Source organism: Aptenodytes patagonicus, chromosome 6, assembly GCF_965638725.1.
Source record: "Aptenodytes patagonicus chromosome 6, bAptPat1.pri.cur, whole genome shotgun sequence".
Taxonomy (NCBI): Eukaryota; Metazoa; Chordata; class Aves; order Sphenisciformes; family Spheniscidae; genus Aptenodytes; species Aptenodytes patagonicus.
The window spans coordinates 52,389,509-52,627,054 of NC_134954.1; the positions used below are offsets into that span (position 1 = coordinate 52,389,509).

A 237,546-nucleotide genomic window follows, 5' to 3' on the forward strand; every position below is an offset into this window, starting at 1 on the left:
CACGCAGAGGAAACGGGCAGCAGGTGGGCGCGGGTGGGCGCGGGCCCCTGCGGGCAGCCGCGGGCCCCTGCGGGCCGGCCGGCCTGCCCGCACGCCCGCGCCGGCGCCGCGGGGAGGCCGGGAGCGGCCCCGGCTGTTGTGCCTTTGCTTGGGTTTGATACTTACCTGTTCGGGAGGGGTTAAAACCAACATGATTTTTAAAAGGAAGGGGGGGAAGGAATGTTTGGCATTGCTGTTACTTCCGGCTGTCAGAGCCTCGGTCGTGGCAGCTGCCGCGACTTGCCCTCCACCCGGGAACTACCCTGCACTGCGGTGAAGCCGGGGCTGCCGCTACCCCCGCCGCCGGGGCCGCCCGGCCTCAGAAAATAGCGTGCATCTCCCTCAACGCCGGCAGCTCGGCGCTCACGTTTCTTCAGGGACCTCAGCGCCCACCGCCGTCCCTCGCTCCGGCGTCCCCAGTCGCAGCCGCGGCGGCTCCCCCGGCGGCGCGGCCGGTGAGCGAGCCGCACCCACGGGCGCTGCGCCGCGCCGCCCCGCGCTCACGGCCGCCAGGGGGGACCGGGCAGCGGCGGGCCGCCCCGTGCCTGCTCGCCTCCCCGACATGGTATCACCCGAAACCCGTATCCCGCTATGGCGTGGTATATCCCGGCGCGGGAGGCGCTTCCCTCAGGCCGGGCGCGCCCGCCGCCCCCCGGCCCCTCTCTTCCCTCACGCTGAGAGGAACAAGGGCGCGCCCGCCGCTCCCTCTCTTTGTGTGCGAGCGAGGGAGCGCGTGCGGGCGGGCCCGAGACACAGCGCGGAGGACGGCGCCGCGCAGCGTGAGAGGCAGCGAGCGGGGCGGGCGGCGGTTTGGAGCGCCGCCGCGGGGGCGGGAGGAAGGTGGAGTGAGGAGCTCGGGGCGGCGGCGGAGGCAGCGGCGGGTCGGGGGGCGGTGGGAGTGGAAGAAGGGCGGCTGGCGGCGGAGGACGGTAACGATGGCGTGGTGTGCGCGGCCGCTGGGCGGCCGAGAGCGCTGAGGGGAAGGAGCCGGCGGGACCCCCGCCCCCAGGTAGGCTGGCTCGGAAAGTTTGGGACGAGGTGGCGAGGCGGCTCCGCTGCGCGCCTCGCAGGCCCCGCGGCGCACAGGCGCCGCCACGGGGAGAGCCCCAAGTTGGGGCTGAAACTTGCGGCTTCCCCCCCTTCCGGGCAGCGCAGGGGCGCCTGGGCCCCTCCGCCGCGCCGAGCCGCGGTGCGTGCGGCGGTGTCCGGCCCGGGCCCAGCCTCCCCCGGGCGGCAGGAAGGGCCGGGCGCTGCCTTCTCTCGCGCCGCCCGGCCCGGGACGGCCGTTGGCGGGAGGGGCGGGCGCGCGGGCAGCCCGGAGCGGCGGGGGGGCCGCCCGCCGCCGCATCCCCCGCCGGCACCGCCAGGTCGGTGCCCGGGCGGGCGGCTGGGAGCAGCTGGGTCCGCGCGTCCCGGCGGACACAATGGGCTTTATCCCGCGGGGAGGTCTCGGGCGGCGATTCCCACCCCGAGTTTCGGATTCGTGCCGCACGCCGGCAAGGCCCCGAGTTAATGAAAACTCTCTGTCTCTCTGCAGATGGCTCTCCGGATACCGCCATCCGCACTGGGGATAACACCCGATGTGGCCGTTTGCGCGCTGTGATTTCTTTCTCTCCACGTATACTCCCCTGCGCTCCATTTCAGTGCGAGTGGGGAGGCTGGCCAGGTGAAAGGCTGCTGTTCAGATCTTCTGTGGGATCTGCTCTGCCTGGTGTTGGAGGGTGGAAGCTTTGTGCCTGGGAGTTGTCCTTTCCACTCTTCTTCAGGAGTCAAGGGAGCTTTCTCTCTGACAATGATGAAAACCGAAGGCAAAGGGGAAAGGACTTTAAGAAGTGCTTCTCCACACCGGAATACCTATAAATCCGATTTCCATGCTATCAAATGCTCTTTTGATGGTATAAACAATCCTGAAAACGCTTCCAACAAAACAGGCTTGCATCAGAAGCTGAGCACCTCTTCCAATGGAGGGGGAAATGACCCACACAGTCGAGGTAGAGCTGCCACTTACGGCAATAGAGTACACAAGATCAAAAATATGTTTCTGCAAATGGGAGGCTCTTCTTCCACACCCTCTTGTGAAAGCAGTCCACCTGCTGAGACCAAATTAACCAGCCGGGCCACGGCAGTAGAGTACGGACCTTCTCCAGGTAGCCCATCTTTCCTCATTGTCCAAAAAAATAATCTTCTTAACACAAGTACCAGCCCCTGCGGCAGTCCTGTGGATTCGTTGTCTGTGCCTTCTGCCGACAAGGTCATCCGTAGCAATGATGAGGCAGACTTGGACAAAGTTGCCCTGGCAGAAAAATTTTCAGAGACCAGGAAGCTGTTTGAGAGAAATATAAAACAACGGAGCTCAGTGGACAGATATTCCCCCAGCAAATGTGAAAGAAGTGAGGATAAGAGGAGACACGGTTCAGCTTCTGATTGCAGCAATGTGGCGGACCACTTCAGTTTTAATACAGAAGCGAGTCTTCCAGTTGCGCTGGAGAAAGTTGAAAATCAAGGTAATGAGGAGTTGAAGCAGCAACATTCCAACAGTGGTTCTAAATCCTCCTTCCTGAATGCAGGGCCCATTTCTAGGAGGCTGGAAAGCTTTCTGGGTGACAGCGACACTGAAGAATCCAAAGAAATTTCCAAAAATTATAGTCCCCCAAATCAGGACCCTTTTAGAGGCCACCACAGTTTGGATTCATCTGCTGTTGCTGAAGGATGTCCAGAGAAAGCTGTGTCCACTGAAGTGCCTGTGATCCTCGGAGATGGGCTGAGCGAGGCACTTGGAAAAGACAAAAGAGAGCAACTGGTACTTGAGAGAAGCCTGTGGGATGTGGGCAGTACGCCTGGTCAGGATGCTCAGCGGAGATCAGATAGTGTTCTCTCCCAGGTTTCCCCTATGGAGGGGACTTGTGCAGGGCTGGTTGCACAAAATGAAACCTCAGGGCATGAAAAAGAAGGTTTAGAGAAAGATCACGTTGTTCAAGAGGATCAGATGCTCCGACGTCAAGTACAGGAAGGGAAGAGGAGCGACTACTCCTTGGAGGTGGCAGAAGAGTTTACAGAAGGCAGCAAGACCAGTCGGGAAGAAGAAAGAGATGGGATGTCTGTGAAAGATGGTCCAGTTACACGAGTTCAGGATGTTCTAGAGCAGGAAGGGGATGCTGAAGAAGAGGAGCAAGCAGTGGAAAAGCAGAGCGAGAACTTCAGTGCTTTTGGAATAGAGAATGCAGCTTTTGATGACAGGGATACAGAGCCAGAAAACCAAGGGCCTGAAGGCAAAGAAATTTTGGAGGGAGAGGAGGAGGAATATATGTATGACAGTGAATATGAGGAGTTTCCTGGACTTTCTGAAGAGGAAGATCCTGAGCCAGACCGAAAAGTCAAGTTCTCAACAGCTCCTATCAAGGTAAGTACATTTGAATTTTCTTTATTTTTTTATTGTTTTGCAGTCAAAAATACCCAGGAAATAAATTTTTGTGGTGTTTTTTTCGAAGCTCTAAAAACCCTTAAAAAAGTGTAAGCTTATGGCTTTTATTCAAAACTGAATAAGAGAGAAGTTATAAATTTTCTGAACAAGAGAGAAGCTATAAATTAGTCACAAGTGATTTCTGAATCACAGCAGCTTCATAAGATAGTCAGCATAGTGAAACACATGAGATTTTACTTACTGGACATTTTCAGAAGCACTAAACTTTTAGGAATAGATGCAAACACGTGACCTCTAATACTTGCCTTCAGTTGTTTAAAATTGAGGCATTGCATTAGGAAAGATTTTTTCAGTTTTACTTTTTGTACAAAAGTTTTTAAAAAAAAAAAACCACAACCCATAGCAAACCTTCAGATTCAACTTAAGACTTGTTTTCAGAATTAACTGTGAGAAAATATCAAATGACTGGTTCCTGTTTAAGATTTTAGAATTCTCTCTAATAATAAACCTTTTTTTAAATTTTTTTAATTTTTTTTTTTAATACTGGCTTGGTGAACATGCTGTAGGAGTGTTAACATGAGCATTTTGGAGTTAGGTAGTTGTGGAAGTAGAAGTTACAGGGCAGACTGGATGATGAGGAGTAGTGTAGGTTACAACACTAACAAATTAAAAAGATTTAGCTGTCTGATCTTCCCTCACCAAAAATACCCACAAAATAAGTCGCTCCACAGCTCAAACTGTGTTTACCTATAGTCTCATTGCAGACTTCAGTTATTGTAGTCCCTCTTAAAGTTTGGGAGGAGAATTGGGAGGTGCGGACCAGGATGGAATGCAAAACTGTCCACGCTTTCTCAAGCATATTTTTCTTCTACTATTACACGTATGAAAAATATCATCTTTAATAAATGATTCTTACACTTTATTCGTACGGAGTCAGGACTCACTTTTACTGATCAGAGGGATGCAAAAATTCTGTTGACTCCTGTACTACCTGCAGTGGAGAGCTGTAACTTCCCAGTTTGTTAAACACGCCAGTGCTGTACCCCAGAAAATGTTTTGGGTGTGGCAAAATAAGAGTTTTGTTGCATGGGGTTTTTTTATAGTCCCTCCATAGACAGGCTGACTTTATACGGCTTTCTTGTAGTTGATGCTGCTTTAGTGGTGACCTGGAGCACTAAAGGGGAGAGTGCAGCTGTTGGAAACTGCATAATGAGTCTGGTGAGGGCTGTGAGAGAGCTGGAGGGGCATCAGTCCATTTCCTCTCGCATTTGTGCACTGAGTATCTGAGGAAAGTGCTGTGTAGAGTCTACTGTAAATGTGTGTGCATTGAGTGACTGCTGGTTTCCTGCTGTAGGCAGGGTTTTACTGATCGTTGCTGAAATCCTACTGAAGCCGTGGCTGTAACAGACTTTTCTTGCCTTTTCTGTTATGTCTATGCCAGACTTAGGTCAAAGAAATCTCTGTGCCAACTGTGATGGAAGCTCTCGTGTAGACAAAACTCAGTTTTTGGTAACTAGCACTGCTCAGTTACGGCTGCGCCTCTGAAAGTCACAGGAACCAACCTGTACCAGATTATTGTGTTGGGTTTGCGTGGCAAGGTTTTGGTAGCGGGGGGCTACAAAGGTGGCTTCTGTGAGAAGCTGCTCGAAGCTTCCCCTATGTCTGATAGAGCCAATGCCAGCTGGCTCCAAGACAGACCCGCCGCTGGCCAAGGCCGAGCCCATCAGCGACAGTGGTAGCGCCTCTGGGATAACATATTTAAGAATGGGGGGGGGGGGAAACCTCTGCAACAGCAATTGCAGCCAGAAAGGGCAGTGAGCATATGTGAGAGAAACAAGTCTGCAAACACCAAGGTCAGTGAAGAAAGAGGGGGAAGGAGATGCTCCAGGCACCGGAGCAGAGATTCCCCTGCAGCCTGTGGTGAAGACCATGGTGAGGCAGGCTGTCCCCCTGCAGCCCATGGAGGTTAATGGTGGAGCAGATGTCCACCTGCAGCCTGTGGAGGACCCCATGCCGGAGCAGGTGGATGCCCAAAGGAGTTTGTGACCCTGTGGGAAGCCTGCGCTGGAGCAGGCTCCTGGCAGGACCTGTGGACCCGTGGAGAGAGAGAGGAGCCCACGCTGGAGCAGGTTTGCTGGCAGGACTTGTGACCCTGCGGGGGACCCACGTTGGAGCAGTCTGTTCCTGAAGGACTGCAAACCATGGAAAGGACTCATGCTGGAGCAGTTTATGAAGAACTGTAGCCCGTGGGAAGGACTCACGTTAGAGAAGTTCATGGAAGACTGTCTCCCGTGGGAGGGACCCCACGCTGGAGCAGGGGAAGAGTGTGAGGAGTCCTCCCCCTGAGGAGGAAGGAGCGGCAGAGAAAATGTGTGATGAACTGACCGCAACCCCCATTCCCCGTCCCCCTGTGCTGCTCAGGGAGGGGAGGAGGTAGAGAATTCAGGAGTAGAGTTGAGCCCAGGAAGAAGGGAGGGATGGGGGAAGGTGTTTTTAAGATTTGGTTTTATTTCTCATTATCCTACTCTGATTTGATTGGTAATAAATTAAATTAATTTTTCCCCAAGTTGAGTCTGTTTTGCCCATGACAGTAATCACTAAGTGATCTCCCTGTCCTCGTGTTGACCCACGAGCCTTTCATTATATCTTCTCTCCCCTGTCCAGCTGAGGAGGGCAGTGATAGAGCGGCTTTGGTGGGCACCTGGCATCCAGCCAGGGTCAGCCCACCACACAGATTATCGATTACACAACTGAGAGATGAACAGTTAGTAGCAACTGTTAGCAGTTTTCCATTAAAAATAATATAGTTCTTGCCATAATGCCCCACTTGGATTGGCAGAATAAACTGTACTTACTAGCAATATGGTCAAGTGAACTTTCTTTTTAAGGCCCTAAAATTGAAGCTTGTGATACTTGCCTTTATCCCTTTTCAGTGTAACTTGACTATATCTTTCCTATAATGGGTATAGGGATCTCTTTCTGTATGTCATTTTCAATAGCTCTTTTCCCTTGGTTCCTCATGCCTAAGCAATGATTTCTTTCCCCTTGTCTGCCTTTTTGTTTCATATTTTCTATGATACTTAGTGGGAATGAGTCCTGGTATATGGTTTTCAGCTTTTGTGCTCTGTAAAATAAAGAATTCCAACTTTTTTTTGCACTTCCCCAAAATCTTTTTTAGTAATGTACCTTTAATACCTCATTAACTTTTTAGAAAATCCCACTTTTGCCTCATAGAAGGAAATCTGTCTTGTTTGGCTTTATGCATAGATTTTAGTGCATCTTAAATTGGAAGAGGAAAAAAAAATCCTGAGTGGTAGCAAAAGATTATTCCTGGTCCCCACCACAGCTTAAAGCAGTGCTATAGTGACAAATGTATCCTAGTAGCTTCTTTTTTCAACTTTATTTAGATTAATAAGTTTGACTGAAATGTGAGTGCCATTCCACACATCCATAGCCACTAGAGGAGAAGGTCTGTGTTTCTCGTTAGATGCTCCTGCGAGAGGCCAGGCTGGCCTTGGTGTTCTTTCTGGTTTCCTTCTGCACCTCTCTAGTGATTATGAAGAAACCATCTCTGTCTTTTGCAGTTGCTGTTTAGCAGGTGTCTGATAGAGTTGGAGAATTCAAAACATTCAGAAGGTGTTTGGGCAAGAAAAAGCACCTTCTCAGATCATCAAGGTTCTGCAGTGATGGAGCTCTGACCATTGTACTTGATATACCCAAAAGGGAAGTTGGATATGTGTGTAGGTAGTGGATGTAACTTACACACAGGCACCCTAAAAACAGTATTCATGCTGCAGCAGCAGAGAACTTGATTAATGTCTCTGTTTCAAAGTTTGTAGTTGGTTGTAAAATTGGCAAGGCTTTTGAGTAAAAGGAGGAGATTGTGGAGCTCCCAGGGGATGTATAAAGCAGCTAACACTGTTAGCACTGCATCTGACCCATGCTAGAGATCCATAATTGTTGACATCTGTAGCAGGGCTTAAGAACATAATTTGATCTGATAATTTCAGGAAGGATGGAACACAATTATGCAAATACTCCATTATTTTGAGTTGCCCCGTGCCTGTGAAAATAAGTGTAGGTGGGACTTTTTAAAATAAATGTTTCAATGCTGTAGAAGCTAGTGATAAATGACATCTGGGAAGATTTCTTACTTGCCGTGGGTGACCTGACTCTTTAAGTCCTGCTGCTGTTTGATCTCTGCAGACCTTAAGGAACTTTATGTCTCGGTTGCTTGTTTTTCCTACAGTAGTGAAGAGAGTGATACTGTACAGTTATTAGGAGAACTTCACAGACTGAGTTTGTATTATGGTACATGAGCTATTTTTAGTCTCTTGTTGCCACATATGAAGCCAGTAAGGAATGTAAAGCACACTCAGCTGTCCAAGGTATTTGCAAGGGAACTGAATTTGTCTTTGTCTTGAAGTTTTCTGAATAAACTGTGTAAACAATCAGCATTACAGACAGTGCAAATAACATCAGGTAACTGTGCTGTCATCCCTTTATATTTCACTTTGCTTTTGTAATGTAGCGATTAAACTCGCTTTCAATTATGTGATTACCTTGAAAGGCTTTAATTAACATAAATGTAATGACTGAGCGCTGTTTGACGTTTGTAATTTTGAAACTTTCCATTGGGAAAACAAATGCCTGTTTCCAAATTGACTTCTTGAGATGTTTTTACTTCTGACTGTGTCAACTTTGTCCTCGAAACCTTTAATAGCATTGTGACTAACTTCTGCAATTATTTATGATCCTTAGAAATTCTGTAGCTCAGGTAAACTGAAAAGATAGCACAGCTGCTATTTGCTTTCGTAAGTCTGTTTAATTAGCAGTGATACGCAGTTTAAGTTGCATGGGAGTGTCTGTTCCCAGCTTTTTGTGAATAATACTTTCTTTTAAGATTGTTAAGTCAAGAACACAGTTTAAAAGAAAACCAACAAAACCCAAACCTTCATAAAGGCTTTACTTTTATATTTGTCGCAGTTGAGTGGAAGTTTAAACTTATTTCTTAAGTAAGGAAACTGAAAGCAGTTTCATAGCTTGTGTGTTGTCCTAACCATCCAAGTATCAGCTGCTTCTGAGAGAATATGGAAATCCTTCATAATACTGCCATTTGTCTTGCATATCGGAATAGAGCTGTTTTATGTATAGCTGGCACACAAACGGTAATCTTGTTCAGGCTGGCATACTTTTCAATCTTTTCAGTACAGAACTGCTTACTGTGGAAGTTAATGAAGCAGTAAATGAAGATACATTTTAATTAGATTTCCTGTATAACAGCATATCTGTAAATGCTTACCACTTTTAGGAGATGCACAATTTTTCTAGGTCAATGTGCAGTCTCCTGAACACTGTTTTAACAAAATGTTGCAGAGCAGTCCTTCAGCTTCATACATCCTCCGATTTTTGAACTATAACTTCTATACTTGTGACATCATACACAGAAGGGGATACAAGATACACTAACTGGTGGAAGATACCCAAACCCCGGAGTTTCTTCAGTAATTAGAGAATTGATTACTGCATAAAAGGTCAATTGTTTGTCAGCTATCGGTCAAGCACTTCAGTAAAATACTTCTGTGTTATTAAGAAAAAAGTATTGTGACATGGATGTAAGTTGATCTAGGAAAAGAGAGATTTGATTTGAGAGTAGATTTAAACAGAATTGACTTGTATGTGGGAAGTAATCTGCTTGCTTTTGTTGACACAAGCAATGTAGGTGTATTTCCATCATGCTTTGTTTGGGATCTTTTGCAATGACAATTTGTTTGTTGTAACTCATAGATTTTAATTGTTTTGAAGCCCTGTTTATCACTTGCATCAACATTTCAATGTTTGTAACTTAACATCGTAACAACTTTTCGTATTTTTATCTCAAACTCTCCACAGTACTTTTCAGTGACTTTTCACAAAAAGTAACCCTGTTGTATTCTGCCTGCATCTGGGAGTATGACATTTCCTGCTGGCTAACTTAACAGTATGAGATGTTAAAAACACAGATATTAACTGGAGGAAGAAGGTACATATTTTCACACATATGTGTGAACGTTTTGTTATTTTGGCTTTTTTTTTTTTTTGAGGAAAGGTAATCTTTAAATGCTTATTGAAATTTCAACTTTCATAAAAGTTAAATGTTTGTTAAGCCTAAATGTATTTAGGCTTCTGTGTATAGATTTACCCGGTTTTAGAAAGTTCTGTATGCAGTATTTCTGATGCCTTTCTGGTCCTTGTTATGTTTTGATTCCATGACTTTCGTTCAGCTCTCTAGAAAGAAGCATTTTCAACTCTAGCTTTCTTTGGCATTTCTTTTTTATCATACATCTTCTGTTTTGATTTTTAGGAAATACTTGATATGTAAGTTTTACAATGGTAGATTGATTTGGCATTTCAAGAGTTTTTGGATGAGAGTCCAGTGCCAGGGTATGGGGCTGTAGAGCAGAAATCTAAACCAGAACAGAAAAAGTAAAGAATTTCTTTTTATACCCTGGCTCACTGCTGGAGCAGCTTGACTCTTTACATTAATCTCAGTGTATTTCTAACTGAATTATTCCCTGAATGCAGTTACATGACATACCCGCTGTCCTCTTTAATGTACTTGATGATGCTCTAAAACTACAGACCAATAAAAGAACGATGAGGTTATGGATGTCAGGTGAGGTAACAGTGAGGAGGACCTGTCTGTCCTCACTCCTTTTTCAGTCCCTCCAACTTCTAACTTCCTAGCAGTTTCACCTGGATTTGACAGGGAAGAGAGAGATACTTTAAAAGGTATTTTTAAAATACTGCTTGGTTTGGGGAAAATTAGCAGTTATCTCAGAGCTGCAGATTCGTGCCCTCACCGATGGCAGGGCTGCAGCTTTAGTTTAAGTTACTTGTCCTTTTTGACTTAATGTTATCTGATCACTATGCATGTCCAGCCTGTGCTGTGTTTTGCTCCGAGAATAGCTGTGGGGAACAGGAGGGAGGAAAGGGAGTGAATAGGAGGCACTTGAGGGTTTCATGGGAGATGTAGTCAGAAGAAACACTGAGGAGGTGGCGAAGGTCAGCAAAGATAAGCAAATTTATAGGAGACATGTTCATTACCTCAGCAGTTAAGCTGCTAAAAGATTCAGCATCTTTTTGATGATGATTGCTGTTATTAGCACCTGAGAATAACCTAGACTGATAAAGAATGAACAGGCAGTAGCTGAAACTTGTTTGTAGTTTACCTTTTGAGAGATGGAAAAAATAAATTATCCCTTTTCATATCATTCTAACATAAAAGAGAAGGTGAACACTCAGAAGGACATCAGTGAAAAGAAGTGCGCCTCTATGATCTGAGTACATATTTTGTAATCTTGAAATCATGAAGGCGCAGTGTAGCAGCGTTTTTTACAGGGTTCTTATGTTTTTATTGAGTAGTAAAGTATTATTCCAAAAGGCAACATGCAAATTCTTTAGATTTATTTCTCAATCATTTTCCTCCATCACCCTCTCATGTGTCTTGGTACAGTGAGATGATCCTCCTTTTCAGACCTGGGGTATTGATCATTGCTAGTGACAGTATTACTGCAGATTAGTTAATTGAGTTGATCTGGTATGGCAGGGTTATTTTGTTGTTTCTTCTTACGGCCTTTAGAAAACAGCCAGGTGGACTATTTGTGTTGATTGTTATTCTTTTGAAGTTCCTCTTACCAATTTGCTTCTATTTAGATTTGGTCAGGTCAAGATTTTTGTTTTGGTGAATACTAAATAAATGCACATATCTCATTCTTCTGGATTGCCAGGCTTAAATTGGTGGTACCAAGACACCTGTGAGGCTTACAGATGTTCATAATTGAATTACTTTCTTTAGATACAAAGTCTTTCAGGAGTCAAGATTTTTGGGGGGAATCCCCCCTTTATGTGGTATTGTGAGTAGTGTTTGCCTCTTCTGGTCAGTCATATCCTATTTATTTGGAGTCTTTCAGTCTCCTTGTCAGTCAGAGAGCAATGCCACCTCAACTGAGATGGTGGTGGAGTACAACCACGTCACAGCAGAGCTCCACTTCCACGGAGAGAGAACGTGAATCATCTCTCAACTTCTGCTCTGAATGTTTGAAATGAAATAACATCAGTGCACCGAATCTGAATGGATGCTTTTCTCTGTCTTCAGTATTTCTTTCATTGGGATTTAAAAATGAAATACCTGAAAGTGAAAGTGTGTTTCTCCTTCTGGAGTAGGTAGCATAACCTGACTGAAACAGATACCATGTCGTCTTTCTTGCTCTCTAGCTAGCTCCAGTGCCTTTGCTACTGCAGTGAAATACAGAACTAGAGAATAAATTTTACTGGTTTTATTGAGAATTAAGTAGACAATAGTGAGACTGGTAAAAAACTGGTTTATTTATGATGAAATTATCTATATGAAATTGTCTGTACTGTAGACCTGAAGCAAGGTTGCACTTACACCTTTATGTAAACTGACCTGGTTGATGTTTTTGATTAAGTCATACAGAGCTACAGGATCAAGTGCATAAGTGTGTCCAGCCTGTCTGTCCACCTGTTAGCTAACAGAAAATGCTACATTGAATGTAATGGCTTATAATATTAACCTGTTTAACAGTTACCAACCATTCTGAATACTTTTTGAAGTATTTTTTACTTACACAGTAAAAGTATAAGTGTTAAAAAAAAAAAAAAGTAAGCAAGGTATTTCTGTTTGCTGATTAAAGGACTTGACAGCATGAGTTGACTTAAATCAGGTATAGTCATTTTTCACTTAAAATATAACAGTGGTAATGAAATACTAACCGTGTAGCTTTTGGAAACGGAGGGAAGAGTGGGTAGCAGTAATAAGATGTCTACTTTAACTGAAGAGGGAGATTGTAAAACTGTAAAGTGTACATTATACTTCAGTCCTACTTCAGTGCTACTGTTTCAAATGATTGTTCATGTTTGCTTGAGCACTTCACATTTTGCCAGGCATCACAAAGGCAATCAATTTGAAAAGCTGAAACTGTTCACTGTTAGATAAGTTTCCCTGAGCCGTGACTTGTGTTTTGAATGTATGGCTTTATTGAGTGTCAGTGAAGTCAAATGTTCAAAGTAAGAAATGTGTTTCAGAAGAAACACAAACCAAAAGGTGTAGTCATTGCTGGGCGAGGTGCACAGGCAGGGGCGTCAGTAACACTTCAGTGCCTCTCTCAGCTGTTAAGTGTTACTTTAACTGCCTATGCAGGTGTTGTGAGGCTTTCCAGCAAATATTGTGGTATTGTATGAGAATTTTAAAGTGATGTTGATATTGCTTCCATTCCAATTAGTTGGGAGCCCTTCTGGGCAGTTATTGATTTCTTAATCTTACTGTTTAATTACTTTTGTAATGTTCTGCTTTTGATCAGGCACAAACAAATTATCTACTAGAAATTAATATGGGAGCAGAGGTCTTTGGGCTGTGTTTTATGACTCCATCGCAGTTTCGTGCAAACATGTGGTAAATTAGTGTCTCTCTTCTGAAGAGTTTACCCTCTAACAAAATTAACATTCTGCTAAAACTATCATAGTTCTTAAGTAGAGCTTTTTATGTGCTGCTAAGAGTTTGAATTAAGAGAGGTCATTGTTGGTTTTTTGTGATAATGCTGTTTTCTGTGATAGCACTAAGATGATACAATGGAGATTTTTAGTTCTGTATGGTAACAGGAACTGAACGGTGGGATCCTTTAGACAGTAGGCTGCGTTGGTTTTTTTGGAGTGCTGATCTTGATGTTGATATTAGCATCTTCATACAAGGAGGCGAACTGAGGTTTGCATTCAAAAAGTGATTCATTTTCCTGGTGTGGAGAATGCAGTTTGTTCTGTCTCCAGATAAATATATTTGCTCTCCAAGGACTAAGTATATTTGAAAATTTCTGGTTATGTATCTTAACAATTTAATTAAAATAATCCTTAAGAATTCAGCCCTCTGTCAGAACTTTTTTGGATTCAAATTATTGTTATTCATTCTGAAGAAAAGAGGTCTTGAGTGTAAAAAGAAATTCCTTTTTCAGATAGCAGGGTTTTTCATCATTCATTAGCTTGAGTAGATCCAGAAGTTACTAATGTTAGGTTAACCTTCTGGATATATAACAAGCTATGGTAAAAGGCTTGTAAAATTCACGTGGTTTCCACAGTAAAATTCATCTAGTTTCTACTATGTTGAGACAATAACTTGTTTTTGCTAAAGCATATCTTCTAAAAATATCACTTGCACGCTAATAATTTTACGATCTCTGGCTAGCAGTGGCTTTTAGATAGTAAGATTAGAATTTCTTTTGTCCCTAATGCGTTTGATTCAGTGACTAAACCCCGCCAGACACAGCGCAGGGATGAACTGTGTTTAGCTTTCTCATCAGTCTTCTAAACTACGTAACTTGTAACTTATATTATTTATTATCCACATTTTAACTGTGTTTAATATTACTTTTGCTACTTGGCAAGAAAAACTTGCTGAGCAGTTCTGTGTTTCCTATATTAGTATCAACAATTTTATTATTTCTGTCTCGTAAAAGATGAATACCATGTTATGATTCCACGTGTACACAATAAAAATTTCTGCCTTTTGCACTTGACTCTTTGGGCTGTAGGTTTCTTAGTGTGCTCTTGCTTTTCTCTTTGTTATTGCAGTGTTTGGCTTCTGGTTATATATCAGTTTTGCTTTTCCTCTATTCTTTGTATGTTCATGTTTTACCTCAAAATTATTTTCCTGAAGTCAGTGGTTTTTTTCTTACTATTTTGAAACAGATTTTTCTTGTCCTAATTGTGGCATTATGGTTTTTAGAATATTACCTTAATGTTCTCACACACTTCCCATCTGTAACTTTAAGAGGAAAAGTATGAATTCTTTCTCCTAGTGGATTAGTCAGAATTTATTTCAGATAGTTTTTTCTCAAAGAGCTAGTGCGCTTAAATATTAGTAGTCTTCATTTGCATATGTATGATTTTGCAATTATTATTTTATGTATAGCAATTATAAACATCACTGGAATCTAACCCACCATTAATTTCTAATTCTATGATCCATTCCTGGCAGATGATCAATCCCTATGATCAATTTTGTGTCAAAATGGGCAAATTCTATGAGACTCCCAAGTACAATGCTGTTAGTTTTGAGTTGGAAAAACATTTAATAATTTTTAGAAATTCCAGACAGATTTTAGTGCTGGCAGCCTAAGATTTGCAGTATATGTAATGCGGCGTGTTAAGATGGTGCGACTTTGCTTCCCCCAAATTTCCAGCACTTTTTGAATGGTTGTGTAAGGAACTGGTCATCCCTTTGCTAATGTGATTCTTCAGCAGATAGTGACTACTTGCATCATTTTCTGCTTTGTGAGTTAGACCACTGAGTTACAAAGAATCAAGAAAATACAGTTGTCAGTGTCTCCAAAATGGACTACTACCATTCCCCACATTTTGCTCATTCAGCCATTTGATGGTTAGTGATCTTTAACGTTTCAGTCGTATTATTAATACTAGATCATACCTACACTTATAAATAAGCAAACTTGATTTTCTTCATGCTCCAGTATTTGATTCGTTCTCAAGAACTCAAATATTCTCATTAAAAAGTTATCACTTGTCCACTCATGAACTTTTTTTATTATTAGTTTAAAATTCATCTTATTATTATAACTTGACTATCTTTTTTGAGAGATTGATTTTTCTATTGGAATGCAAAGGAACCAAACCAGATGGGTTTTGTTCCAAAGGGAGAATAGTGCTTCATGAAACCCTAAAGCTTCTACTTCATATCCTATTTACTGATTTGGGGGGGCGGGGAGGGGGACTAGTTTAAGAACTTGGCCGCCTTTTTCTCATAGAGATAGAGTAAGAATACTTGAGACCATTTGGATGGTTTTCTTTGTCTATTTTGCAGATTTTTCTGTAAAGTTTATGGAAGACAGATACCGTAAGTGCAACCCTTGTCGTCTTTCTGTGTCCAGTTGTTGCCCACTGGTGTCTGTACAATAGTCCAAAGGAGTTTATTAGTTTATTTACCTTTATGCAAGACTTAAGAAGAACAACTTTTCAGGAAGGTTCTTTTACTGGGGGAAACATAAGCCTTCCGAGAGTGGGTTTCTTCCTTCCCTTTCAGCCAAGTGGATCTAATCTTGCTTACTTACTGGACTGCTCTATGGCCATTCCGTGTTTCTGGAGTAGCTGTTTTGCAGGATTTGGCGAAGAGTTTGTGAAACTGTCCTCTAGCTGTAGTCTGGAGGTGAAGTAGTAAGGTCCCTGTGGGAAATACTGAGTTACATTAGTTGCCTTTTTGTAATCTGTTTCAATAACCATTTTCCTGTGTCTGAGGCTACTGCCATGCAGAGCTAACTCCATATACTAGCGGATCTAAATTCACTGGGAAAATGTTAATTACAGCTAAATACAGTTAATTCTGTCTTATTTACATGATTACAGCTACCTGTCTAGGTAGTCTTAGTGGGAAAATGCAAAAGTTGCAAAAAGTTAGTAGGTCAGTGTAAATTAACTTTGTGTCAGCACTGCACATTCTTGATTAGGGAGATGGCTGCTGCAGCTGCAATCCATAACTGTTTTTTGTCTTACAGTGATGTTGAGTAAAACACTCAGTGCCTGTAAAAACTTAAGCAGATAAACCTTGTTTTTCAGATAAAAGGGGGTTGGTGTATTTTTTTGTCCCAACTTATGAATTTAAATACAATTAATGAACATGCTGATAAGTAAAATTAACCCTGTTACATGTAGCTCATTCTTGCTTTCTAGATTTCTGTCTTAATTTGTGTTGTTTGTTTATCTTTTATTTTTAACAATTCAGAAATTCAGCTGGAGTGATTACTAAAAATAGTAGTGTATGTAATAAGGCATTTCCTTTTCCTGAGAAACTGTGTCATTCCCTTGCAAAATCAGAAAACTACATCTGTTTGAAGCACTGCAATTGGCAGATGGTGCCGGGGGGGGGGAGAAGAGAGGAAGAAGGATTTGGGGGAATGTAGTCCTAAAAAAAAAAAAAAAAAGTAACACTGTATCAAAGAGGAGATGACTGATTTCCTTGACTGATTTCTTTTAACTATTTGGTGCATTTACAACACAAAAAGTGTTTAAGGAATTGTTTTGAAACTTCTAAAATGTTACTTCTGTGCAAGTTGGAAACTGTTGTACAGCAGCAGTATTTATTAAATTGATGGTTGTTTAGAAAATGGGATCTTTGAAAATACTACTTTAATTTCCTTACTGATTTTCTTCCAATTATATCATGTTTGGAAGGGGGTGGGAAAGCACTAAAAAAGTTTTCTGTTACCTTTCTTAGGTTTTCAGTACTTACTCAAATGAAGACTACGATAGACGTAATGAAGAAGTTGACCCTGTGGCAGCCTCAGCTGAGTATGAACTTGAGAAAAGGGTGGAAAAAATGGAAGTGTTTCCTGTGGAAATTGAAAAAGGTGCAAATCAAACCTTGAACATTTGCAAGAGATACTATGTGCACAAAAGATAAAACAATTTTAAACTGTATTTTCCCTTAATTTAGGTCTCAAATTTTTGAATGTGTGTTCAGGCTTTCATTTGTGGCTAGTTCTGTTGAATTTAGTGAACTTTAACTGGATGGGCCTCTACTGAGTTCAAATTGTCATACTTAATTGAAGTTAGGAAGGCTACATTGCTGAGTGACAGATCTGCATCAAAATATATACAATTCATAACTCTTGCTATCTCCTCCAGATACCATGAAGCTTTGAATCTAACAGGCAGTCATAACTACAGAACAAAAAGGCTTTAAGTAGTATCTAGATAGAAAATATGTTGTCGTCTTTTTTTTTTTTTTTTAAGTGAATTTTCATCTCCTTTGTGTGGAAGGACTTGGGAAGCTTTGAAACAGCTCACTACTGCTAAGTGTTACATCTTGCGCTATGCGGCTATGCGGCTAATGTTAGATTTTTGAATCCTTTAGGTGACAGTGGTCTGGGCATCAGTATTATTGGAATGGGAGTTGGTGCTGATCAGGGACTTGAAAAACTAGGTATTTTTGTAAAAACAATAACAGATGGTGGAGCTGCACAGAGAGATGGACGGTGAGTTTTTCATTGAATTGATTATGCTTTTTACAAATTTCTAACAGAGCCCAATTGTTTTCATTGGATATGCTAAATACTGTGAATAGAAGTACAAAAGCTGAATGCAGCTGAATAAAAATTACATTCCTGCTTTATGTTAATTTTTTTAAAAAACAGGTTTTTTTTTAATATAGTACAATTTGGCAAAATAAGCATAGGTCTGCTTACAGCATATATGAGAAAAGCTTAGAATGTGCCCATGTGTAACAATGCCACAAAATCATGTTGACACCCAAGGACACCAATCAGTGTGTAAATAGTATAAAAATATCAAGGCAAATACCATGTAAATTTTAGTTGGTGATCTGCATAGTAACTGAGGATCAGGAGATTGTTTTAAGCAATTAATTTCTCTCAGAATTTCTCATTATAAATATTAGTGAGTTTTAAGTGATACTTGTCATGTCAAAAATCTGTCAAGCCAAAATCATTGAACTAATAGCTAAGCATTTATTTATTTTGCAGAATTCAAGTAAATGATCAGATTGTTGAGGTTGATGGCATAAGTCTAGTCGGAGTTACCCAGTTCTTTGCAGCCACTGTATTAAAAAACACCAAAGGCACAGTGAGGTATGTATGTCTTCCTTGAAATAATGCTTTCTTTTTGTCATTTTTCATTAATGGAGAATACAAAACCATAATCTGAAAGTTTTACAAAGATGTTGTTGAAGGCAACAGTATGGCAAACTAATTTCTTAAGCATATCTTAAGCTTTTTGCTGCAAGGTAATTTGTTTTTCTTCTGTAGATTTCTGATTGGGAGGGAGAAGCCGGGGACTCAGAGTGAAGTAGCCCGCCTCATTAGTGAGACCTTAGAGCAAGAGAGATGTCTGTATGAGCAGCACTATGTTCATGATGATACAGAGCAGGTAAAACATCATACATACTTACATATTTTTAAAAGTACATGATTACGGCTACAGGCAATAACTTCTGCAAATGGAACAAATGTTTTCTGAATCAAATTAAAGCAAAAAAAAAAAAAGAAAGGATAAAACAGGCAACTTTCTAAAAACAGAAAATACAAACTTCATACATTACTATTATCAAGGCACATGATTATCACTACTTGCTATACTTCCAATTTATCAATAATCCGAAAGATATTTTTAAGTATCAGCTGTGGCTTGTTTTGTGCATGGCTTACTTAGCTCTCTTTTGTGGAACTTTGATGAAGGTGTTCGCAAGTCATCTTTAAAACTTATTGTAGGTATAAGAAACTAAAAAGGAATAGTAACTAGTTGAGAAAAGTTTTGCAACTGTTTGGATTCCTTGATTGTGTGCTTTTGTTATTGCTGCCACCATAATACAAAGTGTGTGTGTTACAGAATGTCATGATTTTCCCATTTTGTCAGGATGATGACTATGATGATGATGACGATACGTATGAGTCACATTTACATGGAAAATCTGTAGAAGTTTTTGATCTTCCTGAAAATGAAGATATTGGTTTACCACTGGATATGGATTCAGCGCAGTCTCTTCTTAAATTTAAAGAGGTGTGGTAGCAGTTTCTTAAATATTCTTTGTGATTCACTGGGGAGCATCTGAACCTTGTAAGATTTGGATATAATCTCCTTCATGTCCCCCTTATTGTGGTTTTGGGTTTGTTTTCCCAACATTGCCAATAAAACTCTCTGGTAAATGTTTCTTGAAATGTAGGTCTTCTGTAATTTTCTGATCCCAGCTTCCTTATGCATATTTATATTAAATGGTCCTTTGATTTAAATTAAATAAAAAAAAGCCCTTGGAAACAGGCATTAGAACCCAACACCACTTCCCTCCTTGTTGTGGTGTCTGAGCATAGCATTAAATAGATATGATGCTTCTCTTAGTTCTTCTTTGGCCCATTGGACTTTGCATTTATTTGCTGCATAGCAGAATGGCTTTAGCTGCGGGGTGGAGCATGGGGGGACAAGTATGCCCATTCTGAATGGTCTCGAGTGTTGTGGTAGATGTTCTTCAGGAAGACAAGAAATGCATATCTAATCTCTTGCTCTAGTCCCTAAGGTCTTCTGGGAAACCTCTGTGTACATAAAAGCACTTGATTCTATAGATAAGCATGTTTTTGGCTTGGAGGGTTTTTTCAGGTGATCCCTTCTGGGTTTAACCCCAGCTGGCAACTAAGCACCACACAGCCGCTCGCTCACTCCCCCCCTGGTGGGATGGGGGAGAGAATCAGAACAGTAGAAGTGAGAAAACTCACGGGTTGAGATAAAGACAGTTTAACAGGTAAAGCAAAAGCTGCGCACGCAAGCAAAGCAAAACAAGGAATTAATTCACTCCTTCCCATCAGCAGGCAGGTGTTCAGCCATCTCCAGGAAAGCAGGGCTCCATCACGTGTAACGGTGACTTGGGAAGACAAATGCCATCACTCCGACTATGCCCCCCTTCCTCCTTCTTCCCCCGGCTTTATATGCTGAGCATGACGTCATCTGGTGTGGAATATCCCTTGGGTCAGTTGGGGTCAGCTGTCCCAGCTGTGTCCCCTCCCAACTTCTTGTGCACCCCCAGCCTGCTCGGTGGTGGGGTGGGGTGAGAGGCAGAAAAGGCCTTGACTCTGTGTCAGCACTGCTCAGCAGTAACTAAAACATCCCTGTGTTATCAACACTGTTTTCAGCACCAATCCGAAACATAGCCCCGTACTAGCTACTGTGAAGAAAATTATCCCAGCCAAAACCAGCACAGGTGTATTTTTTGGAAGTAATGAGTTTGTAAACCCAATAGGGCATTCCAGACTGTGAATCCCAATTTAACATAATTGGAAAAACGGGTTCCCATTTCCCAAGGTTTTTATAAAGGAGCATATTTGCTTTATTCAGGTCTGTGGAATTTAGTCAGGGATTTAAGTGGTGCAGTCTTTGGCATTTAGGAGTCTGGGCTTCTTTGGTAGATTTAACTGTCATTTTAAGTGTCATTTTCACTCTGAAGGAGAAAAATGTACTGCAAAGAAACTGTTTTGTCAGATGCCATTTGTGCATACATCAGCTTATTTTTATAAAGGATCAGTATTTTGCAGACCTCCTTAAATTTGCTCTCTTGATAACATTGATGATGTCATTAAGGAAGTTGAAATTTCAGGCGATTGATCACTAGAGAACATTTACAGTTTTTCTAGGTTAGGAAGCATAGCAGCAGGCTACAGCATCTTTTCATAAGCACTATATTTACTTGGGATACAATTAAATTCTCAGCTAGAATCGTGACTGTGCTGTTATTAACATAATCTACGTAAAGGATAGTCATGGATTCATTTGTTTTAATGTGTGTTTGGTGCACTATGCCTTGCCAAAAAAAAAAATCCCCCCAGGGTTATAGATGGAAAGTGAGATACAAGAAATAACTAATAGTTGTCAAAAAAATGTGCTTTTGCACTCATATGTGTGCTGTTTTCTTAAGACATGTTAACAATAACCTTTACATTTGGCTTAGGTGTAGCCTTTATCCATTTCTAATAATCCTATGAAGATTTGTGGTGTAGAGTACAAGCCTTAATTACAAAAAAAGCCGGAAAGTTTATTTGTAAGTGCTGATAAGTAAAAATATTTAGTACTGTTAAATTTTTACTTGATTCTGTGTACCAGCTGTCATCATAAGTGCATTGCTGCCTTTTCATTCTACTGGCACACTGAAACGTTATTTTAACCTTTTCGCTTTTAGTAATGTATAGACAACAATGTGGGATTTTTAACTATGGGTGGTCAAGTATTGATTTTTGTAGCAAATAGAGTACCGTGGAACTTTCTGGGGTTTAATTTGAGTTTATTTTTTTAATAAAAGCTTCTGTAACTGACAAATAATTAAGTTGACTTTATGCTGCTATAAAAATGGTTTGAGGAGGAAGGGAATCATGGACAAATACTTAAAACTAGCATTTCAAGTGCCATTTTGTGTGTGCTCATACAATTTTTTGTTTGTTTGTTTCAGCTACAATTAAAACATGCAGTAACAACAGCTGAAGTGAATCAACTGAAGGAGAAAGTAAGTTTTCAAAGAATCTTATTATTTGGTGGTGGGGTTTTTTAATTTTACTTCTACCTACGAATTTTACCAAGAAAAGGCTGAATGCAGAAGGCAGCGATCTGTTTTAGGCCTCAGGCTCTATGTACTCTGTGTTGTGCTAGACAGGCATTTCTAAGCTGAAGAGCTGTGCTCAAATGAAAAAAAATAAACAAAAAACAAAACACCAACACAAAACAAACAAAAAACCCTAACCCCAAAATCCTCCCTTTGCCATTATAAAATGAATGCTTCAGTATTACTGCTTAGAGTAGAACTGAATAGAGTGGAGTACTGTATGAAACAAGCTCCCAAACAAATATGAGAACATTTTCAGTGAATAGAACTTGTCTTATTTGAGTATAGGTTTGGCATTTACAGACAATGGTTTGTGGCTGACCTTCTGTTACCAGAAAGTTATTTCTGTTACTTTGTTTCCCCTCTTTCCCTCCTCAAATTTCTGACCTGCTCTGGGGAGAGAATTTTTTCCAGCTTGTTTTTTTGGTGGGGATTGGTTCAACACTTCTGTGTTCTCTGAGAAGGGGTTTCTTGGTCTTTTTGCTGCTTTTTCCACTGATGGAGATCTGTGCATGGCCTTTTTCTGGAAATATTTGTTGTAGGTGAGCAGCTTCTTTTATTCCATTGCCCTTCTGTGTTGCCTTGCCGAGAAATGTGTACTCTAGGACAAGTTGCAGCACATTGCTGGGGGCGGGTAGCGAGTGGGAAGGGGGTAGTGCTTCAGATTGCTATAATTTTGAATAACAGTATCTATTGGGATTTTTCTTGCACTCTGCAAATGTTCAGAGCTCCAAGTGTAGAGGCAAGGCAGCCAAAACTTCTTTGTGTTCTTATGACAGTTCTGATTTTGATTTCTGATGGTGCTCCTCCTCCTTGCAGTATTCTTGAAATTTGGCCCAACTGGATTGCTAAAAAGCTGTTTAAAACATTGGTGTTAGTACAACTTACTGCCCCATTTTTAATTCAAGAAATTCTTGGTCCTTTCAACGTCTCTGCTCTATCAGCAGGTGATCTTAACTGGCTTCAAAAGCAATGATTTCCTCAGTGTAAATGGTGTCCCCAAGGAAGAAGGCATGGACAAACTAAGCTGTATCCTGCCTGCTCACTCCTCCAAGGCCTGGAGAACTTCACATGTTAACATTCCCTTTTATAACATGGCTGCTGTCAAGCTGAAGGGGCCCCATCCCTTTCCTTTGTTGAGGGAATGTTTGGTGTTTTTATACATGAGCCCTAGGAAAGCAAACCATGGATGTATCACAATTTGTTAGGAAGACCAATGTCTTATAAAGTATCAGGGACGATCAACTGGTCTCATTAGCTTTATTCAACAAGCTGTTGGTAACAAATTAGTAGGACAGGGAGCTTATCTTATACAGGTTAAGATTCTGTATCTCAAGTTGCCTTTGAAGGTAATCAAAATAGGCCTCTCCAGAGGTATTAAGAGATGGTGAGATCTTGATCAAGTCAACAGAAGCTAACAATAAAGGTCTTATTCATTTTATCTCTTTAAAAAGAAGCAATACTAATGAGGAAGTAGTTAAAGACTCTTGGGTTTGAGCTCTAAACTTACTTGGATTAGCAAGGGTTGGAAGAGTTGATACGATTTCTTTAGAAGTTCAGTGTCTTGTTTTAATATTACTGATACGTATTTAATTGTTATTAGCTATTCTCTACTTAAACATGTGTAAACAACTGTTTTTCATTTCATCTTATAGTTTAGATTAATTCCTTAAGTATTAATCTTTTCAGTTAAAAATTGTTGAAGCAGAAAAAAATGAATGGAAACTAAGTCGAGCCGAACTTCAGCAAAACTTAGATGAAAGCAAAGAGAAAATTAAAAAGTTAGAGACCTACTGGTTAGAGGCACAGAGTTTATGCAAAACAGTAAATGAGCATCTTAAAGAAACTCAAGAACAATGTGATGCCCTTGAAAAGAAATACAACAAGGCCAAGAAATTGCTTAAAGATTACCAACAAAAGTAAGTACCCCAAAATACCAGGTCTCTATTTCTTGCTTGTATGTTTCGTGCATTATGGGGAAAACTGACAACAATACCTAGGGTTAGGATTTGCTTAACACGCTTTCATTTGTCAGAGTTTAGGGAAGCAGTGGGCTATACATGCTGAATTCTTCCATACCTTAAGTCACCAGCTTCTGGAAAGGTTCTCCAAAAATTTTGCTGCTGCCTTTGATTCTAAGCTTAGGAAAAAAGATTTAATATTTTAATAACAAATTTTTAAAACAACTTAGTTGAGAAACTGTAATGCATCTATACTTTTGGAAGGACTACTTGAAATTTGGCATGAGGTATTTGGCAATACCTTTTGCTGTTTGTGAAAAACCCTCTAGCTTTGACCAACTTAAATGTTCCAGATAGGGTAGGTATCAAAGAACATATAGTAAGAGCCAGATACGTGTGATTCAGTCTGAGTTAGGAGTTATATCTTGTAGGGGGAGTAAAAGGAATTCTGAGGAAAATTAAGAGTTTGGGATATGTATCTAGCCCATCAAAATGGCAGCATGAAAACAGTATCTTCAATCTGTTAACAGGTTTGGGGTTTTTTTTAGTAGAGGTAATACTGCTTATTAGATACACCTGTGTAAGATGAACACTGTTGTCATGCAGTTGTGTCTATTTGCTCTACCTTCTTTCCGCTTAGCTAAGTAAGAGCTAATTGCAAAATACTTCTAGAAGTGTCTTGCTAATACAGAACACAACTATTGCTTTTGGTAGTTACTGTAAGCATATAATTCTTTTGTCCCCAATTTCTCCATTTGCTACTTATTTTTAAAGGCAGTTTGCGTGATCTTTTGCTCTGTAGTCCACATCCAGAAATGTTACTTTTCACAGTGCATTTTTGTGCTGTTTGGTGAGTTTTTTAGAGGTCTCCTTTCCCCTCTCCTCCCAAGTTTATTTGCATGGAAGTTCGAACGATGAATGCTCGTTTCCATTTCCTCACTATTGACTGTCCCTGAAGCTTTTGCATTTTGTGTAGATGTTCTACACTTATTTTCTGGTTTTGTATGTTATTCCATCTGACTTGCAGGAAAAAGCAGCTTTTATTTTTGTTTCCTTCTTGTAATCGTTGTTTCTTTTTGTAAAACCCAGCCCTTGCAACTTCTGTAGGATGAACCAAGTAGAAACTTGACGTGCAATTTAGTTTCCTACAAAGAATTCTACCATAGCTTTTGGAAGGAAAATACTGTGTGTGCATGTATCTTTGTGGAAGAGAGTAAGATGTAACAATTGGAATCCTGCACATATTTCACACTTTAAATGTATATGCAACTTGCTTGCCACTTTTAAAGGTAGAGATATGGTTGTAACTTTGTAGAAGAAGTGTTGCAACACATCCTTTTTCAGCCCAGAGTAAATTAGTGTCATATGTATTTTCTTTTGAAGACAGTAGAAGCATACAAATACATAGGTCATTTTGTGATGTTACAATATTAATGAATCAGTTATACTTTACAGACTGATTTTTTCCAACGTTTAAACAGAATGCTTTTTTGTAAATGCAACTGTGCATATTTCTATTTTATGTGTTTTTCTACATTTCTATATATTACTCTTCCATATATATGTATATATTTCTTTCACCAGAGAAATAGAATTTATGAAAAAAGAAGAGGAACATTCAAGGCTACTTGAAGAGAGAGACCAGAAATATGCAGAACAGCTGAAAATATATCAGGAAAAAGTAAAGCAGTATTATATTTTGAAATAAACTTCTGCATTCTTGAAGAGTTGTATCTCACTTCTGAATTTTAATTCTTGCAGATTTCAGAGCTTGAAAGTAAATTAAAAGTATATGAGAGAATGCCATATATGTTTGGATGTGGCAATTTATTGGAAGATGGCTGTCAAAGTCCAGGCCAACATAATGAACAGTCAAAGATAAGAGAAGAAAAAGAAAAAGAAACAGAAACAATAGAAGAAAGACTGAATTCTTCAGATATGTTAATTTCTGGTAAGTAGGTTGTAGGATCTTTGATTTGCATCTAACAAAAATTAGGAGGAGTTATATGTGTAGCGGTTTTTTTGTTGTTAAAAGAAATTAAGTGTTTTCTGTTTCCTGCTGACTGGGTAAATGTTTGAGCCAGTGTGGATATGTTTGTTTAGGTCCCCCAACATTTTCAGTATTGTAGTAATGTATTTCTTAAATGCTGTGGGAAAGAGGAGATGGATGGAGAGAGATCCATCTTCACTGTTCCTCAGCTTCTCTGTCAGTGAAACTGATAATGTTGATGGGACTAAAACACTGAGAGACGTCAGCTAAAATGCCATTGATTTTAGGCTATGATTTACACCAAAACTTGCTATGATTTTTTCATTTGTCTTGTAATTTTATGCCCAGAATGTTATAAAATGTCAGGTAGTGGTTCAAATGAGAAGCATGTTTTAAAAAGATTTGCTAGATGCTTATGTACTTTATAAAGAGTTTCTACCTTAAAGAACAAGGATAGAAAAGTACATTTTGGGCACAAATTCTCATCTATTTGAGAATACAATTCAGTTTTCAAGCCATAATACAATTATATCCTGATGGATTTTTTTTTTTTAATTGAAGAAATTGGGTAGAAATATATTTCAGATTAATTAGGAATTACTATCACAATGTTTTAAAATATTGTAGTAATATATAAAACAGTATTTTCACATAGTAATGATTAACAGGTAGAATAATTCTGATTTAACTTCTGAATGTTTTTGTGGAGAGTGGATTGGAGAACTTGCCTACCAGTTGTTGTTTGTTTGTTTTTAAGTAGTACATATTTGTTGCAGATTTTGATGCTTTTGTTGGGGATACTCCAAGATTAGACACCAGTGCCCACAAAGCAAAAGCTCAGCTTGCTTTGAAAGTAAAACGCCAGCCACCTTCTCGATCAAAGCTGAAAGAATCTCTTGGGGCTGGACAACAGACTGCAAATCTACAGGTACTGATATTGGTAGATAATTATGTATTCATGAGCCTGAATGTATGTTCAGTTTTATCTGTATTTGCAATATTAAGCGTTGTCCATGCTTCATTCAGACTGTGCCAAAGCATCGCATTTTTATGTCGTATCAAGTAAAAACCCCTGTTTGGGTTCATACCACATATGTGATCTCTGACATGTTCTTTGTGGCACAGTTAATTTGAAATTAGCAAAGAAGTATGCAAGCTTGTTGTATTCCACTTCTACTTACTGAAAGATTTTGATACAACAGTAGTATGTTCTGAAATACGCTTATCTATCTTTTAATTCCTTCATCTGAAACAAGTTAGTTACCAAATTTCTACAAAAACTAAGCACTTCTGAAATGCTTCATTATTCCATAATTAATCATTTAAGTCCACAAGAAGTATACCAGTAAAATGTTCTAGCACGTTTCTGGAAAACAGTTGAAGAATTGAGGTGTATATAGTTGTGTATAGAGAGAGCCTGTCATAGAGGGAGAAGATTGAACTACTTCAGTAGTTGATAGAATCATAGAATCATTGAGGTTGGAAAAGACCTCTAAGATCATCGAGTCCAACCGTCAACCCAACACCACCATGTCCACTAAACCATGTCCCTAAGTGCCTCATCTACTCGTCTTTTAAATACCTCCAGGGATGGGGACTCCACAACTTCCCTGGGCAGCCTGTTCCAATGTTTCACCACTCTTTCAGTAAAGAAATTTTTCCTTACATCCAATCTAAACTTCCCCTGCCGCAACTTGAGGCCATTTCCTCTCGTCCTATTGCTTGTTACTTGGGAGAAGAGACCGACACCCACCTCGCTACAACCTCCTGTCAGGTAGTTGTAGAGAGCGATGAGGTCTCCCCTCAGCCTCCTTTTCTCCAGGCTAAACAACCCCAGTTCCCTCAGCCGCTCCTCATAAGACTTGTTCTCCAGACCCCTCACCAGCCTCGTTGCCCTTCTCTGGACACGCTCCAGCACCTCAATGTCTGTCTTGTAGTGAGGGGCCCAAAACTGAACACAGTATTCAAGGTGCGGCCTCACCAGGGCCGAGTACAGGGGCACGATCACTTCCCTACTCCTGCTGGCCACACTATTTCTGATACAGGCCAGGATGCCATTGGCCTTCTTGGCCGCCTGGGCACACTGCCGGCTCATGTTCAGCCGGCTGTCAACCAGCACCCCCAGGTCCTTCTCTGCTGGGCAGCTTTCCAGCCACTCTTCCCCAAGCCTGTAGCGCTGCATGGGGTTGTTGAGGCCGAAGTGCAGGACCCGGCACTTGGCCTTGTTGAACCTCATACAGTTGGCCTCGGCCCATCGATCCAGCCTGTCCAGGTCCCTCTGCAGAGCCTTCCTACCCTCGAGCAGATCAACACTCCCGCCCAACTTGGTGTCATCTGCAAACTTACTGAGTGAGCACTCGATCCCCTCATCCAGATCATTGATAAAGATATTGAACAAGACCGGCCCCAAAACTGAGCCCTGGGGAACACCGCTCGTGACCGGCCGCCAACTGGATGTAACTCCATTCACCACAACTCTCTGGGCCCGGCCGTCCAGCCAGTTTTTGACCCAGCGCAGAGTACACGTGTCTAAGCCGTGAGCCGCCAGCTTCTCGAGGAGAATGCTGTGGGAGACGGTGTCAAAGGCCTTACGGAAGTCCAGGTAGACCACATCCACAGCCTTTCCCTCATCCACTAGGCGGGTCACCTGGTCATAGAAGGAGATCAGGTTGGTCAAGCAGGACCTGCCTTTCATGAACCCGTGCTGGCTGGGCCTGATGCCCTGGTTGTCCCACACATGCCTTGTGAGCGCCCTCAAGATGAACCGCTCCATAATCTTCCCCGGCATCGAGGTCAGGCTGACAGGCCTGTAGTTCCCCGGATCCTCCTTCCGGCCCTTCTTGTAGATGGGCGTCACATTGGCAAGCTTTCAGTCGTCCGGGACCTCCCCCGTTAACCAGGACCGCTAATAAATGATGGAAAGCGGCTTGGCGAGCACCTCCGCCAGCTCCCTCAGCACTCTCGGGTGGATCCCATCCGGCCCCATAGACTTGTGAGCGTCCAGGTGGCGTAGCAGGTCATTGACTGCTTCCTCTTGGATTATGGGGGGTTCATCCTGCTCGCTGTCCCTGTCTTCCAGCTTGGGGGGCCGAGTACCCTGAGGATAACTGGTCTGCCTGTTAAAGACTGAGGCAAAGAAGGCATTGAGTACCTCAGCCTTTTCCTCATCCTCGGTGACAATGTTCCCCCCTGCATCCAATAAAGGATGGAGATTCTCCTTGGCTCTCTTCTTGTCATTAATATATTTGTAAAAACTTTTTTTGTTGTCTTTAATGACAGCGGCCAGATTGCGTTCTAGCCGGGCTTTTGCCTTTCTCATTTCTTCTCTGCATGACCTAACGAGATCCCTGTACTCTTCTTGAGTTGCCTGCCCCTTCTTCCACAAGCGGTAAACTCTCCTTTTTTTTCCTGAGTCCCAGCAAGAGCTCCCCGTTCAGCCAGGCCGGTCGTCTTTCCCGCCCATTCTTCTTACGGCGTACAGGGACAGCCTGCTCCTGCGCCTTTAAGACTTCCTTCTTGAAGATCGTCCAGCCTTCCTGGACCCCTTTGCCCTTCAGGACCGTCTCCCAAGGGACTCTCTCAACCAGCGTCCTGAACAGGCCAAAGTCTGCCCTCTGGAAGTCCATGGTTGCGGTTTTGCTGCCCCCCCTCCTTACTTCACCAAGAAGCGAGAATTCTACCATTTCATGGTCGCTAAGCCCAAGACGGCCTCCGACCACCACATCTCCCACCAGTCCTTCTCTGTTAGTAAACAGCAGGTTGAGCGAGGCACCTCCCCTGGTAGGCTCACTTACCAGCTGTGTCAGGAAGTTGTCTTCCACACACTCCAGGAACCTCCTAGACTGCTTCCTCTCTGCCGTGTTGTATTTCCAGCAGACGTCTGGGAAGTTGAAGTCCCCCACGAGAACAAGGGCTAGCGATTGTGAGACTTCTGCCAGCCGCTTATAGAACGCTTCATCCGCCCCTTCATCCTGGTTGGGTGGTCTATAACAGACTCCCAGCAGGATATCTGCCTCGTTGGCCTTCCCCCTCATCCTTACCCATAGACACTCAACCGTACCATCATCACAATCGTTGAGCTCTATACAATCGAAAGACTCCCTAACATACAGGGCCACCCCACCGCCTCTCCTTCCTCGCCTGTCCCTTCTGAAGAGTCTATAGCCATCCATTGCAGCACTCCAGTCATGAGAGTCACCCCACCATGTTTCTGTGATGGCGACTAAGTCATATCTCTCCCGCTGCACAATGGCTTCCAGCTCCTCCTGCTTGCTGCCCATGCTGCGTGCATTGGTGTATATGCACTTGAGCTGGGCTATCGATTTCGCCCCTGGCATCGGCACGCCACCCCTAGGCTCATCTCTAGTGAGCCTGGTTTTATCCCCTTCCCCCTTCGAACCTAGTTTAAAGCCCTCTTGATGAGCCCCACCAATTCATGAGCCATGATCCTTTTTCCCCTGTGAGACAGCTGAACTCCGTCTGTCACCAGCAGGCCCGGTGCCGTGTAAACCTCCCCATGATCAAAAAAACCAAAATTCTTCCGATGGCACCAGCCCCTGAGCCACATGTTGATCAGGTGTGTTTTCCTGCTCCTTTCAGTATCCTTCCCTGCCACTGTAGGGATAGAGGAAAACACTACCTGTGCTCCCGATCCTTCAACCAGTCACCCCAGTGCCCTGAAGTCCCTTTTGATCACTGCAGGACTTCTCTCCGCAACCTCATCACTGCCAGCCTGTATAACCAGCAGCGGGTAGTAATCAGAAGGCCGTACCAAACCAGGGAGCTTCCTAGTGATGTCTCTGACCCGGGCCCCAGGGAGGCAGCAGACTTCCCTGTGGGACGGGTCCGGTCGGCATATAGGGCCCTCTGTTCCCCTCAGAAGGGAATCGCCTACGACAATTACCCTCCTTTTTTTTCTTAGCAGCGGCAGTCATAATGCGTGGGGCTGACTGCCTCACCCTGGGCGACCCCCTGGATGGACCTTCATCTACAGCCTCATTTGCCTCGCCCTCAAGTTCGAGGGCCCCATATCTGTTATGTAAAGGCAACCGGGAAGGTGAGGGAGGCCGGGCAGGGGTTCGCCTGGCACGCCGAGCAGGGACCCGTTTCCATTCCCCCCCGTCGCTTAGGTCCCCTCTTTCTACCTGGTGGCAAGAAGGCAGGGGATCCTCTGCTTCTCGTGGAGCCTCCTTCTGCTGCCTCTGCCTCAGGGATGGTAGGGTGCGGCTCCACCAATCTATCTCCCTCTATCTCCTAGATTGAACTACTAGTTCAGTAGACTGAAAAGTGGTTGCTTTGAATTGAAATGGCCAGGATGCACCTGAATGTTTCTGACTTGACTAGAGAAAGATGGTTTGGGATGTACAGAGTGATTTGTATGGGGTGGATAAAGGAAAAATATATAAAATCAGCTTCATGTGATTTAGATGGTATCTACAAGTGATTAAGTTAAAATTTTCTGAACTGAGGAAGTTTGTGTGTAGCATAGCATATCCTTACATCCTCGTAAAAGATCAGATAGTAAATGATTATATGTCATGCTTATCATAACTTTTGAATTTGTTGAAGGATGAGGATTCAGAAGACACTGTTCTCAACAGAGAACTTTCCACTGCATACTTAACCAAGACCTTAGAAACAAGTGAAAAATTAACTCTCCCGCGCCTGGATGACATAGATCGAAAGAGTGAAAAGCCTGAACAAACAGAAAGCACAGAAAGTCCTCTAGAGTCAAGTCCTTCTGCTTCCACGCACTCTTCTCCAGTACACAAACCAAACAAAGAAAATAGCACAACCACCACTCGTTCACCTCCTCCCGAAGAGATGGCTCCAAATTCTCCTCAAGGGTATCCCAAGAATGTCAAGCCAAGAGAAGCAAAAGGGAAAGGGAAAGAGGCCAAGGGTAAGACTTAAGGGTTTATTATTATTTTAATCCTTCAGGGTTAAAGTATCACAGATTTTAGATAGAAATGAATATTGAACAATAAACTACTTTAAGGGAAAATGAATTGATTACAAAACTAATTACCCGTTCTAAAACCACTTGTTAACTCTTCAGGAAAGTTTGAAGTTAGCAAAAAAGTGTGCAAGTTCATTGTATTCTATTTTTACTTACTGAAAGATTTTCATACAACAGTAGTATATTCTGAAATACACTTATCTACCTTTTAATTCCTTCATCTGAAACAAGTTAGTTACCAAATTTCTACAAAAACTCAACATTTCTAAAATAATTTATAGCGCCAAGAATATAAAAGGTGCCTGCAGAATAAATGTTGTTTCAATTAAACAGTTACAGAAAGGAATAGGTCTAAGTCAGTTTGGTAAAAGCTCAAACCTATAAATCTAGAGTCTAAATGGTTGCCTTGACATAAGCTAGAGGGGAGCTAAGTCATTGACTGTGGATAATCAGTAAAGGTCCTAGCACGTTTCTGCAAAACACTAGCCTCATAAGTAGCAATGTATCAGAGAGTAAGTTTGACTGATTTCCCAATTCCCAGAAAAAATCAGTGTTGGCTTTGTGCTTCCAGACATTATCCAGGTGTTTAAACAAGATACGGATTCTGAGTGTTATAGGAATTACTGCATTATTCATCTTGTCCTCTTAGGATATTTCTCACTAGGAAAAGGTTAAAAGTATTATGATCAGCCTAGTCGCTACTAATCATTATTTGACAGAAATATTTGGCTTTTTTCTTATGAATAATTGAAAAAGGGATTAGATAAAATATTTTAAATGTTTGATAATTCCTTTAGTCAGCTAGCACAATATCTAAAGGCAGATTATACTTGCTGTCTTTTCTATACAGCTCGGACAAAAGCTTTCTTTTAATGCCCTGAAAACAGGATTTGTTTTATACTCTCCTCATTCTGTGTGTTTCTATAAAGTCTTAAACAAAAATAGTTTCTACCTCAACTTCTGTTTGTTTTGTTTGTTGTTTTTTTTTTTTTTTAAACCTTATCAAAACAAGTACCTAATATATAAGTGATTTTGCTTTCTTTTCTACAATTTTTTTGTGATGCCTGAAGCATTGCAAACATTTTCTGAAAACTGGCAGAGTCACTGGAAGAGCTAATGCAGTACGTCAAAGATGAGGACTAGTATTGAAAGCTCACTCTTTGTAGGCAAAATGACACTAAATGCTACTTACTGCTAGATTGTTGCTTTCTAACCATATTTAAATGTCTACCTATTATTTCATTGAAATAATCCTTTCTATTTCCTTCCCATCCATTCATGTATCAGTCTGTATTTTAACCTATTGTACTGCCTTTTAGAAATTACCTCTTTTCTTAAAATATTACCTCTGGAGAGAGAGGTGGAAACAAATGTCAATATTAAAATTAATTCTTCTGGTTTTGTATTTAAGTTGACAGGAAAAATAACGAGTTTAGCTGGTAGTTATAACTTATTGGATGTTACATGTTTAGGAAGAGCGGTTAACTAATTATATAAAGTTCTGATGTTGATCAGAAACTACTGATCAGATATGCCAAAAAAAAAGAGGAAAAACCCCTGACTATCCTGACTATTCAGCATGTAAACTTTGAGATAACCATTATATGTTTCAGGAAGGATTATTAGCTGATGGGGTGGTGCGGAGTTGTCCTCAGTTTTGTGTAGTAAACATGATTTTTTTTTTTTTTTTTTTAATGATCCTTGAAGGCATCTGTGTACATTACTTCATGTCAGGAGTTGCCTTAAAGGCAGAGCTTAAAACCTACTTTGTCTCACAAAAAGCATGCTGCATCTCTTTCATGGGCAGCTTAGTTATGAAACACCTGATTTGCAATGCAAAACATATTTCAATTATTAAAAAAAAAAACCACTTTAGTAGCCTGAGAATTTAAAAGAAAGTACGTTCAGGACTTGCAGTAATCTGTTCCAATCTGTGGGAAGAGGTAGTGTGATGCTTAAGTTTGTCGCTTAATTTCACTTAATAATTGAGAAGTTGGAATTGGACATGCTCCCTCTGGTGAAAAATTGGATCCTAGCAGGTTGTATTCCAGTTTTGAAAATACCACAGTCTCGGAGAAGCTTCGAAGTCCCAATTATTTCTTTAGAATAGTCATAGTTTGTATACTGTGTGTTTCCAAGAAACTCAGCTTGTTAGGATCTGTCTGCTCTCCAGGTACTCGCTATCAGGTTGGTTAGGCACGCCTTCTGGAGCTAGCAGCTTGCATGTGTAGCCCGTGTTCCAAGTAGCTAGCCTGGACTAGCTACTGAACCAGAAAAAATGCAAAAGGAACATCTTACTTCAAGTAATAAAGGACAATTAAATGCTGTACTTGCTCAACTGTTGCTTTAAAACTGAGTTTCTTTCATGCATCTTATACTGGTTATCTCAGTGTATTTTGAAGTTGACATTATGCAAAAGAAAGGGGTACTTTTTTCTAAACCTATATTAAACTATCTTCTGTTTGTAATTCACTGAAGCAAAATACTGTGGTAAGTTTTATCTTTCTGTAGACAATATAGAATTACTGTTTATCAAAAGCAATATTTTTGATCTGTCATAAGCAACTGTTGTGTTGCCATTTTTCAATGGTACAGCACAGCCAGAATGATGGGAAGATGCCATAGAGAATAACTTATGTTGATATGGCTGTGGTATTTTCAGCTAGTATCTGCATGTGTTAATGTGAATTTTAACACTGTTACTCAGGTTTTAGTAATCTTATTTACTTCGAAGCATCATCGTAAGTACTTGAAACTTGCAAGTATTTTTAGAATTACATTTTTATTTTTCACCCCTCTATGAAAAGCAGAAGAAAAGAAAAATGAAGACAAGACAGTAGAAACAAATGAAGGAACATCATCAGGGAAGTCCAAAAGGAGATTTCCAGATTTTGGGTAAGATTTTACTTGTGTTCGTTTGGAAATAAATTATTTTCAGTGTTACTTTTGGAGAATATAATGTCCTCTAAACAAAAAAAATGTTGAGGAAATCCAGTAATGCTACTTCATAGCAACACCACTGGACAGAGTCTTCTTCATCTTGAATTTGTAATGTTGCATTCATGTTTCTACCACATTTTGATTTTATTTATCTGTATTTTTTTCTCTCAAAGAATTTCTTGGGGTTCTTCAGTTCTCATCTAAATACACAATTTCTCTATGAATTAAATTGAAAATCCATGCATAGTTTTATGCCAAAATATTGTTGGAGCCTAGACTCTAATGTTACATCCTGCTGACATTACAGTCTAAAATAGATACCTGTCTTGCCTTAATTCCTTCTACAGTAGAGGTGTCGCTACATAGGGTTTGTTTATAGTAGCTGCTTACTGAACTGTTCCTTGGAGGCGGGCAGCAGTGATGAGTGGATTTCTGAATTTCATTTAGAAGATGAGATTGCCAAGAGGTGTAAAACAAAAGTGCAAGCTGCATATTATCTGGAAATGCAGTGTGGTAACTGAACTCTGGGGCTTGAGAGAAGAGTTGCTAAATTTTGCAATAAGCCTTGCTCCTTTGGAGCCAGGTATAAAGCTAGTTGAAGCCAACTAACATCGAAGACTCGGACTGGTACTGTAACAAATAAATCATAATATATAACATAAAAATGATAACTTATTTCACACACAGAATGTAGTTAGTGACTTAGTTCAAGTCACTCTGCATTGCATATGAACTTTTATATAGCAATAAAACTGCGTTCTTCCTCTTGGTTGTATCCACTATATGCTAATTTCTTTGGGCATTTTCTGTGTTTATTTTGATTGTATGTGGTCTTTGAAAGGTACTTTCATAATTCTGTCATGGTTCTTAAATAAAATATGAATTGCAGTACTTTTCTAATTGCATGCATAATCTGCAAAATCATGCTCTGTGTAACAACATAAATGTGACTTTTTGTAACTGTTTAAATCAATGTAAAAACTAGCTTGCTGATTACAAAAAAATGTTGCACTGTGTAAATGTAAACACTATGAAAATTGTGATTTTTTTCACTTCAGTGGATTACGGAAATCTGGGGGCAAGGGCAAGAAACAAGAAAAAGAAAATCTAAGAGGTTCTCTGGATAGCAGGTAGTCGTTTTGTTTGTTTAATACATACATGCTGCATTCCTAAAGTTTTTAACCTAAGAATTTCTTTAAAACTGTCATTACTGTTTGACCTTAAAGTACATTTGAGTATAACAGTGGCAAAATTCTATGAGGATTAATATAATGATGTGGAGATGAGCTTCTAATCTCATGAAATAAGAAAAATACATAGAATAGTATAGAGGAAACAGTAAAGCAGGGTTACATTTTAAAGTGGCTTGTAAGATTAACACATTGTACCTTATCTTAAATATAAAAACTGTATTTTGCTTAGGAAGATGAATGTTGAGTAAATTAAATTAGCAAATTATTTGAAATTGTTAAGTTGTGTAAAATACTGCAAAAGCTCTTCAATTTGCGTTGTTCAATAACTCAAATTATTTTGCATGGATATTTAAAGGCAAGTTTCGGTTTTCATTTTAGATATCAATTGTGGTGTGAAACGGGTAAAAATGAGTGGTGTGTTTTGAGTTTGTTGTTGTTGGGGAGGGGGGAGTGTCTGGGAGGTGGGGTGGTGTGTTTTGCTGCTGCTGTTTAAACACAATTTAATCTACTTATTTCAGAGGTTCTCGAGAACTGTTGGACGACTCTGGCAACAATCTATCTGCATCAGATTCAGATTCCCCAGTTCCTACTTGCATGCCTTTCTCTTGGTTTGGAGACAGCCACAAAGAGCCTCAGATTTCTAGTAGCAGCCTGCATGTTACTCAGTGCGGGCAGGACAGTTGTGAACACGGTCAAGAGAAGAACAGGAGCAAGGTAAAGATGACTAATTTGTGCGTTGAACATTTAAGCGTTGCATCTTGATAAAGCAAAAACATCAGTGCTTAGTATGTGGAAGCTTGATGACTTAGTCCTTGATCACATCACCTCTTACAAACGTTGCTGCAGAAGTTTGAGACTTTACAGCCTTCACAAGTAGAGACTGTGTGTGTGCTCCCATTCCCTCCCTTCCCTCAGTTGAAGCATTAGTGGAGACTATTCAGGCTGAAGCAGCATGAAGGAACAATCATAGGATATGTTTTTTCACTGGTTTATAATGCTGAAAGCAATGCTAGCATTAGGACTGTATAGTTTTAAAAGCCAAATCTGTTTCCCTGTCTAATACTTGGAGGAAGCGTACATAAAGAGAGGTCAGCTTTCCAGGCAGTTGGCCAACCAGTTCTTACCATACCAGTATGTAGGGGTGGAGTACCAGACAGGTGGATGAAGATAGCATCCTGTTTTTCATTAACGAATTTAGTACTGAAAGCCAAGAGGTGCATCTGTGGAACACTCACTCTTCTAGGAAACTGCTTCAGAGTAACTGATAATGTTCTAATAATTTAAAGCCTTTTAACCAGACCTTAAGAGTGAGGCTACACAATTCAGTCTATAACCATAAAGTTACTATCTTCACAGTTTAAACTATTTGAAAGAAATGGCTGTAAAAAGTAAGAAGTTTAATATGTGCAATGTTTAAATATTTTGTTAAAACCTATTTCAATGTGAGACTTACTAACAGTCTTATTAACTTACCTTCATTCTTGTTTCCTTTGGAATTTTGTCAGATTCAAAATTGTAGCTATTTGAGTAACCTCATAAGCTAGGTTTATTCTTGAGTTTCACACTTTGGTTGTCTAAAATACCCTTTCACTTTTTCCTTTTCCTCTGTGTTATTAGACAGAAATGAGTTACAAATCTGGAAAAGAAACTTGCTGGGTTGTAGTCCATGAAGTCACTGATGCTTTGCATAGATGGCAGATAAAAACAAGTTGGCTTTCCATGTTTCCAGATGCTGATTGCACTAAAATGCTATTATAATACATTTTTTAAAATTACCTTCTGTTTTCTTAGTGTGAATTTACAGTTCTGGTGACAGGATTAAGCTGTCTGCATACATAGTTTGTAAAAAATGCAGAAAGTGGTTTTAGAACCATACAATACCTTACTATAACACAGGAACTTAAGAAGAGTAGGAAATTTTTAATCTCTGAAGTAGAACGACACTTTACAGAATACTGTCCAGTGTGTGTCAGTCTTGTGTATTTACAGCTCCTGCATTGTTTGCTTCTGTCGAAGCATGTAGTGGCCAAAAGATGTTTCTGTAAATAACCCGATGATATTGGGACTGCAAGATCCATGTTGAAGGGGATGATATGCATATACTTTGGTACAATTTTTTTGTTAAATAGGAATGCACGGTTGATCTCTTAATAGGCTGTAGCAAAGCTATCAAGAGATGTTTTCTGTATAGATAAATATTCAGTGGTTTAGCTTTCAAAGTCATTGGTTCAGAAGAATCCATTCATCCCCTCTTCATTCCTCCTTTCTGTCTGATTCAAATAATTTTTCTGAGTGTAGTAAAAGTCCCACTGCTGCATTTCTACTATAAGCACCCATAATGTGCTTAAGCACCCCTTAATGTGTTTATATAGACACTTTTTTGGCAATCAAAAAAGTTTAGATCTTGCCAGATTGGGTGCTCTTCCGTTCCACGTTGCCCTGAAATAATAGCCATTTCTTCTCATCATTGTATACTTTATCCAAGTTGATTATCGCTTTAACCTTCCAGCTGGTTTCTTGCCTACGGTTTTATTTTTCATTTCCTTCTCATGCTCCAGTATGTAATTGCTGCTTGCTGCTCTTTTCTTTTCCTTAGTGCCAGTTGCAAACCAGCAGCTGGAAGAATATACAAGTCTTCAGCTATATTCCTGCTTTGTAAAATGGTAGAAAGCTGACCCTGTTAAAGAACAGATTCTCATACATTAATTGATCTTAAAATCATACTCGGCCTCTCCGAAGTCAGGCTGTTTTTACTTTGCAACATTTGGGGTCTTTTATAAAGATGGTAATGTGACAGCAGCTACTGCCTGGAATGACTAATCTTTGTAGATCTTAACCTGCAGCTGATCATTAAGTTTGCACTACAATAACAAGGCTTTGGCTGGTAAACCTCGCTATGAAAAGACATTAAAACTGAGAAAGAAATGTGCTTGACCACTCAGCAGTGAGTCTTGTTACTAAAACAACATAACAGCAGGGACAAAATCATCTTCCCAGAATTTAAGGAAAGAATACTCCTTTCTGTTGATGTTAACTCCATAATATTTATTGTTTTTATGTCTGTAGTATCCCATATGATCAGGTGAAAGCGTTTCTTGAAGAGCAGGTAAAAGTCGAAACCCTAAAATAAGAACTTTGTCATGTAAAAATCTCTAACTGTTGTACTGAGTCTTTCTCATTGTGTCTAATTTCTGTAGTTGTATTTTAATATTGATGGTATAAGGAATGTAATTATATTTTAACTTTTCTGTTTCTGCAAAATTTGCCTCTTAAAATTACTGCACCTAGAAGGATTTTGTTTTCTTAAAATGATACCAAAGTTAGTCTTAAACTTAGAATTTGGCAAAGTAATGAATCAACTTCTTGTTGCTTGTGAAAACTAGAAACACAAGAACTAAAATCCTGTGATCTGAGTGTTTGCAGACTGTTTAGCCTTATGAGATTTCTGAATTACACAGTTCTAAAATTAGTCCCTTTACATAATCTGCCCCTTGATTTAGTCCCATTCTCTGATACAATACAAACACATGCATACTGTTCCTATTCATTATTTTTCCAGAGCATTATTTAGCTTCTGTAAGCTTGTATGCAGTGTTTCATTTTCGCTGCAAGGAAGAACACTGTGGTGTAAACTGTTTCTATCCTAGTGCCTTAAATCTTAGGAATCATACCTATAAAACCTCTTCTATCCAAATTCTGTGCTCTTAAAGAATCAAAAATCTTTGCAACTGGCTCTAAATACTTAAAAGGAAATTACTACTTCTTCAAACCGAATAGGACCAGGGGAGGAGAAAACATTACAACTGGTGGTGAGATGCTTTACTTTTGGCTGTTTTCTTCATATTTTTTCTAAGGTCTCATTGAATATTTTGCTCAAATATCATCCTGTCTTTTTTTTTTTTTTTTGGTGCAATTTTGTGTCTGAATTGTTCTCAATCGCTCTGCAAAGGTAGAAAGAGTAAACTGAGGGTGGCTAAAAGAAAAGCTCCCAAATAGATTTTTCACTTTGGATTGAAATTAATTTGAGAATAGGCTGATGGACAAAGTATTCTGTTGTTTCTGGTAATACTTTTTACATCTAAAAGACTGAAGAAGTCCCTAAAATATGATGTAATTAATAAAATAATCGACATGGTAAATAGAACACCATTTTTCAGTCATGCACAGTACCACACTCCATGAAAAGGTAGCAGGAAAACTCAAGTTGTGGTTTAGGGGTTTTTTATTTGTTGGATTGGGGGGGAGGGGGGGTTGGGTTTTTTTGTTTTCTTTACTTTTTTCTTTTTTTAAGACTGGAAATGCATATCAGTAATTTGGGGTAAAAGGGAATGCAAAGATCAAGTATCTGCCCCCAAAACAAAAATAGAATAATCTAGAAAATCTAAAGTTCAGGTTAAACTGAAATCAGAACACAAATACAGAAGTGCTCAGTGAAGACAACTGCAAAAACATAGTTCTCTTATAGGAGCATAAGTTACTGAAGAAAAATGTCTTTAACATCAGCTTAATTTAGGATCTCAGATTATTTATGCATGTAGGGATATGGTATGGCATCCTTACAAAGTATAGTTAGTTGATTAGAGACTTAGAGAAAATTAGAGAAAATAATGGTAAATAATTGCTTACTGTTTGTAGGCAACAAAGAGTAGTGCTGAGAAATAAATTTTAGAAAGGCAAAAGTAGGAGGCATGCTTTTGGCAGAATTATTTTTCACTTGCTAAAGAAAAATAAGAGGTCACGATCTGAGTTGGAAATGAAGGTAATCAAATTAGAAAATATTCTGGGAAATCATACATTAGTATTCATACTATGAGTATAATCATATCATGGGAAACACATACATTAGTATTCTTTAGAAGGATTTTCTTACCAAACCTGCTGTGACATTTTCAGGTGTAACATCTGTTTTTTTCATAGTCTTCAGCTTGAGTCATAGGCTGCTCAGGTAACCTGCCTGAGGTTGCACGAGTGTTGGCTGCTGGATAAGTTTGGACCTAGATCCTGCTGCTCTTAGATGCTGAGGCAGGCGTACAGATGCAAAAGCTTCCTTTAAACACAGACTAAGTGTAATAACTGAATGCAAATATTAAATGCTATGAAGATTTTACATTCTTTCAATATGATATTTTTTACATTAGTCATATTTCTAACCTGAATTTTACTTTGTTACATATTTTAAAAATATATTTAATAGTACTTTATTAATTTATTAATATAATAAATTTGTCAGTCTTTTGTTTCAGAAGAGTTTTCTATTTTGAAAATAATTTATTCAGGCTATCAAACTGTATAATTACTGTAGATTTACAGTGTTAAACCATTTTTTGTGAAGACATCCGAGTAATTGTTTAACTTCTAAAATGTTCAGCTTTATTATAGCGTTTTTACACTATTTGGTCCTTTAACTATAAAGAAGATTTTACATAGCTTAATACAGTCCACTTATTATAAAAATTCTTCTAAAGATATTTTACATCTATGTGGTATTTTTCATATCAAGGTGATTTTCAGATGACATGATTCTGTGTCTCAATTGCAGCCGACTCAAAATTGAATCACAGAATCATGGAATAGTTTTAGTTGGAAGGGACCTCTAAAGGTCATCTAGTCCAACCCCCCTGCAATGAACAGGGACATCTTCAACTAGATCAGGTTGCTCAGAGCCCTGTCCAACCCGACCTTGAATGTTTCCAGGGATGGGGCATCTACTGCCTCTGTGGACAACCTGTTCCAGTGTTTCACCATCCTCATCGAAGCTGTTAAAATGAATAGCAATACAATACAGTATCTTAAATCAGAATTTAAAGTTTTGGGAAAGCTTGTCCTTAGGCAAGCTCTGTATTCTCTATTCATGAACGAAGTTAAGCCCTGATCTGCAAGCTGCCCAAAGCTCCTTGCTATTCCAATTCTCAATGTATGTCAGGCAAAGACAGCCTGTTTGTTTCACTGTCTACTACAGTGGTTCAATAGTGGGCAACTATGAAGTCTAAACCTACTTCTCATTTTCAGAAACTTTGTTATGGGGGCACTTCTGTGCCATGGGAAGCTTAATGACTATAAACAATTAGGACTGATTTTTATCTTGCCAACAGAACAGCACCTTCTGAAGCACGTTCATAGTGCTTGTGTAGGTTTCAGTTGAATACAAACTCTGCATGAATAATTCCATCAAAGGAATTTTAAATTGCTTCTCCCCGAGTGTGGTATGCCTGCTGGAAAAGTAACCTCATATATTTCCTTGTGTACTTTAACACCATTTCAGGTTATGACCGATTCTCCACACAAGGTGGTCTTATTGGGGATATTGCTTTAAATTTGTTACTGTGTTTTCAAATTCAGAAGTTTAACAAAAGCAAGTCAGATGCTTGATGTAGTGAGTGCATTTCATATGTGATCTAAAGATAACTGAGTCATAGTATTTTTTAACCAAAAATCAAAATTACTAGAATGTCACCTTATGACCTGCTTTTCCAAGGAGTGAGTTAATAAAACGTTATTTCCACTTGTTTGCAGAGTAGAATTGTCATAGATGATACATACCATAGCAAGCCAAGTTGTGAACTTTCAGGGTTAGTGACAGAACCAAATCTGTCAGGTCGTTCACACACTTTAACCTTCTCTTCAAATGAGGTGAGTTTCAAAGTGTGTATATGTGTCTTGTTGGTGTTGTTGTTCACACTACAGCATGTTTAATAGAAACAGTGGTGTGTAATGTGATACTAGATGGCTGTTTCCATATTTGAATGTTGAAGAGCACTGTAAAGAATCGTAAGCTGTTACTGAACTAAGGACACAGACTAGTAGATGTCATATCAGCCTTTGTGTTATGATCCTAGTTATATCATAAAAATTGGAATGAACTCTCTCTGATCAAATTGCCTTTTTAAATTTTAAATATAACACCTTTCTGTTCACTAATTTAAAGCAACTTCCTGGGTGAATGAAAACTGCAGCGTTTTTGACCTTGCCTTCACATCCGTGCAGGTTTGTTTTACCATAAAATTTCATCTAAATTAAAACAAACAAAAGGAAAAAAAAAAAAAGGGCAGAATACAGTGATTCTGATACATAGGTAGAAACTAGATAACTGAAAGTCAGTGTTCATTCCCCTGGAGAACTAACTCCTTTGGCTACAGCTGAAACCTAAAGTCTACACTTTGGTAACGTTCCAAGATACTGTCTCATTCGGTGTTTGACTGATGGGCGTCTTTATAAATCAAATGCTTTCTAGACTAGGAGGAGTCATTAAAAGCTGAACACAGTCATCTTCCAGAAATGAGTAAGAGGGCTTGCCAAACTGGTAGTGGCAGTGTCCAAAGAAAAACATGAAATGGTGGTTCATGAATGTGAGGTTTTGTTATTAGCTATCTTAAACCAGGCTTTGGTGAAAATCTTAAAATATTCCAGTAATATGTAGAAAGTCAGAACAGTCTTACAAACAATGTTATAAATAAGAAATCACTAAAATAAAAATCTGTGCTGTCAAAAATCATGTAACTAGTTTACAGGTTTCAGTAGTAGATTAATTTCTTGCAGATTTTATCAGAGATGACAGTCATAGATCTAATGAAAACTAGAGGAATTCCAGTTAACGTCTATTATTGCAAGTGCTCCCTGCAGTTTTTTGAATGGAATGGTTCATGAATGGAACATGTGCTTCTAAAACTTTCAAGCAGTATAAATCGTAAAATTTTAACAAAGCTAAATATCTTCTTGAATACTGTTCTTTGATCAGTGTCACAACTTTCAGTAAACTTCTGGTTCTAAAACTCAAATGAAAGTTGCCTATTACTAATTGTGCATGTGTAAAGTGGTGATTTAAGCCCTTTTTTTTTTTGTTATAGGTGAGTCTGATTCTAGTGTTCTCTCTAGTTCATGTGTTGCTTGTGCACATGACCAATGAAAGTTGTTTGTACCTGTTCAATAATTACATTCATTATCAGGGTCTGTTCTGAGGATAATGATAAATACACTCTGAGCTGGTTTCTTTTTCGGAAAGCAGTATGTGTGAAGAAAAATAGGTAGTTCTGTTCTTGGGGTTTTTTAATTAGTAGTTCAATACACTGAGGTCTAGGAAAAAATAAGTAACCAATCTTATAGCAATTTTGGATATTTCAAATCCTTAACAAGCCCTTCACAAGTAGGATTTCTACGTGGTGCTTGTTGTTCAGAAGGATTCATAAATACCCAGCAGGGTTCATGCTAGCCAGTGTAACAACCCCTGCTTTCAAGAGGAATGGGCTATTGCATGCTGCCCTACAAATCCTGGAATTGTTAGTAGGCAGGAGATGGAAACACCTCTTAAATCTAGACAGGAGCAGCACTGAAGAGTCTGCCTCTGCTGGGCAGGTACTCACAGGCAGTTTGGGGAAGTGACTGCGTGGTGAGAATTAGGTTGTTAGCAGCCAGCTAGTTACAGCAAAGGCAGCTCCACTCACAGCTGGTTAGCAAGCTAGCTGGTAATCCCTCCTGCCCTTCTAAAGTTTAATCTGTTAAATGGTGTGATGGCATTGGTGTTTTCTTTTTGTATTTTTATCTTCAGAGCCAGCCTTCAGTATTTCTGTACTTGCTTTCTGAATCACCTGCGTTTTTATGCAGGAGCACATGGTTTTCTCATGCTCCATACCTTATAAGTAGTTTTAGTTCTGCTTTCTGAATTTGCAGCTGATCTTGTGTGTGTGTGTGTGTGTGTGTGTGTGTGGTGGCCGTTTTGGGGACTGTAACTCTGATGTACAAACAGCTTGGGACAGTCCCTCTGCCTCTGGAAGGATGGTAAACAATTGGAAAAAAAAAATTATGCAGAGGTATTATTTAATGACCAGTAAGCGTTACTTAAAAATCGCTGTTCTTCATCTTACTCTTCTACACTTTTCACTTTCTCATTGATATTCTGAAAAATAGTTACAGATGTGCTTTTCCCTTGTGCAATAGTGAAAAATTCAAGTTATACAGGATTAAATATCTTCCTGTTCACCTTCACTTCTGTGAGGAGATGATGTCTAAGTGTTTTAACACAGATTCAGGTTTTGGTACAACTTCTCCTGGTTTTAGGGTTGTGTCTTTACCAAAATGAAGTAGGAGGAGTTTGTTAGCAACTGATGATGCTGAAAGCCTAGACTGGAATTAGTAGCTCAGTCTGGAGGACTCCTCCATGGTACAGTCTGTTAGCTGCTCCAATCCATGCTGCTTGGAGGAACTGGTGCAGAGAGCCCCCAAGATTGTCGGGGGACTGCTTTTGCCTGGTGAAATCAATGAATCTGGGCCTCTTCGTTTGACAGGAGTACACCTTTTTCAAGTACTTATACTCTGAAATTACAGAAGCGAAGCTGTTGCACGGCTAGCACAGATTAAATAAAACTAGTGAGTGAGTTCCAACTGGAATAAAACATTTTACACGTTTCTCAGTGTAAAGGAGATAGAGAGATAGATATATACACACACACAGACCCTAAAGGATAAAAGTAGATATATTGCCACATATGTATTTTTTTAATATATATATTTTAGTATTTCTTGCTGCTGATAGACCACATACAACTCTGAGATACAGGCCAAACTTGAAATGTAAAAAGTTTCCCCTTTTTTTTATGTATTAGTCATGAACACTTGCTAGTATGAGACAAAATAAAAAGTTACCAATATATATTTTGTATTACAATATCAGGTTGAGGAGTACTGTTATCTAAAATGATTTAAAATAAACGGGCATTTTGAAATTCCTTTAGTAATTTATACAGTGAATCATCTTTCTCTGTACGAAGCATCTCAAGCTTGATAGCTTGGATAGAAAACTCACTGTGCACTGGTTGTCTTGATACAGATGCTGTATATAGCACTTCGAGCAAAACCTTTTCTAGAGCTCTTTGATGTTATTTTGTGAACATTGCTGTTCTTCTTTTGCACATCAGGAAGGTGGATGTGTTCATGTTTGCTATATCTACATAAGCATTTTAATTTGGATTAGGAGTCCATTTTTGAAGTAAATCTCCTGATTATCCCCACTTGCCTTACTTTGATTTATCTTGGAAATCAAATCAGATGCGCCTCAACAGTGTTCCTGGTGCATTCCAGCTGCTAGTGGCCATTGAGTCTGTGTGACCAGACTAGAGCTATTCGGAAGTGAAAATCCTTTTAAATGCTTGTAGTATGGATTTTAGGACCTCGGCACAAACTGTTCTGCTCTACAAACTTGTTCCTATTTATCTGTACTACCTCCTAATGTAACCACTGTCCTTTGTTTCACAGACCAGGGAAAGCAAAACCGGTTCTAATTACGTGTAGTCCTCTGATACATCAGAAATTTAAAATTGTATTTGTTTCACCTCAGAAGTGTGTTCCATGTTGCACTCTCAGATCCAGTTTACTGTATGATCCGATCGTGTGACAGGCCTATGTCTCACTATCTTTCACTTGCAATCACTGGAATTATTTTGTTACATTCAATCAACTCTCCCAAATTTTCCACCAAGGGAGTTGGATTTTGTGAGATCCCTCCAGTTGGGAGCAGTAGTTATTCACCTGAAACTTACAGGGTCACATCTCAAATCCATCACTAGAAAGATGCTTATTTCCATGTTTTCTGTTTACAAATGACATGTATAAGGCTTGCTGGAAAAAGTGGGCATACTTTCTGCTGTTTTGCAAGTATCTTTGAAAAGTAGTGGAAGCTTCCTAGTGGAGCAGTCTGCAAGTCTAATGCAGCCTGTACTCAATCATGAGCTAGTGAGAGATCATTTTGGATAGTTAATAAAACTTTTGGTAACTCTGTTGATACTGATTCAAGTATCGCACTAGAATTTCTTCTGTACAGACATTGAGCTCTGTTTTATGTAGCTTTTCTTTTGTGATGAAGTAACAGAGTGCTTCAGGATGAACAGCAGTACCTTTTTCCCCTCAGAAGCCAACTGAAATTGGAGCAGGGAGCTTCAAAAGCTCTGTGAGCTGGCAAAGTGTATTTTCAGTGGAAGGCTACAAGCTCATATATTTCTGAAATGGTCTTCTACTAGGCAAACCCTTTAAAATGTTAACGTGATGGCATTAGATGAAAGAATATACAGTCCTCTCTTTTTAGAAATGCACCAAATTTAGTAAAACTGTCTGGAACAGTCACCAGATTTATTGACCACTAGAATTGCTTTTATTCTGGATTTCCTTCACTTAACAATAATCAGTAATACAGCTGAAGTGCTACTTGATTCTTCTTGACCCTGTGTAAGGCAGTATCTAACATTAGGATTGAGCTACCTTAACCGACTGAGGAAGCTTGTTCATTGTTAGGATACATCAAATTTAAGCGAATGCTTTGCTATTTAATTTCTGAGAGAAAACCATTTATGTTCTCTATTTGTGACTTAGTTTGTGTTGAATGTTGTAGTGTCTTTTTGTTTATAGCAAACTCCTAGGCAAACTGACTATAAACTGTGATCTCAAGAACTTAAGTCCTTTCGGAGCTAGGGTATGTTTAAAAATGCATTTTGTTAATCAAACTCAGTTGGCAACTGGAATTCAACATATAGTCAAGTAAAACATTGCTTACGGTGACTTTTCTCAATTGGTTAGGCTTTAGATGATGAATTTACAACAGGAAAGCAAAATCAATGGCACAGTAGACCTATTTCTGAATGGACCACCCAGCAAGTATGCCACTGGTTAATGGGAATGAACATGGAGCAGTATATTACAGAGTTCACAGCTATGAACATAGATGGACAGCAGTTAATGCAGCTCGACAGTGAGAAGTTGAAGGTATGTGAATATCCCAGGATAGATTTGTAACTGTATAAATTTCGCTGCTTATTCAGACGTATTTTTAACCTACAAAATCTATTTTCCTGTTTTCATGGCTTTTTAAGGGATAGAGTTTTGCTTCTGAAATACTTGTAGACTATACAGTTAGATGAGAATTTAGTAATTGATTGTATAATTAAAGACAAGCCATTTTTAATCAAAAAAAACCCCACGTATTTCTTCCTTGTTTGCATCTTTAGGAAATCAAAGTAAGCATAATTCCCCAAAGGGGCTTGATACATCTATCATCAATCTTAGCATAAGGTCATATCAAAATGAGATCCAGCCAATTCAAATGCATAGAATTGCAGGATCCAGTTTGAGAGATCTGTTTCTTCCACATCTCCTCTTCAAATGGGAAGGCTAAAATCCTATCTGGTGATCTTTTAAATGTTTTTGGTTTTTACTCCTGCTGAAAAAAATCTATTCTAAATCTTTTGAGCCTTTTCTTGCCATTTTACCTCTGGAAGCTGCATGGTACGTATCCCTTATAGTGCTAGTAAACGCTCAGTTTTTCTTTCTCATTAGATTATAAGACTGCATTTTGGACAGGCAAGATGTGCAACTAAAATGAGGTTCATTGGTCTATTCTGGCATAAGGCAAATTATTGTTAATGATCAATAGTAGGATTTGAGTGTTTTAGGGAGAAAAAAAGTGTCTAACTTCAGTCACCCAAATATACCTGCATTTTAGAATAGATGTGCAACACTAAATGTCCTGTATTTTGTTAAATAAACATTTCCTTGGACACAGAAGAAATACCTGTTACTGGTCTGTCAATTGACTGTCTCTATTTGGGGAACTTAGGATGTTGATGCTTAAAGCTTAATTTACACCTAATGCCATTCGGAGTTCTATAGAGTGTGAGTGAGTGCTGTCTTTAACTTGGAATCGGGTACTGCCACCTGCTGATCAAAAATCAAAGTGGACTGTTTACTTACTGAATACACTTTTTAATAATACACTTCAAAATCCTTAATATTAAAAATTAAAGATTAGTTACTGAGTATAAATTCCTCTTGTATAAAAAGAGCTAGAAAAATACTTTGAGACTACTACTTATTATGCTATTTGCTGGAAATTCTCAGGTGTCTGTCTTTGTAAAATGCAACGAGAAGCTGTTATTTCACAACCGAACAACAGTAGGCCCTTGTTTCCTTATTTACCTTGTTATCCAGATGATCATTTACAATGCTCTTGAGGACTTAGGTACTTATTTTTCAAATAAACAGACTATCTTGCAGCAAAGTGAATAACACTTTCTTAACTGTTCATGCACAAGCACTGTTGACAGTGCTGTTGGAAAAATTTAATGATGAGGTATTTTTCTTCCCCCCCCAAAGGCTTTGGGAGTTTCCAGTCAAAATGACCGATCAACAATAAAGAAAAAAATTAAGGATATTAGAAAAACACAAGAAAAACTGGAAAAGCAGAAGGAAAAGGTTCAAAAGAAGGAGAGAGAAGTTCGCAAGACTGGCAGAGTGGTAGCCACTCTTGAATCAAGCTGCTAAAATGACCCTGTTTTATTTTAGCACAGACGTGCTTCATCTTGAGGAAGCTCAGCAGATTTGTATATAATTGTACAATTGAGGGAGGAGGGAAAGTGCAACAGTTTAACATGGTAGGTGGTTTTTTTACTTTTTAATTATGGTCCCTCCCTATTGCAACCCAATAAAATGAAATAATGTTTTCAGTATTTTTATTCCTAGTTGACTCTGCCTGTACTAATAGACAATAATTTAACTTTCTGCCTTAAGTAATATTTGTGCTTCTAAGACCTCATATGCCCTTTTCATTGAAATTGATGTTTGTGAAAAGTAGAATACTGTATTAAAAATCATTCCAATATTAGTCAACTAGCATTTGATAGAGTTGAATCTGTTAGAGGGACAATAGAAAAATCCTGCCAACAAGTTCAGTCTGTGACAGTCTGTTTATCTGTTGCCACTAAAGATGTATAGTAAAAATTAAGTTTAAGAAAACGGTAATGTCAAATTAATTTAAAAAGAAAGCATGTATTTCACATTTATGGATTATTTTGTTTAAATTCTTGTATTTCTGGGATTTTCATTCAGAGTTCACTGTAGTAGCACATTGTTTTTGAATTCTATGTGTTGCAATTTACTGAGAAAATAACAAGAAATATTAAGTAGTTTTCACAAACTACATATACTAAGCATAATGTTTTCTGTACACTACCCATATGGTGTTGGGACAAGGTTTAAACCTATAAATAAGATCTTTTTTAACCTATTTTTCCTAAATAATACATAGTTTTATAGATTTATGCTATGAATAAGATCAATTTGCAATACATGTATTTCTCTTTTCTACCTGCTACAATATTTTTGCGGACCAAATTTATATATTTGCTAATTTTAAACTATACTGTTTTTCAAACTTAAAATACTGAGGGAAGAATTGTAGGAAAAATTATCACTGAAGCACTGGGTTTCTGTGTTGTATTTAAATGTTCAATTGTAGACTACAGATTATTTCTCTTTAAAGGAGGATTTGATTCTCAGAATAGTTTAGAACATGAATTGATGTTTTGTATATTTACATACTATTTTCTAGAGATACTACAACGGCACTTCCTTTGATTAGATTATTCCAGAAACATAGACTAGTTTAAATATCAGTTCCACCATAGAATGGACTAGAACAAAACTTACATAATTCGTTTATGTGGACCAAGTTCTCCTTTAAATCTGTGGACTGGTTTTCATTTTAATTAAATGAATGAACTTCACTGTTGGTGTTTCACAGTTGTTATTTTTTTTTGTATAAATGTCTTATGAATTTCAGCAAAAGGACTGTGTGGAAATGCTTCTGCACACTATGCATTTCCAAAATAAAGTTTGAAAATCTTGGTAATAATTACTTTTAAAAAGAGGTTCAATTTTCACTTTTGTGCATTAAGAAAAAATTATTTGGTCAAGGTTTAACTTATTTACTTTGTTTCCAGTAGCTTTGAGTTTGTACTCGAAACTTACAGACCTTCAGCCAGAGAGGAATGCTGCCCTACTGATAAAAAGAGAAGGGAATTAGAAGTACAGAATGATTGAATGCTTAGGATCACACACATAAAACCACCCTTTGATTAATTCAGTCAAGGAGGTTTATTGCTCAGTTAAGTGCTTTCAGCTAGAACAGAGAATATTGATACAACCATGTACTACCTTTTTCCTTTAAGCCCACTGAACTGAATGTTGCACCCTGTGAAGAGTGTTTCTCAGGAAGGAGACTAGTGGAAATAATGGTTTCAAAGGTTTGCCTGTGTGCAGAGCTGTTGTAGTTAAACGGGGGCCATCGCAGGGATGATAAACTCACCTGGCACCTGAGCATAAGAACATTGATTATCACAGACCACAGCATTTAACATCTGTCAGATGCTAAACGAGAAGGCTGGCTCCATGGAACTAGCTTAGTACCAAGCCACAAAATCACCCAACTGAAAGTTTAATTTTTAAAATAGTTTTAATGAATAAATGTAGTGATTCTTTCAAAAAATTAAGTTAACACAAACTAAGATTAATTTTACAGTGCAAGACTGAGCTTATTTGCTTACAAAACTATTAATCTCAGCATTTTGATAGCTGAGCTAGTATACTAATTTTCTACAGTGATTCACTTCAACTTAACCAGTGTGCTAGCAATGACTTCAGTACAGTAATGAAAATATTAAACACAAAAAATTATCTTCTGAACTTCTATTTAAATCAAAAGTAATCAAAGATCAAACTTGTAAGTAGGGTTAAACATTGCAAACCAAAAATATTACTACATTTGTGTTTTCACCACAATCATTCGGGGTGGGGGGTGAGGAGATAGATACAAATGTAATTACATGGCAAGTTGTTCTAATAATCAGAATTCAACTGGTAGCTAGCTGAGAGCATGAAAGAGGTTTTTATTTCAATAATACCATATGAAATACTTTAACAGACTTTCTAGGAAACAAAGTGTGTTAGCTTTTCTTCAGAAACATCTCTTGTAGTTCTCAGATATTACTAAAATCAGTTCAATTAAGTTAGTTAAGCATTTAAAACAGTGTAAAAGCTAGAATGTTCAGCTTCAGAGCTGAGTATTTTAAAATCCCTTGCTGTAACTTTCAGCTTTAGTTTAGCAAAAGCAATAGTTGCAAGCATTCCCTCTTACTTTTGTACAAGCCCCATTTTACAGTATGTGAAATTTCTCACATACATCCTCTTGCAGGGTTGAAGAAGAGAACAGCTATAGATTCTCCTCACTTGTAGCCATGCAGATTGAAAGGTATGCCAGTCACCACCTCACATCCTTGTAAAGAAGAAAAATAGGGACCTCTCAAAGTGCCCACAGGCTTGAGTGGAACAGGTAACTCTACTGTTCTGGTGGTAATTAAGCTCGAATAGTCCTCTCTCAGTGTCAGTTTAACGTTTATATATATAGCCCATTCTGTAAATCACTCCATTAAAGTGACCTACATTAGCTTGACCAGGATACAAAAACATTTTATTGTTTTGCAGAACTAGGCTAGGGAGGTAGCAGGTGATAATCTTTAATCTGGCTCAGCTACAGCTAGAATAGCATGACTTCAATTTCTAACATACCAGCTATTCCCTTCACTTGTGGTATCTCACCTTCTGCTCTGTGCAGAGCTAGTAAACTAGCAAAATTTAGGCTTATTCTTTCTGAGAGGGATTATGCATGTCTGCTGCAGAACAAAAATCACAGAATTACATGCAATGAATTAACTGAGAAAAGGATTAGTTCTCGGTGTCTTTAACTGCATCACTCCTAAAATGTTCAGGAATGACAGGGATTGAGGTGCAACATAGATGTGTATGACTTGAACAAAGCTGGCACAATAGGCATTAGAAGAAGTTGAATATTTTATTAAAAGAAGGACTTTGTACCTGAAACGTAATACTCATTCCCCTCTCTATCTTCGCCAGTATGTTTTGACAGTTTGCCTTTGACTGATAAACACATTCTGCTTACCTTATTTATGTTATAGTGTGACTTCCAGTTACTACATAAAATGAGGCCAGAAGCACATCATAAATACAAAGGTATTTTCAAAAACTGTTAATTCCACTTTTTCTTAAATACTCCTGAGAAGGTAGTTTCTATTGTCAAAGTAATAGAGATGCCCTATTAAGGGCAAATTTAAAAAATATGTTTATTAAAATAGTTTCCATTTACAGCTGTAACCTGACATACCCGAGTCTGAGATCTTACTAGGGCTGGAACATTGATACTGCGTTTTGGTATTACCTACAGAAATACAAGCAAATGCAAGACAGCATGTCTTTACCGTACACAAGCCAACTCTATTTGCTAATTCACAATGATCATGGCAAGATAAGTTTTTCACATGTATTAAATATTCACATTACAACCAAAGAAATATGACTGATACCACATACCTGAGATACATTATACCAGTGGTAGCAGCTAGAACTGATTTTTATTTTTTTTAATCCCTACAAACCTAAGTGTGATTTCCACAGCTGCAAAAAACCTTGATGTAGGCAAGGTGTGTAGGCAACATATCTAACTTTGCAAAATTAGGCTTCAGCATGCTTAAGATAAAAGAATAGAAAGTGCCATACAGGTGCAAAGGTATAGCAATGAGTTCCTCCATATTTCTTACATGAGTTTTTCATTAATCTGTAATACTGTGTAATGGAAAAATGCTCTGTTGACCTTTTTCAATAGTTCTTCTACTAAAACAATTTTGTAATTATATTAATTAATACATTTCTCACCAGATGTGATATAAATTGCATTGGTCCCTATAAAACCTGAAATGACTGCTCCCTTGACTTAGCTACTGAAAGTAGTCATAAATAGAAAGTGGAACAAATTAAGTGTGACCTTCTCACTTAAAATTTAAAAGTATGAACAGGTTTGGGGTTTTTCTTGGGTTTGGGTGGTTGTTTTTTTTTTTTTTTTAATTCCAGAAGAGAGTAATTACATTAAACCTTCTGTTACTCCACTTAAAATTACTTTCACATATCAAATGTGGCTCAGCATCTTGGTGTAAATCAGGTCTTTTAAATTCCCTTTACAGACATACCTACTTCTTATGAACTGTTGAGGAAAAAGCTATGTACTGCGAAAAGTGGTCATGTCCTTTGGCTCACTGCTTGGCACGCACCAATCATCTGCTTCGTGGTTTGCTTTATAATGTTTCCAGGCTGCTTTGTTATATACAGGGAGTCTTTCAATTGATTCTGTTGATAAGGCCTGTAAGTAGAGAAGACTGTAGCTGACGATTCTTTTTAATCAAAGTTATAGTAACAGAACAAGGAGTTCCATTAGCAGTTAGATTAGAGTTGCTGATAAATTTAAAATGGTAAAGTGTTACATCATACCTTTATGTAAATAACTGCATCTGTACCATAGCCTTCTAAGGAATACAGTTTCAGGTCTCCTTGGAAGTACTGTGCATACAGACGTGATATGGGTAAGCCATAACCAAATCCAGCCTGATCCAGGAGAAAAAGTGTATTTATTTTCATTAATTGCATCAATCAGTGGTGTTTTCTGTTTTAACTTAATAGGTAAATAGACAAACTAAGCATGATGTTTGATAGTAAGAGGAGGAGTTCAAATGTTAACTATTATGCCCCCCAGAACTATTACACACCCCAGAAACGGAAGAATGCATGGATGATTGTGATTATGAGAAAATTGTTTTATTCCTCTGTCAGACAGGGCTGCTAGATAACACTTCTTGTATTATGGTAGCTTTTTCAAGAAGAGATGACACCATTAGAGAAACTGTACTGAGTTTGCCTTATGCCTCATGGAGCCGCTAATCTTAAGAACACTTAAGAGTACTTAAGCCAGATAGATTTCAGCAGCAGCATATATAAAAAGGGTCCAAGAAGCAACGTCTATGAATTTGTAGCTTATACTAAAATTCTATCAAGCCCTGTCTGCAGTAGCAGGACACGGCCCTGAAGTGTTAAGTATAATTTTTTTTAATCTACTAAATTTTAGTGGCAATCTCTCAATGAACATACACAACACTTCTCTGTAAAAATCTAGTGTTTAATGAGTTGCAGTGTCATCTAGACGCAGAACACTATATACGTTTAAAAAACACATTTTGAATGATGCAATGTGGGAGAATAAATTCAGGAAAGCTGTTCAGAGCTTCTTACTGAGAGCTAAGGCTTTATTTCTTGTGCATCTGTTAAGTTCACATGAGACCAAAGTAGATTCTTCATATGCCCTGTCACATCTGCGTACCTTCATCCTTGCTGGGAGATGGTACAACTGACTACACAGTACAAATGAAACTATGGACTTGATCCGAAATCACTGCTACAATTATTTTTCCTTTCATTCAGTGGCCACAACAAGAATTCAGAGTCCTGTCCTTACTGCAGTACATGCAGCATAGCTAAGTGTTCTGCTTGAGGTAGCTGATCTTTATATTTGGTAGAGAAAAACAGAATCTTGAACAAGTTTAAATAATTTTTAGTATTTTAGGATTTTATGCAATTTTCCAGCTATTTTCAGAAAAATATTTGAATTAAGGTATAACATTCAAATGGTGATACTCATTGTATCTATAAAATCAGTACTTCATAGCTTTGGCTAAATGGTTTCTTTTGTGACAATTAAACATATCCAAGATGACAAGGTATAAAAGATTTGCATACCAAAGGTGTAGCTCGTGATGTCTCAACACGTGGACGTGGTGCTGTTGAATACATGTAGTTGAATAGTCTGTCAATTTTCCTCATAGGAACACCTCCACCACGATCACTCATCTGGAACAAGAAGGAACATGTAGCATTATGTCCCTGAATACATTTTTATAAAAGACAGCTTCTCTTAAACAATGATCCAGAGAAAGTTCAGCTAAAACATAATATAAAGTTGTCCTTGTTAAATTATGGGTTTTCTTAAATTCTCATCTCTCAGCTACAGCAATGACCAGAGAGAGATGAATCCTTCCCTTTCATCCCTTATCCAAACCATTTAAATAAAATAATAAGAAGCACTCATAATCTCTTAGAAGCAAGAAAATTCTACTTAAATTGTGCATTGCTTTTATCTTGTTCATAACTCAATTTTGTCTGAAGTCAGTATCTATACCTTTTAGCAAATGCCAGGTTCTATGTATTTTTATCCTTATTCCTCAGAAATACTGCCAGTTAAATACAATCTATTAAAACCTATTACTGAAGGAGTAAGTCAGAAGAGTTGTTTCACTACGGTTTAGTTAGACCTATGAAAAAGCCAGTGCTTGCAGTTGGTCCTTGAAATCCAACATAGCTGTTATACAGAAAAAGAGGAAATTACTCTGCAAACTGTACTTCAGTGAGGTTTGATTTGCATGGAACATACAATGTTTATTTCCCTTTTTCAGTTGTTTCACACCTGTATAGCTCTGTCATTGTCACAATCAAAATGCTGATATTGCAATGGTATAAAGATGCTACTTCATTTTTAGTCATGGTTGCTTATAAGCTAGGCAAGACATGAGCGTGACAAAAGCATAGAATTCTATTGCAGAGCCTTCAGTGTGACTGCGCAACCTCTTCATGAATTTCCTACTGATGCAGTATATGAAATTGCATAATGGCCTTGTTACCTACATACTACATCATCACATACAATCTATTGTTGGAACCAGATCACCAACTAAAGTTAGTAATATGCTGCCTATGACAGGGAAAAAAAAACTAACCAAAATAACCTTCAAAATAATCAAAAAGTGGGTACCTTCACAGTTAAATCCTCATTTCCCAATGTGACATGTACATGAATTGGAGGATAAATGCATCGATCAGCATTATGTTCCATGGTGGCTCTCATTGCATTCTGCAATTTTCAAGTACAACTTAAATCCTGTTCTTACCACTTTGTCTATTATCTTAAAATATCAATTTAGGAAAGTTATTTTTATCACATATTTCAGAATCAGGGCAAATGATATGGTTTTAGAATAGGTTTTTTTAATATTTCTGGTTTATTCAGTATCAGTATTTATATATTCTTCTAGAACAAACATCTGAATATTTTAATGTACAGTTTTATTTGTAGAATTCTTTATAATGCACAGTACATGCAATATGACACAAAGATCAAGAAAAGTCTTGGATTGAACTGCTTAAGGAAAGCTCTATGGGACCTGTTACACATTATACCAGATTTGAAGATGTCCCAAAAATTGTATATCTTATTCTCACTTGCTTTATTAATTAATGTCTTTACACATTTTAAGATTTTTTGACAAAGGTGTCTACTCAGAAGGTGTCAGATGTATTCAGTGGCTAGGCAAAGGAGATGATACATCTTCCAAAGCTGTTCCAATTTCTATGCAGTTACTGTTTGTCTAAATAGTACAACTTAGGTATCTTCCTGCAGCCAAATAGTGAGGTTTGCACTTGCAAAAACACACTGCTATCTAGAATTGGTTCAAGAAGTCAAACAAATACAATCTCACTAAACAAAGATGTATAAAAGAATTGTGTAATGGTAAGTGCACAGACCTTGAAAAGTTCGAAAACCATGTGATAGAGATGTGATGGCACATACACCACTTGCATGGGCTGTCCTGGTGATTTAGCTGGAGAAAAGAGAGTCTAAGTAATTAAATAGCAAACTAGGTATCTTTTATTCATTCCCACAGTAATTCAAAGTGTGCATTTGTATTGTTGAGAGAATTTACAAGAGAAGGAAAATTTGAACAGAAATCTTTTGAAAAGTTGTATGTTAATCAGAAGTCATAGGCAAGATTTTCAAATATGCTAGCTGCGTTAGAAATTAATCTTAAAACCCACTGTGGCACCACTGATTAGGGCATATAATAGTTGCCTTCTAATACCTACGAGGAGGTTATCATGAGGATACAGTCAGGCTCTTCAGGTGGTGGGAGAACACGAAACAGTGAGTGTAAGATGAAATAACAGAGGTTCAGACTGGATATAGAGAAAAGCTTTTTCACCAGGACAGTTAAGCATTGAAACAGGTTGCCCAGAGATGTTACGTAGTTGTCATCCTTGGAGGATTGTAAGACCAAACTAGATAAAAGCCCTGAGCAACCTGGTCTGACCTCAGCTGTCCCTGCTTCCAGCAGGAAGTCAGGCTAGAAATCTGCTGAGGTCCCTCCCAACCTGAATTCTCTTATGGTCCTATAATGCACCAAATAGTCACTACAGCACAGCCTACTCTTGGATTCATTTAGAAATTAGCCGATTTCTAACAAGAAACCTTAACAAAAATTATACAGACAATTCTGTCTATAGAACTGGTATAGTTTTCAAACTTTTCTTAAAGAATAAATTCTAGAAAATATATCATGGGAACATGTTCATTACATAAAAAATTAAGGAAACGTTGCTCAGAAAATTCTGCTGGCTCTTAAGGTTCTTTCAGTTCAACAAATTAGTAATTTCTCACCAGACTGTGTTGGTGACCAGCGCTTTATGAACGTATATGTTGAAGACTAGTGATGTCAAAAGATCTAGAACAAATTATGTACCCAGCAAAAATAAAAAGGGGACGGGAACTCACACTTTGAAATACGTCAGGTTCCTGTCCTCAAGTTAACCACTTCCCTCCATGCCTCCATCCCCAGATCCCATGCCTAAGGTTTAAATAATGGTCTCCACTCTCAGCTGTGGGCAAGGAATGTGCATTTGGCCTGGATCAGGTTTAACTCGCCTTCACAATTCATTGAGCAAAATGTCACTCCTTTTATAAAAACTGAACTATTTGTTCTGGCTTCTGGAGCACATACACCATTAAGTGACCCCTCAGTACAGAAAATTAGCTAGCGTGACTGATAGTTTCCTACAAATGTTTTTCATATCGTGCTCCAAAGATGGAGAGAGGGAGAGAGGTAAACCGTTAAACCTAGATACAGAATGACAGGTTTTGTACAGTAGGAAGAAAATATCTGGAATGTGTAGTCAAGGCCACGCTTTCTTTGCCTTTAGCTTCATAGGCCAAGTTACTGTGGTTGCACTTTGGCTTTTGCAATTACTTGTAGAAGCAATTTTGATTGCTTGTTTTTGTAGGTCTGTCCGAACTTGGCGTTTAGTATCTTGAAAAGTACTCTAGTGAGTAGTGTCAGAAAGGCTCTTCAGCATTCAGCAGGACTATGAGGACAATAGCTGACCTCTGAGTTGATAGCAACACAGTTGTAAACTGTTTTTTCAAGTCACAGCCAATGGGTTCAAATAATTTTTACCATGACTTGAGTGTACTATATCTCATTACAACTACAAGAACGTGATAGCTGAATAAGCAAGAGAAATTAGAATGGAATATTTAGTATAAATCTTAAAAGTGTCACAAGAAATGCAGCAAGCGTGAGATGCAATAGACAGTGTAGGGTGAAGGCATACAAAAAAACTTAGGGAGGGAAGGAGGCTGCTAAAATCTGTTTTATCAACAGCTGTTGTGTCAAAAACTTTTCTACTGATTTCAGTTTTCTAATTAAAGTTAGGAATAGGGAAAACCGCCTGCCAGGTTTAAAAAAAAAAAAAAAAAAACCTAAAAAAACAAAACTATGACAGTAGATATAGAGAACACATTAACTATATGAAAAGTGGAAGGAGAACATTTCACCACTAGCTACTTTAGAAGAAGTCATCACTATGTTGAAGAGAGTGCCTCATCTCATATTCACTTACCATTCAACTCTTCAAGGATGAGTTCTGGAGAGCTCATGTAATATAAATCACAAAGTCTCTTGGCACTTTCATAGCCATCTATAATAAAAACACAGAAAATTACATTTCCCCCTCCACTGTTTTTTTTCTCCTTTACAGTTTGCCAAAAAGAAAAACAAAAATTGAAAACACTGTGCACTGTCAGGGAGATTTTGTATTTTCTCACAAAAACTGGGTTTATAGGGAAAAGTGACAAAACTGTATTACGCTTTAAATGAAACTTCTGTCCAGGTAGGAAAGAACTAAACCGTATATGAATACAAAGATGTGTATTGGCTCTCAGTATAGACATTCATGTAAGTTTTCAGGATTCTTGTTCGTATCTGCTGAATTTACCTCTAATGACTTCAACAACACTGCAGCTAGGATCAATGCTTCCAATGTGTTTTGGATGAGCTGGATTAATTTTCCCACCAAACAGTAAAGCTGCCAAAAAAGAAAATATTATTTAATACCCAATATAATTTTACAATTTTAGTTTGTGTCTTCAGTTTTGCTAAATAGAAATTTAAAGGCAATCTATAATTCCAATCTTCACCATACTTGAAAGCCTACTATTAATAAATATTTTGAGAACTGTGTTAAGAATGAGTTTATAAATAGCAAGGCAAATAGCGTACTCCTAAGAAGCATGTAAGTACATATTAAGCACTTAAAAATGAAAGGAAAATATACTGACATAGTACAGGTATCATTTCCCCTCCTTTCAACAATGGCACTTACAGTGTTGATTAAGGAGCATTCTAATTGAAATGCGACTCATGTAGAAACGGTCTAAAAAATACTGCACATTCTGTGAGGTCACTGGATCAATGCCAAAGCTTTCCTTGTACTCTATTACTCCTTGAGCCATCGTAGGAATTACATCATTGTGTCGATTCCGGATTTTTATCACAATATCTGTAAAACTAAAATTAATACATTGTTAGTATTTCACTTCCAAGTGATTTTAATACTCTGGCAAACAGTATTTGCCTACAAAAATGAAGACCATTATGTACAGAAATAGCACAGAGGTCTGCTTACGGCAATAAGAAGACAGGTCAGTCTTTACAGTGTATTTCAAGTGACTAGCATTGAAACAATCAGTAATCAATCATTATTGATTATTTATTAAATTATTATTTATTATCTTGATTACTGCCCAGAAAAAGAGAAAACTGTGCCAACCATTTTCATGCAGATCATCCCATGCCTGTCAAATGGCAGTTACGGTCAGCCAATGATGACCAAACCTACTCTACAGGTAAAAATTTCCATACATCAGTTCTAACATTACAAGTAAGGAATTGGTAAACATTTGGTCAAGTTTAATATTCATAGCTTCTTCAGTGTAACAAAAAAAAGCCCTGACCAGAATGATATGGCATAAAAGTGCTTTGTTTCATGTTTTAACGTACCCTCCTTTTCGGGACAGGGTGTGACGTTACTGCAATTCTTACATAAAGATTGGAGATAGCTGAAATTTTTCTTAAGCTATTGTTTTCTTGCCAGTCCTTCTACATAATATTAACATATGTGACAGTAAATCCTTACCTATGAATAGCCCCTGAATCCTCTGAGCTTTTGTCCTTGAAGTCAAGGATCTCCTGAAGACTTTGGACATACCTTCAAATGAAAGAAACATGACAAAGACCAATTCTAATATGCCTCCCCAGATCCCTTTGGTTAGCACTTTATGGTCTTCCAAGGTTGCTTGTTTCCAAATCATTGTATTTGATATGCGCCATTGACCTGTCCCCTGTGAATTTTGTTAGATCCTTTTGAATCTATTCATGATGTTTTCTTCCAAAATTTCCAGAGCAATGAATTCCACAATTTCATTAGAATGCATAAAAGGTCTTCCTTGTGTTTTAAACCCAGTAGGTGATCACTTATTTGCAGCCCCAGCAAGTTCCTGTTACTAGAAAATCTTCCCAGCTTGTTCACGATTCAAGTATTTCTGCCATCTCTTTCCTTAGATGTGTATTTTCCAAGCTGAAGAATTCTATTTGGTTTCTCCTCACGTAGAAATTGTTCCAACCCTCTGATTATCCCTCTTGGTCTTTTCTGTTCAGGATGAAGTGACTAAAACTGCATGCGATTCAGAGGAATAATGGGCTAAAACACAGCGGTACAATTATATTCCTCCCCATTTGTTACTTAGTTCCTAACACTATTTGCCTTCTTGCCCATCTCAACTGACATATTCAGAAAAATATCCCCAGTAGCATCAAAATTGCTTTTTCCATTGTAAGCAAGCAAGCATACAGGGAGAGGAGGTTCCTCTCTGTGCTCTACTTGGCATTTGTCCAAGTAGAATTCATTTCCCATTTGATCAATGTAATTTAGTATCATGAGAATTTAAGCATTCATGTTTCATTAAGAGCCTTCATCTTCATTGGTAACTCTTCAGTCATCTAATCAATCCTACTTATTCACTGGCAGGTCTTCTGTTCTCTTAACTTTAAAAGCCTTTCCAGATAGCCATGTGCCTTTAGCAGTTGCCAAGCAATCTCTTTGTTTTGCTTTCATCTTACAAAAGTTTATGCTTATGTGTAAGTTCCTTACTTGAAAGCAAATTTTACTTTTCCAAGGATGTCTTTTTTATTTTAATAGCCTCGTATTCTTCTGTTGTTTTACATATTTTGGCTTTGGGAGCTTCCTATTGCTCTTTTTTTTCGTACTTTCTACACCTTTACTCTCAATCTGCAATAACCTGTCTTTTAAATGGTTTCTACTATCTTTTGCAAGCATTTTGTGCATTAGCCTGCTTCTGTTGGTTTCTTCAACTAGCTTCTTCATTTTAAGTAAGTCCCCTGTTAAACATTGTTCTGGTGGATTTTTGTTTTCACTGAATTCTCATACATGACTATCTGCAATACTTAATGATTTTTAATTCCCTTGTGGGTTCTCTAATTGTTCCTAAAGGTTTTTTTTCCGAGTCTGTAAACTTAGTTTCTGATTTATGTCACATTGGGATATTTACTCAGTCTAAATAAGTGATGTTCATATAACGAGCACATGAAATGTTCTTTTTATAGAAGAGAATGAGTTGCTCCAACTTGTGTATGTACAGAAGGTCACCCTTAAAGGTATGAATTGACACTGTTCTTACCAGCTCTGCACCAGCTGAACCGAAGGTGTTCTTAGGAGGTTGTCTGGAAGCAGGCTTATTTCCTTCATTATGTTTGCCAATCTCACAGGCAACTCTTGTCGCAGAAACATAAATGAAGTCTTTTCACAAGCATTTTCAGATCCTAAGACCAAAATAAATATATGACAACATCAGAATGAAGTCAGTATTTATGGTGGAGAACTACACAAACTCTTTCTTTCTTGCATAAGAGGTCTGTGGTTTGGTTTTAAAGTTGACTTGGCCAGTCTGGGAAGCTAATGTTTCTTTCGTGGCAGCAGCCCATTTATATTTCAAAATGTAAACTCATTGAAACCTACCAGCCCTGTTGCGGTAACAAGAATCTTCAATATATAAAGAGTAACTAGTGCAATAGTTGCAGACCCATGCTATTCAACTTTAAATATCACTTCTATCCATGTAAATTGTTCATTTTATTTGCAGCAAACACTGACTCTAACTAGCACTATGTATGTCATTCTGAGCATGTCAGAAAGGCAAATGAAACCAGCACAGGAAACTATTTATGGGAAGGATGGTCCCATACACCCTGCTTGATCACTGATCTTACTGAATTACCATAACTCATATAGGAACACTTTCAGAAAATAAATTCTGTAATATTTATCTCATTTTCAGCTAGATCTGTTGTAGTTTAAATTCACTGTCTTACAGGAACAGAAGACAGATGAATGAATTCACATGCATATTGAGAGAGAAACGAAAGTAGGACAGCCACTGTGCTTATCATTACAATCATAGTTCTCCCATACATTTACTTTTTAAATTTTTTACATTTTTAAAAGCTAGAATTACTGCACCTGTTGATAACTGACCTTTTATAAGGACAGGTGTCATCTATGTGGGTGGCAATTAAATGTGGTTATTAAGATCAAGACCTAAATTTACTCCCATGATGCTTGTTTTACTAGGCGAGAAAGGAGGGTGCAGAGTGGGGAAGAGGCTAAGAAATGCTTTACTTTATTCTCAGCAGACTTCTTTCTAGACTTCAAGAGTGTCATGTAAACAGCATCTGAACTTACTAACCTGTTCATCTGCTGCAGTGAAGTACATACGTCAGGCTTAGTGTTTCACAACAGGTAACTCCTAAAAATTAACTCTGGTGTTTCTGCGCAGTTCACTCCTTCCATTTGGCAAGGGGGAGTTGGAGAAGAAGATTAAAGGAAGGGACATGGAAAAAGAGGAAGCTGGGAGTGTCTTAAACAGGAAAAATCTTCACCAAATTGAAATGGAGTAGTTTAGTTTAATGCATCCAGACTCAGATACATCATAAACTACACTGATGAAAGAATGTCAGTTAACTTAATAAAAAAGTGAACAGCTTACAAGAAATTCCTCCCCAGTGACACCTACCAGTATTATGCGTTGTCTACATATAACCTCTGCCCAGAAACCTTTAATTCTTCTCCCTAGTCAGACTGCATTTCAGGCATGACTGTTACTGGCCTTTCCCTTTTCTCAGGTAAAATTCCATGAACAAGTCAGATTGAAAGTATTAGAATGTAAAGATAATCTTCAAATGCCTCATATACTCAGCAAATGACATTCCACAAATTAGTTTTGTATCTGGAGGCCGTATCTTTGCAATCATGAGTCAAATATGGAAGACAGCTTAGGGTAAGCAAGACTTCAGTGAATGAGCAAATGATTTTATTTCCCTGTGCAGCTATGTTCTATTTGGCAAAGAATGGATGAGACTCCTACAGAAAATACTGTGCGCTTATAACCCAAGATCTGACCGATGTATATGATCCAGACCTAAATTTGCTTATGGAATATTTCATTTGCTAGATCGAAACCTGGAGGAACTAGAAGCAGACTTTTTTTTTTTTAAAGTTAGCATTACCAGATTTTACGATTTCCTCTTTGACTGCTCTTGCTCTAGCGAAAGGAGCCAAAAAAATCCCCAATGAAAACACCATCAGATTATAACGGCTACAGAATGTCTTACAAATACTGTCTCACTGTTGCACTCTTTTTTTGCCTTTGTTATTAGTTTTTACTATCTGTTATTAAATCCTTAAGCAAAAGAGAAAAAAAAAATTAAAAAAACCCGTTTTCAATATTATCTTTACCTTATGTTCAGGTACTAATAGCAAAAAAGTAGCTTAACTTTTGACATGAGGAAATACTGTGCCTTGAAAATAAACACTGATTTTAAGGTAAGCATTATTTTATCAGTATTTTAGTGGTAAAACAATACAGGTCAAAGCAAACTCTGAATTGCAAGATTCTTTGCTTAAAAGTATGGTAGCAGCAGAATATATGGTGGGGTTCCTGTACAAATCTGGAGTTTCAAATATTGCATGCATTTTATTGCGTTGTATGAAACGTTGAATAGATGGATGAAGTGACAGTGGATAGTTAAGAGAAACTTTTCTTTGTAAGTCTTCCTACTTATACAAAGTCTGGGGTTCTAGGATTAGTTCTCAGTTATGTTTTATTTACAAAAATGTGAAAAGCAATACAACTATTAACTAGTTGAATGTTTATATATAACATTTATGTAAACATTTACGCACATGAGAGTGCCTTGGGTACAGAAACAGAATGTATTAAAGCATGACTCCATCCCCAGGCTTTGAAAAGATTTCTCAGTGTGACTTACAAGACCTTTCTCTGTGTAGTGTTTGCTTTGAAGCAGAACAGAACAATTCCTGCGATCCCTTTTGTTTCTAAGCAGTCAGTCAAACCTGGGAGCATTACGAGTGGTTTTAGCGTGGAGTATAAGACTAAGTATCCTGTTACCAGTTTACTCATTTTCAAGGCTAGATTCCCAGGCCTCCAGCATAGCTCTTGGTGTCTGCATCCTGCTCCTTCTCTCACACATCTTCTAAAACAACAACATTTGGGTAAGATGTTTTTGTAGGGCACAGATATGTGACCGAGAAGTGACAATTGTTTCAGCTCCTCGGCGCCAGCTGAGGTTACGTGTTTCCTGTGTTTGGTACACCTTAAAAGGTTGCATGCTGCTAGCTTGCAAAAGGCTTCACAAATCTCACCTGAGTCACTGCTTTAACAGTACCAATTGTCATAACCACCCTCTCCCCAACACTGCAGGTTTTGCAGAAAAAACAAACTACTTCTGTGATGCCAAACACCGGAGTTTTCAGCTGAATTACAACCTTGCCACAGTTCCAGGCTCCCTTCTCCCGGAAGGAAGCAGAGCCGCCTTCTGCCAAAAAGGACAGTATTAAGAAGTGATAGTATTAAGAAGTGATAAGCAACAGCAGGGGAACGCGGCAGAGCTAACAGCGGGGGGAGCTCGTGGCCGCGCCGGAGCCGCCCCGCCCCCGCCCCGCTCCTCACAGGCATCCTGCGGGCAGCGCGGCGGAGAGGCGGGGGCGGCGGGCCGCAGGGGACTCACCGAAGTCCAGGAACTGCTTCATGGAGAGCGGCGAGGGGGAGAAGCGCGAGTAGAAGTCCACCTGCTGCGGGATGCTGCCCGGGGAGGCGCCGCGCAGCAGAGCGCGCAGCAGCCTCATGGCGCGGCTCTCGTCCCCCCCCTCAGCTCGGCTCAGCCCAGCCCGGCCCGGCCGCCATTTCCCGCCACGCCAGCTCCCGCAGCCCCTGCCCAGGCCGCGGCTTCCTCCGCCGCGCGGCCGGGAGGAGGTGCCCGAAGGGGTGGGTGTCTCCTCCCGGCCCAGCCCCACGCAGCCGCGACGGGGCGGAGGAGAGGGCGGCTCCGAGGGAGCGGGGCGGGGGGGCGCCTGGAGCCGCCCGGCCCCCGTGGGCAGGGTCGCGGCCCGTGAGGCTGCCGTTCCGCTGCCCCTGTGTCTCGGCTGTCCGCCGGGAGAAGGCGGCGGTCGCTTCCCGGAGGAGCCCAGCCTCGGACAGGTACGGTGGTGTTACTTACAGGGGCGGGTGCCGCCGCGTTCCCGGCGAGGGGCTGCGGGGTGCTCACCAGCCCCGGGGCGGGAAGCCGTGAGGAGACCTGAGGCAGCGGCCCCCCGGCGGAGGGGCGGTGGGTGTGAGGGGGCGGGCGGCGGCCGGGACCGCGGGGGCCTTGCGGCGGGCGGCGTGTGCGCTCCTGTAGCGAGGCCGAAAGGTGCCCGCGCATCAGTGTCGGCCCTCTGCTGTGGAAGGGTTATCTGAGAGGTTGGCCCGTGTTCGGTAAACGGCGGGCTCGGGGAGGGAGTGAGGGCGGCGGCGCGCTCAGCTGTGCTGCCGCTTCCCCTCGCCGCGGTGCGGGCCAGGCGGGCGGAGGCCTGTGGCGGACGGAGGGCGCCTCGATCGCAGCGGGGACTCGGCTCCCGGCGTGGGTTACCCGCGAGGCTGAAACGGGAGGGGAACAGAAACCCACAAAAGCACCGGCTTTATTCATACCGCTGCCGGCCGGCGTGAGGGCAGAGCCTCACCTGAGGGGTTTAAACCGTGATTTAACAGCCGTGTGTCTTCTTACTAGTGCTCCTTGGGTCTGCTTAGCTGCGTGATGGTATGGGAAGGGGCACTACGGACTCTTCCAGCCGCTCGCACCCTGCACTGTGTTACAGCGTGCAGATGAGAAAAACGAGGGGAGGGAATAACTTCTGTTTCAGCTATCAGGAAAAAGAGAAACAAAAAAAATACAGAGGAAAAATAGGGCTTCTGTCTTTACAGATATACTCTTGATCGGTCAACAATGAACACAATACATGTCTTTATTGGTTAAAAAGTACTTGGACCGTGTGTCACACTAAATCACTTTACCGGCTGTTAGGATACTAATGCAACGTGTAAGGTACCAAACAGTGGTATTTAATAGTTTCTTGTCCTACTCAGGTAGAAATATCCAGAACATTAACCAAAAAGGCAGTTAAGAGTGATTATAAGCATTTCTGATAAACTTACTGCAGTGTAGATATTGAATCCTGTAATTCAAAATTGTATATGTCATTTGTTTCTTTTATTGTGGATACTTTGTATTTGCCCCATAAATTTATCTTAAATCAACTCTTAAATATAGCTTGGTTTCCTTTAAACATGCCTTGTACCTGTGACTTGTCCATGACCTGATAGCAGGGATGGATATCCAATGGCCTCCGCTACAGCAGGAATCATTTTGCTATTTCTATCACATTAATCTGTTTGGTGCTTTGTTGGATTGCTTGGAGCCTCCCATTGGAGAGATGAAGATGCCATAATGAATTAAGGGCTCTTTTTTTTTTTTTTTTTTGATGTTGCATTGAAATACAGAAAACATTGATTCAGTCTGCCTCCAGAGGCAATTTTCTGAGCAGTAACTGCACCAATAACATGTAAGAATGAAGCAGTAGTTCAGGATTAGACTGCTTCATCTGGTTTGTAATCAGACTGTACCTCCATCTTGTGCCGAAAAATGAATGGCTTGTTCTGTTCTGGCCAGGGAGTGGTGGCTAATGCAGCAAACTAATAGCTTGTCTGTCTCTGCAGGTCTTCCACAAATACAGGTTACTGACAGTTTTTGCTTTACTGCTGCTTGTAGGCCACCTGCAGAAGCACCAAATAGTAGCTCATGCTACTCAAGTTTGTAATAGTTTGGGACTCCTACTTCTGAATTGCTGTGCTTAAAACCATTTTATAATGGTCTCAGTTGTGAGCCAGCATTAGTTTAAAGCAGTAAGTTGGGTATTTGTAAGTTGTTCCAATTTCTTATGATGGCTCTAGATTGGCTTCATCTTTTATGCCTATATGTTACTGTCTTGATGCCTGATGTTTCAACTTACAGGCGTGCCTTAAAAACTGGCCTAACTGCCTAAAGTTATCTTTGGACAGCAGTCCCCATCCAGAAGATGTGGCAAAGGCTGTCAGAGGCTAAATAAATCATTGCACTTTGTAAGCTAGAGGCCATTCTCAATAATGTAAACAGTGAGCACTTTTCTCAGGGAAAATCATGCAGGATGAGCAGTCACAGAAGTAACTGTGGATAAGGAATTGTGGATAATTCTTTAAATGCTAAAACCCTCTGTGTTTACCTAAAGGCATTTTCTTGGTCTTGTTTAAACTACTGATCAGATACTGATCCATGTAAACATGTTCTGTTAAAATACTGGAGAATATTTTGAATTTTCTTTCTCTCTTCTCCCCCCCCCATCCCTTTTTAAAACATGTTTCTCTTATTGATGATCTTCTGGGGGCTTACTCTGATCTGATCCAGTATGACACTAGCTGGAGTTCTGATGTGCCAATTTCTGTAAATTCTTATGCAAACCAAAAAGGAGAAATGTATTATTTTTGTCATTTGGCATTCTTCTACTCTCATTCCTGCTTATTGGTGTCCCTGAAATTATAATACATCTGGATTCATAATTTAAATGGGACAGAACAAATCAGATTTCAAGATAATTGAAAACATTGCATTTAATTTTAACCTAAGCAATTTTTTTTTTTTTTTTTCAATTTAAGGTTTAATAAGATAATTGGAAGCACAGCATTCTTGCAGGGTGTTCGTAGAAAGACTTCTTGGTTTGTTAAGGTGATACTAGAAATAGGCCCTTACTGGAAGTCACCATTCTTGGTTGCTGCATGTACTGGTGCTTTTTCTTTTCTTCCCTTTCCTCCAAAATACGTGCATCATAGATTAAGAAAAAAAACTTAAGTTGCCAGGTACAGATATCCATAGAATATCTCTTTCTTTCGATGGTTTATATGCTTTGCTATGATGCCTGCACAGTCATCTGGTCCATCTATCCATGCCTCTTTTCAGCTTGTGTACTTACTCTGCACAAAGGCTTGTTGTTGTTCTTAAGTTTTTGTCAGTAAGTTCAGCTGCTTTTGCTATGCTAGAAAATTCTTAGGGTTACATTGGTTTGATGTAGCTTTGGTCTCTTTTGGACTCTTTTTGCAGGAGTAGAAATAAAAAGATACAAAGCTACAAAAATGGCAACAAAGTTGGTCAAAAATATGGAGTGGCTTCTGTATGAGTTATCAAATTGTAGTAGATTCAAGAAGAACATACAGATGGGTTTGTTTATTTTTGTCTAGTGTATAATTAAACTTTGGAGTTTGTGAATTTTTTGCCATGTATAACTTTGTGACTCAAGATCAGAAGGCAGTCGGAGAAATTTTATTATTATCATGGACGGCTCTTTTTTCCATAGGAAAAATATACTACATAGCTACTGAAGTTGAGCACTTTTTGTGGGAACAGAAACGGGAACAGGAACAGCAAAGTATCGCCATCATGGTGCTTAACTATTGGCCATTGTCAGAGGTGAGATGCTGATTTAGGTGGATCTGTGGTCTAGTCCAGGATAGCTATTTGTTGTTCCTCCTTGCTAATCAGGCTGTCTCGTAAACTGGCTGGCAATGATATGCTTCTCAGCTCTATGACGTCAACTGTTGGTCCTGTCCACTTCAAGAAACCAAGCAATATCCCGCAAACACTTCTTTTAATCAGCTTAGTTGCATTATTTCATATGCTTCTGGCAAAAGTATTTGACTTTTCTGTCCCTTCCTCCCCTATCCCCTGAAGACACTGAGATTGAGAGATAAAAGGAAATAAATAGTTGGCACTGTATATCAATGGCGACGGGGGGTATAGTTATTTTGTGACAGGTAAGCAGCAGCAAGGACACCCTCTGCTTGTTAAAAACTCAGTGCTCTGCCTGTGTCTTCTAGGATCTTTGAGGCAGGTACGGCCCTGAAAAGGTGTTGCTTGCAAACAACCATTTTGCAGAGCTAGAAAATCAAGGAGGAAAGGAAGGTGTCTGTCTTCGAGTATGGAAAACGCAAACTGCAGGTCCCCCACCCCTGTACAGGGACAGTATCACACCCTGGCTGGGGATTAAGGCCAACGTCCGTGGTGGTCTCTCAGGGTAAGGAGTTGCTGTGTTTTTTCTTAGGAGGATTGTGGTTAGGACTCCAGCAAGGCTTATGAGGTTATAAAAGGTGTCTAGTATTAATTATTAATCCATGGCCTGGGAAGACAAATGGACATTTAAAGATGTCTGAGGACTGGGATAAAAACTGAAGCACCTGCTTACACAGCCACCATAGGGAAATACACTGCTCACATTCTTCTTGTCACACATGGGTGTGTTGTCTGGCAAGCTGGCCAAAGCAGGTCCATGCCTCTCTTCTGGCTCAGAGCACTAGCTACAGTTGCCTGTTTCATCATAGTTTGTTCTCCTGGGTTTTGCAAAGCAACTGCTGACACTCTCACCTACTCTGTGTGGGGAGAAGTTATTTCAGTTGCTTGTACATAAGCAGCTTTCTGGTTCTGTGAGGTCTGTTTATTTTGGTTAAGACATGCTGCTGCAGTGATGGTTAGCATTGTAATGTGGGTGCTCCAAATGTGGACTGGAGTTTTAGTGCCGCTTTCAAAAGCTTCCTTTCACCTTATGCGCTGATTCCTGACATTTGCATCCAAGCACCCTGTTCCGTTGTCTTCTTCCACATATAACTTCTGCACAGGTGGTTATTGAACCTATGCTGTGATGGTCCCTTATATTGAAAGCTTCTCTCATAAGATATGTCTCCTGTGCTGTGACAGTTAAACATATGTGAAGGTATTGCAGTTTACTAGCATTCTATTTATGTATCTTAGGCTATATTGTGTGTGTGTGTGTGTGTGTATTATATATACACACACACACTACACACACACTATGACAAGCAGTACATTAGGGTTCATATACGCATGTATATACATATATACTATACACAAACACTATTATGTATAGTACTGTACTACTGTGTATGTAGTATATACTACATCTAGTACTATATGTGTATAGTATATATGAGCATATATAAAACCTAATATACTGTATTTGTACTGTATTTCCTATGATCAGCTACTTAACTGTTCTCCCAGTCCATATTTTGTCTTGTGGACAAATGTTTGTGGGTGGAGTTATGTAAATTAGAATTGTTTAATAAAAGCAGGTTGAGTATTCATCTTTGTGCTCTGAAGGATCGAGCAGCATCTTCTGGTTCTAATCCTAAAAGTTTCTTGGCTGCAACAACAAACACTGGTCTAGCATGTATCCAGCTAACCTTTATCTTCAGGCTCTGTTGCATCAAAAGGTCTTTCAGCAAAGGTGAGCAAAGCATCCTGTGAGGGTTAACATCTTAAAAATGGAGATAAACCGCAGGTTTTCTCTGTTGTGTTTTCTTCCTGCATCTTTTTGGCTTTTCTGGGGTTTTTTTGTGGAGTTGAAGCTGTACCCTGCAATCATGTGATTGACTGTCAGTATCAAATTTCCACTGCTAAATACAGAGAGGTATGTGAAATCCTTGACTAATTTTGGGGGATACATCCATCTCCCCTAGTTACAGAAACACCTTCTGGCAGGGGAGCTTTTAGAAGACTGCTTGCATTGAAGGTTTCCCTGGGCAGCATGAGTGAAGTGTGGAGGGAGAGGGTAGCTCTGCCCCACAGGAGCTGATACTTTGTGCTTTGCCAGAGCCTGCTCTGCCAGACTCCGTGCCTGACTCTACCAATGCTGGAAACTGCAGCAAGCAGCAGACAGCCTGTGAGTGTAAGATTGTGTGTTATCACCTGCAGGTGCCTTATCTGCCCCTTTGCATGGGGGAGGGCACTGAGACATGGCAGTACTGAGAATGAGACAATTTGTTAAAGCTTGCAACTTTCAGCTTACTCTTCTAGTGACCTATGGCTACCTCAGTTAATTATGATAAGAAATCACTATTACCAAAACAATGTTTAATTAAAAAAAAAATTTATTTCACACTTCTATACAAATATCCACAGGTAATTTCTTATCATGGAATGATGTAGCATTGCTAGCTGGTATGAAAAAAGTTTGAGATTAAAGTATACCAGTGACATGACTTATTTTTCAAGAACTTTCAGTTTAACACTGCTAAGACATTCATGTTCTTAGGCGAGGGCCACAATCTGCTTTTAAAGCCAAGGCTATTTGTCAAGCTTCTCAGCCCCTGATTAGCCTGGCTTCTGATGCTGCTGAGCCTTTCAGCAAATAAGCTAGAATTTTAAAAGCTCAAAAACTGGGTAACAGCTAAATACATGTGTAAGTGTTCATAAAATCAGGGTCACAACATACTGAGATTATCTAGTGGGAGGAAGAAGAGTCTATTAAATTAATGCACTCTTCCATAATGGTAACTTTTTAGGTGACCACACCTTCCAAGAAGGTATGTTCAAAGTTAGTAGTAAAAATAGGACACTTGACAACTGCCCTCCTAGTGGGTTTTTACCCTATGAGGGGGAAAAAAGCACCAAGAGGTTTTTGCATAGTTCAAATTACTAGCAATTAACATGCATACTTTTGTTTTATATGGAATAAACAATTGTGAATTAAATATTTGTTCTTAAATAGTACCAACACTTTAGAACATGGGTAAAAAAGTAAACTCTTCTTATTAGTTATGTTACAATAACTAGATTACTGATAAACACAACAGTGTGGTTCTACTTTTATCAACATTCAGGTATTCAAGACGATTCAGTAGTCTCAATGTGGATCAGCTCAGATCCCCATAGTTATAAGTTAGGCATTTATAGCCTCCTTCAAGTGCTATATAACAGTTGCAGTAGTCAATGCCTTTTGCCAAACAGGAAGTCCTTATGAAGCTGGAAAGCTTTTTCCAGAGAACCTCTCACTTTCTTGTAGTAAGTATAAAACTGTATCTAAGAACCCTACTTCTGCTTGGTGTCCAAATCGTTAAATAGTCTGAAGTAATATACAAATCATGTTACAAGACCTGATAATTCCTATTACATAAAGTTACAGGTATCAGGCAAAACAAGCCCCCATACACATCACTGGAATAAATATTTACATTTTAGAAAGCATTGGCACCTTCAGTGACTATTAAAATGCAGTGAAAGCCTCAGGTCTCATAATCTGAAGTTCAAAAACACAGTGGATTTGAAAGTTCAGTTATGTCTTTGGCCTAATAGTTAGTCAAAGACAATGATTTGTAACAAAAATAAATACAAAAATGACTGAAAAATATATATACAAAAAGTACATCTAATATTCAAGCTTCTCTTTAAAAAAAAAAAACACCTGTGTATATTTGATGTGAGCAAGAATCACACAATCTGATCTTTTAAAAAATCGAGCAATATGTGACCTATTGCACATGTAATTTAAGATGATGCTTTTTGTTACGCCCTAACTACTGCAGCAGGCAAAGTTTTATGGCTAAAGTAGATTTGCAGGTCTTCAGATTATACTTGAACAAAGTGTGTTAAGGCCACTGTGTGTTTATAATGGACTATGCATTGAGGGAAGGATGGAGAACCTGTCTTGACCATGCATTCCTTGCATACCTAGGAAGAAGATTAGGATCACAGGAAAAGGTCTGCTGTAGTGGTTTTGCATATTTTGCGGAAAAGACCCCAAATCAACACAGTATCTTCTAAAGTGTGAGTTAGATTTGAAGGGTGAAAGAGGCAGTCTGGAAATGAAATAATGCAAATAAAGTCTGTTGAAGCAATTTTAACTGTGCAAACAAAAGCTTCAATATAAGTAGTAATATCTACAATCAAATGGTGAATGTTCATAGCTCTGACTCCATCAGTATTCCATTAATGAAAACCTTAACCTCTATCTGAACTTTGTGGATGAAAAGAATTTTTCCCTAAGAATAACTTTCATTTTCATTCCATTTTGTGAACCACTGTTTTGTCTCAAGATCTTTGCATTTCCCATCTTCGATCTGCCGCTCTTCTTTTCGAATTCTTACAGCATGATATCGGGGGACACTGTCTTCGTACCTAGAACGCTGGAAGAACCCGCACTGGGGCAGAGAGAAGGAAAAGAACAGTTTAGGTTCCAAAGTACTGCCAAAGTACTACAATTATAGAGGCAGTATAAAGTCTTCCTTCGCACAGATACACAGGTAAGAAAATTGAAAACAAAAATATGTAGGCCAAAAATGTAGCGTATGTAGCTGTAAAAACATGAGCCAGCAGGTCTACGTTAGTTGTTCCAGCAGCAGTTGAAGACAAATGGCACAGTCTGACAATCCGGTAATCTAACACCTTAAAAATATTCCCTCCGCTAACTTTCTGGATTTGTTTTACAAGTCTTTTAAGTCCTCTTATAAAGCTATTCATTCATATAATGAGAGAATGTAATGCTACACAAAGAAGTAGATACAGTTCAGGAAAGCTTGCTTCTCCTGAATCAAAGGTAGGTATGTACTTCAGTATCTTCCTGTATGGTGACATGATTACCTTTAGAAACTTACAGAAAGATTTCCAGGGCCTTCAAGAAAAGTTACACTAGGGCCTTGTTTTTCAAAACACCATCTCAACTATAGTCACCTGAACTAACTAGACATATGCAGTATTAGAACATGAGTCTTGTTTAGTTTGCCATAGGATAAAAAACAGACCTAACTTGAAAGTTTTGTAATGTGCCACGACACAAGTCTCCCTAGATGAAATCTAGTACAGCTTATTAATGCCCTGCAATTTTTTATTCAAAGCCACTGTAAAAACTGATTTTAGATATTGAGGAATGGACTGAAATTAATTTTCAAAACAAAATGGAGTTAAGGCCACAGCGTTACAAAGATGATGATTGGTAGACACTCAACTTTATATGCTTATGGGTCACTGATGTCAAGATTAAGATTAAGAGACATTGTGCCATCCAGCTGTCATTAGGTACTGCTAGAAAAAAAGAAGGTTAAAGTGGCAAGGTTTTTTTCATAGTATTTGAGGTGGTGGGTTTTTTGTTTTTGTTTGGTTGTGGTTTTTTTTTTTTTTAATAATACTAGAACTTACATGGAACTGAATTTAAAAAAAATTACATTGAGGCATAGACCAAATCTTTAGCCATCTCACTGAACACTGTTTTGACATATTTTAAGAATTCCTCCCCATCCCTTCATCCCAAGCATCACTGATTAATATAACATACATGCATGTAATATCTTAAGTTGAATAAAGGTTGCTAGAAGCATAAATCATCATGCATCTAGTAGCTTCAGCAGAGGAAAGCGTGTTCCTAGGAAAGTATACCTTAGAACTGAAGGAAAACAGATGTTTCCACAGCAATTAAATTGTCATTATGAAAACTCCTTTCCTTATAAGCAACATGTATCTTTTAGCATGCACTAAAGGTTAGTAAAGCAAGTTTATTGTCCACGTAGGCTTAGCTTTACATCTTAACTCTGCAGTGTTGATTACCATCTCTCAAGCTTAAAAACTTACTTGTACTGTTAAAACATAAATTAAAAAAAAAAGACTAAAAACCATTGCAATAGATCAACAGGTTTTCTAAAGAAATCAACAAGAAGCTTTTTAGACCAAGGTAAACACCTGTGTTCACGTGCACCAAAAGCTGAAAATCTATCGACGGAATGAGCAAGCAAGTATGGTAGTTTGAAATCCAAAAGTTAATAGAACATATGCAGTAAAAGCTTCATAATTAGCCACCGCAACCATAGCATGTGCCACAGCTAAAAATTAAAAAATGTCAATTACCAATTACAGAAGTAGATCAATACTATGCATCAGAAGTAAGCCTCTCTTTATCAGATGGCTGAGCATGGATCTCAGCCTTGTGATATGTGGCATCGTAATGATCTTTCTTATTTCTCTTGAAGAAACCACACTACAAGGAAGCAAGGTATTTAGTCAATTTTTGTGGACTGGAAGCAGTCAAACCTATTAAAACTGACTTAAATTAACTCTGTGACAGTCTTCCCATTATCCCTTCACAGGCAAAAAAAAACCAAAACAAAACACCAAAAACCACAAGAACTCAGCTGTTTCTAGATCTGAGAACTTCTTGGACTAACTCGATCTGTAAAATAATAGAATAACCTGAGGTAAAGAATATTAATTTTAGAGGCATTTTGATAAATTTGTAATGCATCTGTTGGGTTTGTTTTTTTCAAGAAAAGCTACTATAAAGTATGTCTGTAGCAACTAAAGCTGGCTGTGAAGAGCAGAAAGAAATCTATACAGAAACCTGTTTGTGGACTAGTGCACAGGATAGACAAAAACATAGGATAGAACAAAAATGCTTTGACCTGTACAACGCAAGCATTTGTCTTACATCAATCACATAACTGGCTTTGAAGTACCATGTTTGTCCTTCGTAAGATGGCACAGTGTTCGTCATCAAAAGAAGCATTTTACACTGCGCATGCACATGTGAAAATACACACATTTTCATGTGCAGTAAAACACTAGTAGTTATAACCTAACAGCCCACCTGAAGTAGTAATTCATCAGGAAGATTTGCAGCAGGGACTGGGCATTTATTAGAAAATAGGGAAGTCGGAACTATCCTGTGAGAAGTAACCTGCAGCAAATAGTAGCTCCTTAGCAAAGCTAATCGCTGCAGTTTCTCCAGAAGAAAGTAAGTGACAGACAGGACATTCTTCTTCACCTCTTCTTTCTTATAACCTTCTGCTATCCCAGAACAGTAAATACTAACTGCCTATGCCTGTAAAAACTAAGAATAAAAGGACTGCCCTGTTATACCTGGAACCACAATTAGTTGTAAAAATGCCAAAGGTAGTTAGAAAAATAGGTACTTGGGTTTTTTCTTTTGCAAATTGTTAACCTTTTGTTACACACACTTATTTACTCCTTTAGGGTTTCTAAGATAAAAGCCAATACTACAGCAATTCACCAACACACTTGGCTATGGATTATTTCTGTACCTTTTGGTTATTTTCCCCTCTACTATCAGTTTAATAGCATTCCTAATGTTATGAGAACAAAGACCTGCTAAAACATTTGTAGATAGTTCACATGAAGTTTTATACCTAACTGCAGAAGCCCCAATTAGCTGTATCCATCCATATCAAAGTAATTATGGTCTCTGAACATTTGTCTCAAGTTTTGCCCAGATCTCAAAATACTTCCTTTTGAGGATGTGGAAACAGAAAAATTTCATAACAAGTCCTCCCATGTAACCATTTTCATTCCAAATGTTGCAAAACTGAGAAACTGATAAAGGTAATGTATGGTTTGGGCAGTTTTGCTCTATTTTGAGTCCCAAATACAAACCAAAATACTTGATCTTTTGCTGTCTTGTCAGCTGTAGACCAGGAAATGTAAAAAAACCAGATGAATAAAAACTCACCTTCCATAGTAAGAATACCAACAGTGCAAGCATCAGTATTCCAGCAAAAATAGCCACCGAGATGATCCACCAAGGTACTCCTGTATAAAGTGCTACTGGTTTTGCAGGAAAGACAGTCACACGCACCTAAAGGACAGAAAATACGTGAAGATGGAAAGAGCATTTCAAAAGCATCCATGTTTAATATAAAGCCGCAATTTATACAGTCTTATCCCTTTTCTAACAAGATGTCTTCTCTCTCTCTCTCTCATCTACAAAATGTTTTTGAAGAAAAAGTGCCTGCTGGTATCATTTCAATATGGTAGTGAATTTTTCCAACCTGATTAAAAGGTAAAAACAATCAATAATTCAGTTATCAATAAACTCAGTTAAAAATCTAAACTTTTAGCTACTTTTGTTTTAAAATGTGGTGGGGTTTGTTCCCCCACACACACACTCTTTGAGGTAAGCTGGAAACATCACAACCATAGCATATGGTTAGCATTACATGTTGAACCTACCTGAGCAACTTCGTTTGTGAGTTTAACATTCTTAGCTGCAGCAGGAACACTGATTGAAGCCCTAACAAGAATGTCCAGGTAGTTCATTTTGGAGTATTCCTGTTCCAAAATAAAATATGGACAGTAGACACAGAACAGGAAAGAACTCTGACCTTCCAAAAATGGCAGGTAAGAGGACTTACTTCTAAGAAAGTACTGTTCCACAGCCTGGAACGCAGCACAATAGATGCCTTGCTGTCTAAACCCTTCAGGGGACATTTTATGTCCACACAGCGTGCATTCACATTGCAGTCCTGCAATTACAAATTTGTACATGTAAATAAAAACACATCCTCACAAATTGTTTAACCCTCGCCCACCCACCCCAATTAAAAATTGGATTATTTGCATCATATTAATGGGAAAGAACCAACATCTGTTTGTACTGACAGCAACAGGAAAATAAAATGAAGATGCTATTACCTGTTTATTTTAACACAGATAACTGTGCAGAAATTCTTTTCTATTTCTCTCTCATCAGTAGATAATCTAAATGGTCAAATTTTAAAAGCATCGATACTTGGATTTAAGATAAAAACAAAGCAATGAGATACCTTCTTTCACTCTGCCAAACTCAGAAAAGCCCACTTACAAGTGCAGGGGGAGGTAGCTGACAAGACTATAGTTGGTGCAATGTGCTTACCAAGGTCTTGTATTTTCTTTCTGAGAATAAAGAAAACGTCTTGCTGTCTGTAATCTGCTTCTCTGCAACCTCACGTTTCCTTCTTGAGTTATGGGATTCCTTAAAAAAAAAAAAAAAAGGTAAAAAGAGTTTTAGTAGCTTATCCTAAGTATCTCTTAATTCTGACCCCATAACAAAGCAGTGAAACGAGTTCAGTGAGCGTTTTCTTGTTCCAAGATCAGCACATGACTGACATCATTATATATCCCTACTTATCTATATTTATTGCTAATAGTAGAGTCAGGACAATTACTAGAATTTGAAATGACTATTTTCTTTAATAGGTCAAGGGGGTTTTAGATTTATAAAGCTTTCAATGCTATCTATTTTTGTTCTATGTCAAGGATATTAATGTTACTATGTGAAAAGAGTAAGACTGTGCTAAGGTCAGTAGGTGCATTTTTTTTAAATGTGTACTGATTACACTCACTGAAAGTTTTATTAACTAATGTAGTGATCTGACAAGAATGGGTTTATGTGCGTGCATTTCTAATGGTGAAAATTAAAACTCCTCCCAAACGATCTTAAGATTATATGCAAAAAAATTACGAAGATGAAGACTCAGGATTTAGGAAAAAAATCTTGCTAGATAGGCACAACAAAGGGCTATGAAACTCTTGCTTGAGAAATCTTTTTATCATATTTGTCATAAATAAGTAAATTTAAGTGCAAGCCCTTTCTCGTAAAAAATTACATGGAATTCCCCCAGGCTGGGGAGATGTTTACTGTTGTTTATTGTTTTCTGTGTAAGAACTCAATCAGATATCAATAATGCTGATGAAATGTGTTAAAGCAAACAGCAGTTTCATCCTGTAAGAGCATATGACAACAGTGCCCATTGCAAAAACAGTCACCATGACATAGCGTCTATCCTTTAGCATGTTATCCTCATTAGCTGTTACAAAGTCTCCTAATAAGCTTAACCCTTGATACACTGTTCATGTATTGTGCTTGTGAGCTGCTTAAGACAAAAAAAAAAATTCCTTCTGGAGGCAAAGTCTTACGCCCTACTATCACATGCTGCGGTGCTTTCACATTGTACTAATTCATGAACAGAAGACACTAACATACCGCAACATGCAAACTGTTGATTTCATTCTCGGGTCGACAGGAGACTTTTTCCAAGCCTTTGGAATCTATTTTCATCAAATAAAGCAGCCATTTGCCATTACTAATTTCTTTCGGCCATTGGATGTCCAGGGAAGCGGTACCAAATGTTTTCAGTGGTCTGCCCAAGTTAGTTACCTGTTAAAACAAACATCCTTTAAACTGTGAAATACTTTTTAAAGTATTAAAGGGATTTTCGTCTCGATCAAAAGCGTTATTGACTTGGGCAAGTTTTAAGCATGCAGCTAATGGTAAATTTAAAAGCAGATGAAAGACTCGAAACAGAGTATAAAGGCAAAGCATATACTGAAACTAGCACACTTGGATAGCAAGTAAATACAGAGTTTAAACATACAAGGATTAAAATTGCCTAACAAGAACTTTAAGCTGTTGATTTTTAGAAATCTACCTTCATGTGAAACAACCACCACTCCCGTTTAGAGTTAACAAATCATTCAGTTACATAACTGAAGCAAATTGCAAGTTTATGAGGAACTCTGACACAGAAAGATAACCAGCTCTTGCTTACAAGACTTACAAAAGCAAGTCTCAAAGTTGTTTCCCAACCTATTTTTTGCTTTCTTAGTGTTACTGTTCATGACAGCAAGTTCTAAAACAGATACTCTAACTGCTTCTACTTTAATGCATGCAGGTACAGAAGGAATTAAAGGATTGACAGAGATGGACTTTAACCCTGACAAACTACTATGTACAAAGACAGTGGGGCTTGCATTAATGATGTAGAAAAAGCAACGCTCTTGCTGATAAACCGAGATTTTACAGAACCAAAATCGTCTCTCTTAGCCTTCTCCTTGATTTATTAATTAGGCAGAAGACCAAAAGAGTGACCTACACATTCAAAGTGGCTCCCGCAGTGCTGTCTTGTGCCTGCTCGATCCTGCATGCAGTAAGTACATGTACTTGCTGTCTGTGTGCATCAGCTAACACCTGGGCATGCCACGGTCAGGGTTCTGGGTTTAAGTGTTGTTCCCTACCTGCACGGGGTTTTATGCTGTACAACTGAATGTGCATGAACTGCTCTGAAAAACACATGTACAGCCAGCCTCAGGCCACTTCCTCAAAATACGATCGTAAAACATCAGGGCCTAAAGAAGCTCTAGTCTGCAGTCAGACTGCATGTTCTGATCAGGAAGTTGGGATTTTGGGACAAGAAAAGCCAATTTTAAGTCCAGCAACTTTTCCAAGTATTCATATGCATAAAGAGAGAAGCTGTTCATTTGATTAAAAGCAGCTGTTGGCGTTAATCTAAATTACTCACTCTGAATTCATACTCTATGAGGTTTCCAATATGATCTTCAGATTTCATAGCGCTCTCACCAACGATGCTACCTCCAAAATATACCTGAGAAGGCTTAGCAACTCTGTTCAGGTGGGGGTAGGGAAGGAGAATAATCAGATTTTAATGAAGTCTGCAGCAGAACTGTTGTCCCCAGCCCCCCCCATTTGTTATGCTATCAACACTTACCCAGTGAGTGACAAAAGCAATTCAAGAACCACTTTAGCACTAGCTGTAATTGGAGTCGAATTAACTTGAGTGCTTGTTCTACAATGAAAAGGAAACAATGCTTTTTTACAAATGTAGCAGTTTTCATTTTACTATTAAATTGCTTTTGTGAATCGAACAAATTAATTCAAAATGTTTAAAACTGTATATAAAAACATAGCGCGCTCACAAAGAAAACTTACGTTTCCAACTTGAGATTAATGTCCAAGTCTGTTGTATCAACATTAACTTTAGTGGTACTCAAGATCAGATAAAAGGTTACCTAGACAAGAAAGAACATCCATGAAACACGTAAACATTTTATAAAATATATGAATACATGCAGTATTACAGAAACACACCATCAAGTTCTAGAGTTAAAAAGACAGATCTAAATCAAATCTATAGTTATGACACACAGAAACTTTGGACGACTGCAGTCAGGAATCAGATTTTATAACTTGAGTAAAATAGGTGCAACTTACGTTGGAATTTCTTTTGAAAGGATTTCCAAGTTCACACTCTGCTTGAGAACCATTTTGGTTAGCACCACATGTTAGCTGTTTTTCCTGATTAAACAGAATACATTTAAAAGTAAAAATATGCTGAAACTATTTAAAAATTGGAGTATCTTTTCTCTTAAAAATACTTACAGGATAACCCCTCATCTCCCTGAATGCAGAATACGTCAGACTGTCTGGAAAAGTTGCAATTAGTTTAGCTTCATATGCATCTTCACCATCTTTTTGTGGATTTTTTGCATCAGATGGATTGTTTGTCACTGTTACTTCCAGGGCAATATCTTTCTGATCTTTCAGAACAAGCACTGGCATGCCATTTTCACTACAGAAACAGAGTATACAGGGTTGCGTGCATTAGGAAGACAAATGTGTATGAAAATTTGCTTCTTAATATGGTTTACCCAAATATAATTCTCTCTATTAAGGAGGAATTACTGTAAGACCATAAACACATGAATGGTCGTAGGTTTTTCTCCCAGACCAGTATTTTCTCTGTGAAAGTGGCCAGCAGTTAACAGGATAGATCAGACTGATACACCCCTCAAGTAATCAAGAGTTTATAGTATTTCTGAACCAGCACTTTGCATCTGGCTCATGTTTAATAGTGATGCATTTTCTCTGAATAAATCTACTGACCTACTTTTTTCTTGTAAAGTATACGTGCTTTTGGCTTCCGAGTCGGATTGTGGCACTCGCTGCTAAAGGTAACGTGACTGTTGACAGTAAGTAAACATACTTCCTTTTGTTTGTTTTATTTTACACCTCCTTTCTAATTTCACTGGCCCTCCAGGGAGGAGGGATGCAGTGGGGTGTTAGGTGCGTGTTACGGTGAAATGATGTCTCTGTTCACTTCTCTCTAACTGCTTGTCTTAGGCTACTAGACTATAGTATATATTGTGTTGTCATACTCACAATCAAATTTCATCTCAAAAAGAGTTAACAGCGGCACACACAATAAACTACTGCAGGGCTGGTTTAGAATCTCACTTCTCCAGGAGTTAGAAACCTTTTTTGCCTAACTTTTAGCCCACGCCTGCACAGCTGTGGCCACTTTGTATCCATTTGACTCTGTACCACCTCTCTTCTTCTAAAGCTCATCCCCACTCCCTCACCTTCCTCACCCTGTCAGATCAGTACTACTACACAGGGCCGTGTTTGTCAGACTAACAGAACAAAGCTGCTCTATCTCCCAAAACCCCCTCCTAAAAGTTCTTTTAAGCACTTGTTAATAATTTGAATTTTAGCAATGCATTAATCAAGGCTTACATCGGTAAATAAGTAAACCTGTCTTCATTTCCTTCTCTAGTGCAAAACCGGTACTGAAGTTTCAGATTGCTGTGACATTCATTGTCTTCTCCACATCCTTCTTTTAAGAACTCCACCTAAATAAAACCAAAGCATTTTTACTGTATGCCAGATGATACTAGCTTAAAACAAGATTTCTGGTGTGCACAGCATAAAGCATCTACAGGGAACTCACAGACACTTTCCTGGATAGAGTAAGATTTTAACCTGACTCTTACTTCTTGCCTGTCAAGAGTTTTTCTTGGTGAGACATAGCCCTTGATGCTGATTATTTAAAACTTTAAATGTGACCAAAAGGCAGAGTTAGATAATTCTAAGTGAGAGCTACACCTCTAATGAGGAGAAACGTCCTTAAGTCTGATTCTTCAATGAGCATTGAGGAAACGAGATCTTTTACCGGAGATATTCCCTCTTTTACGTCACTGCTGCAGAGCTCTAATGCTGTTACAGCATCCTAACCACAGAAGAATTAGACTGTACAGTATTCTGTGATGTGGGACAAGTGTTCACAGTGGGAGATGATGGATTTCCATTTTTAATCAAAAGTGCATTTCCTCCTAAACTCGTTGGGGAGAGGAAAAAAAACCTAGCAGCTATACCAGCTTCACTTTTGTTGCAAAAGAAACACAGGATCTAGGTCATAACATTTTGTAACAAGTTCGTAACAAAATATAAAATATAAGCCAGTAGTTACAAGTCCAGTGCCACCCCAGTTATTTCCTTTGGCCATAATTTAGCTTTCTACAGCCTTTAAAATTCAGTGATTTATCAAGGTGCAGATTTATGGGAAAATGTGATATCAAAGGCTTACTTTTGTGGTCTTTGTTTCAGATTCATTTGAATTTAGAATTGGTATAAGATCCGGAAGTGCTCTCTCTTTTCTTGTGGATGGTGAGCTAGACTCCAGGCCAGCAATTTTAACACTGACTGATATTGGAATGGGGCGTAGCTTATCTTTAATTTTTTCCTGTTAAAATATTTTAAATGGCATAGTTAGTGTACAGTGTAGAGAAGAAAAAACAACACAAAGACTAGCTTTTGATATACATTTTAGAACAAGCAGTAAAGCAAAATCTTTTCTGCTACATTTTGTATTAAAACTATTTACTATATAGAAACCCAGCATTTTCTAAAAATGTGCACGAACACAAGGAGCCTAGCCCTACTGTCTTTTTTTCCTGGCCTCCCAATCTGACGACTTCTCTCACCGTTAAGAATTCCTAGGAACAACAGATGGTAACCCAGGCAAGTGAAATTCACACTACAACAGTAAAATAACACTTTCTCCCTTTTGCCTAAGTTCAAGCTCTTTAATTTGCTGTGGCCAGAAGAAACCTTGGAGGCTGGCTCATTACTGCTGAGCCACAGATAGAGAATTGGTTCAGCTTCTGGAGCAATGCCTCCTTTAAGGGCCAGTGTAGCAGCCAAGTCAGAGAGCACATTCCAAGCTTTCTTGCCCTGCCCATTCATCCCCTCCGAAACCCGTGGGTTAAGATTCTCTTCCTAGCCAGTCACAGTGTTAAACTCTGTAACAATGACTACTCTTGGAAACAGCTCTCTATTTTTGGCAGTTATTCCCTCTCTGTTCTTCTAAATCAGTTCTATTCACCTCCAGAGCATACCGCAGTGGCTACAACTTTTATTCATACTTCGTAAGAAAGGCAACAGGAGGAAGCAGCATGTGTGCAGGGAATAGTAAGGTACTACTTAACTATGGTTGTTTTCTAGTTTTGAGGCTTTATGTTGCATGTGACTTTTAAGTTGTATACAAAGGTACTGTGAGGCTGGAAAAAAGCGCATGCTTTTGTTTTAAATGGATCTAAATGAAATAAAAATGAAATACTCTGCCTTACCTGCAGTACAAGCTTGGTTGTCACACACTCTTCTGAGTTCTGCCCCCTTAGGGTTGTACTTGCAGTAAACTGATCGGACAGGTGGTCTTTAAACCGTACCCTAGACGGCAGGCCTAACTGCCTCCTCTCGTTTTCTGCTTCAAATGTATAGTTGATCTCTATATGAAGAAATAAAGTAGGTCACTATGAAAAAGAACCCTTGCCTTATTACAAAGAACTTTCATTTCTCTACATACAATCTTACAACGTTATTCTAGAAGACTGTTTCAGCCAGTGCCAGGCTTCACAAACTGTTTTCAGTTATTTACAAAACTTTCTCCATCTGTCAGTTTTGTCCCTCTCCAGTTGAGGGCCAGGTACCCTGTGCATGTATCTAAAGGAAACGTCTAAACCAAATCTTTTTATTCCAGAAGTACCCCATTACTTTACCAGCATGCAGAGCTGGCTGGAGGAGCTGCAATTGCTGCTGTGGAGCCAGTAGAGGGCTGAGATACAAAACTTTGTAAATACTCTTGACTCAGCTGTCCTTGATTTCTGTTTTGTCCCAGATAGCACCTAAGCAGCCAGCAGGACTTTGAGGTCAAGGTACACTGTTAAAATTAACACTGAAAGCAAAAGCGTGACTAGAGCTTTCTAGTTGTATGCCGAGGCATGTTTTGATAGATCTGAACTCTGCGCATCTTTTAATCATCTCAGCTAATTCAACGTTGCAAGGCTGGGAACGGCACCCAGCGTGCCAAGCCTCGGGAGCACGCAGATGGACACACGTGAGCTGCCTTCGAGAGCTGGAAGCGCCTGAGCTATTGAAGGACCAGCACCTTATTCAAGCACATCCTATGTATTTTGCAAGTAACTGAGAAACTCAAGACAACACAGGAGGAGAAGGAGGTTTGGGCTTAAAATTCTTCTCATTTCCTCTCAAAATCCTGCAGAGTTTTCTGAGGTGTAGTAACAGCAGCATTGTAATGAGGAAAAACAGGGAGACAGGAGACATGAGAAACTAATGCTTTACATTTTTAACTGTATTTATGGCACAGTCTTCCAGGCTCCTATTAATACAAAGGTTTTTTATTTCAGTTACTGATTTCCACAAAACCATTTTCATGAATACAGAACACTGTTTTATAGGGTATGTCTCCAATAAGAAATAATGCTTACTAATGATATATAAAATGGGCTTTCAAAACTATTTTCTAAAGCAGCAGTAACCTAGAGAGGCAAAATGTTTTTGGTCTGTATGGCAGCCATTTGCTCACTGGCAGTTATATTACTTAGAAAGCTTCAGTTCAGTCTGTCATCCACAGAACTTCCTAATACACCAGCATGACTCTAAATACATGTTACTCTGAATACAGATAGCGCAATAGCTGATTGACCTTAGTATTGAGTCACACTTTAAATTTGACAGTCACAGTCTGAGATGAGTCACTATAATTTGAGTACTATACTTCCATGACAGGCTCTAAAGAAAAAAACAAAAACGAAAAACCAACCGCATGACGAACAGATCAAAAATCTTTATCTTCAAAACTTACTTATTCTTGGATTTAAATCACTGGGGTTTGCAGTATATTGAAAACATGCTTTCACATCCATCCTGTAACAAGTGCCAAGAAATTAATATTAACTTTAATAAGGCATGGTCCAACAGACTGAAAAGTTGACTTTTCAGTCAACTGAAAATCAGTCCGTTGACTGACATTATCAGTCTTATGACTCTGGTTTTCATGCTAGAACAGTAGTTTGCTGCTTACGAAACTGAATTACAAAGCAAGAAAACATGGTTAACAAGCAATTAGAAAAAATATTTTCTGGTATTTGCTCTTACATCTCTACTCATGAGAAAGCTGTTCAAGTTAAGATACTTCTAAGTGTGGCAAAGTGACACTCATTTTCAAAAATTGACATTATGAACAGAACATATTCCACACCTTGCCTTTAGCACAGTAGTCATAGCAAATTCAGGAAGTCAAAATGATCACATTTGCTTAACCTGCATGACTGTCATATCCCTTCACTTTATCATCATCACCAACTGAACGCATTTTGACAACAGAAAACTCAATACACCAAGGCTTCTGATACAATAATTTTTTTTTAAATTTACCATATTTCACTAGGGTCCTCAGGGTTCTTTTTCTTTAGATCAATTCTGTCAGGCTGTACTGTAATGCTTCTTCTAATGCTTATCACAGGCCGAGATCTTCATTTGGGGGAAAAATGGGGAATGAAAAGAAGGGGTAAAAAAAGAAGGAAAAGTTTCTGTTAAGATTAATGAAATAATTCATGTGAATTCCAGGTGCCCTCCATGCCTGCACTGATTTGCAACAAAGACACCCCAAAAAACACAGACTTTGGCTTTGATAATGGTTAGAAACAAAAGAAAACTACTTAAATCTAAGCAAAGCAAGTCACAGAAAACGACTACAGTTGTATTAAATGCCTGACAGGGGAGCAGGGTACATTAGTGTGATGTTGTGGTTGTCATTTTATATACATATAAAAACCAGAAAATTCAAAGTGATGGTTCCCACCCCAGCAGTAATTCAGTGAACAACTGTAGGTACTAAAGTTCATTCAGATTAATGGTCACAACAGCTTTAACGTGGAGCCTGGGTGGCTGTGGGAAGCGATGTTTTCATTTCCTGACTCCCCTGCCTGTAGGCTGTAACCATAATTCAGCCTGACAGCTCGTCCTTTCTCTTCCTTTTTGGAAGGGACAAGAAAAGACAGTTCACATGAACAACTGAACGAGCTGATCCCGCTCTCCTCGGAGCATCTAAGGGTTGTTTAAAATGGCCAGTAACCTACCTCCTCCTTTTCTAGCAAATTTCTTTTAACTGGGCCACCCCTTTCACTGTTCGTCACCATAAAGGTTTTCATTCTCACCTTTGTAAAAGTTTTTGTATTGCCCTTATCAGCAAACGATTAAAGCTGCTTTTGAGTAAGCAGAACACTTAATAATGTAACCAACTTCCACTCCACCTCCTCTGTTCTCTTCCACAAGCAACACGAGTTGCTTTTGTTGGGTGCTGTTTCAGTGTATTTAAGAACATTCCAATTACGTACACAGATACTATACACCTTAGAGATGGGATCATCAAAAAATTGTAGGAAAGGTCATTCTGCCTGAAAGGTAGAGTTGTTTTCACCCCCAAAATTGAGATAACCAGTTTTGGAGTTTCTGATCCTCCTCCTTTGGGACCTGACAGCAACCACCAGCCCTGAACTTGATGCAGCATTCACAGCTGTGATGAGGAGACCGCCCTCTTCCTGCTCATTACTAGTGATTCAACTTAACAGGACATTAAACTGGAAAAAAGCAGAGGTCTGTAAAAGACAGTGACCTCATCCCTAATTAAGGCATGCGCTACAGAAATCCAAAAGGGTCCTATCTGCAGGGCTTCCTCACAGCTGTTTCATGGACCCCACTGCAACCTCAGCAAGGCTGTATGCCTCACTGCTTTTGGATCCTCAGCTACAAAAGCGGGGTTTGCTTTGGTTTTGTTCCGTCTTCAATAAAGCACAATTAGATTCATGTAACAGCAGCAAACAAAAGCTCTAGCAAATGTAGCAGTTAACGTCTCCTTTCTTAAGGCAAAAGAATTACTTATCACCCTTAATTCCAGCAAAGGACATGGGCATCCAAGTAAGTTACCGCAGGGCAAAGTGAGGGTACAGATACACCTCACACAGCAGCACTCCACAGCAACTGCCCACATTCACCCTCTTGCCCTGTATCGACAGGAAGGCAGCTTCTCAATGAGAAGAGGGGGATAGAGCAACAAACCACTTTATGGATTTCCACACACCCCCCCCAAATTTCCAACTTCTAGAAGGAAAAATACACTCCAGGCCAAACAGCTTTTTGTTACTTCTAAGCAGTTTGTTTTAAAAAAAAAAACTAAAACCAAAACCTTGGTGTAAGTAGTTACAGTTCTGTATATAATACCTGAACACAGATACAGAATCTGAAAGGGAACCAACAGCAATATCAGGGTAGGAATTTTTATCCAGGTCCATGTTTCCAGCAATAGAGTAACCAAAGAAACTGGTGCCTGTTTTTTCACCATCAAGAATCTAAAGAGCAAACAGATTGAGGGAATTCAGACATTTAAAAGCTGTAGAAGTAAAATAAGTAACAAGTGAACATCATTATCTTATGGCCAGGAAAGAGAAGAGAGAGAAGGAAATAGGACCGCTGTGTTCAGGTAAATGACACTGAAGCACCAAGATGATTTGCTTTTCTTCCAAGAAAAGTTACTTTGCAATAGCAGTGAGTACCAGAAATGACTGTTTTGCGTGGAAATGTTGCCTAGCTTATCTTTATTTATAGTATTTATGCTGTATAGGCACTTGAAACTGAAAAAGTATTCTAGAAAGTATTCTAACAGTATTCTAGGAAGTGTAATCGAGTTCCATTCTCACCTTGCAGACTGAACACAGTGGTCCTCAAGAAAAAAGAAAAAGGCATAAACATTTTTTATCAAAAAAGAAAGTGAAGTAGTAGTAGTAGTGAAAGAGAAAATGAAGAAACGAGTTCTTTTCAAATCCCCAAATTTCTTTCAAAAAACCAAAACTTGCACATCTACACACCTTTCTCCTTCTCTACATATTACTGGTGCCAAAGGACTGCCCCAGAAAGAAAAATGTGTATTAAAATCAAGAATTCCTAATCTTTCTGGTCAGCAGTGCAATCTTTGAAGGGTCCTGTGACTTTCTGCATACCCACCACCCCACTAACAGTAGTGGAAAGGGAGAAGATGGATAGCCCTGCCATTCCTCTAATTTCATGCAAGACTGATTATATATAGTAAAGGTTATTTCATTACCTGTGCTGGCTTTGTATTTATTCCGTTCGTGGATCCGTGATAAATGTATACTTTGCCAAAACCATCATATGGAGCCCCTACTGCAATATCTGTTGGAAATAAGTTGCAACGTCTAAAATCATTCTTACTCTTTCTGCAGCTGGCAATCATGATAAGGGTAAGATGTTCCAACTCTGGCATTGGCAAAAAAGTCACATCTATTTTTATTGTAATCATTTTTCACTCACCTGGGTATCCATCCTGATTAATGTCCCCAACGTTTTCAACTGCAAGACCAAACATGGAGTCAGTGGTTCCATTTAAGCGAATAGGTTTTACTCCTTCCCATTTGCCTTGCCAGTTAATGTAGATGTACACAGCACCACCGATATCTCCACTTCTGTCAAAATATTGCGGGGCTCCAACAACAATGTCTTGCCATCTTAGAATTAAAGAAAAAAAAAATGCAGTGCTTTTACAGAAGAACTGTGAAAAATAACTGATCAGACTGTGGTCTCAAGGTCAGCTAGCCAAAGAGCTGCTCAACAAAGACTAAAAAGTACATTAAACTGATGGAGCAACAACAGCTCCACTGATACTACACGCTGATTATGTTCCCTTTGTGGCATACAAGGATCCTCCAGGGCCTGCTTTGGGTATAGAGTCACAGAATCATTTAGGTTGGAAAGGACCTTTAAGATCATCGAGCCCAGCTGTTAACTTCGCACTGCCAAGTCCACCACTAAACCCGTCCCTGAGCACCACCTCCACATGTCTTTTAAATACCTCCAGGGATGGTGACTCCACCACTTCCCTATGAGATTTGTTTCTTCTTTGTTTACGCTAATTATTTAAATTTAAATAAACTCTCTTCTATAATTAGAAATGTAGACGGTGTCCTGACTGGTTCTCCGAGATGGTCGCCATTTCCTCCAGCGAAACATGAAAGATGGGGTTTGGCACTCCTTGTATTTCTGATGTGAAAAACCAAAGCAGAAATAAACCAGATCGCCATCCTTCATTATACAGGCAGCAGGAGTTAACCAAGGCCATACCCGTCATTGTTGAGATCCACAACAGCAACATCATAGCCAAAGGAGGAGGCCAGCCCTTCTCCTTCAAACATGTGCTCAAGGGAAAGCGCTCTCTGATTTTTCTCTTTTTTCAGTAAAACAACTGCTCCGCTGTGGTTGGCTCTTGGGGCACCAGACACAAAAGTCATCTCATCTTGGGAGACAATTCCTTTACCAGAGTCCAAAGAGAAACCTTTAACAGAGAAAGGAATAAAATATAAACAAACGAACAAACGGCTTGTATCGTTAATAGGAAAAATAAATTCCCCTACTATATTAAAGTGGTATATTGAATAGAAGTTTTGTCTAAACCGGAGTATGGTATATTGGGAATTCTCCCTTTCTGTTTGGACCGGTGAATGCACGTTTACAAGCGTACACTCCTCCATACATTACACGTAAGTATTTCCCCCACAAAACGTATTATTTCATTGCTCGCTCAGATCTGCTTTTCACAGACACCAAATACAAGATCATTTTTAAACATACCAGCTTAGAAATGACTACACCTTACCACTTGAATATAGCTTGAGTATGTCACCTCTGGCAAAATCACTGTAAAACTTCCTAAGGACAAGTCGGTATCATTCTATTGCAAACATGCAAAATGTACTGCACAAGCACAGTATTGCAGATGAATGATGCGTACGGTATTTGAGAATCACCTTACACAGTAATGGTGAAATTGGCAATTTTGATTTAATGCAGCCCTAAAGGACATGTTCAAACGAATTTAGTCTTACGTATCCTTTATAAAAGTCAATGCATTTTAAAAAACATGAAAAACTGAGTGAAAAGAATATACCGCATATACCAACATAGCCAATAAAGGCCAAAGTAGAAAATTACGCACGTTGCAAGGAAGAAAGATACTAGCCAGCAGAGAGACATCTCCCTTCCGAAACACTTCACCACCACTATGACAATTCTCAATTACAGCAATTCACAATGAGAGTTTCAGAAGAATTCAGGGAGTCCCATCTGGGGGAGGGATGAGAGGGTTTGGCGAAATGCATGACAAATCAGAGTTTCTCTGAAGCCGTGATACTCTGCAAGCTACTCTTCACCTGAATCCCTGTTTTTACGTGCTTTTACTTGCAATGTGTTTGAGATGAGGGGGGATGGAGGGGAGAGGGTCGTGTCAAAGGTCTGGAGATTATGTCTGACCAGATGCTGCCACCTCGGGTGGTCACAAACCTAAGTAGCTATTCATCATTACATCCACCGATTTGTCCACCTGTATGCCGGGAGGCAATGTTTTGTATACAAACTGATCTGGATGAGTATCAGATACAGCTGTCAAAAATAGAAGACCTGTAAACACGAGTGAAAGATTGAAGAGAAAAAAAGATAGTAGTTAAGCAAAGCAGCTATAACCATGTTTATTTACTGCCTAAACAGAGGGAACAGCAATGCCAGTGAACAGCAGGCTTGCTTGGAAGTGGTTGTGATTGCGACAAATCAAAGGCAGCATTTACGTTTAGGAGATAAATGCATTTGTTACGAAACTGCAAAAAGTCAGTATTGCTCTGTTCACAGCAAAAGACACCTCCACAGCACTCCTCACCTTACCAATTCTTATTTCACCAGAAGAGGCTATTGGCTTGTCTTTCTAACGTAAGCTCTTAGGAGATATACTTTTTTTTTTTTTTTTTTAACACCCAGTAATAACTGCTGATATTTAACAGAAGTTTATGTTCTATTTCTTCTAACAGATACGTAGCTCTAAGTTGGCTCTTTTCTTGGCTTTTACTTTTTGTATTAGCAATGCCCTTCTCATCTGTTCAGCTTTCCACCACTCACACAGAAATTCCAGTTTCAAGTTACCAAAACTGTATTTGCTGCATATGCCAAAAGCAGCGGATCAATACACCACAGAAACCTGCACTAGAACAGAGAGGTTCTTTACACTTTACACTTGAGGCCTTCCCAAAAATGTAGCGTAGCCTTTTCTGTGCACCAACGTATCTCACTGGCGTACAGTAACATCCACTGGCCTAAGGACATATTTCTGCTTTCGTGCGTGCACAAAGGGCAAGAGACTCACCTCCTGCAACATACACACACACGCTCTTAAAATATAAACACTACTACTCATATTATGGTATTTTAAAGGCCTGTAAAAAGGCCACTGGAGTTTTAAAAACGTGAAGAATAAAAAAATTGCACTTACCAACCAGGAGAGAGAAACTGCAGCCTTTACAGTTACATCCAGAAACTCACATCATGGTAAACCTTCCGATACTACATGGCAGAGACCTTGTGACTAACAACTACGGATCCATACCCTGTACTTAACCACTGGAGCGATTACAGTCGCTCCCTGAGAATCCGTAGGTCCTCAACACAGCTCTTAAATCTCTCATTACATTCGCAGCTCTTCTAGGTACCTCAGCAGAGTATCATCTTACATTTAAAACTGGCCCATAAACATGGAGGGAGATGTGAATTATCCAAAATGGTTAACATGTTACAGGGTCCACAAATGAAGGATTTTCTGCTCCCATCTCATATCATTGCACCAGGCTGGGATCACAAATGTTTAAGAAGCCTAAAGAGATTTACCATATGTACTTAATCCTACCTAAGTAACTGTTAGCTGGAACAGGAACTAGATTCTTATCTTGGCGGCTCTCATCACCAACTTCGTAAGGCCCATCATCAAAGATACCCAGATCATAAAATGTCTGATTCTTTTGCTCTGCGCGAACCACCCCTGAAGAAATGAAATGATAAAATAAAAGCAAATGAATGGTAAGGGAGAAAAACAACAGATAAATGGTTCCCAACTAACATTAATTACGATGAATGAGATAGTGACTGCTGTTTACATGGGACAAACACGGAATACTGCACTGGGTGAAAGCGTTTGCAAAAGGCAATGAATTTCTAAGTTCTATCCGTGTGCCAGAATCTCACGCTGCTCTACAGCAATGATCTGGAAAACATGGGATACTAAGAAAATTCTCAACAAAAACATGGGACCAACTCGGTCAGGAACCACCCTCATCCCACAGTTCTTAACCTCACAAAGCCTCTCTTAAAAGGGAGGTAAGTACACAGGAATAAAAAAAAAAAAAAAAAATTACTGTTCAGCTATGACAAACACCGGTGATATATTTAGAAAACATTATTTAAGGGGAAAAGAGCTATTGTTCGATAAAATGTGTGCTTCCCTTTTATCAACAGGCATATTTAACATTTTGGCAAGCACAAACATGTTTTTCCATGATACAAAAGAGTACTCTTATGGCTGATATACTGTCATAGCACTTCTCTGCAATTAAAGTAAAACAGTGTCTGAACTCAATATGCTGTTTCAGCTTGGTCAGATTTTGTTGACAGATACGTGGAAGATTAAGTTTTCACTAAAGTACACCTTGTGCCAGAGCTTAACTCAAAGATTTTGCATGGTTCATATAGCAGGCACAGGTGTACGAGGGGAAAAAATGTAATGGTTCGAGGATCAGATGTTCTAAAGAGGGAACTATTTACAGCTGTTGGTGTAATGAAGTGTGACGGGAAAAATCACTTTAAGAAAAAGAGACAGAGCGGGCCATTTAGATGCTTCTCAACAGAAACTAACGGAGAAAATCTATGTTTCTTTTCCCGTAAGTTTTGGAATGTCTCCTAGATGATATAGAGTACTTGGCTCTTAGACAGATTATCCATGGAATTTTACATGGGTATCCATGGATTTAGATACGAATACATGTAGTATTGCTTTGTTCAGTTATCTTCCTGCAATCCTCCAGTATTTAATTTGGGAAGTACTACTTTCCACAGACTTCACAAAAAATAAAGTGGAGAATACTGCAGGATATAAACAAAGATCTCACTGCAGCTATCTAACATTTGCTCAAATGCAGGAAAAAAGTTGGTCAAATAACCTTAAAATAATTTGGTAGTTTGTTCCAGTATGGAAGTCTCAAAGCAAGCACTCAATCCCACCGTAAGATTAAGACTAATAAGGGAAAAATTTGCTGTACATATGTGCAAAGTTCCATTATCCATTCACAAGTACTCCCTCAAAGATATTTAAAGGAACTTCAGTAAATACTTTTGATACAGGAGCATAGCATTTTGTGAAAACAGGTAATATCATTCGATCCCTATTATCTCCTCCCCCCTTGGAACAAAAAAATTAAAACTTGGGATGCAACCCTTGTGAGCAATCTCAGAGGCGATGGGAAGGGTAGGCAGGAAGGAAGCCAGGTCATACCTTTCCAATTGTAAGTGCCTGGGGCACCAAACACAATGTAATGATAGTCTCTAGTAAAAGTAGCAGCAACACCTTGCTGACAGGAGCCAAACTTCTCATGGCCTCTTAAACGACCATCACAAAAACTCCATACTCCATTATCCATATCATCCTTAATAGTGAGATCCTGGCTCAGCACATAGCACCTTCCAATGATATCCCGGGTTTCCTGCACTGTGTTTACATACTGCCTTTTCTCATAGCGATGTGCACACGTCTGCAAGATAAAAGAAATAGTAAGTGATGCTTTCTGTATGTTTGTATGCAAGTCACGAAAGAAGGCTGGTCTCCTTTAGCAATACTTCATGCTAGCGATGCTGTAAGTCAGTCACCTTGTAGACACACCCGTGTTGCAATGCAGAGAGAGTCCACTGTTCCCTATGGGCAACGTATGGGAAAGGCTGGGCATCTATGGATACAAGTCAGAGCAACCAGCTTCATGGTCAAGGAAGGCCACATGGTTAAATCCCTCTTCTCCGGGATTTAGGGGTTTTAGCCCTAAAGCCTTCCCTGATACCTAATCCCTCTCTTTCAAGAAGTGAGGAGAGAACCACCCTATCTCTCATAAAGAAAGAAGTGGCTGTGTTTCCCCACAGCTGTCAGTTAGGTGACTCACACGCTTGTGCAGGACATGAGAAGCTGGTTCAACTACCATCTACCTGAGACCATTCAGAACTCGCCCCTTCCAGAGAAGTGCCACGAAGCAGAGGCTGAAAGCTTTTCCAGTGACGGGAAGGGGAGGGAAGTTGTTCCTACTTCCTACATTGGACTGTCACTGGGACAGAGCAGCAGCACTGAGCACAACCTGTTCCTTAACCCTTTAGACTGTTCACCTGGGAACAGAATTCTAATCAAATATTTAACACAAAGGGTGAATAGCCACTGGGTTAAGTGGTATAACCACCAAACCACTGTAAAAAGAGGTGGAACAATCAAACCCCTTTACCAGCAGTGGTTTTTGCAGAACCAGATGTAGTAGGTGTGTGAAGAGCACAAGCAAGCCAGGTTTCTCAGCTGACATACCTTTTCTATGGTTCCTATCAAGGCTTAAATATTAAGCCAACACCCAGCTGCTCCACACTTAAGAGCACTGCAGTACTGCCCTGCTGCACAGTGACCTTCAGACTGCTCATGCCTCATCTAATAAGTGCATTTCCCACTTATCACTTGCAAAGAAAAGTTCCTTCTCAGAAAAGACAAGACAGCATTAGTTGATGATTAATTATTCAATGAGCAGGACTCTTTCCATCTGCTCTTCCCCCCTTTGAGTTCTGAGGCAGACTGAAGCAAGTCATTACTGCCTCTATATCCTTAAATAACTCCAGATTCACACCCTGAAGTCACCTGCCTCCGGTTTTGGAAGCAGTGACATTAGCCTGCAAGAATATAATCAGATGGGGAAGCTTCTGCACACCCATTTTATGATGTAGCTAGTATCCTGCAGCACCACGAGAGGTTTATTTAACTGAGAGCTAAAAAAGTAACATTCTCTGATAACTCCTGAAAGCTTTTTCTCTCTGTATTGTATAAAATAAAGAATAGCTAGTAGTCTTACTGCAGTGCAATGGCCACATCAATTCACAGGAGCAACTCAGCCAAAGTCCCTGATGAAAGTTAAAGTGAGGCTGATCATCTTGGAAAACAGGCTGACAACAGCCTGCTACTTTTACAACCTTATCACACTATTTTTCCCTATTTCTGTAGCCAGTGGTATTTAAAAGAAACAACATGTATATCACAAAAAAAAAAAAGTGGACACCCTGAAAATGAACTGTCCATCCTAGATTGTTACAAAGGTTATAAAGACAGGCTAAAAATAGTTAGAAAAATAATTTAAAGCTTTTACAATCTCAAGTGTCTTACTTTGCTAGGGAGACATTTAAGTCCGGCCTTACAAGAAATTGCAGAAGTAAACATAGGAAAGTCACCTTTCAGAAATATGCATAGAAACGCAGACCATTCAGAACATTTACCATAGACCCAAAACGTTTTTATAAGTTAATCCTTTAGACTTACCACCACATTTCCTCCTGGCCCCTGACTTTGGACAGTTACACCCATCCATTGGTCTTCTTTACTCTCCATCTTCGGGTCAGCTGCAGAGTATCATAATACAGCTTCAAATATTAACAGTTAACTACTTTTTTTCTTTTTTTTAAAGTCCCTGTCAGGACAGGACTTCATACAGTACATGAGACAGTCTGCAGGTGGCAGTGTCTGTACATTTTATCACTGACAACATCCATTTTATTAAACACTTCTAGCGTATTACTTCATGTCACGTGAATTTACACAAGAATAAGAACATCCAAATTACCAAGATTTAAGCATCCCACGCTATCTTAGCAATTAAGCTACACCTTATTCTGATGCAAAAAAAGTTATGTATAAATCCATACAAGCAACTGTCTGATACACTGCCTCTGGAAGGGACCACATCAAGTAAGAAAAATCAGACAACTGTTCCAATCCAAAACAAAAGCGCTGAAGAACTTACTCTCCTCATCGAATATGACACGTGTGCAGCGTGTATTTGGAGATGCGATGTCACAGCTGTACAACCCTCCTGTTCTGTTGGCTTGTTGGGATGGAAAGGCCTTTTCCCGAGGAGCTCCAACCAGCAATCTGCAGGGAAAGAGAAATAATTTCAAGGCATCTGTAGAGGGAATATTAGAAAAGAGGAAGGCAACAGAATCAGGAAATGTTTTCACCATGTTGCCTGAGGTTTGACATGCAAACATTTGAAGCTGGATGAAAAGCTACATCATGGCACTGTTCCTTAAAAAAAAATAAGGGGAGGGGCTGTAAAGTAGTAGTAGTTCTGCAATTATTGGACCTCCAAACCAGTAAATGTATTGTTATTAGTGCTACAATTGTTGCAATGTTCACTGAGTGGATGATAAAAATAAAAAAAAAGTAGGTGTCTGGCAGTTTTGCAAAAACCATCCTTCTATCAGGGAGTCGTCGTTGGTAAGGATGGGAAAAGTATTGTTACTAAAATGACCACAAACCCCCAAAACAGTGAATAACAAGTGCTTTCAGGCTGTCTTCTAGTTTTACACCAGTCCTGTGCCACTGTTCGGCTGAATTTACGGGCACCTTAATATCTCCGACCCATGAAGCAAAGCAAGATCCCTCCTGGCCCAAGCAAGTGTTCACTGAACTACTCCAGGCTCTGTGCAAACATGCGCTCCCCCTCTCCACTCCTTTGGCCAGATACTCCATCTTGAAGCTGAAAATGTTTTTCTCCAACAAATCTCTCATCCCAGGCCATTCCCACAAAGGACTTCTTTCTCCTATAAAAAGGCCACTCTAATGAGCTCTCCTTAGACACTGTTCTGGGAACCAAATGTGAAGGGTCTTATTTTCAAAACTGAATAAAGCAAATTTTTTTCCTGTATCAACTGGTCCCCATATTATCACAAAATCACCAGTAGACACATTTACTTGCAAAATAAAACCCTTTTTAGCCAAAAAAGTTCTTACATTGTCTATGTTTCTTTGAAGTGTCTCACACACACAAAGCACAGCTGCCTCTCAAGCGGCTAAACTGAAACTAATAACAACCAGTATGGAATAGTTTGTGGAAGAAACAAGAAACATCATGCTCAGCTGAAAAAACAAGGACGAGAGAACAGTATGTGGACAGGTGCAACACAGCAGGTACGATGGATGGATGGATGGATGGATGGATGCTGAACCAGACTCCGCGTGTTCCCTGACCCTGGTACAAAACATTTGAGAGAAGAGATCCCTGACATTACAGTGTCAAGGAGGGCAAAGCTGGGACTATAGTTGGATCCACAAGGCTCAAAGAGGAACTCGGACCCTCTTTAAAGCTTCAGCTATAGTTTTGCTGGAGAGAAGAGCTTTTTTGCATGCTTTATAGTGGCAGTGGGACAAAGTACACTGCTGTCCCTCAGAATGCTTTTCTTACTAAAACAAGACTCACTTTTATTCATCTAACAGTTAAGACTGGATCAGTTAAGATCAATACATAATTTTTGCTATTAAGAAAACGTTTATTCAATGTCACTAAAGTAATGAGACACAAGATGAAACGTATTATGAGAAAACACACTTTTTTTAAAACACAAAATTACATCTGTATTGTGAAACAGCCAAGTTTTCACCACTTTTACAGAAATAAATTCTCCCACAATCCATAATTTGCCCTCATGAAGGTAACCCCTGAATGGTGAAACCTTCAGGTAAAATATTTGCTTTTGACTGATACACATATAAAATCAGGACACACAGTGTGGGTGGGTTTTGGTTTAAAGTGTTTCCTTCTTTTCCCCCTACATATGTCTGGCATCTTTTTCAAAGATGTTTTTCAGAAACGTAGCAGTCATCACAAGAGTTTGTAATCTAAACAACCATGCTTTTAGAAAGGCCATTAATAACGTCATTTTCTAATTTTGGTAACAGTGCATTTAACTGTAATCTCTTAGAGTAATTCTTTTGCAAAGCATCTGTTTCTGAGCTATTCCTAACGTGGGAATAGATAAATTTTCTCCTCAGTTCTGTTATCCCCCAGGGAAAGACAGATGAGAATTTTTTTTTTTTTTTAACATTAACAACCATAAATTTAAGAAAGTAGAGGTACCGATTTCCTAACTTATAGAAATTTTTATTATTTCTACTTTTTCATTCAATGCTTGGGGGGTTTTATGATGTATTGAATTTCACTTACAGAAATTTGATCAGAAACCTTTTGTTTCAACATTGTGAACACAACTAAAAGCTTCTGGAATTGAAATACTTAATTTGGTTTAATTCACCCATCTGCATACTACTGACAGCAGTGGTCCTAGATCAAGAAAATTACGACCCTGTTCTTTTCTGTGGGATAACTAGACTACATCCTCTCCCTAGCTAAATGATACCTTTTACAACATACCATGATGTGACCATGATCTTGATGACAATTCAGCCAGAGGGAAGACCTACTGAGGCATCAGGTAATAAACCGCATAGCCAACAGAAGGTACAGTGGAAAGATGTGCCACCTGACGTAAGATGCCCCAAACATTCAGTGGCATCTCAAACAGACACCTGTTGAGATCAATAGATGAAAAATGCAATTGTTCAGCCTTCTTAAAAAAAAAAATTTAAAAAGTGTCAATCTAACATGATCTCAAAGGAAACAGGCGACCTTAGATTTTTCCCAGTACCCATACCCCCATTCAAATCTTGCATAAGTTATTTTCCCCTAATTTTGCATAAGTTATTTTCCACTGTAAACAAAGTATTTCAAAGCAGACTTATTTAAAACCCTCCAGAGTTCAAAGAACTTTTGTCAGGAATCCTGTCACTAGTCTTCAAGGCTCATCAAACACAAAAAATCTTGAATCCTGTTAGGTACATCACTGCAAGTCCTTATTCACAACACAGTTCAACAGTAGCACACACTCTGAGCAGGCGCTTGCAAAGGATTAGATCAGATCAGGTAGATACTATGGTAAATCCTGAAATGTATTTTCAAGTAGCAGCCAAAGACCCATTGAAAAGCAGCATAACTCCTTTGTAGTTCTTCACTACTTATCTGCCCCGAAGACCACAGCAGATGTCCTGGTTTCGGCAGGGATAGAGTTAATTTCTTTTCTAGTAGCTGGTACAGTGTTTTGGATTTAGGATGAGAACAAAGTTGATAACGCACCGATGTTTTAGTTGTTGCTAGGTAATGCTTACACTAGCCAAGGACTTTTCAGCTTCCCATGTTCTACCGACTGAGAAGGCTGAAGGTGCACAAGAAGCTGGGAGGGGGCACAGCCAAACTGGCCAAAGGGACATTCCATACCATGTGACGTCATGCTCAGTACATAAACTGGGGAAAGCTGGCCGGGGTTGGAGTGGCCGCAGTGCAAGTGCATGTCACCGGAGTCCGAGTAGCCGCAGGGCCTGTTGCCGGGGTCTGAGTGACTGCAGTGCAAGTGCATGTCACCGGAGTCTGAGTGGCCGCAGGGCCTGTCGCCGGGGTTGGAGTGGCCACAGTGCAAGTGCACGTCACCGGAGTCTGAGTGGCCGCAGGGCCTGTTGCCGGGGTCTGAGTGACCGCAGTGCATGTCGCCGGGGTCTGAGTGGCCTCAGTGCATGTCGCCGGGATTGGAGTGGCCGCAGTGCATGTCGCCGGGGTCTGAGTGGCTGCAGTGCATGTCACCGGGATTGGAGTGGCCGCAGTGCATGTCGCCAGGGTCTGAGTGGCCGCAGTGCATGTCGCCGGGGTCTGAGTGGCTGCAGTGCATGTCGCTGGGGTTGGAGTGGCCGTAGTGCGTGTTGCCCGGGTTTGAGTGGCCGCAGGGCCTGTTGCCGGGGTCTGAGTGGCTGCACGGCCTGTCGCTGGGGTCGGAGTGGCCGCAGGGCGCGTTGCCCGGGTCTGAGTGGCCGCAGTGCGTGTCGTTTTACTGTCAGAGCCAGAGACCTTCCCTTCCCTTTGAGGGCACTGAATGGTGTTGAACAGGGCTCGGTAGGCATGGGCCAGGCCCCAGCACGTTGCAATGAGCTGCATCTCTCTGGAGTTGCCAGGGTGACAGCATACTTTTTCCAAATATTCTACTAACTTTTCAGGATTCTGCACTTGCTCAGGGGTGAAGTTCCAAAACACTGGGGGTGCCCATTGGCCTAGGTACTTGCCCATCTTGTCCCACACACCCTGCCACTCATAATTATTCAGCCTTGGGGCAGATCTCTGGATTATATTCTTAAATTGCTTACCAACTTTAGACAAAACCGAAACAGTATTCCCAAGAAGTATTAATAGAAGTATCTTAACTGCCCAAGGATGTTCAAAATACTGAAAAATTACTGTAATGAAGGAGGAAACATTATAGAAGAAGGTAGTGACCCTGCCATTCTGTATTTCCTCCGTAAAAAAACTCTCAGAAAAGTTACTGTTCAGTACACCTGGAACCGACTGCCCCAGGGGTGAAAACACAGCCCTACCATTTGCCATGGACTAATCCAGACTGCACTAGAACAGGGTGGAGCTCCAGAACACCTGCAATACATTGATGATATCATCGTGTGGGGCAACACAGCAGGAGAAGTTTTTGAAAAAGGGAAGGAAATAGTCCAAATCCTGCTGAAGGCCGGTTTTGCCATAAAACAAAGTAAGGTCAAGGGACCTGCACAGGAGATCCAATTTTTAGGAATAAAATGGCAAGATGGACGTCGTCAGATCCCAATGGATGTGATCAACAAAATAACAGCCATGTCTCCACCAACTAGCAAAAAGGAAACACAAGCTTTCTTAGGCGTCGTGGGTTTTTGGAGAATGCACATTCCAAATTACAGTCTGATTGTAAACTCTCTCTATCAAGTGACCCGGAAGAAGAACAATTTCAAATGGGGCCCTGAGCAACGACAAGCTTTTGAACAAATTAAACGGGAGATAGTTCATGCAGTAGCCCTGGGGCCAGTCCGGGCAGGGCAAGAGGTAAAAAATGTGCTCTATACCGCAGCCGGGGAGAATGGCCCTACCTGGAGCCTCTGGCAGAAAGCACCAGGGGAGACTCGAGGTCGACCCCTAGGGTTTTGGAGTCGGGGATACAGAGGATCCGAGGCCCGCTATACTCCAACTGAAAAAGAGATATTAGCAGCATATGAAGGGGTTCGAGCTGCTTCAGAAGTGATCGGCACTGAAGCACAGCTCCTCCTGGCACCCCGACTGCCGGTGCTAGGCTGGATGTTCAGAGGGAGGGTCCCCTGTACACATCATGCAACTGATGCTACATGGAGTAAGTGGGTCGCACTGATCACACAACGGGCTCGAATAGGAAACCCCAGTCGCCCAGGAATCCTGGAAGTGATCATGGATTGGCCAGAGGGCAAAGATTTTGGAATATTGCCAGAGGAGGAGGTAACGCGTGCTGAAGAGGCCCCAATGTATAATGAACTACCAGAAAATGAGAAGCAATATGCCCTGTTCACTGATGGGTCCTGTCGTCTTGTGGGAAAACATCGGAGGTGGAAAGCTGCTGTATGGAGTCCTATGCGACAAGTTGTAGAAACTGCTGAAGGAGAAGGTGAATCGAGCCAATTTGCAGAAGTAAAGGCCATCCAGCTGGCTTTAGACATTGCTGACCGAGAAAAGTGGCCAGTGCTCTATCTCTATACTGACTCATGGATGGTGGCAAATGCCCTGTGGGGGTGGTTGCAGCAATGGAAGCAGAGCAACTGGCAGCGCAGAGGCAAACCCATCTGGGCTGCCGCATTGTGGCAAGATATTGCTGCCCGGGTGGAGAACCTGGTTGTAAAAGTCCGTCACGTAGATGCTCACGTACCCAAGAGTCGGGCCACTGAAGAACATCAAAATAACCAGCAGGTGGATCAGGCTGCTAAGATTGAAGTGGCTCAGGTGGATCTGGACTGGCAACATAAGGGTGAATTATTTCTAGCTCGGTGGGCCCATGACACCTCAGGCCACCAAGGAAGAGATGCAACATATAGATGGGCTCGTGATCGAGGGGTGGACTTGACCATGGACACTATAGCCCAGGTTATCCATGAATGCGAAACATGCGCTGCAATCAAACAAGCCAAGCGGTTAAAGCCTCTTTGATATGGAGGACGATGGTTGAAATATAAATATGGGGAGGCCTGGCAGATCGATTATATCACACTCCCACAAACCCGCCAAGGCAAGCGCCACGTGCTTACAATGGTGGAGGCAACCACCGGATGGCTGGAAACATATCCCGTGCCCCATGCCACCGCCCGGAACACTATCCTGGGCCTTGAAAAGCAAGTCCTATGGCAACATGGCACCCCAGAAAGAATTGAGTCAGACAATGGGACTCATTTCCGAAACAACCTCATAGACACCTGGGCCAAAGAGCACGGCGTTGAGTGGGTGTATCACATCCCCTATCATGCACCAGCCTCTGGGAAAATTGAACGATACAATGGACTGTTAAAGACTACACTGAGAGCAATGGGTGGCGGGACGTTCAAACATTGGGATACGCATTTAGCAAAGGCCACCTGGTTAGTCAACACTCGGGGATCTGCCAATCGAGCAGGCCCTGCCCAGTCAGAACTTTTATGTACTGTAGATGGGAATAAAGTTCCTGTAGTGCACATAAAAAATATGCTGGGGAAGACAGTCTGGGTTATTCCTGCCTCAGGCAGAGGCAGACCCATCCATGGGATTGCTTTTGCTCAAGGACCTGGGTGCACTTGGTGGATAATGCGGGAGGATGGGGAAGTCCGATGTGTACCTCAAGGGGATTTGATTTTGGGTGAGAATAGCCAATGATCTGAATTATGTGATGTTAAGTACTAATTATAGTTATAATAGTTATACTAATAATACACAGATATACTAACCATACTAATAATATTATATGCCATACTAATGTTATTACAATAAGAATCACCCAGACTAATGAAGAATAACTTCAGTGAAACCAAGCAAAGCACAGTGATGATGGTACCAGAACTGACTTCAACATGGAACAATCCAACACCACATACCATCTCCATTTTTCCTGCCCTGAAAGATTATTATGACAGATGGAGCCCGAAGTCATGGACTAAATGAACTCACCGAACATTTTAGAGGGATGGCCCACAGACGAAGGGAATGATATCTCTGTGTGTGTGTGTGTGTGTATATATATATATATATAAAGGGGTGGTGATTAATGAAAATCTACTGGAAAATATGAGACTTGAGCATGACGCAGATGGTATAGAATAAGGGGTGGATATTGTCCTGGTTTCGGCAGGGATAGAGTTAATTTCTTTTCTAGTAGCTGGTACAGTGTTTTGGATTTAGGATGAGAACAAAGTTGATAACGCACCGATGTTTTAGTTGTTGCTAGGTAATGCTTACACTAGCCAAGGACTTTTCAGCTTCCCATGTTCTACCGACTGAGAAGGCTGGAGGTGCACGAGAAGCTGGGAGGGGGCACAGCCAGGACAGCTGACCCAAACTGGCCAAAGGGACATTCCATACCATGTGACGTCATGCTCAGTACATAAACTGGGGAAAGCTGGCCGGGGGGGCCGCTGCTCGGGGACTGGCTGGGCATCGGTCAGCGGGTGGTGAGCAATTGTACTGTGCATCACTTGCTTTGTGTATTATTATTATTATTATTATCATATTATTATTATTATCATTTTATTTCAATTATTAAACTGTTTTTATCTCAACCCACGAGTTTTTCTAACTTGTGCTCTTCCAATTCTCTCCCCCATCCCACCGGGTGGGGGGGAGTGAGCGAGCGGCTGCGTGGTGCTTAGTTGCCGACTGAAGTTAAACCACGACAGCAGAGAAGACTAAACCAATGCTTCCAGGTTCTGCAAGACAGGTTACTAAAGATGATGAGGATTATAAACGTTATGAGGGTTATCAACATTATTAGGAATGTAAGAAAGAAAGTCACGTGCATCTCTAATCTTTGGCTGGATAAATCAAGCAAAACATAAAAATCCCTTGTCAAGCACATTGTGACTTGTGATCAACAGAGCTGCTGTTCACCTTGCCTACTGCTCAAGAGGTACATTTGAAAAATCAGAATTCTATTATAGAAGCCAAATTACTTCATTTAAAAATAAAAGTGTGCACGAAAGTAAGGAAGTATGACGTGCACCATGCACCAGTGTGAATTTCAGCATGGCTGCAGCAGTCCAAATGAATCGGCTTGTACACTGAGCTGTGCTACGTGCTCAACAGAGTCTTTCCAGACTGAGGACACATTCCAGTTATTACTGTATGGCTACTTACTCAGCTGTGTTTTAACAGAAAAATTTTAATCAAGTTTGAGCTCATTATGCCAAAAATGGGTTAGGTTTTTCTGCAGCTATGCATGTTCCATTTTAGCTTTCTCAGTGGCAAGCAAAACCTCTTTCTGCAAAAGGAAAGACGTAAGGGGGGGCGAGGAGGTGCTCTCCTAACTATATCTCATTATATTGGCAGATGAAACACTGAAATTAAAACCAAAGAACTTCCTCTGCAACAAAGACTGCCAAAAATAAGTTCTTCATTTCTCTCCACCCCTGATCACAGCATGATTCATTTTACTCATTGGGTCTTCTCCCTGAAGGTGTAGAGGGCTACAGTCACTACTTTCAAGTCAGGCCTGAATGCCTAAAGTCAGGCTCCAGAATCCATATTTAGATACCAAAATAAAGCCCCGATGTCAAGACTGCAGAGTCAGAGATGAAAACCCCAGAGAATCCAACATGCAGACATTTTACTGATTTTTCTATCCCATGGCAGGTATGCAGAGAACAGCAGCTCAGCCACACAGTATACTGAACATAAACACGTCTGAGCATCAGTTCCTGTTGGAGCCTTAGCTTTTTATGATGACTTAGTATCTAAATGTTTACCATATGAGCTAAAAGTCAGACAAAAAAAATATTACTATTCCTCATGTAAATTGCAGAATCAGATGCTTCATACTACTTGAATCCTGATTTCCCCCATTCATCTTGCTTTAATATATACTATAAACTGATTAGGTTTTCCCTAAGCCAATCAGACTGCACAGGTGTTAAATTAACTTCTATTAGTAGTTCATTACATTACATTTCTGTGGATTAAAAGAAGTGTCTATCAATTGACAATGTTGGGAAAAAATCAGAATTCTCTCATACCCTGGCACAAAGCTACAATGCTCTTTTAGCTCCAGTTATACCCCATAATTAAAACATTTGCTTTCCGATTTCAAACTAAAATTCTAATTTCAAACCAAATAAATCAGTCCTGTTGCTCTATTCGTTAGAATTAATTATTGCTTTCTCTTAATTACTTCTTGGAGATACGTGATAATGACTGAAGTCCCACTGCCTATTATGAGCATCTGCTGGCTTCCAGGCACAGATTTACTCCCTTACAACCCCAGATTCATGGCCAAACTTGAGATAATCCTATAGGATTAGAGCTCCAGGATTGGCATGTAATGCCAGTTTAACTAATTAACCTCACTGAGATGCAGTTTTGGCTCAGGTGGATGGTGCCTGCGTTGCACAGTTGACGTCGTACCTGCATGTGCAAGGTGCAGCCGCAACATGCAACAGGGACGGGCATGAGCCCCCCTCTCAAGAGAGGGACCAGCGTAGCACCACATCCCCCCGCGTAACCCTAGGGCACAGCTACACCCACCCTCCCTCACTGTGATATTACATTACACCTGAACAAAACAGCTGAGGCAAGAAAAACTCCATTTCATCAGTTATGCCGAGCACTACTCAAGCCTCAGAAAAGGCATCAAGACATCTTACTGACTTGATCTAGATCTGGACCAGACCTTTGGATAACTCTGTGTAGAAAACATGCTTTATAAACCCACACGTTTCCAAGAAGTGAAAGGAGGGAACTCACTGCCAACAGTCAGGCAGGCACCAGGCCTGTTTGTCGACTGCTGTTGACCAGTATTCGGCAATAACAGTCAGGTGAACACCAGGAAGAAAGGCTGTAACTTAATTTAATCAAAAGTAGCCCAAAAGAGTTACTAAAATCCAAAGCAAAGTACACCAGAAATAGCTTCCCACTTTAACAGATATTACAGAATATTAAGCAGTAGGGTGCAGATTTTGAAACCCTCCCTGCTTTTGTTGGTAACTGTTGAGAAGTTTAGTAGGCGGCTGTGGCTCCTTCTCAGCTAATGAAAACAACGGGGAGAACTGGGAGCAGTTTCTGCTCACAGCTATCTGAACTCCCTCCAATATTGCTCATGAAACTACTCTGGTCGCTTCCAAAAGGAAAGCTGCAGTTAAGATGAGAAAACTGTATCAAAAGAAATCCAGAAAACCTCCAAGCTCCTGGAAGTATTCCCTCACTCCACAGTGAAATTCTTTTCCTCACTTATAGCCTGGAACTGTCTAAGGACAACATACAATTTTCACAACATACTTCAGAGAAGAAAAATTATCAGCAATTCATCACAGTTCTATTTTGGAATAAACACTTCCTCAAAGGAAATCAAGTCAAAGGAGGGAGAGTGTCTTCAACATTTTTGAAAGCAAATCCTGTTCATCAAAGAGGCTTCCATTGAGTAAATTACATTTTGATTTAAACAAATACAAAAAATACCACAGTCTGCACTGAGCTCAGATACTCTGCAATCTCCCAAAGCTTTCTTCATTCCTTAAATTCTTTCCTTTTTCATGCTATCTTCTACCCCAAACAAGGCACCACATCTTTGCCATCCTTTCTTTAAAAGCAACAGCAACACATCAATAGTGCCATCTCTGAGCTTTAACAGACTAGAGTAGAAATCACTGAAAGTGTTTCCTGGGTAACAAACCATTAGCCATTTCCACACATAGGCGGAATGAAATAGTCAGTGGTGTAAGTAATTTCCAATTTTGCAACCTTCATTGAGCACAAATGTCCAATTTAAGGTTGCTGATCTCAGATAACAATGCTGCCGCTGCTTTGCACTTTGTTGTGTTTTCAGAAAGACTCCATACACACAAGGGGGGCAAATTTGGAAGGTGATGAAGCTAAATGCTATGAAACGTCTTCCATCCCTGCCTAGACAGACAGACTCCTGCATCCTTTTCCTCTCACAATCCCAGTACTTGCTTGCAAAGAATTTCACTGGATTGAACAAAATGAAGAAATTGGAGTAACTACCACTAACTCATATTTAGATTAAATTTTACTACCAAATCACCAGTCACAGTCACTAGTTGTCTAGCAAACGTTTAAAACCTCCAGGCAGAGACCCCTGATCTCAATGTGGACATCTAGAGCCCTCCGTTGGAGCTGTATTTTCAGTCCTCTGCACTGGTTTGGTCTCAACAGTTTTTAAACTTGACAAAGGGGAGAATGGAAACATCTTAACCCCCACAATATCTCAATATAACTACAGTTGTTCAATGGGACAGATGTCATGTTTGAATACTGGTGGCACCACCTCTGCTTTGTGCCTGGATTCAGCTTCTCACAACAGAAACAAGTCACAGGACAGGAGCACCATGGACTAATTAGCACAGAGATCATCCCTCCATACACTCAGGCTGCTAACGGGTACTGGAGCTGAACCATGGGACTGGGCTTCTCCAAAAAAAACCCTCTCCCAGCAAAATACAACCAGTAACTTATGTCAGCAGGGAACTTGTTTGTGACACTTTTTACAGAGATACCCATCACTGCCAGCCTCTTATTAACAGCTATTTTAAGTGACTGATGATTCTCCTAATCTGCTACTCCACAGTTACATTTTCCAACTACCAGTGCAAAGTCATGGCCAAGTACATCATTAATCTCTGTTGCCTGGAGGCTTGGCACTTGAAGGATTGCCATTTTCATTTTATTCGTTCAGCCTTTTTTAGGAAGCGGATTATGATAGAGACTGGGAAAAGAAGCCAAAAGCAGCATAAGGACTAGGGCAAGCTACTACAAAGCAAAACTGGAACTACAAAGATACCTGTTGTTCTGGAAAGGCCACTTATGATTGACTTTCAGAAAGTCACATGGAAAAATAAACCCTTTCCCCTCACAGTCCAGAGCCCAGCCTGTATGGATTTGAAATAGGTTTTGCAGATCTCATTTTCATTGGTAGAAAGCGTTTTTCTTACAAGAAACGGTACAGTCTGCTCCAAAATCATGTTTCAAAATACAGTTTTCCATTTCAGACACCACTTTCCGGCTTTAGCCAGGAGATACCTCACATTTTTCATATTGTCAAATAGCAAGTGAAACCTGTATAATACTTACAGTTTTAATTTCTCCCTTACAAGCTATACATTCCTTCAGATTTAAAAGAAAGAACACCACCCACGCCAGGAACAGACCTGAGCATGAAGTGATACTGTAAAACATGTATTAGACAGTTTTTTAATTAATCTATGATAAACTGATGGAAGAAATAACGTTAAAGGGATTTTCACTCAGATTTTCTAACATGGCAGTGCCTGTTACTGCATAAAATCCTCTTATAACAACATGGGGTTTAACTCAAGAAGTGACAGGTGCACCATTTCAAGACACAAACTCGGGAGCCGAGGCCCTAGCACTTCCAGCCCAGCCCCTGCCCACAGCCTGCATTAGGCTCATTGAAACCACGCGAGTCCCACCACAGTCAGTTGGGCACAACCCAGCTACTCTCCACTGCAGGCAGCAACGGTGCACTAAGGCGCAGGTCCCGACAGCAGCAGGACAAGCGAGCAAGGGTGGCTGCAACAAAGCAGGGGTGACCCAGCAGTCCTCAGCTACCTGCAAGCACAGAAAGAGCGAATTGTCCGTCCCTGCCGCCCCCACACCGCAATCTCACTCTCATGCCAACAGCCCCCATGCACCAGGGCCCTGACCCGTCTCCTTGCTCAGCGCTGCCCCAGCTCCTGCAGCAAAACAGGCCGGTAAAGAAGCAGCTGCTGCCACTACTATATAAAGCAGTGAGTTAGTGCTGTGATCAGTGTTTTGTGGACATGCTCACTCTACAGGCTCGAGCAAGCAAGTGCATGACAGAAATCGGGCATTACTGTCTTTTGCACCTGGGCGGCTGGCCATTGATGCCATAGAAAACCTCTGAATTCAGATTTAAACTTCTCTGTATTTGCAGGGCTTGTCTTTGTACACCCCCCCACCCCCCCATGCCATCTCCATTTGAACTTCATGAAAAATGAAAGGAGTATCACATCATCTGCTAGGTACGTGTTTTAGAAAATGAACATGGAAGTAATCAAAATATGGAAAGTTGCTCAGACTTTTTTTTTCCCCCAAAAAAAAAGCAATCTAAAAGCGCAGTGCTCCCAGTCAGTATTTGAAGGCACTACTTGTTAGAAAGGTAACAACTGTAACAGGCACATACTGTTCATCAACATGCCAAAAGCCATTTTAAATAAACCTACAGGAGTTTTAATACAGTGCAGAACAAATATTTGGTTTGAAATGTCATTCCTCTATTTCCTTCACTGAATGAAGTACATCAGTTTCATTTATGACCATAATTAAACCATTAAAAGGCATGAAAGAAGTACAGTAAGAGGGACAGACATTTCACATGAGAATCAATGGGCAATGTAACATGCTACAGCTACTAATCCCACAGCCCTGCAGTATTTGAAGAGCAACTACTCCCCAAGCTAACCCAAGCTGTGGTTCCTTCACCCGTAGATACAATTTATGAGACCCACGCTGCTCCTTCTCTTCCAGACTTACCACCTTCCCCCTCTGAATTGTCGGGGGAAAAACAAGACTGGTAGAAACCTCTTGCACTAGATAGACAACCACAGAAACAGTATTACGCAACTTTGGCAGATTCACCGTCTGAACAAAAGAAGTTCATCCCATTCAGCTAAAACATACCAGCCAGAGCCCCAGTGGGAAGCTCACCCACACCAGACCAACACTGGCACTCTGAGCTAAGCTGTGCCCTCCCAGCTACCAACGTGAGCCCACGAGCACCATAGAGAGGTACCCTGCGGGAGCAGGCTAAAAAGCTCTGCCATGTATAGAAAAGGCATGTACCTTCCCAATATGTAATCCCTAATAAACGTTTCAGAGAACAAGTACACAAACAGCCAGCAAACACACACTTCAACAGCAACTCTAAAGCACAGATTTCAATTTATGCCTTCAGTCTTAAAACCGTCATAGCCCCAGGTTAAATGCATGTAACAGGATCCACAGTTTGAGTAAGACTTTTCTTCAAGCCATGAACTTAATCACAAAAGCAGATGTGTCACTGGGTACATGTATTGACACAGTCCCCCCCGACTCCTTCAAATTAACTGAAAACACAGGCATTCAAATCACTCAGAAGAACATCACTCCAAAAAGGTATTTTCGTAGGAGAACCAAGTCGTACAAGTGTCTGTGCAGTTGGGACACTTAAGGAGCCTTTTTTTATGTTCCATGCAGATACTGAAACACTGATCAAAGAGATCAACAGAAATAAATAATATATTCACAAGAAACTTCTCTGTATACATATTTGTGGAAGAAGCAGCAATTATGTTTTACTATGAGTAGGAATGTACAAACTCTGAGAATTTCAACCAGCTTGCAAAACCCAAGAACAAGATTTTTCTGTTTGCAAAATAACTTATATTTGAGACTATGCCAAGAAACCCACTGCATTCTCTTCCGCTATATACTGCTCCCCCTCCACACGCACACATGCTTAATTTTTACACGCCTCCCCTCACACATACTTTTTTTTCCATCTTTCACCACTCCCCACATTCTCACTTGAGCAGAACCTGGAATTAATTATTTGTTTTCAAGTATTTTTAACACCCTGTGTTCCTGTAGGCTGAAAGTTGTGCAAACGATATTGCAGCTATTACTACGACTGGATCTGACCTGACAACAACAAAGTATTCTTCCACTATATGCAGTAATATAGCTTGGCTTAGAAGAGAGGAGAAACCTACCTCTTCAAGCAATATTCTGGGGCCACACTACGTAACTATCAAACATTTCTCTAGCAGAAAAATAAGTCGAGTGGATGAAAAGCTTACAGGGACTTGCACAATTATGCCATATTTTTAGTAGCAGCTACAAGAGTTGGCTATAGAAGAAAAAAATATACCAGATTTATTTTAGCATCTTTGGCCAAGAAAATAACGTGATTTTCACTTAAGGTTTGTTTCACACTAAACAAACATGGTTAATTAAATATAAGCCACGATCTCTTTTCACACACTCTGCTAGACACGGCTAAGGTCTAAGAGCCAGCAGATCTAACCGCTCTGCAGCTTCAGCAGCACCGATGACGAAGTGCAAGGCTAACCAATCTTTACAATTCCCATACAAGAGTAATGTGAAAAGAGCTATGAGAAAAGAGGGATGCAGAAAATTCAACTACAAACGATGATAATATGCTTGCTATCAGCAACAGCTGGTTGCCACTTTTGAGCACTTTGAGGATAAACATGCATTTCCTTCAGGCCTTTGACCCGCACATGTGCTGCTGAGCAAACAACCTCAGGCATTACAGGGGTGAGTCGTTCCCAGCATATTTGCAATCTTGTTTTGCTTTGGTTTTTAAAGATATATTTTATAGACCTACTTTTGAGGAGGGTATCAATGCCAGCTGAAGCAGGCAGAAGCTAAGCACACTTAGCTCCATTTGAAAAATTGCCTTGTCATCTTCACTAGAAAGGAAACAACGCTCAGTCTCTGTAAGAAAGCCTGCCATTCCTACGGACACTATCAGCAAACTCTATGGACAACAATGCTGATCATTCCTATTTGCTGTTCCTTGTTTCCCAAAGATCTCCAAACTCCTTGAAAATAGAAAATAAATGCAAAGAAGAATACAGCTGAAAAGTAACCTAGAAGGTCACTAGCTGACAGTGAAATCCAGTGCAGGGTCCACACGTGTTACCCCGGGGGGGACCTGCGCACATTTTTATGCTGTAGACAGCATCTAGACAGGGAGCATCCCATGAACTCCTCTCGCTTCTGTTCTTGATCCTGCAGACCTTCTCGCTTCCAAACACAGTCAAAACATCCTCACACACAGTAAGCAGTACAACTGCTTAAAGGAAATCAATATTAGGAAATGACATATTTTTAGATGCAGTTCTGTAAGAGGAAACGAGAAAAACAGCCAACGTTCCAACAGAGCCAAAACTGGTGAGTCCATACTAGCAAACGCTCCAAAAATCACAATGCAAGAACCAGTACTTTTTACCTTTTACTATCATTTTGATACAAAATCTAATCTCAAGTATTTCATAGCAGAATACATCTGGCCTGTTCTAAAACAACATAACTGCAATTCTCTTTTTTCAAAGCAATAGTTCAGGAATTCTCAAAATAGCCTTAGAACATGTGATGCTCTCAATACCTTAAGCCCAAGGGAAGTGCATCTTACCAAGAATACAGTACATTTGATGCTAAAGTTGTGAAGGAAGCTTTATTAACCTATGGTTCAGTTCACTGATTTTTAATATACTGGATAATTCCCTTAAAAATGGAAGTGAAGACTTTTTTTTTCCCCACGTTCACATTTGCTTTTCTAGGCTATATTCTTCTGCCATTATTTCACAGCAGCAACTTGCTTACATCTACCTCACTCAACAATATCCAATGCTAATAAATGAATTATTCAATGTTTTCCAGACCATTTTGTATACTACTTTCTTCAAATATTCCTGTGCCTCTTACTGTACCTACCCTTGCTAAATACCACTCTGAGGTATTAATTTTCTAGCTAACATTTCACAGTACAGACCACATCTGCTCGTTCAATAATACGGATTTTTGCTTACTTGTTTTTAAATAGCCATTTGCCCAATCTCAGCCTTGTTCTTTCCACAGAATATGTCCCCAAAACATGGCATTTTTATAATTATGGCTAGAATGATTCATCCAGCCCCAGGTTGGTTCTGAAACATTTAAACAACAACTGATTTTAAACAGCAGTTCTTCTGAAATGAATGAGGTATCTCCTATGAAAACTTACCAGATTGCATTCCTCACAAAACTGACAGTTGCTCTGGCACACGTGGAAAGGGTTTTGGGTAGAGTTTAACAGAGGAGAAAAGAATGGCCCATGCTGACCGGTGAACAATTTACTGCTGTAACATGCCAGGCAACCAATATAGTAATTTGGGAAATGTTCTGTTTTATTTTGTGGAGAATCCAGACAGCAACAAATTAGATCAGTAAACCATTCTTCTCTGCTTGTTATCCTTTAAGAAAAAACGTTTATGAGAAGCCAACCTACCTGTCCTGTTTCTGCATAAGTTTTTCTTTGATATTTACAAATTAACATTAGCAGCATTAGTAACATATACTACACAGGAAATTGCACTCATCTTAGCTAGCACTGCAACAGTGATTTTGTGCTCCTCTTCATTCCTATTTTACAGTTAAAGAAATAATATCACTATAAATTACACTGAGATTTTTGGATGAAAGAGCCTATACAACTGCAGAGTATTTATTAAAGGGCAGTCAATAGTAAAAAGACTTCTCAGAAACTTAAATAAAGATTTTTTAATTAAATAAAAATACTTAATTTGATAGTCATACTACAAAGTTTTACATTTGTCTCGTACAGTTACAGATTGGATCCATCAAATAGTCCAGGTGCAGACTGACGGGGTTAGCCAGTATTTCTGAAGAAGATATAACACAGACTATTTATTATTTCCTGCCACAGTACAAGACATTTTTCTACTAGACCGTAACAAAAAAACAGATGAATTAGGACTCTCTACAGAGATGAATGGTATTTTTAAGAGTAGACAATGCAGTACCTACAACTCCACATCAGGATGAAGATGGATCCATACCTGATGGTAGGGTTGCCTTATGGTTTATTCTTAAAAATATATGCCAGTTTAAAGAGTCTTATTCATGACCAAGGTAGCCAGCACAAGAGTGAAATTGATACACAAATTGTGTCAGAATTATTATTGGAAGATATGCTACAGCTGCGCCTCTGTGCCCAACACTACCAATACATCTCACCTCTCTGTGCACATCTGTTTGAAAGCTCTTTGCTGCTCTCAAGACATGAAAACAGAAACCAAAGGAAAACTATGTCCTCAAACAAAAATGCTGAATTTTAAGATTCCAGCTCACAGATAATTTAATGATATAGTGCTCCCTTTAATGTCCCTGTTGCAGAAGGACTCCTGGAACGTCTGTCCCAAATCCTGTTGCTTCAGAACAGAGCAGCACCCAGAAAGCAGGCCTTGCGTTGTGCATGCTACATTCTTCAGATACTTAAATGGTTCACTCTAAACCCCTGCATCTTGATCAATATTCTCTCTGTCTCCCTCACTTTCTACCCTTCTGTAGCTGACGGGATCACATTTTAAGTCAAAAGAGCACCATAAAGTTTCTTGTGGCGGTCAGTCCGTAAGATCGGGACACCAATGAGCTTCAAGCAGCTGTCTGCCAGCTGAAGCTTTCAGGATGCCAGCGCCACAGAGCGCCTTAATTCTTCGCTCAGCTCCAGCCCACGCAGCTGAGAACCGCGGCAGAGCATGCACACACACCCGTCAGCACCCCAGCACCCCACCTCTCATTGCATGAAGGGAACTGCAGAAAAAAATGCTTCTCCAGCTCGCTCCCACCTCAGGTTTTAGATGGTAAGTGGTTATGCTGTTCAAACACATTTTAGCCCATCCAACTTACCACTACAGTTCTCAAACCGACCTATACATCAGATTAAGAGGGTATAGGATGACTTCTCCCCCCCAGTACTTAGAGCAAACACTGTTAAGGACTACAACTCCTTTTCACAATGGAATACTTCACGGACAGTTTCACTGAAGGCTTTATGTCAGACATGCACATAGACATTTCGTCTACTTTGCCCATCTCCGTGTGTCTACATCAGCTGAGTTTGAAAAGCAAGAGAATAGCTGCTGGTCTTTCCAACTGTGAGTCCTCCCCCCAACATTTTTCTGCCCAGCCTGTGGGCATCATTAAGCAGAGTTGTCAGGACCCACAGCCCCTGCTCAAGAACACAAGAACTTGACAAGGAGAATGCTTCTCCTTTGTCCTTAACTCATATATTGTGCAGTTCATTAGTTTTCATTCACTTTAGTAACAGAAAAGCCTTTCTCCTCCTTCCTGAGATCAAGGTCTGTCCTTGCCTGCATTGTGTTGTTTTGTTCCAGTTGCACTATTTTAACCTTGCTAGTTTTAGAGGATAAAAGATTAAGTTTTTGATCTGTTTTCCGAGACGTGTCTAATACTTTGGCCGCAATAGAGCTCGCTGGGCTAGCATACCCTGTGTTCATCATGGTTGATTTATATCCCAATATTATTTAATAAGAACTACCTGGTATAAATTCCATCCTTTTAGAAAGGGATGAGTACAACAGACTTGGACCAGAGGAACTTAAAGCAATTTTGGTTAACTGAGCCATCACTTATACTTTAATGCTCTTGGAATGGCTTGGCAGGTCCGTGTTTTACACAGAGTAACAGCTTACAGAACACCCTTCTCTTTCCAAACACAGAGCCTGAAGAGAGAGGAATTTGTGCCTCCACAAATTTCCATTCACATCTATTAAGACATTTAAAAATAAGAAAGCATAAGCCAAAATGCTTCTAAACCTGTCATCACCTCTACCCTGTAAATGTTATGCTCTAGCAACCCCACCAAAGACATGGTACCTCTTACATTAGAAACTGATTCATTGATCAGGTTCAGCATAGGTAAAAACAAAAAGCTATGAAACCAAGGAGTTGTATCAGGTACAAGCATCTTCCAGTAAGAGCATAACAATTTTATGAGCCGTAATTGAAGCTGATAGCCTAGGCTGTTTCTCAAAGCTGGAGTCTGCACACAAGGCCATTTATCATCACTGCTGACAAAAGGCATATGCTACAGTCCTTACTCGTGGAAGGCTCCCACTAGTACAGCAATGAATTTTGTTAATTCTTAATAACACCAGTGTAAGAAAAATAACACACCTACCACAGGTTTACTTAAGATTCTTATGCACTTACAGGTAACCATAGAAAAAAACATTAGCTGAAAAGTATATGACCTCCTGAAAAACAAGTTTCTCAAGGGGATGGAGGACTGGGATAAGAGTTTGCCACTTACCATGTGAGAAGGCTAGCTTTATGCTATGAACGTCTGCCACACCAGTTAACGCTGCAGTGAAGTTGAACCTGTTGAACTCACACAGCTAATAGCAAAGGACTGTACTGTAGTATACCTTTCCTGACACAGCCTTTTTAGAGCCACCTGGGCTAAACTGTCCTGGTAGAAGCACATTTGTGCTGTATGACCTGTGACTTCACTAGTGCCTTGCAGGGTCTGCTCTTTTTCTATACTGACGAAGTGGTTACAGTAGTGCAACTTCCTAGTGTGTATCAGCTCAATGCTCAGTTTCATCCTTCTTGCCTTAGTAAAGCTCTGCAGGACTGAGTGCACTATTCTTTCCAGTTCCTTTGAGGAGAACAAAAAACAAACAAACAAACAAAAAAAACCCACAAAAATAAAGATGTTGACTTCTTTTCCACCTGCAAGAATGGGAGTCAGATAGTGACAATTATATGATAGAGTTTCCAACCTTTTGTATACCTGATCTGTAAACCTGTCAGCTGTGTCTCTGCCACAGATATCCCACAGCAAAACTCAAATTTAGCACTGGGAAAAAGCTTGCCTTCTGCAGTTTGACTCGACCTCCTATAGCAATTCCACATTCTTCCCCCTTATGCAATGTAAATTTATCTTCTCGCTTCTTTCACCCATAATATCAGTATGATAGATCTTCTTTTTAAAAATCTTTTCCTTACCACTACAGGGAAACTCTTAAACTACTCCTCCCTCCTCCTTCCCAACTTCATTTGATCCTGACCTTTGCCACAGGACATCTATCTCGAACATAGACAAACTCCTCTATTATCACTAATTAAGAAAGCAATCAAGCATGCTAAGCAGGTTATCCAAGAATAGCTTGCATAGACAAAAACAGAGACACACTCAAGAAAAAAAAAATACTAAGTGCAATGAGACAGTAAGGACACAGTCTTCAAAGAAAACAAAAACAAGGAAAATTAATAATAAATCCTTTTTTTTTAATTGACAGAAGCACTAAAGACCAGCATTATTAAAGCATTTAAAACCTGAAGATGTAAATATGCACTGTTATTAATTCAGTCCACCTGAAGCTGGAATTACACTACAGCACCTCTGCAAGCAGAAATTGTCATTTTCCACTGCAGATCAGCATAATCCAGCTCTTTTGTTGCTGGAGCAAAGTGTCTCTGAGCACAAGCCCTCAGTCAACACAGAAGTACTGGCTAAGTGCCACTGAGGATGCACTGCAGCAGTACAGCAATGTCAGCAGCCCTGCTGACCAAAGGCGACTTTGTTATGTATTGATATAACAGCTCACAGTAGAGATATGCAGTATCAGCAAAACCTGTCACAAGTAAAAATTTCAGTAAGATACTGCAATTTTTAGGACTTTATGGTTGCTAATGGTCAGTGCAGTCTTGACATAAAGTGCCTACCCACAGCTTTCAACCACACAGCTTTTCAGCTGATGAGAAGATCTTGAACGTTGATTACCTCAATCTCATCCTTTTTTGCCTTAAACAGTAACAAGAAGCCTACGTGAATTCAGCTCCATACCTCTACTGAAAATAATATCAGAATTACTTGCAAGTAAAGTTATACAAAAATTTAGGTATTCTTGGGGCTTGTGTTCTAATCCAAGATACTTGCTTAAATCATTGTGAATTACAACCAAAAAGGACTGGAAGGGACCTGCTGGACATCTTACATGCAGTATGTATATGTACGTATCATTTATGTATATATTCTATACACATAAAATTACACATATGTGACTACACTCACTATATATAGTGAGTCACTAGTAATAATATTTATTATAATAGCAACATATTTATAATATATAGTAGCTAATCTATATATAGCGAGTGTAGTCCCCATTAACAGATGCTAGATACACTCGCATTCTCCATCACAGGACTATTTAAAACTTTAACCACATTACTCCTATAGCTACGCTGTCCCCGAGTCTCAGGCCCCTCTCCGAGTTACAAACCTTCTTCCAGTTCGCAGACGAAACGCACTGCTGTTGTGCCACCACACACTCGCAGAACCAGAACTCCCTTATTTTCGTCATATTGACAGGTTAAAAACAGAACAATCTTATACAGGGCAACAAGCCCAGCTCTCTTAGAGCTCCATTAGCCTTTTCTGCTACCTGATTCACTGTGCTTGATAATGAACCAGAACTGTACACAGAAATCCAGACAGGCTGCCCTTAGGACCTTCAACATTAATGCTTCCCTGATGCATGTTAAGATTGCATTCGGATGTCTTTCACACCCACATGCCATTAGCTTTCACCCACTTTCAGTCACTGTGAATTAATAAAGTTTCTCTCCTCTCCAACTGAAAAACTTTCCAACTTCTCTCACCCGAAGATATTCACAAAGAAAAATTAAATCCTGTTACTAGTCCATAGCCTTATACTCTACCATTTACAACGAAAGTCAAAGCAGTTCTTGAACAGTCATCTACCCATACTGTTGAGAGTTAAGGAATTCCTCATTAGCAAACATGGCATTAGTAGCTAACACTAATAAATGAAAAGATTGCCATTCAAAGCTAATACGTAATCCATAGTATCCTGTGACTAAGAAAAAAGGTGATCAAAAGCAAATATGTTTAATTAAAGGCTATTTCAGCTGTACCTTTATTTATCACACTTCCTAGACATTCTCCACCCTCATCTTTAGAGGATTTTCATAATGTTTAACACTGAATTATCTGGTGTGAGGAAGAGGGAAACATTTCACTTAAGAACCACTTAAGTGAGGCAAGAGAAAAATTACACATCATTTAGTTTGTTTTACCAAGCCTTGCTCCAAGCCACAGACTAAAACAGCCCTTGAATAGAATTAATGTATTTCATCTTCTCTCGTTTGCTTGTTTTTCCAAGGACTGACTGATCTTGCATGTCTGTTACAACCCATTTCTAATTTTGTAAAATTGGAGGGGCAGAGGGGTGCTCGGGTTGGCAGGGGTTTTTTTGAATGGGGGTCCCTGCCAGATGAGAACCCAAGTGCGACTTTTAATTAAGTTTCAATGATGACATGGGGTTTGTGTATTTTTGGCAACTACTTAACAGTGTTCACACTCAAACTGTAACTGAGCTTTGAAGTTAGCATCCATTTGAGAAGAAAAGGTAAAATAAATACTTCTATCTACTAGGAGATAGCTGCACATAAAACCACTTTTGCAGTAGAGATAAGACACAGACCAAAATGCAGTTGGGAATGCAGAGGTATTGCACCCCTGAGAACAAACTACTAAAATTCCTGCTGTTACAGATAATGGGCAGTATACAGGCATTGGGCATACTTGGTTCTCAGTAGGAGACCTCAGTGTGACCTCCATTCCCATAACTTTCCACCTTCACCGAGTATCCCGACAGCAGACACCATTTGTTCCACCTATAAAGAGTCAAGCTATTCAGAAACTGCACGTGGTTTCCATGGAACAGGCCACACAAATTGTTTGGTATTAGTTCAACGTTGCTCATTTTTATCCGATATAAATATGCAGCCTAACATGGGAGGCTTCTCTTCAAGTTTCCCCACCAAAACTCCCATCTGTTTCATGAGACAGAACTTACACAAAGCGAGCTAAACACACCTCTGTCCCTATGAAATACAGTTACAGTTTGGCATGTTTAATGTCTTGTTCTCTTACAGCCACACACCACTATTCTTACAGACATAAAAATGATGCTCAAAGTGACTATAACATGCCTGTGTGATGTAAAAGGTTTCGATCTAAGAGTATTACCTAGCAGCTACACAGGGTAGCAAATTCTTTAAGCTAAAACTCATAAATAGATTTTAAAAATGGCCAAGACATCTCACACTCAGAAGTGCAAATCACCATAAAACGCCATTTCCCTAGTCTGGTTTAGTCTCTATTAGAGACCCTTGCTTTTCATGAAAGCCTGAATTCAGAAAGCCATGTCAAGGCAGATAGCATCTGGCTCTGCTCTGTCCCCAGATTTGGATTGCCTGAGGAAGCACTTACTATACATACAATACAGAACTTTCATGCTAATAATCTCTGAAGCATTTCAGCCAAATTATTACAGACTACCTTGAATACTGTGACCGCTCTTGTGTTTCTACTGACTTCTCAGTAATTGGCTTTCTGTCTCTGCATATTCTGACACACTCATTCTACCAGTACTGACAATACAATGGGAAACTAACAAGCTTTAGGCACTGCTTTTTTAGCAGAACTAAAACGAGACCAATGCAAGAGTAATCCTATCAAGAATTAAGATAAAGGCCTCTGAAAAGGAGATCACAGATTTGTATTTCATTCTTCAGGATACCATGGGTCATTTTGTCTACTAGATGGAAGACGGAACGTGTGTATTTGTGATTTATACTCCTTTACGCACTGTAATTTTTATGAAATCACACCGAAAGCAAGCATGAGCAAAATGGGCCCACAGGACTTTTAAGTAAGTTTATCAGCTAACTTTATGAAGCATACAATTTCTTTCCAGCTTCCTTCTCCCATTAATTCTATATGGATTATGGGCTTGTCCTCCCTTGAATTAAAACTAAGTATTTGGGGAAGGGACATTTATTTAATAACAATACCTTACATAAGACACACTCCATCCAGCACTACTGGATAGGGTGGGGTCAGACGCTGCTCAGATACGGTCACGAAGAGATGAGGATCCTGAAGATGTACAAAGGAGCCTTACTTTGCTTTCCGAATTTGCCAAAATAAGTTCCTAGCTTTCACCCATATACCCCCAACATTGATTTACTTTTCCCGTCTTCCTTGTACCACCTCCCACCTGCGCTCCCGGGAAGGTTCCGTCTTGAACAGCAGCCCCTGCGTTACCCGAGGCCGGTAGGGAGAACAGGGAGAACAAACCCGAGAGCCTGGACAGGCACCCGCAGCCCCGGGGCACCGGCGGAGCAGGTCGGCGCCGCCCCGCCCGGGCCCCGCGGGCACAGCCGCCTGCCGCGGGACACGGCCGGCGGGACCCGCGCAGGAGACCGCTGTCGCGGCTGAGGCGGGAAGGTTTCCCAGCAGGGGCTGTTGAGCGCTTCCCCCTTTCTCGCCCCGGCTCCCCCCAGGCCACCGGGGAGGGCGGGGCGGCACCCCGCTCCCCGGCACGTCCCCACCGCTCCGCCCGGGCGCACGCCGCCTCCGGGCGGCCTGCGGCGCCGCAGGACGCCGCGGGCCGCGGCAGGTGCCGCCCCGTCCCTCCGATGCCCCCCCCAGCCTCCTCCCCGCGGGGCGCCCCGCCGCCCGGCCCGGCCCGGCCCGGCCCCGCTCCCCGCCGCCAGCGGGCGGCCGGGCGGCCACCAGGTGGGGGCCGGCGACCCCGGCCCGCCTCCAGGGGAAGTTTCCCGGCAGTGGAAGGAAGGAGGGTCCCCGCGGGCGGCCCAGGACGGGGCCAGGCGGGGCGCGGGTGCACTTACAGCCGTTTCTCCTGCGGCTGCAACTGCCGGTGCATGGCCAGGGAGAAGCCGAAGAGGCTGCCCGGCTCCCCGCGCCGGCTGATCACGTTGTCCGTGTCCAGGTTGAAGGCGCCGGCCAGCCCCGGCAGGAGGGGCAGGTAGAAGAGGAGCGCGGCCGCCATCTGCTCCTGCCGGCCACGGGAACCTGCCGCCGAGCTGCCGAGCGCCGCCACCGCTCCCCGCGCTGAGGGCGCCCGTTGTGCCCCGCCGGCTCCGCGCGCCGTGACGGAGCCCGCCCCGCCCCACCCTCCCCGCCCTCCGCCGCCGCGGGCTGCCCGGCCCCCGAGCGGCGGCTCCCCGCCGAGGAGCCCCGCGCCCCTGCCGCGGGGGTGGCGGGCACGGCACGGCACAGAATGTCCCCCGGGGCCTGGCCCCCTTCCCCCGGGACGGGCAGCCGAGGGCGCCACCCAGCCCGCGGGTAGCCGGCCGCCTCCCGGGGCCCGCAGGGGGACCCCGCCTCCCGCGCCCCCAACCCCGGGTGCCTGCTCTTCGCAACGGAGAATAAAGCCGTGGCGGGGGGCGGGTCACGGCCGCAGGTGAGGGCCGGGCCGCAGCCCGCGGGCACCGGCGGTAGGAATGGCAGACCCCCCACGGGGCACGGGGAGCGGTAAGAGCTGATAGCGCTCTGGGTGATGCTCAGCGGCACGTCAAGGTACTGACCACGTGCGTAACACCTTTCTGAAACGCTCTAAGGTCGATACAGAGCTACGAACAGCATGACCCAGTATACAGGTGCTTCTCGTATTCAGTCTGTATTCCCCAAACAACACATCCATGAGGGGAAAAAAAAAAAAAAAAAAAAAAATGTTTTCCAGAGTCTTCAGACAGCACATGAGGACAGAGACTCAAGACTACGTACAAGTCATCTTTAAACCTCATTCCTCCAGCATCTCCTATCTCTGAACAGATCTGAGAATTTCTTACCCCTATCTGTTAATTGTGTGAAAACAACATGTGAGTTTGGATCCCAGATGACTTTCTCTCACGTAACTCCAAACAGGTATTTGCAAGCATACCTTAACGCACTTCATCCACCCAAGAGAGAGGTTTTGGTCTGTTTGTAACAGAGTCTTGGTTTAGTGCCCCAGTTTAGGGAGTGCATGCAAGGTTTTAAAACCATGAGCGCCAAGCAGCATGACAATACTCTGTTCCTCTTTTCTACCCATATCCAAGATACGAAGAGAGAAGCTTCTCTTCTCACACAAGAGATTCCAGAAAAAGTGAGAAAAGAGCAATCGAGACAGAGCACTCAAGTATGTTTATTCTCCAAATAACTCCTTCTGGAACAATATTCTGCTCCCATGGAGTTAATCCAGGCTACTTTTCCCAGAGTAATTATTCTAGGATAACTCCATGTAAAGACAAGTCTTTGGCTCAAGTCCAAAACACCCTTGATCAAACGAGAGGAGAGAACACACCAGAAATGTGCATCTAATGTGGAAACAAAACATTTTGTTAAATTAGGCTCCCAGATATTTATTGCTAAGAGTCCTTCCCTGCTTGCTCTTCATGCCCAACTCATTCAAAGTCTTAATCCAGTGTTCAATCACTTCACAGTCACTGCAGAAAACTGTACTGGCATAAACACTGCCCTACGGTTGCACTAAAGGACTGTAAGAGGGAAGGGTCCCAGACTAATTACAAGAAAGTAGGCTTACTACAATCCACGTATTTCACAGTAATTAGTAAAGATTTAAAAACAAGTCTTTTAAAATAGCGTTGAGGTCTGTACCAAAGTCTTAGCAGTTTGCCCTTCGGGACCATTTAAACTTGCATGCTTGTAATACTCTCATAGTAACTATAGTTACTTTTTAAGTAATGCTTGTACCTAATAACTTGTGTAAGGAGTCACAGAAATACTTTCATCCAGAGCCATCTGAATGATACTGGCATGTTAGGTGCATCTGACTTCTCCCTCCCTCCCTCCAACCAGCACTGCCTGGGCATGTTGTACCTGTTTGTTGTTATCCACAGAGGTTGCTGAGGGGAGACAGAGTTTTCTCATCTCCAGATGCAGTAACAAGCATTTCAAGACATAGTTATATTAAAACCTGTCTCAAGTGGCCACGGCAGGAACAACAAAAATAGACCCTATACAGGGTGGAGCAGAACTGCACACGAACAGCTTAGGGTTACCTTGGATGGTCTCTCATCATTTTGTACTATTTTCATTTGCTCTAGACAAGGAGAGAAAAAAAAATTTAAAAAGTCAGTTTCCTTCCTTTGCTCTTCCTCCAAAACAAACATGCTGTGGGTTATCTATAACTAACATGTACTTCAGGAATTCCTCTTTTGTACCATCCCTGTGTATAAAGGGGGACCAAGATTAAGTATGATGACGAATTAAACGTGAGCACTCTGCTATGCATAATAACAGGGCAATGGCCAGATCAAAGCTGTCTCTCTTTTTTGTAACAAATGCTCTGCTATTGCCGAGTTTTCAAGCTGTCTGCTTATTAATGGTGTGTTGATACTCCGCCAAAGGGCTACAAGGTATTCGCCTGCTGTGTCTACATATTGAGCAAGCCTTAGTGCCAGCAATACTTTCCTCCTCCATACAACCGTGTAGTTAATTACAAAGGAAAAAAAATAATTTCTGGAAAACAGAAGAGGTGGGATGGAAAAGCTAGAGCTTGGCAAGACATTTTAGGCTTTCCCTAGAAGGAAGGCAAGGCACAATGCTTTACATTTCTGAACTTTTATCATTTATATGAACAAAATGTACCATGCAAAGAAATACACAACTTGTGGGTACTCAGCTGTGCAGCTCTAATGCATGCAACACATCAAATGGTCCTGAAAAGCCAAAATACGTAAACATCCCCTTCCCATTTCATTAAAAAAAGGGCTTGATTTTATAATTGATGTAATTCCAGATGAAAAAATGATACAGGCCAAAAAGATTTGGTTCACTGTGCAAGTTCTAAAGCTATACAGTTGTTTCAGTTCAGAAACATAAACTAGTTTTAAGCGTTAGTAGCCTGGATCAACATTCTGGTTGGTTTCTCCTGAACACAATACACATAACATTTTTAGAACTGCATGTTCTCCAAATTATTTACATTTATTGAATGGATGCATCTCAACAGCTACAATAAACAGTTGAACTGTTATGCAGCTAGGCTATCAGACTCTTTTTGCTAGTATATCCCTGATGGCTGTTCTTGGTTCTCTGTTAACAATGACATTAGGACTAGCAAACAGCAGCACAGGAGATAAAGGTGCTTACAGTGGTAAGGAAGGCAAACTGCGCAATACCATGTAAGCAAAATATTTTGCTCTGAACAGTCTAGAAACCAGAGCGCTAAAATAGTTATATTTACACACTTGGTATTCTGAATTACACAGAACTGACACTCACCGTATTTATATTATTTATAACTGAATGAAGAATGTCTCACTCTCTCTTTCTTTACTATCTTTTCAGAAAGATTCCTAAGATGCAGCTTTTTTACTTGTTGTTATATTTAAATCAGATTAACTACAGTTCCAGATGAAGATGTTGCTATGTTCTTATAACTTTTCTTTTTCTCTTTGATGTCTAAAACAACTATACACATCATTCTGCCATTCTTTAGTGGCTTGCAAAGTAAAAATATTTTACCTCTGTAGACAAATTGTTTAGAATTCGACATCATATTCTGGGTTTAAAGTCTTTAAGTCTGAGTTTTTAACATTTAGTGTCGTGGCTTTAACTTAATGTTTCTACATAATATGCAAAGTATTACACAAACAAAAATATGAGTTGAAAGAAATATTTCAGTTTAGACTCAGAATTTTGGTGAACACTGCGACCAGTATTATACAGCAGTTCTTTAAGTCTTACACCGAGAGAATATTTTTCCACCCAAGTTGTCAGGTACATTCCTTAAGTGGTTTCAGAATGACCAGCCTGAACTGTTTGGAGAGTAAACAACTTTGTAAACATACTTGGAGGCATTTTATGAGCGTAGCTAGGCAGAGATCAGAGAAAAGCTGGTGACAAATGGGAACTAAACACCCATAGTTTGGATTGCTGTGGAAGGAATTAAGGATGTTCCTTCAAAATTACTGATAACTAAGGCATAAAACTGCAATCATTTTGAACGTATGCCTGTATTCTAATTCACTAGTTACATACACCACTATGCAAGATTCCCCGCCAGGAAGGGCAGCCTAAGCTTAAACATCATTAACACATCATAGGCCCCTTTGCAGCCCCATTTTGTGGCGCTCTCAGCCAGGCAGATATATCCCCAAATCTCTTACATCACCACGGGTGAAACTTGTAGCACTGACTGCGTCCCAGACCCATCATACCATGCATGCTCCTTGATCTACAACACTGTCCTTCATGTGAAACCTTGCTTGTCTTGTACATTGTTCACCAGGGCAGAGAGACATAACCTGATACCAGATGCAAACTTTTGGGCAATTCTAGCCAACTCGCCCTCAATGTCTGTCTATATGTGCATCTTGCAGCCAATTTGGGCCAAAGCAGCCAACTATTGCTCATAGGCTAGCAGAGGAGATTGAAAAAGTAAGCAAGGTATTTCTTGGGTAGGTGCTGGCAGGGAGCGGGGGAGGAAGAGAGAAGCTTTACAAGCAAGATATTCATAGGATCTCCCTGGAGATTCTCCCCAGGAACTCAGGAAGCAAGATGAACCTCTATGGGACACATTTTAACTCCATCAAGAGCCAAAAATAATCATTGTTCAGGACAAAACACTTCTCCTAGCTCATACAGACTCTGACTAAAGAGTCTTTGGCCATCACCCAAAGCACAACTCCACAAAACCTTGATAGCGCTTACCTCCAAGAGCTGCACTGGGTGCTGGACACACAGGACCTGGCCCTGGGACAGAGCCTGCAAAGCACAAGACCAGGAATTACAGTCACTTGAGGAATCTGGTCTTTAGGTCGCTATCTAGCTTATCGTAACAGCACAGCGTAGCTGAGACCCCCAACTCCCCTTGCAGCAAACTAGTGGAAGCAGCTGCTTGGTCATTACCACACTTGTTACACCTGCTCCCCCCATCAGGTCCTGGATCAGACCCAGCTGTGAGGGCCACCAGCTGGCTGTTTGGCTTCCATGGAGGAGGTAAAGCCCAGTTAGTTTGCACAGAGGTTTCCAGTGACTGACAAGAACCATGCAAAGAAATCTGGCTTTTTTTTTTTTTTTAAAATAGATTTAAGTTTTTTGATAGTCACTGTCTATAACAATTTTACAATTTTGGTACTACAGCCACCTCATTCACATGTACCAACCAAACCGTGTCTGCCACTCATTCAACAAGACCTGTGTTCAAGATATGTTTAAAGGTGGCTTCCAGACCACTGCAGACAAAGCCAGCAGAGGCTGCTTCTCTGGTTAAGGTCTAAAGCTAGCAGCCTCAGAAAGATGCTTTCTCTACTTTCTTTATTTTCTTTGCTAATAGAAGTATTTTCTCTTTTCTTGTTTAAATAAAAATAAATCTAACAAATGTATTTACTTTTCTCTTTAGATTAACATCCTGATTTCTGAAGAACAAATTGGACAAGGTAGAACTGAGCACCACAGTCATCTTTTTTACTTTGTTTGGATCACCATTTAAAAATATTTCTTTTCTGGACAATATATAGTTTTAATTAATCTTAGTCTTTTAAATCAATCCATAATGAACAAATCCAATCTTTTGTTATATTAAGTCTCACTTGCTAACGTGCTCACTGACAATGATGGAAATGTTAATTATGCAAAGGCTGTAAAAAAAATCCTAAATAAAGTCTGTAAAGGCCTAGTCCACTCAGGATTTGAGCTACTGTCTGAATGAAAATCAGGTTGTTCTCCCTCCCTGCTTTGCCTGGATGTGAATAGCAGCCACGTGGAGGCTGAGGACACACTGTAGTTCCCATAAGCACCCTACTGAGCAATACAACCTTCATTTTCTGGAGCTCTGTAAGTTATTATACAGAAACAAAGGATTCTTCTACGTTCATGCCAATCTACCTGTACTGCTATTTTACATGCAAAAACTATCAGATACTTTCACTTTCTCATTTAGTCCAACAAAGTAAGAAAATCTGTTATCCGAGGAAGAATTTTTAAAAATACCACTTCTTTATCCAACCACTGACCATTTACATCCACCAAAGGAAAAAGACTGAGGATTGTCTACATATGCAGTATTTTCCAATTAACTGCTTCTGTTTAATTATTAAACAACTACATCAAGCTTAACAGGAAGAAGATTTTTTTTTTTATTCCAGAATAAGACTGCTCACACATGAGTTAATCAGGAACAATTTCATGTTTAAACAAGCACTACAGAAGTATTCATACAAAAAAAATTAGTTCCTCTGCAATTCCAGTTTTATTCAATGAAAAGGTTCATTGCATGATGCTGCCATGACCAGGCAGGCTTAGTGAGTGAATTGCAAATCTAATCAGTTTGGCAAAGGGTTTTGTGGAAGCTGCTGTGTTGGCTTCGCTGACTTCAAGTGATTTGTTCTTTTGTTCATTTGTTGCAAACAACTAATATCTGGGGCAAGGAAGGAAAAGTTATTCATTAATTATGAAAGTGCAAATTTTTATATTGTATTGGAAAGGTTTCAAATGCAGTTTTGAATTTCATATTCATTGTGTATTCAGTTTTCTCGCTATTTTTTCCCCATCTTTCTATACATCTAAATTTCAAGTGCACTTTCTAGGAAAAGGTGAAATGGCTTGTGCCTTGTAGGCAATCAAGATTTAATGCACCGAGTTTTAAACAATTATTTGTTTAAAATAATTTGGTTTTGGTAAAAGATTTATGACACAAACATTTCCACATTTCTATACACTGTAACTACTCTAATGTTTATTTTCAGACGATCACTTGCTTGGTCATTCTCTCCAGATTAATTCTGTCAGGAGAAATTTTCTTTCTGAGTTCTAAAATTCAGGTTTTGAACTTTTGAATGGTATTCACATTTAAACAAGCCCAGTCTTATTTTATGGGATAAGAGAAACTATTCTAAAATACACATTATAACAACTACGTATATTTTCTTCAACTGCAATTAACAGTCCCTGTGTAGGTGTGCTGGGAGTTCTCTGCCTTGTTTAGTTACATGTGTCTCACACCAGCAGTCTCAAAGAGAACACCCCAAATCTATCCGAGCTCATTCCATACATCTGGGAACACGAACAACTGAGGAAGGTAAGATGATACAGTCAGGGAGAGATGTTCTCAGTTTTCACTAGGGCTGTACCTGTCCTATCATTTCTTGCACGGCACACATATTGCTTTCTTTACTTGTGGGTGTATGTTTTTAGTACATACCAGACAAATAGGATGTTTTCCAGCACAGAAGCAAATAAACTTCTGTGAGTTTCTGACCACATTGAGTAAAATGCATGCATCAGTTCCTATTACTCAACTTTTTCTAAAGTCAATGAGCATCTCCAAGGATCAAGGTCCACTTTTAAGCAATTCAGCAACCTAACTGGCAGTTAGATCAAGGCATGATTATCTGCTTCTTGAGTGCAAATAAAGATACACTGACCCATTTTACCGTGGATCTGTTCTTAACATTAATCAAATAAAATGCAGTTATTCTACAGTAATGATATGTTTTCCATGCAGAACATAAAGGACTCTCTCAAAGCTTTTTCATTCTTCCCCTGTGAGGTATAGCAGTATTATAATCTCCATTTCCAAGTGGAAAAGATTGATGGTCTACTTAAGGGCAAGAGAGTGCCCCCAGTATCACAGAGGAAAGCTGCAGCAGAACCCACAGCCAGATCTGGTTTCTGGATTCTCCCTCCTCCTCTGCCTTGTTATAAAAGCCCCATCTAAATCTGAAAATTCACAAGTTCGCTTTTGCACAGCTATCAGCTGCTGAGCTGGGATACCAGAACATATGCACATTTGGCTGACAGTCCCCATCCTTTGAGTAACACACTGTGTTAGTAAAAAGCATGCTTCATTGTAGGTAAGCACTAATGGCCCTTATGACACTTTCTGACCCTCCGTCTCTGGGAATTTTTGCAGTACAGTGTGGGTTGCAGCTGTACTTATCAGAGAATAAGTGTTCAGTGTCAAAAAATTCCTTCTGTTCCACTTCATCACTTCATTTTCACATAATATTTAAAGATTCCAGGAGTTCTCTCTGTTCCACTCCAACCTTCAACGTGCCAGTTTTCAAGTCCCTTACTGTCACCCCTGGAGCTCACTGACCATTGTTGGGAGAAGGAACTGATTTGTCTGTATTTGTGGAAACACAACTACCAGATCCACCAGGTGTGCAGCAGCTAGAAAAGAAATCTGAGCAGATGAGTGTTCTGCAGACAATAAACAACAATCAACAGATGTTACAAGCACTTGCTGACCAACTGCACATGGCAGGGCAATCACCACGCAGTGGGATCAGGTCATGGTACAAGCCTGTGCCTGTCAGCAGTGACTGCAAGCCCTTCGGATCCTGTGTTCCTGAGGCTGCACGCCAAGTTTATTTCAGCCTCAGGATGCCAAAATGACAGCTGCCTTGAGAGGGAAGAATCAGGGTATCAATCTTATGGGGAAAGTTTGCATCACCCAACAATCTGTTTGGTGTCAGAAAAAGCAGCTATTACAGGAGGTAGTCAATTTGCAGATATGCGCAACCATTAACCATAACCTGCATGTGGAAGCACAAGTATGGATAAAGCACAGAAATTAATATTTAAATCAATTAAGAAGGCTTCCCTAGATGTGTAGGTAACAGACTGGCCCTATCTAGAAGCCAAAACATTGTGGTGAAGTAGGAACATAAAACTACTCTATTGTAGATAATAAAATTTGAAGTACATTTGAAATAATAGTCCTATAGCATTATGTAGTCTTAATATCAAGTTGCCACATCGCTTAGCAGCAGTTCTACTTCTCGATAATTTTGTTGTACATGCTTAGTATTGCTGGGTGCATAGCCTTATCCCAATTTTGTTTTCATTGTAATAGAAGACACATTTGTGATTTACTTCCATTTGAACGGCAGCTTTTTGCTAAAGTTTATGATAGGGAATGCTGCATAGTTTCAGTGTATTCATTCTGTTATTCTGTAATTCTTGCTGCACGTACGTAATCATAAGGTGATCTGCTACTTTCAACGACAGTGTCCTGCTCCCTGTCTACATGTAGTCTGTTGCTATTTGAGGTACAAAGGAGAAAAGAAAGCGGCATGCCATAGTCCACTGGGAGAGTTATTTTAACACACACTTGATTTGTAAAGTACCTGAGATCTTTCATCTTTTGTGGATAACATCACACAATGTACTGAAATAACTTGGGTACCTAAAAAGTCTGACCATGGCAATATATATCTATCTTTACAGATGCTGCAGTGAGCCTGCATTCCAGTACCTCAAGCTAGGTCATGAAGGTTATGTTAGGTATCTCCACCCTACCATAGACCTGCCCTCTGTGAACCCCTCAGAAGCCTTTCCTTGCTTTGCTGGCCAAAAGATGCCTTTTCCTAAGGGGCATGGGAACACAGTGTCAGCTGAATGTTGCTGGTGTGCCCCAGGCGGGATGGGACTGCTCTCTGCAGAGAAACAGCAGCTCTGACAAAGCTGCCACAGCTCTTGCCACATTTCCTGACATTTTTCTTTATCCAATACTTCCTCATCCTTTCTGGAACATCTGAATCTTTAAGTATCGAGCCTCTTTCTTATTCTGGCATCATGAAACTCAAGACTTTCAATTCTCAGTACAAGGAATGTTTTACTCTGGTTAGCATGAGGTTAATACTTAGCCAGATCTTTCTTTTTTCATTATTATTAGTAAGTCAACAGCAGCTTTTAGTATCTTGCAAGACAAGTTTCAACAAAGCTGCAGTATGATTTTTTCCTGTGATTACTAAATCAAGACTAGAACATATGCCCACACACATCCTCCACAATCAATCACAAGAGAGGGAAGATGTTAGCAATCTCTGTTGCACCATTCTTTATTTTTATCCCAAAGATCAAGATCCATTGAGAGAGGGGGCATGGCCTGTGAAGAAACTAAGAGAATGTTTCTTGATTAACCCCCAAAAGAGAGAGACTGCATTACCTTTACCACAGGTCACCCTCTGCAGGGATTTTCCCAGCATGGAGGCATCCAAGAGGTAGCCGCAGCTGGGAAGGTCTCATTAATAGCAACATAGCTTCATCGGCAACACAGCTCCAGAGGTGCAATGGCAGGAGGCACCGCAATGTTTCAGGGACTCACAGGTGGACTCTTGGCCTTCTCCAAATCTTGAAATCTGTGAAGTTCAAAGTTAGAGCTGTGATTTATTGAAGGGACAGGGCAAATATTCACTTTTCTCAATAGACCAATACTGAGGAAAAGTCTCAATAGGACCCTGGCAGAGTTTCAGCCACTGCAACTCCCCTCCTTCCCCAACAGTTATAAAATTATAATTTTCATTTTATGAAATAACAGACATACGGACTCAGAAAAAAGTTCAGGTAGCTCAATATCCTGCCTAACAGTTGTCAGTAGTAGTCACCTGAAAGAGTGTGCAATAGAGTGCTCCTTCTCTTAGTCTTTCCTGCTGGTACCCTGTAGATTACAGACTTTGTTTGTCCATGGGTTCATTCAGACCACTGTATTTATTGCCAGTTTCTAATTTATGTAATTTAATTTATATTTATAATTATATTATTGGGCTCTACAGCAACTGTGGAAACAATATATGCAATTAAATTGTGCACTGTGTGAAAAGGGACTTTCTGCTCCAAACTCCCCTACCCAGTAACTTCACTGTGTGCCCACTGTATTATACAATCATAAGTGAATGAACATTCCTTAGTCATCTTATTCATGATTTTATAAACTTCTGTCATACCCCACTTCAATCATCTGTTTTCACACAGAAGACTCCTTGTCCAATTCATATCTCAAATAGAAATCATCATACGTTTCTAAACACTTTGGGCATTCTTCATACTTTTATCATTTCACTACATGCCTTTTGAGACAGAATTGTCAGAACACGACACAACATTCAAGATGCAGCAAAGAGATGGTCTTACAGCAGTAGCATAATTACGTGCTGTTTTGTACGGTATTCCATTCGTAATTCCTAATTTTCTAATTCCCTTTTTGACTGCTACTAAACACTGAGATGACAGCGAACTTACTACAGGAAGACCAAGATCCTGAACGGAACAAATTAATTCAGAGTCTATTTTTTAATTCAAGCATATTGCTTTGTACAGTACGGACCTTGGTCTTGCTATTTTATTTCTCAGTCATTTATATAGCAAAACTTTTCTTTAGAGCCAGCCTTAGTTTTGACCCGCAAATAATTTTATAGAGGCAGCAAACACTATCTCCCTAATACTCACATCCCTTCTTAGGTCTTTAAACATGGCAAACAGCATACATCCCTCTGGGATCTCTCTCTGTGAAAAATATGTATTCCTCCTATTTTCTTCCTTTTCTTCAGCTCTTAGTCTACAAAAGGATCTTCTCTTTATTGCATACCAGTTTAAGTTCTCAAGGGCTCAAAGCAACTTGAAAAATCCAAGGAGGTTGTGACAACTGACTCATCTTTTTATCTACAGGCTCGTTGCCTGCTTGAAAGAATTCCAAGAGGCGTGATGTCCCTTTGCAAACTCTATATTTTCCATGTATCTGCTAATACTGTTCTCATTACAATTCCTATCACGTTCCTGGCTTAGAAGTCAGCTTAGTTTCTATAATTCTCCCAAGCACCCTATTTCAAACTGTTCTCAAACATGCTTCCCTTTATTCCTGTGGCACCATGATGATAAATGACAGTTAAAACTCCATTTTGGGGGAGTTCAGCAATTTCATACATGCACTCCTTCAAATCTCAAGAACAGTAAATTCATATAAAACTCACAATTAAGAAAATACTGAATCAACTGATGATGCACTGAGCAAACAGGATGAACACATGCACAGAGAATCTTTACTTCCATGCTCATAATTATGCACTTATGTGCTGTTGGAACATGTGTAGTTGCCAAACCAGAGCCTAAAAACGGCAGGCTGCTATCTGTTCCTTATCCCCAGTCTTATCAAGTTGTGACCTTAGGAACTGAAGAAGCATCATGAACCCAGAAGTCATGTCTGCCCTTCAGAAGGTTACAAATACCTCCTCCTCCCCTCATCCCCCAAATTACCAGCCAGACTGTAACTCTCCCTAGTACAAATAATGCCAAATGCACCTACTCTTTTGAAGCAGGCTGCCGGTAGCAACTGCCTCATCGTTACAATTCAACAGGCAGCATCAAAATCCTCTTAGAAAGCAGGAATCCATGAAAATCACTTTAATTTCCTTGGGCCCCTGCTCATCTTCCAGCAATGACATCAGTAAAAAGGAGTCATTTTTCAAGCAGCACCAATTTTCTGAATTCTCCATAGTTTTTCATAGCTCAGTTCTACTACTGTCTTCTCATCTCCTATTTCATGATGAGAACTCAGGCTACCCCTGTGCTCTGACTTGTTTTTTTCTTATTCGCACAGCACCTCAGAAGAAAAGCACTTCTAAAATATTTTATTAAAAGACCTGTGTCTCTTCTGTGTTAAAGAAGCTGCATGACTACAGTAAGCCAACACCTAAATATTTGCGCGCCTTGTCTCCACATGCCTTCATTAGAGAGACATAACCTCAGGTGTTATTTATATGAATGCACATTCATAGCTATAAAATTCTTGGCAGTTCCATATTATCATACTTACAAACTGTGTAGATGACTGCAGACTCCTGGTTGAGCAATAACCTTCCAATGGATCAACCTCTGTCACCACAACAGAAGGGGGTTCTCAGCACAGATCCTTAATCTCTACGTAAGCAGATAGGGCTCTATGCTTTTTCTAAGACTAGGCAGGTATTTCCTTTGCACCAAAAAGGATGGCACTTAACCGTTGAAGTTCCACTGTGTTGTTATCTATGCAACATACTTCTCATTCTAATCCATAATTTCCAACACAGCATTTCATCATAATCTGTAACATTCAGAAACTGCATCCAACAGAATGAATCTGTACTTTAAGCAGCACAGTTCCACTCGCAACTTACTGCTTTTCCACACACTGCATATTTGACCCTTTTAAACATTATAGCACTCAAAAATACATTATGCAGAATGGAAGTTCATTGTCCAAAGGTTTAAAAAATAACTTTATTTTAAAATCTGTAGCTCAGAAATGTAGTTTTTAACTGTAGAAAAACTGAAGATTTTTCCACAAACTACTAGTGGAAATAAAAGTGCATCTAAACAGAGAGCATGCTTATACGTTTCTAAGGAATAACAAGAAAGATGAACTAGGACAAAGGCAACAGAAAGTACTTTAAAAAGCGGGTTTTTTGCACTAGTTGCAGCAAATAATTTATTTTCCTCAAAACTGCAGTTTTAGAACTTCTAAAAAAAAGATCTCTTTCCTTTAAAGGGAAAATACAACCACTCTGTTTTTCTAAAACCTGTTTCAAGATTTGCATTTGACAAAATCAGAAAATGCACATTTGGAAAGAGTGAAACCCTGGCAGTGGCAGCACTACGGTTATAGGTTTTTGGATCAGCAGCTAAGTTTCCCTCCTCCTCCTCCCCCCCCCCTTTCCTTTTCCTCCTCTATAAAGCAGTAACTGGTGTGATTCTTGTTATAAAACTTAATTTCTTGACTACTTTATTTTTTTCTACTCATTCATATTATTTATCCTGAATAATGAGGGAACAGTTGGGAAGAGAAATAAACAATTTAGTGATATTTAAGCCCTACTCTTGAAGATGCACATATGCTAACTTTATTACATGAGTACTTCCAATAATTGTAAAGGAAGTAATCACTGGAATATAATTAGGCATATGAATAAATACATGGCAAACAGAGGGCCTTGTCAGCTGCTAAATATAGGAATTTACTCACTTTCTTATTTAAAACAAACATGTTCAAAATGAGATCTGCAGAGCTCTCAGACAAGGCCTGTGGATGCCCAACAATGCCTGACTTCTGGACAACATAGTCCAAAACGCCCTTTTCAGAGAAATAGTTTGACATGCTGAACGATGCAGACACAATCTCAACTTCTGCCCAGCGTCCATCATATCTTTTGAGTGGTACACATATTAACACAGAAAACATACGGTTGCATCTCCCTTCCCTCCCCCTGCTCTTTCCCAAAACACAAGTATCTGGTGCGAAACCATGCAAAGCAGGTGCTCATTGTCACATGTGGACACCCCAGCCAGCACAACACTGCCACTCTGTTGTCACCTTTTCTGGTTCTGGTTGTGTAACTGCCACTCTGCAACTGTAGGACACAGCCTGTGTCCAGGGTGACGAGCAGGAAACCAGAAATTAGGGCTTTAAAGCCTTTTCAGTTGGGACTTTGGTTTATGCCACTACCTTTCTTTTGCCCACCCACATATGTATATTTATCTTTATTTTCTTAATACCCATCATTACTCTTTAGACACAAGTGAGGCTCAGAATGACCTCCTCTGAACAGAGCAGAGCACTGGCCCTTTGATATTTGAACTATGCAGGCTCCTTCTCAGAGCAGAAGAGTGCAGGAACCGTATATGCTTATCACCTAAGGATGAAAGATGCCCGGTTCTCCACTGCCCTGTTGAACCTGCAGATACTTATGCCTCTGAAAACGTAGTGTAGAATTGTATCATAATGACTGTCATTCCAAACAGGCATTACAATGAAACCCCCTCAAATGTTAACCTGTTAGCGATGGCACATTATTTTACGATTAAAACAGTTGCCTATACTTATCCACTATAGAACAAGTCCTTGATCAGAACCCCATTCATTCTTCTGTCTCTCTAATTTGACACTACTGACTTCTGTTGTCTGATTGATTTTGGATTTACAGGAGTACAACATTTTTGCATTTTTATTCATCAGCTGATCTCTCTAGAATAGTGTCTGAATGATTGTCCTTTGGTTTCCACAACTTCATTTGAAAGTCACATCAATGCATTTGAAGAGCTTTTAAAAGTATCTATCTTGCACTTGGAAGGCAAAGCTAGGAAGTCATACATTACACAAAAAACTTCTACTGTGAAAAGTAAGTGATCTCAGTTTGTTGTTTCCTTACTTTTCTATCCTGAACACACAGAAATACTGTGAATACCCCTGTAAAATAAGGACCTTTTCAGAAATTACATCTCATCCTTGCTCTTAGTCTAAGGGGTGTTATTTCACCTGTGGCTAGAACAAGAGCTATAACAGATAAAACCTTTTTATAATTCTGCAAGGCAGATATTAGAACAAAGTTTTCAAGTGTGATAAAACTGAATTGCAAAGTATAAAGTGCACACTATTTTAATTGCTGTGAATTAGGGCTAAATACGATTTCAGCTTTTATATAAGCAACAGAAATAAGAAATTAGGTCCTTTGTTTCAACTTGAGAAGCATTCAGTTGTAGTGAACGATTCCTTTGAGGAGATTTTTGAAGTGATACATTGTCTTTTTCTAACATGCCCTAAAGCCTTATCTTGAAAGCCATTGCCTGTGATCAGCCTGCACATGAGCAGCTCCTGCAATTTGTTAAGTTTGTGTTCATTTCTGGTTTTGCCTTTTAGGCTATAACTATCCAAATGCAAGTCTCCCAGGAGTATTTTACAAGTTATTTCCGAAACAAAATGTTTAAAATTATATTAAGTTTTCCCTCACAGGTTAGGAAGTCAAAAAATGACCCCTAGACTGAAGCTTTCCACTTCCTTGAGTTAGCTTTCCAATGAAGGCATGATTTCTTCCCTGGAATCCATCCTCGAATCCATCATGAAAGGTCAACCTGTTACACCATTGCTTAACAAACCCTAGAAGCTTCTTAAAAATACAAGTGTACTGAAATAATCAAAATGTTAATTCAAACTGATTTTAGCCTGTAGGGCTCAGATCTATATATGACCACCATTATTTAGCAACAGTAACAATAAAAATTAGTCTAGTGTTAAGCTATGATAAAATTTTAGTCATACTGGATCAACTTCAGTCTGACACTCGCATATTTCAATGACAAACTGTGGCAGACATTTACCTACACAAGTATGTCTTTCCTGCCCACTGCAGGATTGTGCTGGGATATCTAGGTTAGATCAAGAGCAGTGAATCTGTCCATGCGGCACTCTCACTAGCCCAAATACTGTATAATACCCTCCCCCTCAGCAGGGTGAAGGATGAGATAGAGACTAGAAGGGAACTAAAAAAGTTGTACCCAGTGTCCAGCCCAGCACCTCTGGTGCAAATGCACCATAATGTGCATTAAACCCTGGGACATTTCAATTAGGAGGTACAGCAGGTAGAAGCTTCTGGTTTACCTGCTTGGTGACACTGGTGGCACTGTTGAAGCCACCCCCTCTGTTTCAGCCTTCTTCCAGCAAAGGAGGCTGCAACACACTGAGAAGGATTTTTTTTCCCTCCCCCAAATAATGTGCCCTGTCACAAACCACACAAATACAACTTACTCAAAAGAGGAACAAACCCTACTTTGTTTTCTAGCAAGCAGCAGTAGTCTCTTCTTTCTATTGTATTTGACATACCAGAGCTTTGCTTATGGACATATTAAAAAGCATGGACAGTTTTGCATCCACAGTCCTGTTCTTTCTGGGAGAGTATGTTTTTGTCCTGGTTTCGGCAGGGATAGAGTTAATTTCCTTCCTAGTAGCTGGTACAGGGCTGTGTTTTGGATTTAGGGTGAGAACAAGGTTGATAACACACTGATGTTTTAGTTGTTGCTGAGCAGTGCTTACACTAGTCAAGGACTTTTCAGCTTCCCGTGCTCTGCCGACTGAGAAGGCTGGAGGTGCACAAGAAGCTGGGAGGGGGCACAGCCAGGACAGCTGACCCAAACTGGCCAAAGTTGATGATATGATATATCATATATCATATGATATCATATGATGTCATGCTCAGTACATAAACTGGGGAAAGCTGGCCGGGGGGGCCGCTGCTCAGGGACTGGCTGGGCATCGGTCGGCGGGTGGTGAGCAATTGTATTGTGCATCACTTGCTTTCTATATTATTATTATCATTATTACATCATTATTATTGTTGTTGTTGTTATCATTATTTTATTTCAATTATTAAACTGTTTTTATCTCAACCCACGAGTTTTTCTCACTTCTACTCTTCCAATTCTCTCCCCCATCCCACTGGTGCGGGGGACAGTGCTGGGGGGGAGTGAGCAAGGGGCTGTGTGGTGCTCAATTGCTGACTGAGGTTAAACCACGACAGTTTTCTTTTGTATCATGTCCTCCTTTCCTCCTCACTATTCTGATAACTCAGCTTTTTAGGTGGTAGTTGCAGGTACTTGGCAAGTTTAACCATCTTTACGTATAGCCTAATATTGCTTTCATCTTCTATTTAACCTTGGACAAGTCTACACAAAAGGATGAAACCAAAGACCCAATTTCAGGGTGATACACACAGAAATATTGCAGACCTAGAGCTATCCTGTGAAGTTAGCTTTTAGGCACTTTTGTAAGTTCTGAATTTCATATGCAGAGCAGAAACAAATGAACTGTGATGATGCATCTCATTTCTAAGCCACATCATATAATCCATGAGAAGAATTAACAGAAAGAAAGATTTGTTTCAGTATTATTATGAGCTCACCCCCATCTGTTTTATAGAAATAGTGGCAGGTTTTGAATGAAAATATGCGAAGAATGTGCAGTACTCTTGTAATGGATATGGCATTTCAGTGATCTAACTTAAAAAGAAACTAAGTAAATGAAATGGAGAGAAGAGCAAACCTGAAGGAAATTTCACCAAAGCACCATTTGAAGAGGAGAGCTCTACAGTTTACTTTGAAAAGAAATCCATTATGGTACAATTTTCAAGCCACTTTCCCTATAATTTTCAGTTTGAATGAGAAGTTGCTATGCTACAGTATTGTTCAAGAATGTATCTATTCTGTGCTAGAAAAGTAAGGAAAAATAAACTGAAATTATTTATTGGAGTTTGTCACAGCTCTCAGATCTCAGCAATACATACCAGGAGACACCCAGGATCCCAGACCCAAAACCCTTTTTATGATTTTCAACAGAACTTTTTTTTTTTCTTTGTCACTTATTTCCTGACATTCCTGAGGCTGAATGGGATGATTTCTTATCTGGCCTGCATAATGGTATGGAGCGCACAAAAAATTTGACTGGAAGCATCTGACAAAGATCATCTCTGGCAAAGAAGTGGGACTATGCCATTCCTAAAACAGTACACAGGGACTTTGTTACTGAATGGCTCAAGTAGCAGCATGAAAAGACTTTTAAAAATTGTCCTTAGGACATATGGAGAAAGTCTGGAATATTTATTTTAATCTTATTCCGCATTTTAATCTCAGAAACATCAGAGTGGCAGGCCCAGATTCCCTGATGACAGCAGAGGGATTTCTCAGGAAGTTTTAGGTATTTGCTGGGTTAAAAATTTGTTTAAATTATATATCTTTTTTTCTGCTCCAGAAGCTAATTTTAATGCACTGGAGCTAATTTTCATTGTTTATTATTTAAATACTTAAATATTTAAAACACTGAAAATCGCAAATGTGAGTTAAACAAAACACACCAACAGCCCCCCAGTCCAGGAACAACAAGTATAGACCACCTCAGACCTTCTCTGCATAAGCATGCTTGAAAAAGGAATGCTCTCCAGGCTTGGCTAAGAAAACCCGTGAAATAAATTAAGCAGGATGGGTGAAAAACAAAGTTATGACACCCGTTGGCACTCAGTGGAGAAGCAAGAGGGGAGATAACATGCAGCCGTTCCTCCTCTGCACTTCTTAGTCAGCATCCATTTACAGCCATCACGCCCTAATCGCAGGCAGTGGGAGGTTCCCACACTGTCCTTTTCTCATAGCAAAGTGAGAACACAACAGGGTTTTCAGGTGTTTTCACCCCTCCTATTTACCGCCTCGACCAATCCATGCCCCATCTCACATGAGAAACCTCTTCCCCGCAGCTGTTCTGCATCCTCCCACACAAACACCCTTTCCCAAAGGGGACCGCCAGCTCTTGCTTTTCCCCTCTTTCACTTTTGTAATTACTGGGGGTTTTTTCACTTCTTTCACTAGTGTAAGTGAAGGTTTCCTCCTTATCTATGCCTCTCCAGGGTGGCAGACAGGCTGGGGACCCTCCTGCAGCTGCTCGACACCTCTCACCCCCAAGTGGGCTGGATCCAGGAGGAGAGCAGGCACCTGCTCTGCATTGCTGCAGGTACAGAAGTTCCCTGGATAACAGTGCTCCTTACACAGCACCACGTTTCTCTCAGCATTCACCCCAGCACCATCAGCACATACCAACAGCATGTTGCTGGCCTTCCCCACGCTGTGCCTTTGGGTCAGGGTGCCCAATGCATGCCTTTCCACCCAAACAAGAGCAATGCATGTGAAAAACAAAATGCCTGATGCTCTGCTCCAGTCCCAGCACAAGACGTGAGGGAGGCACCTCTGCGGCTCTCGGCATCGTGGCTGTTCACCATGTACCCCTGAGTACTGGGAGGCAGGAGGAGGGCAGTGGGACAGGAACCGGTTCAAAGGTCGACTTCATGGTCTGCAAAGTCGGGGGGGGGGGGGGGGAGCAGGGGATAAGGGAAAAGGAGAGCAGTGCAAACAAGACCGAGCAGCCTTGATGCCTGAAAAATCGAAGCCAATTAAGAGCTGCTATTTCTCAATTCCCCCTCCCCATTTCTGGGGGCCTTGGTTGTGGCTAAGAGGTGACAGCAGTCTTCTGAACAGAGGAACTGCTCCTCTCTGACCCACCCCCCCAGCTACACCAGCTGGGGAGGGGGAACCCACAGGAATTGGGCGCTCTGGCCAGGACCCCACAGCTGCCGCACCGACAGGTGGGAAAGGCATGCAGGCAATCCCTGCCGGCCCTGGGCTGCACTGGCAAACTGTGCTGCACAGCACCAGCCAGCTATTAATAAATACAGGAGTGAAACTGAATGCCTCTGCTTCAACTTCTTTAAAAGTCCAAACTCGGCCTCCAAATGGGTCTATTTCTGGCTGTCCATCCGACCCTCGATTGCAATGCAGGAGCTCCCCCATCCAGGCATACAATTCCTGCTGACTTAGCAAGCTTGGTGTTACAGCCACAGCAAGATATGGGATTAGGCAGTCTGAGGATTTAACAAAGTGAATTTTGTTGCTGTTCAAGCCATCGTGTAACACATGAAAGGAATTGCACTTGCACAGCAGTACCTTACCCACTAACACACCCCTTAGGTTTTTGCATCTCTGTCTGTCCTCCAGTCCTACTCAATAAATACAACTTCATATTCACTTGCTGACCGCCCCTTTCTGAATTACCGAAGTCCCTGACCTGTTGACTTACAAAGCACAAGACAACAGACCACCTCCCTAAGTTTGCACAGACCACCTCTGAGGTTAGGAAGGGTTTGCATGGACACAGCAGTCTGTCTGCAAGAACCTCCACGTAACCACAAACACCATATTAGATATGCACTAAACATACAGCTAAGGCATGGGTCCTTGTAAACCAACAGACAAATAACCAAACCCCTCAACATAATAAGGATTTAGGGGAAAAGGCTCTATTGTTTATAAAACAGAAAAATGACATTCTGAGAACTGATGACATTTCCCTGTTTTCTGCAGCATAAGCAGAGTTTCAAGTCTCCTCATGAAACTCTGCAATAAATATTCTTTATTATTTTGCCACCTTATTAGATATTTTGGGGACTGAATTACATGGAATATTCCACATATAATGTCTTGTTAGCAGATATGAATTTTATAAAACTCCAATGCACTCCACTGCCACATGGAGGTAAACTCTTGCAAACCAAACACAATGGTATTACTGGGAGGTAGAAGAATCATCATTCCATCTGATACAAGAGAAACTCTTAAAAAGCTTTACAGGGAGAATAATCAGTCTTTGTAATTGTTTCACTCTTTAGAGGTTTGGAGTTGCCTTGTTTCCTTTCAAGTGCCCAAAAACTCTAGAGGGGAAGCAGTTGTTTCCTGCATACCAAAATGCTTTGTCATTTAACCCAAAAAACTGCCTGAAATAGCTGCTAACATTTGTTTTCCCCTCCTCTCCAAATAAAGATGTAAAGATGTAAAAAAAGTTGGTTTGTCTTCTCCATCCTGTCATTCACCTTTGACGCTGATCAATCCACTTTCAGCAGCCAGCCTCCCCTGGACAGCAGAAGGGGACATCTTGAATTTCCAATTCATGTTCCAACTATGAAGTCGCTCCCTCCTCCCCCCACTGCATTTAGCAGGATATGTTTATGGGTCCTTCCGGGAGAGCTGAATAGCCCCTTTAAGGAGTGGCCCGGGCCACAAGGATGCAAATGCCACTGGCAGGAAAATTGTGTCGCAGGAACTGTGTCGTAGGATCTCCAACATGGTATCAAGGGGTGACGCAATGGGGACATTTGAGAAACTGTTCAGAGACGCATATCAGTTGATCTCTTCTCAGAAATCACTGATCTCCAAGAGTGGTGCGTTAGCAGATATGACTGGTTTTTTTAGAGATCAAGAACATGATGGAAAATGTCAGTAAAAGTTTTTCTTAACTCCCAAGGGCACCTTATGCACAACCTATCCTCACAGAGGAGAGAGAGGCTGCCTCTCCCCATGGCAGCCCTACCTTACCACATCCTTATTTTGTCCTCACTACTGGTTTTCACTGTTGATACTAGGTGTGCTCACCCATTTACACACCTTTGCTAGTACAATGTGGCAAAGCAGATACAGCCCTTGGAGCTTCAGGGAAAACCCTGAAGAAAATGCAGTAACCAAGTACCTACTGATGTCATGATACACCATGAAGCCCCCAGGCGCCACTTTTCCATGGACCTGAGATTTTACCTGAAGTACTCCACAAGATCCCCTGCCCTCTTGCCACCCAGCAGAAGGAGGGGACCTAAGTGACGGGGGGGAATGGAAATAGGTCCCTGCTCGGGGTGCCAGGCGAATCCCCGCCCGGCCTCCCTCACCTTCCCAGTTGCCCTTACAGAACAGATATGGAGCCCTGGAACTTGAGGGCGAGGCAAATGAGGATGTAGACGAAGGTCCATCCAGGGGGTCGCCTAGGGTGAGGCAGTCAGCCCCACGCATTATGACTGCCGCTGCTAAGAAAAAAAGGAGGGTAATTGTCATAGGCGATTCCCTTCTGAAGGGAACAGAGGGCCCTATATGCCGACCAGACCCATCCCACAAGGAAGTCTGCTGCCTCCCTGGGGCCCAGGTCAGAGACATTACTAGGAAACTCCCTGGTCTGGTACGGCCTTCTGACTACTACCCGCTGTTGGTTATATGGGCTGGCAGGGATGAGGTTGCAGAGAGAAGTCCTGCAGTGATCAAAAGGGACTTCAGGGCACTGGGGTGACTGGTTGAAGGATTGGGAGCACAGGTAGTGTTTTCCTCTATCCCTACAGTGGCAGGGAAGGATACTGAAAGGAGCAGGAAAACACACCTGATCAACATGTGGCTCAGGGGCTGGTGCCATCGGCAGAATTTTGGCTTTTTTGATCATGGGGAGGTTTACACGGCACCGGGCCTGCTGGCGACAGATGGAGTTCAGCTGTCTCACAGGGGGAAAAGGATTCTTGCTCATGAATTGGTGGGGCTCATCAAGAGGGCTTTAAACTAGGTTCGAAGGGGGAAGGGGATAAAACCAGGCTCACTAGAGATGAGCCTAGGGGTGGCATGCCAATGCCGGGGGCGAAATCGATAGCCCAGCTCAAGTGCATCTACACAAATGCACGCAGCATGGGTGTCAAACAGGAGGAGCTGGAAGCCATTGTGCAGCGGGATAGCTATGACTTAGTCACCATCACAGAAACATGGTGGGGTGACTCCCACGACTGGAGTGCTGCAATGGATGGCTATAGACTCTTCAGAAGGGACAGGCGAGGAAGGAGAGGCGGTGGGGTGGCCCTGTATGTTAGGGAGTGTTTTGATTGTCTACAGCTCAATGATTGTGATGATGATAAGGTCGAGTGTTTATGGGTAAGGATGAAGGGGAAGGCCAACGAGGCAGATATCCTGCTGGGAGTCTGTTATAGACCACCCAACCAGGATGAAGGGGCGGATGAAGTGTTCTACAAGCGGCTGGCAGAAGTCTCTCAATCACTAACCCTTGTTCTTGTGGGGGACTTCAACTTCCCAGACGTCTGCTGGAAATACAACACGGCAGAGAGGAAGCAGTCTAGGAGGTTCCTGGAGTGTGTGGAAGACAACTTCCTGACACAGCTGGTAAGTGAGCCTACCAGGGGAGGTGCCTCGCTCAACCTGCTGTTTACTAACAGAGAAGGACTGGTGGGAGATGTGGTGGTCGGAGGCCGTCTTGGGCTTAGCGACCATGAAATGGTAGAATTCTCGCTTCTTGGTGAAGTAAGGAGGGGGGGCAGCAAAACCGCAACCACGGACTTCCGGAGGGCAGACTTTGGCCTGTTCAGGACGCTGGTTGAGAGAGTCCCTTGGGAGACAGTCCTGAAGGGCAAAGGGGTCCAGGAAGGCTGGACGGTCTTCAAGAAGGAAGTCTTAAAGGCGCAGGAGCAGGCTGTCCCCGTACGCCGTAAGAAGAACGGGTGGGGAAGACAACTGGCCTGGCTGAACGGGGAGCTCTTGCTGGGACTCAGGAAAAAAAGGAGAGTTTACCGCTTGTGGAAGAAGGGGCAGGCGACTCAAGAAGAGTACAGGGATCTCGTTAGGTCATGCAGAGAGGAAATGAGAAAGGCAAAAGCCCGGCTAGAACGCAATCTGGCCGCTGTCGTTAGAGACAACAAAAAAAGTTTTTACAAATATATTAATGACAAGAAGAGAGCCAAGGAGAATCTCCATCCTTTATTGGATGCAGGGGGGAACATTGTCACCGAGGATGAGGAAAAGGCTGAGGTACTCAATGCTTTCTTTGCCTCAGTCTTTAATAGTCAGACCAGTTATCCTCAGGGTACTCGGCCCCCCGAGCTGGAAGACAGGGACAGCGAGCAGGATGAACCCCCCATAATCCAGGAGGAAGCAGTCAATGACCTGCTACGCCACCTGGACGCTCACAAGTCTATGGGGCCGGATGGGATCCACCCGAGGGTGCTGAGAGAGCTGGCGGAGGTGCTCACCAAGCCACTCTCCATCATTCATCAGCAGTCCTGGTTAACGGGGGAGGTCCTGGACGACTGGAGGCTTGCCAATGTGACGCCCATCTACAAGAAGGGCCGGAAGGAGGATCCGGGGAACTACAGGCCTGTCAGCCTGACCTCGGTGCCGGGAAAGATTATGGAGCGGTTCATCTTGAGGGCGCTCACAAGGCATGTGTGGGACAACCAGGGGATCAGGCCCAGCCAGCACGGGTTCATGAGAGGCAGGTCCTGCTTGACCAACCTGATCTCATTCTATGACCAGGTGACCCGCCTAGTGGATGAGGGAAAGGCTGTGGATGTGGTCTACCTGGACTTCAGTAAGGCCTTTGACATCGTCTCCCACAGCATTCTCCTAGAGAAGGTGGCAGCCCATGGCTTAGACAGGTGTACTCTGCGCTGGGTAAAAAACTGGCTGGACGGCCGGGCCCAGAGAGTTGTGGTGAATGGAGTTACATCCAGTTGGCGGCCGGTCACGAGTGGTGTTCCCCAGGGCTCAGTTTTGGGGCCGGTCTTGTTTAATATCTTTATCAATGATCTGGATGAGGGGATCGAGTGCACCCTCAGTAAGTTTGCAGATGACACCAAGTTGGGCGGGAGTGTTGATCTGCTCGAGGGTAGGAAGGCTCTGCAGAGGGACCTGGACAGGCTGGATCGATGGGCCGAGGCCAACTGTATGAGATTCAACAAGGCCAAGTGCCGGGTCCTGCACTTCGGCCACAACAACTCCATGCAGCGCTACAGGCTTGGGGAAGAGTGGCTGGAAAGCTGCCTGTTGGAAAAGGACCTGGGGGTGCTGGTCGACAGCCGGCTGAACATGAGCCGGCAGTGTGCCCAGGCGGCCAAGAAGGCCAATGGCATCCTGGCCTGTATCAGAAATAGTGTGGCCAGCAGGAGCAGGGAAGTGATCGTGCCCCTGTACTCGGCACTGGTGAGGCCGCACCTCAAGTACCATGTTCAGTTTTGGGCCCCTCACTACAAGAAGGACGTCGAGGTGCTGGAGCGTGTCCAGAGAAGGGCAATGAAGCTGGTGAAGGGTCTGGAGAACAAGTCTTATGAGGAGCGGCTGAGGGAACTGGGACTGTTCAGCCTGGAGAAAAGGAGGCTGAGGGGAGACCTCATCGCTCTCTACAACTACCTGACAGGAGGTTGTAGCGAGGTGGGTGTCGGTCTCTTCTCCCAAGTAACAAGCGATAGGACGAGCGGAAATGGCCTCAAGTTGCGGCAGGGGAGGTTTAGATTGGATGTAAGGAAAAATTTCTTTACTGAAAGAGTGGTTAAACATTGGAACAGGCTGCCCAGGGAAGTGGTGGAGTCCCCATCCCTGGACGTATTTAAAAGACGTGTAGATGAGGCGCTGAGGGACATGGTTTAGTGGGCATGGTGGTGTTGGGTTGATGGTTGGACTCGATGATCTTAGAGGTCTTTTCCAACCTTAATAATTCTATGATTCTATACTCTGCTTTTTATTCCTCTGCTCTTTATAGTCTCACTGAATGCAATACTTATCCAGCTGCACCCATCCCTCATACTAAAATAAAATAAAATAACAGAGCCACAGCATCTGACCAGCAGGCAGCCACTTGGCCATGCAAGCATGCAAATCTCTTGGCAGAGTTTGGATTCTAGCGTGCAGCTTTACTAGCACAGAAAGGAATTGTAGTAATTCTATAAATTGAGATTTTCTAACAGCTACCGGGAACTGCTGGCTGGCATCCTGGGACAAGGACAAAGACAGCAGCACTTCTTGCGGTGGCCACATACAGCACCATTACAGAGTCTCGGGTGACTTCAGCATGGTAATGCTGATAATGAGCTTGCGGCAGCGCAGACAATCACTCATGGATAAGCATTCAATTACTCACCCTGTGGTTAACACACAGTGAAAGCAAAGACTATAGCCATGCAGGCCTCCACGACTTTCATTTCATAATGCGCCATTAAATCTCCATCAAATAATGACAGCTTTGTCCCATGGGCTGGGGCTGAGCAGGGGGTGGCCCATCTTGTTTTGCAGAGTCCACAGAAACCCAGCTCAGGCCCTCGCCCGCTGATGTGGGGGCACCACCACCTGCCCCAGGCAGGGCCTGAAGTGATGACTTCAAGATGAAAATATTCCTACTCCGTTCCCTGTCCCCGATATCCTCCTGGCCTTACAGACCAGATGTTACTGTAGCTCAGCTGCCTCAGAAATAAAGAAATCCTCCTTGAAGTCCTGAAACTTTTTTTTTTTTTAAAAGACCTAATTTGAGGGATTGGTATTTTTATTACACAGATGTGAAACATTAAGTGTAGTTGGTGTGGGAAACTTTTTGTAATGGAACAAAACTACTTCTAGTACTCTTGCCAAAACCTGTGAAGCTACATTTAAAAATCAGTTCAAGGAGACTCACGGTTAAACATATCATCAGCAACAGCTCCACTTCCTTGTGAAGATGGGTCCTTAGAAAAAATGGTATTTTCAAGGATCGTTATGTGTCTAAATAGGCAGATATGTTCTTTGGAGACTTTCTTTGGGACTGAAACAGGGAAAGAGCTTAATTACTATTGAAAAACAAACTAAACTTAAAATCAAAGTTAGATACCTAAACACTCAGGTACTTTGTAAAATGTACTTTGTATCTGTCTGCATATTTAAGCACCTGTATATATTGAAGATATACCATCTCTACAGTGTTACTGTATCTGTGAGATGTATTCTTAAATAAATTCTTACTGTAGCAAAATCACTACACTGAAGACTGTCCTCACCAAAATGAAGACTAATACTAGAAGTTCAAATACTACTAACTAATAAATCAGATTATTATTTTAAAAAACAGCACTGAAAGGAATCTTTTCACTGCTTGAAGAGTAGATTCTTTAATTTACTATGATGAGGTTTTCTAAAAGCAATATCATATTTAAAAAAAAAACAACAACAAAAAATCCAGAGATATTTTTCCTAGGTCAATTCCTTTAGAGTTGGTGCAAGCCATCCCTTAAAATTCTCTAAGCTTTGCCATAAAAAGTATTTGGGGAGCTAGCAGAAGTGTGACACCCCCAATTCACTTAACTTCTGGGCATAACTTCTGCTCCTAAACTGTGCACTAAATACAAAGTGGAAACAGTTTCCATTTGGTAACTGTAGGTAGGCTGCCCTTGCCCTGCTGTAGAAAGGAACCCAGGCACAACCCTGAACTGTGATGTTTGGAACCAAATTCTGTCGTTCGGGGCTGTTGCTATTTTGTGACCCACGAAAATGCAGGTGCTTACACCAGCCCCTGTGTAACTATTTCAGCATAGTATTTGAAAGGGGCAAAGTGGTAGACGACATAACAAAACTAGCGTTTCTCAGTTTCTCAGAAACAAAACTTCTTGTCTCAGTCACTTCTGCAACCGAACAAATTTAGCAAGCTTTCAAGGTACCAAGTTTTTCATAAAGAGTTTACTGCCAGCCCTGCCCAGCTCAGTCCCGGGAGCTACAGGGGCAACTGCGGATGGAGAGTTACTTACACTTCGACCCATTAGGGCCTCATCTAAATGGAAAAAGATTTTCTAGTGGTACATACACAATACAGTGCCACCCAAAACCTGCTTTATTTTCCTTCCACTTAAACCCCTTCCCAGATGACATAAGCTACATTGATCCTTCTGAAGATGAGATGTAAGTGTTCACATGCAAGCTCATGCTATGACAAGAGCAAAGCCTGGACCGTATTGGAGAAAGGATGTGGACCGGCTGACCTGGGCGCTGCCATGCAGAACCTGCCCACGAGTTTCTAAATTTTTAAACTTTAAAATAAAGAGAAAAATGGGCACTGTAACATCAGTTACCATTGGAGAGTAAGATGGTTGCTATGTCCAGTTTTAGAAATGAGTAATGTAGACCATAAACACAGAACACAGCAACATTTCTAGAGAGCAACTATATTGAACTCCAGTCCTCTAACTGAACCTGGGTACCCTTTTTGAAGACAGAAAGGTGCCTGTCCCCCAGCTTGAAGAAGGATCTCAGTTTTCGTAGAGATGGAGACAGCGTTGTGGCTACCATTACTAAAAAAAAAAAAAAAAAAAAAAAAAAAGACGACAAAAAATCTTCAGCTATAGAGTTAAAATCTGAGCTCCTCAAGTTTTGCTGGGCTTCTGATTGTGACCATCCCCACATCTGCAATGTCATATGGAAAAACAAAAACAAATGTAAAAGGGACACAGGAGTCATATGCATTACAATCCAAACTAGAATCAGCAGCTTCCCTCCCCCAGTTTCAGCATGAAAAGGAAAAAAAATAATTAGGCATTTGCATAAATAAATTTTGTATTTGCTGATGAATCTTTCACAGCTTTGCAGATACTTTTAAGTAATAATATTGTCACAATGGTTGTAGAACAAATTCGCGACTAAACAGATAAAAAACCCTACATGCCTGCAAAGGACCCAGCAGCAAGCATTTAGGGAATGGATTCCTTGGAACTGAGCATTCATAATCCAGTGCCTACTGTGCATTCACTCCCTTCAATGGCTATGGTAATTAGGTTGTCTCATGTTATTGTGACCTACAATCTATCTATGGGGACACTCCAGGGGAGCTCTGGGTCCTAAATCTACTAATTTCACATTTAGAAAGACCCAGGCATTACAACAATGCTGAATTGATATGCAGAACATTCAGATAATTTTAAACACTTGAATCATTGTCCTCAGATGTAAAAAGATCAGGGCTTCCTTCAAGCACACATTGTGCAAATTCACTGGGTGTGTCACATTACACTGAAGGGATGTTTGCTGAAATGCAACTGGGCCATGGAAGTGGTAGTTGATTAAGTGGAAAATAAGGAGCCTTGGGCACAATGACCTTTATAAACCATGCACAAAATTTAAGCTAAGATTTACAGCAAACTTTTCTGGTCAGTTTTTCCTATGCTGATAGAAAATAAGGTAATAAACCAGAGTATACAAGTTAGTTTCTTGAATAAGTTACAACCTTCTTATGAAATTTTGCTCAACCATCTAGCTTCTGACTTTAGCAATATAGTATCACTTGATCCAATCCTAATAAACAGTCCAGACAAAGCTGCAGTCTAGCAATACCATCATGTTAAATAGTTCCTCAGTGCCTTAGTATTTTCAGTCCTGGATGACTTAATAGCGTGGTCTCACTCTACTCATACATTATAGCTGAATGGGGTAATCATACAGAAACTTTGCAAACAAGTTTCCAGTTTAGGGCAGAGCATCAACCCAGATCAGACAAATATACAGTCTAATTCTGTATGAGAGATTTTGGGGATCTTCTTACCATCTCCTTTACTCAAATCTAACCAAAGTGCCATTTCTTAGACACAGGTCATTACAAGCAAATATTCCCTACGAGTTTCTGGACATTGACAGATGAGCTCTGGAGGGCCGTGCAGCAGCTGCTCTTTCGGACATCACTAATCCCACTTTCCCAGCCCTTCATCGGCAGCTTAAGCGAGCACGGCAGCCTGAGGACTAGAGAAGGGAGGCAGAAATACGCATTTCCTTTCTGCCCAGCCAGAGAATGGAAAGAAAGAGGAGGGCAGACACCTAGAGAGAAATGTCAAACTGCCTCAGCAAGATTTGCCAGATCTTCCAGAGCCCTTATTAATGTAATAAATTAATTTTTCGGAGGGTTAAAAAAAAAAAATTCAAATCACTGCCACAGTGAATGCTTAAAATTACATCCTATGAGCTAGATTGAATACAAAGTATGTACACGTTCTCCACTGAGAAAACTGAATGTATTTTTCTTTTTAATTGAATCTAGCCATATAAAATGATCCTGTTAAGTAGATGTACTGATGTACTGGGCCCCCACGTGGTTTGCTTTTAATATTTGTCCATTCAATTCCCAGTAATTCAGGAATTACTCATTGCAACCCTATTGCTATATTTATTCAGGATTTAGGCCTATTTTAAGATTAACCCTGACTTAATTGTACCAAACTATCAGCAATGTTGGAGTCAGACTACTGAAACTAATTATCATATATCTGCCTGATATCTGCATTCTGCAAATCTGTGAAGATGAAGAAAGATAGAACATTTCCTCTTGCTACTGCTGGAATAAAATTAGAGGATGTCTGAGGAGTCTGAAAAGCAGTTTTATCCAGATGCTCCAGTAAAGTATTTATTTTTTGATGGAAAAAGTTAAAACATGAAAACCGTTCTAATAAAAAAAGATGTATGACAGAGGGGAAAATCGCAGTTATGTCTCCCTACATAATTCACAGGGAAAAATTAATTTGTAATATCAAGAAGGTATTGCAAGAGTCCATGTTATGGACTAGGAGCTCACATCAATTGCTGCACACAACATGCATTAGGAAGAGGTGAACAGTCAGTCACTCCTACTCTTTTCCTTGCAAGAGATTCACCAACATCTCGACTAGATCTGCAGAAGGAAGGGGTGCACTCCTCGTGCTCAAGGCAGCTCTGCAGAGATCAACCAGACACTGCCCAGCCAAGGGTAGAGAACAGCCCTCTCCCCTCACCACGCAACGCTGTCCTTCAGCTTCATCAGCAGTTCCTTCACAACAGCAGTGCTCCTCTCAGCTTTTGCAAGACAAAGAGGCAACTTGAAAAGACTAAAGGAAATCTGGCCAAAGGACCTTCAGATTTCTATTACAGTGTCACTATTTCTGCATTTATGCCTTAAATGTCAACAGCAAATTACATCTATATGCTTTCTTTCTAAATCACTCACTATCAATTTTCTTTGTTTAACCATTAGCTAAGTAAGCATATGTATGGACACCTACTTACATTATTTCCAGCCTGCCTCTTCCTCACTCACATTGCAATTCCTAGGGAGATTCCCATCACGGTTTTTGGAAAAGCCTTCTTAAGCATCATGTTAAAGCTCTGGCAGAAATCCTAGCCTTGACCTTGTTCTAGGTGAAAGGTACTGCAGAAGTTCAGCACAGCCGCATGCGGTTCTAACTCTGGAGGGAGCTTTGCAGATTATATCATTTGTCTAATGAAGCTGAAGTGTTACCTTAATTTGTCAAAAGAGATTAAAGAACAAGGACAGCAGCTGCAAGGACAGGAAAAGATACAATTCCTAGGAAAACATTTGCTTTTATCAGTCAGTAAAACACTGCTGTAAATCTGCACTATATTTGTCATGGGGGAAAAAAAAAAAAGATGATAGTTACTAAGAGTCTAGCCGTATTTCCTACAAAATGACCATTACTTGTAAAATCAGTGTTTTGCATAGATAAGAGCAGGAAATTAACAGTCACCATAGTTTTCAATGCAAGACAATATATGCTTTCATAATATAGAATAAAACCTAACATAGAATAAAAGCCTTAGACCCTAAGGAAAAAAAAAAGGAATCCATAAATATATAGCTATAGGCACTCTGGATTTCTCTATCAGAGGTGAGTAATGAAGATAGCCAGGTTCAGACCTTACTTGTGACAACTATAATACTGTTATGCATCAATTTAGATCAGTTTCAAAAAACACCACAGCCCAAGCTTTCAATTTGGACTTTTTTGGTTTTAATATATTTTTCTGAGGAATTGCATAGTGTACTTGCACTTAAGTTCTATAAAAGAAACAAGTAGGCAACCTTTCACTTACAGCATACAGACAGCACTATGCAGAGTACTTAAAAATAACAAGAAAAGGCATATAATATATCCTTTTGTCCCCTTATATACAATGCCAAGGAACTCCTCCGTTTAATTACATAAATATAGCATTTTTCAGAAAATGTTTGTAATATAGATCAAAGATGCAAATGTTTCTACTATTATTTCATTTGAAAAAAGAAAGGAAATAAATCAACTTTGAGGTGTTAATGTCTACCTTACACAGAACAGACGATGCCAAAGAGTCCAGGGACTCCATTACAAGGTGGTTGTTATCAAGAAAGAAGTATTCTAAAAATGTAGAGGCCTCAAATGGTTTCTTTTGATTTTGAAATAGACGATCTGTCTGAAATTCTAGCTAGACACTGAAGTAGAGCTGAAAAACCCTGCCTTTAGGATTTATCTTATATGCAAAGTAAATGTTTATTGTGGAATACTTCTGTAAGGTATACATGAGTCATTTTTAACCACAGTATTTCTCAGATAAACACAACTGCTCTGTTTATAATGAAAATTAATTCTGTTATGTAGATAACAGAACATGTTCATAAAACATGACAGAATGGAAGAAGTATTTGACAAGCCCTAACTGGTACTTTTTCTCTAATCTTTCAGGTGCTTTTTGCTTGTGAAAGTAAAAGCAATGAAAAGTATATGCAGAAAGAGAAAACTGCTTGGAAACAAAATCCTTTCCCCCAAAAGTAGGGTGCAGTTGCAGGGATCAGGGAGGGAAATCAGGTAGAAAAAACCTGCTTACTCCTGTGATCGAATCACCATGTAGCTAATACCGGGCCCAGTGGTGGTCACTTCCATATAAATTATGAACTAGTCTCACCTTTGTTTGACAAATTCTGTTTGACACAACAGAGAGTCAAATCACACAGGTGTTCATTTCCAGGTGCGTCTCATATATTGCCATTACCTCATTCAATGAGACTCTCGGAGTTGATCACTCCCATTCCTCCGAGCTCTTTCAAAAACCTACCCTGTATTTTCCTCTCTACGCACAAGGAACAGTATCACGGGTCTCCGAGAGAATAGTATCTTGCACAGAAGTAGTTGCCACCTGAGACCCTCTGCACTCAAAAGGAGCACAATGCAGAAACCAGGAAGAGAAACACAAATTTGAATGTGTTCCTATAGTCGCTTAACTTAAAAAATGAACTGGATTTTTAAGGAGAAGTTTGAAGGAAAAGTGGGTAGTTAACATGTCAAGACAAAGAATGGAGTTGCTGTTAATGACCTTGACTGTCTTTTACTGCTTAGTAAGCTAATTATATTAAAAAAAAAACAGAGCAGAGGAAATTAGAAGGCATGTTGTTGTTTCTATTCCTTCCAAATCAAAACAGTAGCCAGCATGATGTAGGAAAGCCCCTTCAGGTTACATACACTGAAAAAAGCTATTTTATATAGGATACAAGCAAAGCCAAACAAACATTCTAAGTATATTTTGTTTTTTAATAGCCAAAGGCTATCCCTACTGTGGCTGTGCCCTCACACATTACATATGCTCTGTAAAGCAGAAACCCACCTTTCATGTCAGACCCTAAAAGAATATTATAGATAAACATGCAGTTGAAGTGAAGAACAGAAGTTACCTCCTGGAGCCCAACATGTTTGATAATCTTGGAATGGCTAATAAAACTCTTCTGCAACACACAATCTTTTGGATGAAATTTGAAGACGTGAGTTTTCAAGAAGTCTTTTGGAAGGAGATATTTTCTGAATTTGTATCAGAAAGCTACTGGTTAGTAGTCATGGTTTCTGGTAAAAAGCTATTTGCCAGATAACATCCCAAAACCATGACTTCTGGAGCTTTACAAGAATTATGCAAACTCTGCTGAAATAGTCCTGGGCTCACAAGTATGCCTAAGCTGGCAGCTGACACAACTACGGCTAAACACCCCCCCAGGGGGATAGCGGGGCTCCTGAAAAGCTGTATAGTGTAACATGTATAGACAGCACATGCCTACCCATCCCTACTTGTATCCCATTCTTGTGGTGTGAGCATGAAACCACTCTTCTAACAGAAAAAAAACCCATGGTATTCTTTTGCTAAAGTCTGATGCAAAAGATAGAAAATAATCTAGACAAGTAATTAATTTTAAATTAGGAAAGATTTAAATTAGAAAAGCATAACTCTCTTGGGATGGGGGAAAAACAAGAAGTGGTCTTTTCAGCACCAGCTTAGTGGCACGATCCCAACCTACTAATCCCATTTCTCTACTGTACCTCCAGAAAAACCTACATCCTGAGAGCATAGATAGCCTGGAGACCCACACTCTACAGTATGCAGTGACCAGACCAGAGATCCTTACGCATTCAAGACTATGCTTGCCTGCCACAGCTAATACAATATCACGACCAATAATTTAATTACATGAAGAGCAGGAAATTCAGAGAGTGACAGCTCCCATTCTCATGCATAGCGCTTATCTCAGGCATAAAGTCAGCATCAAGGACTATACGTGCACAAGGAGATTTATTGCTGCAAACCTGTGTATCTGAACATAGCACTAACACAGCAGCAGTCTGTGCTGAACACACAAACACAAACTGTCAGGTATGTAAAACACAACAGAAACGTCTCAATTTCTTGACACAAGTGGAAAAGCAGAGAACAGTGCTGCTGTAAGTTGCCTTCAGCAGCAGGCAAACCATCCACGCTGCCCTCGGGTTTCCCACACCACCAGACTCCCTCCTGCCCCTCCTCAAGTCTGCTGGACCCTCCGACTCCTCCATGCACTCGGTTCACTCAAGTGAACTCGGTGCAGCCTGGTGAGCAAGCTGTGCAGATTTTTTTAAGTTACAAAAACCGTCTCCAAGTTTGCCAAAACCAGTGACCTACATTTAAGAGTAAGCAAAAGATCCCTAAAAAAACAAGGGGGCGGGGGGAATCAATCTGTTTTGATTGTTGTAGGACATTGATTCTTTCTAATGAATATAGCCCCTGCCAAGTGCTGCATTGAAAGCAGCTGGCATGTAGTACAGACAACAACAGTGATCTGCAAATGGAGCAGATGGGAACACCTACTTTGCAGGTGTTTTGTTTTATGGTGCTAGTGAAACAGCACTTTATCATGCAGCTACTCCCCAAAATCACCTTCTGCTGAAACACTGCTGCGTTAGCTGCTTTGTGAAATGCTGCTCTCCTCCCTTCCCCCACTCCCACAATCCTCTCTCGGCTCATGGGGGCTCTGTTTGCAATGCTGCACAAAAGGATTAGTTGTTTCAACTTTTCTGTTTTCCTATTTCCAAACAGCCTCAATCGTGTCTCTTTTGACTGACCTCAACAACGTTTTACTCGAGACTCCCCCCGCTTCCTTCCCCCCCAAAAAAGTAACCAAGCAATTTGGTTTGACGTCAGTAGAGAAACAAATCAGAATTGTGAAAATACACGTTAGTTTTAAATGCTGATTCTGTAGTCCTGCATCTCTGAACTGAACAAGCATTTTTTGCACTTTAACCTCTAGACACAGCAACACAGGAGAACGTGCATTAAGCGAGCTATGAAACAACAGGTTTTAACACCGTTACTCTTTTCCTAGATTTACCACTGACATATTCTGTGATCTCAGACAAATCATTCAGTTTGTACCTCAGCTTTCTTAACCATAAAACAGGTATAATGCATGCTAAAGCGTCTTAGAATACTTTAAAAGTTTCAAAATTGAAAGAGGCTTTGAAAAGGTGGGCACTAAGTACCAACTATTATTTTCACAGAATGCAGACTGCACTACTAAGGGGAAAAAATATCTTGACTGCATAATCCCATTTAGGACAGTGGCTTATATATATGCACTAGAGCAGTTTCAAAGGAAATGTCATATTTTCAAACTACATGTGCCACAACCATATTTAATAGAAACCCATCACAAGTCTTTTGGTGCCACGAGTCTTTGTAATAAAAGCATTTGTTTTTGTACTAGGTTATAATGGCTCTGCAAGAGCTGTCAGGATTTATCACATCAAAAATCCACGCACTAAAAAAGGAGTGGTTGTCCAAAGAGGGTTTGGTCCTTTAGAGACATTAGAATCTATTTCGTTAATAACACATATTTGTGCATTTGGGTCTTGTGGCTAAACTTGATCATATTGCAACATTGCCCATTCTCTCCAAGAGGCTTTTGTTGTGGCACTTCAAGGGCAGATCCACAAACACCACCACTAAGTGTTCAGGAGCAGCCAGATCAGAGAGGCTCAGGTGCCAGGAGCCCCGTCAAGCCCCAAAGCCGCTGTGACATCCAGCACTGCAGGGAGTTACTCACAGCGCATCAATGTCTAGTTGAATGTTTTGTGTACAACCTGATTCAGTAGCCAGTTGAGAGCGTGAAATCATGCAACGTCCTGGGCTCAGAAGTACTGTTAACAGTCAACAGGGTTTTGCACTGTGAGGTTGTCCGAGATACCAGCAAGAGACATCTGACAAGTGTTCACTGACCCGTGCAGTTCCCAGGGATGAGGCCACATGCAAAGGTGTTTGCATCCCAGGAACCAGCATAGCTTAGTAACCGCTCTTTGTGAACATTTATCAGGGCAAGATCTTTCTCTGTGACTTTCCAGTATCTGGTTTTAATTCTGCACAGCCCTAGTTGAGAAAAAAATAAGGATATGTCCTTTAATGTGCTCTATATGTTTTCTCTCAGATGCCAAGAAACACAGGATCTTGAGTGACAAATTATGGTCTTGATGAATAATTAAACCATCCTTTACTTCCAGCAACTGAAAAACCTCTGTGTGACTGTTTCTCTAAAATAGAAAGTCAACTTCTGTTTTACAAAAGGATTTAGGCTCAACAATCTTTCAGTGGGAGGTTATGCTGCAAATAGAAGAAAAACTCAAAACAAAACAACCTACCCAACAGTTATAGAGAAGAACAAGATTTCTGCCCTCTGAAACTATAAAGAATTACTAGATACAACATCATTACATGAGTTCTATGTAGAACTGTGATCCTATTAACTGCATCAATAGCAAAGACTGTCAACACACTGTTTCAAAATATTTCAAAGCACATTAAGGTATTGGTAAATCGCATTCAACTTGCCACCGTCACATATACATGTGCCTTGAAGTTAGAAACCCAGAAACAAGGAGCTCTACAAGAAAAGTTATTTGAATAAGAAGGCTAAGTGAAGAACTTGTAAGTAAAGGCATGTCCTGGAATAGCTGAAGTGCAAATAGCAAAAGACCAAACCATGACTGTTTTTTAGTAGAATACAAAACTGTTGAAGTCTGTCAAAAGAGCAAAAAGATGAATGGATTTCTGGGGAAGCAGAGGAACAGAAAGCACAAATTTCTATTGAACTGTTTCAAATGAAGGGTGTTGTACATTTTTCTAAGCTGTCTGACTCTACAGGATTCTGTGGTATCGAACCCACAGAAAATCCATCCTGTCATGTTACAATATTGGTTTTCTATCCTGTTGTGTATGTTGGCACATACCATTAGCAAGAATTCACAGCGATATCAAACCAAGACCAGAGCTTTGTTGCAAGGAAGATGCATTGCTGCGAGAAACAAGAAGAGGTTCAGTTGTGTGCAAATCTTCCATGGTTCCAGGTTTTGATTGCCTCTCCCCACCCATGCCTTCATTCCTGCAATTGGAGGGGAGAATAGACAGGAATGGTGAGAAAATATGTTGCTATCTTCCCACTTGGCTTGGTTTCCAGCTTCAGCTATGAAAAAATACCAGCTTTTTTATGTTCATGTAAACATTAAAATAGACTTCAAACTCTGAATGAGATTTCAAGTGACAAAACATACACAAAATACAATTTCAGAGAAAGAAATTGAAAGTTTGTAGTCAAAGCAAGTCCTGGCCCTTGTGGCCCAAATGGCTGGTGAAGAGATTTAGGGGTAGAGTCCTATGCGAGATGAAGCTTGGTAATCAGCCGTGCTGGAAGATGACTCAGCTGAGCAGTGAGTCATCTAAGCAGGAAAAGAGAAAGCTAAAGTACAGATAAAGTTCTTTATCAGAAAAGACTGGCTGGTGGGAGTTTTTGTCCTTGATTGAAAACCCTGGCAATTTGCTGATCATGAGTTTGTAAATACTCTCAAGATAAAATACTTCAACAAACAAGAAAAGATGTTGAAGACAGTTTTCACCTATTCAAAGGAAAAAAACCCCAAACAAACAAAACCCAAGAAGAAAACCATGGACTTCAGCAAGTCCCAAGAAAGAAAGGAGAATTACATAGAAGAAAGCAAAGTCTTTAGGAAGGTGATTAAAATTGTTCTTAATACTTTTTATTTTCTATGAGTTTATTTTTAACCTCATTTTTAAGTGTGCTTTTGTAGCCAATAACATGTAACATATAGTGTTAATAATAGAACTTCCTCCAGTTGGTACCACACAGTACTGGGATGCAGCTTTACTGTTGGGCAATTTTGCTTTCCCTTCCCAACTATTCACGATGTGCCTGCTAATACACTAAATGGTGCACACTGAATGCGTGTGGTCCAGTCTCCCTGGGCTCAGCTGGCAGCCCATCAGCTTCCCAAACTACTTCTCCACTGTCATTGTACCAACTAAATGCTTCTGTGCACTTCCAGTGAGAAGTCAAAAAAGTGAACTCAGATTACAGTATCTTTAGCAGCTGTTTAAATTCACTTATTTCCTTACCTGCAAGTGATGTCTAACTCACAGCATACAGGAGTAGTGGATGTGTGTAGAGGCATGATACATAAGGCATGATTCCGGCTTGACCCCAACTGAAGTTGTTTATACAAGTGTACCCCAAGATTTGCCAGTCAGTTGAAATAGATCATCTGTTAGTTAGTAAATCCACTGACATTCAGGGCCAGTCAAGTTTTCTGGTGTGAATTGCAGGTAAGTGATAGTTAAGCAGACAGTGTCCTGATGAAGTATCTCAGCCATTTAATAAGCATGCTGGGCACATGGCTATCACATGAAGTTTAGTCTATTAGTCTCATGGGCTAATTTAAAGGAAGTTTAAACAAGAAAGTAGGTAAGGTCCACAGGCTTGCTTCGTGACTCAGATTGCACCCACAGAAAAAAAAACCCAAGTCATAGGAGCAGACTCTGACCTTAGCCCTGAGAAAGCTCAAGAGTGATGAGGTTACTGAAATAGAGAATTGCATGAGAGTGCTTCTGTCTATCACGGTTTCTTGTGATAACTGGAAAAAACAGATTTTGCAAATGTTTCGGCTCCGTGCTAAGTGCTTTAGCCAACATGTGTCCCCAGAGGGCTGCACAGTAAGGTGGGACTTCTGAGAGAGGAAGGGCACAAGGAGGCACAGAGCCAAGGGGGAAGGCGTTGGGCAATCTTGTAACACGCAGCCAGACCATGAAGATCCACTCCCATAAGGAGTGATGAAGTGGAGCCGGATTCAGGAAGCTCCTTTGAAAGGCCGCTCCTCAAACATAGGAAAATGAGCAAGAGCAATCTTGGGAAGACTAGGAGCGTACAACAGACCCAGCAATGCACTGATCTGGTATACATGTCTCAAGAGGTGCTTTATGAGGGCTGTGACCAAAACAACGCCTCTTAAAATGTACAGGTTTTTAAGCCACCCTTGTGATTTGAAAGCCTGAGTCACATACTCCAAATGCCAGGAGTTGGCAATGTTTCACGTGTAGGCAACTAAACAAACACACAAGTCTTGTGGAACTTCTGTACTTTCCAGATATGAATGATACAAACATCTAAAATAATTAAAAAGGACGTGAGCTAGAGTCTAATTCTCACAAGCATGTAGAAAAAACATTGAAATACAATTTCCTTAATGTTACTTACCGCCATATAATTTCATTTATGCAACACTGATTCATGACTGTGTTCTTAATTTTTTATGAAGATCAAAGGAAAAAAGAAACTCCAGTGTTACTACCAAAAGAAATATGCTTCTGCTTGCAAAGATCTATCACTAAGCACCATCCTACAGAATAAGTGATTTTAATCTTTTTGTTTTCATTGCTCTTTGCACGCAAGGAGCAGAATTTAAGAGATTACTCCTTGTTTACAATGAGCTAAAGCAGAACATACAACCTATTTAAAAATTGAAGTGTGTCCTTTTTCCTTCCTTGGACATACATATACAAAACTGTGAGAGGGAGAAACATGTACCCTATTGTTACCTATAGAAAGAACTGTGAAAAAGGATTAATTGTTAACGAGGATAAAATTGAAAAGGCAACACCTGCTCAAAAAGAGTCCCTTGGGGAGACTTACTGCTTCCAAAATATGTGATGGGAATAAGTTAAGATAGACAACGGCTATTCATGGGATGCATGAAAAACTGACTGATTATACCTTGTTCCAAACCACTGGTTTTCATTACTGACGTAAATCAAGGCAAGGCGGCAGCTTAGCAAGTCTTGAAAGACAATAAAAACACCACTGAAAGAAACTGGCAGTTAGAGTTAGCAAAGAATATTGTGTCCAGAAATACCAGATGCCTTTATAAAAATAAGGTATGTTTTGCTAAGCAATGTCTGAAAAGTTTTTGCAGCCAAATAGAGCTTGATCTTTATTTAACAGTTGAGCAACAGAGGTCCTTATTGTTTAAACAAACACTCATTCCAACCCACATTTATTTAAAAAGCCTAAAAAGAAGTGATTTTGCTGCAAGGCAAGTAGGTGAAATGGAAAGGGTTTATTCATATAAGGCTAGGAGTCATGAATGAAGCAATGATTTTACCATAAAAGCGTTTGCTGCTAAACTATGAGTTACTGTGGAACATGAAGTCCAGACTAGCTGGTTTAACAAAATGGCCCTTTGATTTGAAAACCATTTCTGCACCACACTTATGGAAGGACATTTTGCTCTTGTTTTGATTTGTGGTCACTAGTCCTCACGTCCATGAGGACGGCGTCCCTCTATCAGGCATAGCACATCTACCAATAACTCTTAGGCAACAGCTGAAAAAAAATTTGATTTGATTTGACAGGGAAGCCATGGACTTTTCAATTATTCCTTTTATTTATACACTAGCCCTCTCTCTATTACAAATATTGCAACTTCACCCTTTCCAAGCAGTCACGTGCTCTTCATACAAACACAAAAAACATTTTGCAGATAATGTGACTAAGTAGCTGCCTTTGAAGCCAAGAAGCCTATTTCCTCAAGTGCAAACACCGTTACTTTTAATGTCCAAGCCAAGCCTCAAACTAAGTGCCTGATTTTCCTGAAATCCTTCATGCTGCAGCTGAACCCATCCGTCGTCTTCACCTCCGAGCGCCAGCCATCTGGCTGGTGCATGAGGATGCAACCAACCAGGCTAAGCTTGTGGAGGGCAAGTGGGTGCCTGAAGCAGGTGTCTGCAAAGCACCAGCGGACCCCTGGCACAGGCTGGGGGAAAGGTGTCTCTCCCTGACAGACCAGCCTTCCTGCCAGGGCACATGCCAGTGGCCATGCACAGCCCCATCAGCTCACAGCCATGGCTTCCCTTCAGCAGTTTAGATACTCCTCCAACCTCACACTGCACGAACAGGAAGGAGAGACCCCCGGGCATTTGCCAGGCAGCAAGTCCCCTTGTCCACCAGGTCTCCTTGCCCCTGTTTTCCCTGCAGAGCCCCTGTTGCAGAGCAGGGGGACAGACCAGTCTTTAGGGCGCTCTCGCCCCATGGGGCAGCAGGGCCCTGCACGACTGCAGACATGTGGAAATTGGCACAATTTGATCTGGGTACAAACCCAAGAGAAACTCCATGGATCATCCAAAACAATACCAGATAAAGACTGGTGTGCATTTTGGAGTCTCTAATGAGCATAATTTCATTAAGCATGCAAGACCTAATAAGCACAAAAAGGAAATAACCAGGCACTGCCATAACAGGAAACACACCAGAGTCCTGCCTAAATTGGAGCTGGCTGGGAAGTGAGCTATTGTCAGGAGCCCAGCATTTCAGATGCTCTGATACCGCTGACTACCCTGAGCAAGTGTAGCATATTGGCAAAAAACAAATAAACAAGGAGACTGGTTTGCTTGTTTCAAGGGAAGCAGCTCAGAAACAGTCTAAATCCTAAACGTGCACATCCTACAATACGCCATTGTTCCATTGAAGTGGACAGAAATAGTAACATGTCAAGTTAAAGGACAGCTTCATTTACAAATAAGTATAAACACACACACATCTCTCTAGAGTGTCTGTTTCAAATCTGACTGGGGATACGCGTACCTTGCATACCTTGCTGAAGGTGTTGTAACTTAATTCGCATGGGGTACATCCTTACCTTCATTTTCACTGCTTTTATGGCCTTCTGCCAAACTACTACATTGCAAAAAGACCACAAATTTGCTTTGATATTTGTGGGAATTTTTTTTTTTTTCTTTTTAAGTCTGGAGAATGGAACTGGGGATCATTTTACTGTCAGTTTGTATACTCAGCTACAATTTATGAATGGTACTGGACTTGGGTTGGTCCTATCTGCAGGTCAAATTAAATGGACTTGTTCTTCATAATTTTCCAAGTGGCACTGTCATTCTTCATCTGCACTGGACATGCTCTGTTCTAGGAAAGCACTTTCCAAAACATTTCCATTCCTGCTAATGTAGTTTCAGTTCGCTGATCCCAGCCATCCTGGAAACTCATCTGTGTCGCAGCATGCAGCTCCATCTGGCTTTGAGCCAAAACCTTTGGGCAACCTGCCTGCACCAGTTCCTCTTCCCTCTAGCTCCTTGGGAACTGACCTATTTCCCTTCAGTGGCATGACATGGCTGAGAGGCTGCAAAAAACTCCCAACTGCAACAAATCTGAGGCCTCCCCTAAAGGAAAGGTAGTTAAACATATTTTTAAGAGAAGGCACAGGTAGCACAGCACTAACTAGATACTTGCTAAACCTCCCCTATCATTTACCTTGTAATACCCTGTCTCATGGCCCTTTTTTCCTATTCTGAGTATGTCTTCATGCTAGAGAGATACGTTGTTTTATATTTTGTGTACAATCTAAGTAAAAAATTAAACACTAATGCACAAACATATCTCAGCAAATAAAACCATAAAACTACCAATATTTCCTAGTATGAGTCAGTGTGGACGTGGGAATTTCTAAGTAGAAGCAAAGCAGCAAAAAGGAAAACGTGCCTCCTGAGAGCTGGTGTTGCTCACTGGTAGTCAGCAGAAAGGACATCTTTTACCATTTAGAGATCATGCCTGTTCCTTCATTTGGATCTGAAAACTTACTGTGCAGACTATCGGACATGCAAGGAAATCCAGATGTAGAAACTTACTTCTTTCATGTTCCCAGTATCAAATAGCAAGGCTCAGTGTATCAGAGCTGCATACAGAAGGCTCATTATGTAAGTGACAACTATAATATTAAACTGAATAGAATGATAATATAATTCAAGAAATCTAATTGCTACTGTGCAGGAAATTCATTTTCTAACAATACACAGCAAAAGCTGTCTCAATCACTAAACAAAAATCCACCCCCTTATAATTTTCTTTCATTTTCAATTTTATAAAAAATGGTGTTAACTCCTCCTATAGACATCAGCACTTAACTAGTCAATCAATCACCAGAATCAATCACCACACCTGCTGTCTTCATTGTTATTCCTTAAATAAAAACATAAGTACAGGAAGACATGTTCTGACTAGAATCCACCAGGAGCACATTAAAAAAAACAAAACCAAAAAGGTATTCTCATTACTAAAATGAAATACCTTTTGAAAACTGGCAATGAAAATTATTCCCTCAGAGGAGAAAGAAAAGTTGCAAAAATTACAAATAAAATATGTTAATTCAGTGACAAAAATAATTTGAATGTCATATTTCTCTGAAAATAAAACCCCAGCTCTTAATAACTTTTTACATTCATTATCGTCAAAATACCTTGCCAAGGAAATCAGAATCATTATTAGTACTTTAGAGATGGCAAAACAGGAAAGATCTCATCAATATCAGAAATCTGCACATCAGTAGAAAAGTGGGAAAGGAACTCAGATCTCTCATATCCAGTGCAGAGCTTTGATTTTAGACCTGACCTTTGGAACAATACAGAACAGATCAAAGACCAATTTCTAAATATTCTGTAATAACATCAAACATTCAATATAGACCTTTATATTCCCAAGTTTAATATTTTACTATTCTTAGCCCTTAAAAATCAGACACACAGAGAAAAATCATCTAAGACAAGGAAGGGAAATGTAAGAGTATTAAATAAATTTTCTACCAGTGTGCAAGTTAGTGCCCTTTCCAGATTCCAACCACAAATGAGAAGAATCATGACAATCATTAATCAGCTGTGGTCCTCTCTTCATCTGTAGGTTTAATACTTCCTTATAGATATGTCACCATGTACCAGATTCAACTGAGAAATGTGGTAATTAACACACAAACCCCTGACAATGCATGGTGCGTTTCTATTTCTTTATGGTAATAAAGGCAGAAATTTTCTGTGCAGGTGCACCAGCAATTCTCCCAGTGCCTCTGACAGGAGTAAAGAGTCTGCATTCCACAGCAGCGTATCTCCAAATGATTTGAACAGAACCTGAAATACAAGTGGAGATGCCCTCCTTATAGGTGGAATAAAAGCTAGCACAGGAAAGAAGGCTGCACCTCATTTTGGCTCTGCAGGATATGCTTGTCAGACAATATCCAAAACAATCCTTGTTTTAGAGCTCACTGTGTGACATAACCACATAATTAGTTTGTCGATCTGCAATCTTTTACAACAGGGATCTATCCAGCCCTGTGCAGCAGAGCACGCGACGGCCTGGGGCTCGGTGTGCCAGTGGCAGCACACAGGGAGGGAGCGTCCCACACTGCAATGAGGTGAGCACCACAGGCTCCCACAGGGACTGTCGTGCAGGTCCCCACAAGCTCCCCAGTGGCAGAGACTGATGCAGCCATTATCCAGTAGCACGTGCAACTGAGAACAGTGCACGTGGCACTGAGGTCGAAATTTGGCATTTCAACCTCAACGGGCTGCACAGCACCTGATCACGGCAGGAGACCGTGCAGAGAAACAGCATGCACAGCACTTTTAAAGTCAATGGCACCTCAGTTTATGAGTCGACACAGATATAGAACAGGCTCTTTTACAATCTCCTAAACCTGCCTTTTCTTGAAGGAAATCCTGATTGTATAACTACATACAAAATCATCTTTTCAAAGTGTACCATGTATTTTTTCCACATCCTGGCAACAAAAAGGGTATTTCCCATTAAAAATCCTAACTTCCGTATTACAAAATCATGAATGCTTTACTGCAAGTCATAGTCAATGGGATGGCACAAGAAATGGACAATTCCCCTCCCGTGAAAAAAGCAGTATCTAAATATCCCAGAAAATGTTTCTTCAACCAGCATCAGTTTCCTAAGAGCAGCACATATTGCAAATGGGTTCGCTCCAGCATTTTAATGTAATGCAGTAATTTGAGATAAATGTAACACTTCAGAATATCTAAATCTTCATGTATTTACCTCCTTAGGATTTATGGTAAGCCAAAAAATTCCCACTGGTTTGGTGATTTGATATAAGTTATGCGGGAAATCTTTTTTAGCCAGAGTCTTGGAAACTTTGTTGAACTACTTTATAAAATTTACCACAAACATCACAGCAACAACACTGCAGGTGCTATCTGGAAATGGGTAATGTGAAGGTGTTTAACTCTGCACGATTCTTTAGAAATAAAACACTGTAGCTGGACCCAACACCAGCTCCATTTCCCCATGACTCCTCCATCTCTAATGGCAGCGTGTTAGACCAAAGGATTGCACATACCATTAACTAAAAAGGAACAGGTTATGGGAATGTGTCAGTTCCGCTGGAGGATGCACAAAGGCTGTTGGATTTAGACACATTTTCTTTTCATGCCAGTGAAGGCTTTTATTCAAAAAACAAATCCATGTATCACTTCCTGACCCGGCTGCTGGGCAGGGTATCCTGCTACAGGGTGGAGCATTAAATTGTTCAAGAAAAACACTGGCTGGCAGCCAGTGGAAATTTCATGTTTTATGGATCATGCTTCTATTCTACCATGATTCATCAGCTTCAACAGCCACTGGTGATGTGTGTATGTGGCATGTGCCACAGGATATATTTTCTACTACAGTAAAATTTGCCTACAAATTAATTTTGTCCTTTCTAATGTGTTTAGTCTAGGCTTAGCTAGAGGCAATAGGGGGTTCTAACAGCAGCCTACAGCTATTTCAAGGGCAGTTATGAAGATGATGGAGCTAAACTCTTCCCTTAGTAACAAATAGTGTAACATGGGACAACAAATTGCAACTGGAAATTGAGGCTTGGGAAATTCAGGCTGGATATTTGGGGGGGGGGGGAAGAGAAATCTCCAGCAGGAGGTCACCCTGGAGAACATGGAAGAGGTTAAATTGTCATCCTTGGAGGTTTTCAGGATGCAGCTAGATGAAACTAGAGCTGACCTGATGGCAATCGTTCTGCCTCGAGAGGGATGCTGGACTACATGTCCTTTCCAGCCAACATCCCTGACTCCACAATTTTATGTATCCTCAGTCAATGTTTCTGATTAGTCTGACTCTCCAGCCTGAATTAGAAAGTCATTCCTGTCTTGGACTGCGTTGCAAATCCAGATGTGTTTAGACACCTGCAAGTGCTACAAGATACTGCAGTGTGTGTCCTCAGAGTACAACATACTGGCCAATAAATATAAAATCAGGGTCTCAGGTGTTAATCTGCAAAGTTTCCAAAACTTTGAACCAGATTAATCAAAATAAATGAGGTGCTGAAATAAAGATGACAGGCAACACCTTGTTCACCTGACATAATGGAAAAAGACGCAAGCTTCTACAAGCATCAGCCTGAATCCGTGAAATTAATTTCCTTCAACCAACCTTGGAGCCACAACCTTGTCACCTTTTGCTCCAGATTACAAGTTGGATTCTTCTCACCTTCCCTAATACACACATGCATTTAAAGAGGAAAAATCACCCTCAAACTGAAACCTTCCCTTACACATTTTTCAAACTGATGAGGAAGCACAAGAACAGAAAAAAATGTACGTCACTAGTACACAGAAGGCGGCACTCTGATATTATAATAATGAACACGATATTAGCATAGGTTTAACATAGTTTTTTATTTTTCCTTATATTTAAAATTTAGATTATCTCCTCTTTTATCATGCATTTGTTCATTCTCCAGGGCTGGATGAGGAGATGGGGTAGGAACCAAACTAGAGTACATCTAGTTTAGTATTTATGCGCATATGCAACTTCATATTCTTTTAATCCCAGTAATCTTATAACTACGTGCCATTGAATGTGCTTTCTACTGCTGAATGGACTTTCTTCAAATGCACGAAGACAGACAGGCGCTATGCTGTTCTGACTGAAGTCAACAGGAGTTGCCAATCGATTTAATTTGAAGCTGATTAGGACTTCTGTGAAAAGCTTACATATAGAGAACCACGTACTGTAAAAATGTAATCCTTTAGGGAAAAAAGTCAGTTATAAAAATCTTCCAGTGAATAAAGAAAATGCATGCTATTGACTTAGGTAATCATTTAACAAGCTTGACAGCTGAAAGTAAATAATTCTTGGGCAAAGTTTCTAGGATGAAAGGCTTGACCTGCGCTTGAATCTAAGAGCAGCAAGCTGATTGACCTTATGATACTGTGGTTTCATTTCAGGAGCTGCCTTCACCCCCCCCCCAAGCTTTTTTCTGAGTTGCATGAATATTTCATGACTAACTGCGCATACCATGGCAGACAAAGAGCTAATAGATTAGTAATTTGACCTGCTATTTATTTGAGGTGCCCCAAACATGCAATGAAAGACACTCTGATTTTTCTTTAGAACAATCATGAAACGGAATATGGTTGATTCTAGAAACTTTATCTTTACTTTAGAAGAGCTAATTGCAGCGGGTGGAAGAGGCAAAGGGTATGATAAGAATTCACATCTAGGAATGAAAGGAAATCAGTGAGCGATACAGTCAGACGTGATAGAGCACTCTATCTTAATCACTGCAGTAAAACACTGAACTTAACTGCATTACCTAGAAACCTTGTTTATATTGCTTCTGCTAAACTTCAGCAAAGGATTAAAAAAAAAACAAAAAAAAAACCCACCACACCACAAACACTAAAAGAATGAATGACGTCACATTTATACCACAGAAGTGTAAGAGAGCTCTTCAGTTGCACAATTTTCTTTCCCAGATTATGAATGTCAGTTAAGATTGATGGGGAAATCTCTCAAATAACATGCAAAAGTTGCCTGTAAAGCAGTTCTTGGAAATCATCTCTAAAGATCAAATTATGATTGAGGGATCTTGCTAGTGAAAAACATGAAGCTGTTAGACAAAGCAAAGTGGTTTCGGGTAACTAACTGAGCATAAAATGGAACTTCATTCATCCCTTTCTTTCCTGCCCTCAAAACAAGAACCACTAAGGAAGGCAAGTGAAGTAGTAGAATGGCATGAAAGGAAAACATTTAACTATGAAGCCATTTTTATGCATTAAAAAGATGCACAAATTCATACAAGTACACTCTGAAGCAGAAGAGAACATTTAACTGAGCCAAAATTTTTTAAAAAGATTAAATTAATAAGATCAGTGTATTGCTCCACTGTGTAGCTGACATCCAAGTGTAAAAATTCATTAACATCTTCAGATGACTAGAAATTGCTAAAAAGAGTGGCCGGAAAATGCTGTACTGCAACGTTTAGAGGTCCACTTGTGCATCAGCACAGCCCCAGGGTTGATCAGACACTTTATAGCTTTAGGCACCTATTTTCTGCTCAGTGACATGCTCTGAGGTTATGATAGCTGCACTCCAGCCTGTAGTCTTCTTAACTGCTGCACACCCTGATTGTTACGCTGTAGCATTTTATTTGAGATGGGGATGTGTCAGGCACCCCACATTCAAAATGTATGCAACTGTGGAACGAGTGCATATACAGATTGAAGTTCTGAATTTGGTGAATCTAGTCCACACCTACTTTGACAGAATTTACACAGTTAATTTTCCGGACATTATTGACAAAAAATAGTACTATTTGTCACCTTCAAATAACCCTTCCACAACACCAGTGATCAATCCATGGTCTGGAAGCCATCTACAGTCCCAGGGACAATTAAGTTCAGGGCTTGTTCCTCCTTCTCCCCCATCACTTCTGTCCACATTGAGTTTCTTTTGCAAAGGGGTATTTGCATATTTGCTAAATACAGTTTTGGTAACCTGTGCAACAAAAGTTCTTTCGTTATCTTCCAATGCTATGGAAGTCATCTCTGAAGTGTCTTTAGTCTTAAACCGGAAGTGTGGCTTCCCAGATACTGCTATTGAGGAGGTGAACGGGTTAAGAGCGGGAATGAAATCTACTGAGAAAGGAAATTGCATTACTAGACTTTGCTCTTAAGCACCTCTCTTAGCCTAAACAAGAAAGCACCTGAGGGTAGTCAGAAGTACTCATGGCAAGCAACAATTCTGACACAGTTTGGCTGGTATTTAAATTGTAGCTAAACAAAGAAAAAAAGGCAGTTATAGCTAAAAGGACCTGGGAATCTCAAACCACTTTGGCTACTACAGGAGAGAACAGATCAAGCAGTGCAAAAGGAAGCATGCAGTCCTGAAACTTTCTTCAAATGTGTATGGGAAAGAAATGGTAAGAGGCAGAGAGAGTGCTGCCTCTACCAGACAGTCTCTGGGAATTAAGGAGTTTGTTTTGTCTCTTGCCTTACTTGTTTCCTGAACATGGACAAGTCATTTCACTTCTCTTTCTTTTCTCTTTTTGTTCTGTAAAACTGGTATTATACCATCTCTTGTGTATTTCAAAGGCACGGCAGAGTGAAAGCTGGAAGGAAGCAAGCCAAGGAAAGAAAGAAGTCAGACTGACCCACTCAGCAGATTTGTAAAATGGGGGAACGTAAAGCTATTTATTCCTATGCCAGACTGATGTGATGCTGTGGCTGCCTGGAGCGGGAGGCAGCCAGCTCACAGGCACTAACATGCTGGATGCCTCACCAAACCCATCTGAAATGACAACACTGCCATGATTAACGAACATCTCCAAACACCATACAAAATAGCTAGGAAGAGTAATAATAAAAAACAAGATTAAGGAAAACCCCCATTCTCACTGTCACAAAACCGACTGTCGTGATTTAACTCCAGTCGGCAACTGAGCACCACCCAGCCACTCGCTCACTCCTCCCCCCGGTGGGATGAGGGAGAGAGTCAGAAGAGTAAAAGTGAGAAAATTCATGGGTTGAGATAAAAACAGTTTAATAATTGAAATAAAATAAAATACTACTACTAATAGTAATAATAATAATAATAATAATATACAAAGCAAGTGATGCACAATACAATTGCTCACCACCCGCCGACCGATGCCCAGCCAGTCCCCGAGCAGCGGCCCCCCCGGCCAGCTTTTCCCAGTTTATGTACTGAGCATGACGTCACATGGTATGGAATGTCCCTTTGGCCAGTTTGGGTCAGCTGTCCTGGCTGTGCCCCCTCCCAGCTTCTTGTGCACCCCCAGCTTTCTCAGTTGGTAGAGCATGGGGAGCTGAAAAGTCCTTGACTAGCTTAAGCACCACTTAGCAACAACTAAAACATCGGTGTGTTATCGACATTGTTCTCATCCTAAATCCAAAACACAGCCCTGTACCAGCTACTAGGAAGAAAATTAACTCTATCCCTGCCGAAACCAGGACACCAATCTACTACAAAATAAACATCTTGGATGAGAAGAGGGGCCATTTTTCTCCCTCTGGGCATTAGAGTCCTTAGGCAAAACAATACAAGATTTCTCCTGGAGCAAACTCTCTCCCTGGACAGAGCAAGATGACAGCATTGTGGGTTGTGTTTAGAAAACCTAGAAGATGTCTGGCTCAAAACCAGACCATCCACCGTTTTCCCTGGCTAATGCCAGCAGCATGATACCTCAGCAGCCCTTGGTGCTCAGTGTGCTGCGGATGGCTGCCATAAATCAAGCAGTAGTTCAGCTTTCACCAGTGCCATTTCACCTTTGCCCATCGATCCTTTCCCTCTCGCAAAAGCTACTGACTTCCACAGTTTCTGTAAGGAAATGTCTGCATAAACAGTGAGTTCCTTCTTAGCCCCAAGGTCTCTCTTGAGCCTCCCTCTTGAGTTATAACATTTGGCACTTCATCCTTCAAGTGTTTTTACCAATGTCTACTCTATACCTGCTGGTCTGGTCTTGACTATAGGAACACATCATTAAGCCAGACTCATTTTAGCTGTTACGAAAACTTCTAAGCGTATGTACATCCAAACTTTCAGAGGACAGTGCTCCTCAAAAAACAAACAGATCAGCTATTCACATTTAGAGCACATCGCTTCGCTAAGTAATCCTCACTAAAATCCAAGACAACAATGGGTTTGCACCACAGCAAGTCACAAGGAAGTTTCTACGTTGTCTCAATATACCAGCACGTTTAAGCTGCAACTCAAATCTCTGTTGACAATAGAATTGTTTAATTATATAAATGAACCCACATCAGATTATAGCAGTGGTAGCCATAACAGTAACACCATGATAAACAGTAATTAATCCAAACACTTCCACAGTCCCCTTCAGCTGTCAGCCTCAAAGTATTCTACGGATGAGGGTAATGACCCCTTCTTTGCAGGGAGAAAACCGAGGTGCTGCAGTGTAACACCGTTTGTTCAACAAGGAGCAATTGTAAGTCTTGGATGTTTCACTGTAACTTTCTTATTTTCTCTAATGGGCCATTATACACTCTACAAACAATTTGGAAGTTTGATGGTGCTTCCAGCTTTAGTAGCTTCAAAAGCTTCAAAAGACCTGTCACGTACCAAAGAGGCATTCAGTATCTCAGACCTCAGGACTGGCTGAAGCGTAACTCCTGCTGATGAGAGGACTTTAAAGGGGTGTGTAATAAGTCAGCCATGTATCAAAGAACAGGCTCTACTCTTCGGTTCTCAGCTGTCAAGCAGTAAATAAAAATTAACGTATAATGGCAAAACACCTTCCTTGGGCATGCTTCCCACTCCTGCTCCAAAGAGCCTGGAAAACTGCTAAGAGCAACTCAAGTGAAGAGAGCTGTGTGTCAGGAGTACTCCAGCAAAGTGACCCAGCCGTGTGTTTGCCTTTGATCACTCTCACTTCTATTGTTCTGCTAATATGATTGCATCAACTTGCCTTTTATCTTCTTCTATTTAATCTGCACTAATGTGTCTGCAACATAGCTGAAGCAAAATCATAGCCTACATGTGGATTCTAGATCACCTTGAACTACTGCTCCGAAAGCTATTAAAGGTCCCTCCCAACCCAAACTATTCTATGATTCTATGAAAGCATTAGCATTGATTTCCAAAAGAAGATCTTGATAATACAGGCAGGCAGCAACAAACAGACACAGGAGACATTTTGCAAGCAACTAACAAATTTTGCAGCTCAGTTTCAGTGCAGAGATTTACCAGAAGGCACAAGGCCCCCTAGTCTCCATCCTTTATTCCATCTCCCACTCATGTCCAAGCACTGGTGCTACTCATGTTATTAACACTGCATTTAAGTTACTTTCTGGTAACAGAGAGCTGTCTATGGCAGCGCAACAGAGGGGCAGGAGGAGATGAACAGTGCAGGGGGTAAGAAGAAACATTAAAACTTTTCCTGCAGTTGTAGCAGGAAACTGTAGCAGCAACTCTTCTTTCAGAGCATCTGTACTTCAGGCAGCATCCTTCATTTCCACCATGTGACTCACACAGGGAAGGGATGGGGCGATAAGGATGCACACTAGTGTAAATAAATAAGGCCATGAAATTTCTATCAATCTGGAGGGAAGCAGAGCTGCAGCTTCACTCAGACATGCAAAGAAAGCAAGCTTTACAGTGTTGAGATTTTTCTTTGGGGTTGTAAATCATTGTCAAAATAACCTCAGATTGGGCCACTACCTACTACCTGGCATTGCTCCAGAGCTCAAGTACTCTGCAGACAGTATTGCTCTTCTGGTAAAAGCAACACAATGCAATAGGCTGAGCTGGGCAGAAGACAAAGTTATCTTGAGAATCAGCTGGATTGTGCAATGTCACAAACTACACTGTTTCTTAGATCTTGACCTCTCAGCACAAGTGCATAGCAACGTGTGCAAACCTGTATATACACACAGTTAAAAAAATCCCCAGTAAAACATTGGGGGACACATACACTTCTCTCCCTGCAAGAGAACAGTGAAAGAGCACACGGCAGATATTAGCTGTATCACTTCATTTACTACTGCAGGATGATCAGACAGCAGTGATGAACACACAGTAAGAGTCTATACAATAGAAGAAACAACTTGAGCAAGTTGGTGTATTTTGTAGCACTCAGAACAGCATCCTTTTACACAGACAGCAATGCTCAACTTTTCCAACAGCTGACCTGCCACTTTGATAGTATTAGGAAACACATAATTTTCTTAAGAGTCAGAATGCATATTTTCCCTATTCATTCCCACCCAGAGTTGTGGTCTGAAAATACCAGCCTTTTAAGTAGCACAATGAGAATTTTTTTTTTTAAATACATAGAAAAAGCAAAAGAGGACAAGATGGAAATTATATTTCCTGCACATTTATCACATGGTTACATTCACCTCATAGAAATTCAGCCTTAGCATTCAATAGAGATGCTTAGTGTCAAGGAAAGGCTTATAAAGTCATGTCTGAGCATGTATCACACCCTTGCTCCTTCTAACAAGTCACAGCATCTTTATGACACCCTTTCAGAAGGGCATCCTCAATTCCCTTTGGTAATTTCCTACCTTACATTCAAAATGTCCATTTCCCCCAAGGACAGTCTGATGCTGAGTTTGGAGGACATAATGAAATCACTATGGTTAGGATATTAGTACCTACACTTGCATCAGAAATTCACTTCCTTTTAGATGCATACAATGTCAGTTAAAATTCCACTTCTGTACATGAAAGGTGTAGATGAAATACGTACTGATGCTGAAGAACAAAGCACCTCATTAGCTCTCCGAGCACAGTGCACTGCAGTTTGTCATTATCCAATGCATTCCTTGCAAGCCACTGGGTGGGGGATATGACAATCCCTGAGGCTGCATTACAGAGAAATATTATCGACATCCAAGCAATACCAGAAACAGGGTATTGCCCAAAATTATTTGTCATTGGCATCTCCTTTAATATTAGAGGTGGAGGGCAAATGGAACAAACAAACAAAAAAGCACTGGTGAAGTGTAGGAATATTACCTTTGAGTTAATTTATTGATAAAAGCCACTTATGAGACACCTCTCTGCCTTATCTAGGGCCACAACCCCACAGATAGCATATCCTAGGATAAGGTTATCCTATCCTAGGATAGGATAAGGCACCAACATGTTGCAATGTGAATTTCTCGCTGTTAATAGGGACTTCAACAAAACAGTAATAGCAAGAGAAAAAATAAATTACTATTGTAGTTTATAAAGCATTTTAATATGACTTTTGTTCAACTGTGACTGTTCTAAAAATGGTAAAATTTTATCTGCTGTACAAGAGGGGTTTCTGAAATGAGGCCCACAGAGTCTTTGTAAATAGCTGCAAAGTGATGTCGGTAACTGCAGCACCAATCAGGACAATCCTCGGTGCTGCAGTGGCAACAAGATTTCTTGCAGATGAGCTGAGAGTGGATTCAAGAAATGGGTATTCAGGGACTGAAGCTATTAACCTGACTCCAGAGTCTCCTACAGCTGTGCACGTTACAGACTAATTCCTCCTCTAGCCCTACCTGCTACTGTGAACTGGAATAAACACCCTCTGCAGGGTTCATTCTAAATGTGTCATGTCACCCTCCAAAATCTGGAAACCTGCAAAGCTATTCTGCTATATATCAATTGTCTAGGAGTCGGCACATAAAGGAATCCACCAGCACTGCAACAGGGGATTAATATTCCAGTGCTTTTGCCACAGGAATTCAACAGTTGGATTTCCTGGGTAACCTTGAATAAGCTACATTCTCCTGTCCCTCAGCTGTCATGTGGGATAGCACATCCTCCACTTGTAGGCGTGCCGAGAGGCATTAGTGCTCCCGATACTGAGATACTGACAGCCCCATGTGGCCAAGCACAAATATCATGGGAGCACCACAGAATACTCTAGTCCTCTGTGTACAACACAGTACTTATTTGTAAACTACCCTTCTTTCAAATACTGCTATAATTATTTATCAATCCAGTCTCATTTTTGTCTATTTATTCTGCCACTTTCTGCTGTGCTCTAGAGGCTTCTGTATATAATCAAGCCACAAACATGTTTTGCTTTGTTTTAAATTTTGTTTAATAATTGTTTCCTGACTAGCTTTAAACAAAACTAATCTCCCATACACACAGACATGTATGCACAAAGAAACCACTGTTAGGTCTAATTTTTTTTTTTTTTTAAAGGACTGTTCAGCTATTAAATGTTGTAAGTAAAGTCATTGCAAAAGAAACCGAAGCATCACAAGGCACAGAAACGCAGAAATCATGCCTCTTTGGCACAGAAAACGCCCACCTTTGAACTTAATTTCCTACCAACAGGAGAGTTCAAACAACGTGTTTTTCCCTCACGCAACCTATTTGTGAAATCCTCAGGTGTCTGGAAGTTCTGGAGGTCGAGTGGGAAGGATGAGCTAGAGTGAAAGAAGTGACCCACAAATCTGTAACACCTTACCCGGTGAGTCAGGCAGGCACAGATGACAACCACGCCCTGCTTCCCAAGAGCCTTGCCCACATATTGTGCCTCGAACCTGGCAAGGAGGGCCTGCAGCCCAGCGTGGCAAACACACGAGGCTGAGGACGAGCTGCCTCAGGGCTGGATGTTACACAGACTGACAGGCAAGCTCATCAGGACACAATTCACTCTCCTAAAACTTGAACTATTCACAACACAAAAGAAAAAGGATGGTTTCAGGACAAGGAAACCTTTTCCTTGTTTCCTAACAAGGAAACACTTTTTTCAAGCATCCCACTGCCATAACGGTTCTTCTCTCTCTGTTTTTTTGGGCTACCAGAAGGCCAGTCCCCCTCTTGAGCATTGTAAGTAACTTGCTCATTGCTGGCTGAAGTTAATACCATTTCCATAGACATCTGTGACCCCAAGATTTCTCCCCTTGCTCTTTCGTGACACTAGGGGCACAGGAAGAGGATTTCCTAACAACGAGCCAGAAAAACAGTTACAAACTGAAGCCAAACAGCAAATCAAACTCTGATCTCCCTTCCCCTGCCCATCTTTTGCCTTTTAATTTTTCTTTAATTAGTAAGCACAGCCAAAATAGACCTTTTCCTTGTTTTAATTTGCTTATTTCTTTGTTTCTGACAGAAGAAATACGTCCTTCCTGCAGGAGAACCAATTCCACTCTTCTATAAATAAAATCCACTTGTGTAGATAGAAGTTCCTTTGAGAAGTTTCCTAATACAACTAATTTTAAAAATGGAAGACTAGAAGAGCCAGAAGCAAAACTTTCTTGTCTCTCAAAGGTATTGACAAGCAAAGACATTTATTTGGATAAGTTTTCAAAGGAACATTTAGGGGATGTGAAGCCACTACTTATTTTATGTGAAGCACAGTAGTTGACAAGTATAGGGTTAAACCTATCAGTAATCTAGCGAAGCAGAGTAAAGATAAATTTGCTAAAGTGCACAGTGAGACACTGTTAACCAAACATTGTTCTTTCCTAAATAAATGCTCACATACAAAAATGTATCACCTATTGCTGTGCTGTGTAAGCAGGTTTAAATCCTGAACAGCCCGGTGATTTACAGATGCCTGGGTTATAGAAGAGAAAGAGCACAGATGGCTCTTGTCAGCACTATAGAAGGGTTTGGCAAAAGACCTGAGAAGACAGGGAAGCTGCTAAGGATGAGCTGAACATACTGGTGGCCCTTTCATACCATACCTGAATTGTGAACTACAATTGTGAATTAGTCCGAGTCCATGTAAGTTCTTGAATTTCACAGAAATGTTTAGTATCTTACCATTTTAACTGTATAGTCTTGATTTTAAAAGTTGACTTTGTATTTCACAGGGAAAAAAAAGAGAATTGTTCATTTCCGATGACAATTGTGCACACACACACACAAAAACCTATATACATGTCTCTTTCTGCTTTGTATGAAGGATTTGATGTGTGAAACGTGACCATCCCAAACTCTGCTAAGAAATAGCACAAACTAGACAATTGCAATTGTACATTACAGAAAGTGAAAAAAATCAGTGTCAGGCACACGGAATAGGTATTCACAGTGAAACAAAAAGAAAATGAATGGCCCTCAGTCTATGGACTGATGATAGGTTTGCCATGATTGTTTTTTCCCCCAGGAGATTATGTCTCTCAAGAGGTGACATCCACTTAAGGGACAATGAACCACTATTTATATAAATGTCCATCAAGGAAACTCTCTAAACAATTGCAAATATTGACCGACATGCAGCAGATTAATTTGGCTTCACTGTCATTGAGATATATTGTAGACAGCTATTGTGGAATGGCAGATCTTTTACATTCATACTTGACACATCACAATTGAACATGGAATTTCCATCAACAACAAAAGAAGCGTTTAATAGTCACTTTGCTTCCCTAACAGAGACATATGCCTTCCTAATAATATAAAGACAAGCAGGATTTTTTCTAACGAATACTAACAGATTTTTTTGTCATAATACTAGACATTACCTATGTAAACAGTACAATCCCATGCTAACAAAAGGTTCCTGCTTTCTCTCCACAAGGAGTATCTCCGGTAGATCCCGAAACACAAATCTGTGTTCTGCTACAATCATTTAAATGTGAGGGGACAACAAGGTCTATAACGCACAAGCATTTTCCTCAGTTGCAAGAACTACTTCGATGTAGGGTTTGTTTGTTTTCACTAATAGGGCAAGTCCTTGAATTCAACTGCAAAGCAATTACAACAGTCTCAAATCTAAGTTAAGAAAGCATCCAGTGTCAACCCTTGAAACAGGGCAAGATAGCACTGAGAAGAGCATATTGCATCCCACTGCTGCCTCTGAGCTAAAGATCATAAACTCTGTATCTCCTCACCTTCACAGCTTTCCTTATGGAACTGTAGCTTTACAATCCTGGGACAAATGGATATTTGTCAGACTCACTGCAAGACATTCATTGCCATGACACAGGCAGGACAGCAGTATTTGGAATAGGATGCAGCAGAATAACTAATACCCAATTTTCAGAAACGTCAAGTAGGTACAGTTTCTTTGACCTCCATACAGTTTTGGATGCTCAACACCTGAAAACCAGACCACAAGAGGAACTTGGAAAACAAAATCAGACAACCACTTTATCTTGCTCCCACTTAGCCACACCCTTTTTGGGTCTAGAAGTTCTAGCATTATACTCTTAATTGGCATCATACTCATATTCCCATCTGAGATTTAAAGGAAGTGTGTGTGTGTGTGTGTGTGTACACCAGTGCTAAACAGGAGGATGTAGCACCAGGAAACTGATAATCAAAACTTTTTTTCTTTTGTAATGTATTTTAGTTTGTCATCAGGACTTGATTTTGAACAAGTTTCAGAGTTGTAAATCCTTGCTTTATTCTACTTATTTCATCCTTTCAAGCACTCCAGCAGAAGAGGAGGAAAGTTGTTGTGAAGCAGGATAATTAGGGACTTACACTGTAATTGTTAAAAGTACTGAGCACAAAGGCAATACTAAGACAAGCTGCCTGAAGCTTTTTTGGCCGTGGGAAGTGGCGTTACCAAGGTAATCACTTTCAAACTGTCCAACAAGACTGCTGGGGAACTCTGTACCGAGAGGGATGTGCAAGCCAAAGCGTACTTCCTGAAAAAGAGAACACGGGCATTCACTGATGATTTGTAGGACTTCCATGTTTTGTCTTAAATACATATTTCTAGCTTGCTGAAAATTGGAAAGCTGATCTCATTGTGAACATTTAAGATCCTTCCCTATCACATCCTGAATCTTGCAATTGATTTGAAAATCAGATGGGGGTAAAGGAAAGTAACTTGAGAATCACTGAGATGCTAACCAAATTAGACAGAGACAGGTTGGGTATGGCCTATATATAAATGCTCAGGGGTGAAAGTGCAAGGAACCACACTTTGCCCACACTGCAGATAAATAAATTTGCAGTACTCATGCTTTCCTGTAGCAGCCCCTTAGGTGCCAGTGCTATTGTTGTGTGCCCTGCAGGAATGCAGCCCATCACTCAGCTGCACTGCCCCTCCATGTGACAAGGATGGGAGCCTGACAGCTACTGCACTTAACTCTTGAGGTCTGCACAGAGGCTGTGTTTTTAATTCTGGAGATCCACAGCGAAGTGTCTGGTCTTCACCAAGATAGCAGTTGTTACACTAATCTGAGGCCTCACTGTGCTCATTGCTGCATGAACAAGTCACGGTAGAGCCAACTCCTGCCCCACACTACTAGCTGTTAGATTATCCTGCTATGGAAAGTGGACAAAACCACACACATTGTTTGCAGATGGAAGCAGGTGACATGAAAGGAAGGGTGACAGCAACAACAAAAGGGCAGACACAGGTTTCCTGACCAGTGGCAAAAGAAGAGGGGCACAGTGTTGCAGCAGCAGCCCTGTGCTTTTCACGTGGTGGCATGGCATGACCCCTGCCTGCTTGGTGATGTGCATCTGAACACTGCAAGGGGGACACCAGAGCCTGGAAATGACTTTGCTGCTCTAGCATCCTGATGACGCAGCTTCCCCAGAAGGAGCAGGAAGGGTTTCAGCACACAGTGTTAATGTGCCTTCTCTTTGCTTGCTGTGTGTTCCACTTTCAGATAACTATCACACTCATTACCCCAAGGTATGAAAACAAACAAACAAAAAACCCGCAGAGAGAAGATGCAGTCTCATTTTAGAGGATGTTTAGATTTGTCCATTTTATGTGAATCAAGCCATGCCACAAAATTATCCAGGAGCCACTTAAAAGGTTTTCAGTTCATTAACAAAAGTTGTCAGAGATTTCATTTACACAGGGCCTATGGATACAGTTACATAAAGGTGGAAGGATCTCCAATATTTGTCCTCCTAATGCCCTGTATTCAAAGCTAGAAGTTGCTGTCTTTATGTACATGATTTTAACTGTATTTCTATGCTGGGGCTGCACAAGACATTTGTCACAGTATGTATTTTCTCAAGCCTATGTATCCTAGCCTCAAGTTATAAATCAACCCTTTACCTCAACACTAGAAAGTATCTAGTAAACAGCTTCTCAGAATTTTCTCATCATAACCAAATGTGAACCCCCGTGAAAGGAGGGAAGTGCATTTTAGAGCTAAGAAGCCTTTGTTAAGGAAATAAAAGTTGCCATGACCTGTTGTCCTGGTTTTGGCTGGGATAGAGTTAATTTTCTTCCTAGTAGGTGGTATAGTGCTGTGTTTTGGATTTAGCACAAGAATAATGTGATAACACACTAATGTTTTAGTTGTTGCTAAGCAGTGGTTATACTAAGTCAAGGACTTTTCAGCTTGCCATGCTCTGCCAGTGAGGAGGTGCACAAGAAGCTGGGAGGGGGCACAGCCAGGACAGCTGACCCAAAGGGACATTCCATACCATGTGATGTCACGCTCAGTATATAAGCTGGGGGGAGTCAGCCGGGGGGCAGTGATTGCTGCTCAGGGACTGGCTGGGAGTCGGTCAGTGGGTGGTGAGCAGTTGCATCACTGCCCCCCCCCCCCCCCCCCCGTTTTTGTTCCTCTCCCTCCCTCTTTCTCCCCCCTCATTGTTTTACTTTCCATTACAATTTATTGTTATATTTTATTTCAATCATTAAACTGTTCTTATCTCAACCCACAAGTTTTCCTACTTTTGCCCTTCCGATTCTCTCCCCCATCCCACCATGGGGGGAGGGTGAGCGAGCGGCTGTGTGGTGCTTAGTTGCCAACTGGGGTTAAACCATGACACCTGTCTCTTCCTAAATATATACAGCTGTGAATTCAGCACCTCAAATTATCTCAGCTGCCACTATATCCAATTCTGCATCAAGGGATACTCCTGCACTGCCAGCATTTTTTTTTTCCACTTCCGTTCTTTAGAAGTTTACATTTTAAAAAAACTCTCTAGAATGTGATCAAGTCTTAAAGGTATTTAAAAGATACTTGAATGTCTTCTCTTCCCACCTTTAAAATTCTTTGGGGTTTGTTTTTTTTTTTTTGGGGGGGGGATGGTGGTTGCTTTTTTTTTTTAGTAGGAATGAGTATTGAATAGTTCTTTTTCATACTTAGAGGGCCCAACTCGATCAAGATTTCAAGCACAGCAGAGACAAGACAGACTAAAATTGTAAGCAGTCTTCATTCCTTGTTGACATCTTTCTTGAAAAATGGTAATCCTTTAACCTTGCAACATCATTTCTCAGGGGGCTGATTAAATGAAAAGTCTGTTTTGGTCAATGGTAATTATAGCTGCATACCTCAAGGTAACCTTTAGTATGTACATTCTGTCTTGCACACAATGCCAATTAAATGGTTGACTGTCATTCCTTAGGTTCATCTAAAAGTACATTCTCTTGGAAGATAAAATATTGCCAATACAATTTACAGTATGTCTCTTCAAACTGCAATACCCAACTAAGATTTATTTCTTTCAGGTCAAGAGAGGTTGAAAGAAAAAAAATTTACAAATTAAGTTTAGAATACCTTTAAAATAGAGGAAACACAGGTTTAAGACATAGGGTGTTTTGGGTTTTTTTCCCTTCCCTTCATAGAGGGGTTGTTTGGGTTAGAGTGGTTTGGTTTTTTTGTTTGTTGGGGGGGGCTGGGTGGGTTTGGTTTAGTTTGTTTGTTTTTAGTTTCCTGTCATTTATCTCTCTTTCTGTGTAGCTAGCTCTTCCCCTGTTGCTCTTGTGCTAAGCTAAATCTGAGGTTCAGAAAAGCACTGATCTTTCAAATACACAGGATAAATAGTATCTCAGGCCATATACTGTCCCTTTATCTTGTCATCAGTGTTGTTAAATACATTAACAACATTTTAGGAAAAACTAATTTGCAAATTTGTGCCAGAGAAAAATTGAAGAACCTACTTATGCAAGGAAGTTGCTGAAGAGTAACCCAGGGCATCAGCTCACAGAGCATCAGTTTACTGACCTCTGCCTTCCCACACAGGAAAGCCTAGAAAGTTTGCTTTGTTCTTCCCTATTAGTTTTACATCAGTGAAGTAGTGGAAGTTGATACCGCATTTCTTCCAGCTGTTTCTAAAAGGAAATCAAAGTGAGGCCCACAGTTTTCCTAACAGTTTCACTTGACAGTGATTTGAGTACCAATTCCAATTTCTCATTGAAAGTGTTTGTTCTTTACTATTTAATAACATAATTCTTCAAAGATAAAGCAGATTTTAAATAGTTTGTAGTTAATTTTGTTAGGCTCTGCTTGACTGTTAGAGATTTTAATACCATTACTTTTCTACTCCATTCCCCCCTATGCACAAAGAAATATAGTACTTTACAAAAGACAAACTTGTAAGTCAAGACAGGAGCCAGAGCAAAAGGAGCATCATTTCAGAGCACAGCCCTTCTTTCGATCTCTCATCACAAACATCAAATACATTTGTCAGTCTCATATGGATTTTCTGTTGCTTTCAGTTAAATTTGTTCCTGCTGGCCTAACATAAAAAAATCATTTCCACATCCTCCCTAGTAATGTCCTTTACCTAGCTGTTTTTCTGTTACTGTTTCCAATTAGGATAATTACATAGCATGACTTTTGTCAGCCTAGATCAGCTTCCGTCCAGAATACCTTCATTCATATTCTTTTACCTCCACTCATTACTATAACCTTATGTTTTAAGAATTTTTAAACCTATTAAGTAGCACAATATCACATAACCCTGTTTTGGGGGATCATGACTTAGTGAACGAGAAATTTGTTAATGAAATTTATGGTGGTGATTAAAAACAACAGTGTAAAACCTCAAAAAGATTTAAGAAGCAAATACAGAAGACCTAACAATGAGATTAATGGGTATTTGACTGTACAATGCTGTTAGCCAAATGTGAGCATGATTATGAACATGAAGTTATCTTTTCTATTGTTGAAAAAAAAATGCTACAGTGTCTTAAATTCAAGGTTATGGTTTCTTCTTAACCCCCACCCCCCAAACCCCATCTTCAATGCCTCAGCCCATTTATTTATTATTAACACAGAAAACAGTATTATCAAGTGAATCTCCAAAACTTCCTGAAGTGCAGAGACGACCACACACTACACATACTGTTTGTCTTTTGTTCATTTGTCTTAGGGAAAGACCAGACACTCGCTCATGGTGGATGTAAGTATGGAGCAGTTCATCACCAAATAATGGGAGGGCATTTTCTGTTCACTTTTACTCTAATACAATCCATTGATTTCTATTGATTTCATCTCTTTGCTAAATGAATTTGAAAATTTCAATGTAAAGATTCTGCTAAACAAACAAGTCTTTGTTTTGCTACATGCTGGTTTTTTCCAATAAAATAACGGGTAAACATAGGCAACTATAGCACTTGTAAATTCAGACTTTTGTTTTCCATCATATGGCATTTTTCAAACACTCTCTAAGCTTGACTGTGAAAGATACAGCCATATTTATAGAAGTGCTATAGGTATCAAAGATACAGTCTTTCCACTGTAAAAATATTTGAGCCCCATCATTAACCAGTGTATCCTACTGTTGAAGATTATCATAAGTGTTTATTGAATCTTTCCATATTTTGTGTTTGATAATGAATAAGCGACTGTAAGAACATTTTGATTAATCTTTATGTTAGCGTTATGTAGGGGTTGCCGTGTTATTCACTGGACCATGTTAGCCTTAGTCTTAATTCTCTAGACCGCAACCAGACCACTTAGGCCTTATTGTATATGGGATGAGTTATTTGACAACTTGACAAGGTAGATCAGTATCTAGCTAACTTGGCAACGAAACTTACTTTTAAAGTAACCTAAAGTGAACTGCCCTCATTATAATACTAAAAAACACACCCACAGGTCAAGAAGACCCTTGCCCAGGTGAAGACCCTTCCCCTGCGCAAGCGTAGTAACAGAAGAGAATGACACAGCAGATATTATAAGTACATGTAAATCACTAACCAATCATTGTAACTGGGAGTGTACTACCTAGTAATTCTTGTGTATAAATATAACGGTGATCTAGCGATAGGTGTGCTTGATTTGTGGAAATTCCACCTAGCACCCAGCGCCGCAATAAAGAATGCCTGCTTTCTAAAACTCCAAATTGAGTCTTAGAGTTCTTCATCTGCCAACTTACGGTAACAGATTTTGGCAACCCAGATGGGACCCTGCTCTTGAGCCTCGATGGATCCTGGGATCACGGAACCTCAGCCGGCACCGAGGGATTCTCAGAGAGGATTTTCCGATCCCCAGACTGAAGAGCCCCTGAGCAAAGAACATTGTTTGTGAGTATTAAGGCATTCTTTTGGAAACTTTAAGTTGGAAGCCAGGAAGGGGTTGGAGTCCCCGTTTGGAAATTCTACCTGTTACCTTCGAGTATTTTGTTGTGATGGCATCGGGATTTGTAAAACTGTTTAAGAGTAAGAGTGCTGGGAATTTAGCAACGGATGAAAAGATACCAAAAACCTCACCGTTGGGGTGTTTGTTAGCGCATTGGGGTGATTTACATGATGATTTGCGCAATAGCCAGATGATTGAATATTGTAACCACTGGTGGCCTTTGTATGTTTTGGAGGATCAGGAAAAGTGGCCAAAGAACAGAACTTTGAGTTATAATACTATTTTGCACTTCATGTTGTTCTGTAGAAGAGAAGGCAACTGGGATGAAGTACCATATGTAGATTTGTTCTTTTATTTGAGGCAGCGAGTGGATTGGCAGAAGGAATGTAAGTTAATTAGTCGAGATACTTTGGTAATGGCGTTAACTTCAGAGAATAAGAAAACAAAGAATTGTTGTTCGGCTTGTGATATTGGAAAGAGGTGCATTAGGTGTACAGTACCAAAAGAGGATGAAATGGAGTTGGAATTAGAAGTAGCACTCCTGCAGGAGGGACGGAATTTCCCTCCCTCACGTATAAGGGAAAGAAGTGTTGAAACAGAACTGGACAGTAGTGGAATGGGGGAGGAGATAGAAGAAGTAGTGGTTATGCTGTATGGAGTAAAGCATGAAATGCCAAGAGCTCTGAATTGGTCTAAATTATATGAGGTAAAACAAAACAAAAATAAACCTCCCTCTGTGTTCCTAGAAAAATTAAAGGAGACTGCTAGAAAATATACTGATTTAAAATTGGAAACAGAGGCAGAACAACAACAATTGGCTTTCATTTTTTTATGGGACAATCAGCACCCGATATAAAAAAGGAAACTCCAAAAGTTGGAGGGAGAGGATTCCAGAAATTTAAATAAAATGCTCGAAGTAGCATGGAAAGTCTATAACAATAGAGAGAAAGAAGAACAAAGAAAAGAAAAGAAAGATAAAGGTAGGGAGAGCAAATTGATGGCTCTTAACAGGCAATGCAGTACAAGGAAGAGGACGGGCCAGAGGAAGAGGAGGTTTTAGAAACTTTGGTAACCAATAACTTAATGCACCTCTAGGGATAAATCAATGTGCATATTGCAGGGAAAAAGGACATTGGAAAACAAATTGTCCTCAGTTGAGGACAGGTCGGTGGGAAGCAGCAAGGATGATGACCTTAGATGACTGAAGAGGACCGGAGGGGAACCCAGCTGAGCCTCTGGTTATAATTAAGCTGGGAGATGATAAAGTTGAATTTTTAGTAGATACGGGTGCAACATATTCTGTTTTGAACACTTGCAAAGGGAAATTGGGAAATAAAATGGCTAATATAATTGGAGCGACTGGGAAGCAGGAAAACAGGCCATTCCTTCAACCCCTAGATTTGAAATTTGAATTACACATGAATTTTTGTATGTGCCAGACTGTCCGATACCCTTGTTAGGGCGAGATCTATTGTCCAAATTAAATGCACAAATAGTGTTTGAAGAAGGAGAAATTCTTTTAAAAATACCAGAATCAAAGACAGGGGAAATATTGACGGTAACTCAAAAACAGCACAACCTGTAAAAATAGAATTAAAAGAACAGGTAAAACCAGTAAGAATCAAGCAATATCTAATTAACCCAGCGGTTAGACAAAGAATCAAGAAATTGATTGATAAATTTTTAAAGTTTGGAATTTTTGAAGAATGTGAGTTAGAATATAATATCCCAATTTTACCAATAAGAAAACCTTCAGGTGAATATAGATTAGTTCACGATTCAAGGGCTATAAGTCAAATCGTTAAATCCTGCAGTTATAAATCCTTTTTTTTTTTTTTTTTAACAGCATTGAGAGGTTTATCAGCGGTTTACAGTGCTTGATTTAAAGGATGCTTTCTTTTGTATACCTCTGGAGAAGGAAAGACAAAAGTTGTTTGCTTTTGAGTGGGAAAATCCACAAACAGGACGAAAGACACAATTAACATGGACAAGACTGCCGCAAGGATTCAAGAATAGTCCAACGATCTTCAGTAATCAGTTGGCAAAAGATCTGGAACGGTGGAAACAAAGTGATACAGCACCTAAACCTGCACATTTGCTTCTACAATACGTGGATGACATCTTGATTGCTACAGAAGAAAGACTGACCTGCATCAAGGTAACAATAGACCTTTTAAACTTTCTTGGACTGAATGGGTACAAAGTTTCTAGGAATAAGGCTCAGATAGCAAGCCAAACAGTAGTATATCTGGGCTTTGAGATTTCAAAAGGGCAACGACAGTTGGGAACAGATCGTAAGGAAGCAATTTGTAGTATTCCTGAACCTAGAAACGTTCATGAATTCAGAGCATTTCTGGGAATGGCTGGATGGTGTCGCCTTTGGATAACGAATTACGGTCTGATAGCAAAGCCACTTTATGAAGCCCAAAAGGTTGTACCGTTTGTGTGGGGCCCAGAACAGCGAAAAGCCTTCCTGAACTTAAAACAGGCTTTAATGACTGCACCAGCATTGGGACTTCCAGATCTAACCAAAGATTTTGAGTTATTTGTTCATGAAAGGCAGCATCTTGCCCTCGGGGTGCTGACTCAGAAAATGGGAAGCTGGAAAAGACCGGTTGGGTACTTCTCCAAACAACTGGACACTGTAAGTAAAGGTTGGCCTACATGTCTCCGAGCAGTCGCCACTACAGTGATGTTAATACAACAAGTCTGGAAATTAACTTTGGGAAGGACAATAACAGTGTATGTACCACACATGGTAATCACTGTTCTAGAACAAAAGGGGGTCACTGGTTATCCCCTAGCAGAATGATGAAATATCAAGTGATTTTGACAGAACAGGAAGATGCAATTTTGAAAACTACTAACTTAATTAACTCCGCAGTCTTCCGTGCAGGAAGAAGGACAAATAGAACATGATTGTTTGGTGACCATTGAACATGTCTATTCCAGTCGAGAAGACTTAAAGGATAGACCACTGGAGGATCCTGATTGGGAATTATACACAGACGGTAGCAGTTTTCTGGAGGACAGGATCCGATATGCAGGATATGTGGTGACTACTGAGAATGCTGTTGTAGAAGCAAATTCTTTACCCTGCACAACTTCAGCCCAAAAGGCAGAATTGATAGCCTTGACGAGGGCATTAGAGCTAAGTGAAGGGAAGAAAGTGAGTATTTGGACTGATTCAAAATATGCCTTTGGCGTGGTACACGTTCATGGAATCCTGTGGAAGGAAAGGGGATTATTATCCTCTCAGGGGACGAGTATTAAATACAAAGAAGAAACCTTAAAATTAATACAAGCAGTCCAAAAACCGATTAAGGTGGCAATCATGCACTGTAAAGCACATCAATTAGGAAATACAAAAGAAGTTATAGGAAACAAATTGGCAGATAGGACAGCTAGGAGAATTGCAAAAAAAGATGCCTTACAAATGGCATTGATCCCTACTAAAACCATTGCTCTACCAAGGGAGAAACCTAAATATTCAGAGGAAGATGAGAAATTAGGTAAGTTGTTAGGTGCAAAAAAGAATCTGGCAGGATGGTGGATAACATCACAAGGCCAAGCAGTACTCCCACCGCTAATAATGAGAGAAATAATACAGACAAAACATAATGAATGTCATTGGGGAGCAGAAGCATTGGTGGCACTTTTAAGGAAACAAGTAGTAGCAGTAAAAATGCTAGAAGTGGCCAAAATGATAACTGCAAAATGTGAGATATGTTTGAAAAACAACCCAGTTGTAAAGAAAAAGGTTCAAATGGGAATATTGAAATCAGGAATGGAACCAGGAGATTATTGGCAAATTGATTTTTCAGAATTACCTCGCCAAAAGGGGTATCGGTACATTTTGGTAGGGGTTGATACTTTTACAGGGTGGCCAGAAGCCTTTCCCTGTCGGACCAACCAAGCAAAGGAAGTTATTAAGTGGCTATTGCAGGAAATTATCCCAAGATTTGGAGTACCAATAGGAATATCTTCAGATAGAGGTCCACGTTTTATTGCAGAAATGATGCAGGGCGTTAGTAAATTGTTGGGAATTACTTGGAACTTACATAAACCTTGGAGGCCACAATCCAGTGGTAAAGTAGAAAGAATGAATCAAACATTGAAAAGACAGATTAGTAAGATATGTCAGGAAACTAATTTGAAATGGCCTCAGACACTCCCATTGGCTCTTTTGCGAATTCGGGTTCAACCTAAGAGTGGAACTTCAATTAGTCCATATGAGTTGTTATACAGAAAACCGTATGAATCTCCAGAACCAAAATTTGAATATATATATATAAAAGGAAAATAAGACATATATAACTATCTATCTACTTTCTTTAGGAAAAACTTTGACTGCGCTTTGGAGTGTAGTTGTTTGGAACAGGCCTCTGTCTTTGGAGAATCCAGTACATGATTTCCAACCAGGAGATTATGTCTACGTGAAAACATGGACTTCTGAACCCCTTCAGGAACGTTGGAAAGGACCTTTTCAAGTACTGTTGACTACCTTCACTGCCATCAAGATAGCTGAATCAGAAGCGTGGATACACTACACCAGAGTGAAGAAAGCCCCACCATCGTGGAAAATAATCAATAGGGATAATAAGACTCCAAAGTTGACTTTAAAGTATGTCTAATATTGTACATTCTTTTCAGAAATGGGAACGGATACTGGTTTGGATGTTAGTGGGAGTCAATTTTCTAGTAAAGACAGAACCAATAGGAGAATTAGTAAAACATAAAAAATTATTGAAATTAGGATGTAATTCTATTCAAATTCCAGACCTTGACCCTGAGGAGATGACAAGAGAGTCGGAAAGAAAGAAAACGAGAAATAAAAGGCAAATAGAGGCAAACCAATTGATACATCTCCCAAAAAGAACACAGGATGAAAATTTGATGTTAGGATTAATCGAAGAGTTTGCTAATTTGCAAAATGTTTCACAAATTACTGCCTGTTTACCAATTCCTAGAGCAGTAGGGGAATCAATCCCATGGGGAATTCTAACTATGAATTTGACAAAAATAAGAAAAAATGAAACAACACGTTGTGAACAAAAACGTGCGGTAGTATGGCAAGAACAGATCACGACCATTCGAAAACAATGGAAATTCATGGGTTATCAGGCCGACTGTGAAAAATTGTTAAACCATGTTTTTACTAGAACTCCTCCATCTTTCTTTTCTTTTGGTACAACAGCTATGGGGTATTGTTCCTATGATGAAAAGAAAGAAAAATGTGAGTCGAATGATCGTGGAATGGAAATGTGATAAGACAAGTCAGATACAAGAAAACGAGGTAAATTGGGATTCTGTTTGGACTACAGCTATTCTATCTCAATATCATTACATGGCTAAGGCGCCTTGGTGTTTTATTTGGGATGGAATAACTTTTGCAACCTGGCCAAATGTGAATGATAAGACTAGTACATCACGAGAAAAGGAAAATATTGTGTCTTGGTGGAAGTGTAGAAAGGTGTATGATTGCAGTACCATTGATATAGCAATCCGGGCTATTCCTCCATTAGCTGCCGCTTTAAAATATGGATGTTTCTGTAGGGGCCTTAGGAATGATCTCAAGTTAACTGAGGAATATATACCTAAAAGAGGAACAATATTTAGCTGTAAAAGATCCGCAATCCGGAGCCCAGGACACTTAGTGTGGACAATGAGTGATGGGACTTGGATGACTCATTTGCCTGTAGATGGTAAAGTAAGACAAATAACATTAGGCATGCCAACCCTATGTCCAATTTGGAAAAAACTCCTTTTAGAGGAGCATTAGAAAATTTAAAATTAGAACAAGTAAAGAGGTCAAAAATGGAAGAAGAATGGAACGAACCTGAGTCTGGAGTGAAAGTTGGTTGGGCTTTGGAGTCTTTGCTGACTCCTTTAGGAGTACATAGAAACAGAGAATGGATATATCAATTAATGGGACAAGTAGAAAGAATAGCAAATGTGACTAGAAAAGGATTCAAGGATTTGAATTTACAACTACAGGCAACTTCAAGGATGACTCTACAAAATAGAATGGCTTTGGCTATGCTCCTACTAAAAGAACATGGAGTTTGTGGATACTTGAAAGATAGGATTGATCATTGTTGCATACATATTCCGAATGTGACACAAGATGTGGAGCATGACTTAGATTTATTGGAAAAGGTAGAAGCGGATACTCAAAGGCTTCAACAAGACATACAGGAAAGTTGGATAAATAAAATCTTCAAGGGACTAGAATGGAATTTGAGTTCATGGATAAAATCACTGATACATACTGCATTAGTCTTATTGATAATTGTTCTAACAATTAGTTGGATCTATTACTGCTTAAAAAGGCAAATAAACCTTAAGACGACATTTAACCGAATGATCATCTAAGCAGTGGCCAGACAACAGGATGAATCAGATACAATTTCAAAGATTCCCACTAAGATCACTGAGATGTAATGATTATCTTATCACTAAAATAGATATTAAAATGAAAGTATTGAAATGATTTTCAAAACTTTCAAAGGGGGGAAATGTTGAAGATTATCATAAGTGTTTATTGAATCTTTCCATATTTTGTGTTTGATAATGAATAAGCGACTGTAAGAACATTTTGATTAATCTTTATGTTAGCGTTATGTAGGGGTTGCCGTGTTATTCACTGGACCATGTTAGCCTTAGTCTTAATTCTCTAGACTGCAACCAGACCACTTAGGCCTTATTGTATATGGGATGAGTTATTTGACAACTTGACAAGGTAGATCAATATCTAGCTAACTTGGCAACGAAACTTACTTTTAAAGTAACCTAAAGTGAACTGCCCTCATTATAATACTAAAAAACACACCCACAGGTCAAGAAGACCCTTGCCCAGGTGAAGACCCTTCCCCTGCGCAAGCGTAGTAACAGAAGAGAATGACACAGCAGATATTATAAGTACATGTAAATCACTAACCAATCATTGTAACTGGGAGTGTACTACCTAGTAATTCTTGTGTATAAATATAACGGTGATCTAGCGATAGGTGTGCTTGATTTGTGGAAATTCCACCTAGCACCCAGCGCCGCAATAAAGAATGCCTGCTTTCTAAAACTCCAAATTGAGTCTTAGAGTTCTTCATCTGCCAACTTACAGTAACACTACTGGTGCCAACATTCTGCAGAAATTGATATTTTTAATTTTACAATCCTTTGTAGTTTGAAATACGTCACTCCATGGCATATGCATGAGAATAAACCACCTCTCACCCAGGTTAAGTATGTTAGTCATCAGTACGTTTAGTCCTGTTCACACATATACATGTGATTAAAATAAAGCATGCCTTCCAACATAAGACAAATTGCCATAAAATCAACTGCATTTATATTTCATGTCATACTTAAACTTATGTATATTTCAATGGAACTATCATGAATAAATCTGCAAACCAGAATAATCTCTTGTTCATAATCACACTAGTTTTAAAGGTATTCAGGGGAACAATTTCCCATGTATTTACACAGATATTCCTAAGTGCTTGGTAATAATCTCCCAACACGGCTGAGAAAAGCTGACATCAATGGCATCATTTCACAGATCGCATCACCACCCGTACGACCGCGGCAATAAGGATCACCATCAGCCATGTGATTGCTATGAAGCCCCAGGCAAGAGCAGACTAAGGAGCACCATCCCCATAGCGGGAGGCTGGGATGGGGGCATGGGTCCCCCACAGCCTCTGCAGTGACCACCAGGTTCGCTGCCTCTCTCCAGCACAACTCCGTCCAGCACAGGACAAAGATTCCCAGATTCAATCCACGCAATGGGGACTGGAACATGCACTATGCCAATTTCAGAAACTGGCATTTTAGCACAAACATGGGAACATCACAGAGTGAAGGTGCATGTTGTATTAGAGCGGTCAATGCGCCCCTGAACCAGAGTGGCAGTGACAGAGGGGCCACCGCTTTGGAAGTCCTCACAGATTCTGGTTCCCTCCCAGTTCTTCAAAGAATTTATAGGTTTATTAGGGGTTTCTCTAACCATTCTCTCCATTAAAATCATCTTACCATCACCAATATACTGTTCTATTACGACAGGTTTACCTGGGTAAACTGAATAAAGACGAAGAAAGTGCCTTGATGCCACAAAGAGTGGCGACACAGAAAAGTTGCATCAGTGTAACTAAAATGGAAAGTGCATTTCCTCAAAAATATGCTGGCCAAATTTCTTACTTAAAACATCACATCTTGGTTACTAGTAAAACAACATGCTGTTCCATGAGCCACTAGAAATGTGATACCTGGTTTCCTGTAGACATGTCCTAGATTTCTTAACCCACTTATCCCCCGAGCACTCTGTTCAGCCAGAACAAGTGACATATGGGCCGTGATGTTTTCACAGCTACATGTGTGCCAGCTGACTGGCTGGTGCAGGATATGTGTGCTCATTGACTGGCTGGCTGATGCCCAGCAGAGGCAACTATGAGCCAAGATGTAGGTGCCTTTTCTCAGCGGCAAGCACTAATCGGGCTGTTCTCTTTTACCCAGCTGCTGATTTTTGTTAAATTTGTAGGAACTTAAACGTATTTGAGACATTTTGTTCTCTGTTAAATTTTGCAGCCAATAGGTTCAAAAGTTACAGTGGACTAAAAGGAAGAAAAAGAGAAAGAATCTGATAGACACGCAATACAAACATATGTGTTTCTTTGCCGTTGCAAACCTGGCTGCATATATACCATCAGGGTACACCACATACCTCTAGGTAATTTTCACTTTTTTTTTTTCCTCCACTTGTATACTTTTTGCTTTCATTACTCTCTCACAAATGCTACCCGTCCTTACTAAATCTTGCCCTACTATTTTTCCCTGTCTTGAAACCCTCCTTCCCCTGTTTAGAAGCTATTTCTGTTTCCAGTTGAGCCAGACTTAATAGGTACGTAGCAACTACACAGTGGGAACACATTAAAAATATACAGTTAATAGAGGTATAATAATATACTTCACATTTAAGTGTTTTAGATAGAGGGATTTATATAAGATTTATATGAGATTTATATGTATGTATTTTAGATAGAATGAGAGAGAAATACCTGTTAATCATGCCACTGTTCAACCACAAATTCTGCATCTAATTGTGTTTGTTATCTTTCCATGTTGTCTACTCATACGGCTACAGCTCTTTGGCACTACAGTATTACCTGCGCTGAACAGCAGTAATGCAGGAACAACCTTGTGCACAGTTGCCGAGTGTTTTGGGGAAGAGTCATCAGCATTTCAAGTTCTGAATCTTCCTCAACATGACATAGGACAGCCTGAGCACAGTCTGCCAGTACTGGAAGCTTCTTTTTAGCCCCCATTCATCATGGTACAGTTTATATATACTTTTAGAAATAAACACCCTAGAATTTAAGTCCATCATATAAGCCTATAGAAAACACAACCCCAGGTTCACGCCTACTACACAGTATTTCCATAATATAAAATGATGTTTCTAATATTTCCAGCAAATGCAGTCAAGCATAAGTCTCCAGGATTGTCTGAATAAGGGTGATTCTCTAGAGATGATAATAAGCAAAGAAAGGGCTCATGAAGCTCATAGGACTCATATCCGCTGACATATAAAATAGTAACTTCTTTTGTTATTCAAATGCATAGCATAACTGAATGCAATTGCTAGACTGTCTCCAACAACCTGGACAACTGCAATAAAACTAAAAGTGCAGTTTTATAAACAAATCCATATGAAGATATATCTGAGATGTCGTAGCAATGGCAGATTTGCATGGTATTGTTTATAGGAATATTACGAGCAAGCCACTTTAAAAAAACTACAGAATGTCCAGATGATTGTTTTTAAATTACTAGGTCCAAACTCTCTTCAGAATAGGTATGACTTTAGTATCCCCACTGTATAAAAGACCAGATTCTCTCACCTCAGAGGAGGAAGAGAGTACTCCTAACCATTACTTCTCTAAAGCACGGCCTGGGGTTATGATAGTTCCATGAAGACATCAGCTCAGTGCTTGGCCACCGCCAAAACCCATTGAGTTATTAAGAACAGAACAGTGAGCAAAAGAAAACAACATTATGCTGCTGAATAAATCCATGCTTTTTCCAGACCGTGAGCACAGTTCAGATTAGTCCCCTCATCTCAGCAATTGATAGGTTCAGAGGAGACAACAGGGAAGAACAGAGGTATGGGTCAGCTGGGCAGGTTATGATCCTTCAACCTGGGAAAGTGATGGCTTCAGGAGCAGGTGGCAAAAAAATGGAAAGGAGGAAGGAGAAGGTGGAGAATGCTGTTCGTGGTCTCTTCTGATATTGGAGATAGGGTCCAGCAAATGAAGCCATCAGGAGTCAGTTCAGAACAAACACGCACAGCATTTCCTTACACAGCTGACCAAACTATGGCGATCTGAGCCAAACCGTGCCCTGGAGACATTTAAATAGACCTGGGGTGGCGTGGAGGAGCAAACACATACTTGGAAGGGAGCCTGCCTCGTGCTGCTAGACAGGCAAAGCACGTCAAGCTCAGGAAACCATCCTGGGCTGAAAACAGTCTGAGGAGGGAAAGCTACCAGGGGAGAAGGGGGGAGGTGTGGGCAAAAGGCAGCACCATGTACATTCGACTCTTTGTTTATGAGTTACAGTCACTGTTGGCCCAGACAGGCTGTGATAGCCATTACTGCTTCCCTAGGTTCGCACTCACAAGCTGGCTTGCAGCACAGCAGTAAACTCACTACTGAAGCTTTCGAACTCAGGCCCAGGCCTGTTGCTTTTGCTGAAGTAGTTAGGAATTGCCATGAATAGAAAGTGTTGCCCTAAAACAGAGTTGCCAAGGCCTGTCCTAGCAGTGTTCTCAGTGCCTGTGAAAAGCTGAGGCCACACAGAAAAAAAAAAAAAACTTACCAACCCAGCCACTTACAGTCCTGAATAAACCAAGCCAGATAAAGTAATAGCATTTTCCGAGGGCCATGTTGGGTCAATGTGCTGTCAGCTAAAGTGGGCTACCCTACCTTGAAAAAAATAGTTCACCATTTCAGTTTTCAGAAAGTCATAATGATACAACCCCACACTCAGACATCATCCACTAACCGATCAGGCCAGGTTTGCCATGCTGCTGTTGCAGAGCAAAGTTGGATCAATTCTGCTGTAGTCTTGGAAAGTGTAAAACAAAGTAGTAAAGCAGCAAAGCAGTCCTGGCAACTGTTCTTTTGAAGGCACAGAGAGGAAAAAAAAAAAAGAAGTCCAGGAGGTACTACAGCATTTCGATTTGTAACTGATAAAACTGGAAGTTAAATACTCACACTGCCCCAGCAGTGCATCAGCAGATCTCCTGCCCCAACAGCTTCCAGCCAAAACCATCATAGCACCACTCAGCCACACTCCCTTCTGGTCCAGCATTATCATTCACTACGCACAGAGCCAGGCTGATGTGGAGTGAATTACCGAGACAATTCTTTACAATACAACGCAAATTCATCAGAATAATTTTACTGTTTTACACAAGAAGTTTTGTACAACCCTCCCTCCGTGACCTGTTGCAGAAATAGAGTGCAGCTGTTTTGTCCTTCCAGATGTAGGTTGCTTGTTTTCTATGATAAAATTGCACAGACAGTTTCTTTTAGGCAAAATCATGAAGCCATATTAAGCTTGTCACTACCCTAAACATAGTGCATAACCATTTTATATATATTTGATATACACTCCTCACACTCATGAGGCAAAAGTGTTACCAGACACAGCAGGCAGACCCAGAAAAAACATGAGCCAAGAAATCTGTGTCATAAACTCATAAATTGAAATGACTTAAGCCTTGACAACCTATAGAGATCCTTTTGGGAAAGGCAGAGAGGGCCAGGTGCGGTCAGCGCTTGCATGGGAGGAGATCCAGCCTTCTGTGCCACCATCTGGGCAAGGCCCACTTCTGCTGCACCGCATTCATTACTCACTGTGCGATGACTATCACAGCAGCTGTGATGTCTGCACAACATCCAGGCCAGAAAAAAAGAAGGAAAAAAAAAAGAGCTATTATTGCAGTAAGTCATTAGAATGAGAATTTTATCAACTTTAAAGGATGTATGTGACTCTCAAAAATGTATCAGCTGTTACACTCAAACTCCTCCTGCAAGTTACAATGCCTGCTATGCAGCTGACATCTTTGGAACATAAAATAAAATTTCACGCTGGAACATTTCATCTTCAGTGGAAGCAGATTACTGCTGTGTCTTCCAATAATAATTTCAGCTGATGTAGCATGATAGTCTTCACAGGAAATAAGATCTTGGCTTTGAAATTAGAAGCCAGTTGTGAACATTGCCTTTTGAATACAGGAGGTTATTTGACTCTTATCGGTCTTGATAAGGAAGTTGTTTGTCTATAGGGAAACACAATACAGTAGGATGTTGAATTTCAGACGCCACTGCAGATAAAGTGCAAGTTCACATTAGCTGGGGAGAAAAAGAAAAGCTTTTTATCTTATTTTTAAGATCTCCTAAACCCACAAAAAGCATTTCCAATTCCTAAAGCATTTCTAACACCATCAGTACTGCACACTAGCCATAAGATAAGCACCTGCATTTCCCCTTGCCAGTATAGTATCATTTCATCTTGCTGGGCTGCATTATGGGCACCCACCATGACAAGCTCTACAGCTCACTGCAAGTCATATCCCATTTCGTAGCCCCACAAGACACTGCCCTACCTCCTAAGCACACTCACAGGATATTACAGGACAACTTGTCCATTTGGTCTTGTGATCGTAGGAAGAAATGGCCCAGGTCTGCAAAATCCATTTCCTGGCAACAGGCTACAGCTGCATGGTATAAGCTGCTACATGTTAGGGAAATCAATCCTACCCTCCCTAATTACCAGAACCAAACACTGCTGCTTTTTATGAAGCCAGTGTTTCTTTTCCTTGCTTCTGCACAAGCAACTACCATGTACAGCTGACAAGCCTCAAATGCTAGTCTGAGGACAGAGATATAGCTTGTGTTCAGAGCAACGGAGAGAGAATACAGAAACAAGCTGTGCTTGTGCAACCACACTACAAAGGGACACACAGCAACATGCACTGTGCCCAAAACTTTCAATTAATAAAAGACGTTTTCATGAGGCTCTACAAGGGGTTTACCCCACATACGTTAGCAATGATCAGAAGAGGATCGATAACGGCTCATTAATCCTGTGACAACCAACAGCCCATACTGTCAGAGATCTGTTAGCCATCTGTCCAGACATGGTTAAAGTTTAGGGGTGGCACAGATGTCCTGGATGTTTGCAAAGCCATTAGTGCTGTGCTGACTCCACCACCTGTCAACACTAGAAGTGTTCCTGAATTAGCTGCAAGATTTGAAGGGAGAATTGCATACCCTGTGGATGGTATTAACAGGATGTGTACAACACTCCTAACCCTGCTGTTTCAAGTAGGGCAGTAAGTTCTCTGTAAGCAAGGTGAATCACCTCATGCGGATCTCCCTGCTGCATTTCACTGTATCAGGAGGTTGCTGGAGGGAAACCATAAAAGTAGCTTAAAACAGTTATTCCAGCCCTCTCCAATGTTCTCCTCAGTTATGTTCTCACATCAACAGAAGCGATGTGCTAGAGAGACATTTTAGCTATTGAGAACTGGGGATCTGACTCCCCCTTGTACTCCACTCACAGACACATGAACTTTAAATTCTGTTTAAGGAACTTCTGCTTCTGGCAGTCACAGAAGCTAATGCTGCTTATTTCATGCTGCCTTTTGCTGAATCTTATTTTCTTGATGGGAGTCTGACCTCACTTATGGGCAGTTTCTTCCATGTGAGCAGGCACAACTACAGATGATTGCTAGCAATACTTTTTCTTTATTCATAATTAAACAACTTTATAAACAAAGATCCAAAAATTCACACAGATTTAGAACCTACAAGTTCACCAAAAGCCTGAATATTCTCACATTTCAGTTCTCTTGTAAAACAATGCAGGCTCGGGAAATGAAAAGAGGCAGAAGCAATGAGATAGGTACCATTCCTGCTCCCAGTACATGGAGGCTCAGGCACATACCCCAGCCAGTCTGCTGCAGGCAGATCCACCGCTGCAGCAGCAGCCTCCTCTACCACTAAGTGTCTCCAAACTGGTGGTTGATGAAGAGAAGTTGCAAACATGTAGTGTTTTCTGAACTACCACTGTAGTAATAGTATCTAGCTATAAATACAGTATCTGCGTTCAGATCTTTGGCGGGTGTAAGACAGCTCTTTATACCATGTTCATGGTATAGAAATCATACCATGATGTTCAAGAATTCCACGTTATTATACACTTGATAAATGTATATACACCACTCATTCTTTCCCATTTATAAGTCAACAGAATATTCCAAGTTATACTTCAATGTAAATGCAGTCTTTTAACTATGAATCAATCACTTTCATCTTTTGTTGTAAGTATAACAGCAGTGGATTATGCAAAAGCTACTTTCATTATGGAAGTATAATATGAAATCCAGTACAGGACACATTACTGGCAATTACATATTACTACAACAACATTAAAAAGCTTCAGTATTCATTACAACAAAGAGAGAAATAGAAAGTATTTCACTATATCCAAGCAATCGTTTCAGGTTTATATACCAGCAAGGACTAATTGTATTGCATAGTACAAAGTGACAATGAAAGCTGTTTCTTATTCATATTTCTAGAGAACCCCAAAAGTTGAACCAGAGAATAATAATCTATGTTCATTTAGGTTTATTATGTCTAATAAAATGACTCATTGAAAAGAAGTTGATTAGACTGCAGACACACCCAAAGAAAAGTTGTATGTGCAGCCTCAGGTGACTCTCTTTGCATACTCATTAGGCTATAAGTCTCTAATTACATTATTGGAGCATTGTTTTCTCCATAACACTCCTTCATTTAGTATTTGAGCATTCAGTATTTATTTTTATCCTCTACAGTAAGTATATAGCTGATGCCTCTGTCACTCCATCTAAAGTACTGAACCCAAGTTACACAGGAAAATTTAATTCTGGTATTTCCTAAACATGCTTCACTCTGCATTTAACATATGTTCTTCTAACATAATTTCTTCAGGTGTGATTTCCTAACTCTTTAAAAAAAAAAAAAAATTAAATTTCTAAATTCCATTATATGGAAACAATACAAGCCATATTCAGAAAAACAATTTCCCTAAAATTTATGCACATAAATTTTCACCCTCAGGCACAGATCAAACATAGAAAGTATTAGTCCAAAAGACTAAAATTTGGTAAAGCTATAAGTATCTGAAAAGTGATCTTTTACAGAGAAGTGTCAGACAACCTTAATTTCAAGCAACACAATCAGCTCTATTAACACTTAAGTATACACATTGCATATAGAACTCCTGTATTTTGCACACTTTGAAGACTAGTACTGGAGTTCTCATGCTTCATGACCAAAAACAGACACCCCAAAATCAAAGCACATGACACAATGAACATTAGTTAACATATGCCTATATCACATTTGTTGTTAAGAACAAAGCACCTACAAAATTCTTCTGAGAGGTAAAAATTTTACTTGTTCTTGACCAGAAAGGTAGATATGCTTGACTTTACTTTCAAAAATCATGCAGTTTTAATTTTTATTTCTGTTATTTAAGATATTTCATAGTTACAAAATCATGCCCTATGATAATCACTATCAGTTTCAAGAAGTGCATCTGCAAAACAGAAAACTGCCGAGTCCACATTTCACAAAAGGTCATCTGCCCATGGCCATTTTTCGTAAGTGGCTTTTGTCACATATTTCATTCTTATAATAATGACATTATGGCAATGTCTAGCATATAGCTCAAGGCAAACAGACACAAATTTTCCTTGCGCCAATGGGGAGAGAGGAGAAATGAATGTGTTAATTAAAATATTTTAAGAGTCAAGACAGAAACCCTCCAAAATATGGGTAGCTTTTCCTAAGCTAAACTCTCCTGTTTCATTTCCACTTCATCCTACTATATTCAAGCTGAAGCTTTAGAAAGTGTTATTTATATTGCAACACTTTTCCACTTGCAAATCTGTCCTTTGCAGAGCCATTCTGATCCAAGGACAAAGCTACCACTGAGGCGGCTAGTAGGAACGTGTCACAAGGGAAAGAATAAAACACCCTGAGGCTCTGTAAAAGCAGCCCAAGAATTTCTATTCATACAGTAACTTGAACCAATGGCAAAATACTGGTTTTCTGAAATGTTGTCTTACTATTTATGCAAATTAATTTAGACATGGATTTACAGTCTTAGTAATTGATGGGATGAACGCAGGAAGAAAGAGACTAGGAACGTGTGCTTGCATGGTGTACCATGCCCAAAGAACATTTCTTTCGCAGAACAGCATCCGCCAGGCATAGGAAGCTGATTCATCATGATATACGTGAGTCAGGTGCCTGTTACAAAGGCATCATGAATCACTCCTGGACTCTGGATCATATTAAAAAATGCACACGCAGCACAGGAAAAGCATTCTTATGCCATGAGTAAAGTAAGCACTTTCAGCATGCAGTCACTATTACATTTTTATTTTAAAAAAAGCCAAAAATAAAAAAAGAGAACCAAGGGAAAATTTCAAACAAGCTCAGCAATTCTGACTCCTCTGCATCAAACTAGTGCTAATAATGTGACATTTCTCATTAAAAACAAAAGCAGTTTCTCTGCAAGCTGGCTGGTTAGCCAATAAACCTAACTATACTGGCTCAGTGACCACAGCCTTTGCTCAAATGAGACCACAGTCCCAGCCAAGCAGCGCTATGGACACTTTTCATTTGTCTCCAAAAGGCATACTAGAACATTTTCTGTTTCTACAGGATTCATTCAAATATGACAGCACCACTTCCTGGCTACATGAAGGTAAAAGAAATAGATATTAATATCCTATCAATATACCATACCATTAAAGTGTAAAACTCAATGCCTTGTATCAAGTACTCCCAAATTTTATAATGCTCACATCCATAGAAGGGACTCAACATTTTCATATATTATATCCTATCCTAAGGTCCATACTGTCATATAGCTGTCTCATAAAATATTAAGACATTTTGGCTGTGCTAACCAGCAAGGAAGAGCAAGGATCTGAAGGAACTACTGCCAGTTCTCCAGGTTCAGATGACACAAATGCAACAAACAAAACAATATTATCTTTAGTAAAAAACAAGCTCTCATTTCATTCCAGGGCATACTCAAGCTATCCTAAATTTCCACTGCATTCACCCAGCATAGCAGCTTCTCGTCTTGCACTGCTCTCCCAGCCTGCATGCCTAACTATGGGACGAGATGGAGTCCTGACACAGACCAAAGCCAAAAGCACAGAGGCTGTGCTTGTAGACTTCCTGAATGTGCCACAGCTAGAAACATAAAGGAAAAGCACAGCTCTTACTCAGTGTGGCAGAACAGCAACCCAGACCAGCAAAAGACCTCATGACCCCCTAGACTGTTTTCCCCTCTCAAACAAGGAAGTCAGCTTTGGGTGGGTATCCCCGACAGTCTCCTCAGTAACTAGCCCAAGGTGATCCAGGACTTGGAGGTGTTCTCACAGCAGGTAGGAATCAGCTGTGTTTAGACAGGTGTGACAGGAGGCTATTGCTTCACAGGCGGTAGCTGCACCTGGACTCCTCGCTGCAGGGCAGCAGCGCTATGCAATGTAGGGCAAGAGTTCATGCAGAAGAGGGGAACTGGCGGGTACAGTAGTACTGCTATTCCCAGACTAGGAAAGTTGTTATTTAAAAAGAGAAAGAAGAAGTCTGACTCAGAAACTAAATAAAACCACAGAGAAGTTTGATTGTGGCTGAAGTGCAAATCAGAAGAAAAAGCAGTTTAAGGAAAGGATTCCTTAAACTAATTTTGCTGCTGAAAAGCTACGTTTGGCAGAAATGCTGCAACAACTACTTTGTGATAGTACTGTTCTCCTCCCTGTAGAATTATTTTTAAAGCTACATACTAATGTCAGATTATGTTATGCCAAGGGCATCAGATTTCCTTACAGCGTGCCTGCTCCTCCTTCAAGCCATTCCCACTTGGGCTTACCATACCAGGAGATAGCAGCAGTTGTCTCTCTCCTCTGTAGAGCTGGCCAAAAGACTTTCCCTTTCCCAGAGGGGATGGGGCAACTGGCAGTTGCTAACTAAGAGCCTCACAAACTCATTAAGGATGGGCTTCCTCATCTAAATTGTTAAGGTGCAAGGTACAGCTTGTAGCAAGTCAAGTGTCCTGCATCCCAGCCTGTGGAGAGTGGGCACCAGCCCCCAGATGCCGCAGGGCTGAGGCAGCTTACTGAGAGTAACAAGTTGCTCAGCAAGTAACTCGCTGTTTTTTTCAAACAAATGGTATAATTGAGGGGGACAAATTGTTCTGCTTCATATGAAACAGCCTCCAGAAGGCAAATGTTCACAGGACTTCACTTCCAGCTTTTCCTTTGATAAGGCTGCAAGGGCATATTTCATTCAATGCAGACAGGCTTGTGTCATTTATGAACAATGGGAAGCAATTATTAAGACTTTTCCCTATAAACTTCCCAGTAACTGCTTCCACTCCTTCAGAATTCTGTCCTTCCCCTCTGAATCAAAATATGGGGCAATGAGACAACCTGTGCTTTAAGACTTTCTCTCAGAACATGACCACCACTTCCTTCTCTGGACCACAAAAGAAGCCCAAGTGCAAATTTTACTTGACCTCAAATAATGATTTTTTAAAATCTCTTATTTAATAAGTGTGTTCTTCTGGAACTGTTATTAGGAGCTCACGGTATCAAAGCTAAGTCAGGCATTCCTTTTTTTCAGGAGTAAAAGCAGATATCTCTGTATCTGAAACATTTTTGTAAATGCAGTCCAAAACAGGTGCAGACATCCCTGTTCTCGTAAGAGTGGATACCTGAAGGAATATTATGTTTCCATGAGTTTATTGATGAAGGGGCTGTAATGGTTAGGATGCAGGCATTGTGGATCCTTTAGGGTTCTTCATCCTAATGGGTCAAACTATGATTGTCCCATCAGTCTACAACTGTGAAACAGAGATAGTAACAGCTGGCATTCTTATGGCTGAGAAAATATAAGGCATCACTAATGTAGGATATATCCTACACACAGGATACGGTGCTATCCCTAATAATGCTTATGCGCACCAATAAATAGCTGCTTTATGACTACCTTGTGTCAGCTGTCCCTTGACCCTACATCTCTTGCATACAGAGGACCTTCTGGAGTGAAGTCAAATTGCTGGTACGCTCCAACAGTTACTTATCATTGCTATGTTGCAACAGAAAGCTAATTTGTTGATGGCATACAGAGCTGAGGGCTGTCTTTCCTCAGTCCCTGCCATCACTGCCTGTGGTACCAGAAGTAAAATTTGCCTCTCTTCTTCCAAAGATGACTAAGGGACATGATGGCAGTCTGTATAAGAGAAGCTGTGTAGGAAATGACTACCTGGTCTCTCATAAATGGTTTCACTCACTACTGCTAGGTGGCAGGTGGCAGAATTTAAACAAACAAAAAGGGTTTTTTCATGTAAAGACTATTTAAATTTCTAAGCTTTTAAGCTTCCATGGTATCCTGTGTTAATCCATGGTATCCTGTCAATGCTTTCAAAAAGTGATTAGACATGTTCTTGGAGGGTAAGTTGATCAGTGGCTAGTAAAACTTAGCAGTTCCCATGCAACATCTCACCCCTGGATCTCTTTCAGCTGCTGATTGCTTCAGACTGGAGAACACAGAAGGGACAATCTGTAGTTCCCTTACTTTGTTTTTACATGCCTCCCCCAATCTGCCACTGGCAATTGCTGGAGAAAGCACCCATGTAAGCCTTTTCATCCCATGACCATTTCCATACTAGTGTTCAGCCTTCCTTTCAGCACATTTATTTTTCAGCATTCATGGAAACTTACAGCTGTTCATGCCTCTATTTCTAGAGGCTACTTAGAGGTTTTCTAAATCTCATTATCCCGTATCCACCCAGCGTATATGAGAAGTACCCTTTGAGAGCAATTTTAAGAGTCTTCAGTGCCTTTAGCGTGAAGAAAACAGACATTAAATTGTTGACTGAGATAGCCAGTATTTCCTTACTAATAGCTGTACCAAGAAACAGGGCCATATTCATTGCTTGCATTTAATTTGCACTTGGCACTTCTGCAGTAACTCCTCCATCCAGGTAATAAAACAAGGCATGGCATCTCCTGGCCTTCTTCCCCATCAACAGCTAAGCACAGCACCTGCACTCTTCAACCACAAAACACTTAATCAGAAACTGCATTGACTGCTTGAGACATAGGTCAGTTTGGAATGATGAACCCAGACTCTAACCCAGGCGGTGAGATGGAGCTGGCTGCTGGTAGCCTGGGCACACTGCATCAGCTGGGGCCTCTAGACAGGGCACCATGCAGCAAGTTCGTAAGTAGCACCAGGCCACACATTATAAACACCCACACAAAATGAACCGGGGAAAAAGGATCCAAAGATGGCATGTGCAGGAAGAGGTGCTTTTAACCTCTGTAGAGCAGGGTCACATTTATGGATAGCAGACACAAGTGAAGGGACGTAGAAGACAGGGCTGCCTATAGACATTAGTCGCACTTTTCTCAATGCTGATCTTGCTGAATCATGGAAACTGCGTTAAATACAGAAGGTGAGGAACAAAAGGTGAACTGCCCAGGAAAAGAGAATATTTGATAATTCCCCCAGGCTGGTCCCCAACGCTCTCCTCTGGTCACTGTCCCTAATTTGTCTTTTAGATTAAATCAGATTAAGTGGCTGCAAAAGTCTGTCTGTTGCATTGCATAGGCTGCTTCTGAACGACCTTAGTGTCCACACCAAAATGGTTTCTGATTCCCCCCATTAAGCTAAACACTCTCAATTGTACTGGAGCACATGATGACACTCCAACTGATACCAGACTGGAGCACTCTCAGTCTGAAGAGACAAATGATCAAGCATAAGATCCACCACATCTAGCTTTTGGAGATTTGAGGCAAAGAAAAAGGAAGTGGCTTTTTTCAGACCATACTAAATATTTGCCTAACTCAGCTGCAAAATGGACAATCACAGTTCATCTACCCAGATCCCACTATGGCCTTAGCCACAAAATTGTACTTCTTATACAATGGAGGTTTCTTCCAGTATTCACTGTTGTTCAGTATGATGAATCCTATGCTACCACTACTAAATGTAGCTATGTTAAATATTATGAGCTTTTTAGTTATTAAAAGAAAAAAACAAACAAAAACCAGAAAAGAGATGCTTAACATCATTGTAAATCAAAGGTCTTTCAGTTGCTATTCAGAGTGTGGATACTGGAAAATGCAATTAATGTTAACACTGAAGGTCAGAACAATGTGCTTGTGTTAGAAACACTTTCATTTTTAAGCCAGTGCAGGTAAATAAGAATGCATTACATTAAATGGATTCTGTTAGATATCATAGTAAATAGGTTGGACTGAGTTCATACCATGTAGAGATTTAGGAAGTACTTTTCTTCCTCTTTCCAAACTACTCTCTCCCTCTACAGCCAAAAGTAAACAGACATGAAAGCCAACTCTTACCCAGCTGGTGGTCTGTCGCCGTTATTCCTACATCAGTTTCCACCTTAAGCCTGTACAGCAGTTTTCTTTCAGTCTCAAACTCTGCTTCGTCACTGGTCAGCAATACTGTTCTTTTAATGATTAACTGAATAAATTAGCACCAGAGTCACAACTGAACATTGTGGAACAAGTTCACTAACACAAAGGCTTTATTTTAAACTATGAGAGCAAACAGTTACTCACAGCTTAGGTGAACACTGGTTAAGAGATAAAAGTGCATACAGGCCTTTTCTTTTTTTTTTTAAAAAGAACAAAACCCAAAACTTAAAAAGCTTTAATCAGCTTTGCTACTTAAACATCAGTCTTCCAGGGAAGAGGCAGCAAGAGATTAAAGCATACCTAAAAATCCACATAAGAACTCTAAGGATAATAATCTGCTAATATACACTCCAGCATCTTAAAGGCAGCTTATTGCTACACACATCCATCGACATAGATTCTAAATGAGACCAGCCTGCACCAAAACAAGATCCACCAAGCAGCTTTTGCAAACAGAATAAATATAGCTGGCTATTTAATATGAAACCTCTGATAAACTATTGCAAAAGAAAAAAATTTTAAAATGGGCAATGCAGCTTTGTAAATCTGTTAAAGTAACTGTATTCATCAATAGCTATTTACTGATGGCCTGCAGCTCCTTGCATCTGTCCAGCACCAAGCACAATGCGACCAGAGTCCCTAACTGATTCCTAGGTGTCAGGATAATGCAATTTTTAGAAAGTTAAATTATTACAAAGGGAAGCAGACTTTTCTTGTCCCAAAGATTTTGTATTTCTGTCTTCAAAACACACAAAATAAAGCCTTCCTGGGAATACCTGAATTTAATCTGCCAGTCACTCATGGGCAACACAGTAGTTATCTGAGCCTTGTTTTAGCTGCAGCTCCCATACTGCTGTGTTTCACACCATTCTGCTGCTTCTGTTTCTTACTGTCTAATCCGGTACAATGTCAGAGTGTGGATAAAAACTCTCAAACACTAGACAAGGCAATTTAGCCTTGTTCAGCTGGCTGCTGGTCTTACATGTCTGGAGGTGGTATATTTCTGTGCCAATAGCTTGCAGGTTGTTCTCTCTGGGATAAGATGAAGACATTGCTCAGCTGAAGAGCAATTTTCCTTCCTACATTTAAGCATGCCCAACCCGCACTTCTTGTCTTTCCTTTAATCTTGGTACAGAGCTGGAAGCTAAAGTTTAAACCAGAACTCTGTCACTCATTTTAGCTCAATACACACCCCAGGCAGCTTTCCACAGACGGGTCCGACGCTTCAACCATCCAGCAGAAGTTACCACTTGGCAGCCACCTCCTGCCTTCACATGCTGCCGCAGTCTGGGAGTGCACCACGACGGGTGCTTCCCAGCTCCGCCACAGCCTCCTTGGGCTCCAGAAACATGCTGCTGGGAGTACACAGACTTGCAGTCACATGCAGCCCAAGTGAGACATTTTGGCAGCTAGAGACACTAAATGCTAATTTAACGCCCTTTTCTCTCCTCTTCATGAATAGCTCCACTTTCTCTCCTTGCCAATTCTTATATGGCTGGAGCAAAAAGGTGGCAGCCTCTCTCTGGACTGATTATCATTGCCGCATACCCAGCTCTATCATTTCGTATGCTTCACACACTGTCCTCTGATCTGGCAACAGTCCTGAGTACAAGCTAATTTACACCTTCAGTATAATGGCTTTTGTGTCTTCTGCTACTCTGGAATATATTACATGCAGCTGAAACAGAAGTCCAGCAAGCCACTGTCTGCCATCATCTTGTAAAAAGAACAAAAAACAGGGAAGAGAAAGAGATCATTTAAATTTTTACATAACTAGTTTTGTTTCCTGACCTTCCTGAGTCCATGACAGTCTCCTTGCTGCTAAATACTTCTTTCCTGCACGCCCCTGGAAGCAACCCAGGGAAAGGTACAAATACCAGAGATGCAAGAGATGCAGCATTTCAGTTACAGAAAAATGCTTCTGAGTATTAAAATGTCTTCCCTGTTTAGAAAGAGTTTGCACTTGCCTTACTGAAAGAAAAATCCATTCTCAGTTCTGTCACTCCAGAGACACCAAGTGCATAAAGAGTGGGATTTAAAGAGCCTAGTGTTGAAATCTTTAAAACAACCTTACAGCTCAAACCTGTGTTCCCAAGACACAGGGAAAAGCGGGGGGGGGGGGGGGGGGGGGGGATGCCAATTCTCCCTTTTTCCCTGCCTCCCCCTCAAAAATTTTGCAACACATTTCTCAAACCTAAGTCCTGCGCCCCAGGCCACACAATTGCCTCACTCTGCTTCTTGGACATACCTCAAGGTTTACATAACGCCGTGTGTGCCAACCGCACACGAAAATGTGCTACTTAAGGGCACCAAGGCTGTCATTTCACTATTAAGCCACACCACTGTATGCACAGTTTACCACAAGTACACTTACACCAGCACATGAAGGGGTCAGTACCGCAGAGGGGAGAGCAACCACGGGCAGCAGGACCACCTCTCAGCCACAGTGTCAGCCTCTGCCAGACTAATGTGACCATGAACCTGAGGTGTTAGTGTGCAAGGATAAACTTCACTAGGAGAGGAATAGAAAATAGCTGGATTATCTAACATCCTCACATAATTTGACTTCCTTTAGGGATTTATTAAAGATTTCTCAATACGCCCTGGAGCCAGTAGCACAGCCTCAGGTATCGACAGAGGCCCAACCATAGGTCCTGGGGAGAGTTCAGGGGTGAAAATGAGACTGCAGCCAACCTCTGAGAGACCTCAAGTGTCCCTGGGTCTTGCGCTCAGGTATACAAGAAGCACAACATGAGGTGGAAATGAGCCATACAAGGCCAGAGGGGCAGACAGGCTAATTGAGGCTGCCTGCCCCCTGTGCGAGGGTGAGCAGCAGTGATGCTGGGAGGGTTATCGGTCACTACAGACAGCCTGGGCTGAGCACCCAGGCCATGTCCCAGCTCCACCTGCCTTTCCGTGCCTCACCCACCCTGCGCAGGAATGCCTCAGCACTGGTTCATTACTGATTCAAATGATCAGGATGACTTTACAGTTGCTTGGGCAGGTTTGCCCTTTGTAGTACAAACACAGCACTGTGACGTCTGCAGGATCCCAGCCAGCTTCAGAATATGGGGAAGTGCCTTTGCACCACTAAGCAGTGGAAAATTAAAAAGGAGAAACACCACCTCCAGTGTCTCCATTGCTCCAACTCTCCACCCACACAGCAGACTAGCTGGGCTCAGTAATGCAAGTTACTGGGTTTTAAGAGCAACAGGCATGCTTCTTCCTGCAGAGGGAACATTCTGCCTGCTCTTGGTTTCCAGTCTCCCACCTCACTTTACCTGTTCTGAATGACGCAGGCAAGGCATGCTGACTGCAGGTTTTACATACTGAGCTCTAATGAGGACTTTGTATACCACGACCAACTTTTAACAACGTACACATGCAAAACCATTCCCAACCAGTAAACAGACCAGATCTTTACTGTACTCAGCTCCATGGGCCTCCTCTATTCCTGAACAAAACTGGCAGTCACTGCAACAGAGCAGCCAATTTCCACAAGAAGTTTGATCCCCCTGGGCTGGCTATTCGTTTCCACAAACCGACACAGACCAAACCTAGTGAAGCCAAGGATAAGCACATATAGCTGCACAGCAACACTGCAGTGAAACAAGCCAAATTCATGGGGCTGCAGGTTCCTTACTTTATTAAAGAACCTTAACTTTTTAATGCCATGTTGTCAAGCACTGTGATGTGCTGCTTAAATGATAGTGCTTAAATAACAACAACATGAAATGAATAGTTTCACTCTTCAGACTGAACACAGCAAGACACAGGATGTAAAATTAAGTGCTTTGACTGACAACAGTAAGTTACTGATCCAGCGCTTTGAACCCAAAAGGAGGACTGCCACTAATTGAAATAAATCCCCAATTACTGGACTCTATTAGAGGTCTACCACTACCAGGACTGTCAGAGACAGCTGGCTCTGGACAGGGTATCTGCAACATTCCAGAAAGATTTTTCAGTCGTTTCCTGGTAAATACTCTCTGCCTATTGACCGTGTAAGGAAGATACCAAATCTTAACAGGAAGCCTAGCTGTGCAGTCATGCTCCTTTTTTAATAATGGAAAAGCACATCATTTCCAAATAGAGAAATCTTTGGCAGTGATCGCAAAAAAACCAAGAATATTTTTCTATTTTTTTGTTATTCTTCTAAAGGGTAGCATTTTAGACACCGTCCCCTGATGACAATGTGAGTCCCTAACTGTCCTATTGTTATTAATGCCTACCCTACTCCTAGGATTCCTTCTAATTACAAATTTTGTCAGTTTTGTTTGCTAAGTAAGTTGGTAGCTAGGGTAAGTGTCAGATAGTGACCAAGACAGATGATCTAACAGTTCCCTTTGGTTTTTATCCTTAAAAAATGGAAAAAAAGAGATGTAAGGTCACTGAACTGAACTGGCTGAAATGGATTTCACAACACAGCCCTTACAGGCTCTGAGACCTTCAAAAGATTTCAGTATTTGGCTCCACAGTTACATCTTTGTTCACAGCACAGACATCCTGGGACTCTCCTCTGTAACCCCATGCGAGTCCAGGCACTGGTATGTGGGACAAGACAGAGCCTGCCAGTGGTTAAGGCTGAGAGGCAAGAGCGAGCTTGAATGAGTCTGTCCTGGAGTCAGCCCCAACATGCTCTAAGATCCTGCCAGTGCAGCGCACGCAGCTCCTGCTTCCACGACTCAGTGCTTCACCCACTACTCCTGGGCAGGCTCTCTGAGCAACACGGGGACGGGGGAGGGCATCTAAACTAGATACAGATGAGGAGGAAGACGAAGAGGTGCTGCAACAGCAACAAGATGTCTGTGCTTCAGTCAGAGTTGGTAAGCACTAGCACAGCTAACTGGTAACCAAAAGCAAGTAACTGCTGCTGTAACAAACAAGAAAGAAACTCCTGTAAGTAGTTTGAAAGCTGTGCTCCTGGGAACTGTTAAGCTTACTAGACCCATAGTCCAGATTGTCAGTGGTGGCGGAGAACAATAAAAGCAAAGCTAAGAAAAATCAGGCATTTCCTTAGAAGTAGGAAGGGGGTGACATGTTAGCAAATATGTAAGAGAGCAGCCTTGGGTAATCAGGCAATACAGGTATTTCCAAGTCCTTTTCTTTCACAGCCTAGAGAAAGAGGTTAGAGCTCCCAGGTTGGCCCTACTCCACCAACCAGAACAACCCCAAAGACACTGAGGAAGCCGTGGTGTTTCCAGTCTGTACATTGTACTCCCAAATCTACAGTGATGCTCCTGAATGGTCAGTGATACCCCCAAATGGCCAAGAATCTGGCCCATAAAAATCAACAGGGAAGGCAGTCATGCATGGCAATCACAAGAAAACACTAAAGACACCACTACATAACTCACCCAGATACCAAGGGAAAAAGAAAATGTTTCCTAAAAATTGAACAGGGAAACCCTTCTTAAGGAATACATACATCCAGCATCTCCCATCCAGACGCAGAGGACACACTTCTCCCTGAGATACAAGTAATTTCAAGTTAGTCAAGTCTCTAATTAATCCGTTGTGCAGAATTTATCAACTCTGGTGGTTTTCCAGGCATAACATTATTGGGAGTTACAGCAAAGGTGTCCAAGTTTCATTACACTTATAACCCAGTTCAGCATTGCTGGCCCTGAGTTTTTGTGGTCTCATGTTGGGTCTCCTCATTCTCTCCCAAGAGCTTTGCTCTCCAACAGTTCTGACTTGACAAACAGCCCCCTCCTCTCTGCCTAATGTATCACAGGGGAACTTAGATTATCCATCCCTTATCTTGTCTAGAGGTGCATCTACCCTCCTGCAAAAAAGCTCTGTTTAAACAAAAACAATCAGGCCTTATTCACTTAATAAAGGCTGTTTCGAGATGAATATACATTTTACAATGCGGATTGTTGCATTCTTGCAACACAAGCCACTTCTCTGAGTCTTCTGTGCTGCATCCATATGTGGGATGTTTAGTACAATGAAATCATTGTAATCACACAACTTTGGCCTTGTGTTGGAAAAAACTGAAGAGAGCTTCCAGAATTGCAGAAAGATCAAAGGTTGAAGCCAGGCACTAATGACCTAACAGGCAGAGGTCTAAAAGTCAGCAAACCCCATAACCCTGGAGGACAGCCCTTAGTACACTTGCTGCTGTTTTTGGATTACTGCTGCATCTTTGTTTCTTCTCAGCTCTCATTCCACATTTTTGTAGCAGATCTACAGATTCCCTTATTTCCTTAAAGTGTAAAAATTAGGATCCTAGAACTTTATTGCTTCTCACTCATTGCTCTTTTGCTGTCATGCAATGACCTCATCTGAGGCTTGCAGGAGCCTTCCGAAAAGCAATGTGAAACTGCGGCATTTCAGCCAACAGCAGGTGTGGTTGCCTGACACTACTACCCACACCTCAGTCAGCCTTGGAAGCAAGCTTATTGACCACTGAGTACTGCTTGTCAGTTTGAACACTGACTATCAGCAACAGAAAAAAACCAACAAAGTCTTAGCGGCTAAACAAAGAAACAAATGCCCAAAGAAGTCTCTTGTACAGTTAACCTGAAGTGCTCGTACAGCACATAACTAAATATACATGCTACCACTATCTATTTTTAAGCTGTACAGGAAATAGCAAGCTATTATTTCCCGCTGCATAGCTTTCTCTGTAATATTAAGATGTTAATGTTCTCTGTCTAATATAAAAGGTGTTAATGCTCACTGATAATAAGAACTGTGGGGTGGAAGATAAAGTTGTCATAGACTCTGGTTGTTCTCAGGGTAGCACTAGAGTGTTTGAACGACCTCACCTGTAAGTTTCCTGAGTGCTCCAGACTATTTTGTAAAACAGACTCCTGATTTTCCAGACAGAAGAAAGTGTTTTGGCAAAATTACTATTCTAAGTTTTCATAGCTGAAGTCATTAATTATTTTATTGTTGGCTTTAAGTCAAGCCACTGTTTTGCCTAGATATACAGACACATGCTGTAACATCTTTGACTCCATTGCAATAATTAAGATGTATTTGAAGTAAACATCATTGATATGCACAAGAAAAAGGGGACAAGTGCTATACATCTATATAATAGAGAAAAAGCCATTTAATTTTATAAAAGGAATTTTTTTGAATTAAAATATTTGTAAAAAACATCACTCTCAAATCATGATCAAGCACATTTTGGAGGTATAAATCCAGGTAATCTATGTGTACTAGACAGCTGGAAGCATCAGGTAAGAAGGATAAAACTTCTTTTAAGGAATTTGGCAGATGTATCCCAGATAGCTAAGGAAGAACAAGTTTAGAAAGTTTCTGCTCCTTGTTGTGACCGGTGCTTAGTCAAAATTGGCAGTAGCTAAACACAGCAAGTATTAGTGAAAGTACTCGGGCTCAACAGCTAAGACAATATTACACCAAGGAACACAAGGAAGAAGTTAAACATGCAGCCATCCACTCACACACACATCAATCTCAATCTCTGATGACTCAGCCAGTACTTAGCACTTCATCTATGATAAGCAGCGTATAATCTTGTTGCACAATGGTGTAGCCTGTTATTTCTATAAGTCTTCTCCTCTCAGAAGTTTTACACAACCATGAAGCAGTGTTGTGGAAAGCATGCTGGCAGCAATACAAAGATCTCACTGATGCGAAAGCCAAAGCCTGTATTATAAGCTGGGTGGTCAGGCTGCCAAGTAATGCTGTTTGTCAATGCTATGCATTACTAAACACTGTTCCTCTATGCATGATCTTTAAAGCTAATACTGTGTTTGATGGAACAATATGTAATAATAATAGATAATATTTGAATGAGGTAATCCATAAATTGATAGCTATGCCCTGCTATCCTAAGAAGGGATTCTACTGAAATGTAATTCCCAATTTAAAATATTCAATGCTAGAGATACGAAACAAGTAGAACTGTTAGCACCTATCAAATCGAAACAATTTTCAAATCAGGTGGGGTCCAGATCTTTGCCTGGGAACCCATCAGTATAGATCATACTAGAGATCCGTGACGGTGCATTGCTCTTGTTTTAATTTTCCTGTACCTCAGAAGAGGTCGTAGCATTATGAGGCTACTGGAGATCAGCTACATTTCACACAATGCAGTAGATTTTGCAGAAAACCACCAAGGGGGAAGAAAAGGATGGAGACTAGGGAAAGCCTGCACAACTGTCGCAGAGCAAGTAGGTTTCTTCACCTCCTTTCACCCATCCCTAATGTCCCCATAGCGCACAAGTCCCACTGGCTTTGCCCCACTTGTCCCCATAGGCCCAGTGACCTGCCAGGGTGGACGCTGGAGCAGCTGGCCCTGCTGGGGAGCAGGGAGCATGGTGCAGAGCCCTCCTCTACAGCTGTTTTGGCTGTGTGGGAGGCTCTCCCGTGGCTCCTGCCCAGCCTATGCGTGCACCCAGGGCCAGAGGCAGCACCCCAGGGAGGTGAGACCCAGCGGGATGGGGTGCCAGTCCCTGTGGCTGTACCCAGCTCACATACCCCCTGCCCTAACTCCAGAACTGGTTTAGCACCGAAAAAATGCTTTTGCCCAAAAACTATGCTGAACATCACACACAGAGAGACCAACAAAACCATTTAACGTCACAATTTCTGTATTCAACATGTTATATAAGAGCAGATATGAAAATCTGGCAGAGGATGTAAGCTGTAGACCTTTATGCTATGTTCAGGATGATTTTCCAAAGTCTTGTTCTCACAGAATACCTGATGCCGGAACTTTGGAAACATCCCAAGAAATTAAAAGTTTTTCAAGCTCAGGCGAAGTACTAATTTAGGAAATGAGCCAGGAGAGGAAGATTTTTAAGGTAACATTTATAAATCTACAGTGCAGCCAAGTGGACACATTTAGAAAGCACTTATCCATTAATCAATTAATTAAATTGTCACAACAGTGATGTTTGTGCAAGAGATGCTGCCATGCTCCAATGACAGAGAGAAAATACAAACACACCAGACACATTTGGTAACAACGTGGTTTTGAAGTTTCCATTTCATGCAGAAGAAAGCTCAGGCATTGCTCTTCTCCTCATGAGAAGAGTGCAAATACCTGATGCAAATAGGGAATTAGCCAGGGATGTTTCTCTTCATGAATGCTGTGTGCAGATTAAGTCCAAACACTACCTTCAGGCAACCTCCTGAAGGAACTCCATTAAGTCTGCAAGATGGTTGTTATTCCCTCTGCAGAACCTGCAGAGGATCACCTGAGATTTCCTGATATTACCCTTAAGCACAGTTTAAAGCTGCTTGGCAAAACTATTAAAACTATTTTTCACATTTTTCATGAAGACTGTTGTGGTTTACACTGACTCCAATTTCAATCATCCATTTTCAATAGTGCATAATGGGAGGGAGTAAGGATGCAAGAGTATAGCCACTCTTATTGCAAAAGAGATTTTTCTGCCAGCTTTCGTAAGTATACAGCTGTACTATTCACCTTCAAATAACACCACCAGGGAGAAAGCCCAAGTTTCCAGAACCTCCTGTTAAAGCTGCCAATGCAAACCCCACATTTGTGTATGTGGATGAACTGAGTATTGTTGTATATCATTGTACAATTAAGCAACAGGTATGATGTACACTTGTTTTTAAAATGTCATGTTATATTTAACTGCTTCCGTAACAACTCCCACGAGAATGTGGCGCACCCATACAGTAAAAAAAAAATAAAAGTATAAGAAAGAATGGATACAGCAATGAGAATTTAAGATTAACGGAATTTCAAGAGATGATGCATCACTGACTTCCTGGCTTAACAACAGACACTAGACTTGTGTTAAAGACAGCACATCAACTCCGTCAGGTGAGCTGCTGTCAAAAAAGAAAATGCATGAGAGGCAACAAGAAAACAGCTAGTTGTCAGACATGTCACCTGAAAAAAGGAAGGTCCAATTTATTTACCTCCCTATAATATGCTTAAGTAACTGCTGGGCAGCACATCAGGCAAACAGGACAGAAGCTGGCACAGCAGCTTATTTACTTACCTTTGCGATCAGTTCACTGAGCAAATCATCAATACATTACAACGGTAATACATTTGTTGAAGCTTGGTATTTCTTTGACGAACTGCTAATTACAATGCAAGGTTATTATTAAGTCTCGCAGAGCTCTAAGAAACTTAACTAGTTAACTAGGTCATGCAAACCATGGATCAACAAAAACACATTTTAATCTTACAGACAAGCACTCTTACAAACTGCTAAATTATCTCTATTTAATCCTCCCCAGAACAGTGAGGACACTTCTAGAATTCCAAAATATTTAGTGTCTTCTTCGCACATAACAAAAATGAAGTTCAATAACAGTAAAGCAAGCTCTGGTTCAACTTAACAGTGATTTATGCTTTATGTAATTAAAAGCAAATCTCTGGACTGCAAAACACATTGTTCCCCCACCCCACTTGAGTGATGACAGTGCTCTCTCCTTCTTGTTCCCCCTCCAGAGCCAGATAAGCTTCACCCTCAACAGCTCCCTCTTCTCCCCTCCCCTGCTCCCCAACCATTGATATAACAACAGAACATTTACAGGTATGCTAGGTGAGTACCAACTGGCAGCCACTGCTAGTTACCAGTTAGAGGAATGCTTCCTGTCATACCTATTTTACCTTTCCAGAGTTTGTCAGGAAAGGTCTGGCTTCATCACCGTATGAATGAAAGGTGAATTTCCTTCTTGGCCAGGGGACTGGAGTCTCCCTGCCAACACAGCTGTGCCAGCACAGACCTGGTGGAAATGTGCCATCTCCTGGAAGAAAGCTTTTTTCCTGACAATATGGCTATGAAGACACCTTCCTATCTGTCTCTGCTCCTGGGTTTTGTCAAGACTGGAACAACTAACATAGAGGCCAATAACCTGGACAGGCAATGTTCCCCACCCTGTTTTTCTTTCCCCAAGTCAAGCTGTCTGATGACATGGCACACATCTCTTCTGGTCAGAGACAGCAAATTCCAAATCCCCATTCCCACAGCAAGCTGGGAGCTGCTATACTCCAACCACAGCACCACTGCATTCCTGTGCCACACAGACACACACACAGAGCTGAAAGAGCCATGCCAGCAATGCCATAGTGTAGGTAGAGGGCCTGAGACCACATTTCTTATTGCTGCCTTCTCCTAACCATTTACAGGGCCAGATATACAGAATGAGATGTAGTAAGTGTACACACCCAGGCAGGAACGCCATCTCCTGCCTCATTCCCGCTAGGGAATGAGGAAAGGAGGGAATTCATAACCTCTGGGCAGCTGGCTCTCTCACTGAAGAATTGCACTAATTATTCCCCATTCCAGAAGGGTATGCGTATGCAGGAAGAAAAAAGGAAGGCAGCAGCCAAAGGGACATAAAAAGTATTATGAAGCAAGCATGCAACCCATATACTGTATAGTTTATGTCTGAAGAGCAATTATTCCTCCAATATGTGCTGCCTGACATTGTTCAAGAGCAACTGTTCACAGTTCTTCAGTTAGAGCACAAAAATCCCCTGCTTGTAAGGTAGCCTTTTCCTTTGCTGCAGTGCACTTAGTAATGCAGTTACTGTTCCAGCACTAAGATCCATACAACAGGATTCATGATTAGCAGCACTGCAGGCTCCTTACAAAACCTGACCGCTCCGAGTTCAACAGCCCAGTTGCCCAAGCATCACCTTCCCAGCTCACAGGTAGCTTGCACACACTGTGCTGCAAGTCCAGCCTTTCAGTTCCAGAAGCACTGTAAAAGTTTTATCTACTTGGTGATCAGCTTTCATCATTGAATCACTTCACATCAGTCAATGTAAGAGTTGAAAGACTAGGTGCCAGTCAAGATTTGCAGTCTCTGGATACATAAGAGTCCCATTGTCTTGAACAGTGCTAGCCCCGCTAACAACTCCATCGGAGTTTTGTCTTTCATGCAAAGCTACTTCTGATGTCAATGAGCCAACTGACTAAGCAGGCAGTGGTAGCAGTAGTATGAATCTGGTCCGGCAGGAATCTTGCATATACTAAAGTGGATGATAGCATATGCCTCCTTTATAAAAATCCTTTCACAGTGGTCATGAAAACCATAGATACAAAAAAGCTAACTTATATTTCCACATAAAACACCCAGAAGGCATAGCTTGCTGGAAAAGAGAAAACATTTGTCTTGCCCTGAGCCCTTTCAATAATAAAAGCATATACAATCATATAGATTTGGGTAGCATGTCCTCATGGACAAGAATAGACTTAGTTTATATGTTAACTCAGTGCTGCACTCCAAGCTTACTTCTAGAGTAGTTCTTAAGAAAGTAAGTTCACATTCACCAACTCCCAAGGAAACACCTCTAGGTGAAACGCCAGTCATCTGTTGTTTGCAGCATAATTACTGTAGTTATTTAGACAAGTCTGGTCTACAGAGCTATTTAAAATAGGATAGACAATCCAAGCCTGGAAGCTACCAGATAAACAAGACTGCAGAATCCTGCTGGTATTGCAGCATTCAATTCAGTAAGAAAAGGCAAGCGTGCCACTGATACAAAAATATAATTCACAGCTCCTGCACTGCAGAAGGGACCATCAAAAGCAACAAGTTGCTCATGGAAGAAGAGTTTCCTCTTCAGGCTTTCCCAGAAGACTGAATTAACACATTCATGTAAAAAGTAGTATGAATGTGGACATATGTCTGTCTGTACCCAGCGTAGAAAGCCTCACGCATGGATTTCCACGCACAACAGGCTACCCAAAATGTTATTGTTCCTCATCTCAAATACTATCTGACTTCAAAACACAGGCTGTGATTTTCAGAGGTGCTGAAAATCTGAAGCAACTGGATATAGTTGCTGTAGCTATAAAGAATTCCTAAGGAAAACATCGCTGCCATAGCCTACATGTAACAGCATGGTCTTGGACTTGGGAGTCTGTTTTCACATAAAGTCCCAGCCCTAATGTAGAGGTCCTTATGCTTTATACTTTTCCCTGCATATATCCTTGTGCAGCATCAGCCACAGTCTGGTCCATCACATATGGTACATACAGAGTTTTGGAACACGTATGTTATTCAGAAGCCAGGGTGTATGTTTTATCATCGTAGCTATTCTCTGCACCAGCTTCCTGCATGGATACATTTATTTTGCAGAATGCCTCCCTTCTGTTTAAATTAAACCACTTCCACAGTAGGTTACCCTAGCAGCCCAAAAACATTACTTTTACTTTCACACCTTAGTTTATTGAATGCCACCGGCCTTGTTCACACAAGCCCTTAGGTAAGTACGCCCCTTCACTTTCTCAGTCAACATGCAAACCAACTGTAACAGGCTTTTAAAAGTGGGCAGAAAATTACCTTTCTGAATAAATTCTCATTCTAATTTGAGCGACCAAATTGTATTCACATGGAATGAATAACTGTTACTTCAAAAAAATCAAGTCTTATCTGTTCCTAATTGTTGAAAGTTAAAAGAGAACTCAGACCTAAAGCAAGCAAGCTAAGCAAAGCATTCTCCTTTTTCCCTTCTCCCTTCATCAGACCAGATGTTAACTGGTTCCCCTGTCAATTAATAAGCATTGGGAATATGAAAATGAATGCTAAACCTCCAACATATAAAGTATCACACTTAAGAAATGTGTCAAGCTTTGTATTACAGGATAAATGGCCTATCAGGATGCATCAGCATGGAACAGTGGGGACATCCTGTGGCCACTTAGATTCTTTACACATGAATGTTCCCATTATTATTTTTATTCCATTTGTTCAACCACTTTTGCAAATTAGATGCAAAGTCACTTAATAATGTAAGAGGGCCTGAAGGCAATAGAATTTGCTTAGCTATCTTCCCACCTACCACTTTATGTAATCCCTTCTCAGCAGTTGCTGTACTCTACCTCAGTTTTCAGCATCTTCTCTTCTTCTGGGTTATATAGTTTCCAAGTAAAAAAAAAAAGAACATTTAAGGAGCTTGAGCTAGTCTAGGTGGCAACACTAACCCCTGACAGCCATGCATACAAGTCAAAAGCGACATTCTAATTTAATTTATTTAGATTTATAGCAGTGTTCATAAAAGGCATGTAATTCTCAGATCTAGGCATTCTGCCAACAGGAAAAATACTATCAGATAAAATACATGTGTACAGCATCTGCCAATATTGTAAGCTAAGCAACCACAAGAAAACAAAAGGCCAGTAACTCTTGTGAATTTGAACACAGTTCCTTTCATCCCCTTCCCTCCAAGGGAGGAACAATTTCAGGATAGATATGTGTGCAGACTATGAGGTTGAGTGCTCCTCATGGACAACTCACTGCCCAAAACTCCCTCCATTTTCATACTTACACAACAGACTTCAGCTATACACGTCGAGGAAAAGGTCCCCCAGCCCGTTCATGGGACAGCTGTGGCTTCACAAGTCAAGATCATCTCAACTCACTCACTTCTGATCATGTTGACTTCATCACTTTTAAAAACAAAAAGCAAATGAACTTCAAGGATGATTATTTTTTGTCGTTTGTATGTGCATATTTTCTCACTACAGGAAAGAAGAAGATTTTCTTTTAAATTTACATCTTCAAGCAATTCACCGTATCTACTAAGCTGCCTACAAAGGCTGGGGATAGCCAGTGCCAAATCCCAGAGCATATGTCCAAGTGGTCCGGTGAAGAGGCTCTGCAGCTTGCATGTCTCACAATTTGAGTCCATTTAGTGTGGCATTCCAGATGGAAATGCAGCCATCTAGGACTTGCCCCAAGTGTGTTGCAGCTGCATAATCCACTTAGGAGGTCTGTTCTTGAGCCTATCTTCTTTAAAGCAAAACAAACATCCCACCTTTCCAAGCAAGACATTCATGTTTTCCAGCAGGAACAGACCTTGTTATTTGCCAGTCAGAGGAGGTGTCAGCTCAAGCAACATGCCGCCGGAGAAACTGCACTCCACGCCTCAGGCAGTTCACTGGCACTACAAATCAAAACTCATCCAAGCACACTGAGGTGATATAGTGTCTCTCAGCTCCAAATACCACTGTCCACTAAATTGAACCCTTAAAATAATCACACTCAAACCCAAAGCAGTCTAGGTTATTCTCCGTGTTGAACAGTTTGCTTAAACTGTGCTTAGACTGCACAGGTAAAGGCTGTACAGATGTTACAATCAAGGCAAAAAAACATGTTCTCCACTACCTGTGCAAAACAGGAGTTCATAATGACACAAATGATAAACTCAGCCTAAATCTGCTCCCACAAAATACGCCTCTCAACTTCTCTCACACTTGTCATCTACAGCAATATTAGATGATTCATCTTGAAAGTATTTTCACGCATGCTCTTACTAAAGATTTTTCCATCTAAATATTCACACAAAATACTTTCAACAAAGATTTACCTGTGGGCTGAACCTGAGTTTGCTCAAATGCACTATAAAGTGGGCTCAGAACCACCTGCTCTGGAGTGTACGTGTACCTGCAGCCATGGTTGCCCAGCCTGTGGCTGGTTAACATTCCTGTGTAACACTACTAAAAAGATTACTTCCTAGCTGTTCTACCAATCTCCTTCTATAGAAAAAAGCATATAGCTTTTGTCAGTGCTGTTACTTGTGATACAGCTGGTAAAGAAAAAAAAAAAAATCTGGAAGCACAAGAGGTGGTCAGAACAGCCTGAAGGGCCCTACTCAAGCACTGGGTGGGATTTCACAGCCATAAAGGAGGCAAGAGGGACTGTTTGGGTGTGCTCTGCTTTATTCCCAAAAGCCACGTGCCACACAGGGAGGATTGCTGCACTACTGCCTTCACATTCTGCACACAGACCTTCCTTCCCCCCCGCATCTGTAGCAATAATTAGACCCAAGAATGTGCTGATATTAGACACTCACCCCAATGCATCAGGCTGTGCACTTCCTCAATATAGTACAAGGAAACAAATGAGAAACACCTGTGCTAAACAACACCAGACTAATCCACTATTAAAAGTCACAGTTTGTGCTCCAGTCTGCAAAGGTTTCTACTGAAGAAAGGTGCTGAGCTGCCAGTGAATCTTCACTGAGAAAGATAATCTGAGGCCAAGACAGCTTAATAAACAACTCTGAAAGGATTTTATAGAGCCTATGTCTCCTATCACGCTTGTATAAGCTGTTTACAACAAGGGGCTAACAAAGGAAACTTCAGGGAGCCATGCAAGGGGGCATATTCTTCCCACAAGAGTTCTGTGATTTTTGGAATGAAGTAATCTGATGCACAGATGGATGAGACAATAAACAGTTTTTAGAGAGGAAAATGGTAATGCTGGATTCTGAAACTAAGCACAGCAGGTAGCAAGCTTCCGGATGGGTGTTGAAAAGACTTACACAATTTCCTAAAAGCTGATATGCTTAATCCCTTGGAAAAGGAAGATTTAACTATTACCATTACTTCAGAGTGTAATACCAGATCTCATAGGTACAATGCAAGCATAAACCCTCCTCATGGCTTCATGTGGCACATGATTTAAATGACCCTTCTATTATGAAGACAAATGCTCAGGACTATACCATACATTGTATCACCATAAATGCAGTGGAAAGCATTTCCCACAGCCATGAAAAGAAACCCGTACTTGTTAATGTGCCACTGCCGTAGTGACTACTGTCCAATTACTTTTTTGCAACATTATCAGAAATAACAGGCCCATTTCCCAAGATTCACCACATTCCCAGTAAAATAAGTGAAACGGTTCAGGCAGATGTGGATCGTAATGGATAAAATAATATTAACAATTACAGCGGATTAAAAAGTAATGTCTTTCTTAATGCTGAGTGTGGTTCTCTTCAAGTCAAACTTGAGATAAAACACCGTGGAACAACTTGCTCTGTCGATCCCTAGGCTAAATCTATACCATATATAAAGACTGAGGATGCCAGCTTTTGAGTGCTTTCACATTTTTCTCAGATGAAGTCTGTTTTAGGAAGAAAATCATAGAAATAATAGTTAATAAAAAATAAAACAAAACATACCAGGCAGGAGTTACTGTAGCCATTTCTATGAGTCATATACAACTGGCCTGTTAAAAAAAATTAAAAAATTAATTAATAGAAACTGATTGGCTGGAGAGATGATTTTGAAGACTGATGGTCCTTTCCTGTGTTTGTACACACTGTGTTTAGTATACTCAATAAACAAAATATGTCCACAGTCCTAGCAGCATGAGGATGCTTCTAAAACAAAAAAGTCAACAACAACAAAGCCAGCTCAATTGTTTCGCAGCCTCTGGCAATAAGTGCTGTACATTTTTATAAACCTCACGAGCAAAACTTTTGAACACTGAACTGCTCTGCAGTGAGAAGGCAAGCATCTTTCTCCCATGTGCAACTGAATGACTAACGTCCGTAAGATATATATTTTGCATGATCCAAACATTCCTTCTCACAGGACGTAAATAATAACACATGATCTATTACACCAAAACCAAGCAAGACTGCAGAGTAGTGATAGCAGGTACACAAAACACTCCTCCTCTCCTCTGAGTTTTACCTCATGCCCCAGTCTCCCTGGGTCCTTTCTAATTACTCATCCAGACAACATTCACAATTCCCAAAGCAGAGACAAAAAAAATAGAATTAAAATGCTTAACTCAACATGAGAACATAAAAACATAAACACGGGCCAGCCTAATGCCATTATTTTTTTAAACTCCTCGCTCATACCAAGACTGATTCAAAGGAGTGTGTTTTAAAACATTCATGGTAGTCAAGTCGTCTCTTACCTAGTACAACCCTTCCTCCTTCCTTCCTGCTGCCTGATGTCTTCCCTCCCTGCATCATAACCTGTTCACCTTCACAGCCCGGAGAGTCATGCCCTTATTTATACAAGTTGGTGTTTAAAACAACCACCTTACTCACGAGCAAAGTTCCAGTAAATGAGAAATAATAAAATCAGATCTACAAGATCAGCCATGTGAATATAACCATAAGTAACTCTCCAGTGGTCATTCCAGCGGAGCCTGTGCCTCCACACAGGCAAAACAAATCGCAGGAACAAAGCTGTACGACTCTGGAGCAGCTACCATGTGGCAATTCACTTAAATCTGAGAGCCCTGTGCTAATTTAGGAGGAGCAACTTGCATGAGAAAGGCTATTCATATAAGCTGAAGTAAACAAAACCATGCCCTTTACTTTTTGTGTAAATCACCATGCACATGCATGGGGCTATATAGCACTAAAATATTTATTTTAATTAAAAAAAAGTTTTGCCACAGAGCAAGACAAGTTTCCAAGAAAGTCCTTTGCATTATTAAGTCCTCAGAATGAGATAATACAAGATGGCATGTCCTTTCTCCTTCGTATTTTTTTTTTAAATTACCTCGCATGCTTCAAAATGTGACTAATGAAGAGTAGCTGACCGCCCCGATCCCTGCTGACAACCACTGAACGCTGTCTGCCTCTCCCCTTCTCTCCCATGCCCGTCAGCGCCTCTTGCGGGCTGCTGGCCCCCATCCAGCAACGCACAGAAACGGTGCTACAGAGATGTAACGTGGGACAGCACTAAGCAAGCTCAGACTGCGGATTTTATAAACCAGCTTTTTCTTGCATTAAATACTAACTACGTTTGAGAGAGACAGCAGTACGCGAGCCCACTGCTACAGGCGTCGTGCCCTCTCCATAACGGCCGCTGCTCTTCCCAGGCCCGTCCCCGGGACCCCCTTGGGCAGGGCCGGGCGCCAAGTACCGGCGGTGTCACCCTGGGTTCTCGGCACGTCGCTTCTTTCGGAGGCTGTACCCCGGGCTTAACGCCGGCCCGGCCGAGCACCTCCGCCTCCCGCGGCCCCGCTCTCGGAGCCACCTGCCACCGCCGCCGTCGCGGGGCCCCGACCCGGCCCCGCTCACCTTCGCCCGGCGCCCGCCGCAGCGCCGCCGCCCCGCCGGGCACAGACGGGTAGGCTCCAGCCGCGCCCCGCTTCAAAGCGACCGCAGCGGGGCCGCGGCCGGGGCGAGGCCGCCCCGCGACGGGGGCGGGACGCCCGGCGGAGCCGCCCGGCACCGGCGCCCACGCCGCGCGGGAGCGGCCCCCCCGCCGGGCGGGGGCGAGCGCGAGGAGTGGTCCTGAGGGGGCACGCGCCGGAGCTCGTGAGACGGGGCAGGCGCGGGGCTGGCGGGCACACGCGATCGGCACGCGCGGGGCTCGTAGGGGCGCGCTGGGGCCGCCAGCCCCCCCCCCGGCCCTTGCAAATAGCGCCGCGGCGGCCGGTCTCTCCTTTTTTCCCTTTTTACCCCCTTTTTGTCCCATTTGCAGCCACCCTCGCCCCACTGCCGCCTCCCTCCCTGCCCTCTCCGCAGGGGCCCGCGCTGAACACCCGTGAGATTCCCGCCCTCCCCCCGCGCAGGGACGCGGCCGCCCCGCGCGGCGCAGCCCCGCGCGGCGCGGGGACCGTCCGCCTTTTAACATCCCCCTGCGAAAGCCGCGTTTCCTGACGAGCGGCTCCGCTCCGCGGCGCGACAGTCGAGCGAGAAAAATAAAGTACAAATACAAAAATCCCTCCTGAAGCCATTTCTCTGCGCCTCCAAGACAACATTCCGGCTGGCGACGGCAGCCGCCCGCCCGGCCCGGCTGCCCACGGCCGCCACGCCCGTTGCTGCTGCCCCGTGGCGCTGCCCCCGGCAGAGGGCGGCCGAGGGCAGCGCCGCCCCGCCCGCCCGACACCCGCCCCCGACGGCCGGCGCCGTCCCCGGTGCAGCCGCAAGCCAGCAGGGACGGGGCAGGGAGGCGGGCGGTCGCTCGGGGGTGCCCGGCACCGCTGGTCCCGCGGTCGTGCCGGGGCCGCAACAACGCGCCGTTACCGGCTGCCGCGTGGAGGGACGTCCCGTGGGTGCCGTCAGCAACTGCTGTATAAAATACACGTGCGTGTGTACCGGACGGAGTGTCGCCTCTCTGCGTGTAACGTTACGGAGGTTTCGCTAGAAAGCGCTCCCACCCTGGCAGGGAGAGGGGGGGACAGCGCTCCCCCGACGTGGCCGATCCCCCGGGGCCAAGACACCCGGGAGGGAGCCCCGACCGCGGCCCCGCCAGCTCCGCCCGCCGCTTGCCGTCCTACCGGCGCCCGCCGCCAGCCGCGCCCGCGCGGGGATGCCGTTCACGGGGGGACGGACACCGCGGGCCTTTCCCTGGGGTCGCCGGCCGGGCGAAGGCACATACCGGGCACAGCGCGGCGGAAGCGGCCGGGCCGAGCCGCAGCCCCGAGCGCTCGCCGGCGGGGGTCGGACCGCCCCGTCGGACCGCGCCGGCGGCAGCAGAGAGGGGCGGAGGCATGATCCGTAGGACGGGGCCGCGGAAGGTCCCGGTCCCGGCGCCGGGGCGGTCCGTGGCGCCGCGTAGCCCAGCGCAGGGCGCGACCCCGCGGCCGCTCGTGCCCGCGCCCCGCGAACCCGCGGGGATACGGCGCGGCCGGGCGGCCCATTGGCTGTTGCTAGGTGACGTGCGCCGCGCCACGTGACCGGTGTTAAATGCCGTCCCGGCGGCGCGCGGCGCCGCAGAGCCCGTCCCGCTGGCGGCGGCGGGAGCGCGGCTGCCCGCCCCGGCCCGGCCCGGCCCCGCGGGCGCGGAGCGCACGTAGCAGCGCGGCGAGCATGGTGGCGCGGCCCTGACCGCCTCTCCCCGGTGGGGACGGCCGCGGGGCGGCGGCGGCCCGTGCCCCGGCGGGCGGGGACGCGAGATGACCGGGGTGCTGGAGAGCCTGGTGCCGGACATGCACGCCAGCCAGATCTCCGCCGGCAGCTACCACCAGCACGGCGGCCTGCACAAGCCGCAGGAGTCCCCCACGCTGCCCGTCTCCACGGCCACCGACAGCAGCTACTACACCAACCAGCAGCACGGGGCGGCGGGCGGGCCGCCCTACGGCCCGGTGGGCTCCTACCCCTACGCGGGCGGCGGCACCGCCCCCTACTCTGCCAAGGCCGGCTACGACCTGGGCTACGCGGGCGCCTACGGCTCCTACGGGCCCTACGGCAGCAGGGCCTCTCCGGCCAACAACGACTCCGGTACGTCCGAGCCCCGGGTGGGGCGGCTCGGGGGAGCCGGCGGGAGCCGGGCGGCCCCTCCAGGCTCGGCGAGGAGGCGGTCGGGATTCGGGACCAAGGGTGGGCCGGGAGGGCGCTCGTTCCCGGCGGGCCGCCCCGACGGGGCGGGCGGTGATGCCGCGCTGCGGGCAGGGCCCGGGACGGCGGGGGCGCCTCTCCTCACCGGGGTCGCCGTTTCTGCCGCAGCAGAGAAGGAAGACTGCGAGCCGGAGATCAGGATCGTGAACGGAAAGCCGAAGAAAGTGCGGAAGCCCCGGACCATCTACTCCAGCTTCCAGCTGGCGGCTCTGCAGCGGCGTTTCCAGAAAACCCAGTACCTCGCCCTGCCCGAGAGAGCCGAGCTGGCGGCCTCCCTCGGCCTCACCCAGACACAGGTAGGCTCTCCCGCCGCGGGGCCCCGGGCACGTCCCGCCCCGCCGGGGCCGCTCGCCCTCCGCGGGGTCGGGTGCGGGCGTGGGAAGGAGGGCCGGCCCGCGGCGCCTCGACGGCCCCGGGGTGGGAGTGCGGGGGAAGCGGCCGCGCCGCCGAGGCAGCGCCGGGACTGCTCGGGGCTGCGAAAGCTGTTCGTCCCTGCCCCGCCGCGGGGGGACCGGGCGCCGCGGCGGCCCCGCGGAGGCTGCGGCCGCCTGACGCCCCTCTCCCCCCAGGTGAAGATCTGGTTTCAGAACCGCCGCTCCAAGTTCAAGAAGATGTGGAAGAGCGGCGAGATCCCGGCGGAGCCGCCCCCCCGCCGCAGCGCCTCGCCGCCGCCCCCCGCCTCGCCCCCCGCCTGGGACTTCGCTCCGCACCCGCGCACGGCGGGCGGCGCCGGCACCGCCAGCCCCAGCCCCGCCGCCGCCTTCCTCGGTAGCTACTCGTGGTACCCGCCGGCGCCCGGCGGCCCGGCGCACCTGCCGGCGGCCGCCCCCCTCCCGCAGCCGGCGCAGCCCCCGCACCACCACGGCGGCGGCGGCATCTTCTAGGCGCCGCAGAGACTTGAGCCCGCGGGGCCGCGCCCGGCAGCCGCGGGGCACCGAGGTGCAGCACTGGTGTTTTGGTGAAGCCTGGCTCCGGCCGTCCCGGCGGAGAGGAAGCGCTCCGCGCCCCGTCCCGTCCCGTCGCGCCGCCGCCGCCGGCGGACCCCGTGTGCGCTCGGCCCCGCGGGGTCCACCCTCCCGCCGCCGAAATAACCACGCTGCGGAACAAGCACCCACCTCCCCTCCCTCCGTCCCTTTTCCTCCTCCGCGGCTTTTTCATCAAACCACCGGTGCAGAGCTTTGGTTAACTTTATTTTTTATTTTTTTAAAGTTGATAGGTGCCTTTGCGGATGACCTCACTTTGATGTTGGGGATTAAAAAAATAAAATGTTAAAAAAAAAAGATAAATAATTTTTATATGTAGATTTAAACCAAGAGCCTCCCGTGTTTAAGTTATCCTTTTTAGCCGTGAACGAAACCGTCCGGCGAGGGGGGCAGGTCGCAGGCGGCGGGGCCGGCGCGGCTCTGTCCCCCCCCCGGCGGGGGGGGCTCCCTCCCGCGCGGTGCCTCCGGGCGGGTTTCGTTCCCCGACGGGGCCTCCCCGGGGCGGGCGCCGAGCCGCGGCGAGCCCTCCCCTCCGCCCCCCCCCGCCGGCAACCCAGCCACTGGTCCTGCCCCTGCGCCGTTTGATGTCTGGAGTCGTGAAAAAAAAAAAAAGGTATTTTTGGTTATTTATTATGGAAAACTCAAACACTCTTTAATGTTTCTTTTACAATAAGCAGAGATTATTTAAATAAATTATTGTTTCCACGGTGCCCGCGCTGAGTTTCTTTGGGGATGGGGGAGGTTGGGGGTGTCGATCCGGACCCCGGCGCTCACTGGTGGGGGAGAGCTGTGTCCCCTCCACCCCTTCCCCGTTGCAACTGTTGCCGCAAACCGGCAACCTCCCCCCTTCTTCTCCCCCTCTCCTTTCCCGTCTACAATAAAATCTCGCCCCTGCCAGTCTTCTCGGCGAAGCTATGAATCACTCAGCGCTGCCTGCAGCAGCCCAGAGCCGCCCCCCCTGCCTGCTGGCGCCAGCGACATTTCGCCCGGGACTGGCTCCTGCTGCAACCCAGACGGGCCAGAGGGGTTTGGGGCAGGGCCGTGCCTGGAGGGCGGAGTACGCCTGCAGCTGGTCTCCGGGCGCAGTCCTGCCCCACAGAAATTTCGCCCCCCCCCCCCCCCCCCCCCGTCGGTAGTCTGCGTGGGAGCTTTGCTTGGGCCGGAGCTGGTTGCTGCCCCCGACCCCCTCTGTGGCCCTTCGAGGGCTGGAGGCACCGGCTGGACCTCTCCGGGATGTGCCCCTGGAGGGCTGGACCCCTCAGGATATCCCAGAGGGGATGTAGCCCTCCAGGCTTCACCCCTCATAGCTGAACCCCTTTAGGATGTACCCCGCGAGGGCTGGATCCCTTCAGGCTGAACCCCCTTCCAGGCTGCACCCTCTCCAAATTGCACCTCTCTGGGATGTATCCCTCGAGGGCTGGACACCTCCAGGATGTAGCCCTCCGGGAGGCTCCGTACCCGTCCCTGCACTCCTCCAAGCTGAACACCCTTCTAGGCTGCACCCCCCCCGGGCTGCATCCCTGAAGGTCCTGGCGGCTGGAAGAAGTAAATGGGAGTGAAAGAGAGGTCTCTTCTCTGCCCCTTGTCGCCCCGAGGGCCCCGCCAGCCTGGGAGGGTGCGGGGGGAGAGGGACCAGTGCGGAGGATCCCGCTGCAGACAAGGTGATGAAGAGGCCCAGGCGTCGGGGCTCGCCCGGGGCAGGGAATGTGCAGCCCGGCCGGGACTCTCCCGACAGGCCTTGGCATGAGGAGCCCGGGCGGGGCCGGGGAAGGCGCCGGCCCCACAGGGGACACGACGGAGTCGGGGGGCGCGGGAGGGCGGATTGCTCCTGAGAGCTTGGGGAAAGTTGGGGGGGGGGCAGAGGGGCGAAGGAGGAGTGAGGAAAAGGGAAGAGGGAAGGGGGATGTTGGAAGACGAGAGAGGCGGCTGCAAAGGAGGCGAGAGGAGGGAGCGGGAGAGACAAAGGGGGAAGCGGCAGCTGCCCGCCGGCCCCGGCGTTGCCCCGGCGGCGCGGACGGGGAGGAAAGCCCAGAGCCTCCCCGGGAAACAGCGGGGCCGGGCCGGCCCGCACCTCTCTCCCGCGTCATCCCCCCCTCCGGCCGCGGGAAGACCCGGCGCAGCGGCCTCGGCCACCCGCTCGGGCCGGGAGGAAGGAGTTTCCCCGCTGGCGGGCGGCGAAGCGCTGGGGCGGCGGGCATGGAGGGGGTCGAGGCGGGGGGAGGCAGCGGGGCCGCCTTTAGAGACAGGGGCACGCGTGGCGGGGGCACGCGTGGCGAGCAGCACCGCGGAGCCCCCCGCCCCCGCGGTCTGGCAGGGGCTGTGCTCCCGGCAGCGCGCGGTGCCTCCCCGGGCCCCGGCGGGGAGGGTGGGAGGTGTAGGGGGGGCTGGGACACCCCTTTGCCAGGTGACAAGTTTTGCTAAACCGCTCGTCTGGGATGCAAGAGGAAACCGTGGGCGCGGGACGTGGCCGGGACGGGGACAGCCCTCCCCCGCCCCGTCCTTTTTACAGGCGCTTCTCGCTGTTAAATAAAGTTCCCCCCAAACACCTGCCCCCCAGTCCCCCCGTCCGCTCCCCGCCGTCCCTCCTCGCCCAGCGACTCCAGCCCGGTGCAGCGCTGCGGTGCGGAGCGTGGCTCGGCCCCGTGGGGTCGGGCAGGATGCCGACAGCGGCGTGGGGTCCCCGGGGCGGGGCCCTGCCCAGCCGGGGGACGCTTGTCAGCGGTCCGGGAGCAGAGCACCCCGCGTCGGGAAGGGGGAGACCGCGGGCCGCCCCCGTTGCCCTCCGCGCTTTCCTTCTCCTATTTATTTATTAGTATTTATTTGCTGCCTGCTAGCAGCAACTCTCCCAGGGCTGCCCGCACTCGGTGTGTGCGTGGGGGTGTTCGTGCTTCACCCTGCAGCATCCCCGCAGCTCGCGGAGCCCTTCCAGGCTCCGCATTTCGCCCGCTGCTCGCACGGGCTTGGGATGCTGCTCGCACCGTGCTGGGGATGGCGAAGGCAAGCGGATGCACAGGCGCGCTGCACCTCCGCACTCACCGTAGACGCATACGTATAGTTATGTGTATGTTTGTCATCTGTTTTCTCATGCTCTTTTCCTGCCCGGTAGGACGGGGCAGGCACCGCTGTGAACCATGTGCCCCCGCACAAGGTGGCAGCTATGAGGGGCTCGGCCGCCCGGGGCCGGGAGGAGCCGCGGGGAGCAGGGCAGCCGAGGGGCGAGAGCTGCCCCCGCTTCCCCAGCACTCCGGCAAGGGTTTTTTTTTGGGGGGGGGGGACGGGACGGGACGGGACTGGGCCGATTCCGCCCCACGTCCCAGCGCCGACGGCACCCCCGTCGGCCCCGGCCGCGGGCGGGGGCGGCTGAGCGGGGCCGGCCCCGGGGGGGAGGCCGGGGTAAGTGACAGCTCCGCGGCCAGCCCGGTCCGGGGGGGCCGGCCCGGCAGCCGGCCGGGCGAGGGGCACCGTCTGCCTCCCCGGCGCACGGGCGGGGCCGGCCGGGCTTGTGCCGTGGGTAGGCAATTTACTCATTTGCCCCGGTGAAAAGAAAAAGCACGAGAAATTCAATTAAAGCGGCTCTGGCAAAAGGAGTTATTTGAGGCATGAATGTCTCCCCTAAAGCTGCAGCAATCATGTGGCATTAGACACTTCCGGAATCCTATAGCCAACTTGAAAAATCCCAGACCCCTTTTTTCCCTAATTTTTGCTCTGATCTGTAATTTTATCCACATTTGCACTAGTTTGAGCATTCTGGCTCTCCCATCTGAAAGCCTGCAATTACTATATAATTCTTCGCAATTTCACATGTCCTAATATGGACTGTAATTTTTGCGCAAGACAATTTCCTGCTATTTCAAGCATCAACATTGTCAAAGTTGTATGTACATAATAAATGGGAATATCAATGCATAGTTTTTAGCATAACATCTTGACTCCTCGATAATTATATCCGTTCGGAGCCTACGCAGAATTAGCCTGAATTGCATGGTAACTGCTGCTGCTTTAAAATTTTTAAAAATTACTCATAATTTTCCCAAAGATTACCAAGATCTCGAGTGCACAATGTCATCAGCGTAATGAAGAGTAAACATTTATGCTAATAATCTGCAATTTTTTTCATCAGCTATAAAGACAGAGGCTATATAGCAGAAAATTTCAGTCATATTCTGCAAGAGCAGAGCTGCAAAAAGGCTGCTGCGCTCAGAGGCATGTGCATCTCTGGGGGATCTCGATCCACATTTGCACTCTCAGGATATTATTATTGTGCTCGGCTTCTTTTTTTTTTTCCCCCCCTTTCTTTCTCCCTCCCCGATCCTCTCCCTGTCTCTCACACTCTCTCGCTCCTGTAACTTTCGTAGCAAAAAGCCGCGTTCGGTCCTTTGGTTTGTTGTAAAGCAAAGACTTGTGTCCAGAGCCTCAGGGACTGAGGCGGAAGGTAAGGGTGGCTCCTCTCTCGCGGGGGTAGGTGAGTGCACGGGGCGCGACGTGGACGGATGCCCCGCGCGGGCCGCGGCGGGGGGAGCACCGGCAGCGGCTCCGCCGGCCCGATCTCCCCGCAAAACTTCCCGCCGGCGGCGCCAGGGCGAGGGAAGGGAGCGGGGCGCCGGGCCGGGCGGCGGGGATGCCGCGCACAGCCGAGCCGCGCCGGGGCGTCCCGCGGGCCGAGCCGCGCCGAGCCGCGCCGAGCCGCGGAGCGCTGCGCGGGCAGAGCGGCGCCGGGGCGGAGCGGGGGCACTCGCCGCCCGGGGCTTCCGCGGGGGCCGGGGGCTGCCGGCGCCGGGGCGCGCTCATTTTCGGTGGTGGTTTCGCGGCGTGCGTTTGTCGGTTCCTCGCGAAGGGGAGCGCTACTGCCCGGTTCCCAGCCGGGAGCCGGGAGGCGGGAGGGGAGGGCACCGGCGCGGGGGGGGGACGGACGACATGGGACTTTTTCACCGGCGTGAGAGCGGCGGCGGTGGCGGGAGCGGGGCAGGCGGCCGGCAGCAGGGAGAGCGCAGCGAGCGGCGGCGGGGATTTCTTATCCCCCTCTGTCAAACGAAGGGAGCAAACTCCGAAGGCAAACGGGCTTGGGCTCTGATATTTGATTTTTTTCTAGTTCCAGGGGCCGCTGTGTGCTCTGCAATTAGATTGACACATGTACAACATCCCCAGCCATTCAAGGGGGTTCGCAGGGACACTCCAAAGGGATTTTTTTTTTTTTTTCCTTTTTCTTTTTGGGTGGAAGATATTAAAGAGGTATCTGTTGTTTGGCAATTTTGCTAAGTCTGTCTTCATTACTTCAACATTGTGCATTTGCTAATTTGGAAGCCCCTTCCTATTGACAGCTCTGCTCCATACACCTGCAAGCAATTTGCAGAGCTCCAATATAGGAGAATTGCAGAGATGGCAGCTCGCACCTATTTTATTTTTTTTTCTTCGCTTTTCTCAATGCACAGCAAATTTGGCTTTCAGTGCGTTATCTCTTTTGTTAATGCAAAAAGATTCCCTGGGCGAAAAAATTGCTCATAATTACCAGAGAGATGGGGAAACTGCATTAGAATAAATAAACCTGAAATTACTGTAATTATGTTGTGTTTGATGGGCTCGGCTTGTAATCAAGAAGAGAATACAGTGAAATGATGCTGACCCTCTTGGGTTTGCAGCTGTACGCGCACTTTGGGGTCTTTTTTTGCAGAAAAGAGTCATTTTGATCATCATTAAGCTGTGTGTAACCTATTTCAGAAGTGTTTGAAAATGAGGGGCACTTTTTTTTCCCAACAAGGAAAAAATATATCTCAAAATTACATTTTGCCATTTACAGGCTCATCCATAAGGTTGTGTTTGCGGGGTGACAATTGTTAAAGGTATAATATTCGAAATCAGGACTTAATCATTGTAATGAGGTATTGTTTCAATATAAGCACCTTTGGATTATTCATAGTTTAATTAATATCCTCATTATGAAAATCTTCGAATCAGATATTTGATGAACTACTTGTCAGCAACAAGGCAGAATTAATTAGGCCTGTATTGAGATTAACATTTTCAAATGTACAATTATAATAGACTCTAACTCAAGACCGCCTCGCTGAAAGAAAACTAATAATTTCTCTATTTGAACTGTTAGCAAGACGTTATTGAATTAGGAGAAGCTAATGTATCTTTAAAGCGCTCCGAGCTGCTTGACCACCTCGTTCCTGTCCGGTCAAAGGCGTTTGGTCTCTGGCCGCAGCCGCCGCGGGAGCTGCGCGGGTCCTGGGGCGCTGCGGGGCCGCGGAGCCGCCCCTCTCCCGCTCCGCTCAGGGCTTCGGGCTGCTCGGGACCGGGCTCGGGCCGTGGCACCGCGGGAAACGCCGGACTGGAAGTATTTTCCGGGCCGGACCCAGGACCCCCGCGGGCCGCCCTGGGCGCGCCGCCGCGGGCCGCCGCGCCGCCTGTCCCGCCTGGGCGCGTACTGCGCTGCCGCGCACCGGCTGCGCGCCGGCCCCGCGCGCTGGGGAGCGGGTGCGTGCGGCGGCGTATCTCGGGGCGGGCGAGCATTGCCCCCGCGGGGCTGCGCACCCGCTTCCCCGCGGAACCTGCGCGCAGAGCCGCGCACGGCCAGCCGGCCAAGCCCAGCCGCTCCCCTCCGCTCTGCAGCGCCTTACCCCAATAGCGGCTGCGGGCTGTGCCCGGCGGGGAGCGGGCGCGGCTGAGACCGGCGCTGGGAGAGCCGCGGCGGCACCGGGACGGCTCCGCCGCCGAGGGGATGCGCGGCTCAGGCAGCCGGCCTGGCTGTCGGGACGGAGGCCGGGGCTGTCCCGGCCCGCCCGCATCCCCCTCCAGGCCCAGGAGCTGTTGCCGGGTCCCCCCCCCCGGCCCCGACCCCCCGCTCCGCGGAGCGTCCCGCGGCCCATGGCGACGGCCGCCGCCGCCTGGCTGGGCCCGGCCTGGCGCACCCGAGGACAGGCCGCCCGGCCCGGGCCGCGCCGCGCCGCCCCCCTGCCCCCGCCTCGCCTCCCGCTTACGGCCACCGCCGTCCCGCCGCGGAGCGCGGAGCCTGGCCCGGGCCCTGCTTCCCGGCCGCGATACGAGACGGGGAGC

The 237,546-nt window shown here is 41.8% G+C and overlaps 5 protein-coding genes across 16 annotated transcripts; 3 read left to right on the forward strand and 2 right to left on the reverse strand.

The window, feature by feature from the left end:
* Positions 1-957: 957 nt before the first annotated feature.
* LOC143162355 (neurabin-1-like) lies at positions 958-50,328 on the forward strand. Of its 4 annotated transcripts, none has more exons than XM_076342599.1 (19): positions 958-1,048; positions 1,577-3,439; positions 16,740-16,872; positions 17,379-17,499; positions 18,007-18,111; positions 18,289-18,409; positions 18,896-19,039; positions 21,468-21,521; positions 23,307-23,536; positions 25,163-25,259; positions 25,340-25,529; positions 26,345-26,496; positions 31,137-31,470; positions 34,335-34,422; positions 35,526-35,597; positions 36,179-36,374; positions 42,174-42,290; positions 47,220-47,405; positions 48,792-50,328. In XM_076342599.1, exons 2-19 carry the CDS (start codon positions 1,832-1,834, stop codon positions 48,957-48,959), a joined length of 4,116 nt encoding a protein of 1,371 aa, XP_076198714.1. In that variant the 5' UTR covers positions 958-1,048; positions 1,577-1,831; the 3' UTR covers positions 48,960-50,328. The 4 variants fall into 4 exon arrangements, with proteins under 4 accessions (XP_076198714.1, XP_076198715.1, XP_076198717.1 ...); XM_076342600.1 differs by having other exon boundaries at positions 34,338-34,422; XM_076342602.1 differs by lacking the exon at positions 42,174-42,290 and having other exon boundaries at positions 959-1,048.
* A 581-nt stretch (positions 50,329-50,909) lies between these two features.
* PDK1 (pyruvate dehydrogenase kinase 1) lies at positions 50,910-65,865 on the reverse strand. The gene is made up of 11 exons (XM_076342604.1): positions 65,639-65,865; positions 62,233-62,374; positions 60,672-60,743; positions 59,859-60,043; positions 59,472-59,561; positions 59,097-59,174; positions 56,949-57,025; positions 56,179-56,277; positions 55,110-55,220; positions 53,811-53,924; positions 50,910-53,682 (listed from the first exon to the last, which is right to left on the reverse strand). Exons 1-11 carry the CDS (start codon positions 65,754-65,756, stop codon positions 53,542-53,544), a joined length of 1,227 nt encoding a protein of 408 aa, XP_076198719.1. The 5' UTR covers positions 65,757-65,865; the 3' UTR covers positions 50,910-53,541.
* Positions 65,866-65,997: 132 nt separating this feature from the next.
* On the forward strand, positions 65,998-89,618 carry LOC143162358 (uncharacterized). 6 transcript variants are annotated; one of them, XM_076342609.1, is made up of 8 exons: positions 73,960-74,067; positions 75,901-76,008; positions 77,547-77,606; positions 80,433-80,511; positions 82,285-82,333; positions 84,534-84,634; positions 85,484-85,675; positions 89,223-89,618. In XM_076342609.1, exons 3-7 carry the CDS (start codon positions 77,575-77,577, stop codon positions 85,556-85,558), a joined length of 336 nt encoding a protein of 111 aa, XP_076198724.1. In that variant the 5' UTR covers positions 73,960-74,067; positions 75,901-76,008; positions 77,547-77,574; the 3' UTR covers positions 85,559-85,675; positions 89,223-89,618. The 6 variants fall into 6 exon arrangements, 1 of the variants encoding a protein (XP_076198724.1); XR_012995689.1 differs by lacking the exons at positions 75,901-76,008; positions 77,547-77,606; positions 84,534-84,634 and adding an exon at positions 65,998-66,108 and having other exon boundaries at positions 73,914-74,067; positions 82,285-82,351; XR_012995686.1 differs by lacking the exons at positions 75,901-76,008; positions 77,547-77,606 and adding an exon at positions 65,998-66,108 and having other exon boundaries at positions 73,914-74,067; positions 84,550-85,675.
* On the reverse strand, positions 71,899-123,064 carry ITGA6 (integrin subunit alpha 6). Of its 4 annotated transcripts, none has more exons than XM_076342608.1 (26): positions 122,837-123,050; positions 97,430-97,557; positions 96,949-97,028; positions 94,894-95,149; positions 93,256-93,387; positions 91,869-91,985; positions 90,654-90,864; positions 89,847-90,040; positions 89,620-89,708; positions 88,740-88,867; positions 86,895-86,990; positions 86,323-86,384; positions 84,788-84,945; positions 83,746-83,901; positions 82,896-83,011; positions 81,762-81,951; positions 81,594-81,677; positions 81,312-81,391; positions 81,091-81,168; positions 80,884-80,986; positions 79,569-79,742; positions 78,459-78,557; positions 77,959-78,069; positions 77,777-77,875; positions 77,277-77,402; positions 71,899-73,965 (listed from the first exon to the last, which is right to left on the reverse strand). In XM_076342608.1, exons 1-26 carry the CDS (start codon positions 122,995-122,997, stop codon positions 73,807-73,809), a joined length of 3,387 nt encoding a protein of 1,128 aa, XP_076198723.1. In that variant the 5' UTR covers positions 122,998-123,050; the 3' UTR covers positions 71,899-73,806. The 4 variants fall into 4 exon arrangements, with proteins under 4 accessions (XP_076198723.1, XP_076198722.1, XP_076198721.1 ...); XM_076342605.1 differs by lacking the exon at positions 91,869-91,985 and adding an exon at positions 75,662-75,791 and having other exon boundaries at positions 73,886-73,965; XM_076342607.1 differs by lacking the exon at positions 91,869-91,985 and having other exon boundaries at positions 122,837-123,064.
* A 105,958-nt stretch (positions 123,065-229,022) lies between these two features.
* Positions 229,023-230,391, forward strand: DLX2 (distal-less homeobox 2). The gene is made up of 3 exons (XM_076340760.1): positions 229,023-229,390; positions 229,616-229,803; positions 230,077-230,391. The coding sequence occupies exons 1-3, from the start codon at positions 229,066-229,068 to the stop codon at positions 230,389-230,391; spliced, it is 828 nt and encodes a 275-aa protein (XP_076196875.1). The 5' UTR covers positions 229,023-229,065.
* The last annotated feature ends 7,155 nt before the right edge of the window (positions 230,392-237,546 follow it).

What these genes read in the sequence shown, in the direction of transcription:
- LOC143162355 (XM_076342599.1), top strand. Translation starts at nt 1,832, where the DNA reads ATGATGAAAACCGAAGGCAAAGGGGAAAGGACTTTAAGAAGTGCTTCT. An exon ending in AGGAGATTTCCAGATTTTGG is followed by an intron (nt 34,423 to 35,525) that starts GTAAGATTTTAC and finishes TTTTCACTTCAG; the next exon opens with TGGATTACGGAAATCTGGGG. An exon ending in TCGACAGTGAGAAGTTGAAG is followed by an intron (nt 47,406 to 48,791) that starts GTATGTGAATAT and finishes CCCCCCCCAAAG; the next exon opens with GCTTTGGGAGTTTCCAGTCA.
- PDK1 (XM_076342604.1), bottom strand. Translation starts at nt 65,756, where the DNA reads ATGAGGCTGCTGCGCGCTCTGCTGCGCGGCGCCTCCCCGGGCAGCATC. An exon ending in GTTCAGCTGGTGCAGAGCTG is followed by an intron (nt 60,744 to 62,232) that starts GTAAGAACAGTG and finishes TTTCATTTGAAG; the next exon opens with GTATGTCCAAAGTCTTCAGG. An exon ending in AATGCTCCTTAATCAACACT is followed by an intron (nt 59,562 to 59,858) that starts GTAAGTGCCATT and finishes CTTTTTTGGCAG; the next exon opens with CTTTACTGTTTGGTGGGAAA.
- ITGA6 (XM_076342608.1), bottom strand. Translation starts at nt 122,997, where the DNA reads ATGGCGGCCGCGCTCCTCTTCTACCTGCCCCTCCTGCCGGGGCTGGCC. An exon ending in TCCAGCTAACAGTTACTTAG is followed by an intron (nt 91,986 to 93,255) that starts GTAGGATTAAGT and finishes TCGTGTTTACAG; the next exon opens with GTCTTCTATTTTTGACAGCT. An exon ending in TAAATACAAAGCCAGCACAG is followed by an intron (nt 88,868 to 89,619) that starts GTAATGAAATAA and finishes TTTGCTCTTTAG; the next exon opens with ATTCTTGATGGTGAAAAAAC.
- DLX2 (XM_076340760.1), top strand. Translation starts at nt 229,066, where the DNA reads ATGACCGGGGTGCTGGAGAGCCTGGTGCCGGACATGCACGCCAGCCAG. An exon ending in TCCGGCCAACAACGACTCCG is followed by an intron (nt 229,391 to 229,615) that starts GTACGTCCGAGC and finishes TTTCTGCCGCAG; the next exon opens with CAGAGAAGGAAGACTGCGAG. An exon ending in TCGGCCTCACCCAGACACAG is followed by an intron (nt 229,804 to 230,076) that starts GTAGGCTCTCCC and finishes CTCTCCCCCCAG; the next exon opens with GTGAAGATCTGGTTTCAGAA.
- LOC143162358 (XM_076342609.1), top strand. Translation starts at nt 77,575, where the DNA reads ATGGTAGTGAATTTTTCCAACCTGATTAAAAG. An exon ending in TTTTCCAACCTGATTAAAAG is followed by an intron (nt 77,607 to 80,432) that starts GTAAAAACAATC and finishes TTTATTAATTAG; the next exon opens with GCAGAAGACCAAAAGAGTGA. An exon ending in TGTGGCACTCGCTGCTAAAG is followed by an intron (nt 82,334 to 84,533) that starts GTAACGTGACTG and finishes CTTCTAAATCAG; the next exon opens with TTCTATTCACCTCCAGAGCA.